The sequence below is a fragment of the Accipiter gentilis genome, chromosome 8, assembly GCF_929443795.1.
Source record: "Accipiter gentilis chromosome 8, bAccGen1.1, whole genome shotgun sequence".
In the NCBI taxonomy this organism is placed as follows: Eukaryota; Metazoa; Chordata; class Aves; order Accipitriformes; family Accipitridae; genus Astur; species Astur gentilis.
Window position 1 is genome coordinate 23,963,627 of NC_064887.1, and position 209,374 is coordinate 24,173,000.

Sequence of the window (209,374 nt, forward strand, 5' to 3'; positions counted from 1 at the left end):
AGAATTATTAGAATTGTCTACCAGTACAAAGTCAACCAGTAACAAAAGTTACATTTACCCAAACATTGTGGTGGTCCACATACCCAGATTTTTTCACATTACCCATTCTGATCCTGATAAAGTGTATCCAGGGTTGCACACATACTGCACTCTGTCACTTTCCTTATATCCTGATTTATGCCTACTAATAATTTCTCCAAAGTCAATGAGAGCCGAGTCTTCACAGGCTGCTCCTGCAGAAGCTGTGCACAGATTCTTGGTACTTGACTGCACACTGCCATTTTCTTCTTACCCTAATTTATCCCTACTAGCAATTTCTGCAAAATCAATGATGGGTAGGGGTTTGCATGTTATTCCAGCAGAAACCATGCACAAGTTCTTGTTGATTGATAGACACAGGACAGTACTCACAGCTGCAAATAATGGCACTACACAGGAGTTAAATACTATTCCGATGACCTACATCCCTCCATTTGGGAATATACTGTACTAACAAACAGCACTGTCTCCTTGCTCTAAGGAATTATCATTGTCTTTACTATTTTCACAGTCTTTGCATTGAAAAAAGTTACTAAATAAAAAATATGAATAAACTTCTGAAATTCTCAGAGTACGTTTTCTGTTTTCCAGCGTTATAACAGAATAAAGTTTTACACATGCAGTCATGATTCTCAGTTTTTTTTAATTCTATGAATAAATCTGTTTGTCCCGGATTCCTAAAATTAGTTCCACCATTCTAAAATGAAAGAAGTTGGATCATTTTTGGAAAGTATGATGTATATACAAGAAAGCACTTTTAAAGGCAAAGCGGGGAGGATAGTGTTGATATGATGAATAGATTTAAATGGATCAATCATGAAGTTTAAAACTGGTTATTTTAATAAAGGTCTTTGTATCATATAATTTATTGAAATAACAAAGTACCTGTATTTTTTAAGTGTTGTATAATGTTTTGAAATCAAATCATTATTCTGCATTTTTAATAGCATGTGTTCAGAATAATAGTAGCCAAATTAAAATACAAAGGAATTTATATGGATTAATGTATTTTAAGTGAGTTATGGCTTGTAATAAGTTAGGTCCTTTATGAGAGTGTGGCGGTGCATTTCTTTCCCCCTCTCCAGGCTGATTTCCAAACTCAAGAAGGCTCTCTGGGCCTTAGCATAAGTGTAATGAGTTGGGCAGTTAAGTGACCCTTAACTGTGCCAGGAGCTCTCACACAGCTAAGACAGGGAGCTATGCTTGGCATCTCAAGGACTCCTGCTGCCCAGTGGAGGTGGGGGGATGGAAATAGAGATAGCCAGTTCTCATAACCACCTGCAGCCAGTTCTTTCTCATAACAACCTTGAGATGTTCCAGTCCTCCCCTGACAACCTTGGAGCACCCCGTGTCTGTGTTTTAAGTTATTCTCAGACAGCCTCAGAGCTTTCCTTATCTGCACATGAAGTGGTGCCAGCACAGCTGGGATTCTAGCAATTTGCTGATGACTGAAGCCAATCATCTCCTGAACCTATAAAATGAAGTACTAAGTGAGACCCTTTGAGCTCTCCCGGACCGCAGCAGGCTGCAACCAGCATCTCCCTCTGGGTGGGACACCTCTCAGAGCTCACAAACTTTCCAGTTTGCAAAAAGCAGAGGTCTGTTGCTGAAAACCAACACAGCCTGAGCTGATTCTCTCTGCTCCTTGAGGCTCGACCCTTTGCCCATTGAGAAAGATGCCAAAGCATTCAACATTAATCTTTCCACTGACCTCGAGGGGAATTTTTAATGGGTATATGTCTTTTTCTCTCTCTTTTCTTCTCTTTTACTCTTCTATATGTGTATCTCTTAGTGTATTTATGCATGCACATGTACTAACCTGAATAGTCTATAGTAAGTATATTATAGCAAGTATATTATAAGTTATTACTTTTAAATTTATACTTAAATTACTGTCATGAATTTTATTCAACTGTGAATGAAATTTAGGCTGCTATTACACTCATAATCCCTTTAGATATAAACCATTGACCAAGTCTGGGACTAGGAGTCGATCCAGCCACACCCAGACTCTGACAGGAGTTTAGAAAGCAAGGGGGTCTTCTCTGAACCTTGTGACTCAGTTAGAGGGTGTCCCTTACCCTTTCCCACATTCCCGATCTTTGCACAAATCACAAGAAATTAATTCTAACTCAATTTTACTCTATAATATTTTTTTCTACCCTATTACATTTTCAGTCTCTATATACATACGTTTAGTCTGATTCTAACTTAATTTTCCTGTGTGCATTTCATCCATGTACTAAGTAATAGAGTGAACCTTGCCATCAAATTCCGTGAAGTTGCATTTTTATATAAATTTCTATTAAATCATTTTTCTATTGCTAATACAATTGGAGGTGATTCTTTAAATGATCCAAACCCCTCTCTCCCTCCTCCCATTCCTGCAACAGAGAGTCATTAAGTTCAGGCACAAGGCAAAGAAGCAAGCTTATACAAGAAAATACAAAGCAAATATTCTCAAATGCATGGTTCTAAATTATAACTCTCATTCCAAACTTCTGACAGGAATTCTATAAAAAGTGAATGGTATAGTTTAATATTTTTTTTCCAGTTTGTTTTTCTTGTCACCAGCTATGTCAGTTAAAAGCATAGATTTTCATTTAGTAACTTATCTTTACATGTAGTACAGCCCATCCACAGCAGAAAGAGTACCGTGTGGCTCAGCAGTGTCATTTCCAAGCATTAGAAGTTAAAGATGTCCTGTGCAACAGAGTTGCTATTTTCTGTACTCCAAATTGTATATATATGTATTTACTACCTCAGTTCCTGAAGGTCTTCTTGCAATCTCTTCCCCTAATTTTCTTGCAACACAGCAGTCCATCTGTGCAGATAAATGACGCAGTTGTTGCCACAACACTTCAATGCTTTTTTCACAAAACTTTTCAGACTGGACTTGACACAGAAGCATTATGAAACCCATAACCAAAAACTCACTGTGTGTTTGTAACACACGATACAGTGTGCTTAGCTTTTCAAACTTAAAATTTTATTATGGGCAAAACCACCTTATATGTGGAACCCATAATTTATTATCAGTCTGCTTAAAATCTTAACTGCCTAATAAAAATACCAAGTTATTGTTAGTCTACTACCAATAATTCATAGTCCAAATTAATGCAAGAAAGCCTCAGTAATTTTTTTTTTTTTTTTTAAAGTGTTTTACAGGAAAAACTGTAACCACTTTCTCTGGTGTTACACTCATCCTTCCCCTGCTCCTCTCACGGAGAGCACCAGCCTTTCTCAAGGAGGCTAGCAAGACAGGAGGGGAATGCCACAGCTAACCATTAGCATATAAAGGTTTTTGTTGGGAAGAGTTCAATGTAAGTAGCAGGGGTCCCTTCCTCCTATGTATTGAGGTCTTCTTGTGTTTACATGCATGTGTTTTCTTAATATGGTCCACTTTTTTTGATCCTAGTTAGTCAGCATCTCTGTCTGCTAAAACTGGGTTTACCTGAACAACACCAAGCTGCACTTCTGCTGGGTCCACTGCTTGACCACTGTGGTTTGTTTTTACAGTCTTTGACCTCTGTTCATCCTTGTATCATCCCACATTCTCCTTTCCCACACCACATTTTAGTCTGGAGTCATAGATAGCTCAATGACTGCTTGTTACCAGTACAAATTAGAGCTAAACTAAAACATATTTAGGCAGCCAATGGGGTGATTGCTAAAAAACTGCTATCACAGCTAAACAAGCTAAAATCAACTCTAGACAAACACAGGCAAATGCAGAGATTCTACATGGTCCAGTCAATGCAGACCCTGTGTTCTTTTATTAGCAATGGCAAAAATCATATTTATTGGGCTACAGCAGCAGGACAATTTTGACAGAACCAAGCTCCATCCTCGCATGACAATACTAAGATTATTTTCAAGATTATTCTCTGTGGAATTTCTTAAACTATCTTCTTTTTTAGGACTGTCATTGTTTTCTTCCAATGCGCTTGCTGCTAGGAACTATTGTGAAATACAGGATTAACTAACAGCAATCAAATTTGAGTTGTTTTTTCTCCCTTCAAAAACATACATGGCATTGTTTTGTTTACTGAATGATAACATCCATCCGAGCACCAACAGATATTACTATTACTATATACATTAAATGAATTTCACCATCATTGATGTGCCACTTCATACAACTGGCAGAACTTCACAGCACCTTGCATAAAGTCTTTTTTCTAAAAGCCCACAAAAGTCTCAGTGACAAATATCCAATATTAACACCTATATTAATCATTGTTTGAACAAACTAAGCACACTCCTTAGAGAAAACCAAATATAAACAGCTGACTAATCTTTCTAGAGGTGTTTGGCATTTATTTGTAATTTAGATTCTTACATACCAGTCCAACATGACCCTACGCACCAAATGCCATTTATGGAGTCCTGGCAGGTTTGCAATATAAAACAGTGAACCCCAGAAACTGCATATAACAAAGCTTTCTGGATTTCACCTCGAGTCCAATCTCTCTGGCTCACTTCCTCCCCACCTAATCTTCCTGTCTTTCACAAAGACTGGTCTCTTACTCAGGAATTTTTCCTTTTAATATAGCACTAAGAGCAACAACAAAGGTGAACTAAAAGAAAATTAATTTCTACCTTATCTGCCACCATTCTTGCCCCTTTTCATAGATCATTAACTTTTATAGATCTGTATAGGTCACTAACTTTTAGCCTCATTTGTAAGTCAGTCATTGGAAAACACCGAGTTACCTTTTCTAAATAGCAATTGCTGATCAGGCAGCCATTTCCAATGTCAGCTCCAAAATGGTTGCATCATTTTTATTACACAACATGTAGATTTCTTCATTTGTTTCTTTCTTTTTATAAAAAAGACAAAAGAAAGTGTTCCTTCTATTGAAGATCATGTTTCCTTATATTCACCTGAGAAAATACAGGCACTGTTTAAAAGATCTGATGTCTACACCAAGGTAGAAGAGGACTATACTCATCACATACAATCAATTTTGTTTTGCCTTAACACAGAAGGATGTTTAACAAGACCAGCCTTCTGCACTAGTGCCATGGGCTGAAGCCCACCTGAAAGTATTGCTCAGATAAGCAAGAACCTGACTGCTTTTGCCCAGCTCTGACTAGATTACTCTGGTATGAGCTGGGTAACAAAGCAGCAGCAGACAAACTTTGCTCTTTCACGTTTGCCAACTTCACACATTCTGTAACATGCTGGGGGTGGAAGACCAGAGGTTCACAGAGGTTCTGTTGCCAAAATCCAGAATAAGACTCCTTAACAGCAATGAGAAGTTAAGAAGCAGGCACTCCTTTATTGCAGTGCTGGGCACATGGGGGATCACTCCACCTAGTGTGTGCACCTGGCTAGTCTAACTATGCAGGTTAAATACACACCTGTTATACATATTCACTAAATTTCTGGAAAATGTTATATATAATCATTAGCTTTCTGATAAATCATTAGCATATGTAAATGTCTTTTCACGCAGGCGCCGTGAAGGTCTCTGGTGGTCTTCAGAAGGCCTCTGGTGGTCTTCCATAGTCTTCCTCACTTGTCCGCTTCTTGACCTCTCTTAGGTGATTCTGCACAGTGTGATTCACACCATCATCTATATTAGTTTACATAAAAATGCATACTATGTCTATTCTTAAATATAACCTTTCTAATAATTGGTCCTTCAGGCACACCATCTTATTAATATTCTTATGTTAAAACAATCATTGGTTAATCTCACTTAACTCTACTGATTGGAATCCTCGATAATTAGATTGAGGTGGGAAGGGGAAGGGGTTTCCAAGCAGCAAACTAGTGTCCATAGCTGTTTCCTTAGTTTCCTAAAACAAAACACTACAAACCAACAAATCTTTGTCAAAGTTTCTGTGGTTAACTGATTTTAGACAATACTTGAATTCTTGTAGTTACACATAGTACATTTTCTAAAGTTCCTAAGTTCCTATGACTACATTTCAAACTTAACACTCCCATACCTATGCTTCACAATTTTCTACTTCTTCATCAAACCAAACTCTTTTATATAATTAGATTTTAATTTCTTTATCAACATATTTGCAACAGTTCTGGTGACAATCTTTAATTGGACTTGCATGCAGATAAAATCAAGTAGCTTGGATCGATGTGATTAGAGAGGCCACTAGCAGGTTATGCTGACGGTCTAATTCCTAGTGAAAACAATAGCTTCTCAGGACAAGGGAAGGGGAACTCCATACACAAGTGTCCATCCAGCACTGTGTAGAAAACTGAGCCCACTGTAAGTAGGGGCAGGCAGAAGCCAGCACTTGACACATCAATTGGTTGGAGTGAGTGGCCCGTTCTCCTGGGACAACAGTGTTGGTTTAACATAGACCAGAAGAGCAGGGCCTTTGATTTGTCAGTGTCATAGAACAGAACACCTACAGTAGAAATTACTATCACCTTGCTTTACCAAACCTGCTGCTTAGTAAAAAAATTTAAATTATATGCCACTCGGTGGTGTGGTACTGCTCTTGTACCCGCTCTACCCAAAATTCCCCGAGACAACTACCTTCCCCTTCTGATATTGGATATTTTATTGGAAGCCTATGATACCTGACTGACTTTAAAACCCAGCAATTCTACATCAGGATTTCAGAAAGTAAATCACCACTTATTAAAACATAGGAAATTACTCCGAATTCTACTTCCAACAAATGTTCTGGGGACTGACCTTTAATCTCTTTCCCTCTATTTTCCCTAGTTCTGCTTTTTAAAGAGAAGGGTCTTTTTATATTTAGTAAATATTCTTATGCTTCATCCAGAGCTCCTCAAAAACAACAGGTCTGGGCAACAGGCCCACCAGCTTCACTACATGAAACATTTTAAAACCAATATAAATTGCTGAAACTTCACTGGGACACAGGTTCACCTTGATTAAAACGTGCCAGTCTGAATCAGCACATACAGCACTCAAAACTTTGACTGTTACAGGAATTGCCCTGATCTGTGAGTTTATATCCAGACAAAAGTCAGTCTCCTCTATTACGTAGAGGCAAGAACTTAACTGGAAAACAGAAATTACAATCTATAAATAAATCTGAATGCCTTTTCAGCTGATATTTGCAAAAAATGCATAAGCACAAGGTTGCTAGGCAAGAGGAAAGGCCTCTCTGTCATGACAGAACAATGTTTTTAAGCTGAGAGAGATTAGATATAAGGAAGAGATTTTTTACAATGAGTGTGGTGAGGCACTGGAACAGGTTGCCCAGAGAGGCTGTGGATGTCCCATCCCTGGCAGTGTTCAAGACCAGGTTGGATGGGGCTTTGAGCAGTCTGGTCTAGTGGAAGGTGTCCCTGTCCATGGCAGGGGGTTGGAACTAGATGATCTTTAAGGTCCCTTCCAACCCAAACCATTCTATGATTCTATAATAACAAACAAAAGGCTGATCTTGAAAAAATTTGCACAAGCCAAAGCTGGCACAGAAATGTTATATCATCTACCTACTACCTAGCCAGCACTATCACTGTCAAATGACAAAGCTGAGATCTATTGCCATTCTGATGCTATTGGAAGGCTCTGCTACACAAGGAAAGGCACCAACAGAAACATAAAATAATCATTTTTATCATGCCTTACATGATCAAAAAAACCTCCCATTCTTTTCTGAATGTTTCTTAAGAAGAGAAGGCTGGGAGGAGATGTTATATCTGGTTTTGGCTTCCTAATGGGAGAGTACAGAGAAGATAGAGCATACTCTTCTCAGAGGTGCACAATGATAGATAGGATGAAGGACAACACAAATCTGCATCAAAAGAAGTTCCAGTTAGATATTAGGAAAAAAGATTCAACATGAGGTAGGCAGACAGTGGAACAGATTCCCCAGAAAGGTTAGAAGATATCTCCTTGGAGATATTAAAATCTCAGCCAGACAGGGTCCTGAGGAACCTGATTCTTATTCTGCAATTCTGTACCTAACTATGCAGAAAGCCAGCAAAAGTTCAGGACTGTTAAAGGGTTAAATTGAGGTCTCTGGTATGTTGATGGTTATTTTAAAAGTTATTCTAGCACCACAGTTTGGTAAGTCTAAGATACAAATTCTTTCTCTGCTTCTAAATACACTTAGGGGGTCAGAAACACTCCTGGACTTCTAAGTCACTCAGCCTCATTTGCGCTATGTATTCCACGTACACCAAGCACAGCATTTTGACAGATGTGCTTTCAGCATCCCACCCACACTAGGACAACAGCATGCCTGAGCTGTGTGCCTGCAGCAGCTTCTCTGCTACCACAGCAGTGTGTGTAGCTGATCTAGGTCTTCCCACACTGTCTAGTCACATTTGCATTAATATATCCTGGGAAAATTAAGGTAGTGGAAAGGAGTCATTAACAAAGTTTCTTTATCTTCCAACAAGCAACTCGATCACTTCCTGTGTCTTCATTAACTTCCATAAGAATTCTGTGTTCAGTTGGTTTTGTACTGTTCATGTTGTAAATCTTTCTTTTTCAAGATTTCCCACAGATTTTTCTGAGCTTTTTCAGATTTTGAAACCCGAGCTGTACCTCTCGCTTCCTTTCACTTAATTTTGCTGTGCTAATTAACAGAAATAACATAGCCCCAAATTTAAAATTGCAAGCAACAAGTTTGTTTTCAAATAATTCATGCAAAAAAAATTGAAAATGTCAAAATGAAAGAAATCCACATTTTCTTTACCAGAGAAAATACCTGAATGCTGTCCTGAACATGCTGCAAAAAAACCCCTCAAGAACAAGAGAATTAAATACACTAGCACAGACTGGTATTAGGAAGCAACTTAGGAGGATGCTGATGCCATCAGGCCTGGAATGTGCACCACCATAGTGATAGGTGGATGCTCCATCCATTTGTCTCGGGTGTTTCTCCCTGCTAGCTAGAGAACGTGCCTTCCCTCCCTGCCCTGAACAGGTCTTCCAGACCACGGAAACAGGATTGATCTCTGTGGTATGGTCAAGACTGTGGATCCGGGGTTTGGGCCTGGTCTAAACTAAGGCTATCAAGCACAGAGCTGCTTGACTAGTATCCCTGGAGAGTTTCAGCTGTATCATATGCATACCGTATTACCCTGCTTCTTGTTTATTGATCCTCTTTTCACCATGTTTGTACCTCTCTTTGTCCACACCGCTATCCTTCCAAATAAACAACCTGCCCCAAATTACTTTTTTCCCCATTCATCCCAGTTTGGTTACATCCGTATTCAAATTTTGTTTTTCTGATACTGACACCTAGGTAACGTTGACCTTGTGTGGTGTTACTGATATGGTGACCGATGTAGTTGCCTTGCAAGACTTTGCTTTGTCCATCATATAAACACCCTTCATGTTCAAGGGAAATAGTTTTTTCTTCTATCTTTCATAGACACAGGAATGATTAGGACATAAAAACTCAGAGACTGAGATGAATTTCTATGTATTTGGGCCCCAGCACAGCATCTGAATGCATAGCATGCCTAGACGGCAGCTACTAACGTAACAGTGCTCAATACACCAAAATTTACTGGTTAAACTTATCACCAGTCATTCTGTTTAACCTAGTTCTTACATTATTTCTTAACTGAGAAAGACTCATCAATTCACATTACACTAGTTTGTAACATGACCTAGAAATAAAAAGCTATAGAGAACATCTAGTTCAGATCTACGTGTCACACATCAAAAGTTCATTATGTTAAATTACTAAATCTCATTGTTATTTGCCTTCATTTTTAAATACCACTTTACAAAGCAATGGCTTTTAATCTTTTGAAAGCATTTTGGAATGCTATTGTAAAAATAACATTCCACATGCTATTTATCATCCTTTTTTTCCCCACCAAATGGTTGACTAGGTTTTGATTAAATAAGCAGAATTTGTCTATTTCTTAAGTGCTTCAATTTCTTTTTTGTTTTATTTATTCACACAGCACTCAAAAACCTTGGAAAACAATACAGAACAACATACGTGCAATGAAATCACAGAAAGATGGAGTTTAGACATAAAATACAGAAGAAACCCTTACACTGACTTTTTTATTAAAACATACTGTCGTGATTTAACCCCCGCCAGCAACTAAGCACCACACAGCCGCTCACTCCCTCCCCCCTCCCCCCCCAGTGGGATGGGGGAGAAAAATCGAGAAAAGAAGTAAAACTCGTGTGTTGCGATAAGAACAGTTTAATAGAACAGAAAAGAAGAAACTAATAATGATAATGATAACACTAATAAAATGACAACAGCAATAATAAAAGGACTGGAATGTACAAATAATGCGCAGGGCAATTGCTCACCACCCGCCGACCAACACCCAGCCAGTCCCCAAGCAGCGATTCCCTGCCCCCACTTCCCAGTTCCTATACTAGACGTGATGTCCCATGGTATGGAATACCCCATTGGCCAGTTTGGGTCAGCTGCCCCAGCTGTGTCCTGTGCCAATTTCTTGCGCCCCTCCAGCTTTCTTGCTGGCTGGGGACAAGAAGGTGAAAAATCCTTGACTTTAGTCTAAACACTACTTAGCAACAACTGAAAACATCAGTGTGTTATCAACATTCTTCTCATACTGAACTCAAAACATAGCACTGTACCAGCTACTAGGAAGACAATTAACTCTATCCCAGTTGAAACCAGGACACATACTAAAATGGTTGAGAGGCAAACATTGTCCATATTCCTGAATTTTCTTCATAATTTCAGTCACACATGTTCACAAGCAGAGCCCCAAGAGTACCTATGTTTAAGTGTCATAGAAAATCATACAAAGTAGTTGCACTAGATATTTTAATAATTTAAATGCTCTGAATTAGCAAAACAAAGATGCTTGCTTGAGTTTTTTTAGGTTTTAAATGGTTTCATAGATCCCTTGAACACATTTTTTTTTTTAAATACTTGCTCTTTTTTCTTGTCCCTCAAGCCTTGTCCTTTAGAGGCTTCTTACCTGTGGAAGGAGACATGGGTGCTGTTAAGATGTACTAAACGATAGGCATCTCCTTTCGCACTGTAAAATTGAGTTTAACGTCCATTTGAAGGGCATGAAATTAAATCTCAATTTAGCTATATTCTGTAGTCACAAAAGCTCTCATGCTATCAAAATCACCAATATCCTCACAAAGGGCACCACTTGCTCAGCATCTTCTCATCGTGGCACTTTGCTCAAGTCCTCCAGATTGTGATGCATCCTCAAGTTTATCGCTGTAAGCCTTACAAAACTCCTTCATCCTAAATTTCCCATGTGTATGCCAATATTGCATCCTTCTGCTGCATTCTCAATCCTTATACCACAAAGCACTTTCACTTCCCTCCCCCTTCAGCTCAGACCCACCATTACCACTGAACACTCATTTCTCAAAGATGACTGTAGTGATCTTGAAAATATGAGGCCATCTTAATTCAGCTGTTAATATTAGATAAAGAACGTGTACATACCCTTCCTATAGGCTTTCCTTAAGTCCATACTTATTTTCCTCTTTCAACACACCTTGGATACGTCAGCTGTCCTCTCTTACACTGCACTTCAAATAAAGTTGTACCAGATTCTGCTCCAAAATGGTTCTGTTTACAGTAAAATCCAACATAATCCCCATGGTAAAAGTAAATTTGATTTTCATAGAATCCTTGCAGCAGCACATTATTTTTCTCCATTTCCTTTTTTGACAAAGTACATGGCTCTAAAGAAGAGAGACTTTAATCAGTGTTAATAAATCAGTTATTTTTGAAATAGCATCATTTTGACTAGTCTACACTAAAACTGTAAATTATTTCCCATTCTCTTAATATATTATACATGAAATCACTGTACTTTTGGATACTGCAGGCATGTCATACTTAAGGAAACAAAAAGCCAGACAAAATTACATGTGCTTCTATTAAAACTTTCATCTCTAACCGGAGGGGAAAAAAAAAAAAAAAAGAAAAAAAAGAAAAAAAAAAAAAAAGAAGTTGAGATCTACTCAGTTTATAAATTCTACGTATCTGAATTTAGAGAGAGTTGGGGTTGTTCAGACTGGAGAAGAGAAGGCTCTGGGGAGACCTTATTGCAGCCTTCCAGTACTTAAAGGGGGCTTGTAAGAAAGACAGGGACAGACTTTTTAGTAGGGCCTGAAGTAACAGGACAAGGTGTAATGGTTTTAAACAAGAAGAGGGTAGATTCAGATTGGATATAAGGAGGAAATTTTCTACAACAAGGGCAGTGAAACACTGGAACAGGTTGCCCATAGATGTTTTGTATGCCCCATCCCTGGAAACAGCCAAGGTCAGGTTGGATGGGGCTTTGAGCAACTAATCTAGTTGAAGATGTCCCTGCTCATTGCAGGGGGTTGGACTAGATGACCTTTAAAGGTCACTTCCGAACTATTCTATGATTCTATAAATTATAGAGAGAAGTAAGTGTGTACTTATCACACCTACCTATACAAACTGGTGGTGAAGTCCACTGTCCTTCAGAACAGTAGATTCTCTCAGATCCTTGCAAAAAATGATAGTCAGAGCAACTATACTGAACTGAAGAACCACTGTCATACTGGGTCAAGGGTGGGAAAGTAAGAGCTCCATTTGCAATAGAAGGTGGAGAGTCACATTTTTCTGCAGGAGCTGGAATAATGTTAAAAAACACTTGAGAAACATTCAGATTCAGAAACTAACAAATCAGCAGCTTTAAATGCCTGTCAACACTAGATATCTATCAGCTCTCAGCGTATTTTTGTACTTCATTGTGTCTCAGATCAGAATGCAATCTCCTGCTTAATTCTAACCATAACAAATCCCTTGTGTGCATTTAATTGTTTACAGCTCTCTTTCTATAGAGCTTTGGGTTCCCTGGACTTGGAGAAGAGCTCCTCCCTCCTTTCTACAGCCTTGCCCTGTTTTTCCATGTTTGGATATATTTAACAATATAGCTGTCTTATGCAAGGATATCTGTGCGTATCTGTATTGTTGAATCCTAAGCTTCTATGATTTACAACAGATTCCAGGCCTGCACTGCCAAAGCAAATTTTTTCTAAATAGGTTTAAGATTGATAATTAAAAAGGCAATAAATATTGTTTTACCTTGCATAATGCATTTTGGATATTTCAGTTTGCCATGGCTACACTGTGTCCTCCCGGGAGATGGAATGGTAGTCTGGACAAAATTGTATCCCTGTTTACATTCAAACTCTATGAGATCACCATGTAGGAAAATTAATTCTTCCTGTCTCCATTTCAACTCTATGTTGTTGCTGTTCATATCAGTTACATTAAGAGTGCATGGTTCTAGGAAATAAAAGCGTACTTCAATAAAAAGGAAACGTAAGTGATTTCCTAGCTCCCTTTTGTAGGAGTCAAGAAAGAGAAATCTAAATCAATAGTTCTAAAATGTTTTCGAACCTTGCAAGAAGAACTATACATGCATAAATAAAAGAATGCAAATGTAAAGAAATGGGCTGAAGTAACTGAAATAACATTAAAAAAAAAGCCTAAACTGGGAACAGTAAATCACAGAACACACACTTCTGACAAGATCTAGCTTTTACAAGAAGCCTGGGTTTACCATTGAAGAAGAAAAGAACTTCTTTACTGTAACTTGAAAGGACTTCTATAATGAAAATAGTCATCCATCAAAATTAACCCGTCAGATTTGGCTGACAGGTTTGGTAAGCCCTTCGAGGATAGTAGTAGTTAATACACAGTAAATTTAAACTGTTAGCCTAAGGAAGTGTTTTAACAATTCCCTTTGCTTTGCTTTTTTCTATGTTTTGTCACTGTTAAAATAATTTAGAGATCTTCCAAAAACTTTTTGGAAGTTTTCTGTTCTTCTTTGGCTTTTTCAGGTTATTCAAGGTCAATATTGTTTTGGTTGCTATCTAACAGGTTTCTTAAAATTTAGTGCCAGGATTACTGCAAGTAGCCTAGCTTTCCATTAGACAGTTAACCTCATTAACTTTTGAAACCACTGTTACACTGCAGTAAAGCCTGACAGAGGGACAGTGTTGTAGTTTAACCCCAGCCAGCAACAAGGCACCATGCAGCCGCTAGCTCACTTCCCTCCCACCCAGTGGAATGGGGAAAAGCATCGGGAAAACAAACAAACAAAAAAAAAAAATTAAAACTTGCGTGCTGAGATAAAGACAGTTTCATAGGACAGAAAGGAAGAAAATAATAATGATAATAATAAAAGAATTGGAATATACAAAACAAGTCAAGCACAATGCAGTTGCTCACCACTTGCCAACCAATGCCCAGTCAGTTCCCAAGCAGCAATCTGCCCCCCAGGCCAGCTCCCCCCAGTTTATATACTGGGCATGATGTCACATGGTATGGAACATTCTTTTGGCCAGTTTGGGTCAGCTGCCCTGGCTGTGACCCCTCCCAACTCCTTGTGCCCCTCCAGGCTTCTTGCTGGCTAGGCATGAGAAGCTGAAAACTCCTTGATTTAGTCTAAACACTACTTAGCAACAACTGAAAACATCAGTGTGCTATCAACATTCTTCTCATCCTAAATCCAAAACACAACACTATACCAGTTACTAGAAAGAAAATTTACTCTATCCCAGCTGAAACCAGGACAGACAGTTACAAAAATAAATTTCTACAAGTTCCACAAGAATCACTGCCTGGTAGAGGCCCTTATTAATGCTTTTCTGAGGGAAAGGCAAGAAGAAATCAGTTATTACGCATTCTGATAACAGCACCATAACAACAAATTGGTATGGATATTTTCCTGAAACTACAGTATGTGCTCTTTCTGATCTGATTAGGTCAGGGTTGAAAAGAAATCTCAGAAAACTTGGAAAAAATGGTGTGGTTATTTGGATGCTTAGGAGACAAATAATGCTCATAGGAAATGAGTTTTCATTATTTCAGAGGATGTGTTAAATTTGGGTATTCAGATACAAGATTGCTGATCTAGACCTTTCAGTCCAGGCGAGGTACATTTTACCCATTTAGAGATAAGGAATTAAAACTGAACTGGTTATTTATTTGCATTTTCACAGTAGATTACAAACTTAAAGTGAGTCAATTTAACAAAGGATACTAGTAAGATAGAATTATTTTGTTACAGGAAGGAAGGAAAGATAAACAAACAACTCTTGTAGATCATCAGAAGTAGTATTCCTTCTAGTATTGGTAAATTCCTAATGGGAGTTCTATACATTGTTTTGAACAGCATACATAAGAACAACATGGAAAAATTAGAAAGTCCAGAATGAATTAGAGATATAAGGACACATAATAAAAACAAGGGCTGAAGGTTTAAATATGAAAGTCCAAGAAGTCATTGTATTCCTTATTAATCATATCTAAAAGCCATTTTGGCAAGGGCTGCAGTCAATCCTTCTAAACATCTATCAAAGGACAGAAAGAAATTCACTAAATGGAGAATATGGGAGAATGAAATTAGAGAATCCCCCTAGGTAACAGGGACAGCTACGTTCTAGAATAGCTCACTCAGGAAAACCAAGGAATCTATTTAATTGGGTGTTTGTAAGAACAGGTCAGAGGACACCTAGCAGGAATGGCCTAGGTGTATTTGATATTGGTTCACCCTCATGTTTCTGGAATCTTTATTAAAGGTGGTCAAGAAAGGATTACCTAGAAGTTCTTTCTGGTTTTACCTTTCTATATTACGTATGACAAAACTTTCTTTTTCTTACAAGACTTACCTAAGCAAGTTGGTTGTTCTGTCCAGTTTCCTTGTTCACAGTAAACAGTACTAGGTCCATCCAAAAAATGGTAACGCTGACAACCATATTCTACCGAGGAACCATTTTTGTAACTTGTCAATAATGGACCAAAGAGAACACTGTTTTTAATCACCGGTGGAGAGGTACAGTCTTGCTGCATTTCTAATACAAGGTAGGGAGATGGGTAATTAGATCATTAAAACAATGTTAACACTGGCGAAAATATCAGACTAATAATAGACTAAGCAAAAAATTTACATACAAATAAAATGTAAACCAATAGAATTTCTTTTTCAAATTTCATTTTCAGAAACTCTATGCTTGCCTTACTGAATTGCAGACAGGCATTCTATTTACATCTACACTCCTCATCTAATTCCACTCTTGACTCTTACCAGTTTAGACTCAATATAGAAGAGTTCTTTTTCTGTGATGAGATGGTCTTTATTTGTTGGTTGAAACATTTAACCCATATGTCGTTCAAATTAAACAAAAGAAAACTCTCTGGAACTGTTAATCAAATGATCACCAAAATCCTCAGGAATTTGCATGTTCAGACAACATTAACAGAAAGAATACAGAATGACTGAAGGTAAATGATAACATATGAAATGAAGTTACAAATACACAGCAGGCTTATAGGCGTACTTTATAGTCACTAGAAGCAATACTGGCCTTTCATTCATTCAGACTGCTACACTGACATCTGTAGCACATGCAAACATTTTCAAGGGTAAGGAACGGTACTACAGCAGAAGAGTAGCAACAGTAGTCATACAATGCCTATAATAAATAGCACTGGAGAGTACTGAAGTGCCTTTCAAATAGAAGAGCAACGTTCACCTACTTGTATCTCCATTGTGATATGTTTTGCTTGCCCTTATTGCTGCCTCTGCCTCGAGTGATGGCGGTGCCTCAGATGCCTGTTTATCCATAGTTCCTATAACCATAGCAGAAATGTAGAACCAGTTTTCTCAGAAATAACTCATTTTCAAATACCAAAACAGACAGACACTGAAGCATTGTAAGATGTAATAAAAGCAATATTCCAGGGGAGAACTACACAACACGGATGTCAGCTGAATTCACCTAGCTCATCCTTTCTCCTTAATCTGTGAACAATGGATTGTCTACAAACTATGCAGCACTTTACCTCTCAAGCATTTTCACAGAGGATGACACAAACAGTTTTGCAAATATGGAAACTAAGGCTGCCCAGAAAATTAAGGCATTGTTTGAAGAATCATTTCTGTTCAGTAGTCAGTCTTCACAAAACTACTAACCAATACAAATAGGCGGTGATGACCATTTTCCTTTTTCACACTGGATTTCCTCAGATCCTCTTACTTCAAAGGTACTTTGACACTGTATACGAACTTTGTCTCCGTTGTGATATGTTCTTTTAACTGTGGTGATATGGGTGTGAGGAGGAAGCGGTGGTGGAGGACATTTATTTTTTACATCTGAAAACAAAAAATGCATATTGTTTTCTCATTAATCAAAACAATAGACACAATTAATTTTACTATACAACATGCAAGCCTATTACTCAAAAGACTTTTTTGGTTGGGCCAGAGTAATTGCTTACTCCCATCTTAACAAAATGGGAGACCAGAACAAAAAAGTGATTTTTACGTTCAACAAATATGAAATAGAGGTATTATGCTATTGCACTGCTCTAAACAAACTTGTAACTTCTCCACATAGACTTAATAAAATGGTCTTTAAAGGACTTCAGGAAATGGAGGTTTCCCATACCCTCCATTGATATAATATTTAAAAGCAGCTTCTGTATTAATTCTAATGCTACAGAAGCAGCAATAATTATAGCTCATTTCCTACCCCCAAATTAAGTTTACAATTACTGTATCCTCAAAACTAGATTTAGGCCATGTTTTCATTCACCTGAGCACCCCACCTTCTCTGCACTCACTCAAGAAAAATTTCTGCTGTGTCATCAGAATAAATACAGGGCTAGGGTCCTAAAACATGCCATTTAATTGAGAGCTTCTAGTGCATTTTAAAAGCTACAGTATCTTCTAGGAAAGGAAGATGAACTTCATACTCAGTCACCTAGTCTTCTACAAGATTAGCTATAAAGGAATTACAAAGCACTAATTTTACTGAAAACTGTGCTTAACTCATCCGTATTTTTTAAAGTTTAAATATAATTTTTTTTTTAATCTCAAGCACCACCCACACAACGATTATTAAATTTGCTTTAGAAAACATACTTCACAAGAAAAATTTCTATAAAAATGTATTGGAAATGGATACCTTAAATCAATAAGAATGATTGATTGTCCCATCCTGTATCATCAACATCTAGCATCCCTTGTATATAAAGCAGAGAATTTGTTACCACGAGGCAGTGAGATGTCCTAAAGCTCAGAAGTAATCCTCATAAAGGGGGCAATATCCAGATAAGACAATGACCCACGACTATCAAGGCATGTTAAACAATATTATAAATTTTCAGCTAACCTAAATGTTCGTACTGTTTTCTGCTGTATACTAGATCTCATCTGGTTCACTAGACCTCTCATTCTTTTGAAAATTTCTCTTTTAAGAATACGCATTATCCCCCAATGAGTGGAGAAGTGATAGTAATTGCAAAAGGTGTGTTTCTGTCCTCAGGATGACCTTTCTAGTTAATCCTGTTGAAAACATGTAGTTTGGTGAGGCTGTAAAGCTCTGAAAAGTACCACAATCCCCATGCTCAGGAGGAACTTGATATAAATTTTATTTTTAATGCCTCTCAAGAGGGATGTTCCCACTTCACAAGGCAGGATCAAAAATGCTTGATTAAACCTTCATGGAATCTGAACTTGATTTAACTTGAGCTTCAGGGGATGAACAACTTCCCTGTAATTGCTGACTCCTGCTTCTCGAGGATACAACATACAGAGAAACAACAGCAAGAGACAGTATCTGGTCTATTGCTAGAGTCCACTGATCATTAATACCAATTATCATTCCTTTCCTCCCTGCTACCTTGGCTACATGCCCTTCAGCTAACACTTGATTTCTACTTAGGCTGTGAACTGGTACAAAAAGCATATTTTTATTTTGTATTCACAAAGCATTTAATGAAAGAAGGTTCTAGTCTTTCACCAAGAATTTGACATAGTAATACTATAAAAATAAGGTACCTTCACACACTGGAGGATCTGGATGCCATCCAAAATAATAACATTGGATTAGGTCAAATTCACTGACAGAATAATTCTCCTCACAGAAAAAGTGAACTACATCTCCCTCTTCATAGATTTCCTTCACAGGATAGAAACCTCCATGTGCTATTGCACTCAAAGAGGTGCAAGTTATTTCTGGAAAGAAAACACACAGCAGTGAAAACCAGTTGAGGAAGGCTTCCCCTCCACCCACACAACAGCTTATAAAAAAAAGCCTTTTTGCAAATTTTTGTTCATTTATAGAATAAATCGCATTTCAAACAGAATTATTTTCCAGCCCGTTACATACTAGTGCAGTTTGGAGTAAGGGACCACCCATGTATTAGACACACTGCTACTTCTCTAGAGTTTCCTCCTGCAGTACGATAACCCGCATCACATTCGTATAGTAGTGTTTCATTCGGTCGAAGCTCCTGTTGGGCTGTGAAGTAGCTGCCGTGATGTAAATTGGGTACCTGACATGATTCTTAAACAAATAAAGCATATGCATAATATTAATTGCTCTTTTAATTTCAAGTTATCAATCTAAATTTTTCTTTAGATACACCTTAGAAGTGGTCATATCCAAGGCAAAATCTTTGCAAATAATGAACAATTTAAAATGCAGTAGTTTACACAAGTTTTCCAGGTGTCATTTGGGAAGAAAGTTTGGATGGTAACAGATTTATTTGAAACAATGCAATCTCATCTATACTGATTCCTTCTACATATAATTTTATCTATACCAATTCACAAAACTAGCAGCATGTGAAATCTGACCACTTCTTCCCATGAGGTACAGCTGAGAACCCGCTTTAGGAGACTCAAATGATAACCTGACATAGGCAGCTTGGCCCTACAGGTACAGCAAGGACAATAGAATTATATATATATATACATATATATATAATGAGATTCAAAAGGAAAAAAATGCAGAATCCTACCAAATTTTTTAGCACAGCTTGGCTGGGAGGACCATCCTTCTGGCTGACATTTCACTGTATCTTCAGTACCACCGCTTGGAGTGTGGTAGCCTGGATTACATTTGTACTGAAGCTTCTCATGTATTTTGAAGTACATTTCTGTACCATAAAAAAACCCATTTTCCAAAACAGGCTTGTTACATTTTTCTAAATGAAAGGAGATAGCTTGGTTAGAGAGAAAGAATTAATGGAATATTTTTGTTTTCTGATAAGCAAAAGAAAGGATTTAGCTATCCTCATCTAGTCTTGGTTTTCTTGACCTATTGAAGAAACTCTACTGTAATCATCAAACCAATGGTAATAACATGGAACATGACAACCAAGGAATCTAGAGCTAGGGAGGCTCTACAAGATATACATCTGAGGGGAAACTATCTATTAGTTTTCCCAAAATAAGGAAACTGGGCACTTCGGCATTCTTATAAAAACTTACATGGTAAAAGCCCTTAAAATATATATTATTGTAAAAATATTCCATATATAACATATGTAGTTTATATACATAAAGGATTAATTTCACCTTGTTGTCCTAACTTACACATTTTATCCCTTCTGTTATGTAGCTTCTGTTCCTGTATGTTCCAGAAAATCCAGCTGGAAAAGTTTCCTGCTAGAAGCAATGACGAGATTGAGAGAGCTAACTCACTGTAGCATTGTGGCACTGGAGACCATCCTTTTGCTGTACAAGTTATTCTTCCATCTTGAGTCCCAGTTTCAGTTGTATAACCAACCATACAAGAATAGGAAAGTTTTTTTTCCTTACGCATAGGGAAATAATAACTTTTGAAATTATAATAGTACTGGGCAATCTTTCCACCTTCGATATGTGGCAAATCACAAGGTTTATCTGCAAAAAGATAAATAAATACTGACTCTTTATTTAAGCCCAGAAGATGTAAGCATGAGCACCCTTTGCTGCATAAACATACTGATGTCTGCTCTAAAATCCAGTGGCAACAGTGTCAAGATTAGCTATGCCATAGCCCCTCACAATTCAGCAAACATTATCAGAACAGTATGACAAACTTCTAGGAGGCGACATATATGAGTTAAATTCCCTTTCTTCAGCAAGTTTAAGAATAGAGTCAACAGAAGGATAGACAAAACGGAGGTTAAGGAAAGAACAAGTAGAACGGCAATTGAAAAAAAAAAAAAAACAACACACAAAACAGTAATAGCAGAAAACCTTTAAAAGGAGTTATGTTGTATAGGACATTAATTTATTAAAAAAAAAAAATCAAACAACAAACAAACCAAAAAGCAATACTTATGTTTGTTTCTTATAAAACTATCCTTTGAGTCTCAAAAATTCTCTCCATGGCATTACAAGACAATCAACCTGGAGAATCAAGTTTTTAAAACTGAATCAGCATCCATGAAACTCAGTATAATAGGGCAGAATTTTCCCACAAGTTGGCACTGCTGTATTCACACTACACATATTAGAACCTAAATAATAAACTATTGCTCCTTCACTCAACAGCACTAGAATTTACTGTATTTACTAGAATTTTCTGCCAGTTTAGTATTTTTACTAAAGAGAAAGTGCCAAGATAATTTTTTTTTTAATAATTCCCTTCCTAACACAGCCAAGTTATCACATCTAGATAATAAAAAAAAGAAACCCAAACCTGAGAGTAATGAAGACAGAAATAAAGACAGAAATGGTTGCTACCTACATACCTTTTGTTTTGCTTTCCAAAGGATATCAATGTAATTTCAACTGCTTTGCATAAGGAGAAAACTAGTGAAGACAGAAGTAGTTGCAACAAATATGCTAGAATTAAATATAAATTAGCAGATACAAAATGAAATGCAAAAAAAAGGGACACCTTTTCAATTAATGGAGGTATAGCCTCACATACAGTCCACAGCTTTGTGAACTTGCAGTTCAAGTGGTACGTAAGCTATATAAACCCAGGAATTTTAAGCAATGCTGAAAATAGGGATAAGGAAATGCAGAACCACCCCAGACTAGCTTCTGCAGGTTCCACTTAACTTCCACTCTTTTGCTTTGTGGTAAAGCCAAAACACTTCAATCACCAAGACAATTCAATACATAAAATGTTTTAATAGTACAAAATCTAATTTGTATAAGTACCTTAAAACCACTCAAATACATTCCAAAAGAAACTTTTTCTGAATAAAAATCTGAACACTGCAATATTACAGCTTTGAAGCTTAGATGTGAATCTGTAGCCCTAAGCTACAGCAACAGCTGAGTCATGATCATCAGCCACCTCACAACAAAATTATAATTAAAAAAGTGTTTACTCTTGGTAAATATATGAAAGACATTACACTTGCTACCTAGACTGCATTTTCTAGATTCAATGTACATTTATTAACAATAGATTTCAGTGTATTTACCTTCTGCAAAGAGCTTGCCTGAACACATCATAACTAGGAAGAAAAAAGAGCTTTTAAATCTCATCTTCATTACTGTCTCCATCAACAGTTTCCACCACCTGTGAAAACTCCCTAAGTATTACTTTTGTAAATAATTAACTGGATTTTCAAAGGTATTCACAAATGCCTTGGTTTCCATGGTATTTTGTAGCAAATTATTTCACTGAAAACACTATTTTCATTTATTTTAGTTTTTCTAACACTAGACTTGCAGAATTCTACTTCAGTTTGGCATACTGTACATCAGTAAAGAGGACAGGATTTATCATTTTACAGTGAAACCAGGCAACAAGCTTATGGAACTATTTAAACTAATTGAACACTGTTCCCCACAGAACCTCCCGAGTTCCAAGTTTAAAGGGCATTCTGTTATCAGATTATTTACTTTGGCTCAAATAAAAGGAAATAGAAAATTCTCCCGTCCTCCAGCCTAGCCATATATAACCAGTCAGTTGTATTCTATATATTATTAATTTTGGAGGCTCTTGCATTAAGAGCATAGCGACTACTATTATCTGTCTGTTGTGTTTTGCTGTATATAGCTAGTCCCTTTTGAGTCTTTTTTTAAACAAACAAATAGAACCCCATTTACAATGCATAATCACCTAACTAACTAAATGGCTACTAGTTGATTTAGCGTCATGTTCCACCCTTGGGAAGCATAATCTTTAAATTTGGGGGTGGGAGGGTATAAATTTACAGTTTTCATTTTCTTGGCCTTGCTCTAAGAAAATGCAATTCCAAGGCACAAGAGAACAGAATTTAAGGGAGATGCTGTGATGCTCATCTATTCAGCCAGATGAGATGAATGCTTGCATATACGGCTCACTTGATAGGAAGAAAGCACTCCTAAATCACCTCCCTTAAAATATCAGGTCAGAATTTTAAATTCACCATTACAACATCCTGTTGTTCCATCATGATCTTGTAGTATTTAAAAAAAAATATTAGAATTATAATAAAAAAATTTTCTACAGTCACACATGATCCCTCAAAACCTTACTAGAAACTAAACTCAGGCTCCCCCAGAAGAGTAGCCAGTTTTGAAATCCACAGACTATGCCTCCCTTCCTACCTGTACGTCTCCAGATCACACAAGACAACATAACTGTCCCACACAAATGACTTTTTTTAAACAGAATTCTACAATATTTGATCAGTGAGGAATACCATGCTATTTGTAAGATTCACAGTTGAGTAATAACAGTACATTACTGCACTAGTGAAATTTCCAGGCCTTATGATTTTATTGTACAATTGCTTTTGGTAAGTAGTACAAAATAGGATTGCAAAAGCTGTATACGATAGAAAAAAGTTACAGAAACGTTAATTGCAATTTGAAAAAACATTTTCAAGAGTAGCTTGACATTTATTTGCTTTCTTTCAAAATGATTTAGTTGTCTACTACATACATGCTGTACAAATACATTTTCACATACACCATTTACACTTCAGTAGCAGGCAATACCAAGTGTATCCATCACCATCAGAATTGCTTGCAGAGGATCCACAATTTCTTGCATGTTATCTTTCCTCAAAACCCAGTCTGGTTTAATTCTGTGAAAATATTAATGGCTTGTCATTAAAACATTATGTTGCCACAGCAGAAACAGCAGACTAATTTTTAAGCTCTTACCTTGAAACTGTTTTTATTCTTAGAGGAGTTACTGGAACAAAGGAAGTTCCACTTAAGAAAGTGTTTGTTTTCTGCTTCAGAAGTGTTCTCTCTGCATCCATTTTATGTTTACGAGCTGTAAGCTTATATAGGCTTTGAATGCAAGTAACAGTTCTTGGTATGCTCCGGATTTCCTGAGAAAAGGTGAAAAAGGTACACAGTTAATGCTACAAGTTCAAAAGCAACTTAACAAATCAAGAAATCCGTTTTGTTCAATGAAAACTGAAGGTTTAAAATTTAAGCTGAACTTCTACCCACAGGTACAGTGAAACCATTTTAAAGCCAGCACACCTACAAGGCAGTGGTCTAATGCTTTCAAAATACTCAACTGGTATGCAACCTGACATCTCAGAAAATTTAAGCTCTTAAAAGTCAGATTTTTCTAATTTCTCATTCAAACCCATTTTCACATATGCCACGAGCATGCGCCTTCAATGATTGGTACAGAGAGACAAATTCGTGTTTGTACCCATCTTCATAGCACTGAAAGAATGCAATGGTCAGAAGTGACTGGATAACTTAAGTGCTTATATCTGATAGATAAACAGCTAGTGAATTTATAGCATAGAACCCAGACTACCCCAATAACCTTACTGTGGATTCTAGCCATAGGCAAGAACAAAGGAAATTTCTTTCAGAAACAGGCTGTGTCTCTGTTACAATAGAGTATGTTAACACAAAGTCATAGACAATTACATTGCCAGTTGTTACTGACAATAAAGACCTTAACTTTATCTGAAAAGCAATGGTAAACTTTCAGAAATGGAATAAAAGTTAATTAAAGTGGCAACTAAACTATATCTAATGCCAAGCAATTGATAGAAAGTCATCAGAACCCTGTAGAAAGCAAGAATTGTGATATTGCAATCTTGCAAGAATTGCAGGATCGGAACCTCGATGTCTGTCTTAATAGCTCTGAGTGACCAGGGCATACAAAGCACAAAATAATGAGTGTTTTCACCACCTTGGAAATGCATTTATTTTTTTTAAATCAGAGTTTACTCATAATTAGTATTTCAGCCATGATAGGTCTGCTAGAGAGGGAGAGGAAAAAAAAATAATTTACAATGACCACCAAAACACGCCAGGAAAACACGTTAAATGAAATTATTAAATCCAAAACATTTAAGCCTTACCAAAGCTCTTTTTGAGTCTTTTGAAAGGATGGCCAACAAACAACAGGTCTTTGTGAAAATGCTTCCTCCTTTCTCTGAAATTTTGTCCCCAGCTTTCCCTCTGTATATTTGCAGTAGGTCTAGCAATGTATCTATAGAATTTTCTACTTCATAAACTGCTTGAGTAGTTCTTTCATACTGTTAATACAAGAGAGAGACAAGAGAGGTTATACGGACAGATCTTTAAAATATCTTTCAGGTTAGAGGAAAAAGCAAAATCCATATTCTCCCTTAGATCAAATTTGTAGCTGATCTGGCATCCAAGTGATAAAAATCACTCTGTATGTTACATCATTGTAACAGGTTACAAAAAGCCATACCCTTTTGTTTAGAAAACCATAGAATCTGATTTTACATTTAAAATAGAATAATAAATTAGAATATGTTTAGAGAAATTTAAAAATAAGTTTAGTCTAAATGTTTTGGGGTTTTTTTTCCTGAAATAAAAGTAAAATAATTTGAATGTAAATGCCTATAAGATGCATATAAGATCAAAACCTACATTTAGCAAATATTTTAAATTTCAAAGTAAAAAAACCTCTAGAACAATCAATCCATAGTCAGTAACTACAGTACTAACACAGTACTGAAGCAGCTTTAAGTATTTATGAAAATAATCACCTCTGTAAGAAATCCAAAAGTGTAAATATAGCCTATTCTATGACATGAATTTGGAAAAGTAGCCTGTCTTCTGGAACATATATGTTTCTACCTTAAAAAAAAACTTCACAGCTTATCTTAAGTGCTACGGTTCTGCATTTCTACATGGTTTCATGCAATACTTGGAATACCTTGCAATGTAATCAGTTAGAAGTAAAACTACTACTCTGAGACCATGAAATAATTTTCTTTTGCCAAAAGGAAAATTAAATCATAATTATTACAAACTATATAATTAGTTTCAAAATAGCATAGTTAAAATTCAGAAAATTTTTTTTTTATTCAAAACTATTACTTTTGTTGTTTCAAATTTATCCAGAAATTTTGAGGGTAAATAAAGTAGTCTACAGCTTATAAACCTGCAAAAGAAAATATTAAAGTTACCTTTGAAACATTAAGTAGAACCTGAATTGAATATCTGATCACATCCATGCATGGAACACTCCGGTTACAACTTCGGATCAGAACAAAAATAGTGAAGATTGCTCTGCTCTGGGCCATATTTTCACAACAGAGTGGGGACAGCCTGGTAGCCACCTCTGTGATAATTAAAACAAACAAACAATAACAAAGAAAACTCTGAAGTTCCAGTAATTTAATTGCAAACCCAGGGTTTCCCCTTATTTTTAAGTAGAAGTGCAAAGAAGTAAAAATTGCAATTATTTACTTAAACAAGTATTTCTAAATCAATGGTTTTAGTATTTCAGACTAAAAATTAAGCAAACAAAACAATCCATGGAGAACATATACTGATAATAAACATAACTGAAATATGTAAGGCATAGTATTACTAGGACTGCCAGGAAATCAGAGCAATCATAAAGGATTTCCATTCTTTACGTAACCATTTTAATATTGTTCTTAAATCAATAATCTAATTTTAATCTAGAAAAAACCCTCCATTATACTAACATGTTCACATTTTACAATCATACAGAAAGCCTAAATATCATTATGAACTCTTTTCAGCTGAAAAATTCCAATTTCTATCATCCTTGAAATCTATCAGTTATAATAAAATAAAATACTGACCGAGATGCTTTAATGCTGCAAGAATATAAGAGAGATGTTTGTATTTTAGAAGGTATTCAATAGCAATTGCTGTTCTGTTGTACAATTTGTTTTCTTCTCTGCTCTTTTCATTAGCCTTTTCTAAACTACGTCTTAAAGCTTTAATTTTTGCTGTGTCATTACTCTTTCTCCAAGAATATCCTCTCCACAATGCCTACAGAAAAGGAATTTCAAAGGGAAAAAAGTTGTAAACAAGAGACCATAGAATTTCCATTACCATTCCAAATCAATTTTACACAAGTCTAACAAAGTATTTAATTACCTTGGTTATTAATTTTTAAGTTATTATCAGAGTTTAATCTTCCAGTACTGGATTTTCAAGACAAAAGACCAAAACAAACATGTATATGCACTCCACACTCACTCCCACATAAGACATCTCAACTAGTATCTGCTTAATATTACTTCATGATCTGTTTGCATTTAGCTTTGATGTCTAAACTGAAGCTCACATGATAAATTCTGAACTGATAAATTCACCAGCCAAAGTAAACATCTTCCCTCTACCCAAAAACCCATGAGAGAAAAAAAAACAAAAAAACCCCAAACAAACCAAAAAACACCCAAAACTTAAACAAAATTGTAGTTTTCTTATAAGAAGTATTTACCTGAAATTTAATTACTCCAACTGCAAATTTTCTCCTACGTCTGCAGGCAAGGAATCTTCGTACATTTTGCTGGATTATGGTTGCTGCATTATTTCTGTGATTTAGCCAGCCTCGAATCACATGTTGTAACTGAATGATCCTTTGATAATCTCTTAGAAACTTCTTTTGTTGCATTTTAGCTCGGAACCATCTCTGTTTAAAATTAAAGTACCTTTCCATTTATTTATTTAACACTTTTCTCTAAATTCCCTTTTCCTATCCTAAACAAGCATTGATAAGAACTGCAGAACTATTTTAACATGAGCTTTGACAGATAACAGGCACTATAAGCTTCACTAGCACTCATATAGTCACCATGACACAGCTCTGATTGGCGTGGGTGTAGCTGAAATGCAAGACTACAAAATGAAACCTTAACTAGGAGCATTTAGGAAAGCATTCAGAACGTGAATCAGAATCAAATAGGAATTGGAATAGAATAGAATTTTCAGTTGGAAGGGACCTACAAAGATCATCTAGTCCAACTGCCTGACCACTTCAGGACTGACCAAAAAGTAAAGCGTGTTATTAAGGGCATTGTTCAAATGCCTCTTAAACACTGACAGGCTCAGGGCATCAACCACCTCTCTAGGAGGCTGTTCCAGTGTTTGATCACCCTCTTGGTAAAGAAATGCTTCCTAATATCCAGCCGAAACCTCCCCTGGCGCAACTTTGAACCATTCCCACGCATCCTATCGCTGGATACTAGGCAGAAGAGATCAGCACCTCCCTCTCCACTTCACCTGCTCAGGAAGCTGTAGAGAGCAATGAGGTCACCCCTCAGCCTCCTTCTCTCCAAACTAGATAAACTGAAAGTCCTTATCTGCTTCTTACAAGACATTCCTTCAAGCCCTTTCACCAGCTTTGTTGCCCTCCTCTAGATGCATTCCAGTACCATAACATCCTTCTTAAATTGTAAAACCCAGAACTGCACACAGTGTTCAAGGTGAGGCTGCACCAACACTGAATTGCAGTGGGATAATCACTTCTTTTGCCCAGCTGGCTATACTGTGTTTGATGCACCCCAAGTTTGCCCTCTTGGCTGCCAGGGAACACTGTTGACTCCTATTGAGCCTGCTGTCAACCAGCACCCCCAGATCCCTTTCTGCAGGGCTGCTCTCCAGCCACTCCTCCCCCAAATTATACTTGTGTCTGGTGTTACTCCGTCCTAGGAGTTTTCTTTCTCTTGGCTGGCTTTTAAGGAGAACTACCACTCCACTTTTCTCATTTCCCAGCTTTGTTTCTTCCCATCTATACAGAGAAGGGAGACAGGGTACTGTATGCCAAATCCGAGCAAAAAAAGCCTCTTCTACCATCCATTTGCTTTTGCCTTAAGGGGAAAATATAATTTATGGGGAGAGATAAACAGATTTGTCTATATGGAGGAAGTAGTAGGGCAAAGTTTGCCATAACATCCTTGACTAGAGAACAGCTATTTCAGGGTTCCTGTTTCAGCCTCTCCACTTATCTAATGCTGACCTTCAATTATTGGGACTAAGCGAATGGTCAGTTTGGAGACCTGATTTTTGATCTTGCTTTTGGAGAAGTAAAACATGGTTATATTAAAAATGCTGTAACTTAGGCTCTGGTACCACCTGCAGGTTAGAAACATCCAACAAAGTAAATCACTGTATCCCAGGGGATTGTTCGCATAAGGAGATGCTCTTCTTTTCATGAGCCTTAACAGGTTGTCATGTCTGATCTTTCCTACCTACAGTAGGATGTGAAGAAATAGGCCAAGACAGCACTCAGATTCCTTTGGCAAGCTTGAGGGTCTGAAGGAAACAAACTTTCCCACACTTCCTTAGCTTTAAAGTGCATAAGCCTCCAGAGCCTGATGAGATCCACTCTATTATGCTTAGCTGGCTATAAGCAGCATTATTTAATAACCCATAGTCTCCATAATTTAGCTTTATTTTCACATGTGAAGAAACTACAATGTCTAAGCGTTACTGCTTAGCTGATAGAAAAGAAATTAGACTATATTACAGAAAAACATTTGTCCTTAATTAGACTAACCTGTATTATAAGAACAGATGAGATCTGGTTTCGTGCAAGTTTTAAGATGAGGTGAATCCTATACACTCTTTGAATTTTAATTGCAGACATATGATGATATACAGCAGCTGTAAAATAAAGTAGTCTCTTCTTTTGTTTCTGTTCTGAAATCTGTAGAAGGAAAACAAAACAAGTAACATCATTAATTTTCATACTGACAGGTAGCTGATCATCTATGCAAAGACCATAGTACACAGCACTATGCTATTAGATGCTAATAGCATCTCAGAAGTCACCTCAATAGCATCACCTCAGAAGTCATTACCTCAGAACTAAAGTAAGCTACCTTTCTTCAGTACTAGGTCTCTAATCTAACAGAGAAGTGATTATAAGCAACAATATTAATATACAGTGGAGATCAGTTTCATTGTAAGTGTGTGTGTAAAGTATCAGTTATAGGTAAGCCACAAAGGTCTCAGAAGCTAAAAAAAACACCACCAAACAGGATCAAACTATATTTTGTTCTATTCTGACCCACCCAATTCTCAAATCAGTCAAGAAGAATTTGAATTCAACAAGTGATCAGGTTTCCCTTTTCTTGCCAGCCAGAGCTGATGCTAAAACAGCTCTAGAGATACTTTACATCAAAAGTATAGTTTAATTTGAAGCATACCAACCTTTTTTCTGACTAAATAACCCCGTATAAATGCTTGCAGTTTAATGACAGCTCTTCTAGTTTTGTTGTATTTCATAAATTGAAGCCTGCCTTCCTGCCAAGCCCTCAGATGGTTTTGGATAATTACAGCAGCAGCTTTTTGTTGAACAAGTTTTCTTCTTGCCTTGAAACCTCTGTATGCTTTTTGGATCAAACATGCGGCTTGAAGCTTCTGAAAAATATTTTAAAGAATGCATTGGTAATTAAACTTCTCTTTGTTCCTGTCATGATCAATATACATTTATTTATTTTTTCCATCATAAGAAAGAGAACAAAAATAAAAAAGGAAATACAAGCAAACTCATGCAGTACTAGTTTATATAAAAATACACTTTCACAATTTGGAAAGTCTTTTCCCTTACCTAAATGGGGTCAGAATATGGTCAACTTAATCCTTTGTAAGAATAAAGACAAGTGAAAATTTTACATTTTATCTTATCAGTAGATAGGGATAATTCAACAATTGGACCTGTTTGAAAACAAGAATCAACCTCGTCGCTCCAAGCAAAAAGCAAAATTTGGTATTTTGAAGATTGAAGAGTTTTGATCTAAACTATCTTTGTTCTGGCGCTACCTTTTTTCTTTTCTATACTTCTGTATATTGGTGACAAAAACCACTTAAATACACTGAAAACTTTTAAACCAACCATGACATAGCAGAGTGCAAGTGAAAACATACCTTTCTTAAAAGTCTTCTAGCTCTGTACTGTCTATATGCCAACTGAATCTTAACTGCAGCATTCTTAGTTGCCAGAAACTGATGTTGAATTATTCGTGCAGTAAGGGTTGCTCTCCATCTTCTTTGAACGGTAAGTGCACAGAACTTCTTTTTCAAAAACCTAACACAAAAAATGCATTTTAGGTTTTTTTCCAAAAGATAAGAACACTTGCATTTTTGAAGTAAGAAAACTGTGACAGTTTACAAAATTATTAAGATAGATACTGTGAAAGCAGAGCTGTTATCAACCAAATCTTAGAACACTAGCACAGAAAGACAGGTTTAAAATAGAAGATACTTTTTGTTTTCCCACAGTAGGTACTTCCAGAACCTGCTGCCAAAGGAAGTTGGGGAGAAAGACAGCAATTTTAAAGGCATTAGACAGATTGACATACAACAGGTCCATAACAGGATAATAAAGGGAACAGGCAAGGATGTAAAAAGTTCTAGCAGCCGTAATCTGCTGAGGGAGGACCTTAGAAAGTCACCAGGTTAATGTCTCCCTAAACTTCTACTGCTACTGGCAGAGGACAGAGTTCTGAATGAGAGAGCTATCATGCTGATCAAGTAGAGCGTTTATTGTAAAACCATCTCACAGCAAAATAAACATAAACTAGTTTTACTATTCCATTATGTATTATAACGTAATAGCTTTTCATTCTATTAGTTTTATGGGGCAACATTATCAATATCCAGAACACCCTTCCTGTAAAAAAAAGATCAAGGCCTACTCTTTCTAGATCCCCAATATGCAAAATTTGTGAGGTAGCTTCCAATCCAGAAAAATATTTAAACATAAGAAAAATCCTGCGCAAAAGAATAATCCCACATGCATCAACAGGATTATGCTCATGTGCGTTGCATACATGCTGCAGGATCAGAGCCTGAGAATCTATAGGCATTTGCCAGAGTACAAAGCAGTACTAAATAATTATATAATAAAAGCTTTAAAAAGTAGAGAAATTTGTATCAAATTCAGTATTACCAGGTCCGCTGCTGTTTTGTTTTGAAGTGACTCTGAATAACACATACAGCTTTTACCACAGATGCATATTCCTTTCGTGCTCTGCAGCCTCGAAACCAGGCTTGAATTACTTGTGCTGCTTTCGTTTTGTTAACCCACTGCCTGGTTTTATATCCTCTATATGATGCCTATTAAATATATTTAAAAAAAAAAAAAAAAAAGGACAAGACAGACATTCAAACCTTGGGCTTTTATTCTTTTACTTAATTGAACAAACAAAAAAATAAAAGGAAAAGAGTCATGCTAGCATGAAAGGCTTTTAGTATTCCTATCTCTACAGTATTACAGATATCTAATTTCTCACATCTAGAAGATGTTTTCTAAAGCAAGTGAAACACATTCAGGGAAATACCACAAATTCTACTCTCTTTAGTGTCTGTAAAAATAATTATGTCATGAAGAAACAAATACAAGAGAGATTAAAAAAAACCCAACAAAACCCACATTATGGAATTACCTGAATTCTAATGGCAGCTCTTTGCATTTGATGGTATCTTTGTTGTTCAATATTTCGCATCCAATGGGCTCTGTAGCGCTGCTGTATTAATACAGCAGAAAACTTGTACTGAAGGTATTTCTGTCTCTGAATAAATCCACGGAAAAATGCCTTAAAATAAAAAAGACATAATTTTGGAATATTTCACCACTTGCATGGCATTGACTGGGAAATCGTTTGCATATTTTTAAGTGCAGCTGTACTCACCGGCTTGTTAGAAAAACAACAATATAAGTAAATATATTTTCAATTTCCCAACTAATGCTTTTTTTTTCTACCTTTAAAGCAAAGTAATCATACTTACATTGTTCAGGGTATATAAATTAAACATTCAGAAAATAAGTAAGAAGCTGCCACTTCCCCCCAACACATGGAGGCGAGGATGGCACACTTGCTTTCTTATCTGTTAAGCAGAGCATGTGCTCTCCAACAAGATAGTAATACCAACCTAAAAAGTTATTGTGAGCGATTATTTATTTCCCTGTCTTCCCTGATTTGGGGAAAAAAAAATCCTTTCATTCCAATAATAACCTGAAAAGAAACACTTCCCTTAGGGTAAAATAACTAAGGCCACCACAGAAAGTCACTTAACGCTTTTCCCAGAAGGGAAAAAAAACCCAAAAAGCGTACTCCAACTACATACAAATCATACTTAATATAAAGAAGAAGGAAATATACCTTCGTCCCTCATCCTCAAAAAAAACCCACAATAAATTGAAAAAACACTTCAGAGCAACTAGCCTTCTAAGCTTCTTTGAACTCAACACTGCATGCTTGCTACATGGAGATGAAGAACAATTCTTATTACTTCTTGCTGAGCACACTTTTATTGCATCAATGATGGAAGGAAAAAACATCAGACTAAATAATTTCCTTTTCCTAGAGTACCTCTGAGAAATCACAGATAGTTTCCCAACAAGTTTCATGTGGTGCCACTCAAGGTACTAACTGAAACACACAATAAGAATACAATTTCTCTCCTTACATTCCTCTTGAAAACATTAGCTAGGCACTTAACTTAGTCTAGGGACATATAATAAATCTATAAGACCTAACGTGACTGATTTACTCATGCCTTCCTAAATATGAAGAATTGTATGTACATATGTAATGTAAATGCTACATTAAAGAACATAGCAATCATGCCTTTTTTGCCATTTACTTCACTGTATACCTAGTACTAGTGCCCACTCATTTCAACACATCAAGACAGCTTTCAGTCACATTCCAACCAAAGAAAACATTCATTAAGCTACTAATATTTATACAGGTAAAAGCCAGTTAGGACAAAAATATTCTTAAAAGAACCGAAACACACACAAGTATCAGAACTCATTTGAAGTAGTAAAATTCTATAGGAGAAACAAGAAGAAAAAAGGAATGTTACTTTTTAAGATGAGTACCTCAGAAAGGAAAGACAAAACAGAGTTGAACTGAGACATTTCTGTGCACTGTAGTAGTAAGCTTTATATATCTGCCATCCAACATCCACTTCAGAAATTGATTCTACTTTAACAAGTAGTTTTAAAGTGTTGTTTGCAAGAGCAGTGATCTTTAAAAAACCCACACCCAAAGCCACTACTATAAATTCAAAAGTACCTGAATTTTTATTGTGCTTGCTTTAATTTTGTGAAACCTCTTCTTTTCAATGAATCCTCTGACTCTAGCCTGCACAATAATAATGTTTCTCTGCGTTTGTAAGTAAGTCATTCTTTGGTATTTCACAGTCAAGTGGGATCGGTAGCATCGTTGTAAGACAACTGCTGCTTTTTTGTAGCTCGTATACTGTGATTTAGTTTTATGCATTAGGTAATAGGCTCGTAACATAATAGCTGCTGTTCTAAGTTGAATAAATTTTCTACGCTGCACGGCCATCTGAAGAAAAGACTGAATCTTTCTTGCAGCTCGTATTTGTCTTGCTGTTTTTCTTGCTTTCATACCACGGAAGGCAGACTGGATAATTACTAGTGCTTGTCTTTGAGCACAATACTCCATTTCCTGTAAACGAGCCCTGTGACATGCTCTGTACCACCTCTGAATAGCAACTGCTGAACTCTGAATCAATTTATAGCGAGTCCTTGTTCTTTGGCATCGGAACATAGACTGGATTATTATTGCTGCTGCTTTCTTTTCAAGAAAATGCCTTCTCTCTACACGCATTTGTAAGAATGATTGTATGCACCGTGCAGCAACATTGGTTTTATACAACTGCCTGGCTTTTTTGGCACGAAAACAGGATTGAAGGCAAACGACAGCCTTTTTTATTTTTGCATAGTTTTCCATGTCAGCTTCTTTTGCCATTTTGGCTCTGAAACTTTGCTGTATAACTCTGACAGCCCAGCACAACTGTTTGTAATATCTATGTTGTATGTACATGCGATAACTAGACTGTATTACAATTGCTGAAACATGCATGATTTTCAGTTTCTGTCGTTCCTTCCTGCCTCTATATGATGCTTGAATAACAAGAGCAGAATTCTTCATTGTCAGGTATTTCTTTCGTTGATTCTTTCCTTTAACATATGATTGATAGTAGTTCTGTATAATAATAGCTGCAATTCTCATATTTTGATAGGACCGTCTATTCCTGTGCATTTTATAGGCTGCCTGTATTGTACTAGCCGCTAAATGCATATGCTCAATACTCTTCCGCACCCTGATACCTCTGTACACGGCTTGTATATGAATAGTTGTTCTACGAAGAGAAAGATACTCTAAAGCATGCTGTCTTGACAAAATCAAAGCTCTGTATCTTCTCTGAAAGATAAGAGTAGCTGCTTTAAGAGAGAGATATCTTTGACGTTCTCTAAAAGCTTTAAAATTTTTCTGGACAACAACAGCAGCACAGTGCATTTCTTGATGTTGTTTTTTTGCTCGCATGTCTCTAAAAGCCTTCTGAATACAGGTTGCCGCTTTCTTTAATGAAGAGTAACGCTGTACTGCAATTTTCTTTAGGTTATTGGCTCTGTATCTCTTCTGTATTAGCTGGGTTGCCCACTGAACTTTTTTGTAATGGCAGTACTGCCTGTACATTCGGTAGTTTCTCTGTATTGTAAGTGCTGCCTCATGTCTTTTCTTCAAGAAGCATCTTGTTTTCATCCCTCTATAGGCAGCCTGAAGAACTAAACAAGAATTGTACAGTTTTAAGTATATTTTTCTCACACGCTTCCCTTCCCTGTAAGCACGATAATGTTGCTGTATGATTACTGAAGCAAGCCTGACAGCTTGATAAGAAATGTAAATCTTACGCATTCTTAAGATTGCTTGAATAACTGTAGCAGCTTGATGCATCTGCTGCATTTTTTTTCTTACCACAAAGCCTCTATAAGCAGACTGTACAGCAACAACAGCATTAAGGATAAAGAGGTATTTTTGACGTTGAAGTTTTGCTAGTTTTCTTGCTCTGTATTTTCTCTGAATAACAATAGCAGCTGTCTTAATGGAAAGAAAATATTTTCTTTTGAGAAAAGTTCTAAATCTTCTTTGAATAAGCTCAGCCGATTCAGTCATAGTTCTTACAAGTCTTCTTGTTTTCATACCACGGAATGCAGCCTGGATACAAAGTGTAGCACTTCTCATAATCATATAGTTGTGGACTTGTGTATCTCGCTCCTTACAAGCACGGAACCACTGCTGAATCTGCCTAGTTGCCAGCAATAATTTTCTGAAATCCCTCTGTTGTTTGTGCATTCGATAATAAGACTGTATTATTGCTGCTGACTGATGCATAGTTTTTAAGCCTTGTCGGACCTTCATGCCTCTACAGGCAGCCTGAAGGATAACGATAGACTTCTTTAGTTCCAAGTACTTTTTACGCTGTACTTTGCCTAAACAAAATGCTCTATATTGTCTTTGAATTATAATTGCAGCCATTCTCATTGCCTGATATTTTATGTACATGCGATGCATCTTAAACGTGGCTTGGATACAAATAGCTGCTTGATGCATACAACAAATCCGTCGCCTAATTCTTACACCTCTGTAAATAGCCTGCATTTTGACTGTGGCTATTTTTAAAGACAAATATTTCTGCTTTTGACATTTTGCATGAACAATTGCACAATAATGCCTTTGAACTACTATAGCTGCAGATCTAAGTCTTTCATAGTCCTTTTTGACCAGGTAAGATTTGAAGGCAGCTTGTATATTTGCAGCAGCTTTGTTTAGTCTGTTCAATTGTTTCCTTACAGTCATCCCACGGTAAGCTGACTGCAAGACTAACACAGCTTCCTTTGTTTTTAGATAAATTGCACGTTGGGTTTTTTTCATACAGTAAGCTCTGAAGTATTTCTGAATCACTAGAGTCGCTTCTTTTAGTTTCTTATATTTTAGTTGATTTACATGCATTCTGTAATAGGACTGAATGATTGTTGCAAGATTATGTTTCTTTTGAATTGTTTTTCTCACAGTTTTCCCCCTCCATATTGCCTGAAGACGCACTACAGAGTTACGCAGCTGAATGTATTCTTGCCGTTGCTTCTGGCCTGTAATACTGGCTCTGTAATGCTTTTGGATAGTTCGCACAGCATGGTTCATAAGTCTGAATTTTTTCAGAGCCATGAATTTTCTAAAGGCAGACTGTATCTTAGTAGCAGCAACATGCTGTCTTTGAATCTGCTTTCGTACCTTCCAGCCGTGGAAAGCTGCTTGTAAAGAAAGCACTGCTGCTCTTGTCAGTAAGAAGTTCAGTCTTTGCCTGTTACCAGTCTTGTAAGTTCTGTACCACCTCTGAATCACAATGGAGGACTGAACCATTGCCTTATATTTCATTCTTGCAGCATGAACTCTAAAAGCAGTCTGAATTTTAATAGCAGCTTTATATTCAAGTTTAAGCTTTTTGCGTGCTTTATAACCCCTGTAGGCTGCCTGTAAGCAAACAGCTGCTTTTTTAACTTGCAAGAACTCTTGCCTCTTACACAGTTGCTTTTCATATGCACGATAATGTTTTTGAATAACAACAGCCGCACTATAGATGCTTAAATAACGTTGCCTATCCCTTCTCATTCTGTAGCATGCCTGAAGAAATATTGCAGTCTTCCTCCACCTTTGTATTTGTTTCCTGACAAGATAGCCTCGAACTGCAGCTTGAATTGTAATGCAAGCTCCCTTCAATTTCCTATAATCTTCTTTAAGTTGAAGAGCATATCTATGAGATCGATACCTTCGCTGGACATGAAGTGTTGCCTCCTTTAATGCACAATAATGCTTATGTGCTTGCCTCATCTTTACAAAAGCTTGAATCTTTACTGTTGCATCTTTCAAGTTTTTAAATCTCTTCCGGACAACGTAAGCACGGTAACTTGACTGAATTTTTATCACAGATCTCAATATGCGAGTCTCTCTCCTGGCTTCCATTCCTCTGTAGGCAGACTGTAGGACAATAGCAGCCAGACGCATCTTCTGGAAAGAAGCAGCTGCTTTTTTAGAAGTGACACATGCCCTATACCAAGTTTGAATAACAGAGGCAGCATTTTTAATTTCTTTATATCTTTTTACTTGTTGGTATTTTCTCACATGTGACTGCAAGGTAGTAACAGATTTTTTTAATTGTAGAAATCTTAGTTTCTCTTTTTTCATCCTCCACAGTGACTGAACAACACAAACTGATTTTGTTTGTCTGTATACTTTACGTGCCTTCATGCATCTAAAAGCAGCTTGGAGAACTATCACTGCTGCATGCTTTTGCAAATAGTACTCTCTCTCAATTTTTCCTAATTTATAAGCTCTATAATACCGCTGAATTGTCACTATTTTTTCCCTGTGTTCCTGGTAAATACGTCTAGCCAGCTGACACCTGTACCAAGCCTGAATCTTGATAACACTTTGCCTAATACATAGATACTGCTTCAGATCTCTGTGCATCCTATACCAAGACTGTATGACAAGGGCAGCCCTCTTTCTTTTAGTCAGTTTTGAAGATTGCCATTTTCTGAAATAAGTCTGAAGCACTAAAGTTGCTTTAATTTTCTGTTGAATTTTGTTTTTTCTCCATCTTCTGAATGCAGACTGAATAGTAACTGCTGAAGACTTTAAGATTTCATATCTTTGCCGATCTTTTCTTGCCAACTTAGATGCACGCAGATGTCTCTGAATTGTAACAGTAGCCCAAACAATTTGTTTATATGCAGCAACAGACTTCACCATCCTTATCTTTGCTTGTACAAAAACAACATAGTATCTTAGCTGTAAATATCTTTTCCTAGCACAGTGTCTCCTCCAATAAGCCTGCAGGAAAAAAAACAGAAAATTTAGTATTTTCTTCATGTTATCTTGAGTTCAGCCTAAATTTGATGACTAGCAACCTCAGGCTTTTTAAGATTTCCTTACTTCTACTTAATCCCTAGGAAGATAGGCCAGATATCTACATAAAAAAAACCACAAAAGCCAGATGCTTGAATTATTGCTTTTTTAAGCATTTTGAAATTCTGGGAAAAAGCTAAATTTGCTCTGGCAATAAAAGATTCCTTTTATAAACTATTTGATAAATCAGTGATTCTTTAATCTCCACTCCAGAAAGTCTTAAGAATGTAATATTTAGCTTTGGCTAATAGTGGTGAAATTGAGAATCTTGAGAAACCGAATTAACTGCCCAACTACCAATTGGTAACTAGTATCTGTCATTCTGAATGTGCCCACTGCAGGTGTCATAACACTAGGAGAATAATTTTTATTTTTTTTTTAAAGCTTCTTTAAGCAATGTTCAGCAGGTGCAAAAAGTCAAGCCAACACAATCTGATCAGTCCTTACATTGACTGTCTTAAGACCAAGTGTTTTAATGTTTATGGTATACCAAAACTTTCACTGAAAGGGAACAATTGTTGATTTAATAGCACATTACCATTTCTCTCTGAAGATACAAAGTTACAAAAACATCTCGGGGTGGGGGAGAAAAAAAATAAAAATTACATTTTCATGAAGACATCAGTTGCTGCAGGCATAAAAAATGTCCCTGAGCAAGCCTTTTGTCTTACAGGTTTCAGAGGGTTTCCTTGCTGTGTAATCTCACTTTAGATCATATTACCTGAATGACTGTGGCAGATTTACTTCTGGCTTCCTCCAGTTTTGTCTGTTTCAGAGTTAAAAAAGTCATCCTCGCTAAGTATCTTCTCCAGTGCTTCTGAATGAAAATGGCTGCATTCACTCTCTTCAGGATGCGTTGATGAGACAAGAAGTTTATTACAGATTTTTGAATTACCAGAGCAGCTCTTTCTCTTTCCTACAAAGAGTGAATTTCCATTGAACAGTTAGGATTGGAATTCTCACTCAATTTTTTGATGTATTAAAATAACTATCTAAAGCAATCTCATAAAAAATAGCCTTGTTGATACTACAGCTTTCCTTTACTCTAGTAAAAGAGCTTTGCCAAGAGAGAACTTCTATTTCAGCACTGAGTTCTTTGTAAAAGGGTGGCATCGCTTAAATCTGCATCCCCTGCCTTCATAGTTCCTCCTCTTTGATACTTAACTTTTCAGCACTCCTAAGCAACCCATTTTTAAGCCTCTATTTTAGTTCTCATTCATATGAGTTTAAGATATCCTTACTAATGGAGTACACTGCTATGTTTAAATAACGTAAGAGTATAAACAGTCATACAGCTCATGTCCATCTAGCCCAGAGTTTTGCTTGCACATACCAACCAGTGTTTTTATAGTAACCCAGAGACAGTAGTAACAAACTGATGTACATAAAAGGAAAAAGCAACTAAACTGTAACATGTCAATATTTAGATCATCTTGTCAGAACCCTACTAGCAGCCTATTATACTATAGGCCAAAGTACATATGCGCACATTGTAAGATTTAAAAAAAAAAAAAAAAAAAAAAAAAAGCCTGCAATCCTTAGAGGTTTTGTCTTTGATTCCCCCTCCCCCTACTAGCATCTTTACTATTAGTTATTTAAAAACAGTTATAAAGGGTATGTACCTACATAAATATAACCTCTGCCCCCTTCTACACTGCAGACTCTTAGAATATTTCCCTTGAACACTGTTTCAACATCAAATAAAATGTATCTCAGTTAGACACAGAGGTGGCATTTATCAGCTTTAATGGTGTCACAGTTCTAAAATCATCACAAGATCTGCTATAACTACCAGAAAAGCAAGAAACAAACTATCAGAACTCATGAGATTCAACTCAAAACACTGGTGAAGTTTAGCTCCTGAACAAAAATAGTAAATCCATGCAGAAGTTTAATTACTCTTTTTGTCTTGTAGACATTAATAGGAATTAAAAATTAACTACTCCCTTTTTGTTTTAAGGAAGCAGTGAAACTATTTTATATTTGAAATATTAGGAAAAGGGCTTAATGCATGACATGCTCCAATCAGAACATGAAAGAAAGAAGAGTAGCCTTTAAACAAACATAATTACTTCAGAACAGTCTTACACAAAAGTGTTTTTTTAGTAATTACAGCACCAAGAAGGCCATATATTTTGATAATAAAAATGGTACTCATTAGTTTAAATGGTGATATCATTCTGTTAAAACTGTATACTCCAAACAGTGAATTTATATTCTTTATTTAGTATTTCTCAAAGTAGAAGCTATGAATATTGCACAGGCAGAGAGTACCTGAGAAAGTTTCAGTTCCTTTTTCAGCCTGTAATTCCTCCAAGCAGACTGAATTAATCGTGCAGCTCGAGTTTCTTGCCGAAGATCTAGAAGCCGCGAACACAGAAATGATAGGTAGGTAATGACGACCTACATAAACACAGAACACAGCAATTTAAGGGCTATATGGAAAAGCAGGACACATTCACAGGAGAGCAGAACATGTTTACATCAACTCTAAAGGCATCTTACCTTCTCATCAGGAATTGTATTTGACATGTCTGAGTGATGAATCATTGCTGGTATTCCACCTAGGTCAGAAACTGCAGCATTGACCAGCTGGAAGTTTTTCCTTTCATTGTCCAAGAGTTCCTTGTATAGGACTGAGGCAGTTACAGCTTTGCAAAGAGAAAATGTTTGTCAAATCAAATTGTGAGTAAAAGAAACAGATTCAACATGAATTTCTGTGCATCAAATAACTCACTTTGGTCAAATATTCCTTCCATAACATTTAGAGAAGTGTCAGACTCCAAAAAGGATGAGGAGGAAGAGTTTAGTCCCACCGTATGAGTTCTTGAGCATTCTACTGTTTGAGTTGTACGTTGGCACACAGCTTCCAAAGGCACATAACATGGATGATAATGATGAATCAAATGACATAACACTCTACCGTCTGAGAAACACACTGTGAAATTTTCCACCTGTTAAATAAAATGCAGTAAGATACAAGTTCCTTGAACTTTTGTTACCAGTTAATTGGTATAAACTGGATATAGAATTTGTTAACTTGTACCTTTGAAAGTGACCAAGAGCAAATTTTTTTTGAACACAAAAATTTGTGTAGCTAGTGCTTCTTTTGAACATTCACTGTATAGTGACATACAGCTGTGAGAAACCAGAAACAAAAAGGTGTGAATCACTATATAGTGAGTCTCCAAGTGAAACATTTAAGAAACCAAGAAGAAAGCAATCTTTCTGCAGAAGAATCCCAAAGAAAATTCTATGGATACCTTTACACTAGGTATTCAGTGCAGAAATAAGACCGATGCAAGTTCAGAACTTTAATTGCTCTATTTTACCCTTCAGAAAAACTAGCAGATGGGACTGTATTCTGACCAGTGACAAGTCTCTGAACATATTCCAGCAAAAATGTTTTATTTTTAAAAGGCATTTTTATGTATAAGACTAACTGGAAGGGGAGATCCTTTTGCTCAAATTTGTTTAAAAAGAGAGCTGCTGGTAAACCCGCAGAAAGATGGTTATTTCAAATCAGATTAAACAAAGTCCAGAAGGATATTTAAAACTAATTACCATTGGCTTCTACTACATATTTGATAGTTTGAAGAATTCTGCTCTGTAAAGAATAAGAATTCTTATGACAGCAAAGGATGTATTTGCGGAAATGAACACAAAACTATTTACCTTCATATTGTAAAATCCACAAACAGCATTAACCCATGCCATCAGCAGTTTGACATTGTCACTGTAACTTTGAGGTAAGGAGTTACTACTATCATCTTCCTGTAGTTTATAACCATATGGAAAATTCTTGAGAGCACCCAATTCTGTTTTCCTCTTGTGTGCGTTCTTTAAAAACTCAATTTCTTCTTTTAACTGTTTCACATTAAGAAAAACATCCACCTTTTAGGAATGAAAAAAAAAATTATTTCTCACCAACAGTCTGACATATCATGCATTATAACAGCTGGATGCAGAAGACATGGCATTTTAAAGAGAAACTACTCTCACTACTTAGCAGTGCCTGCCTCACTGAATCAGTAGTGGATAATCTGGACTTGCCAGCATAGATGGCAGCGTCTGCTACCAACTGCTTCAAATAAAAGAACCTAAACCCACACTCTCACTGTTCCGTGTAAAATGGTTACTTCATTAGTTAATAGTTGGGGGAAACGGGGAAATTCCTTGAAAAAGCCTGTGGAATTTCACCATACTTTCAGAGGAAACAACAATTTCAGAGTCTCGCCTGCATTTCTACCAAGTCCATGTAAGTTTCCTCCTCATTTAAGGGATTCCGAGAGGACTTGAGCTGGTGTTGTGATGGTATAAGAAGATTAGGAGAACAAGCAGGATATCCACAGGGTTTGGATAAAGCCACTGCTCACTGAAATAATTTCTTTAATCAAAAGCAATGCAACTGTGACACATACATACAGGAGAACTAACTGGAAGAAGGTAACTACTCAATACTGTTACAGTAGTTAAGTAAGAAAGTAGTTACTTTTGATTTTTATTATGTTCTTCTGGCTCTCTGATAGTTCTGTGACTATAGTTTTGGAAATTCTTGCTTTAGATATAGTTAATTGTACTTATATTCCTGACTACTTAGTGGTGAAACTCCACCTCAACTTTTATCTTTTACATTTCATACTTTATGTTCCTTCCAGATGGATTTGTCAGCTAAATACTTATTTTCAAGCCACTATCCAACTCAAGTTAACTCTTAAAACATTCTTAAGAAAGTCTTATTTTTGCTTCCTCTACTAATTTTTTTCCAGTGGCTTTGAAATGCCATTACAGTAATGCCTAAGAAATCTTCATTCTTATTTCAAGAATGTTTCTTCAAATTGACTGTTTCAGACAAATGGAAAAATGCAGAAATGCTATAGCTTCAGAGCTTACTCTATAATTGTCTATCAGTGTAATCTCAAAATGTCCTTTTTAGTTAATAAGAGCTTACCAGCATTCTGAGACCAACATTATTTTACCCTTAATTATCAATTCTGTTGGCATACAGCATAAATGCAGAAGTTAAGTTTTTTCCAAAAACTTGTATGAATGTGTACAAGAAAAAGCACAGTTAAAATATTATCTAAACTGTATTGTTAGGGAACAGTTAGCAGGTTTATGTAAAGTTTGCATGGCACTTTGAACATACACAGAGGACAATTTCATCGTCTAAAATTTGATTAGTAGAGGCTTTCACACACAACAAATATTCCTGAAAGACTGGTGTTTTCATTATCTCTCACTTGTAATTAGTAACAAACAACCAAAATAAGTAATTGAATAATACCTGGAAGGCAAAGACAATTTTCCACAGGAGTGCTAATGTTCGTTCTCTGTGTCTATCTACAATATCCCTGGAGTCAATTGAAATACCTATGAAATAAAACAAGGAATTAAAAGTGTGCACACTAGTCCTCTGATGCACTTAGAATAACCCTTATTTCTAGGCCTTACCACTTTCATCTTTCAAGTGAATTCCTCGCTCTTTGAGGACATTAAGAACAATGTCAACATTATGCATCTTCTGTAGACGACTTATTGCAGGAACTCTCAGTTGCTTTGAAAGATTCCAGTTTTTGGTGAGAAGTTCAATTGTTCTCCTAACAAAGGGAATTTCACAATTTAATGTCTTAGCTGAGCTTATATTAATTATTATATAAAAGAAAATAAAATAGCTCAAAATAATTCTGTATCAACGCACACAAGACGAATACCACATTGCAAGTCCACAGCCAGATTGGTTACAGCAAAATCAAATTCATCAAGTGGAGTTTGCATATGACTGACAGGTAGTCCTAAGAAACCAAGATGGCGGGAAAGGTCACCTTCACCACTCAGGAAGTCCCGAGAAAATGCAAGCAGAAGGTCTTTGCTAGCCTAGAAAACAAATAAAAAAACCCAACAACAACAACAAAATCATCTTAACACTGCAGTATTTGTCAAGTAGAACACAATTTTCATCCCTTGACCCCCAAATTGCATTCCATATTTCTTACCTAATACTTAACTTTTTTTTTTTTTAATTTATTTTTAGCCAGCTTTAATTTTCATTGTACCTGTTTACCACATCACTGAAAGCACCACCAAATTCAGGCATATTTTTTTCTCAGTCTGTCTGCCTACATAGTACAAACCCCCAAAAAAGGTGATTTTATTTGAACATAACATATTTATTAATGAAAGTCTTTGTATGACAGATGTTGCACAGTCCTCCTTATCACAGCAAAACAATAGAAAAAAACACACAGAAGAGCCCATCAAACTGACTTGCAGTTTAGAATGAACTGCAGTATGCTAGAGTGATATTTAAAAATAGTGCAGAAGCTTAGATTTAGAGAGGGAAGCCATGTAACACAAGATAATGCTTTGGAATTCCTTTCATGACCATGAGATAATGTGTTGAGAACGTTCATGGAAAAGGCTGAACAGGCAAGACTTGTTAAAGAAAAGTACATAGTCAGATCAAAAAAAACCCACCAAAACGAAAAGCCACCACCAAATCCCAAAACAAACGACTCAAAAATAATATATATAAATATATAGTACATTGAATCTTAGGACAATTTTGGAGGGAGACATCAAATCACAGCTCTTTTACCTTGAACTCTGCATCCTTACAAAAGAGGCAAGGGTCATGGTCAATAATTCTGGACTGCTTGGCACAATCCAGAAAGCAAACTAACAGCAGCAATTTTTTCAGAGTGAATTTTGACAAAGCTTCTTCATGACCTAAAAAGATAGAACCTATTAAGTGCTAGTTCCAAAATTAAGTGCTAAAAATAACCAATTTTTGGAAGTAGTAGTTACCTTCTCGGTAAAGGTGAGGCACAGTGGGATGTCTGTATTCAGCTGCAATGTCAGGGTTCCAAAGCAAGCGATTAAGGATAAACATTGCTAAACCCATAACATCACTATTACTCTCCAAAGCCAGCAGTTCTCCATAAATAGTCTAATATGAAAGGAGGGGAAAGAAAGCAGAACCATTAAAAATTACTTCAAATAATATGAGGATTTTTTTGAATAACATACATTACTGAAATTCTGAAGTAGTAAATGGTAATTAGTCTCTAAAAATCAATCAGTTTTTCAAATAAGTCACTGAAGGATAAAACCAAAGGAAATTTCAGAATATCCAGTCTCATTTCAAAACATGTGTGATCATCTGCATTTGAGGAATCAATCAGGAACTTCCTTAAGACAACTGCATTTTTCTCCAGTCCAGTAAAGAGTGAAATTGATAGGAGACTGCTTTTCTGTTATTGCTTAGGGAGTTAACGTCCACTTCCCTTGATTAAATATTTTCCTTTTTAATAAGGTAAGCACTTTTCTAAAGCAAGTCTGTTGTAACTGAATTAAACCTACCTGGATTATTAAAACAGAAAGTACAAAGAAACCTGAAATATCCCCTACTAAAAAAAAATGCTAGATGTCCTTTAAACTTTGATTATAGACTACAAATTCTGCACTTACCTCCAGACCTATACGCAGCCACAAAGGGTTGTAAGATAAAAGCCAGTTAAGGATTTTCTGCCTCTCTCCTGCAAGACAGTATCCTGTAGTATTATATCCAGCAAACACTTCATATTATAGCAAGAATTTATATCAAATTATTTTAGATTAAACCAACTTAGTGTGAGAATAATCCTTTTTCTACTTACAAGAAAAGAGAGGATGCAATGTTTTAGTATTCTTACCTACATCTTTCCAGAGGTGTCTGTCTCTACGAACTAGCAAACGTCCAGTTTCAATCTCAACTTCCAGCTTCTTAATAGCTTGAACCATTGTTTCAGATGTAAACAAACAGCAAGCATCACGTCGTAATTTATTCAGCTTACGATGAGCCATATAAGTTTTTAGAGATGCTTCATCTTTTGTTGGTGCTTTAGGAACACTGGTTTTATGATGGTTCTCTTCTCCCAAGGTAAGAGCAGCTGCATTTACTGTTTAAACATACACAAAAAGCACACATTTACATCTCAAATAAAGGTAGCTTTGCACACCTCATTTATTTTTTTCCTCTCGTAAGTTCACAGTTTGTTATTTTCCTTCTGACTACTGATTTTTATCCCTCGGGAAGCTTATCAGCTGTTGCACTAAACATACGTTGTCAAGTGTGTGTATATTAGTCAAATATTTAATATAACAACACTTATGAAATAAGTGAGCAGTGCTAGGAATTCAGTTTTAAGATTAATTGTACTATCTTCTGTTTTTCAGATTGAAGCTAAAGATAGAGGAAAAAGTACCTTAGCATCATTTTAGTAAAGTGACAGTTATAATGTTCTTCAGATGGGGATTCCCCACTCAACACCCACTGAGGAGCACTGCAGCTACATGTTCCAGTGTGTATTTCTTGTTGCAAAGCACACTCCCCATTCAGGTGTGCGGTATGCTGTGCGTGAGTGTGCCACTCACACTTATCACAAGAGGAAAATACAACTCTGAAAAGGGTTAGTTATATACTTCTGCTGGAATGGACAGCACTGTCTCCAGTGTGAGAATTGCTTTTGGTTTAGCATATTCCATGTTTTCTATCATAACTGCCACTGAAAGACATTACCAAATATTTGGTTTATGATTATCACAGTATTAAGTCAAAGGCTGAAAAGAGAAACACAGGTGATTCATAAAAATTAAAAACCAGAAATCTACTCTTACCTAAGAGCTTAACGTTACACAAACTAGTGACAAATTGGGACTAGTGTTAAGCTAGTACTATGATTCATTAATGTTAATAAAGCACATCATATAACGTTTAAGAACATTAAAAGACAGGGAAAATTCTTATACTCTTACCTTGTGAGGTGTTTGTTTTTACACTGAAGTCATCTGGGGTAAGTACAAAATTTAACCACCAGGTGAAACCTCGTTGCTGCTTCTCCTTCCAACGTTCATCATAAAACATGTTTTTAGCAGCAAAAGGCATTGGGTGCCTAGGAAGGACTTAAAAAAAAAAAGGTGTAAGTATCTCTGGTTCTTGAAATGTTTGATAACCAATATGCATTTCATTGCAAAAAGGATTAATGTTTGATACTCCATTTAGCACTACAGCAGAAAAAAAGCAGATTGTTAGAATCTAATGAACTTGCAGATCAGCCCCCATTAAAATAAATTTCAGCCACAAAACATGGATTAAGTTATAAAGCAGTAGAGCAAAGACAAGATTTCTAGAACCCAGGCCATTTGCAATGCACAGCTTGGGGCAAAACCAAACTGAGTTGGACTACATCCAGAAAGAACCATTTTACAGATGCATTTTTCTGATCAGATCAACTTAGTATTATTAGCTCTGCAAAATCAGTATCTTTTTGGTAAGAAGTTTTCTCTTCTTAGGTATTTTATTGTTGTATTAAAATGTTATCAGATATGGAAGAGGCATTTCACTGATAACCATCAGTCAGCTGGGAACATATCTGTAATGTACCTTTTACACTTAGAGGCAAAACTGGAGGAAAGTAACATTTACATTCAGCTGGCCATGCGTTGCAACCAATTTTCTTATGAGTAGTCAAAATGGTTACATATGAAAGGTTACATATGTTTTTATACTAGATAATGATTCATTGTAGGAACAATCTTCTATTTCATCTCAACTCTAACCAGATGGGTCTTAACAATAGCTAGCAGTACAGCAATTGTGACATTCAGTTCAGTGTGTACTGTTTTGCTAAATAGCAGAAGTCTGCCTACCTGTTTTCAGTGGTTTCACAAACGTCAGCTGAGACTGAGCCAATCCAGGGATGGGTTTACTAATTCTGTTGGTAGTTCTAGATGCTTTCTGAAGTGAAGAACCTACAAAAGCATTAACACACAAATATCAACAACAAATATGTCAGTGAAAGAGCAGCCTGACTTGTGTTAGTTTAGGCATCAAGGCACTAGCTAATAAATATTATCCACCACATCACAGTAGGACGTAAATAAAACACAAGGAAAAAAACCACAGATCTAGGGTTTCTGAACTATCAACATATAAAAATATGCACTTTTAGCACAATCATTTTGTTACACTGACACCAAACAAAGGATTACAAAAGTATGTTGTTGCAGATGGATGATAGTTGCTGCCTGACACCCCCTGACAAGATGGTAATTCAGAAACAAAAAAAGATAAGAGATCAGAAATTACAGGTTGAACTCTCCTGCTTAGCCGAAGGAGTGTTTTTCATAGAACATTCACTTCTAGAAGTGAAGAAGTCATTCCGATTTCTCATGCACTTCTAATAAATTTTAAATACATTCTGATAATTTTTAATAAAGTTGGATCTTGAGTAGATTAAATTAGTGATAGGCATTTCAAAGTTAACTTTTAGTAGTGAAATATTATTTGTCTTTGTGAAGCCTAGAGAAAATGCCCAGGCAATTAAAAGAATAACAGTTTCTATTTCTCAAGAAAAATTATCAAGAACATAACTCAAAGCTGTCATCATTTTTGTGTTTCACAATTGGGATGAAGAGACACCAAAGTCATTTTGAGCTCATAGAATACTTCATTCTCCAGCCCGCTTATCCTTACCCTAATGGATGAATAGAAATAACCTGGTAGACAACACGGCTTTTCCTGCTACACACTAACGTATGTTTTTATGTAGACTATCTTAAATAGCCTGAAACCAAAGTGCATTACTAAAAGCCCCAAATCAAATCTAGGTCACAGAACAGATAATTTGAACTGAAGAAAGCAGCATGTTACTTTGATCTGAAAGCCACGATGAATTTTTCCTGTTAGTTACATTGCAGGGACTGCATAAAGATTCTGCAAATTAAATGCTTCTTTCAGTTACAGACCCTCATTCTTTTTCTATTCCAGACCATATCTGGGAACAGAACATTGAGAAAACCCAAAATACATTGAAATACAAGAAGTCAACTTCTTCTGATCTTCAAGCAACAAAGTATTGGCAAACTGTAAAGGCAGAAAGATCTACACTGGGCTAACAACAAGCTAATTACAGACAGTAAAAAGCAGGCAGTGTGAATGAGACTTGGGAACAACATGTTTGAAAACACATGACAACAGCAATGGAGTCAAATAGTCACAATGGTAAGTGTACATGTGACAGAAATCTCGTACAGTGAGTAAGTTTCTAGTAAATTTGAATTACATAAGGGCTCTGCTCAAGAACTGCCAGACACTTTTCCTGTTACTGTCATTAACAAGGTTTACAAAAGAATAAAGTAAATCTGAAGCCAATTACATAACCAAAACGCTGACCGAGTTTTCCAAATTTTTAAAATGCAGATAATATCTAACAAATTGTAAAGGCCCACATTTCAGTTCCCAACTGTTGCCAGACAGTTCAGTTTGCTATGCAAATTTCATAATCAAAGGCATCTTTCATAAAGTGGTAAATGAAGGAAATACTGCTTACCAGCTTTCTTTCTCTGCCCTACTCGGTTTGTAGGTTTGAAGGCTGATGGTTTCATAGTATGCGTTTTATTGTCCACGCTAGATGCAAGAGTTCTTTTTCTTTCCACTTCTTCCACGTACACTGGAGCTGTACCTCTATTATTTTCTACATATATTTCACTTTTCCTCTTACGACACAAAATTGATTGACTAGGAGATGACTTTACTTTGTCATTGTGACACTTATTTTCAGCTGAAATGGGACCTATAACTGGAAGGTGTTTAGATATTTCTGCTTTCATATGTACAGGCACCACATTAGCACATTCCATTATTGCTTTACTAAGGCATTTTTTAGATTTTGGCTGGAGACTTTCCATTCTTTTTTCTTCAGCAGCATCAGGCTTACTTTTGATGACAGTGGCAGAAAGAATTGGACGCTTTTTTGGTTGCTCTCTGCAAAAAGAATTGCAAGTCTGAAGTTCCTCTGTAGAAGAAAAACTGAAGTGATTTTCTTTGGGTTTGTCATAATGAAGTACCTGTGATTCTACTTTATGCATCTCAAAGACTTCATTTAAGTTGTGTTCTATACGAACATGTGGTTTTGTCTCTACATCTCCATTTTTTTTCCATTTTGAGGGTAGAAATTTCTTTACAACATACGTCTCTGTAGTAGATGATATTAAAGCTGCCTCAAGTTTAGGAGTCTTTGATTCCTTATCTGACAAGCTGTCTTTCACAAATTGATCAGGTGACAGAATCGGAACAGACTGCTCTATTTTATCTATATCCACTTGATAACTGTCATTTACAAAAGAATCTGGACTTAAAATTCTCCTTGTACTTAAAATAGGCACAGATGCTGAGTGTTCTGGAGTGCAAACTGGTGAGAGTGTACATTTAAGAACGACTTCATTGTTTGAAATTGGCAGTTGTGCTAATCCAGTAGAACTGCATGCACTTTCAGGTTTTAATTCATTGTGCTCATTAACAAATTTCTTGACATTACAGCTGTCTATTTCGGGCAATAACTCCTCATTTATAGTGGCAGCAATATCTGAGAACATAGTAGATCGTCTCATTGCAAGTGGTGTGCAAATAGTATTACGATGTTCCTCTAGCATTGGTGCAATAGGAGATATTGGCAATTTATTCTCTGAGCCAACAAAAGAGTCATTTCCTGGGGATATACTATTTTGCATTGTGTTCTGGTTTTCACATGGCTGAAGTGGGCTTCTAAAGCCATCCACCTTCTGGGAAACTTGAAAGGTTTTATTAACATTTTTAACTTTTGAAGTACTTTTTTTAACTTTTATTGAAGCAGAGGTTTCTGAAGAGTTTTTCTTTTTTATAGTATCCCAAAGACTCTTCTGAAAAAGGACCATAAATAAAAGTTAGTACGCTGAATTTCTACATACTTTTACGTGTAAACTGAACATTGCTAGTGCTTTCATGCAAAGTCTAAAAATACTATAAGAAGAACACCTAATCCAAAATTCACCCTAAGTTATTTCCAGGCTTGAGAGCAGCTTTTCTGGTCATGTTTTAGTTTTATTCTCTAAGCTGTAATGCACCAGTATCTACTTTCCAACCCAGCAGAAAAATTTTGAAGACAATGAGCATTCCCACAGGCAGCATCATTTATCAATTTTTAATTCTCCTTCATTGGATTCTCTAATAATAAAAACAATATCTGTGTCAGCTATGCCAAAGTAATAGAACTAAGATACATAATAAACACACACTGACCTTTTTCTTCAGAGGCTGCTCAGCAACACCCAGGAGCACAGCTTGATGTCTTACAATGCCATTAATAATAAAAGCTACCAGTTCTCTGACTTTTCCTTCTTCTAATGGTGTCCATGTTACAGAAACAAAGATTCTTTGTCCTGACTATTGGAGAAAAAGAAAAGTTTAATATCTAGCACTTAAGTACACTTATGTAACATCAAAGATAGAGTAATCAAATCAAATGTGAAGCAGTACACAGAAGTAACGTGTATTCTGACAACATAAAATGATAAACAATCGTTAAATGTTTAAATGTCAATCTTCCCTTCTGACATGTAAATTTAAGCAACCTTTATCAAAAAAGGTTGTCTTACTAAAAGGGCATACACCTCTTAATGAAACTATAATGGAAAGCAAGCAAGAACACATATAAATATAACACACAGTAGAAAGGACAAGATTTGAGTAAAGGTAAGTAGAAGAAATTATATAATTTTTTGCACATATTAACCAAGTCAGTCCTCTAAAGTGATTTTGAGAGAATTATATTTCGACTGACAATCAGAGGTTGATTTTTAGGACCTTAGCTGAATCTAAATAAGTGTCAAATTTTTTAGTCAAATGACCTGCAAAGATGACAATTAACACACAAGTTCATTGAATAAAAATAAAGACACTGCAAACTAACAAGGAAGTCGTGGAGCTATGTATGATCTATGTAAAGATTCTTGATGCACAGTGAGCTCTACCGAATTGTTTTGGTGCTCTGCTGATACCAATACTAACAAACCAAAAAAATGGTTATACCTCAGACTAAAATCAGAGAGACTGTGAAAATGACCAATGTCTTGAGCATTTGAATTAGGAGTTCCACCTCCTCGGGCAGATACATTTAGTGAAAACATACAGACTAATTCAATATGCGCTTATACAGTAAAGCCGGTCAACAATGGTAAGTATTCATTAATTAGTATAGGAACTTGTTATTCAAATACTTTACAGTGAGATTCTAGCCTGTCTGTATAAGCACATTGTTGCAAGAGATCTCCAGAGAGCTTCTTCCTCTCTCTCAGAGACTCTGGAGAGTCTAGATTACCACAGATACACATTTGTCTAAATTGTCCTTTTAAAAAGCAGCATTAATTGGATGAACCACAGTTTATATTTCCTTGGGAATCATAAAGATTTATTCCTAGATTAAGCCTGCTTTGCTCTCTGTTGTATTATGAACATGCAGAACAGTGAATTAGTATCCTCTTCACAAGCTCCCTCAGCCTTTTTCCTAAACAGATGTCGTCCGACTTCTTGAGAGATCACTTTTTAAACAGCTCTTGTTTTTCTGTCTCTGCCTTTAAAACCACACTCCCAGAGAACAATTAAATTTTTTTTCCACCTTACTGCAGAAAACCCCTCTGTTGAGCCAGGATTTAGTGCTTTCGCAGCCTGTGACAGCCCCAAGAGATTTAATCCGCCATCTAAAACTGCAGCTCTTCCCCTTTACCGCGAGCCATGAGCGCAGCGCCCACAAACACCAGCTTTTGGGGTACCGGCTACCTAAAAACCTAGCTCTACACGGCCAGATGACGCGTAGCACTTCTCCCGGGGGAGGATTACGCTGCAAACCGGTAACACTGCTCACGCCGGCGGAGGGGCTTTCTCCGCCACCGAAGAGCGGCAGAGGCGGGGAGCGGCCCGGCCCCCCTTCTTCGCCTCCAGCCCTTGCAACCGCCCAGCACCCCTGCCCTCAGGGCACGGCTCGGGGTCCCCTCGCGTGTCACACGCACTCTCGTGCACACTCATCCACCCACCTCCGCTCCCTGCCTCAGCTTCGCCCCCGCGCCCCCCGCCCGGTACCTGCACAGAAAAGCGGCGATGCTCAATACTGAAGCCCCTGGCAGAAGCCGGGAAGCGGTCGACGACCACCTCGGCGTCCTCCGCGTTGGGGTTGTCGATGGCCAGGAGGCGCGTGCGGGAGGCGCCGACGCGCAGGCTGCCGAAGCTGAGGAACGGCGGCCGAAAGAAGTGGCTCAGAACCAGCACAGCGAGGGCCTCGCCCGCGTCCTCCTCATCCCCCCGCGCGGCCCAGCGCCGCCGCCTAGGGCTAGCGGCGGAGCTCAGCTCCCACACCGCCGCTCCAGGGACGAAACCCGCGGCCATGCTAGGGGCAGATTCCCAGAGCGGGACCGCCCTCAGTTCTCCACACCGCCAGCGTTCCGCCGCCGCATCAACCGCCGCATCTCCCTCCGTCCGCCCGCCCGCCCGCCCGCCCATTCAAACCTGACGCCCCCGCCAATCGCCGCGCGGGCCCGCCTCGCCTCGCCCCGCCCCCTCGCCTCTCCGCCAATTAGCGCTCAGCGTTTTATTTAAACGGCCCGACCTCGCCGAGGCCGGAGAGAGGCGCCACCGCGCGGCGACGGCGGGAGGGAGCGCCCCCCGGCTCCCCGGCTCCCCGGCTCCCCTCCGCCCCTCCGCCTCCACCCACCGCGCCTGAGGCTTCCAAGTGCCCGGCGCGGAGCACCGGAACTGGGAGCCGGTCTTGGGCTTAGCCTGGGATAGCTGGAGTTATGCTTCAAAATTAAAAAACATAAAAATGGACTTTAGCGAGCCTCCACGATAGAAACCTCTTCCCGTATTAAAAATAAATAAATTAAAAAAAAAAAAATAATCAAGCGAAGCCAAGTATTTTTCTAAATAAATTTAATTTACAAAATATTTTAAAATAAAAAGTAGGATGAGACACACACAAATTTGATGAAAAAAAATTGCCTCATCTGTTTATCTTTCTTGAGCTTTAAAACGGAAAGACATACAGAATACTGTGTTTCCATGCTGTTTAAAAAAAAAAAAAAAAAAAAAAGCAGAAATCAAAATTTAGCACAAGCACCCCTGCAAGAAATCCTGTGAAGCAAGCAATGTTAAGACAAAAGATCTTTACTTTTTGATAACAAACAAAATTACACATAGGACTGAGTACTTCTACATTTACAGTACACTTCCTAACTTTTCCTTACAGCAAAGAATTTCCCCTAAAAAGACAACTTTACTTAGACTTCCATCTAAAATATCAACCTATACAGATCACATTTAAAACACATTATCTCATATACCAGTGACAAAATATTGAGTTTATTTCACCTTATTCTTTCATATAAAAGGACCAACATTTAAACATGATCAAAATGGTTACGGGGGATTCAAAAAATTTTGCCTTTGCTACCTTTAATCCATCAAATCCTTTTAAACCAAACCATTTCCTATGAACCATGAAAAAGATCTTTATGGGCTTAAGCAAAGTGACTGCCCTGTATTACATTCTGCCAGTGTCATTCTTCAATACATACAATGAAACCACCAAATCACTGTGAGACGATACTGTAGAAAAGGATGACATGTAACAGTAGTCACAAGGACTTACAGAAGAATGCACTCTATTTCCCTTAAGCTTCAGTCATACAGAGAACATGCAATCTGGATCAGTTATGCATGTATGCTCAATACAGAAAAATTTCACATCTTTTTTGTTGTTTCCAGGGAAAAAAAACCCTATTCATCTACAACAGCCTTCTCAGAATTCTACATTCATGAACTTCTACCCTGAAATTATTTCAAATTTAAAAACTTGAGGGTCCTTTATTCCTTAGCACTCCATAACACATTTCATGTTCGATCAAGCACATTAGGAGGCGATTCCTTTGAAGCATTCTTCAGAGTTCTGGATGCTCTTTCGCATTCATTACTAGGGAAATAAGTTTAGCTCTTTGATGATACCAAATAAATCTTTTGTCATTGTGTTCTGCCATGATCCATCTTTAAAAATAACTACCTGAATTATAATCCAGACTAAAGTAGCAATATATTTTAAGGAAACCAGAGCCTTACAGAAGATGTGTCATCACCATTACAATTACTGATGTTCAGCATAAAAAGAACCCATGAGAGCCATACCTCTGTAGGAAAAGTGTCAGTGCTCAAAGAGGAAATTCCAATATAAATAAATAAACTGAACATAAAAGCCACTTAAAGAATTAAGGGCAGTAACCCAGCCAACAACCCAAAATTTGTTTAGCGAAAAATATAGAATTCAATGTTTAAACAGTGCAGTAAGTTCTCAGAACCATGTAGCAGTTTAGAATACCAACGTGGACTCCACTCTTCTCCCCAAAGGTCAGCATGTGGAAAAGACCAACTCTTTGCAATGTGCCACTGATTATTCTTTAGAGATATTTTTAAGAGACCTGCTTCTTCCTTCTTTGGCAACAAACGGTCAACTGAGTCAATGACTGCCAGATAAAACATAGCCTTATTGTAAAAGCGCCCTCCAGATCAACAGGACGTGCACCCTTGGATGAGTACATATACATATTAAAATGGAGGTACCAGACACCCAAGGAGTTTCAACCCACGCAGCTGTGAGGCGCAGATCTCTGTCCTTCAACTCCAGTCCTCTTAAGAGGCACTGTCCTCCATCAAGCAGAGACCAGCTACTTCCACCTACCAAATGAAGTACCAGTCCATGAAAAATTACTTTGCCTATATATGAATTTTCAATAGATGTAAAGCCATAAGAATTGTAGCTCATGATATTAAAAAAAATAAAAACTATGTAACTAGCACATAAGCTTTCCTGTTTTCTTTCACTGTCAACTGGCAATGATCCAGCCTGACCAGCAGGTAAAACCACTAACTAGTAGGGTTATCTGCAAAAAAAGAACACCAAAGAACTAGTAGGTCATTTTTTCCAGGAATGACTAGTAATTCTGGTCACCCAAACAGCAAAGATGACACTCTTTTTTCTGAAACAAGTCCTTATATACTCTGTTTCTTGTTGGGCACCCAAAAACATGAAGCCCTTTGGAAGATATTGACCTTAATGTTTTCTGAATAATCAACTGAACTAGAGAAAAAGCCATTATTCAGATTATATATAAAAGGCACAATCATGAAAGAATTTTAAAAAGGACATTATCAAGTAAATATGCTCCAAATTCCATTTTAGTATTTTCCTAGAGTGCCTTCCAAACAGACTGGATTTTGAAAGAAAAAATTAGTTACGAACTATTTTTAAGCCACTGCTTTGTCAAAATCTCACAATACCTTTTTTTCTACTGTAGGCCAGAAAAGAAATAACAAGGAGTTAGGCTTCTTAGTCTGAGAACTGCACTGACACCATTGATGTCGGGTTATTTTTAAAAGTAAATTACAACTGCTGGAAGTCATGTTTCATGTCCACATGCATGAGATACATACATGTCGACTTGAAAACTACACGTAAACCAGCTGTTTTCAAGCCATGGAGTGTAAAGATGACAGAAACAGTTTCATTTTGAAAGGAGATGAAGGTGGAGTTAGAAAGCAGGAAGGGTAGTACTTGATAGTGTCCTTTCAGAAGGTGGCATTCAATGGCCTCATTATTGCTGTATATTTGCTAGCATTCATCTTCTTACCAGATATATTTACAGCATGTCAGTCTGAACATTCCCAGAGCACAGCTCTAAATTTTACTTTAGAGATACAAACATAGAACAGTTAAACATATGTAGTCCTGTTTTAGAAACTGAACTTTTAAAGTTTAGGACTTCTATTGTGCTTCTTTGGCTAAGTCCTATTTAAATATCAGTAACACTTAAAATTCTATAATTCTGCCACTATTTAAGAGCTAACAGAAGTCTTTGGTGTGTTTAGGTTAAGAATCCATTGGGGTACAAACTTCAAAATATGAACATTCAGGCAGCTCTGGCCCCTCTCCTACAAACTGCTCAACACTTAGTAGATGGGGATTAACAGAATCTAACACCGAAGTATTTGAATAGGATTTAAAATGATCCATGCCACTTAAGAGTTTATAGAACTGTGATGATAAAAGAGCTTTTCACCACAGATCACTTGTGCTCAGGTCATCTGACAAATTTAACAGTTACAATAATACACATAGGCCCAGTTTCCCATTTTAAAGTTTCTTTTAAGATAATTTAAGGATAGGGAAAACTGAGGAAAATTTTGCCTTAATATGCAATTCTTGTGAGGAATAATGAAGATTATAAAATTACTTCAGATTCTTTGGCATAATATTCACCAAACAAACACAGACTAATTATTTTTAAAGTAGGCTTAAAATAGAAAGCTTGATGAGGTTAAATTATACTAGATTTCATGGTGAATTACACTAGAATTGTATTTCAAAATGGTTCTTTTGGAAAAAAACCTTATGTCTAGTAAAGAAAAAGATAAAAATAATTAAAGACATAAAATACTCTCAAGAGTTTGACTTTGTTTTATAAACACAATACAAGAAAGTGAGAAACAAAACAATTTCATTAGCAACTCACAAGAAATTTATAATTACTGATTATTTCTTTTTTTTAAATAGAAGTTGAGTACTGTTCTGGAAATAATAGCCTTTAAATTTCTCCTCTGTCACAGATTACTTGAAAATGGGCATGCTAATGTGGGACCCTGGTATAACTTATGCTCTAACAAGGATAAACCATGCCAATCCTTTATGACTGTTCATAGATTAACAAATACTCCCATTTCTTTCAAAGTTAAGAGTGTCGGGCACAATTTAGGAGACAAACAAGACTGAAAAAGCAAGAAAAAATGCATATTAAAATTATATATATAGTACTAACTGTAGAAATTAAACAATACCATTGTCTAGATCTTCCCACATAATTCAATATTAGAGATCAAGGAAGAATTAAGCAGCCAAATTTAGGCAGCCTAATTATACTCAGGGGGGTCACCAAACACCCTGTTTAGTGTCTTCATAAAATACCTGAATCACTTTTCAGAAGCATCTAGTTCCTATGTCCATTGGCTAGGTTCCAGAATCTAGCAGACTTTGAAACCCTCCAAAAATGCCAGAGGGTTCAAGTAAAATTATATTTTAATTTCTCTGTGAAACATAATTCAAAGTTTGTGTTTTATATCCCTGCCTGCCCTTACAACTTCTAGTTAATTTGATAGTCCTTATTCTTTCAGAATGCTTTCTATTACACTTAAAACATTGACTCAGTGAGATGCAGAAAGGCAAACAATTTTTTTAAATTAACAGCCAGATATGTAATTACATTTTTCAGCCACTACCCTTAAAAGGTATTTCAGAGCATAATTTTAAAAGACCATCTATAAGATTTTTAAAAACTCTTAAAATCACAAGATACACTCTTTCAGTATGCATCAAAATGTGCCTAAATGTTCAAATATTATGTAAACAAACCTGTTTTTCCAAAACTATGCAGAAGACTCATGAGTCCAAATAAAATATAAAATATAAATTTTAATTGCCATATCAGCCTTCTGTTGGCTAATGGCTTAGTATATTAGGTGGAATGTTATGGTCTGATCATGAATGTTCATTGTTTGAAATATTTTGTACAGTAGGAGCTGTATCTAGCCCCAGTAAAGTTCCAAGATATGACTGGTCTCTAGGATCCAACATCTGCTCAGGCCTTACAGGATGAACAATATTTGCAGGTTGTGGAGTAAGAGTGTATTTCTCTAGAAATGATAAATCTGTTGCTCGTTGATAATCTGTCTGCTCGGGTTGTGGAGGAAGAATGCCATGTGACTGAGTAGTATGCTGTACTAGATCAGCTTGCGGATCAGACATCTGAACTGGTACCAGCGTCACAGGCACACATACTTCCGTAGATACATTCTGTAGCAAAGTTTTGGCTTCTGATTGATATGCTTTGGGCTGTTCCACATATTGTTTAGCCTCAGTTTGGTAAACTTTGTCATCAGAGGTGTACTGCACTGGTAAGGAGACTAGCTTTTCCTCTGAAGATGATGTCAAGGCCTCTTCTGCGGCCTTTGATCCATGAACATGATCAATATGATACTTCAGCTTGTCTTTTCGTTTAAATGTTGCATTGCAGTGTTGGCAATTAAAAGGTCGAGCATCTGAATGAATAACCATGTGTTTTGTTAACGTCTTCTTAATTCTAAAAGACTGATTACAGATTTGACATTTGTAGGGTTTCTCACCTGTAAAGACAGAGAAGTAAGAATTAGGTATTCTGAGTAACACCATGTCACACGTAAATATGCAAATACATACATGGATTATGGCATAGAGACCTAGTATAAAACAAAGAGCGTATGTTTAACATCAAATTTGGAATCAAGGGAGCCATTAGAAGGCTGTTTAGAACTTATATTAGCATACCCTTCTCCTTACATACAATTCTCTCAATACTTGGGATTTCTGTCAGGTACACACAAAGATAACAAGAATATAAACCAAATAAAAAAGAACAGTCTTTAAACCATTATGATACTGGTATTAATGAGCTCAGTGTGTACTTTTATACATTTCAAAAGGACAATGATTTTCCTAAACATAAGGCAGGAAAAAGAAAGTCAAATAGATAAGGACATAAACCTTTCCAAAGGGATTTCAAATCCCTGTTTAGATTACCACTTGAAATGTAGTATTCTCTGGACCACAAAAATGATTAGAAGGTCTGGGTAAATTTGGCAAGAACATACACCAGTAAACTAAAGGAAGAGGCATAGAGAGCATACCACAAACCTGTGTTGAGTATTATCAATATTTCAACTAAAACATTCAGAGGGTAGTATTCAGGAATGACCAACATAAGAGAAAGAATAAAAAGTCTTGCAGCTTCCTGCTACTCTTGCCTTGAATGCTCAACAACTATAAGGAATTAAATAATTCCATCAATGTTGATGCATAAAAATACATTCCTATATGTTTGGTGGTTTTGTTGGGGTTTATTTCATTTTTACCTGAATGTGTCCTAAAATGCATTTCCAAACTTGATTTCCCTTTAAAAACTTTCTTACAGACTTCACACTGGTGAAATGTTGCTTTATATCTTTAAAGAAGAAAAGACATTTCATGTTAGATAGTTTTGTTGTTAGTTGGTTTAAAAAAAAAAAAAGTATGCGCAGTCCTTTCTGAAATCTTTAACTGCAAAATAGCTGCATATCAACGTTTCCAAATATCCTCACTTATGTTCATATTTCCTGGCATCTGCATACCAATAAGGTCAATTAGACTCTTTTCAATACTCAACCTTACTCTCTGCTGGGAATGGCACTTAGTAATCAAAGAGCAAAAACCACTAAAACTTCTTTTCTGACCCCCAAAATATCCTTAAGTAACAGTTTTTGCCCAACATCCACAAGAGGCTTTCATTTCGGCAGAATTATGCCATAAAGTACTAGGAATGGTTTAGGCTACTGGCTACCAAGAAAAATCAAACAGAATAAGCAGACAATGTACTAGACTTTCAATACAGACATGTCTATAATGGCTTCTACACAATGCTAATGAGTACAAGCAGTTAAAACACACCATTTGAAGAACAATTACATCTCAGTTTATTTGAGATCTCTGAAAGGCTTATTTTTGGAACTCAAGAATTTACAAACCCCATTGCATTTTCAATTTATAGACATAACTCAGGTTTCAAAGTTTTTACCTACTTTCAGAGCCACTAATCTGCTACCAGCTTCTACAATACCTGTGTGGGATAGTTCTCACAGTGCTTAAATGATGTCTAATAATTCAGTCCTAACTAGTCTGCAATGACAGTATTAGAGCAAACCATCAATTTAGAACAACATTAAGACAACTAATTGACAGCTTAAAATTTTACCCTTTTTTATGTTGTTATTTTATTTACTTAATTATGCTACAAAGAAAACATCTTGCTTAAATCGTGAAAGCAATTTTCTTACATTCACTTCAAACCACAATAATGGTATCTCTACTAAGACTAAGGTAACGGGCATGACAGAGTACTAGAATTCTGCACAAACACGCAAGTCCCAACAATGTCAGTTACAGTACAGAAGTATTTATGCAGTTGTAAAAAACCCACACTTACTTCTGCCAAACTTTTTCTCCTAGATGAACACTTTTATAATGAACAGTAAGGTGATCTCTACGGCCAAAACATTTTCCACATTCCTCACACTGATGTGCTTTTTCACCTACAAGGGCAAAATTCAATAAATTTTTATTAAATCTTCTGGAACTTATTAAATGCCTAAGAGCTGTAATTGTAAAACATACAGTAGATCCATGTTCACAAATTCAGCCAATCAAGCTTTTCCATACCTTACTCAGAGGAGGATTCTGTTATCAAAAAAACAAAATTCAGGTTCTATCAGAGTAAGGATTTTTACCACTTGTTATATATGACTATTAGTGACCACCTGTCATTTCTACAAAGAAATTCACATCCAGGACTTAAGAGACACTTCCCCAAATACCCACTGCATGAGAGGTACAAGTGAATGACTAGGAATCTGCTCTCTTCATTATGACCCAAAATGTGGTATCTTCAATAATTCAGAGGCTTTAAAAGAGAAGCTTATTTAAACTTACCAATTATTTTCAGCTACTAATTTTTAGAACTTAAAATTACATCAAAGTATGTATCTTCTTAATTATCCTGAATTACATAGTTACCTTTTTCTTTTATGCTGCTGTTTAAAAGTATCTTGATTCTTTTTAGTCATCTTGAGATCTTCCACAAAGTGGCAGAGTATTTCTTCTCATGTAAGTAGGAGGAGTGTGGACAGTCAAAGAATGTAACTTTCTAGAGGGGGAAAAGCAAATAGAGTAGAAAAGAGGATTTTTTTTTTTTTTGTACTTGAGTTTCTAAAGATTTCTTTATTTTATAGCAGACATTATGATTTCAAACACCAAAAAAGAAGCTGTCCTTCAAAATAAAGGCTCAGAAAGTTTAGACTCTGATCACTTTTTTATTTTCATGCTGCCTAGAAAGTATTTTACCTCCTAGAAGGCCACATTCCCTTTGGATCCTGTTCTGAGAATGCAAAAGTCCCTAGTGAATCTTTGCTCTTCCTATACATTTGATAACCTTTCTGCTCTCAGTGCAACAAAATTTTTTTCTTCCTCCAGATCATCCCCATCTGGCTGTTCTCAGGGTTGACTCCCACCACCTTCCTTCCCTCTTCCCCATAACAGAGACTTCAGAAACACCTCTTTGATGTTCTTACATTAAAGTGATCAGTGCGCAAACTTTGACAGAGACTGTGACAGCTTCTTCTGCGTTGTGGTAATAATGTTTCGCACAATTGCTATTAAAAAAGAAATCTGAACTCATTAAAAAATCCTCCTTTTTCACTTTTGCTTTTTTAATTATTATTTTTAAAGCAATTCACTGTTACATATTTTTGACTGTCCCTCAGCTTTCTATGTTAACATGGAGGAAACACGTGTTTTTTAAACCTTGAAAACATGTAAGATTAAGCCTACTTTAGTAGACCTTAAAAATAGTGAGGGGAACTTTTACCAAGCCTAAAACATTGCATGTACTGCGAGAAAAAAAATCCGTAATTAATTTTTTATTTGATCTTATTTCAAAATAGTAATTTCAAAGCCAATTTTCAAAGAAAATGCCTACCCGAGTGTATTTTTTTGTGTTTTGTCAGATGGTCATGCCGAATAAATGTTTTCCCACATTCTTCACATTCATATCTCTTGTCATCATGGTGGACTCTTAGATGAAGTCTGCGTAATCATAGTCATAAATATAACCATAAAATGCAATTTTGTTAACATAATCAGAACTGCTAATTCAATGCAAAATACCAGAAAACACAGTCTTTAATGCGTCACACAAATATCAGGAATTAACTTTCAACTGAGGTATGCTTTAACTGTTCTTAGAAAGCAAGAGAGAACAGAGCTAAACTCTCATATCTGATGTTAATTTAGTAGTCCTCTGCTTATTTTCTCTTTGAATAACAAAGATGCAAAAGTTTTAGATGTGCAAGAAAGTCAACTTTGATACAAGGTTTGTATGGGATTCTGTCTGTGTTTAAACCACTACTGTATTACAAATTAAATGACTTCTCACAGATTATTAATATATTTTCAGTATCTAAGCATGTTTAAAGCATTTACTAATGCTCTCAGAGTTGGAAAAAATCAAAACACATACATTATGAAGAATTATGTTGATAACATGAATGCATATATATGACCAAATAAACAAGACAGTTTAGCAGCTTATTTAATAAAAATCTGTACCTGTAAGAGCTTCCATGACGAAAACTCTGCCCACAAATACTGCAAAGATGAGGCTTCTCTCCACTGTGAATTCTTAGATGTTCTTTCAAAGTTGTTCTGTTTAACAAAGGCAGTAAAATTTAATCTTAAGCAATGTCACTGCCAGTTTGAAGTGAAAGACTACCATTTTCTCAATTTCTTTAATTCTGATGGATCACAATATATCCAAATAACTGCATCAGTTTATTCAGATACACACACATATACATTCAAAGGCAGTATGGCAACATACTATCTACTGAAGCAGGTGGGTCTCAAAACAATATAAGCAAAGAAACAAAACATTGTCCCAACATACATTTGGACAACATACATTAAAGAAAACATCAATTTTGACACTCTTCTATGTAATAATTCCCTTGTTGCTATATGTATATCTAAGCCAGAGTTTTAAAGTCAGACATGAAGGAAATCTAGATCATGGATGTTAATTTAACCTAACTCAGCAAAGAGCTTATTTAAAAATATATATATATTTATATACATATACATATGTATACATATGTAAGTCTACTTTTACTATTGCCTTTCCAATGTAAAAACAAAAACTGGATGCAGGTGAAAATTTCTCTCAAGCAAAGGAATCGGACAATAAAACTTACTGTATACAAAGCTGGTAAGTGTGTGAACTAAACAAAAGAAAAAATTCTTTGATCTCCTTCCAGTACTCATTATCAATATTATTTTTCAAAGATATGCTTTACAAAAATTTTATCTTTAATGAGAGCAACAAAATGTAAATATTCAACTGCCTTACATAACATAAATGAAACTTAAAGTGTGTAAACATATTTGACAGAAATTCTTCTTGCAGTTCAAAGTGAGCTTTATAGAATTGAAAGACTATCTGTGCTTTATACCCTGTTTGTTTACTATTTCATTATTGCATTAGTACATCTTCTTTTAACACATGCACATCCTACTGACCAAACTACTAGAAAATACACACCAGCAACAAAACCCATTAGGGACAAATCTTCCTCTTACAATACTTCCGGGGGTCCTTGTCAGTCATTGGAAGAAAAATTAAAAATCAAGAAAACATACTGCAGTATACAAACTCAGATCTTTTAATATTTCCCAGATAGAACATAACTAGAATCTTAGTCACAGTTACTGAGATGAAGCTGTATTCTGTCCAGATTTAAAAAAATTATAAGGCTTATTTTTTCAGAACCTAAATTTAAATCACCATTTGGAAAACATAAAAGATCTCCTTTATAGGCCAGTGCAAGATACCAGCACTGAAGCCATGTTAACAGCCATTTAAAATTCACATTTTTCTCCCTCATATGTGTAGAACAGACATAGGAGGGGGGGATGAATCTTATTTCTACAGCTTTTCTATGCTCTTTATCTATATACTGGAATTTATAAACCAACTTTTAGAGCTTTCACTTTTCAAAGCGCTAAATTAACATTTTTTTCCTCCAGAGAAGCAGCAGCAAAAGTTGTACAATATTATTGCATCTTCCAGGAAACCGTGTTTGTAGAAGTCCAATTTCTTCTTAGTCATTCTCACCAGTGTTCCTGATCTTCCTGTCCTCATCAGTATATTTACTAAAGTATCTATGGCAGAAAACTCTTTCCCAAACAAATGCAAGATGTTCTTGCACAACACAGGAACCCTAAGTGAAATGAATTAGAGGCAAGACTTTCTTAATATAGTTCCACCTCATAACTAATTATCTGCAGTTGTCACCCTTAATTTTAGAGGTCATCAGAAAATCACATGCTACCTGTGGCTCTGATGCTACTTTTTGATACACTAGCCCTCTGGTGTAGTCTCATTTATGTTAAAAACTCAAAGCTAAAACCTATTCAGAATCAAACAAAGCACACCAAGTATTTCTCTGTTCTGCTGAAGTTCAAGTAGTCACACAACTCCCTACCGTTCCCTAACGGATTTTCCACAGATGAAACACGTCCATTTTCTCTTTCCTCCATGAGTACATTCTATATGGCGTTTCAGATTTCCTGTATCATTAAACTGGCGGCCACAAATATCACAAGGAAAAGGCCCTACAAGGAGACAGACACACATAGTGTTATTAACTGTCAGTTAAACCAAACAAGATGCACAGACTGGTTACCTGTGCAAACCTGATCAATTTACAAAGCAATGGTTTTGTCTAACAAATTATTAATGTTTAGTACAGTCAGCATACTTTAATTAGACTTTGTTCACTTTCTGCTTGGATAAGTTATTTCTAATACCTGATATTTTGGCAAGTTTCATGATTATAAAGAAAAAATTTAGAATTAATAGTCAAAAGTAATTAAGCCCACTTAGACTGTTCAAAAAAACATATTCCCATCACTATCTCCAATCAAGTTTCTACCCAGCAGAAATAATTTGCAGTAATAAAAAAATTCTTTGGAATACCTCAGGTGCAAAGGAAAAGGTCTTTGGAAAACTTCAGGAAGAATCTGACTCCATAGTTGAGAACCAATTTCATGAAAAAAAGTTTTAAAACAAAACTAACCTTAACTCTTCTTCCCCCCCAAAAATTTGCATTTATTTGGGTACAGTACAATGCCTCCCAAAGACAGCTGAACAGAAAAGTAAAAAGACAACCAACAAAAAAAAACCCAACACCAAGTCCCCCACAAAACTGGAGAAGAGAGAACTGGAAAAGGAGGTGGGGTGGAAACCAGACTGATCAGGACATACAATGGTGGAGGAAGGTTTTACTTTAAATCTATTGTTTACATGTCAGAAGGAGGTTTCTATACCGAGATGGAATTTTTCTTGATGTTTCAGTCTTGCAAATCGGGATTTAAAGTGCTCTTCACAGTAGGTACACTTAAAGGGTTTATCCTGAGAGTGAAGGATCATATGCTCTTCTAAATGAGGTCTTCGAGTGAAAGATTTCTTACAAATCTAAAATGATAATACACTTTGTCAAAGATACATCAGGTATAACTAGATTTTTTTTCCTATTCATAAACTTTAACGGTTTAGTTCATCTGGTCTATGCAGCAATGTAAGACAAAACATCTATTCTTCAAAAGCATAGCCTATCCCAACTTGTAAAGCCTTGCAGTCAACACCCAAAAATCTGTGTTCTACATAAACCTTAGTAGATTGCACTATATAAAATAGGATGCCAATCCATGGGAGCCTAAATCAAACTACTAGCAACTGCATATTTACATGTACCACCCCTCCGCTTCTTTCTACTGACTCCAGCACTTACCAGAGTCTTTTCCTAGGGTGTTTCAACACAGTAACTCAGCAGAAAATAACCCAATGGAAAAAAAGCAAATAGCTTTGGCTTGGTTTTGGATGCTGAAACAGCTCAGTTGGCCTGTGGTAAAAGCTATTGTAGTATAAGCTACTGCAGAACTAGAGTCATACCTGTTCCTTTATTTCCTCTGGGAAATTCTCTCACAGCACGTATTAAAAAGAAAATGCCAATACCAACAAAGAAATACAATTCAAACTATAGAGCTACAGAACTTCTGCAATGTTAAAACTATTTGAGCTTTTCAGTACTGTTTTCAGATTAATCAAAACCTAAATACACAAGAATTACTAGTAGTCATTAAAGTAAGAATGCAGTTCAATTACAGAATTGAAGCCACAGCTCAAATTTAAGCATTTAAACTAGGTATTGCAATTTAACATCAGGGTCCTATGCTTTAACATAAATCAACATGGTGCTCACCGATTTCACTGTGAAACTCTTGACATTGTTTATAATAGCTGAATTTAGTACTACCTACCTCCCATACATAATATCGTGCAATCAGTTTCTCAGAGCACACCTGAATAACACTCTTTTAGCCTCAGGAAATCAGAAGCAACAGCTTTATTTGTTTAAAAACTCATTAACATTAAATATAAGTGTAAGAAAATCCCATACCTGTAAAAAGTACAGCTGCCTTGCTTTTCATTACTATTAATACTCTACTGTTTCTGTGAATTTGCTCGTATTCCTCAAGAATTAAAGTATGGTCCCCAAATCCTGGTGTTCATACATGGACTACAGCATAAACCAACAACCTGAAGAAATCCTGCAGCTTACATCTGCTGCATCTCAGCCCTCAGAACATACTAAACAACCTGAAAACAAAGTCACAGCTCCTAAGGGTTCTGTTCATTCTCCAACCGCTATAAAAGCTAAAATTCTACCCCTGCTTTCAATTTAAGTCCATTTTGAATGCACATGAGCAGTACAAGAGCAGCAGCTCACTTTTTATAAATTTCCACTTAACATAAACTTAAAACTTTCAAGAAAAAAACCCAAACAAAACCAAACCATAAAGTGGAGTTTACCAAATTATTCACCTGGTAAGACTACTTTCCAAATGAACATCAACAGTGTTGCTCTATTGATTCCCACTATTAAAATGTTTCTTATCTAGTAACAAACAGAATCTGTAATACCTTCACAAAATATAACTTAATCTGGAAGATAACACCCTTTGGTCAACCATATAATACCTCCAACCATGGTACCATCACTAGCAGAAGGAACACTACAAATTCCTACAGTTGATATCTCCCAACCTCCTACCATATAAGTGAAAGTTCACAAACAAAGCAAGGTTAGTAATTATGTTACAGCACCTAATATTACAGACATACAGGGATATATAGGAGTTTGCATAAACAAAACAGCTGCCCTGAAAAAAAAAAAAAAGTAAACAGAATCCCTTTAAAAAAAATCGAACAAAACCCCACATTGGAAACCTTGAGACATTATGGAATGGAATTTCTACAAAGTCCTTTTTACAGTAGGTGTAGTTTCACACATATACCTCTCCTGGGGGAAAATCAAGGAAAGGATTCTATGACTTTACAACTAGAGATAAATTTTGTACAAATTTACAACTCTGTTGATGTGCATGTTCAGCTAAATGAGAAAGTGTTTCATATTTAACATATATGTCCCTCACTATTGAGGGAGCCTTCCAAAAATGTATACTTTATGGTCAGTGTTTGATGTGCGTAATTAGTGGGAGAGCAAATACTCTGTCTTTAAAGTATTCATAACACTCAAGTCTAATCATCTGCAAATTGATGTACTTTAACAATGATAATAACTGATCACATTAAAAAATACTGCCTTCAACTGTTTTAGAATTCAATTTGTTATTATCTACCTGGTCACAAGCTGTACACACAGATAAAGTTCAGTCTTTAAATCAGCACATAAAGAGGAAACTTACACCATACTTACAAAGCTTACTAAGATTTCACAGAAACACATACCATATTTTCACTTAAGTATTCAAGACACAAAACATAGTATCTACATGAAAAAAAAACAAAAGTACTGAAATATTACTTACATCACATTTCCAACCTTCACTCTTTGTCTTCTTGATAGAAAGAAATTCTTGTACATTCTCTGGATGAAACCTAGGAGAAAGACAGAAGCTGAAAGTAGTTATAACTTTCTAAGATGAGGATCACCTACATAGTAAACATCCATTTCTAAAATTTATGTGTCATGAAAGTTGATCACCAAAACAGCAGAACAGAATAGTGATAATTAAACAATTCTAAAGCACAAGTAACTGGAAAGCAGTGTTGACTATAGACTCCTGTAGAATCTCATACGACAACTGGCAAGACAGAGGACAGTTTCAATTATAATGCTTTATGGATATTTACAAAGACAAGAAAAAAAAGTCGTATGTAAATAATAATACCTTATAATTACGCCTGTCATAAACAAATTATTTACCTAAAAAAATCTGCATGGAAATGGCTTATCCACCTATCATCAACAATATAGCATCAACATCTAAAACCAAAGAAAGTATTTTATTCTTCCTCCATATTAAAAGCAACACAGGTAATTATTAAGACTGTCATGTTCTGACTGACTGTGCTAGCTAATCTGAGCATTCTGAAATTTATAGTAAAAAACCTATTGCAGAACTTCCACAGAACTGCTATTGCTATTTCGTCAGTCCCTATGCACTCCTTATGGCAGGTTAGTTGATACTGCTAATCCCCATGTCTTTTGAAAAGATACTTATTTGAAAAAATTGTTACAGAAATAATGCAGAATATGCAGTGTGCATACATACATCTGTTTTCACTTTTGAACTGAAAAAAACGACTCTTCAGAAACGCAAAACAAATTTGCTTGTACTTGCCTCTTCACGTGCTTTGCTAAAGTCTTTTTGCTTGCATGCAGCTTATTGCAGTAGGGACATTTGTGTTCCTTTTTATGAAAGTCAGTATCACTAGAGTGTTTTTTTCTGTGCACTGTCAGGTTGGACTTCGTTGAATAGCGCTGATGACATATATCACACTCAAAGGGCTTCTCACCCGTGTGTACACGTGTATGGCTCTCATATTTGCCTGTACAACAACAACAAAAATCTATTAGCATAAACTGTAACAGGTATCACCTACAATACACACATTTAGGGTCTGTTCTATGTGTCTGTCAAAGGTGGTCAAGATCTAGGTACCTTCCACACACATCTAAAGATTTCTACTGGTTTACACCACTGAAAACTGCACGGTGATCATATACACATTTGATCCAAGGCTCCTCCATACGCTTCCATCTTAACTATTTTTAAGATAAAGAGTAAAAATAAAAGGGATCTGTATTACTGTTAAATCTGTGCGAGGGTTACGAGTCCCCTCTTGTTCAACCCTACAGCATACTCTATTCTTAAGTACTGAAAGTTACGCTACTACTCTTTCATTACACTGACTGTGAAGTACCTTTTCAGAACAGGGAACAGCCTTGCAACAAACTGGTATTTTTAAGGTACTTTCAAATAACAAAACACTGAATGAATGATACAGACCCTTGCAAATGATCTTTATTTGGGACTGAAGTTATTACCATAAACAAAAATACAACTTTCTCATTTCTTTCACACTGCTTGTATTCCCTCTTCTGTTTGCCAGTTTTCTTCTGAGGATAGAATTCGTCCTACACCGAGGATCTACCTACCTCAAGTCAATAGCAAGCTTTGCATGAGATAATTTTTTTTTCTCTGTAGAATATGCATCGTATTTCTGGGACTTAGGTAAAGAAAAAAAAAAATACTACAGCTCATAAATTTAAAATACAAGTCAACTGTCTACCATAATACAAGCTTATAAAGAAATACTTCATGTATCACTTGTTTTAATGCTATTTCTCATGTATTTTTTGAGCACAAAACTAGAATTATAAGTCATGAAAGTGCAAAGAGAAATGGACTTCCAATGTGTGTAAAACCAAAATGTACCATTACAACCCTAAATATTCACAAACCATTTATTTCTGCACAGTAGCCTTTCAATATTAATAACAAAGCTCCCACATTCAGAAAATTTCCTATGTTACTTCAAGATATGGCATTACAAGTACAGTTAAGTCCCATATTTTTAATGTTAAATAGCTTCTAGGATATAATTTGTGACCTTGGAAAAATAATTTCACCTCAGCAAGCTAAACACACTGTGTGCGAGTGGAATTAACACACACATCAGCCCCACCCCACTTTCATAAACTCCTAAAATTTCAAAATTATGAAAGACAAAATGCATCTATTATAAGAACACCAAAAAATGCCTAACACTATGTGGAACTGTTTCTTTCCCAATTCCCATGATTGAGGGAAGTCAATGCTTTACATGACCATAGCTCAACATTTATTCCAACTGAAGGAACACAAAAATTCTGAAGTAGAGTAGTAATTTACTTTTAATGTAGGAAAGGAGGACAGGAAAGCACTGGATGGGTCAGGACTGAAATTTTTACTCTTCTGATACCCTAAGTAACTATACACCTAGATTTCACTGCAACATAAACAATCCTAACAGAACAGATTACGCTGACAAAGTATTACTTGGTGCTAACTACAGACCAGAAAAATCAAGCTAGAAGTCAGAGTGACTAGGTCCTAAACATCTACACATCATGTAGAATAAAAGAATTTCAGGCTGTTTGACAATGGTTCTGTTTTACTGCAGCAATAATGACAGCTTTGTTACTTAAAATTAATTTGGCAGAAAACACAGTACAGGTCTCAGACCTCATGCAATTTATCGTTTAATATCTTTCCCACCTTTTTCAAGGCTGCTTTTATGTATCATGCTAACAACCAGAATCCAGAGCAGTGAAAGAGAACTAAATTTACTATTTCCAGATTTTTCAAATGATACACTCAGTTAATTTACTGAAACTGTTTAGCACCACAGACATAACAACTTAATACCCTTAGAAAAATTTGCACCATACTGGATCAGTGAGACGATCCAGAAATTCTGATCTTCACTCTCTAGGACAGAGAAAAAGCTCAGTTTATTTTCCATAGAAAGAGCACCACCATATGGTAAAAAGGACAGATCAACCTAACTTACTCTTACCTATTCGATCAAATTTTTTGTCACACTTGGGACACTGAAGTAGTTTTTTGCTACTGCTTTGAATGATGACTGGAGCTAAGCCTTCAGGAATATTTCCCACTGCATCAACTGCCTCGGAACAGTCTTCAGTATCATTCTGTTCTTTTTCACTTTGTTCTTCAGACTCTGAATCTTCAGCTGACATTTCCTCTTCCTGTCCCTCTTCATCAGCATTGCATTCACTTTCACTGTCTTCAAATTCACTTCTATCAGATGTTTCCTTGTCAGAACTGACTTTTTCCAAATTGCTGTCAGATGCATCCCCACTTTCATTGTCACTGTTATCAAATTTAGCTGGACATTTACGGTTTCTTGTAGAACGTCTAGTGGAAAAGTTGGCCTTCTCAACCATTTTTAACCCATGTTTTCTATCCAGTGAAAGAGATCTGTGGGCTTTAGCCAAATGATTTTCTAAGGACTTCTTGTAACAGAAACTTCGACCACAAAAAGTGCACTGATGACTATTTAATAGTTTACCTGTCAGTTCATTGAGTGTTTCTACTGGTGTAGGTACATCAGTTACCACATCAGTCTGTACATTAGAAACACTTTCGTTATTTAGCAACTTCACTGCATCTATGATATCTAAAAATTTTGCTGCTTCCAGCACTAATGGAATTTCATTTTTATATACAAAAAATTCAGAGGTGTAGAGAAACTCAAGCAAATGCTGAAAGACAGAATGAGTTACGTGATCTAATGTGACAACATCGGTGCTTGGATTTTTGCTCAAACAGGCATGAAAATAACTACTCCCAACAGCCACTACAACTTTGTGAGCACTAAATTCTTTTCCTTCTACAATTATAAGCAAATCACAAAATGATGGATGTTTCTGTCTATCGTCATTTAAGTATTTAAGTAGATTTTTGTTATACTGCAATGAGCTTAGGAGCTTTCTTTGCTCTGATGATGGTGAAAGTTCTTGGGAAGATTCAAGCCGATCTGCAGGCTTTGAGACGATTTCTTGTGCACAGTCTACTACAAGAATCTGTTCTGAAGTATCTTTCTCATGGCCAAGATGAACCTTTTCATTTAGATTTGCAGCGAGCCGTCTCCTTTTCTTCATTGCAGAAGTGCAACGTCAAAATCAGGAGCTTCATAGGTGATGGGCAAAAAAGTCTTGTGAAGATTTGGCTCTGCTCCAGACCTTGAGAAAATACGTAACCGTAATTTCATAATCTGCCAAAAAATTATGATAAAAATTACTCTCAGCACTTACCCGTAACTTCCTTTTTTATTAATGCTTTCTGTGTTTCGCTTTTTAAGTCTTAGCTACCCTGCATACCTTAAGCTTTTCTTAAACTACTAAATCTCATCACTTGCTATTCCAGACCATGGCATAGCACTACTGAGAGCGCGCGAACCGACACTGCCTATTATTAGATCTAAAGAGGCGGCTGGGGCTGCTTTCGCTCGTCTCCTGGACACATATGGACCGTGAAATACTCCGGGATGGGCGTACGCTCTTCTTGCTGTTGTTACTATTACACCGAGGCGCACGCGCTTTCCGTTTAACCCCAGCACGACAAGCCAACCCTTCTGCTTTTCCCGCCGGGCGCCCGTCCCCTTGGGCCAGCTCGCAGACCCGCCCGGCGTCTTCCCGGGCAGCGGGACTGCCCGGGCCGCCCGGCGCGGCCCGCCTCTCCCCGCTCCTGTCACCACCAAGTGTCAAGTCCGCGGCCGGGCTCCCCGCCTCCCTCGGGAGGGCCCACGGACGGTGCCTTTGTCCCTGCGCCAGCGGGTCCGCCGCGGAGCCGAGGGTGGGCCCGAGGCGGGGAGGGGACGGGAGGCCCTACGGCATCGAGCTCGGGGGCAAAGAGGGCGCCCCGGACCCGCCCCCCTCACGGGGGCAGCCGCGACAGCCCCCCCCCCCCCCCGCCCACCGCCGAGCGGGACACAAAATGGCCGCGCCCCCCTTCCCCCCCCCAACACGCCCGCCACCACCCGCTGCCCCGGCGGGGCGGCCTCACGCACCTGCGCGGCGCCGAGCGCTCCCCGGGGCCCCCTCGGCCGCTAAACGCCGCTGCACTCCGCGCCCGCTTACGCCGCTTCCGGGTCCCGGCGCCGCGCGCAGGCTCGCTCCGTGCGCCGGCGTGAGGGGGCGACGGCGTCCCTTCTGAGCATGCGCGAGCGTGGCCGTGGGGAGGGCCGTGGTCTCGCCACCGGGGCGGCCGGGGAGCGTTCCCCCCCCCCCCCCCCCCCCCCCGCCGCCGGCACCGGGGACGGCCCCTCAGCGCGACCCCGTCCTCCTCCTGCCCCTCAGCCGCCGGGCCGCTGCCGCCAGGGCCGGCGGCGCCCTGCGGGGGCGCCGGGAAATCGCCGTGAGCGGGAACCACAGCGCGGCTGCGAGGGGGAGGGCCCCGGCGTCCGTGACGGGCGTTCCTCAGCGCCCGGCACCCGTGGCCCCCGTAGAGGTTCGGGGCGGGCAGCGAGACCCAGTTCGTTCGGTGCGGCCGCTGCGGGGCAGCCGTTAGCGGCGGGCCGCGCCGAGGGCCCCCACCGCTGCACAGCCGGCTGCACGCCTGAATTCAAGTCGGTGCTTAAAAACACGGTGTAAAAGCAAGGCGTGTTACGCTTCAAGAGCAGTTCGTGGCAAGCAACTCGGAATTTCCAAGTTGCCGATAGTTTTCCTCAAAAATATTATTTTGCATTTGTCTCCTCTTACTTGAGTGTTTGGAGCGCTTCTGCGAAATTCCTGCTTTCCGCGCTTCCCGGACAGCGAAGGGGCTGGAGGCCCCGGAGTGCCCCACGGCTGGGGCGAATAGCCACTTGGGGGTGCGGTTCATCAGCACATCGGAGGACATTCACCCTTCTTTATCAGTTACGTTTTTAGCTTTCCAAATAGAACTTAATTGCTAGTGACAATGGGACACCAAAAACGAGTTTGTTTTTCTGGGAGCTTGAAAGAAGAACGATAATGCTAATGCAGGATTACACTTTATTCCAACGGCATGTGTTCTCTGTTAATGATTTGTAAGTTGGTACTGGTTGTCACTGAGCATTATAAACACTGTGTGATTTTCAGGTGTTGCATTTTTCAATAAAAATACTGAAAATTCTCAAAGCATTTGTTAACTTCGGATTGTTGCTGTGTTGACTGTACTCACAGCCCTCTTATGCATTTTAATTGAAGTCTACAATTACTTAGCTTCATTTTTTCACTGTAATAGTACATTAAAATCAAATTATATTTTGGTATTCAATTATTTCAAATAATATTTTAAGTAGTATTGGTTCTTTAAGGTATTCTGAGCTGAAATGATGGCATCAATAAGTAATAATAGAGCAATCAATATTACTATGTTTTTCTTGCACTGAAGGCAAAAACCTACTTATCTTTGGGGCATCTGCTCTTTTAGGATGTTGCTTGTGCTTGCTCAACTTTCATTTCTACAGAGTCACAGTTAAGCTGTACCTAAACTGTAAAAATAAGTCTCTCTATTTCATTTTTGCATGGAAAAGGAAGTTTTGGGAGCAAGGTGCTGTAAGTTTTAAGCTGAGCCTTACATTTCACTCGAATCTGAATAGCAAGTCCATAAAAACATCATTTAGCAGGTTAACTAGTTTCTTGGGTCTCATTGTTTCCATAGCAAATATCATCAGTCTGGAAGTATAAATCTACATGCTTCATGAGTTTTCACGAGTGAAATATATAAGGAAAATGCAACCTTGATGAGAACTATTTTGCCAGCAAGCGTAACCACGCTAGCAAACTGTTCCATGGAACAGGCTTGAGACTTGCTTAGCTGTCACTGTACTGTAGTGGGATTCAGGTGTTTTTCAGTCTAACTACTAGATTGCCATGGGCCAGAATTTTCCATACCTGTTACCTGGCATGGAAAAATTCATGCAGGTAATTCAACATACCTAATTTTTTTTCTGAGACTATATTTCTGCATGTACTTGGGAGATGCTTCAAAGGCAGGAAGTTGAATTGCTGGTAGAAGCCATTTATTCCCATTTAAAAACAAACTTAATGCCTGTCCTTGGATGTAAATAAGTGACAAATTGTGGGCAAACAAAAATATTCTGGGCATAATTACTTCCCTCAGCGGAATTCAGAGTTGGCGTCCAGCATCCCCACAAAGAAAGTAGAATTTGTACCACTGCGTTACAGCACGGACTTTGGCCCAGTCATAATTTTCTTCCCATTGCACTTTAAGAAGTAAATTCAGTGTCTTTGACCATGCAATTTGTTTCTTCTGTGTCTTTGGGGTTTGGGATTGGGGTTTTTTTCTCTAGGTAACTACCTGAATTTTTATTTATTTGTTGCTGATATTATTTAGTCTGTGCTGAGTACTATATGGTTTCTTGGCAGTCTACAAAGCGTCTACATTTGTCCTAATTGCTGAAGTCTACAAGTTCACCAGGCATTTTGACTTGGCACAAGCCTAGGTAACACTTTTTCTCATTTGCTGTTTTATGTTACTTGAAGGATTTAGTTCAAAGAAAAATTATACAATGCTAAGTGATCCCTTACCATGGCTGGCATTGCTACAATAATTATGGTCTGGAAACAAAATGTCCTTGAACTCTTAGGTCATTATGGTTCTTTCAGCATTAATTCTTTTATAGTTAAATGGTACAGGCAAAATTTAACTATATTAATCCTTTTTGTTCCAATGCTGGTTCCTGCTAAGTTTTCTTGCCATAGAGTATCTCACATAGGTAAAAGGGCTGACTTTTACGTTAACTGAAGAGAGACAGCATCAAAGAATAAGCACTTGGTCACCTATGTGAGACTGTACATAATTTGCAAATGCAACTGTTTAGATTTGTCCAAGCAAATAGTATATTTATCAAATAAATATTCTTGAATTGTTGGAAGTTAAGAGGTAGCTTTGTGCAAGAGGGTTTGGTGTTGGAGGAAGCAGTTTCATCTTGAAATACTTGTTCTCCAGCTCAAAATCTTCACTTCTGAGATACGGTGAACCTAGAAATTACAGATACTTGAATCAACTACAAGTTAAACAATAAGCAGATAGGGAATCAACTCTGATGTTAAGCACTTAGCTGTCAACCAAAGAGAAATAAAATTACATAAAAATGGCATGCAAGTTTTAAGACCCGGCTGAGTAATTTCAATTTACTTCCAATATAATCTTTAATAGCTGTTCACTGTAAGTACCCAGTTGTAAATCTAGTAGCATAAACATTCACATCCCCTTCTAAACAGCTGCCTTACTTTGGCCATGACATTTACCTAAGGTAAAGTCTATCTCTCTAGGAATTTTAGAGCTAATTTGCCATGGGTTCATGGTGTATGCCACTGCTGAAACATGACCTGTGCTGTCATTCATCCTTTTTGTATCCCAGATGTGTCAGTGATGGGTGGGACCTAGGGAGGAACCCACAAAGTCTATACTTCCTCTAGTCTGAGATTTTTCTGTATTTTATTGCCAGTCACCACATACACACAAATGTTTTAAATTAGGCCATGAAGTGAAAGGGTTATAAGATTGTCTAGAGACTCCAACAAGTTTTCTAGCCAACAGTGCTGAATAAGCCCATCACTGGAAGCATTGCCAAGAAATTCTTTCAAATAGGCCATGAAAAGACCACCCCAGTCTCTCAGTTCAGCTCTCTGTGGGGCACTAATCAACTGGAGGCTTGTTGTACTGTTATGGATGTTTGACATGTGAATTCTGGTGATCAAGCTTCTCTTTTGTCTCCTTTCTAAAGTACAGCAAGTGAAAAGTGTAGAGAAGGAGGTCAAATCCACTCTTACTGTATCAGCCTGCCTCACTGCATCTGAGAAGCTTAATGCAGGGAAGCGCGGGCACTGTACCTCCGTTCTCTTGAGTGTTCTATCAGCCGGTATGGATTGAATAACAATGATCTTGGCCATTGCCATCTTTTTCTGGGGGATTAATGCAGCGTGGAAGTTGCAGAGAACTGTATGGCTACAGACTCCACAGAGCAGATTTCCTCCTGGAATGCTATTCCAGTGCGACCCAGAGGTAAAATTAGCAGGAGCCAGGAACAAGACACTCACTGCTGTCACAATAATGCAGAAGTTTTGTTAAGTCTGAACTCAGTACTAGGCTTGCTCTACAGGTAGTTTCATAGGTGTGCTGCATTCCCTTTGCACTTTGGAAAATACAGCAGCTGGAAAAGTCCTTGGCTAGACTGAGACTGCCTGTGTCCATTCCTGCCAGTGCTTGCAGTGCTGTCATCTCTGCCTGCTCCACCTGATCCACTAGTGCTTGGCTGCCCAGGGGAAAGGAGGAAGAGTGGGAGGAAAGCTGAATGAAAGAAAATAACACTGGAGGAAATACCTGGTCTGCTCCTCTACAGATGTAAGTCTCAAGCAGTGTTACCAAATCACTGTAAATTAAAGATGTACCCCCTACCTGAAGCTGTGTAAAGAGGAAACAAGGACTTAAATAATTTTTTGTGTTGTCTTGGGCCATGCTTTCAACAGAACAAATTACACCTTTTCCAATAATACACCGCTAGCATCAAAGAGTTATTTTCCTATAAGCAAGGTGAGAATTGGGGAGAAATGTAATATCTTTTATATATCTTTTATTAGTTCAGATGGTGTATGTGACCATCTGAACTAAAACCAGACCATCTTAGGACACATGACCTTAGAAAGGCTTCATGTGTCCAAAATCATCTTTATTGTTCCAGCCATATCAGCTGGATTAGTAAAAGGTATTGCCTCTCTCAATAAACCTCACCTTGTTTATAGCCTTAGACCATCATGACTGCAACAATAGTATCAAATTTCCAGTAAAACAAGCAAAACCACACTTTCCTGTAAAGAAATAATCTTGGTGTATTACAAAAACATATAGGGTAAACAGCTTGAAAAGGTTAATCCATGTCTTACATTGCTGCATTTCCATTGCACTGCACGACAAGAGACCTGTAAAAGCTGACAGAGCGCGCTGCGTGCTGAGGCCCTATTACAAGACAACAAGAATTTCCATAATGAAGGGTAGCAGAGAGCTGATGTCACTGTCACTTTTTTCAGTCAACCAGAAACCAATTATGCTTGGCTGACAGGCCGAATTAAATCACTGGTTAGAGGGAAATGCCAGCTATCCTCCCAATTGGGGCTTTATTATGGTCAGACCTGGTGCTGTTTGTTGGGCCACAGGATACGAGTAAGAGCCGTTCTGGTCTCTCTCTCCATCCTGTCCATAGGCATTCATGGTTTTTTATCCCTAAGAAAAGTAGTTGCATTTTACATTAAAACATGCTAATCTTTTAATACGTATTCTCTGTCATAGTAGGAACCTGAAGTTCATTATACCTGTTTATAGAGAACATGAAGTTAGGAGTTCTGCCATGAAAGGCCTCAGGTGAAGGCTTTTTACTGATTTATAGCTAAGATTCCAGGTCTTTTATCTAGTACCTGTGCAAGGATATAGAAAGTTTTCAACTCATGCTATTTTGAAACTTGAGAGCATGTTTGACATAGTATTGAACTGTACTGAGAGGTTGCTTAGTTTACTGTATGGATTGTTTGGAGCTGAAGAAACAAGGCACTCAGCGTGCCAAGGCCCATTCTTGTTCAGGTTAGCACTTAGTCGTGGCCCTCCAATGTCTTCAGGAATGCATTGCTTACGATGACACAAGGAAGAGGTACTGAACTAGGTAGCCCATTTAAATTACCAAGTTTAAAAGTTTTTTTTAATATTACAAGCAGTCCAGCTACGTTAACACAAGTTCCACATGAGCTAAATGTCCTGCATCTGTTACCCAGCCTAGCTTGTTTAGGGTATGGCACAATGCAACCAGATTATTTATGCCTGGACATAATGTCTCTAATTATGTATGAAACAGAACTGTGTTGCCAGTGAGAGCCATCTCCTACATCTTTACACAATGCAGCTCTGTCACACGCCTGTCCATCCCATCGACCTGCAATTCCTTTGCCAAGTCAGAAAAGACCTCTGCTATGCTTACAGCACCTTTGTTCACGCTATCAGAGCCGATGCGTGGCTGCTTGAGCTGGATGTGACGGACGCTGTCACGTTTGAGCCATACAGTCATGCACTTGCAGAATGCTTACATTGCCCAGTAGAAAGTAGAATTTGGTGCACAGGTTAAGATACAGCTATATATGCATATTGAAACATTTGTGTACAATGTGCTCAGTAATATTTAAGAGAAAAAAATTCACTATTGAAGACATTTTTAGAACTAAAGTATAATGCATAGAAGTTTCTGAATGGGGTAAAAAATTAGAAGGTCAACAACAGTATTTTGTTAGAATGTTAGTGCATGAAGCTGACAAATTACCAGCAGCTTTTAAACCTTTGTGTCCTCAAATAATATCCTCTGTTTAATTATAAGGACAGCTAGAAGCAGTCAGATAGGCCTACCAGCTCAGTCTTTATCAAGGCTTTCCAGAGCTCTTCTCCTTCCCTTTGGGATGAACCTTCACATAGTTACAGTTGTCAGGCAATCAAAATTCATCTCTCTGTTAGAAAGGCAGGGTGCTTCAAGGTATAGGAGGAGAGTAAAGTGCTATTCTGTACTCTCCTTAATCACCATCCATATAATTTGTAGATGCTATTTATTTTTAATTACAAAGTTAAAGGTATGTATAATCTACAATACATTTTTTTTCCCAAAGACACCCGATTGTAAAAACTGAAAGATGTTTTAGGGTTATATGAGCATTTTTATCTGTCATTGTTCATTTGCCTGAGCCCAATTTACATATTCTGTGATGCATTGCCAGTTTACTTATAGTCAGGATAAAAGGCTGCAGTTACAAAGCTTACATCTTGTATAACTCTGCTCACTATAAGAAAGGAACACTACAGAGTGAAAGCATTACATCTGTTTCTGAAGCATCACTATAGCGTAAATGAGAATTTCAGGACCATCTTTTATTTTAGGTGACATTCATCATCTGATTTCTTAATTATATTTGAATAGTAATTAGAACATTTTCCAAAGAAAATATAATTAGATTCTGATATCAAGAGGCAGATTACAAGTAAATTAATTATGCTTTGAGGCCACTATTAAAAACCTGGAGCAAGACAAAAAACCAGTAGTTAGAATATGCACTGTGCAAGCACACAGCATGGAAGAAAAATATTTAACTAAAAAAAAAATATGGAAATACAGAATTAATTCCATTTTGTTAGTGATCCACTATGCATAAACAGCCAGCAAAGAAGATTGTACAAGAAATCTCTACAGGAGAGTTCTTTAAAAAAAATCATACTAACCAAAATAAAATCATAACAATTAAATGACAACTGAGTTAGTAAAATGTCTGTATAAATGCAATAGCAGGATAAGGTCTTCTTGTAGTCATTCCAAAGTAAGCATAACACTATGAAATAATCCTGTAACAATCACCCTGTAACAATGACCTTCCCGAATGAAAAAATTAACAAAACCAATTTGCTGCCTGGGGTGTCACTGGAGCTAAATCACCTTCAGTGAATTTCAGTACGTTACAATTAGTTGTACATGTCTGTCTTGGTGTGGTTAGTTGTTATCCCAAGATTAATGTTATTTTGTTTTAGAAAGAAGTATGCTTTTCCAGTAAAAATAGCTGGAATCCCTCTCTTAGAGGAGAACCAGGTCTTAAATTAATTTTCGTCTACTAGGCAAAATTGATAGAACACTGTAACACTGCTAAACAAAAGGCTAGTAGCTTTTCTTCTGGAGGAGTTATGCTTGCTCATATCCTTTTTCTATAGTTGAATTTTATACCACACATCCGTTTGCTAACAGTAGAGCATCTTCACCAATCTCAGCCACAATGACCGTGGGTGCTCCAAGAACTGTTGGGCTTGGTGGTGAAAGGGCTGGCAGGTGCTTGGGTGCCTTTATGTGCTAAAGATCCACTATTGCTTTTCCTCTTATGAGTGTTTTTTTTAAATTCTGCTTACACTAGTGCATTTTATTTGATTTGAGATAGGGAGAAGAGACTTCAAAGTGAATCTGGGAGTGACAATGCTTTCCTCTCCTCTGAAAATATTTTACTTTTGCCAAACTAAACCACAGATTGAAATCTTTAACTTTTTTTTATTACCTTGAAAATATTTGGTATAAGAAGTGGCTTGGATTAGTTGAAAGGTTTGGTTGGAAGCATCTTAATTTATGTTTCAAACTTTTGAAAATGCTTCAAAATTATTTTCCTGTTCCAAAGGAAAAAAAAATAGCAAGAAGGTTATACCTTTTAAAATTGTCAAAACAATTTTTCCAGCAATTTTTAAATAAAAGACAGTTTAAAAAAAAACAAAAAACACAAAAAAAAAAAACACAAAAAACACAAAAAAACCACCCCAAACCACAAAACCACACCCTCTTTCTTCTGAAAGGCTCCAGAAAATCCTGGCCAGCTCCACTGCAAAGACTGGGTGGTTAAAAGAGACCACCATCTAGCTTTGTATTCCGGCTCAGAACATGTCAAGTTTGCATCAAGTTTGGCCAGACGGAAAAAAATTTCTTCCTGTCTTGAATTGCAAATGCAGATTTGTAATTTAAGATGCAGTTCAGCAACTGAATCCAGCAACAAACCACCAGGTGATTTAAGGGGCCCTCTGGATAGTAACAGAATATAAATCACTTACAGTAGTAAAGTCCTCTCTGTCCCCCTCTCACATCCAACATGATGCTTAAAGATCAAGCTGTACCATCTCCATCTATGGGACATTTTCCTTTCACTGGCATGGGACACCACATATGTCATTTTCACTGAGATCAGTATCACCACCAGTGATTAAAATAGGTGTGAAATATGCTGAATCAACACAAGTTTGGAAGCCAGAATTTTTCATTTTACCTTGTAAACAATGTAATTCAAACTGACAAACTTTCAGGACTTAGTTTGGTACAAAACTGTGGCCTTTGAGAAATGCATTGGCATTAAGATGAATGCTGTCTTAACCAATACTTAGCAGGAACTTGATATCCCTTGAGGCACTTACTGTTACCTATTGTTCCCATAATATTATCTAACACTTTAACACAGAGGCCAAGATTTCCAAGAGGAATTTAATATTTGCCAGGACCCACCCTGAGACACTCCAGAGATGCCTGCAGAGAAATTTTGCTTTGCTCTTTCTAGAAGTCACATCCTTCAATGGGAAACCTGCAAATCAAAGAGCTCCAAATCATCAGATGCTTTTCAAAACCTTGTCACAGTCAATACAATGACTGAATAAAGAAAAGGAAAAAAATAATTGTAAGGAAAAACTAAGAAGCTTCTCTATTTGCCTGTTACAAATGTTACTATTTGATGAGTACTATGTTTTGCATTTCTATTGCAAATTGCAGTACCTCAGAATGATTTATCACTGAAAACAAATGTGTTAAAATCAAGCAACCTGATTCTTGCTCTTTCTCCTCCTCTACACTGTTGCCTGCTGGAGTTGTTTTGTCTGAATTCCTTCTGAAACCACTTAGTATTGATCAGGTGAAATGATGCTACATACTAACTTAAATCTTTTCCAAATACCTTTGAAACTGTTGCTTGCCTATACAACCATCTCCTCTGAAACAGATGGGTTTTTCAATTCAATTCCAATACTTACACTTTTAGGACTTTCTGGTTTGTTGTATGAGTTATCTCACTCTGAAGGAAAGAAAAAAAGACTTAGAAGATTTTTAAGTCTGTTAACATGTCTGGTCTGCTGAAATGAAAAGCATAGAGGTAAAAAAGTAAATTTACAACCCATTTAGCACTTAATATATCAGTGCTTTTGTAAAAACACTATTTGCATCATTTTGTCAAGCACTCTTGTAACCTTGACACTCACAGGAAGATTATTAGTACAGACAGAAACTTCCTGATTAGATGGTTCATTAGCAGCAAAGTACAGAATACTAATTGCAAATTCTCATCTGCATTGACAAGGCCTGACATGGCATTCGTCTGAGAGTGGAACTGCTTCCCTGTTGATATCAGCCACACAAAATACAATAAAACATGTTATTTTGCAAAAATGCATCAAAGATGAGGATAAGTGAATCACACTATTGAGTTCTGCAGGTCCTAGGGGAATCCTGTCGTACCTTAGAGAGTCATTTTTTTTGGCCTACCTAAGTGTAAAATACTCAGGAGAGACTTCATGTGAAAAACCAAACAGCTTAAACTCCTTGCCAGAAATGCAATAATTTGAACAGCATGAACCTTAACTAATACGTGACCACAAGCAAGTACCAGCTGCTAGCAAACACTGCTTGAAATTCATGTAGTTGAAAAACAAGTTGGAAGCATAGGCTGGGTTATGGCTCCCACCATTTCTATTAGGTCCAAAATTAGATGTATCTGAGAGAATCAACTTGATACTTCTGTAATCTTTGGTTAAATTTATATTTTAGGTTAGCAGATAGAAACCCCTCATTACTTAGTAGGAAAACGGCTACACGGAGAAGCAAAAAAGTAGTCATAATTTCAAAAACTGTATTACATTTAAGGAAGCAATAGGCTTGCAGATCTTGCAAAATAATGTTACCTTTTCAGATAAAGCCCTTCAGTTTCATAAAAACATTTATAATCTGCAAATTGGCAGAACTGGAAGCTCGTGCTCTGTTGGGTGTTCTGGAAGAGAATGTTCTGCTTTGAAGTGCTCTCAGGCTGAGGAAAGAATAAAAAGAGCAAAGCAAGGGTTCAAAGGGAAAAAAAAAAAAAGATTTGTACACCCTAATAACAATTAAAAAGAAGCTCAAAGTAACATTTGCAGACTAATATAAGAAGTTAAATATAGTCATAAAATATTTATCTGTGGAAAAGCACAGGCCACGAGTGGAAAAGTGGAAAAGTGTGGAAAAGCACGAGTTTCTAGTTGTCTCCTGTAGGCAGTTAACTTTGCAAGTGTTGCGAGAAATCAATGCACATAGTTGTTCTTGTTGCAAGGTGCCTAATTAAAATGCAATTAGCTCTATAGCAGTTTTGTTAATGAGGTAAACAACTTCCTGTTACAATACGACTCTCTATCCACAAGACCTTTTACCCCGCCCTTATTCACATTGGTTTGTCCATTCATAATTACCCAAAGAGCTACAAGCTAAAAAAAAAAATATGCTATCTATGAGCTGTTTCATAAAGAGGGCACAGCCACCATGATCAGAAAGATGATCTGATCAGATCCATTGCTCTAGCAAAGTCCGTCGTCCTGAGTTTTCAATAAATACTTCAGAATGTATTTTAATGCCCAGAACATGATATCAGATCAGAGTGACTTCATGCTCTCATGCTCCGTAGTTTTTCATAAAATGAAATTCTCCCAATGGTGAACAGTGGCACATATCCGTGATGAAATTCAGCAAGAGCCTAACAGAAGGAATAAACAAGGAACACTGCTGAATGCTAGTAACTAAAGCCAAAGACCCTAGGAAAAACCAAGCACTATTTTATAAAGCAGAAGCTTTCTGCATTAGGTATACAAAACTGGGGACAGAGCTAATATAGGCTGGAGCTTGTGCAGAAAATCTAATGCTATATTCAGAGAATCACTGGATCATATGGATGGAAGGGACCTCCAGAGGTCTCTAGTTCAACCACCTGATCAAAGCAGGTCTAGTTTGAGAAGGTTGCCCAGGACCTTGTCCAGCTGAGTTTTGCATATCCAAAACCTCTCTAGGCAATGTTATCTTTTGCTCAGTCACTCTTCCACTCTTCCATGAAGTCACCCACCTGCTCCTGACTATTAACAGTGTTTTAATTGCCAGTGAACAAAAAGGATTTAATAAAAGCTGCAGGTTAGTCAGCAACAAGCATTTTGTAAACTCACACCTTCTACTTGCAAGGGAATTTTACACTTTATATTAATTATTTAATTGATCTAATTTCTGTTCATTTTATAGTTTAGATTAAAACTACTGGAAGATTTTACAGACCAGAAAAGAAGTACCAATTACTTAAGAAAATCACCTATAAATGTATTTGACCTAGAAGGTACAGGATGTTGTCAATAAAAATTGCACTTTAAATTGGAGCAACATCGAACAATCAGAAAATAACATGCCTTGCAGTGAGAGTCAGAAGATACACAATCCATTAGTACTCCTGTCATCTGAAAGTTGAAAACAGTGCTTGTATCAGGCAACAAAAGATGTTAGATAATAAAGTTTGTTGGCTAGAGTTGCAGTAAAAAATTTTATAAGACATGACACTGACTTGTATAGTGTGATACCACACCACACCATAATTATTGCAAAGAAGCAAACACAACAGAAAAGGGCAGAACTTAAGTGAAAGAAAATGGCAACACAAACCCTTTTTCCCTGAGAAAATGGTGTAGCCTCTGACTTATATGACTGTAGAATCTCATCAAAGGTAAGTTGTACTGAGTAAGTATGGAAATTACATTTCAATGTTATGGTTCACTGTACAGATGATGTTCATGAAGTACCAGCGCTGCAGAAATTCGAACCGTCTCCTGTAGGCAACTTCAAGGAATTGGGGCAGTGATAAGTTAATTTAGTTTGCTCCCCATTAAATTCTGGGATACAAATAGCTCATGAAGAAGAAACATTTGAAATAGTCATTGAGAAATGCAGAGCTAAGTTTCAAATGGTGAAAAAGCAGCTCCTTTTGGCTATCCTGAAAGCAATTACATTTTAATAACTTTCAAAAGACCTAGGATTTCTTCACACACTTGCTATATGGCTTGTAATTACTACAGAGTTACTTGGCAGATTATTTAATTCAAATGTCAACACGTGTTTACACACTATAGGTATGTTCTCAGATCGGTGGCATATCTTCGTTTCTGAGGACTGATAAGTTTGCTTAGAGCACCAATTTTACATATACTTTTGTAACTTTCAGAAAAACATCCAGGTTTAATAGATATGACTGCTTCCCTGCAGTAATTACCATATATGCCTCAGAAGTGAAAACCTCATCTTTTCTTATCAAGAATTTTGGCTCTTTATTTCTGAATATTTGAAGGATTTCTTTTTTTTAAATTGACTGGTATATTGAATCTGTAGGTCTTCAGACCAAATATATTCTAACAATTGTTGGAAGTATGCCTTCTTCCTTAAACTTCTAGATTAGTACACAGTATTTCCCTAGTAAAGATGAAATTATTTTAATCAGCAATTATAACCACCATAAGATGACATACAAATTCCTGTTAATGGAGACTATGTCCACAAAAACAATTTAAAAATTGTTCAAAATTATAATGGAAAATGTTGTTCTTCTAAGTTATACAGTAACAAACTTAAAAAATAATGCACTTAAAGCAGGCAATCAGCACTGAGCTCAGCTGCACAATTTAGCCCAACAGGAGAATTCCCAGATGGCAGAATAGTATTTTCATGTTCATGTTGTAATGCTTATATATTTTACTAGATAATTTCAAACAGAAACAAACAGATGGCAAGGAGAGGAAAACATCCAAACAACTATAAATGTACATATAAAACAAAGGAGATTACTAAAAGGGAAAGAGCTGAAAAATACAATTAGCCATTTAATTATCTTTATAGTTTTCTAAGTACTTTCCACTAAGAACCCAGTTCATCGTCATGTTCATAGCTCATGACACTTGACCAGGAAATCCAGCCTGGGTTGCCATCGGAGAGACCAGAGCTCTTTGAAGCTCTCTGAAGACTGGCAGGGGGAGCGGGAGGCTCAGAGGAGCTGGAGGTCTCCTGAGAAGCAGAGGCGATAGAGCTGCTGGTGCCAGGAGAAACAGAAGAGGGTCTGAAAAAGATGTGCCACAAGGTTAGCAGTGGATGAGTGCAGTTGCACGTGGGAAAGAAGGAAGGACCTTGCAGCAGGAGAAATTTTAAAATTATTCACTTCACTGAGCTGAAAGAGTAGATGTGAAAATACCTACCCATTATAAACAACTTTCTTAAATTCATGTTGGCATCAACAGTCTGCTTCCTACTCACCTGAGGCCTTAAGCATATGCTTAATTTTAAGTCTGTGATTAGCCCAGTTAAGCATACATATAAAGTTAAATGCATTGTCAAAGGCTTCCTGAACAGGGGATTAACATTCCACTGAATTGGGGAGGAGAAAAGACAATACCAAAATTATTGGGTGTTATCTGTTTTACAGTAGTATAACATAGCAGTGGCCAAGAAGATTTTTCAGGGTTGTTCCTGGGCTTGAGAACGCCTGGTCTCTGCACTGTGGCAAGGAGAGCAAGCGCAAAGTGTGGGAGCAGCTCGGAACACCTGGCATTTGTTTTCAAGAGTGACTGTTAGAATTTGTTGTGCTGTATGTCTGCCAAGACTTTGAAGAACTAGTTTCACAAGGTCAGGTTGGAGGATGGCCTTGTGTAGGCCTGGGAAGATGTGGCTGAAGACAGTCATGTGTATGGAATGTTTTTATCTTTAACTTCTCTGAGGACTGGCAAACATCCCAGCTGAGCCAGATATGCGCTCCTGTGTTAGTAGTATTATCTGTATGCCGCTAGTACTTTCTAGATCTTTGTTGAAACATATATAAGTTGGTTTCTTTTGTGAAATAAAGGGATTCTTGCAGAGAGCTTGAGCACTTGATTGAGTCACCACAGATGGTGACCCCAACTTGATCTAGAGAAGAAGACAATGTGATGGAGAGAAGACAATGTGATGGAGAGAAGAAGCTGGCACAATTAAGAGAAGAAAACAACATGATTGAGAGAAGAAGAGGTGATTCCCCTTCACTGCAGAGACCATACAATCTAATGGGGAGAGTTTTGAAGAAGTGGCCACGACTCCTAGAAAATAGGTAACAGTAACCCCTGTGGAACGGGTGAGTTGCGAGATTGCGGTAGCATGGGGCAGTCAGTTTCTCAGGAGCATAAGCTCTACTTAAATGTTCTGCAGCAGATTTTACGGGCCTCTGGGTATAAAATAACAGAGGGACAAATTGCTTCACTTTTAATATGGGTAAAGGATAATTGTAACTGGTTTCCCACAGAGGGAACTTTTGACAGCAAGGTTTTGGAAAGGATTGGGGAGCATTTACAAACGCGAAAAACTTTGGCATTTGGTCTATCAGAAAATTTAATTGTGACATGGAAATTTATTTATACTGCTCTGGTGCATTTACAGCCAGCAGAGAAAAACATACCAATACAACCTGATACTGCTTTTGAGGAGACAGTTTGTAAGCAGGCTGGTAACAAGCAGGATTCTGATTCCGATAATAATACTTTTGCATCGTGCAGGGTGGACTCCGAAAAAGAGCCGGATTTACATCCCTCACCGCCGCCTGCACTAACACCATTAATGCACACACCCCACCAGCAGGCAGACAGGCAGGCAGTGGGCGGGCAGCACGGGCTCCACGGGGTCGCCGACCCTTACCACCGCATACAGGTCCCCGCCGCCCTGCCGCTGCCTCCCGTCACTTTCGCACCCACTTCGCCGCCGCTGCCGCCTGCCGCAACCGCTGCCGCCACTGTGCCACCACCGTCCCCCCCCACCCCACCCCAATGACCTGGTACTCCCTCTCCAGGGTTTGCAGGACTTAAAACAGAACCTGGCTTTGCTGCACTGCCTGTATCTCCTTCTCCTGCTAATCCCTCTCACTCTATGCCTCTGCCTAATCCCGTGGCTCCTGCTTTACAGCAGTGCGGAGAAAAAACTACGGCACCTTCAGCTCCGCCTTTAACAGACTTTGATGCTAAATGTGACAATTCACTTAATGATTTGGGAAAAAAACACACGTAGCTTGATGCAACACTGACGAGAAAAAGCTCTACAGCAAGGAGATCCCACGTTTACTTTTCCTGTTATACACAGACCCCATAATCCTCCACAGCATGATGGTTTACCTTATGAAATGATAAAAGAATTATGGAAATCGATTCGTGAAAATGGGTTACACAATTCATTTACAATGGGACTAGTGGAAGCAATTGGAGGAACTTATACTATGACTCCTTGGGACTGGAAATTGCTTATGAAAACGGTGTTGACTTCTGCACAGTATTCTGTATGGCAATTAGGATACAATGATTTGTCAGTGGAACAAATTATGGACAACTTGTCATCAGGGATACTTATAGATCAAAATATGCCACCACAAGAACAGCTAGATAATGCTATGTTTACTTTGAATTTTTTTAAATCGCTCACCAGACTTAATGGCCAGCACAGACATAGATCGTCATTTTAAAACTCCTGATTCTATTTCACACAGACCTAAAGTACTGTATAAATATCCTTTTAGTGGACCCGGTTGGAATGGACCTGTGGAACTAATCACTTGGGGGCGAGGGTATGCTTGTGTTCTTCCCACAGGAGCCAAGTGGATTCCAGCTAAACACGTGAAGCCATATCATGAGCTGGCGAAACCACTCAGACAACCCAATCCCACAGATCAAGACTCTGAATTTGAAAAAGGAGTAGCGAACGAGGAGGAAGCGGCACATTGAAAATGAAAAAGCTATCACATAGGGACATTTGAAGAGAATGCAACAACAAGCTAGTGTAATGATGCAACGTGTATCCTGCTCGAAAGAATACCTGTTTTAGCATACCTGGCAATAGTGGCCAGCAACAGTATTGTAAGAATTCTGATCCTTTTCTCTTTGCAGGGTCACTGTGGCTCGGGCGCAGCATTTTTATTGGGCCCACTGGAGGTGTTGCACCTAAGCCACGGTGACTATATAAAAAAACATTCCTTGTATAAGTTTGAACCTCACACAGAATCACAAAGAATCCATGAGGTACTTCACATCCTTATGTTTTTGTAGCAGCTCAATTTGTAGATATCGCTTTATGTAACCATGCTTTTGAAACTAATCTGAATTAACCTTGGTGTTTTAGCTGTTTTACTCATAAGAATATATCTGAACTAAGTCTTACAGTAATCATGCCAATGTGACATCGTGCTGGATTGTGGATCCCTGTAAATATGAGCAAATCATGGGAAGGGGAATCAGTATTAAGTCAATAATCAAGGCTTTTAAAGCGGACAATTAGTCACTCAAAATGATTTATAGGATGGCTCCTTGCCTTTATAATATCAGCTATCATTATTGCAGCTACTGCCACCGTTGCTATCACGGTGCTTGTGAAATCCCTCAGATGGCTCACACAGTAGCTAATGTATTAAAAAATGTTACGGCTGAAATGAATACCCAGGTACAAATTGATCAACAATACTAGAATGATTGGACACTTTAGAAGCAGTGGTAATTTGGCTTGGACTGTATTGGGGTTGTGTGACAAGGTTTTGGTAGTGGGGGGTTACAGGGGTGGCTTCTGTGGGGGCTTGCTGGAGGTTTTCCCTTGTGTCTGACAGAGCCAATGCCAGCCGGCTCTAAGACGGACCTGCTGCTGGCCAAAGCCGAGCCAATCAGTGATAGTGGTAGTGCCTCTGTGTACAAACCGCGTGCCCCCCCCCCCCCCCCCCCCCCCCCCCCCCCCAAAAAAAACCAAACCCAACCAACCAACCAACCAAAAAAAACAGCTGGAGAGGGAGAAGAGAAAAGCGGTTGCGGAACACACAGAAATGGCAGCTGAAGAGAAGAGAACATGTAAGAGAAACTGAAGAGAAGAGAAGAGAACATGTAAGAGAAACAGCCCTGCAGACCCCAAGGTCAGTAAAAAAGGAGGGGCAGGAGATGCTCCAGGTGCTGGAGCAGAGATTCCCCTGCAGCCCGTGGGGAAGACCCTGGTGAGGCAGGCTGTCCCCCTGCAGCCCAGGGAGGTCCACGGTGGAGCAGATATCCACCTGCAGCCCGTGGAGGACCTCACGCCAGAGCAGGTGGGTTCCCAAAGGAGGCTGTGACCCTTGTGGGAAGCCCACGCTGGAGCAGGCTCCTGGCAGGACCTGCAGATCTGTGGAGAGACAAGCCCATGGAGTGGGTTTTCTGGCAGGGCTTGTGACCCCGTGGGGGACCTACGCTGGAGCGGTGTGCTTCTGAAGGACTGCACACCATGGAAGGGACCCATGCTGGAGAAGTTCATGGAGGACTGTCTCCCATGAAAGAGATCCCACACTGGAGCAGGGGAAGAGTGTGAGGAGTGCTGCCACTGAGGAGGATGAAACAACAGAGATAATGTGTGATGAACTGACCACAAACCTAATTTCCCGTTCCCCTGTCCACCTGAGGAGGAGAGAGTGATAGAATAGCTATGGTGGGTGCCTGGTGTCCAGCCAGGATCAACCCATCAGATAGAGACAGACAAAGTGCATTACAAAACAGAATGAAATTACATTGTAATTGGGAATTTCAAAAACAAGGGCTCTGCGTAACTCCTTTACAAAGGAATGAAAGCGTATGTGATTGGAATTAGGCAAAGGCGCATTTGCATTTGCTACTAATATTGCAGGAGAGATCTAAGATCTTGCATAGATAGTACAAGATCAAATGGGAAATATATAAAATTAGCAGAATAAGGTGTTTTTCAAAGAATTGTCTAATAGTGTTAAATGGTTAAATCCAAAAACATGGTTTGAAGGTTTAAATCTGTGTATCTGAATTTGTGTTGCTATTGGAGGGTTATTCATCATTGGTGTGTTTGCAGCAATCAGAATCATCTGAGGAGCAGTACGAGGATTGCATTGGTTCGAAGCTAGAGTCCTCGCTGCCTTCCTTGTGAATCTGATGTTCCTAAACAAAAAAGGGGGAGATGTGGGAGCAGCTCGGAACACCTGGCATTTGTTTTCAAGAGTGACTGTTAGAATTTATTGTGCTGTATGTCTGCCAAGCCTTTGAAGAACTAGTTTTACAAGGTCAGGTTGGAGGATGGCCTTGTGTAGGCCTGGGAAGATGTGGCTGAAGACAGTCAGAGTACGTGTATGGAATGTTTTTATCTTTAACTGCTCTGAGGACTGGCAAACATCCCAGCTGAGCCAGATATGGGCTCCTGTGTTAGTAGTATTGGCTGTATGCCGTTAGTTCTTTCTAGATCTTTGTTGAAACATATATAAGTTGGATTCTTTTGTGAAATAAAGGGAATCTTGTACAGATAGCTTGAGCACTTAATTCAGTCGCTGCAGCAAAGCATGGAGGGCCGGGGGCTGGGAACGCAGGTCAAAGTGAAGATGGTGGAAAGAGGAGATCCACTGCGAAAGAGGCAGCTCATCTCTTTTTTTCCCTCAGAGCCCGAATGATGCTATGGCAATCAGTGCGATGGTATAGCTTACCCGTAGTAAACACACAAATTTAGTTCCTGGGTTTACAAGGTGCCAGAAGGCCAAAGTTTGTACTGGGATCGTACTATCTGAACATGGCTGCTGGGGCTGTCGCTGTTCCCTTCTGCTAGCCCAGGCCAAGGCTTTAATGTCTGTGAACAAAGTTGTAGTCAATGGATGAGGCATTAGACACCGAGACAACTTTAGGCAGAAACAGGGCATTGCCTGTGCCACACGGCAGTGAAAAGCCACAGTGCTGCACCGCCGTGGCAGCTGGGGAAGGCTCCTCTGAGTACGGACAGACTCGTTGCACTTGTACCAGCCACAGTTGTCTAAGGCCACCCCTGGCTAAAAAGAAATGGATTCCATCCCCTGCCCCCATCCCCTTCTCTCATCAACCTTACTATGTCATCTCCTGAATCTCTAAGTGACTGGTTCCTCTATGAACAGTTCAAAATTACAACACAGCCTCATGAAGCGCAGAGGACCTGTGCCAGCTCCCAATTGTTATGCTTTTTAGTGATGGCAAAAGCATTTAGATCCAGTGAAAACAACAACAACAGAAACAAAAAAAGGTTGTGGAAGAGAACAGGCTATATCTAACTACAAAAAAGATTGAGAATGGGGATGTTTCATCATTTTACTTCACGTGCTAATGAGGCAAGATGCAGAAAAAATGCAGAAAGCAGAAAATGTTTGTTAGCTGACTTTATGCGAGAAAGCATGAAGTGTTTATAATTTGAATCAGAAGGAGTGTGATGTAATGGAGGTTTAGTAGAAGATAATGAGTGATATATTTTGAAAGATTAAGGGAGTTCTGTGCCTTATCTGCTGCGCAGCGTCAGCCAGGCAGAGTGCACCATTCACGGCACAGATCTGCAGCAGAAAGCTGGGGAAAGGCTCCAGTCCAGCTCACAGGCAAATCTGCACCAGGTTTGAAAAATCACTCAGACCTGCTGAAGTAAAACCTTAACAAGCACAACTGCCTTTTGAATCAATGTCTGTAGGTTTGCAGTGAACAAAGGTAGCTTGTAGGGGACAGGGTGCCTTGGGTATTACCTTAGTTTCCAAGATGAGGCGAAAGCAGTGAGGATCAGCACCAGCCCTTTGGACAACAGAGAACGCGGTGGAGAATGTCCTATCAAGATGAATATGGCTCATTCAAGGATTAACTCTCTACTCATCTTCTACCTCAGTTTTTTGCTGCTCATCCATTTAAAAAGTAAGATTTGCACTTTTTCTTATTGTTCTGACATGTCCCCAGGGTAGATGGCTAGATGTGCACTTCTAGCAGGAAGCTTGTATTGTCAGAAGGCTTTAAAAATTTGATGGAGATGCCAAAAAGATTTGGTCCATGAAACTAAGTTGTATGAACTCATTGCATGATAGCTTTCCTGATCTTCATGTTGAAACTTTTTTTAAAAATCAGGAATGAAAGCATTTTTAACGCCTTCACATATTGAAAGTACAGCAAAAAAATGTTGTGTTAAAACTGTACCTATACTTTAAAGTCTGCATTTTGATACCATTCATCCAGTAAATTTAAACCTATCTGATTAAAATCTAGACTTATTTATCCTTTGCTAAAGCTGAATCTGTTATGTATTTTAGTAGCACTCATTGCTTTATTAATTACAATCTATAGAGAAATCAGTTATTAAACAACTGTGATACATTTGGTGTTTTAAATATCTCCCTTATGAGGGTGTATAAAAGTCCAACTATTTTTATAGAGAAAATATTCTCAGCAAACTTCCACATAAACAGAAGTATGCAAAATATTGGAAGTCACAATGGGTTTCCTTGGTAATTGTGTCAGATGGTTGAGAGTAAATACAAGCCAAGGAGGCTAAATGGCCTCAGCTGGTGAAGCTGATATACATGTATGAAAAGCAGTAGCTCTTGAACACGTTTAAAATGAAGACAGGCAGGATGTGTGTCTGTCTGAGGGGGCTGTTTGATTTGTGTCTCTTGAATGTGAATCACAATAAGACAAAGCTTTGAGCAGCTGCCATTAAACAAGACGACTTGGCATTAGCGTGCAGTGTTGTGTAATCTGGGTCACCTTCTGTCGCTGCATCACTCAAATTGTTACTTGGACAGTTTACAGCCCAACATAAATTAAAGACTGAAAAGCAAACAGATGCAGTTGGATCAACCAGCCCTGAAAAAAACACCCCACAGTTTAAGATATAGGAAAAAATACACAATGTCGTAGAAACATCCTTTTATCCTAACAGTTTTGTTCTTGGGTGTGTACTGATGTGAATCAGGGAATCCAAAGTGTTCTTTCTAAATTAATTCGCAACAGGACATAGCCTGAAAAAAAAGAGAGACTGGATCCTCCACTTTAAAAAAGCAATTTTTAAAGTCTGCATACTATAGGGTGAACAACCAGAAAGTCTGAGACAGAGTCTGCTATCTAATAAAAATAAAGTAACAGGAATATTATTAGTTAAGAAAATTTCATTTATACGTGAGGTAGGCAAATTAGAACAAATAAAAAGGCTTTGGGAAAGGGAATAAAAAGTTAAGTGCTTATAAAATTTAAAAGGTTATATTAAAAACATCATGCACAAAGAAAACATTGCTAGAATGTAAACAAGAAAAAGCCCCCAAAAAATCAGTTAAAACAAAGCAGATAAACCCAAGTTTTGGCTTTGACCTTGGGTGAGCTCTGCTCAGTGCAAGATGCCAAAGGAGGGGAAAGTAGTTATATGTCATTTTGTGCCTTTTCCTTAGCACAGTTGGCTGGAATGACATTTCAGATGTGGGATGAGTTTTCTCTGGGTTATGGCCATATGGCTAGTCTCGAGCAAGAGGCTTTTCAGTCTTGGAGGACCCTCCTTCTCAGGTAGATTTGTGGCTGTTGCAGGCTGATGTGATACAAATTGATATACCAGGATGGAGCAGTTAACAGCAGGAGCCAGAACCAGGCTCAGGACCTTATCTGTATCTATCGATGCAGTGTAGTTAATGATCTTGATAGGTATTTTCTCTCAAGAAACTTCATGTGCCATTTGAAACTGCTAACAATTTCTGTTAACAAAAACATAACTGTGAACAGATAAAACAGGAACAGAAGCAGAAGAATTGACTGCAATTATTTCCTTACTTAAAACTGAAAAAGGCCTAGATAGAAAAGCTGAGGATAAAACAGAACAGAGATGAGTGCCAATATTTATAAAAGTTATATCAGACATTATATATTTAAAATCAGTTTACTAGACTTGTCTTCCCCCAAAGGATTCTAATCTTAGGTCCTGCTTAAAGTGTTCCTTATAATTATTTATTCTAAACAACTTAGGAAATAAAGAGTATTTAGAAGCCAAGGTTTCCTAAAAATATATCTGCATATAGCTTTCTTTCAGGTCATCCATTTTCCTGAAGTGAATAGAGTTATGCATACATTGAGAAGTGTCCCATACAGACAGTAGGGCTTTTAGTAATGGTTGCAATGAAATTAAAGCATTTTTCAGGAATGTGGATACATGAAAACAAAATATTCTAACATAGCATTAAATGACTATGTTGAACTAAAAAGAAATACAAAGTTGTACACCATTATTAAAATAATTGTGTGCTCTCTTATTTGTAAGATAGCTCATGCATACTTTGGTATATATTATGAGATATTATTCTTTAATTCCTGTACAATGCTGAGTGTTGAATACTAAATGTTGGATAGATGGTAAGCTTTTATTAAAGTCTTCTGGCTACACATAAATCTTCTATAAAGCTGAAGACTAAGGTATTAAAGAATGTACTCCTGTCACTTGTGGTTCCTTTTGAATCCCCAGGATAAGTAAAAACTACACTTACCAGTAACAACACTTAACATCAAACTGTACAATGACAGGGATTTCGATGTGTAAATCACAGCCTTCCTACAAACAATATTGAAATATTTTTTTTAATTTCAATTGTATAAAATGCTTTTGGAAAGACCATTTGTAGTTAATTTAATTTAGTCTACTGAAGCCCCAGCTGATACCTGATGCTGTCAGATGCAACACATGTACAAATCTGAATATGAGTGCTCAGAAATACATGTACTTGATAAAAAAAGAGCAGGTATAGTTTCATCTTGTGAAGTTATGTTTCCAAAAATATTGTGGTATTTGTCCTCTCTTGGCACAGAAAAAAAGAACCTGTTGGAGAGCCCTTGACGCCTTGGGGCAAAAGCATCCATCAGGTTGCTCTGATGTTTGGTGCTGTCATATCCCTGAGGTGAAGGGGTGCTGCTGGTGAAGGTGTGGAGACTGTACACACACCACCCGGGGGCAGGATTTCTTTGCTGGTAATGTTTATCCTAATTCACATTCTGTCTTCTTGACATCACCACAGAGATCATCACCACGACCACGCACCAGCAACAGCAAGCCTGTGGCAAGGTGTGGCCATATTGTTGGAATCTAGCCCCAAATTCATGTGTTGCATGTCTCTCATGGCTCTGCAAAACACATATTCCACAGGCTGTTTCCTTCCCACGCTGGCTTACCGACAGAGCTCTGAATTGATTAAAAGAAAACTGTACTTTCTTTTCTTATTTATCCTGTGCCTCTATTCTCTGTTGCTGACACTGGTAGATTTTATTTTATTAGGGCAAAATTAAATCAGATAAAATATACTAATTATCTTTCCATTGACAGTCATTACTTTATATACCAAAGAGTTTCTCCAGCCCATAGGTGCTAAAGTCTTATATAGGGTACTACATACCTTTTTTATAATTCCCTGCCTTTTTTTTTATTTTTTATATTATTTTTTACAATCTCCAAAACACAAAACATGAAGATGAAAATGTCAGACTACACAGAACCAGTTATTTTTGCCTAGGGACTCCCTATAAGCAGAGGAAGTTTGAGGCCTTGTCTAAAATTGTAATGATAAGAGTATGTGAAGTAGTATTTCCACTTTCCCTTAATGTGAAGATAGCGGTACAGATCTGCAAATTCATTTATGCATTGTGCCCGTGGTTATAAGTATTGTATGCGAGCCCTCAATACAAGTTGGTTTTATATAGTGTTCTGTGAACATAATCTGTTTTCACAAATCATACCAAATGAACTATTTACAGAAAAGTAATCTGGGGGCATCCAGGGATGGTCAGTTCTATACAAGGAAGGACCATGAATCATTATGTACAATAGTTGACAGGAAACATGTCCCAAATCCAGAACAAAATTGGTAACTAACCGCTGCCATATTATTGTCTAACAGGAATTGCCAGCAGATAACTCTGGGCAGAGAGCTGCTTAAGAAACAGACGAAAAGAAATTATGATAAATACAGGTATATTTAGGCATCAATTTTGGAAGTGATTCTGTCTAGCATCAAGTGCAAGTTCAGAATCTTTTATCTTAATCCAACATCCAACAAGCTTTACGATGGATTATCTATCACTTAAGCAGAATTATCTTCTCTTCCTTTTGGCAAAAAATTCAGTAAAAAATTTTATAATTTCAAAACTATTTTTCTCCAATTTAATGACTTCATGACCTTTCAGCAGAACTTCATAATAGTTCCCCCAAATGTTCATAAATTAAGAATGGAATTTAATGTGGGATTGCTGATAATGCAAGCAAAATATCTGAGCTTTACTTGCACCCCTTTTCTGCCCCTCTGAGGTGTTGGCACTATGCAATTTCTCCCCATGGACAAGAACTTTTAATTTCCTGCAACTATTCCTATTACTCACACAGCTTGAATTACTGCTTAATTACTGCATTAGGAATAAAGCTCTACTATAAGAGATTTGTGGTTTTGCTCATACTGCTTATCCCCCATGCACACTCAGATGATGCAAGTAGCTTTCCAGCAAAGTATTGCTAGGATGCACATTTGATGAGTTCGTAGCAGATTCGGCACTTCAGCAGATCCTCATGAGCCCATTGTGGAGCACAGGCTCATGAAGTGCTTCTCAGAGCTGCAATCAGCAATGTCTGAGCACAGGCACCAGGAACGTGCAGCTTTTTCTGTCCCAGCTGTCATACATTGCATCTATATCATCTAAAAAAAGAAATGTCTTTCAGATGTTTGCCATCATCCTAAGTGAGTTTAAAGCAACAGCTCCTTGACACAATTATAAGGCTGTTGGGTTAGGGGTTTTCCCCTTTTCATTTATATTTTATTATGGATAACATCTCCATCTCTGGAATCAAACAAAATCCTAAGAACATACAGTAGTAACCCCATAATTTTTAAACAAGGAAGTAACTTCTGCAAGATGGATCCATTTGCATAAAAGTGACATTAAGAACATCCCAACCATACCTGTATTTGTGCCTCTCAATTCAAATTCTTACAAGGCATCCTTAAGATGCTACACCTACCATTCCAATAGCAGAGCAAGACTACCAGGTTACAGACAACCTCTCTACTGTGTGCCTTGTAAAATGGGAACTGCTGACACCGAGAAGCTTTGGAGGCTAAACGTTTCCCCAGGTCCTGTATTAGTCATCCAGAAATTACAATGCAAGGTATCAGCATTTTTGAAAATTCAGCCATCAAATGACATTGATTTTAGCAATACAGGATAAAACACTGAATGATGTATTCACAGTCAAGGAACAGAAAGGGAATTCTGTAGCCAGGACACTGATCAATCTCTAAGTGGGTGTTGTTTGTGACTAATGACCTATTAGGAAAAAGTCTGATGGGAAAGGAAGGAGGTTGGGCAAAAGGGCGTTTTATCACTCATGCTCAACCAGCAGCAGAGACTTTGCATGGATCTTGAAACACTGATGTTTTGTGCAGCATCAGTGATAATGTACTGGAGAAGATGATGCTGGAATGTTAAAGCGTGTCATACAAGCAGAGGACATAAACCTGATGTTTTAATAAATACATAAACCTTTCAAAGGTATCTCGACCCAAAGTTTACATCTATATCTATCTATCTATCCACAAGTTTCTTCCCCTGTATTACTGTTGATGAACCTAGGACACCTATGGAGTCCTGTCCCACTGCAGCTCACTACACATTTTCCCCTCTGCAGGAGGAAAGACAGTAAAAAAAAATAGTGCTGTTTAGAGAATGCTCAAATCTTGATGGCCAAATTGAGTACTTCCCTATTGAAAAGCTGTATAGAAAGGCAAATATTTTGCTGTTATGTGTTGACAGGAAACTGACATGTAAGACATGGGAGAGTAATCAATCCATTATCCCGTACTGGCTATATCCAGTTTTGAGTGCTGCTGTGAACAAGAGAGGGGCAATCAGGAAAATGCTGGAAAGGGACAGCAAAAATAGGAGACATTTAGAAAGACATGCCCTATGAGAAAGGGTCAGGGGAAGAGAAGCCTGAGGGAGGACATGATTACAGTCTTACCTACACAAAAGAGAATGGCAATCAAGGAAGACAATGAGATTGGTTGCTCCCTGTGACCTTTGGAAGAGCAGGCTCTGTAAAATAAGAGATTCCACATGCAGCAGGGAAGATTTGAGTGAACTTTCCCAATTGAAGGGTAATTAAATCTCTATATCAGAACTTTTTAATGAATGGGTTAGATAAATACCTGCCAAAGGTTTCTCAGACTGCTGTTTCACATCTGGTGTCACACAGATGAAGGGCAGTCAGCACCACCTTGGGGGTGACCTGTGAAGATCTCAGATGATGGAGCGGCAGAAAAGCACAGGTCCCTACTTGCCCCAAGGGCCGTGGTGGCATTGAGGCTCCAGGGCAGCTTAGGCACAGCTCCTGGGCTGGGCAAGTGGATGGCTCCCTTCTCTCCTGCACTACAACTAGGGATTATCTGCTGTTCAAAACAAAGGCAGCCCTGAACCCCACCCTGTTTGTTGCATTAACAACAATTTGTTGCCTAAGCTTCAGTGAGAAAATAGTTTACTCTCATTCTTCGAGACATCAAGTAGTTACTTTTAATTTTTTGGTACCCTAGGCTTAAATAAGCACTTTGGCTATTGAAGGCACTCATTCCGATGGAGATAGATAGATAGTACCCCCATGCTAGAGATCAGGTAGTTTGATTTCCAGATTTTGGAGCCAAATCACTTATCTTTTTACTTGCAATTTGAGTATACTTGATATATTGGCACTACAAAGCAAGAAAATATCATTAATGAATGGATTATTAATAGTATGATTTTCATGGTCAAAAAATCTTAAAAGAAATGGAAAACATGGATTGCCTGCTGAACCTAAATTTTACAGCCAGCTTCTCACTCCATATAAAAAGGCGACGCAAGACTGGAACGTACTGCACCAAAACAAATACCAGGAAATTACTAGGAAACTCTTTTAAGTGGCCTTTCTGAACATGCTACAACAAATCAACATTGTTCGAGGAGTCTTCACTCTGATGCTTCATCTAAGAGAAGCTTAACATTTTATTTTTATGACAATAAAAACCACTTATTTATAAAACATTAAGGTTTAAAAAAAAGTATATATCCTGCCAGCTACCAAGCAATGAAAGGATATGTGTTAGTCCATTTTCCTTAACTCCTGATATTCAGTGCATTCCCTCTAATAAATAAGTTAGAGAAATAACAATCTAAGTGCCTTTGATCCTGCCTACAGGGGTTTGCAGCCAAAGACCTCTCAAGGGTACTTCTACTTTTGGGTTTGGTTTTTGTTTTGGGGTTTTTTTTTGGTTTTTTTTTTTTTTTTTTTTTTTTTTTTTTTTTACAATCCACATCTCAGCATTAAGAAAATAATTTAGACAATGCCTCAATCTCTAGGCAACCTTCATTATTCCCTTCGCAGTGGCCCAAAAAGGGAAAAAGGTCCCGATATTCACATTTTCTAAGGGAAGCCTTTAAACCTAATTGACTCATCTAGAGTCACAGACAGTAGGCAGCAAGTAGATGAAGGATACATATTATTTTCTAGATTGATATTACAGATTAATTTGTTGGGTTTAGAGACTGACATGTTCCATCAGTTCTCACTGTACTTTTCTGTTTCTTCAGCCATTGATGGTGCCATAATGTATGAAAGACTTCTCACACCAGCAAATAGCAAAAAAAAAAAAAAAAACCAAAAAAACAAAAAACCCCAAACAATCCAGAAAAGCCTTTTTCCAATTAGATTCTTATGTTTACTTTATATTGATTATATTTTATTCACCCATAAAATGGGTCAACAGAAAATTGCTTCTGTCTTTTGACAAATACTCTAATTGACAATGCTTCTCTGCAGGCAGCAGTGACACACACCACGCAGCTGCCACTGGAGCTCTAAAGGATTCCTCCAGGCTGAGCAAAACGCATTCCTCTCCAGGCATCAACAAAGCAAGGCTGTAGTTGCTGCTGCAACTTCAGGGTCAGGGCAGCTTCTGCCTGCCTGAAATCTTATCAACGGGGACAGAAATCAAAATATTTCTAGGGCTAAATATTTCTGTGGGTAGGAAAGGGGCGTGGGTTGCTAACCCATTACATACAATGTCCCTGCTCCAGCAACTAAGGATCAGGGCACTTGCCTGGTGCATCCTTCTGTGCTGGGAAGTGCTGTGCTTGAATAATTGTGGCCTGGGTGGATGCTGGGGGGGAGAAACTCCTTGCTTCTTTTTACTGCTCTTGCTTGCCTGCCCAAGGCTGAGCATACTGGAATCCTGTTCCCTTAACCTTTCCTTGAATAATGAGACAGACGAAGCATCTTCAATTGCATTAGTCAGGGAGTCTGCAGACAGGATGCATTCTTTCAAAGTGCCCTCAGTCACAGTGATTGAGATCACGATCACGGGTGAACAAACTAACCTATGTACCCCAACGTAAATACTCAACCATGGACACCATGGCCTGACATTTTCTTTGCTGACAGTTACTGAGAGGTACTACTATGTTCCTATATTGTGGGACTACCAAAGGCTGACTGCCCTCTCAAGTAGTTAAGCCCAGAGCTGCTCTAATTCACATTCAGACTACCAGGAGAGCTACAGGAACAGATGAAAGGCAGCATACATTGGTCACTCTCTTCCCCGACAGTTCCTGATCTCCCTTGTTGGGGTTTCTAACAGGGATGGTGCAGAGCACTTCATTAGCTCTTGTTCCACAAGGAGGGCCCTAGCTCTGAATTTGACTGACACACATTTCTTCCTTTCTTTGAATGTGAGCTAGAGGACTTTGAAAGCAACGTAATTTGACAAGAAGCCAAAGCAAGGATGTAGAAAGATAGACAGTCATCAGTCTGCAAGGATCCAAGCAACTGCAGTTTAAGTAACCTGCACTGACAGATTACCCATGGCAGGGAATCCAAAACACTCACTGTAATAATCTAGACTTGAAAAGACATCTGTATACAGAAGTAGCTTCGGATGTGTTTTGCTAAGCTTTGTGGCAATTTGTAGGTACTTAAAAAGCAGCTGTGGTACTGTTCCCGCTATGGCTAACCATCCGTGGACCTGAACATAGTCAAGTGTCCACACAGCTAAAAGATGACATCAGGCTCAAGTCTGCAGTATAACTCACCAACCTCCCAACAGCTGGAAAGAGAGCCCCTGAGAGTATGCCTGAACTAATACACGTCTCCTTGCTGCTGCGTGGACATCAGCCACCTCTAGTGCAGAAATGGTGTAGCTGTGTTAGCACCGTGGTGAATGCAAGCTCGTGCTGAGAGACAGAGTATGTTAGATCAGGCATTGTGTCATGCTAATACAGCTAAATGGCACCTGGATTAGAGCTGGCTCAAAGCACGCAAAAAAGAGTTCTGTCTGCACCCATCTACCTAGACCTTGTTATTTACACAGGCAGCTTTCCAGGCTCTCTCTCTCTCAAATGCAAGCAGGCGATGCTAAATATACCACAGCAATCTGCTGCTGATCCCATTTTGGTGGGGTGGAAGAGTAAACTGGAGCTGCAAATTACATACAGAGTTCTGGAAATGTTAAATATGGGCCACATGAGATGCAATTCAACTGCAATGGCCAAGGTATGGCCACATGGTATGTAGTCATCTTTGAGTCTGCTGTCTCAAGAGCTACAAGAGGGACAAAAACCACTGCTGAGGTCTGACACAGTGTAAAGAAGTCCTAACTGTACCTGCTTTTTTCCAGCAGCCCCTTGCCTTCCTTTGATAGCCTCATGGATAAGGTACAGAGAGAAAAGGCACCAATCTTGTAATATAAGCAAACAGAGGCTGCATAACAAAAGAAATACGCAAAGACACCAAGAGAAGAAGCCAGAGAGTGACACTGATATATCAGAAATATTGAATGGGACAAATATATGTCAGGCCCTTGTACGGTCTTCCTGTTCAATATAAAAAGCAGAAGTTGAAAGAATGTTGAAAGTCAAGCTCCACTTTAATTCCTACCTTAAAAGGTAGGAAAATATGAAAAATGTGTTTGTGGGAATGATAATCCAAGCCGCTTTGATCACTATCTGTGTATGTATTTGGAGCAGTATATATCATGACAGCATACAACTGCAAAAAGAAAATATCTGGCCAACATTTTGTAGGACCCACCAATCCAGACTTTCTAGCTAAACCCATCCCTTCTCTCACATTAAACACAGCTGACATTGGTAATTCTTTATTCACTACTAATGGTACTGAACATTTTGCAAGCCTCAGTGCATGTAAAAAGGCCCTCTGCTTGATATAACACAAGAACTATCTGTTCTGTCCTCTCTTGAGTATGTCTTAAATGTCTGATTCAATTTAGTCTAACATCTACCCATTTTGGAGCTCGTGGAAAAGTGCAAGAAGAGTAAAGTGACTAAAATCAACTGCCATTTTCACAGTCAAAAGGCTGTTTCCAAAGAACATTGGATTTCCTGAAGAACAAGTAGACAACTCAGAACTTTGGTAGTGAAGTGACAAGACTGAGAAGTGTTTGGAGCAAAACTTTCATGGGATTAAACAGGAGAAGGAAGGATCGGCACTGAACACCTTTGAAGAAGCTGGATAAAAGTCTTTCCAGCAAACAGACTGACCTAATGATCTGACAAGTGATGGAAAGAAGAAAGGAAGAAGATTCAATTCTGTGTACACAGCAGAACGAAACCAGATCTATTTCTACTACATCACTTCTACTACAGCCTAAAAGCCATAAACACTCCTTCAGATACTGCATTTTGTTTGGGGAAGTGCCCACCACTTCACAGATTCATGCAGGCACTTTCTTTTCCCACAGATCTCTGTAAGAATTCTCACTGCCCAGTGACTAAGGAAAATAGCTTACAGTGGACCTGCTCTATCCCCAACCATCATCTCTGAGCTGACAATGATTTTGCTGCAGCAGGATATACATATGTTGTAGGTACTTCCGATATTCCACAAGTAGCATTCAGCAGAGTTGATTTCAGTTTTATTTATTCTGGTTTAACTTTATAAATCAACTCGTTTCAGTGAAGATGCTGCTGTGCTATGTCCAGTCAGGACCAGCATGGCTTTGCTTTACATAACCAAGAAGTTTGTGTTGTAATCAAGAGTGGTTTCTTTTCAAGTAGATCTCCATCTAAGGCCATTATGCCTTTTGAGATACTTGAGATGCATCAGAAGTAGGACTACAACTTTTACTCTTAATTAAAGGATTTGATTGGCTGGCAACAATGACCTCTGCTCATTATATCCCAGCTCTTAAACTAACTTTGAGGGAACTGCATTCTTCATTACTACTAAAAGTAAATGGAGACTATTATTATACTTTGCAGGGATTTTTGTGTAACAGATAAGCAGCAATCAGAAATGTGTTTGCATCCTGAATTGCACCATTTCTTCTTTGGGCTAGCATAGAAACACATTGTTCTAGAGAAAAGCCACACAATGACTTGCCAACACTAATTGCGCCTCAGTTTCAGACATGTTGTGTCAACTTTTCTACAGTCAGGGGAACACTTTCCTCTACTTTAACATAACTGCTAACATCCAGAGAGCCGAGAGACTGATTTTCCTGTCTTCTTTTAAGCCTGTGCATCTTTTACACCATGGTTCTGAATCAGTCTGAAGAATTCCAGGTCTTCATGGGTGACTGCTTCCTTTCTGCAATCACTGATGAGCACCAACACTTCCATTAACCACAGGCATGTGGTTACTCACACTTACAGTAAACCTGGCTTCCCAAAGATAAGGAATTTTTATGAAATCATTATGGAAAGTTCTGAGAAGTAGACATATCATAGGTAATAGGTGCTGAGCTTATTACTCTAGTTGATGCAGTTTTGAGCAAGTGGGCTGGACTAGATGATCTCCAGAAGTCCCTTCCACCCCCATCTATTCCATGTGAACAGTTACGTGAACCATTTTCAGTTTAGCTGAGCCCATTACTACAGTGCTGGTAAAGCAGTCATTTCAGAAATGCTGTCCAACCAATTCTGGAACATTTATTACTATTCAGCAATAAAAAGATCATTAGAGTTTGTGGGAAGCTGGTTAGTAAGAGGAAAAATTGGGAAGTGCAAAGTAAGAGGAAAAAGGCTGCAAAGTATATTTCAGACTGTATTTGGAAAAAAATGGACAGAAAAATCAGTTACTAGCTTCATTAAAAAAATTTCTAAAATCTCCACTGTGTTACCACTCTAGTGCAGACTTGGTGACTCTCTCCAGGACCCCCTGCAGAGTAGTAGGAACATGAACATGGTCCTGAATAAGACCCCATGCTCAGAAATGTATCCCGACATCAAGGCTGAAAACTGTTTTAACACAGGGGAAGCTCCTACGTGCAGAACAGAGCTTGAATGTTATAATGAACGTTCAGCTGCCACAGGAACGTCTGCAAAACTTGTCACTTACCTTTAAAAAAAATGCTAGCGTTTTTAACATCTTGACTTTGATGAGAGGTCCAGCGATTCAGCCTTTCATACCGCAGTCATGCCCTATTCCAGCTATTACATGCCTCATTTCTGTTAATCTTCTCTAATTAGTTCTGCTTCTCAAGTGAAATCTTGGAATGTAACTTTTTCTGTGCTAATAGTGAGGGCTTTGCTTTCATGTTCAAGGTCAGTCCAGCATTTCACCTTGTAAAACTCATTTGTCCTCCTAGCACTTACACTTGCACAAAGAGTCTAAGTTTAAACACCAGTTTAGACTCTCTCAAAGACTTTTGCTGACTTTAAAGTTATTGTTAAAGGTGTGATCGCACCCCAAACCAGCAGTCACGCAAGTGTGGAAGAACAGTCTTCTTTTGGATTCTCTTTCTTGCAAATGTGTAGAGAAATTTTTTTTCCATGAAAATACTTTCAGCTTTTTCCTCATGAGGTGTATTGCATATTTTACAAAACATAAGCAGATTGAACCTTATAGCCTGCAAGTATGCAGCATGTCAATCTCACAGGTGAGAATGCTGAGCTGGAGAAGGGCAAGGTGACAACTTTGCTTGCAGCAAGAGAGCTGTGAATACAATCCAAATGATCTCCCTGTTCAAACAACTAAATTTAGATCTTGTGTTTCTCACTTCCTATGTTATACATACACATAAATATATATGTATTGGGGGGAGGGGACACACACATTTTCCAGATTTCTCAGTCTGAGATCTGTAATATGGCAAGTATTTTTTTTATTTTTTTTAAGATAAAACAATTAAGTGTTTATTCATTCTTACAACAAATGCAGGCAGTCCTTGCATCTGTGATTTCCATTGCTAACTGTAAGGGTTTCCTTTGTGTATCACTTCTTTTATTTGATAACTCATAGCCGCCTTTTGTGAAGGTATCAATATGCTCTGTAGTCACTAAATTGCCAGCCTATAGACTTTCCTTTGTGAGGATTGGTGAGATTCAGTGATTACTAGAGGCACATGATGGTTGAGGTGTGAATGCTAATGGGAGGGGCCATCTGAGCCCCAGGCAAAAAAAACACTCCTCTCCAGCTGATGCTCAATTCAAAATGGCAGAGTATTTTCAGGTTAACAAAATTTAACTGGGCAAGGGGGAAAAGTCAACCTTTAGCAATTTATAACTTGGACTACAATCAGTTTAAACAGCTTCCTTAAAGCATTGCTGCTGCAGCAGCTATGGATAAAATTTGCAGTTCATCTAAAAAGGTCACCCAGGTTTGGTGCTTTTAGACTTCATGCTGTCACGAATTGCAAATAGGCATAGTACAGAAATAGGATAACAATAAAATAGCAAGCATCTCTAGGGTTATTTTCAGTTATTTCATAGGCAACAAGTAAGAAAAATTAACTATTCAACCCACTTAAAATAAATATATGTAAATCCAATATATAGAAAATACTTAGCCTTTTCAATTTCAAATAGTTAACATCTAATTCTTATATCTGAAAATACTACCCCTGAAGTATTTTGAGGAGTTTATGGCATGTTATTCCCTGGAAACTATTTTGGAGTTCATTTTTCTGAAACCTCTTCCATGGAATTTATAAAGTCATTTAGAAGTCACTAACAGCAGGGGTTTTATTTTTCCAGAATTGTAATGATATTGTTCATCTAAACCCTCTTATATCTGATCATCCTGGTGTTCAGAAACAAGACAGAAATAGTGAGAAAACTCTTCATTCTCCCTATCTCTAAGGCTGAAGAGGAAAGCACAAAACACATGCACAAAGAGAAAATTCACAGACTTGCTGTAAGACCAATGCTTAATTTTAAATTCTGAAAACAGCTCTAAAGGTGAGCAGCACTCCACTTTGCATGAGCCTTCAGTAGAGCAGAAGTACTGCTGTACAGAGCTTTGGTGCCAGAATTTAGCCCCATATGAGCTGTAAATCTGTGCCCTATTTGTCCTTGTGAAAATGCATCTAATTTCCAAGGATATTTCAGGAAAAAAAAGATACACCGTGGGGCTGAATTAAGTATGCATCTTAATACCGCACTGACATCGGAGCAGGATACTCTGCACCTTGCAGCACTGAACTCTGAATGCAATTAGATCACGCTGTAGACTGTTGCCATAATCACATCATGCCATAAGCAGAGGTCATGGCTCACGACACCCCGGAAAGTATTTTGGAATTACATCAATTGGGAAAACCTTCCACCTTCCTGTAGCTGGGCGATGGAATACCTTTCCATGCTGATGTATGCTTTTAGAAAGAGAAAACAAATATTTTTGAATCCCTGTTCTTTGATTTTCTCAAAAGTGTGCTTGTTGCAAATTAATATGCCAGAAGCTTAAATCAGAATGGTGTCCTGTTGATAGGGTATTAGGGACTGGACATGGTCAAAAAGCTAATATGGGACAAGAGTTAAGGAAGAGAGGCATCCTTGCACATTGCTTTTTTAAGTCCTCCTTTAACTCCAAGTTGTCATCCAGACATGTTCATAGTGCAGTAACTTAAATATCTCCACTTTGTTCTCTCTCTCTTGCTCAGCACATGGTGACAATGGTTTTAACATTGAAATATTTTCTCTATGGAGCACTCTGAGTAATGACAGCTCTTTTCTCTTTCCCTCCTTCACACTGTCACCCTTCTATATTTGCCTTGACACTGTCTTCACATTGTCTTGACATTGTTCTGACAGTTATGAAAACTCAATCACTGCAGCAAACAGCCATGACAATGCAGAAAAGAAAAAGGAAAAGTGTTATGAAAATTGTTAAGGAACTGAAGAATTACAGACTAGTGAAAACAAGATCTTGCTTTTTCAAAACCATATTCCTAGTGAGTTTTTAATAAAAACTGCTGTATAAAAACTTCAACTAAGGCTAGCAAAAGGCATCTCAAAGAAGTCAGTTGGCAGTTATGGATTCTGTACCTGAAATTCAGGTGTTCCTCAATGACAACCTCTCTTACTGCCATGAGTTCAGGTCCTTTATGAGAGCGACTTCAGTCCACCTCCCAGGGAGTGGGGCATGCTGGGTTATTGTGAAATGCTGACTCCAGGAACTCTCCAGCTATACTTTCTCCTAAGTTTGCCATTTGAATTGGGATCCCTTTTGTGGGCAGCCAGGAAAGAAAGGTGGCAGAGGAAGAAGAGTATTGCAACAGGTTAACTGGAGCATTACTTCCCTTTGCTAATAATAAAATAGAATTTCATTTTGTTGGTTCACAACTTAGAAGAGAGTGGCCTAGAAAGAAAGCATCAATCCCTAGCAATCTAACACATGCTAAGTATTGTGGTAACAGGCAAAAAAACCCAGCACAAGTGGGGTAAGTTTAGCAACTGTTAAGTGTTCCTCTGGTTGAATTAAACTTCCAAGCAACTACTTAACTCTTTTGGGATAGTAGGGACACACTGAAGTGCTTAAAGACCATGCATATACTTGACAGAGTAAGCTTCATCATTCAACAATTTGACAAAATTGCTACTGATTTGAGTAGGAATTCTAGTCATCAAGGAACCATGTGGGGCAGTTAGGGTTTTGGGGTTGGCTTTTTTTTTTTTTTTTTTCAGAAAAGAAATCCCCACATATATACAGTTTTGATACTAATCCAGATTCTTGGTACTTACAAGAATACCTAGGTAATACAAAAAATACTTTCAAAAGCTACTTTATATTATGTTTGCATGCATACAATCTGCAGCTTACCTGAAAAACGTAATGAAAGCACATCCATTGCAAAGCAGAACAGAGCTCATCAGCAGGGCAGGCTACATTGCTCTGTAGGTAAAATGTAGTGTTCCCTGCAGATCAGACGAGCACTAGTTCTCCAGAAGGAACATAATTGTCCCTCTCCTGCTCCATTACTGCAGCTTGCTTTCTTCTCCCTAAGTTAATTAGGGAGGGAAGACAGTCTGAAGATTGCTACCTTTGCTGCAGAGCCAAAGGCCTTTCTCAGAGACCGCAGGGCTAGTGGCCAGGTGCTGAACCTCTGGGCTCTTCACCAACATCTCCCAAACTGCAGGGCTAGACTGACAACAGACGGCCCAAATGACACAGCACAACCTTGAGCTCCAGAGCTATAAGAAACCTTAACCCATCCCCCTTCCACCCCCATCAGCTCCCTGAGGAGTCAAGGAGGGGCAAGGGGGTGGAGGTGCTAATTTGTAATCTGCTGATAGACCCACACCTGGGTCTGCATAGCCACCCCCACACCGACATTGCTGGGGAACTAAAGTTTCTGCTTTCTCAGATGTAACCCATGAATGCAGTACATGTAAAATACAGTAATTCCTGCATGTATCTCTAGCACAAATATTTAAGATTGCAGGGTGAAGAAAATGTTAGTAAAAGCTTCTCATGACATCAGAATTTACAGAAATAAACCTCTCTCAGTCAACGAACCTAATTTGTTGATGATGAGAATGAATCAACACATCTCATAATGAACACATGGTGCTAAGAGTAAACTGAGCATGTACATATACAAACTGATGCTCATCTGGTTAATTTTGTGGCTAATTTCATACGTTCAGTCATGATGACTAAAGCACAGATAAGTCAAAACCAGAACAGAGACAAAATGAGCCTAGAGAATTACTAGCAGAAACAATATGTTTCCATTTATTCAGAGAGAAAGTTAAGCTTTAAATGCATCTTCCTGAGATCACTTGATGAAGCATGGGCTGGCTCCAATTAAGAAAAATGGCACAAAGAAGAGGGCTCCACATAAGTGCAACTACTTTTGAACTATAGACTATAACCCATAGTCCAAATGCTATATTGGATGGTGATGCTCCAACTGCCCTAGAAAGCTGAATGACAAACATTTTGGGGCTTGCTTCCTATGCTGCCTACCTACAAGCTCCCTTGATTATTAATGGAATAATATTTGTTACAGTAGGCTACCATGGTCAAATCAATACCAAAGTGTCTTGAAAAAAACACCACAGCTGAACCTCTAATTAAGATATTTTGTTCCTTTTAAATGAGGCACTGTTTGAGGAGTACAGTAACAGTGCCTTGTTCTGTTCAAGGCTATCTATAATTAATAATCCCAACGATCAAAGGAAATGTGATCCTAAGAGAAAATTGCTTTTGAGAATCCCCAGGTATTAAGTACTGAGAATTACTTCCCAATCTGTTCTGCAGTCTCTCAGCACAGTATGTTGTATGATGCCCTTTGGGATCATAAAACAAGCCCCCGTCGTAGAGCTCTCTGCAAAAAATGCTCCCAGTGAGACAGTCACTAGATATTTATCACGTATTCATTATTGCCATCAAATCTTATTTAATTTTTTCTTGGCCAGACCTTTACTATTACACAGATCTCATTTATTTATATAGCATAATTTAATACAAAGCAGGGTCAGGATGCTGCCCTATAATGTACTCTGTACTGGTAAGTCTAGACTGGTATCATTGCAAGGAAGTTCCTTTCCTCCTTCCGTTTTTTTCATCATTGTATGGCACCAAAGCTTCTTCAGATAGAGAAAGCTTCTCGATGTCATGCTGTGGAGGCTTTAGTTCTCTCTTCCTGCTTGCTAATCTTATCTTCCACTACTCAGCCACTACACCACCAACATCCCGAGCTCTCCCTGTGTCTTAAGAGCAGATCTGTGTGATGCAAATCTCACTTGTCAATGCAACAGGGATGGCTAAAGCTTGTATCCAGGGGAACAGCAGGCCAGACCATCTTTATTGTCCTCTGGATCATTTTGTGGGGTGGGAGCACGTCCACCAAGCTCTGGAGGAATCTATGTTACCCTGTGGAGCTGGTGCCACCAGTGACCTTGTGTCCTGGGGCTATAATTACTGCAGGCTCGCCTACCAGCCACACAAAGTTACTGTAACTTCCCATTGCTGACCTGTAAATCCAAGCCTGCTTTGGGTTGGGCCTCAGAGGAAGAAAAGAGAATGCATGGAAAAAATCTAAGGCAGAAAAGTTAGAACTAGGAAAGGAAGGAGAGACAAGGAGTCAGATCTACCTCTTACGTAAATTAAATAAACAGAGGAAATAAAGGAGAATATTAACAGGGAAACAAAATAATAATAAAAAACCTCCAAGAAATGACACCACTATACTGATTGCTACTGGATAGTGTTTGTTTATTCATGGTTTTGAATTTTGTATCATTTTACTGGCAAAAATCTTGCTGATCTAATTTTGATGAAGGTTTGCTGGATACCTCTTCATTTATAGCAGGTATTTAATGCTCTAGTGGCAGACATTTTTATTATAAAACACACCACCACATTAGGCTTATAGACACAATTTGACTTTTAGTGATATTCCTCTAATATGAAAGGCTTATTACCTAGTGTGTTCCCCAAGGAAGGCTCCTGGGCATACCCTGATGCTGGTGAATATTCTGGGTTTGCTTCACTTCTACAATGAAGCATCTTACAAAGGTTTCAGAGAAAGGCATCCCTAATTATAGAGTGGGTTTCAATACCTACTCTTGCTCTTCCTTTGGGTCAGTCACTCCTCCTCAAAGTACCCACTGGAGACTGGCATCAGTGCTGTGAGGCCGAGAGATTCCCTGTGAGATTGCTGACTCCGCATGGCTCATGCTAGTACAGTTGGTGTAATTCCCCTGAACTCTAGGATGCTTGCACAATGCTTTGAGCATGGAAAGTGCTTTGAAAGCACTAACACTTCAATGTAACACTTAAAAAAACACCCAACCCCAAACATGTCGTTTTTCTCCGTGTCTGGCACGTGTAGGTTTGCAGCTTGAGATTCTTCTTAGCTTAAGCTAAGAAAAACAGTTCAGGTTGGCACGGCACGGCCAGGGAGCAGCAAGTGTGGGCTGCTCTGCAAGGGAAGGGAAGGTGGGAGCTGAGGATGACAGCAGAGCAGTCAGGGCAGTGGCCTTACCTTGAAAAGATCGGTCCTACTGGACCTGAGCAAGGCAGGCAGAGCAGGTGATGGCAGCTGGAGTTAGCTACAAGCCAGTGATGGCCAGACAAGCCTGTAGTGATGCTGCAGTCAATGAGTCAGGATCAGGATCCGTTCTGGAGCAGAGTAACCAGGGTCAAGCTGTGGTCCAGTGATCACCAGGCAGGTCTGTAGTGAGGTCAAGCCCAGGTCAGGCCCTAGGACTGTATCGGTGGAGTGCATGGGCAGGCAGATACCAAGGGCGAGAGCCTGACCTTAAAAAGTAGCTTCCAAGCAAAGGAGGGCCAGGTCCTTACTGAGGCTTCCTAAAGCCATTAAACTGTAGCCTCTCATCAGTGGACTGCCCGCATGCTTCCAGCCCATTGCAACTGCAAAGGAAAAACATGTTAGCAGAAATCCTAGGAAACTCCCTAGTTAGAAAAGAATGCCTTTTACTAATGTATTGAATGGGATAGGAGAACTCACATAATTACTTCACTGTGGTACAGCTAGCAAGTGATAACTTACTGCTGTTTAACAATGGTATTGCTGGTAATACTCTGTCCACTCTCTTCTACCTCCATAACATTTATTTTGTTTTCCAGTTCTTCCAATTTCAAAGGTTCCTTATGGATAACAGCAGAAGCAAACCATTCTGTAAGGGATAGTAATATGTAAAACAGCATTCAGTGTTGCTGCTGGGCCTTAGTTTATGATACCTTGTTCTATTTATGGAGTAGAGTGTGTGTGAAAAACAGGGGCTTAAGTTCTCAGGGTATCATACAACCTCTTATTTGTTAAAGTTTCCAAAAATCAGACATAAAAAGGGGTTTGTGAATAAATTCTATAGCTCAAGGGGTTTTTTCTGTTATTGTTATTATGTAGGAGACAAGGAAGGAAAATTGTCACCGCAGTAGGGCATCTGGAGTAGTGTGACACCTATAGCCTTAAACCCTCTGAGAAAGGCATCAGGTGACTCAGTCAGCCAGACAAGTGCTGTGACATAAAAATATGCCAGGGCTGATGAGAGCAGGAGGTCTACCAGCCCTGTCTGGCCTGGCAGTGTCACAAGCTCAGTGCACTTTGCTGTGATCACCACTAGACAGACTAGTCATCATGTTCTGCTGCAAAGTGAAAGGCAACTAAATGAGCTGCATAAATAACCATGTGATAGAGCCAGCTTCTTATCTGAACAGAACAGTAAATGTCAAACTGAGGGCTTGCTTTGTAGATAGCAGCAGAATAAGAATTCTGATTTTCCTAGCAACCTCCAAAAACTCGTGAATACCTCTCACAGAAATAGTTTCTGTTGTCCTGCAAACTCCATTCAATCCAAGTTCTCATATGACAGACAAGACAATGTGACCTGCAGCTGCTATTCTCTTGCCTCTTATTTAACTTTCATTCTTTCATTAGATTACACTGCATTGCTGTCAGGTGCAATCGAGTTCTGGGGTGTCATCAAGCAAGGGCTTGGCCAGTCCTTTCTAGGATTGTAGTATGGACAAGGAGAGGGTTGTGGCTCTTAGGGAAAGGGGGAGCTGGTGGGACAACCTCTCTGCAGGTTATATAGTGTGCTGGGGGTGGACATAGAGTTTTGCCATTAACCAGCAAACAGTTCTTGAAAACAGGGGAGAGGAAACCATGGTGGTCTGTGGACTGAGACTAGTAATTTCATATCCTGTAGTTTAGAGTCTTACTTGGATCTGCTTCTGAGCTTACTCCAGAAATAAAATGTTGTAAAACCATGAAACAGATTCATTCTTCCTCTGTTACAAGTCAGTAGATTTTTTAGGATGCTACAATACAGTCTATTTGCAGGTCAGGAAAGCTACCACTGATGTTGTATCAGAGCCATGACCAATGTGGAGCTTCACTGTTACATGAAACTAGCATTCAAAAGTCTAGCCCTCTGCAAAAGTTAGTATCCTTCTATTGGGCCTGTGACTGATTTTTATCTGTATGAGGTCAGTGAGGGCAGCTTGTGCAGATCATGATCACATCATTGTTCTTCACCAATCCAGTGTTATGCCCTTGGCCCTGTTGGTAGCTGCTCTCAGCACAGGAGGTCAGCAGGATAGCAGATGGAAATTCTGGTTGCGCCAGTTCCCCCTCTAGCCTGTCCCAAAATACAGGACCTGTGACTTTTCCCAAGCAGTCTCTAAATCCCAATTGGTAATTAGCTCATACAGAGCTAATCATGGGTGATTTCTATTGAAAAGAATTTAGTAAATAACAGAAAGGGCTGGAATGTGAACTCCTCTACCAAGTTCACAGTGGAAAAGAATGACCTTGCTTTCTCTGTATGTACTGTGCATCGTAGCTGCACTGAAGCTTTCTTCTGATTCCTGTGGCATTTAAATCACAGTGCACTGTATTTCCAGCAACATAATGCTAATCTGCCACAAGGCTGATTAGGTTTTTAAATTCTGGGGAGACAGGAGAAGCAGCATCACGATTTTGATATGAGAGTACTGTTACATAGTATGAAACTGAAACTGTGTGAGAAAAGGACTATGCATTCAGCGAGCCTGGAGGGACAGCATGCATTCCAGTGGCTATGGATATCAGTGTGATGCTAGTCTAAAGTTGGAGCGGATCTTGCTATTCCGCTGCATTTTGTTGGCTTCAGCAACATTTATTTTTCAGCTGTGTTACTGAGAACCTACTGGAGGCAATCTCAACATCAGTACACAGCTTTTTACCTAGAAACTTTAAAACGTTCATTTCCTTACAGACTTCAAAGCTGAGCATAGTAAGCCAGCTGGGAAAAGGAATAGATCTATAAAAACCCTTATGTGTTTTGTCATCTTTTTGCCCTTGTTCTAGTATGTTAAAAAGCATTATTTTCTGAATGTGCATTTTGTTGCTAGAGATTTGGCTGTGCAGAAGGGATATAGTGCATCTGATGTGATGTGCCTTGATGGGATCTTCTGGTTTTCTGAATGCCATAAAAACAAGTGCTTGTGGAGACTATGTTCAATTGGGAGTCATCAAAACTTGGCTGTGAACATATACCTGTGTGATACAGCTGACAATAACATTTTCCCTATTATTTACTAGTGTAGTGTATTTGACCAATGAACATATACATATTTGCTTGAAGCCAAAATTTAAGCATGACTTACAGAGGGGAAAACCTAATTTTCTGAAGTCTGTGACTTGCAAAGTGGAGGCAAAAATATCCCTCACGAGAAGAGAAATTCTTGCCCCAGGTTACAGGTTGCTGTGATGCATTTCTAATAATCAGGGCTTTAAGCCTATCCAATTTTGACTCACAGAAAGAAATCACACCTGGGTCAGTGTTACAGACATCTGAGGCTATGTTTTAAAATCAAAGCACCCTTATGCGCTACTGTATATCAGAATCACTGCTGTGTGCTGTTTTCATATTCTGAAAAGGAAAGAGGTAATGAAGTAGACAGCAGAACCACAGAAAAAGGTGGTTTTAAAGAAGAGGATGCCTTCTAACAACTTTCAAAAGCAAACACACAGACACAGAATTTGGACCTGGAGTCAATTTTGTATTCAATTTTTAGTCCCTCTACTCCAAGCTCAGTAGATCAAAGACCTAGCAGCAATTGGCAGCACTTTTGACTGCTTTTTCTTTCCCATGTTAGTAGTTGAGCACAGTGGTAGCACAGCTGCTTGCATGTTCTGACCTAAATGAAATCTCAGCACTGCAAGTCAGCAGTAGCTGGTCTGTGTGAGGGGCAGTGTCTCCCAGCCCGGCCAAGCCCCCAGCTCCTTGCTGAGGCTGAATTCAGTGGGAGCCAGGAGCTCAATGGGAGCTGGGAGCCTCTGTCTTACACAAGGGCAAAGTGCCATAAACTCTTTCCAGACTCCAGAGAAGCTGTGAGACCTTGTGTCTCTCAAGGTGAAATTTGGCCTCTTTAAGAGGCAACAGCTCCTTTGCTCCCTATTTTCCACTACTTGGAATTCAAACAGAACCAGGAGTGACTGGATTTCACCCAAACTCACAAACTGACAGTTTTATGCTGTGTTACTCCCTCTGTGTTCCTGAAAATCCCCCCATTGTTGCATAGAAGTGACCATGCTTTGGTCTTTCTGCAACCCTTTTTGGCTCTGGCACCATTTCCCTCGTTATTTTGCCATGCATCTGCTTCCAAGGTGTATGTTTTAGCCTTCCTCCTTAGCATAGCTGTGAATACAGGTGGAATTCTTCCAAGTGCAAGCATTGCTTTCATTTTTCCACTTCTCCAGCACCACTTGCACCCCTCACTGGGTTCCGATACTGGGTTTGGAAACACCAGATTATGCTTCCATTAATTTTAAAAGGCTTGATGCTGCCATGTTTGTACCTCTTGGGAGCAAGGCAGGAGCAACACCTTTCACAAAAACATTACAAATCCATCCATCCAAACAAGTTCATCTAGGCGTGCTGAGAAACCTCACTGAGGGCAAGCAATACAGGATAACGTTTTAAAGTATAAGACACAATTCACACCCCTAACTAAACCACCTAGGTTTTCTCTCTTTATTTCTGCAAAACCTTTCATCTCACAGAAGAGATCTTTACACACACAGCTCTGTATCCTGAGTTATATGCTGAGGATGTCCCCAGCTTTAATGAAGCCCTCAGAGCACTGCAGGCAGGAAGGGTATTGACTGAATCCTTGAGACAAAGACATTTAACCTGCAGAATCACCAAATCTTTCCTATAAGCAATCAAGTTTATTACCTAAATAAAATTGTTTCAGATCTTGAGCACAATAAATTTTCCATGTTCTTTGCCTCTGAAGAGCTGAGAGAAAGGCAAACTTGAGGCTGGCCCCTAGGTTCCCACCACCACGTATCATGGTTGTTGCTCACTTCCTATTTATATCTCATGTCCTGTGTGGAGGAATCCTGTTTTCTGTAGTATTAAGAATAAATTCTGCTGTGTGAATTCAACTAAAAAGAAAAGTCACTACTTCTAAAGGGAGAAGGAACGCCTCTTTACACTCATGTTTTTACTCTTCTGCAGACTCAGAAGATAAGAATGCAGAGACATATCATGAAACTATTAAAGTTATGTTCAGATAGAGTGTATACAGTTGTTGGGACTGCTCAGCAGAAATCAGTTCAGCGTCTGCATTGCTTACTGTAATGGCTATCAGCTCCCTTCTGGGCCTGATCGGCCACTGTCCTGCATCTTATACAAACAAAGATATCTGCGCATAGTAAAAGCACGATGATCACTATGCACTATCAACTTAAGCTGCAGTGCTGCAGTGCTAAACATAAAGAAGCAGTGGATAAACTCTTTTCACATTAGAAACCAGTCCATTTGCATTGCTAGTAGCACCATGCCTTGATGTCCAACTGAACCCAAAATCCTCCCCATCCAACCTGCAGGAGCCCTGCTCAGCTCCTGCACCTGATTCTCCTCCTGTTCCCAGCACAGGCACTAGGCTATGGTGCAAAATAAAGTGAGAGCCAAAAAATATTTACTTTTGGAAGAAAACATTTACCTCATTTTTGAGATGTTTGTTTTATTTGTCCACTGCTGACAACACAACTCACAAGCTAATGAGCTGCACCCACTCCCCTCTTTTCTCCAGCACTCTTGCTCTAGCCAGAAAGCAGCCGTGCGCACGCACGCCAGGCGAGCGCCTTTGAACTAACACACCTTGCTGTGGTGTGATAAAACAGTCCTGGCACAGCTGCTCTGTAGGAAAGCCTGTCAAATTGTTGCTGTGCTTAGTATCATCAGTCGGCGCAGCTGTAAGGACCGCTGCTGCTGAAGTGCCGATAGGGTAAGGAAAGCTGGGATGGCACAAAGGCAAAAAGGCAGCGAAGAAAAGTGACAGCCAACAGTAACAGCCTTCATTCTTGGGGAGCAGCACCAAATTAGTGTGAGCTTGCAGGAAGGTTTGGAGAAGAGTGAAATAGAGACACTGATTTAATAATGAGTTCCTTAATTTGAATCATCAGTAGCTTTAATCTTAAAGTGTTTCCAAAACAGCACTTTAAAATTTTGATGCTACTCAGATGTTACTCTTATGCTAATATACAATACTTCTGCTTCAGAAAATAAGTTGTTAATTTACTTTCCTTGCTTTTGCTGATACAAATGTACTTGAAAACAAAATTGCCTTTCCTGATAGAAATGGAATATTTGTGTAACTGCCTTTTTTTCTTTTCTACCTGTGCGCGTTGGTGGCTACTATGGTAATAATCATGATTCAAGATGTAAAGCCTGAAAGTGGTTTCTATAACAACATGCTAGAATGTTTTGGACACACAATTGAAGTTAAAGATTCAGGATTAACCCTTTATGACCACAATATTTGTACATACAACAATAAGTGCTTGCTTGTTTGGCCAAAGATTGTTCATACCTTCCCAAGGTAAGCTTTTTCATTGAGCAGATTGAGTAATAATTCCAGCTGCATATAGAGCAGGTCAGGTCCTGGGGCTGGTACTTTCCTCCCAGGTGAAGCTTGCAAAGGAGAAATGGCACTACAATAACTACAAGCCACTCATTACATTAAATAATTAGGATGGAGATGGGAAGGGAAGGGGTAAAATAGTATTAGTGAAATGCTTAGGAAGTTTGAGACTTTAGTCTGGAAATCAGAACCGTGTGGAAAACCTGAAATTATCTATTCACAGAGAACCTCAATGGAAAAGCTACTCTGAGGGCTGAGAGCCCCTTACCTGGCTCTGTTTTATACAGAATGGCATGGTTTCATGTTCTTTTCTTCCCCATCTGCCAAGTGCTGATCCATGAATGGCATCTCTGCCTTTCAGTCCATGGTGAAGGTATCTGATCCCAATCTCTGTCACTGTCAATTATGCAGCTGTGCTCATCTCTTCCCTAGTTCTTCAAGATACTTCAAGATTGAATGTATATGCACACCCACAACTTTCTAAGGCTGTCTTTGCAAGGAAGTTATTGTCATAGTGATGAACTGTATTTTCCATGCCATGGTGCACTGCAGATAAATGGAGATATGCTTAGTTATACCAAAGCCAAGCACTCTTCAATGCAGCACTAAATGCCTTGGGCAAAATTTTAATATTTCCAGTCAAATGCTAATTATTTCAAGATCTCACTAAAGTCATTCTCAGTAGTCACAGAGCTTGATATTTCAGTGACACAAATTCACACACTTGTTTTAAAATCCCAGGGGAAGTTTTAAACAAGAAATGAACACAAGCATTGAAGGTTCTCATTTCTAACTCCAGACACCGGGCTATCTAAACCCTTTCTAGCAATATGTTATCCCATGACTTCTTTACTGAGCTTATTTGATCATAAGGTAAGCCTTCAGTTGTGAAAAATGTTGTATGCTGGTTTTGATTCAACAGAAGACAGATTGAAGTAATAGCATTAAGAGAAGCAATGGTTGCTTCATTTATCCCAATGAAATTTTATTTTTCTAGTGACTGACCACAAGCAAGATGTCAATTATATAAGCTATTTTAGCAAATTAAAAAAACATCCCCCCCCCCCCCCCCCAAAAAAAAAACCCTCACACATTATCTGGGTTGTTTGGGTTTTGTTTTGTTTTTTATTTAAAAAAAAAACCACTTTTTTTTTGGCCATTGTAATTTGATCATTTTTTTCCTTAGGAGTATTTTTAAAATTTAATTTCTCAACCTGTAAAACAGCATATTGGTTTTTTGCTATCTATTTCTTTCCAAAATGTATGAGTTTATAAAAAGTCAGATTTCACTGTGAACTGCTTTATCTGCATTAGCTGGTGTAGCTTCCTAGATTTAATTCAAACGTGTGAAGTAATAACTCTTTGTTAAAAAAAAGAAAAAGAAAAAAAGAAAAAAAAAAATCCTCCTCAAAGTACAGTAAACTCATCAATGTTGATGACTATGGATATTAAGAAGTTCTCTATCTTCTCAGAGATTTATTTTTTTTCTAGAAGATAGGCTGGCTCTGTTAAGAAGGTCAGAAAAATCTCTGCAGTTTATGTAAAAGACTCTGAAGCTGTTAGTGTTGAGAGCTTCTTTGAAGCTTAGCGTCCTCCTTCAGGGGAAGGAAGCACATTTGAAGAATAGCATTGCAAATTACAAGCAGCCTCCTGGCATGATGAGATGATTAGCAAAGTGCAGGCATGACCACAGTCAAGTGAACTCCAGTTGATAACAACATGATTAGCAGTGATTGAAGTTTGATTTTAAATGTTGATGATGATTATGATCTTTTACCAACTTGTAGAAGAGTCATGTCCTGAAAGAACAAGTCTTTGCTGGAAAATATCCCTGACACAACCCAACACAGTTTGCTAGGGGTTTTCTGTTGGCTTTGAATGGCTGAGATTGCTAATCAGATTCTCAGAATTGGGGATCATTAATTCACTTTACTTTTGATTTTATCAAGTTAAGATAGCAGAATATTTTGAAAAGAACACATGAACTCTCTAGGTCTCTGATTCAAACGGGATCTAGAAAAAACCCCTCCAAATTGTCAGGAAAGATATACAGATGAGCTCTTCAACATTACCTGCTTTACTGAGGAACCATGTTTTCCTTGTCAGGAGTCAGAAGATCTGTGCCAAATTGCTTTGGCCCTTTCAAAACTGCCCTGTTTTTGTTAACTTTCCCACTAATTTAATTTTCCCCTCCTATGCTCATTGTCATGCATTTCCAATATCCTAAAAAATTGGTTTGTATCACTACAGTGGTTTCTGATCACTAATGAGAAGTCTTTACTAGTCAAAATTGTGCATTTTTAGTGCTGATTAGCTATATAAGCTCAACTATTCATACACTAACAAGATCACTTTAATGAATTTAAATAAGCTTATCCAAGAGGAAAAAAATTACTGTCTTTTTCTTGTCATTTCTTATATTTAGTAATGTGTGCTAGTTCTTGTAAAAATTCAGGTATTGACATGTTTCTAGTAGTACCGATGATTTGCCAGAAGATGGCAAGCTTTACTGCAAAGAATTTTACTGCTAAACATCCCATCTGCATCTAAAAGATTTAACCATGAGGTAGAATGCTTGGCACTAATTCGTCTCATAATTAGATTAATGTACCAATGTTTATAAAGAGGCTGATAATTATCTCAAGTGTCGGTCAGTGTAAATCAAAAGTGATCAGCATTTTGTTTCCATTTTTCTAATGTCACATACAAGTTTTAAGACTCTGTCAGAACAAGTCACTGCTGAAGTGACCTTAATTGCTGAAGAATGAAAATGACTCCTTTGCATATTGGAGCTAGAACATGAGGCCTTTTCAGGTTATCCCTCTGCATCCTTACAAAAAGTCAAGCTCCCCGAAACACTGAAACATTTCTATCCCTTAGAGCTCTTTTTGCAAACGTGGTAGAGAATATTCTATAGCCATCGGCTCAAACTGAGCCAGTCTTTGCATCAGACACCGTCATACTCTGCCACATTACATTGCAGAGCATGGGGGAGTTCAGCTTCCACATGCTATGAACTTCTTCCTCCCTAATTTCCACACAGCTCTCAATAGCTCAATATGTTCCCAAATCCATCCTTCCACATCACTCCAGAGCAGCAGGGAAATGGAGTTTTCATGGGGCAGGAAGGGAGGTACTGTAAATAACTTGTCTCAAATAGGTGGAAAATGGTGCTTTAACTAGTGGTCCAGGATCCAAGGATTTTCTGAAGCACTCCTGTCATTTAGGAACATGATTTTCTCAAAATAATCATGGGAATGTCCTGGTGAACTGCATACCATTTGATAACCACAGTACAATAATTGCATAGCTTTTGATGATCACCTTTTTGAGATGCAGTTTTGCTGCTGGGGCAAAACTACCATACAGCACCCCTAACAAAAACTCTTGGTCCTAGCCTTTAAATCACAAATAAGCTAAAACTCAACAGCAATTACATCTCTGCTAAGACCTTCAGAACTCTTGTGTTCCTCAAGAACTATACAAATAATAAAAAAAAATGGCACAGCACATTAGAATGAAGATAAAACTCCAAAAACTTTTTCCTTCGCTGTAAGCTTGTAGTACAAATCAGACAAAAGCATCCTCTAGGGAATATTGGATTTATTGAATTGTCTGTTGGCAATTTCTGCATAATAATTGTGCAAATTATTACGCAATTTCTGCATAATAATATGTTTTATTTATTTATTTATTTTAGCCAGAGGAGTTGAATTAAGATACTAGTTTAAAAAATCCAGGAAAGGTTTTCTGTTTTGTGTTTTTCCTATTGTGGTGTCACCTTGGAGACAAATTGGTTGCCTTCACTACAGACTGTGCTTTCAGGGCTTTCTTTCCCCTTCTCTCATTTTCCATCCACCGTTACTGCCTCAGAGAGCTATGAAGCTTTTTAAACCATAGTAGCTCAAAGCTACTATGTTGCTATCAAAACTGCAGACTGGCAAATGCTACAGTTTCTCTCACACACAGTCATTACAACAAATTGAGTTGTTGCATGCAAATTATCTCTGGAAAACCAGTAATAATTAACTAAATTGCTTCTCATGTCACAGTGGTCCTACTGAAGAAGCACTTGAATGACAGACCTCACCTCTTGTAGTTTACACAATACAATAATAGATAATGCTGTAACTTGATCATAGTTAATTTCTTCAAATTTGCAATGTTTCTTCAAACATGCAATTTTAATGAATTTTAATACATAGACTGAAAAGAAAGCTCTTTAAAGTTGTGCAAACCCAAGAAAAATGTGGGATGCGAAAGCTCCTAAGGAACACAGTTTTGCTCATTTTAACTGTAATTAATAGATTGCAGTAAGCTCTTTATTACCCAGCCTAAAGAAACGAAACACATGGGTAATTGCAATGGTTTAACCCCAGCTGGCAACTAAGCACCACACAGCTGGTCACTCACTCAACATCCCTCACAGTGGGATGGGGGAGAGAATCAGAAGGGTAACAGTGAGAAAACTCATGGGTTGAGATAAAGACAGTTTAACAGGTAAAGCTAAAGCCGCGCATGCAAGCAAAGCAAAACAAGGAATTCATTCCCCACTTCCCATCAGCAGGCAGGTGTTCAGCCATCTCCAGGAAAGGAGGGCTCCATCACACGTAACCGGTATTTGGGAAGACAAACACCGTAACTCCCCCTTTCTTCTTCCCCCAGCTTTCTATGCTGAGCATGATGTCATATGGTCTGGAATATCCCTTTGGCCAGTTGGGGTCAGCTGTCCCAGCTGTGTCCCCTCCCAACTTCTTGTGCTCCCCCCAGCCTTCTTGCTGGTGGGGTGGGGTGAGAAGCAGAGAAGGCCTTGGCTTAGCAGTAACTAAAACATCTTGTGTTATCAACACTGTTTCCAACACAAATCCAAACCAGCACCATACCAGCTACTACAAAGAAAATTAACTCTATCCCAGCCAAAATCAGCACAGTAATATATAAAATGGTGTAAACTAGGACACCAGAACATATATGAGGGTGTGCTGAGGAGCAGAAAGGTCCATGAGACTGCTGACTGTGGAGCAAGTCAGTATTACCATGGCCAATGTCTTGAATTTTGCATTCAGTGAGAGCTGTGAGCTGGGGGAAGTAAAACTGACACCGTGTTAGAATGAACTATCTGCTCCTAGTGCAAAACGGAATGTTAACAAGTTTGGTGATGGTCATTTTAAAGGCAGGCTAAATCAGAAGTACTATTTTTGTCCCGTTTTCCTTCAAAGAACAGCAGGTAAAGCTCCAGTTCTCCTCCTGCTAATCAATGTCTAGCTTGCTTTCTTATTCAGGTCTATCTTAGCCTGCATTAAATAAAGATAATCTTTACCAAGAAAAGACCATACATTTTCTAGACATTTCTCTCCTGCATGTCTGGTATGTATGAGCATGACAACAGCTAAAAATAGTTCAAACAAAATACATTTCTCATGTTTTACTTATACATGCAACACCCCAAAAGAAACAATCATGAAACTATTTCTATGTAATCCTTAAGACAACTGTTAGTTTGTTTTAAATCATGATGTCACTTACTATCGATGTTACTACATAAATCTCTCTTCTGCTTTTTCAAACAAGTATTAATTAGGTATTTGACTCAGTAAATGCACCTATTTATGAGCCTCAAGTTCATTTAGGTTGGTGCTTCTTATTCTCAGAGGCACTGCTGCTCCTGTGTACACCTCAAGTCAGAAGGCACAACAATGAAGCACAGGTAACTTTTCCAACCTCCCCATTTATTATCATAGTGTCATATCTACATAAGCTGTCTTTCCTAAGCTGGTAAAGCTCTCTGAGGCTTTCTTCCTCCACTTTCCCTTCCTGGGAAAACAGATTAAATGATATTATGTACTAAAATACACACTGTGAAAACGCACCCTCATCAGTCAGTTTGTATTCTCAGTGGTTGGTTGTTATCCTCAGGTGACCAACCCTAGCCTCTCACTTGCCCAGCCAGGGATTTGTCCCAGGACTTTATCAGTATTGGTCTAGCCCCAGTTATTGATAAGCATCTCTACATGCTGCTTCTCCTTCAGTGCCCCATCTCCTTCTCTATTGTGTCCACCCTCCTGAATCTCAGTTCCAAGAACCAGGGAGAAATTAGAGACTGGTAGTAGATGAGTCGGAATTTCTCCAAGATGTTCAGCTCATCCACAACACCCTATTTGCACAAACATACACTGTTCTGCCATACATTTTCAAGTAACTGCTGAAGAAGACATACCCTTCCTATTTCCAAACAAGATGCCAGAATAAAAGTATAAACTGAAAGAAAAAAAATAAGATGTTTGCAGGACTCTCATATAGATCATTTAATGCAACATTCATTCTCCAGCCCACTAGTCTTTCCCTTCTGAATCACTCACTACCTTCTCTCCAAAGGAACATTCAGCTTTATTTCATAGATTCTTGGCCAATATATGACTGCTTTTTTTCCCCTCCAGTGATAATTTTTTTTTTCTTTAGGAATATGCAAAATATTTTTTTACAGTTTTACCCTCATATTTTGAGCAATGTCACATCATAATCACATTAGAAGTCTGACGGTATTCAGTTGTTCACTATACAGCAGAGGATTTCTTATGGTGAAAATCAGTTGCAAAAGGAAAAATTGTACTGGGTAGAACTCTTGTACTCCAGATCAGATTTTCCAATTTGATCAGTAGGAGTTAAATACTGTACATGCATTTGGCTTTTTAGGTCAGTATTTATATGGTCCGTGTCTTCTTGGTGGTTTATGTCACTAAGTAACTACTTGCCTTTCTTCTTTCCATTAATCACTGTCTATGCGGTTTGATCTGCCATTGTTTCATTTTACTAGCACAGTATTTGGAGGCAACTCCAGTTCTTCCACTAGCCTCTCCACAGCATTCCAAAGCTTGACCTTTAGACCAAGACAGAGGTCTAGAGCAAACACCCCATTTGCAATCATCCCTTTGGGTCTCACCATCTCTATCCACAGCCTTGAGTCAGTTTATACCTAACAAAAATCCCTAACGCTGCAGGAGGTGTGCTGATGATTAACACCTTTTCCACTGACCCACACCAAAGCAATGGGAAGTCATGACAGAAGCAACATGATATTATGAGATAAATTTAATCAATAGAACCGCATTGCACTCTTCACCTATGTCTGTGCTGTGTATGGGAGACCTGATTATAGCACACATAAAAGTACCCAAGCTTCAGTCTAGCTCACTTGACATTGTTGGCAGCGAAGCTGTGACTGCAGAGGATTCAGCCCAGGTCAACACACTTACCTCAGGCACCCAGTATTTGGCACCTTGTTGCTATTGCTTAGTATGCCTAACACTGAATTTAGGGCAGAAGGTATATACCTACATATATAAGCTATGCTTATCTGAATACAGCCATTTATTTTGTTATGGAGACAATTCATCATGATTTTAAACGTTACACAGTTTCATGGCAAAATTCCTGTTTTCTTTTACTAGAAAGAACATCCTTCACTACTTTCACTGCTTTAAGTTCATCAGTGTATCTCAGTTGTGGGATATGAACAATGCTGGTAACAGTTCACTCCTCCTTCATTGGGAAGTGAGAAGTAGCTATTGTTATTGTCAGCCAGTCTTTACAGCAGCAAGGCAACTCCAAGTGGCCTTTAATTACTGCCAGGAACTCCATTCCTGGAGGGTAAGGAAGCTATTTATACCATGTTCACCATGTCCTTCCAGCCTCAGAGGCTGGAAGGTTCTCAGAGCGCTATTTTGAATATCAGGTGTTTGGGAGATTCGTTGTGATGGAAATGCTGTACAGCTGTCAAATTACTATTTATAATCAGGAAGTCAAAAATCAAAGTACAGGGTGGTTTGAGCCACTTGAGCTATAACTGCATCCGAGTCATTTAGCTTTGTTGAAATCTAATACAAAAAAATTCCACCACAAGAGACTACCAAGTGGTACTGAACTGAAAAATGTGGTTCAACTCCTTTGTCTAGTAAAAAAAAAAATTAAAAAAAATAGTTGTCTTAAATATACCTAAATGCATACCATATTGCTGGATATCTGTTGACAACCACCAGTATTGTTGCAACTGTACTCTTAATATAGTGTTAAGCAATCCTGACACTCCAGGCGATAGCTGTTGGAAGAGGCGAGAACAGGAAATTACAACCTACTCATATTTTCATAATTGTTTTCATTTTACATTTATTAGTCTACTAATATGCACCACACAGTTACCAGCCCTCTTTTCTTCACAACAGCCAACAATTGGAGCTGTTGGTTTTGAAGCAATGTTGTGTTAAGAGTTGCACTTCTTTCACTCTTGGTTACTCCCAATGCTGTGGAAGTCCTCAGGAATTTTTGTGCTTCCTTTCTAGAGTCACTTTGCACGAGGAATGATTCCGGGTGCCTGTCAAACTCTTGCCAAAAGAACTCTACATGCGTTGCTGGTCGTAAAGATGATACTTGCCGCTGTGCAGACGCATCAGTGGACAGTGTGGAGGAACTCTGCAATCAAACCCCTGATCCTTGCTCCTCAAACCCTTGTCTTCAAAACGCTACCTGTTTACGCTCTGCTGGAAACCTCAGCTTTACTTGCAAGTGCCCTGCTGGGTATAATGGACCTACCTGTGAAACAGCTATCAGCGTGTGTGACACAAACCCTTGTGAGCATGGAGGCACCTGCCAAAATGGCCTGGCTGGGCCCACCTGCCTTTGTAGCGCAGGATACACAGGCACACTCTGTGAAATGGATTTTGATGAATGCATTTCCGAACCATGCCACAATGGAGCAGTATGCAGGGATGGGGTTGGTGAATACTCCTGCTACTGCGTCCCAGGCTACCAAGGCAAGCACTGTGACCTGGAAGTGAATGAATGTGTGTCAGATCCATGCCTGAATGGGGCAACGTGTCTCAACCAGATCGGACAGTATGACTGCATCTGTCCGCTTGGGTACATAGGTAAGCACTATTGAAACAACTTTTCCTGTGTGTCATGGAGAACCATCGTCATTCATGTTAACACCAAGTTTTACTCGCCCACCCACACGCTTATTTAGTCATATCTGTATTACCACCTTGCCTTCATCTTCGGCACCAGTGGCTGTTGAGGCATTATGGGTTACCTTACCACTGTGAACTACTGATATCAGATGGAGAAAGATTAAAGAAAACTTACATTTACCAAAAACTACAGAGCAGTTTCGTGAACATCAAGCTGTCACAGGGCTAGGTTAACTTTCCCCTTAAAAGAAACATTCTCAAAATGCATGTCGTCAGACCGCTAGACATAATTTTTGGTCCTTAGACAAAACCTATGTTTGACAGGGTTAAAAAGTAGATCTAATTAGACTTCCTTGACTTGCTAATCACGACAAACTGCACTCTTAAACCTAGATGTTTCACATTAACCTCCTCTCCTCTGCACTTCCCAGAAACCGAGGACTCATTTGCAACTAGAATATTATGTAAGTTAAATAGTAAGTAGAGTATTATCAGATTCCCAAACTGCCCATTTTTTACTAATCCCATTTTACATGGCTCCATTTTTAAGGGACAGGTGTGATTTTTCTTGCCTACTTCCCCTAATGGAGAGCATACAATCCTTTGTGGGAGTCAGCTCCCTTCAAATTTTAAAGCTGTATTCAGGGATAGGACTGCAAGAGAAGAACCATTAAAAGGAGAAAAGAGGAGGCATTTCAGTGATAGATTGCCAGTCAGGAAAGCAAGGGGGAGGGGGGGGGAAGTCATACAGCAAAAGGAGGGAAAAAACAGCTATTGCCTCAAGTGATTCAAATGAATAAGAAATAAGAGATGTGGTTTACAGCTCCATCCCCAAATCCCCGTTCAGGAGGGGAAGTCAGAGGTAAAAAGCAGCTTTCCTGTGTCTGACACAGCACTTGTTGGAAGCCAGCCCTCGGTTAATATCCCTCATGAGCACAGAGAATGTTATTTGAAGGAAGCTTGTTACCTTTCTGCCACCCTGCTGCTGCCAGTGGGTGTCTGAGCCCAGGCCAGCTGAGGAGAAAACTACACAACTGGGGGAAAGCTGAAGAGCAGAAGGAAGGAAAAACCTATTAACAACCAGCACGGTTACTCTGCAGTGATCAGACTCAGCCCAGACCTCCTGTTGTATTCAGGAAACTGTATTTGTTTAACTGGCACTGTTAGTGGGGTCCAGGCCTGGATCCATAGCCCAGGAACTCGGTTTGAAAGAGACAGAATATGCACCTTAGAGACAAAGAGAGAGGAAAACATAATAAAATAGTAAAGCCCAAACAAAAAGAAATTAAGATTTAGACCAACACAAACTGCTGGAGGAAACCCGCTCTGCTGGAGTCGCTCCACTTTCATCACAAAATTCTGCTGTTTCCCAGGCTGATGCTCTCTGCACCTCACCAAAAATCAAGCAATGTCACCAAGTGCTCCGCACTCAGCACAAGCAGAGTTAAGAAATGAGGAGAGGAGGTCTAAAATACAAAGCAAAAGAGGCTGCAGTGCTTTGACATACAGGTCCAACACTGCATCCAGCAGCAAAGAAATAATCTTAGTAATTCTACGTGGAGTAGCAGACTGTTCCTTCAGCAGTAAAACACCAGCTTTTAAAGGCTACTTAACAAAATAATTTATCAGAAGCATTCTTTTTTGTTGTTTTCTGCACCTTGCTGTGAGTTGCGCTAAATGCACAAGCCAGAGGGATTACTGAAAGCCCTGACGTGTCCCCACTGGTAATAAAAACCCTCATTTATTCTGTCAGGGGATCCTGCCAACATTATCCTGGCCTGACACCACGAATTACTGGGGAAAGTCATCCAGCCTCATCTCATTTCCGTAAGATGTTAAGAAGGTTGTATCTCTTGATATGTAGGTAGAGAACATACAGTAAACCTACCGCAGTAATGTTAACCAAATGCTTGAGTTACTGGCTGCAGTTGCTACTTGTTTCATGGACTATGACTGCTATTTTGTATGATTGGTATGCTGCAGCACTTCTTAAAATAGCTGAGAAATGTCACACGTAATTCTTACACAAATGGAAGAGGTTAGAACGCACCAAGAGCCAAAGACTGGAAAATTTAGCATGAAATCTGCAGTTTCTATGATAATGTTCTGCATGTGTGAAATTATTTACAAGACATGTGTCACACAGCTGTTAAATAATGAAGCTCAATTGGTTTGTTGAAGTTTTGCTGGCTACCTTAATCAAATGCATTTTTTCCTCCTCCATTGCACTAATTGCACTTGCTTTTAATTCACCCCAACAGAACATGGTGTACAAGCCTGTTATTACCCACAGCTAGGTACATTAATTACCTTGCTGGACACAGCTGAAGCCAGTCCTCCATTGCCAGTGAACATTTTAGTGTGAACTATTAGGGATGCACGGCACTTCCAAAACTCAGTCTTAGCCCAAGACAACAGCAGAAGAAAGTGTTTCAGTGACAGGCAAAATAGTGCAATGGGCTAGATTCGTTCTCTGTGCAATACCTTTTACTATGATATAACCACAGCTGGGATGAACTCTGTACAACATGAGGATATTATTCCTGATAGCTCTTTAAGTTCTCGTGCAGTATTCTTATCAATAACGTATATGCCAAGCAAATATTTAGAGTAGATGCATCAGAAGTCTTGGGCACTTAAAGGCAAGCAGAGGCACAGCAGCCTCAACCATGGAATGAAGTATCTCCAGTACAGATCTCGTTTCCCAACAATCTCATGGCAGTATCATGGTGGATATCAATAGCAAACAACATTGTCCATCCAGCAGCAATTGCCAACAAAGTGGACAGCCTGTTTCCTTCCTCAGCTTTAAAGTTTCAAACCAGCATGCCCCACCTTGCGCCCTAGCCAGCCTGAGCAGAGGATTCAGCCCAGGTTATCAGCTCTGCCACGATTCCTAAGCACAAGACTGTCATGTGAGAAGAGCCCACAAGTACAGGCCACATGTCAAAGGGTTTTCAAAATAAAAGATTAGCAAAGGGCACAGACATCCAAAGTGTGCTTGTTGCAGTCCATAACTTTATGGCACTGAAACCTTTGACAGGATTTAGCCCTGCTGTTCTCCTCCAACTGCGCCTGCATAGGACAGTGTTGTAAGACCTGTAACAACTTGCATATGTGCATGCACACAGGCAACTGGTGGTTAGCATAGACCTGCGTGCAAAAAGGACGAGCCTTGCTCCAAGAAACCCAACTCTTCCCTCTGTCTAATTTTTTATGAACTCTCTTCCTGTCCCTTCAAAGCTGGTGCCTAGAAAATAGCTATCTGACACTCTCCATCCAGATGATGGCACATAAGATTACTATATACAGATTGAGGAATTTGGGGACAGTCCTCTGCACAGCACTACAGCGCAGGAGAGCAGAAGGAGTGACCCGAATACCAACTTCCAGCTGTACTAAGAACTTGCAGGTCCTCCTGGAACTACATTGAGCCTGGAAAGCCCTAGCATCTTTGACCAGAAGGTGATTTTACAATATATCTGTAGGCAGGCAAGTTTGAAAATGTTGGGTGTATTTCTTTCATCCTTGTCAGCATTTACTTTTTATTGACTGGGGCTGTACAAAGAAGTGCACAGTAGGACTCATTTGAAAGGCAAGTAATATAAGTAATAATCTTAGTTCTTCAAAGAAACAGAAAAAATTAGAAATACCACTTATATCCACCTTCCCAATCTTTCAATTCAAACCGCTTGTGCGGTTCAGTATCTGCTGAAACATTCTGCCTGCTCTAGGGTGGGACACCTTTGCTCTCGATGGTGTAGCCCCATGCAATAACTGCAGCAGGGCTTCTTGGTGCTCTTTTTCCTTTATGGCATAAAATATCTGGCATACAGTGTATTTGTGACAGAATGTTAGACTGAGGTGCAAATGCAGATCTAATCTTTTCATCTCTCTTCTTCACATATAAGCAAGGCTGACAGCAGATTCAGTAGAGGCTAGGAAGGAATTCCCCCCGTTTGCATGGCATATCGCATTGGCTGGATGCATTATACAGAGAGTTTTCTTCTGAGGCAAGATTGCCGAAGGCAGGTTACTGGGCTTGATAGATTAAAGACATGAACCAAAACAACAACGCTATGTTCTCATTTTAATCGTCAGGCTGTTCTCAGGCCTGTAGTTTTAAATTTGGCTGAACTGAGGATCAGTTCAACAGGGCTTGTTTTGTCACATGATTTTTAGTGTTCACAGTAAGCTGTTAACAAGCTCTGGCAGATTTACGGTCACTAGACATACTTCTGCAAACACATTGTTTACAATTACAGTGAATTCACAGGGCAATGACCACAGAGGGATTGCTCACTCTATCCGGATGTAATGTACATTACCATAAAGCCATAAGGGAGCACTCCTGTGCTAGGGTCTCGCGGCAGGCTCCCGCTGAAAGTAGTGGCTAGCTGATCAGTGAATCTTAAACTGGAGGTACGGGACCAGTGACTTCACCCATCCAGTGTTCTGTATGTGGTCTCAAGGAACTATAAAAATGTATTCTTTAAAATTACAGCAGTAATATTTCTTAACTACTGGAAAGATGAACTTACACTTTAATGTTTAAATACAATGAAAACCAGTTATGAGCTAACATCCTCAAATTTTGTTTTGGTACTTTAAGATATTTCCAGGTATTTATCCATAATATGGATTTTTTTTTTTTTTTAAACAAAGATGCTACATTCAAAAGGGTCAAAATAAATTAGTAATCAAGTAACAGTGCTAAATATTAGCAATCTCAGTGTTTTGAGAAAGACATTCTGAGTTAGAATGTACAAATTTCACAGCAGGACAGAGCTGGCAAAAACAGCATAGAGGAAGAATTAGAGTTGAGCTCCTAAATATATTGTTAAGATAACACTCATCATCAAAACATGTCTGTTCCCATCTTTTGAAAGCCTGCCCCATCATCTTGTACTGAGAACTTCACCTCCCCCCAAAAATGGAACCCATTCTTAGGGCTGCAGATTCTCTTTCAAGTAGGAAAGTTCCCTGAAAACTATTTACAGTACTTCTGCTTCTTTGGTAAGCCAAATAAAAGAGGGAAGTCCACCTAAAAGCACCTTCTTCGTTATCATTTTGCATATGCTTTGTAGCTGATATGGTAGCTGTTAAAACAAATTGACTTGGCAGGTGAAAATTATTTTAAAAAAATATCACTCTTCAAAATACTAAATAAGTGCATAAGCATACGAGACCCTGAAATAATAAAACCAGGAGCTGCAAGGCATTAATAATGAAATTTTCTTAGTATCTCCTGGACTGTGCTAGGGATAAGAAAAAGGAGTGTTAACCTGCCAACTGTCATAAATAGCTATAAACTAATATTAGAACTGATTTGGTTCCATCAATTATCTCTGAAGAGCAGCTCCAAGATTCTGACCTCTTGCAAACATGGCATCATAGACGGGATTTATTTAAACATTGCTAAATCTTTAAAAAAAATTAAGCAATAAAAGACAGCTAAACAGACAGCTTCCCAATGAATTCAATTCACTGTGCAGCTTTAAATGGACTCTACTGAGGTCATTAAATTACTATTCACTTCTGTATTATACAAATAGGATAGTAGCATGGTTTGAATAATCTGAAAATTAGTTTGCTCTGTTTCCATGTTCAAGCTAACATAAAAAGTTGTTATTCTATCTATTCTTGTGAGTAACAACTTGTTTGTTCTTTTGTAAATTCTCCCAAGCCTTGAAAAAACAAGTCTTGCAATGCACACTGAGGAGGAAATGCCTTTTAAAAATAGGCAATTTCTTAAAAATAAAAAAAATAATAAAAAAATAAAATTACGTGAATATTATACTTAAAACAGCCCTTGCTGAGATCTCCAAAACTATCTCCTAAGTTTGGGGTTTGCTTGTTTCCTTTGCTCTTGAAGGCATAAACTGTGAACTGGAAATAAATGAGTGCTCGTCACAGCCATGCCTGAATGGTGCGACCTGCCATGATTCCCTGGGGAGCTTCGCCTGCTCCTGCACACCAGGCTTCCTTGGTGACCTCTGCGAAACCAACATTGATGAGTGTATCAGCCGGCCATGCCTCAACGGGGGACAGTGCATGGATGATGCCAACAGGTACGTCTTCTACAGCTGGGTAACACTAATGTGAGGTACTATTAGCTCCTCTGTTTGCAGATGGGAATGCTACCAGAGCCTGCACTGCTAGGTAGCTGATTTCATTTCAAGTTGTGGATGTCACTCCTTGATCCTGCACTGTTTTCAGTTTAAATCTGAAAAAGATTAAAGAACGCAAGTCTGGTGTCAGAGCCAATAGGATGACAAAATATTTATGGCAAAGATTAACCAAGAAGTACATTTTTCACATTTGTACTTTCACTTTAAATATTTACCACATGTTGCTTGTCCGGCCCTGAGGATTGTCATTTAGAGATGGATTCTGTTTCTAATACTTATCGAACTTTAGTTTCCAAGAGAGATGTGAGAGTGTATAAAATTGAATTTGCCAACAGCAGCTGCCCACACCAACAGATAGAAGCATTAGAAAAGAGAGGCAAAGAAAAACTGTAATAATAGTAACCAGAAGAAAAAAAGAAAAAAAAAAAAAAGAGAATACAGGGCCACAGAAAAGTAAGCTTCTCCACCTACTGTTAGTAGTCCTACACAGAGGTCCAAGCGCAGCCCAGGCAGCCAGATCTCTGGTATTCATTCACCGATATTGGCTTTGCATACTAAGCATGAGATTATCAAACTGAAACTCGTATGTATAAGCTCAGTCTGAAAGTTCATACGTGTATTCATGCAGGTGCTCCTCTTGCCAGTATGATTTGTCCTTTATCGTGCATTTTCCAGTTTTTATACAGCAGTTTTGAAGATTTTTAGTACCCCCAAAATCAGCCCAGAAGTCACGCCAACAAAAGTCATGCTTGCCTTGAATGAGAGGGAGAAGAGATCATGTTCTGGGAATGAGCTTTTGTACAGTGTGGTGACACAGCACCAACCTTGTGGAGCTCCTTTTCAGCAGTGCTGAATGACTCTGAACAGGACAAAGCAATTTACTATTTTCCAGTGTAGCTAAAGCATGACAGCAGGGAGAAGGAGGTCACCTTGCACCTGACTAGTTCACAGCAGACCCTCTTAGTAACCTGCAAGCCCTTTGAGGATACACACATGAGGTGAGTAACCAGGATGCTCATTCAGGCCAGACTTAATCCTACTCATTTTTCTCCTAGCTTTTAAAGCTGAGGTAAAAGAGCAATTTTAATTGGCTTGTAATACTGCAGGGTGTCTGGGGAACGATTGGAGTTCTTGCCACATTTGTTACGTGATGAAAAGGGTTGGACAACAAAGCAATTCAAGGTTATCGGAAGGCAACAGAAGGGTGTCTAGCAGTTTCTTTTCTTTTGTATATTTTTGGGGTTAAATGAAGAATTGTAATCTTTTAACAGTAGTTTTCCTTCTCTGACTAATGCTACAGTACAGCCGAGGCTTTTGTGCGTACCACCAGCTCTCAGAGAAGTGTGCATGGTGACATATTTAGCATTAAAAGCTGTAAATACAAACGGTGAACCAAATTCTCTCCCAAATTTCAGTCTGATCTTCCAGTGATGTTTCATGAATGCAACAAAGAAGAACTTGATCTTTTAAAAATCCAGTTTTGCATTATTGTACCTTTCTTATTTAAACTCAACAATTGACAGAGATGCCTTAGTTGGACCTACGGAACCTGGTGTGCACAGGCACAGAGGAGAGGATACCTCTGCATGCTCCAAGCCTTTCTTTCCATAGGAAACATTTCCAGGACCTTCAATGCTCTTTCAATTGCATAGGAAAGAACATCTGCACATATTGCTTTCGACATATTGAGAGAACATCAAACAAGAAGCCCCCAAAATATTTTAGGTAGAGTATCTAAGAGTATCACTCTTAATAGAAAAGGCCATCTGCCTGCTCAGTCATAGCCTGCCCACAAGCAAGGCACCCTCAGAATCTCTGACGGTTGACAGCAATGTCAAACACTTAAAGATACCTGAGAAAAAGCCACACACGTGGGGTTTCACATTAAGCAGTCAGTTGTGAATATTCCTCACTGCTCTGTGATTCTGGACCAAAGGGAAAAAAGAGTATAGGCTAAGGCAGGAAAAAAAAATCTTTCACCATAAAGCTGAACAGCACCAAACTGAAGGCACATGGAGGAAATGTGTGAAAAACACAGCAGAAGAAAGAGACTTTTGTTTGAGAACATACCTTGGAATGAAAATTATTTTTGTGATTCACATCTTCCTCATTACTTTTTATATCCTAAATTCAAACGCCACCTGGCCTAAGTCATCTCTGATTTTGATTTAAGAATAATCCATACACTACTAATAAACTGGCCTGCCAGAAGTTTCTGCTTATGTACACTTAAATAGTGCAGTAAAAAGTTTATGCTTTTTGGTCTGTTAGACTGCAGGAGCCAGTTGTTCTCTGATGTTCCCTTGTGTTCAACAGTTTTGCTTTCTCTCCATTTATTTAGTCCAAGTCTAAGACTTAGCTATTAAGCACAGAAATTATCAAATAAGTATACTTACCTCTTGTTCAGCAAGATTCCCCATAATTTCAATTGTACAATAACCAGTGTATCATTTTAATGTAAAATAAAACAATATAAGAATAAATTTTTGTTTCTCATAATTATTATTAGACAAAGATCATCCAAGCATGCACATTTAACATAGTTATCTTGCAAAGGCCTGTCCTGTCTTACGACACATACAAGTTGACCTTATACCTTATGACCTAAGCATAAGAGTTACATATTTTATAATAATTAGCTCGCCTGAAAAAAAAAAAAAAAAGGCAAACAAAACCCCCAGACATTACTGATTACCTGCACATTGTTCATTTATATATACTAGTTTGTTTACTTCTAAACCCGTAATAGTAACATTGCTATCAAAAGGAAGCTCGTATTACTGTTACTATGGGAACTACACAAACAATTGACATTTTTGGTCTAACAATATTGTTTTTCATCAAAGAAAAAATATCACTTAGTCGAGAAACAGAAATTGTCTTCTTTTTTTCGCCAATTCAATTTCTATCAGTCCAAGAGAAAGGGATACTAGCGCACTTACTGCCTGTCTCCTTTTCATTTTGTGAATAATGTTAAGCCCACAAAAATTGCATTGGAAATGACAGAAACTTCTTTCCCCCAAAATTAAAAAAAGAAGAAAAAAAAAATAAATCAATAATTCTTAGAAGAAATGATCTGTCAAAACCAATTTGAATTCACAAGCACGTTTTTTTCCCCAGACAAAACCACATATTTCAGAAAAAGCTCATTGGTTCCCCATTTCTGTGGTTTCTCCTGGAGCACCAGACGGTGGTCTCGAGCCTGGACTTAACTGTGCAAGCTGCTAGCCAAGGCTACACAAGAAGCCTGTGCAGGTTTGGGAACAAAGCCCAGATCTCCTGACTTGCAGCTAGAGTGAACATTGCATTCTGTGTTGCAGGTACAGCTGCAACTGTACCGGTACTGGATTTATGGGCCTACACTGTGAGACCTTAACTCCCTTATGCTGGTCACAACCGTGCTACAATAATGGCACTTGCGAGGACAATGCTGACAATTACACATGCCACTGTTGGCCAGGTAAGCTCTAAGTTCTGCTATAAACACTCTCTTTCCTTGCGTAGTAGATAATGTCCTCATGTTTTTGTTGAAACAGTAAAAGGTTGAAGCTACATAACCTTAAAAATACTCTATGGGCTTGTGTTTAGATGGGCTTCACTTATCATGAGTCAGAGCCCTATGGGTAAGTTGCTCTCTTTCCCAGCTAAGGATTGATTTCCCTGCACAGCGGAAGTGGGCAAAACCAGAAAGTGCCAGTATTACGGACTCAAGACAGGAGATCAGCCAAAACTGGGATCCATCCCCCAGTTGCTTAATCCTTCAACCCATGTGATATGTGAATCACTGCTGCGGCCAACCCTTTTTTAAGTCTTCATTAACATGACAATTAAACCAGTGTAAAACCTTACTTTTCAATGCAAAATGTTGTCTGTTTATGACTAAAAATTAAACTACATGTTACATTGGGAAACTGACCTCCTTCCTATCACCAGCGCAAGCTCTTCTGTCTAGCAGTGTACGGTGAAACACCCTGGGCTGCGTCCTCCTCTACCAGCAATGCTTGCATATCCAGCCCTTTGTGAAAAGGCTCCCTCCCGGGGGGACACAGACCCTGCGCTCTTGGAGAGACTTTGTGAATTTTTCAGCACACTGACTAGCTACAGTAAGTCTCTCTAGAAAGTTTAATGTCCATGTCCTTACCGAGGACGCGCAAGCACTGTGCACCGTGATGAGTAAACGCCACGGTGTTGTTGGACTACGCGGTTCTCGGTGCATTAGAAATGGAGAAATCGGGCAGAACCCTTAGCATTTTCCAGATGGGGAATTTGTGGGAATTCAGACTCCAGATCAAGCACGTTACGAACACCAAATCATTTATACTCCCTGCCCTCCTCTGTTGTAGGGAGGTGGTGCAAAAGACAGGGAAAACTTCACGCAAGCCGAGAGCCTATCTACACCACAATGCAGCTCCTTGTTATCCACACCAATCTCCACATTACTTCCCCCCAAACCCCGTAGTCTGTACAGCACAGCTCAGCTCCCTGACGCAGAACAGCCACAGCAATGTCCTGCCACTGAGCCCTGACAGAGCCGCAAGCAACCGTCCGCACCTCCGAGAAGCAGAGGAAGCCTTTTGGCACACGGCAGGGCCTGAAACCAAGCGCATCTGGTAGTCACAGTGCATATTCACAACAGCGTTTCCCGGTCTGGAGTGAATACCTAGCACGCCGATTAAACGCCTTCTCCTCGTGGCTCTCCGCAGGCTACGCGGGTTCCCGCTGCGAGGAGGACATCGGGGAGTGCAGCAGCAGCCCCTGCCTCCCCGGGGGTGACTGCGTGGAACGCTCCTGGGCCGGCCGCTACGGCAGCGTCCCAGGCCTGCCGCCGGCCTTCCGCTACGACGAGGCCGAGGGCTACATCTGCAGCTGTAAGCCAGGCTTTGCCGGTAAGACCCCTTGGGTGAAAGCCCGGGCTGTCGCGTGGGCCCGGCCGCGGGTATCGCCGCGCGACGGCCCGCGGTCTGAGGGGCCGCAGCGCAAAGGGTCCCTCTGGCGGCCGCCGCGCGCGCGCTGCAGCCGCGGGTCGCGCGGAGCCGGGGCAGCGGGTCGCACAAGGCGGGGAGCGGCAGGCGCGCGGCGGGCAGCGCGCGCGGGGCCCCCTGGCCGGGCCGGAGGCGGGCGGGCGGGCGGTTTCCTCCGCCACCTGGTCGGCCGAGCTCCGTCGCTGACGACCGCGTTGGCCTGAGTTACGCCATAAGCTTCGGTTAGCAGGTGTCTTACCGTGAGTTTGAAATCCACCGTGCGCGGGTATTGCATTACGTGAATGAAAACGATAAACAATAAGTGAGAGCGCGTTTTCATAAAGCAGCCGGGAAAAACCCACTCCCAAGCCTGCGATGCCTCTGTCCATACGCTGCTCAAGCGGTTCTACGTAGCAGCACTGGGGACTGGCAGGAGCGCTTCCTCGGCCGAGCACAGGGCAACGCTTTGCCTAAATGTGGCGGTGTAAGCGTGCTGGTGGTATTCTGCAGCTTAAATGAAAAATAACTTCAAGTTGTGCGCATAGCTGTGTTCTTAAGGGGAAAACCTGTCAAAATTATAGATAACCATAATCCTAAAAAAGGATGCGTTAAGATTTGCATTTAACACAGCCGGCGCCATTCAGCACAGCCACAAACAAGTCGGGTTTTGATTGTACGCTTCTGGCTCTAACGGTATTCTTCTGTCAACTCCATTCTCTTGTACCTTCTGAAGGGGAAAATAATTAATAGCTGGATTAATTTAGCAGCCTTCATTTTTTCATTCTGTTCATCTCCTGAGCAGCTTATAAACTTCCCTGTGTCTCCAGTGAGTTGCATGGCTGCTGCCTCCAACATAGCAAGTGCAAAAGTAGACGGAGAGCACAACTTTCACTCCGAATTCCCAATTTATTTTTCTTCAAAGTGGCATTGAGACCCGTTTGCTTTTGTTCTACCCCTTCCCCTTAACTGCCCTTCCCTATCCTGTCACTAAGCGTTGCTGTTGTTCTTTTGTTCTGCCTAAGAGAGTATAATATGAGGCTTCTACTAAGGCTTAGGGTATCCCCCAGGCTGCCCTAAGCACCCTTACCTCTTCGCATGCCACTTCTTTGTCTTCGCTTCCTTCCAGCGACGTCCAGCTCCCAAGTTTCTTTCCCTGCCCTAATTTAAAAACTTCTACGCTCCGTAAGACAACCCGGAAGGTGTTCCTTTGTTTAATCAGCCTTTATCCTCTCATTTCCTTATCAGTTGCCCTCAGCTGTCTTGTTTGCCCGATTTGGGTCGTGATTCTGCTGGTTTCATTCACATGGAGGACTCTTTTACTCCCCAGCGAGTACAGGCAGACTCTACCTGGTCTGAAAAAATGGCTGAATCCAAGTAAACCTATTAATCTTAACTCAATTTTTTCAATAGCTAAGCTCCTTAATCACAATGCAGGATTCTCCAAAGCATGACTGAGAGAAGTCTTAGAGACCCTGAAATTTCTGCTGACTTCATATGCAAATTACATTAAATTTTTTAAACCTTAGGTAAGTTTAGCTATCCACATACCTGTTGGATGCTATATATTACTTTCATTAGAAAAAAAAACCCAAAACAGTTATTCTTACCAAAAAATGTACCCAGATAGCTGGAGGTAGGAATAACATAATATTTAACAGGGAGGGCTGTAAAAGCTGCATGTGAACTGTCATTCAGTAACATGCTGCAAAATAATGGCAAAACAAGGTTAATCTTGCTACTCTTGTCAGCTCCTTCCCTGCCTTTGTTTTTCAGCAGGGCCTGAATTTTAAACTCTTCTTTTTCACTGGCCTATGTGAGATACAGCATAGTCATATTTTACATATGTAAATCATTTACATATTTATCGAGAAAACAGCAGGATTGCTCTAACTGGCACCTAGCATCCTAGACTCCCAGGCTTTGCTCTAACAGCCCTTAGGTACAATGTAGCCAACCTCCCCAGTCCCCCCCCCTGCCCCGTAGCACTATGCTTTTGTCTCTGCCCCTTCTCCCAGGTAATCTGGAAGTAGAAAGTGCTCAAAATGATTCTCAGCCTCCTCCTGTGTCGGAAGCATTGACACAAAAGGCCGATAGGGTGGAATGCAAATATTCACTTCTGACAGCAATAACTAATTTCTCCAATTATAGCCAAATTCATAATAAATAAACCACATGTTTTAATAGGACTTAAAGAAGATTTAGGATTAGAGTTGATAGCAGTAGTATGATTCAAGATAGCCAATGAATCCCTGATCAGGATCACTCAGTATATGGGTGCTTGTCTAATATATATGAACTAACAGTCAACTGGAAAAAAGGTCAGATCCTTTCATCTGGGTATCAGAGCATTTCACTGATGGCCAAAGTCCTACATTTCTGTGGCTGTAAGCCAGGAGTTCTTCCAGCCTTAACACCCGAATGCACTTTAGATATAAAGCCTCGGATTTGTATTGAAATGGAACAAAGATTTTCTTTAATAAGTCACATTCACTATTTTATTATGCCTCTTTCCTCAGTAAAGCACTCACAGAACATTATAGTCTTCACTGTCCAGGGTAATATGAAGAAATAATAATCCACATACCATGCATTGCGAGGGCCTGATCCAAAAGGCATTGAAATCAATGGAAAGGTGTCATTAAATTGAGGATGGTTGCCAGTTTTGCAACAAGCAGCCAGTTTTGTAACAAGCATAAAATGGCATCTTTGAACTTGCTGGATAAGATTGCAAACAAATTACTGTAATTCAACTGAAAACCTGAGAATAGCTACCTTTTGGACTACAGGTTTAGCCCCAAGGGCAGGAGATAATGGAGCCTAAACACATGCTTATGTCAGGATAAAATATTTCCTTACCCAGCTGGGAGAAAGGAATAAATATTATCTGGCAGTATCTTGTTATAGATAGTGATTGTTCGGGTGACTTGAAAAGTAGTCAGTAGTCCTACTAAAAGTCTTGGAAGGAACAAATCTGCAAACAAAATTATTTACACAATTTGATTCTTAAAAGTAAAAAAAAATAAAAATCCCAGTCTGGAGACTTTATCTCCGCCAGAAACCCTTTGAAGCCACTGGATATATGTCTAATCCCAGATCCAAGATAGAAAATTTCTGCGCAGGTTCTATGAAGAGTTAAACTTCTCCAGTGCCCTTTTAAATCAAAGGGTTCAGGGATACTCAGATTTCAAGAGGTCTCGGTACTTCTGCAGTAGCAAGCCCTAGATTTTTTATATTAACTTGGTCTTCTGGTCCCCTAGCACAACAGTACTTTTAATAGATTGGGCTTTCGTTTAAAGGGCTTGTGATTTGTTACTGCTAGCTAAAGGCAATAGTTACCCGAGAACTGTGTCCTTTCATACCGTGGATATATTGTATTGCTCTAGCGCTGCACATTTTTTAAAAAGACTCTTACTTGAAAGGTTAAACTTTTCATGTTGTTCATGAAAACACATGGGAGAGGAGGAGGGCAGACCTATGGATTTGGTAGTGACTTATTTCACCAGGTTGTAATAAACTTAACACCATGTCAAAATTAAAGACCTTCTCAACTTGCAGGGTCTATCAGGTGACACATTCCTGTGCTGAACTGAGCCCAAGGAGTGGTGAGTGTGCAAGGCAGGCGTGTCCTGCCCCTTGTGCCTCGAAAGCCATGCTGCCCATGGTCCCCAGGCGGGTGGGACGGTGCTGCTAGCAGGGATGAAGACCATCCATTTTGCTTCAGCAGAACAAGCATAAGAGGAGCAGAGCCCACTAGCTCGTTTGTAGGCATGGTGCCTGCTGCCTGCTGACATGCAGATGAGCACTGGCTTCTGAGGACCTTACCACTTCTGGTGTCTTGCTATCTGCTATGTGCCAGCTGTGCCAGCAGCACTGCTGCTTGCTTTGGCATCATGGATTTGTAAGTGTTTTTTGGCCTTTTCGTTTATTTGTCTTCTTTTCTGTTTTTCCTTTTTAAATTTCCTTGGCCCTTTTCCCAGTCTGTTGGACTGCTGCGAGAGAAAATGATATGATCAGACTGGTGTCATATGCATACTGAATTCCTGGCATATGCAAGGGGGAAAGAAACTGTCTCCTGGAGCCAGAAGATGAGGCAGATAAATGGCCAGTGTGGGAGAGTGATGAACACTCAACTAGCTAAAGAAAATCTCAACCCAGATACTGAACTGTGAACATCATGGGACCAGTGCTTAAAAACAGAATCATTTGGACTCTCATTCTGCACTTAAGCCAGGGTGACAGAAACACAGAAGCACGCAGGGCATCGGGCTTTCATTTCCCTGCACATCTTTAGATGCGGCTATAGGCAGACCACCCAGCAGACAACAGGAGAGACTATGTCTCAGCCAGCTGTACTCCTCTCCCTCCCTTGGCCTGTGACAGTATTATACAGACATGAATATTATTTGTGCGTAATGGGTAGGATAATAGGCACATTATCACTAACTTGGGAAGATTAAAATACATACATATATTTTTGGTTTCTTTATCCCCTTCTTAACCATCAGTACAATGATCATAGAGCTGCCATCTTTCTTATATATATAAAGTGATGTGAGTCTTACAAAAATCAAATCCAGCAGATGAATAACAGCGTTCTCATCTTGTCCTCAAACTCCAAATTTTATTTTTTCCTTTATTTCCTCATTTGTCCTTGAGCAGTTCACACCACGGTAGTCAATCATTCCTCCTTTACACCAGGTTAATTCACTTATTTTCTCTTGATTCTGAGACCTTAGAAGAAGACAAAACTGTTCAAGGAAAGAATAAGGATAAAAAAAGATGAGATACAGAGAGAAAAGACAATTTTTAAATTAAGAAGATTTCAAGGGCACTGCTCATCTTTTCAGTGAGACTCAGGCTTCTCCTGCAGGCAAGGCAGGCACTCAAGTTCAAAATTAACAGATCTGGAGGTATTGTTAGCTAAGTATTATTCCCCTAAAAGCAAAGGTTCAAGAAGGAAAATGCTGCTACTATCAAGCACCCATTCAAGGTTAGCTGGTTTAGGGCGAAATTCCAAATACAAGTACTACACATGTGAATCGCTGAAAAACAGAACTAGGGCTTGATGTATACATATAGGCTTCTTACCACTCTGAACTGCAGAGAGGCTGTAACAGGGATGCAAACATACATCTTTTCTACCTAAATTTGATTCACAATCATTACAGGATCCCTTTTACACTGTTAGACTGCTGTGAAAGGTTCCCTTACAAAATCAACTTTGTGGTGCTGGGCAGTTGTGCAGCAAAACATGAAAAAGTGTCACTATTTTCTGAGCGTGGGAAAGAAGTTACTGCTTTGCTAAAGATATTTCTCCAGTGCTGCCCTATCTCCGTTTCAGACCCTGTGATCTCCATATATTCCTCTGTTCAACACAGGATGCCCTCAGGGCCTGGCAGGCACTGGCTGCCTGTAAAAAACCTACACAAAAAAAGACACAAAAAAAGACAATTAGCACTTTAAAAGTACTTTTTCCATCTCTGCTAAAGTCTCTGATCTTGAAAGAACATTTGGACAGGCTTTTAATGATTCTATCTGCTAATACTATTTAACATTTCTTCAACCCCTAACATCCTGGTAAGGAGATGTTCACATTGTCATCAGAATTGGTTCCTTCTCAGTTTTCCCCTCCTCCTCTACTTTTGTAACAGAGTTCTTCCTTTTCCTCTTTTTTCTTAATTTTTGGAACTGGCCATGATATTGTCTTTGAATGACAGAGTGTATCCTTTAGCCCTGGCCTGTGGACTACTCCAAGGAAAGAGGTGGACAGCTTTGCAAACGGTTTCAGACTCCAAGAATGCGTGCTCACTAGTTTCTTGCTTGTCTCTTTATTCACTATCGATCAAACTTCTTTCTTTGCAATAAGCACTAATCAATTCTCACAAGCTTAGCTCCCAGACCAAACTCATCGTTAGGTTAGTCTAATTAGTCTTTCTCTGGATAGTACCCCAGAAGGAAAGCTGAGGTTGAACTCACAATTCACACACTCTGTACCATAATAGCCATATGAAGGAAGCATACCTCAGAACATTGATGGCAGCACTGAAATTAGGCTATATCTGGAGAAATTTATGAATTTGCCATTCCTTTACCAGTTTCCATTATAGAACTCATGGGACATTTCTATTTCATTTCTACTGCAGGAAGTACTCCTCTTCAACAACTGTAAGAAATATCATTTAGTGCAAGAAAGTGTTAATTTTTACATTCTTCAGCCATATAAATCACCAGAGCAGCTAAGACTGACTTGTGTTATTCATGACAGCTCTTTTTTATAACAGCCTGTATCTTGAGATACTTTATGAAAGCCTAATAGCATTTTTTGCAAAAATTAATCTTCTTGTGACTGAACTTGCCCCCCTGCATGGCAGCAGATTGCAAGAGCTATTGTTTAAATGCACCGACTCTGGTTGTAATGGTTACCTAGTATTTATCACTGGTTAAAGAATTCTGATTCAGTGGGAGACACTTCAGAAAACAGCAGCATGTATCTGTAAGCGATATTGATACCACCTGATAATCTTTCTGTATTTACCACAGTGTTCTGTGGTTGGGTTTTGCCTCACTGAAGTCTGAACATTTCATGAATACAAGCAAATTCAGTCATATATCATTACTGTAAAGTACATAAGTGTTATCCCCACTTCAGAAAAACAGAAAAAAAGGCTAAGGTCCAGTATGATCATAAGTTGTGACATTACCTTATGAACAGTGGAGTCTCACAACAACCCATGGAGGATGTATTTGTACATCATTACCAGATCCAGTTACCATGTTTAACGTGCTCCAAGTAGAGACTGAAACAGTTTCAGATCCTAGGTACAAAATACGAACCTAGCATGGGTGCTAACTATGCAGAGGACTCCTTTTAATGAAATGAAATTCAGCTTTATTGAAACTTCAGCTTGTCCCTATTATTTCTATTGTACAAGGGGACCTTTTGACAGAAGAGTATTTTTACTGGTAATGATGATCTATGTTAAAATTTTGTAAAAGCTGAACCATGATCATTAAGAAAGGACCCCTTGAGCTTTTAATGACAATGCTTTACAGAATTAACCCCCAGACCTGACAATTTGTTTGCAACTCTGAGAATGATATTTAGGCCCCAGATATACCTATGTATGTTTTTTCATGAGAAATATGTATTACACAAGAAATTTCTCTCCTTTTCTTGTTGCAAGTTGCACTGGAAATGCAGAGATCACAGCCATCACTTCTGCATTATACAGCACCAAAAGAATGCACAAATGTCAAGATGTTTGGGTTTTTTTCTGAATTAGAAATACATGAAATTAAAACACTAGAAAGCATCTACCAATAGTATTTCAGAACATGTATGGAGTTTTATGCTTTAAAATTTGACAGCTGACCCATCATTACTATGATGTATTTTCTCTAGTTACACTGATATGTTAAGTTGTATAATGTAGTCCGACGTGATTGACAGAGCCTGCAAGCAGTGGATGTTTTGAATCTGTCACATCTCTCTGTGTTGAACAGTGTTGCACATAAACACTTTTTAGCATGAAAAGCTTTTTTCCTTGAAGGGAAGGAGGAGGGGATGAATGGCTTTTAGTCCATAAGCTCCCAGATCTTGCAACACACAGACAGATAATGTCCTTAGATTTAAGCTATCTGTAAGTCCAGTACCTGGCAGAAAGTGCTGTTAAAAAAAAATAATTTATAAAAGGGACAAAAAAAAGGCAGTTGTATATTATTTGGCAGCAGGAATAATGCTTTTCAAGCACCTGTTATTTTCCTGACACTCATTCCTGGTGGGTCATTCCATCATCTGACTGACTACTTGTTAAAACTAGTCTAAATATCTAGTAAGAATTTTCCTTCTGGGGCTGTCTTCAGGTGCTGCCTACTTACCTTTTTGATTTCTTTCTTAATACTGTGAATAAACTTTTCCTAGCCTTTTTAATTGGCATGCATCAGATATTTGTAGTCTCCTACAATCCAGTTTTGCCACCTTTTGGCTGAGTTTATGAATTCACTCAGTTCCATCTTTCCTTGCTTTGGCCCAGCCCAGCAGCAAGTTACACGCCTGGAACCAGACATAGGACACATTTTTCCCTACTTTTCCTGTTGTTGAAAAAACAGTAATCTTAATTTCCCTAATATAAACAGAAACTGCTGTGTATCTCTTGATATACATCTCAGTGCTAGTTCTGTGTGTCTAGCACACCCTGGCACTACAGATAATCCTATACGTTTCCTAAAGAGAAGCATTTCTTGCATATACACATACATCCAATGGCAAAGACAACCACTGATGAAAGTAGAGAGTAAAGTGTGGTCTAAGTGATAACCATGCAGAAATCCTGGTAAAATCAAAGGTATTGCACATACTAAACTGACAGTAGAACTTTGCTCATCTTCTTAAGAAGGTGATTGCCCATCTCAGGAGCTACTTTACAGCATATGCTTTTTAGCATTGTATTGTACAGGCCTACATCGTTCCGGTTGAATTACAGTCAAATTGCAAAGTCAAGCAGATGCACAACTTTTCCCTAAACAGAAATGAACTTTCTTTAAATCTAGACACTGTACAGTTTTCACTAATCTGGAGAAAGTGCTTAACAAGTAGACACTAAAGAGAAGACCTGTGCTATGGGACTAATATATTTTACTTCCTCAATACATTCTAATTTATGGAATATTTCAGGTCAAATGTCAAGCGATAAACAAAATGACCCAATTTAATAGTTCAATGTTTTACTCAACAGATGCTTTTGAAAACAGCTTTAATAATCTCACCATTGTGAACCCCATTATAATCCAGTTTATTGGAAATACAGTAAATTATACAACCAAACATTTAAGAGGCATTGCTCCTCTTTTCCCCCATCACAGAGGAACTCAGGAGTGACATTGGAGAAGCTGGAGTTCAGTTGGAAATAGCACATGGGCAAGTAGTTCTGAACTATATGTATGTATATATAAATGCATGTACACAGACACATATGCGCTAATACACATATATATATATGTAAACATATACATAACAGCTGCTTCAGAGTATTTTATTGCTCTGCTTATAGAAAGCCTTTCTTTGATCACTAATTAAAAAGGTCCACAACTTTAATCTTTTTTATTTTGAAGTGCAGTTTTCTGGCTGGATTGTTTTTTGTTAAGAATGAAAGATTTGTCTTCATTCCTTTCTGCAATATTAGCAGCATGTCATGTGTATGCTTGTTAATGAGCAGAGTTTATGTTGGTCTTAATTACTAATTAATTATTTTAATTGCATTGCTTCTGACAGTGGGAAATGTGTGATGTTTGCATGCCAGTCCTGTATATATTTGTTATGAAAGCGATATTGACCTATAGTCAGATAAAAAGTCAAGATGCATGAGTAAACTTATTTAAGATTAAAGTATGCAGACTGCTATTATCTTGCTAAGGCATCAAATATAAATGGTACAGTGTCATTCATCACTTCATTCTTGTAGAGGTTATGGTTTTTATATAGCTTAGCTACTCTGTTTTCATGCTCGCAGATTTTTACATGCTTTTGAAATGCCATTTCTCACATATAAAGATCCCCAAATAACCCACAGCAGTGGGATGGCATTCTCATTCACCCTTGGTAAAGGGCTTTACTTGGTAAACTGCTATTTGTATTACCCCCAAAAAAGGTATAAGTTGCCCTAATAAGTGAAAATATGCAATTTGTTTGAACTAGCATCAGCATTTTGGTACCAGCAGAGCTCTGAGAGATCTAAGAGCTCTTAGAGAACCAAGAAAGTTCTCTGTACTCCTTCTGTACCTATTAGCCAGTAGAGGGAGCATGAAATGCTGCCTATATGTAGCATCTGCTACTTATTAGCAAAATCTAGTTTTAGCTGATATTTCAACACAGTCATTAGAGCCTGATCTGAAAGATGCTATTTCTCAAAGACTTCATGGTGAACACCGTTTGCTAGTCCAAATTCTTAACATCAATTTTTAGCTTTTGTACCAACAGTTTGATCAGCAGAATCTTCCACGTGGAGTTCAGGGATATTGGTCTTCTGACAGTCATGCAAAGTCCACTCAGGGCTGTAAGAGCTACGGAAAAAACAAGCACTACAGTTTTAAGTACAGAAGAGTAGTTTGATGACCCAGATCAGGGCTACTCCTAGTTAAAATCTGTTAGCACCTTGAAGGCTTGGCTTTCACACGAGAAGAACAACATAATTTTCCATCCCAAAGTATTGGGTTTTACCGATTATACCAGTGGCCTTGCTGATGGAGCTATGGGGGTGCAAGGAGGCAGAGCTAAAGGCTAAGCACCCACAATGAATTTTGCACCCTTTCTTGGCAAAAAATATGTGTTTGACCCAAGCGTTGTGCAAAATATTCATGTTTTCCTCTTGATCCATAAAATACCAGCAAAGTACCATTTCAGACCCTTACGTAAGGTTCCCATAATGCCAGTGGCATAAATGACATCAGTCTTTAAAGCATAAAAGGCACTTCATCTAGGCTTAACAACGTCAGTAGTAATTACAAACTTTGTTTTCAAGTATAATCAATTCTTTATTTATGGTGTGAAATGTTTTTTACCCTTTTGAACTTTCGCTGTTCTAAGCCAAGCAATACTGCTGGCATGTTCCTTTAAAAATAATTGCTTCTGGACTGAGAAATTGAATGTCAAATTCCAACTTGATGTAAATTAAATGGGTTACATTAATAGTCTGGCCTGTGGTAGAAGTGAGTGTTTCAATTCTGGGTTTGACTTCAGGACATGACCTCTTGATCACATAGGTCAGCACAGATGGGAAATATTGAAGAGGTACCCTAGGTTGACATGGGGAAGAAAGTGCCTTGTACTGATGTATCACAAACTGTCTGATCCATTAAACAGAAGCAATGTCAGACTCCACAGAGAATAAAGCTTAGTTGTCGTAGGTCATTATGCTCTTCAAAAAAAAAAAGGAGTTGGAAGGAAAATCACAATGATGGAAATCCTCAGGGCTGTCATGTACACATAATCTTCTAAACCTTCCTGAATTAACGCTGCCAAGCCTATATACAGGGGGAATGGAGTAAAGAATCCTTCTTAACTTTTACAGTGCAAGTATGTCTCAAATTTCCCACCTGTACTTGTTATAAAGGATTATTTAACAACATACAACATTTTAAATCTAAAAGCAGGATATCTGTACAGCTGAGCCTCACACTTACATGATTAGGTCCCAAGAAGAATTGCATGCATGAGAACAATCATGGTCACGAGATCAGATGATAGAGAGTTTTTCAAGGGAAAGGAACAGGTGAATTGGGGAGAAGTTTAAATGTGGTGTTTTTTTCTTTGAAATGCTATGTCCTGCTGTCATGGTTTAACTGCCTTTAAAATTTCCTTTAATTTCAACTTCTGAGCAACCCCAGCTCTCTCAGCCTTTCCTCATGACAGCCCTTTGCTGGACCTGCTCCAGTACATCCACTTCTTTCCTGTACCCGGGGAGCCCAGACCTGGACTTGATGTGGTCTCACCAGTGCTGAGTAGAGGTGAAGCCACCTCCCTTGACCTGCTGGCAACACGCTTCCTGATACAGCCCAGGAGGCTGTTGGCCCTCTTTGCTGCAAGGGCACACTGCTGGTTCACGTCCAACTTGTTCACCAGCATGGCAAAACTGCTTTCCAGCCAGCTGTGTACTGGTGGATGGGGTAATTTGTCCTCAGATGCGGGGCTTTGCAAATCCCTTTGCAGAACTTCATGAGGTTCCTGAAGATTGCCTGTTTCTCCAGCCTGTTGAGGTCCCTCTGAATGGAGGCACAACTCTCTGGTGTGTAAAGAACTCTTCCCAATTTTGTATACACATATATATATGTATACATATATACAATTCCAATTTTAATTGTCAATAAATTAAAAAAAACCACTTTAATCCTTTTGCTAGACTGGACTTAGGAGTTTTATAGTTTGCTGCAATTAATTATCACTGTTGAGTCCCAGGTCTAAGGTCTTCTCAAGGATATAAAGAGTATGTTTGGACACTGAATAATATAAATAAGCTGGTAAAGTGAGCACCAAAATTAATTTTATGTGATATACTACATAAAAACTCTTATATGAATTGTTCCCTGTAGCAGCTAGCTCTTAATTATTCAGTGTTTGCTAATAGGACGAACAAGTGATAAAGCCTAGTATTTTTATGTCATCTTATTTGCACTGTTTGAAATAAACTCTGAGGTGTCTACAGGTAAGGCACAACCTGCTTCTGTTTAGGTACCCAGACTGATTTTCTCAGGTATAAGGAGAATTTCAAAGAAGTTAAGCTCACCTTTTACTGATCACCTGGCTGCTGATCCCTTTTAAAAAAATATTTGAATTAACTTAGAAAAGGACTTCTGCTGATTGTGTAGAGAACTTGATTAAGTAAAGCACACTCTTTCCCTTGCTGACAATGAACTTTGCACTTTCTATAAACAGTCTCAGAGAGAAGAAAAAAAACCCCTATTATAGACAGCTAATTTATGCTGATAATTAACCACTAGAAATAGATTCAGTGGATCTGATTCAGATTGCTCTCCCACCGCTGTAATTCTTCGAGTCTGACTGTGTTAACAACACGACACTATTACAGAGAATCATAATGATCAATACAATTATGGCTGTAGTCACAATCCTATAGGCACCATTTTTTCTTAACAAAGAAGGTTCAGAATCTGTTATTAGGCCTGTTTGTGAGGCCAGAACAGCATGGTAAATCACTATCTATACTAACAACGAAAACTATTTAAATGCTGTACTGTGAACACATTCTGCACAGCTACAGAAGTTAACTGTAGTACATAAAGACATACAAAACCTAGATTTTATCTAGCTAAATCACATACCCATAGTATGACCCAGGAAATCCCCCAATAAAGCAGCCAGCAGACCATGGCAAGCATACACAATCTCAGCTGAAGTCCATGCTATCCCATTGCCATTGGGATTGTTATGTGACCTAGCAACAGTGAAGCTAGTTTGGGTCTCAGGCTTCCCAGCTTCAAGATGAGTTAAGCATGTGAAACCTTGAATAAACAAAGCCATTGTTTAGATGAGTTTTCACATTGCAAGAGAACTAACATTGCAGGGAATGAGAGAAATGAACACCACTGTTGAAGTGAAAAGAGGTATGATCTTCTGCCATTCCCATTGATACAGAACTGGACTGAGAGATCACAGTCCAAAGTCTAAGCATGTGCATCCACATCTGCTCTACAGGAAGTCACAGCTATTTACACAGGAAAGAAAACATACATCAGGTAGAGTAACCGCCTTACAAAAAAATTTTAGAAGTGGATAGTTCAGGGTAAATTACTTGTTTTTCTGTATCTAATGTGATATTAAATTGTGTAGAAATATATACTGTAGGAATAGAGAAGTGTAATTATACACAGCATAAATAGAGGTCATATTCATGCTATTTATACAGCTATGCTATGCACAGCTCAAAATACAGGCAGCATAAACATGTTATGTATGTTCACACATTCATATTTTATATTTTTCTATTCTCAGGTCTCCATTCTCAGTTAAGCTCTATAGGCCCTATTAAAACTATGATTTTCTAGCCTACTGGCTTTTTCAGTTTCTTTCAATATGGACTGACAATGAAGTTATGTAAATACAGTTACTTTTGTATGTTGTGGAGATTCACACTGGTTTTAACAAAATGAGAAAATCTTGCAAATGACTGAAATTTTTCAAAGCACCGTTTCCAGGGCAGAAGCCGTTTCACACTAGACAGCACAGTGGCTGTGCTTGCCTACCTCGGTTAAAACAAATAGGAAGCAGCCAACAAGAGACAAAGTAGAAAAACCCTTTTAGGGGAGACTAGACACAGCATACATTTCTCAATGGATATCTTCATCAACAGCAAGCACTCTTTTAAAGCCCTTAAGTGTTTGTAGGACTACAAAATTAATTTGTTTTCCAGTTCCAAAGTGAATCATATGCTCCAAACAGATTTTCAAGTCAATGAAACATGACCTTGTATGATCTAATTAAACAACTCAAAGGTATTGGTTGTTTTAAGATCCCTCTGGATATACTTCAGTTCAAATGCACGCACATCATCTGTACGTACAAGCTCATAAATCTACAAAAATGCAAATCAGATCATTATTGCTTTGAATTTGACAGTCTTACCACAGATTTTAAAAGGTAAAACATGAAAAATTCCTGAATTATATATCCTCTTTTTACATCTTAAAGAACACAGAAAAAATGTACTGGAAGTAGAACATGAGATATCTTTCTTTGGCTTCCAAATATCAGGTCCATAATCAGGTATAACCTAATCAAGTTCTCTGAAACCCACTATTCCAATTTCTTCTCTGGATGATGTCCTGACCCTTTGAGTGAAGCATTTGACCAGATGATAACCTTCGAAGGTCCCTCTCAATCTAAATTTTTCTATGATTCTATCTTAATTCTCTACATTTTGTGAAATGACTTCTCTGCTCCAATGCACATGACTATTAAATTAGAAAAATTTGATGACTTTTTTTTTCTCAGGTTTTTTTCAGTCTTTTGTCTTTGGCATTGCTCCTGTGGTCTCCTTTCTCCACTCCCAATTTTAGCTCAGACCTCTGTGTAGACCTTATCTCTGATCTTCAGTCTTTCTAAGCATCCCTCACATTTCCTATATAGATTAATGGTCATACACATACACACTTACTACCCATATATGCCTGTGTGTCTAACAAGAACACTGTCTCAAATGCCAGCACAAGTATCTTCGGGTGTACTATTGATTATACGAGGTATTTCCAATTCCTTTTTCCCCATTCACATTTTTCTATACTTTTTCATCTGTTTAATCTCCAAAATCTTAACTGCTATTTTCTCTTCTTTCTTAATGGTGACGTTCATAAATCACCTTTCTCCACTTTAACCTGTCACACCCTGTAATTGTGCTCTCCCTGCTCTTATCGATCCTTCCTAGCTCGTATCAATGACGTGGCCATAGCTACAGACACATTCATGCAGCCAGAAAACCCACTCAAGGATACTGCCTGGGAAAACTTGGCTGCCACCGTTTGATTTTCTTTCTTACCTCCATCAGTCAAATGCAACAGCAGCTGCCTCTTTTACCTATATATAAAGCTGACTGTAGAAGTAGGGAAATGAAAGGAAAATGAGTGCCACGCAGGGACATATTTCTTCACCAAGTTTTTCTTTACTCCAGATTCAGACCCTAATCCTACAATTGGATCCACATGGCTGGCTGTGTTAATCGAAATATGGGACGAAGGTGTAGGCTACAAGCAACAGTTTTGCCATGCTGCCCTTCTAGGACATGGCCCCTTGCCATTCACAGGCTCCATGTGCCTGACCTCTGGCTGTGCCGCTCGCACAACTTTGCCTAAGGAGCACTCATAGTCTGCAGAGCAGGCTCATGAAAAAGGCTGGCTGATATACCCAGAAGCTGAAGCCAATGCTTAACTCTGTCAGCTGTTTCCAATATTTATAAAATAAAATAAACACACCAGATCTCACTAAACAACTAATCACCTACAGAATGTACATGATTTTCTTTTCTTTTTTTTTTTTTTCAAATGAAAACTATTTTAGGTGTGACAAAACACATGAAACAAGTGGAAAAACATTTCCAACTACTTTGCTCTCAGAAAAAGTTTAATGATTGAAGAGATTAAGGGATCGGGGGGGTTTACTACTTTAAAAAAAAAACATCTTTACTGAAAATTCAAACTAGTCTATGAAGCTTCAGGCCAGCAACATTTAAAAAGATTGAGTTACAGCATGCCATTCTGAATGTAGCACATTATGAATTCCATATCCCTCAGCTAGAGTGACATATTTAATGATTAAGCCAAGTCACTCAACTCTATTTCTATTTTAATTTTTTTTCCTAGCCAGTATTAACTTTATATGTACATTTCAAATGGCAAGAGGAAAAATAGCAGAATAGTGAATTTGTCTGCGATAAAGGAATAACTAGCAAGGTCTTACAACTTCACAAAATTAGAGTTCTCTGTGAAAGGTATCACGTGCAAATTAGCCCAATGTTAGCAAATGCTTATTATCCTACTGTTTTAAAGTCTCCACTTTTCCATGTGCTCCAGCTCTGCCCTATATTCTGTCCTTCATTTTACATGAGCTTTTCCTGTTAAGACAGCAAAAAAAATTGCCATACTAGATCAGATCACTGGTCACATTAAGTTCAATACAAGCCAGTTCTTTACTGAAGAAAAATAGGAGAAAAAAAAAATCCATTAAAATATACCTCACTGGCTCTACACTGATGTACCTAAGAGTAAAACCTGCTTCCTGACCTCCATGACAACTGATTTATGCCCAGAAGCATGAGTTTTAATTGCAATGACATAGAGATGGTCAATTTATTTTCTTGCGCTTACTCACTCATGAATGTGCGTTTCCTCCTTCCAGCAAAAAGTAATTATCTCTTTGCAATTATCAGCACAGATGTGGCAAAGTTAGAATTTTCATGATTGTCTGGTAAGACCTGGAGCCATGAAGAATATATGCTCTGCCAGATCTTTCTGCTGGCCTCAGGATTAATGAGTCCCTTGAAAAAAATTGTTTCTGCCTGACGCAGGATTTTGTAACAGACATTTCCAAAACTGTAAAATATGGGTGGCAGAAGCATTATTGCAAAGTCTTTGTCTTCATCTTCCATAAAGCATATTCCAAAGTGTATGCTACAATTTGAGTTTCTCCAAGGTTTACTCCTACTTGCATTTTATAGCTATATGTGTATAGATACATATATGTGCAGGTATAGTTTGACACATCTACAGCTCAGTTGCTGGGAATTATTTTATTCAAGGAAGTAATAGAAACATGGAAAAAACCAGAATGGGAAGGGACAACGATGCAGGTATCATTTGGGCTATCTCTGTGTCTAAGATAGGATCAGCTGACTCGTGTCACACTGCACTTTTGTCTCTAACCTATTTTTAAGGATCCAAAATGGACCTTATGGCTTCTAGTGGATATCTTATGCCAAGGCTTTGTTGCCTTGTTATCATTGGAAATATTTTCCTAAAGTTTGACTTGGATCTTCCTCGGTGCAGGTCAAACCCATGACTTCCTCACTTGTTTACTATGGTCTCAGGAAACAGCATGCTCTCTTTTTTTGTACTGAAAGACTGTTGCTGTGTCCTGTTTCCTCTGCTTGTCTTTTGACTGAACAGCCCTACTTTTTTAGTCTCTCCTCACAAACCATATTTTCTAGACCTGTGATTATTCTCATTGTTCTCCTCTGAATTCTTTCGAATTGATCCAAATATTCCTTGCAGTGCAGAACTAAAAGTGAACTCAGTATTCCAGCTAAGATATAACCAATGCTTTGTAAACTGGAACTATTGTTCCACCTGATTGCTGGTTATTCTGGCCTAAGACTACAGAAACTGAATGATTCCTTCCGGAATTGAATCCAATATTTTTCACACCATTTCACCAACTTGTTATGTTCACCTATAAGGGTAGTTCTGTCTTTAACACACTCAAAAGTTGCACTTAACCCTGCTTTATCAGGCAACTTAATAAGCAAACCTTCTGTATCATAATCCACATCTTTTATGAAAACATTGACCAGAGCAAAACCCAGGACAATCCCAAATCATAATCAATAGAGCCTCCCAGTTTGACAGGGAACCTCTGCAAATTACTTTCTGGACAGGATTACACAAGTTTTATACCCACTTTATGGTGGTTTCACATAGATTTTTCTCCTTGGTTTGCATATGAAAATGTTATTAAAGACAGTATCAAACCCTTACTGTAATTAGAATAACTAATACCTTCTGTAACCCACTTGTACTTGACAGGTTTGTTTGAAACACCCACTAGCGATTCTGACATGGCTTCGGGCAGTTTGCTAAATATCCTCGTATGAAGTTCCTCTGTCTTGGAGTGTCATCAGCTCCATGTTTTCACTGAGCTGTAATAGTGTATGCCTATCCCAACTTGTTGATAGTGTGTATGTTGGTAATCTTACCTCAGAACATCTATCAGGGTCATATTCCCAAAGGTCTGACAATTACCAAGAACCTCCAACTTTTCTTGATATTTTCAAAATAAAAATGCATATTAAACTTCAAGCTGTAGCACAAGACATCTGATATGCACTACTAACAAAGTACATGCATACTGACTTATCAATATGAACTTTATTTTGTTTAAAGGTTCCTTACTTACCTTTCAAATAGTCTGGATGACATTCTTACCCCATGGTATTTGAATTTATTATAGGAAAAATCACTCAGTGCCTGTATCAGAGGATGGAAGGAGAAGCAGTTTTCTGAGCATCGCCATAAAAGCAATGGTGAACTGTAGAGTAAATGAATCCCAAACTGTGTCCTGCATACGAGTCTCTTGGTGAACCTAGGAACAAATTGGACACAAGGTCAGGAATTTCCTCATTAATGAATGAGTTGAGGGAGAAGAAGAAATTGAAAAACGCGTTTGCCAAAAATCAACATTTTCTTGGGGACAGACTGAGAAAGACTTCAGGATCCATTGTTGAAGTTTTAAAATGGGAAACTGCCAAAACAAAGATCTGAATCCACAGTTTGCTATATGCCAGCTGGTTGGCATAAATGACAACCCAGGGAAAGACTCTTGCTTTACAATTATTTCACTAATTACACAAAGAGATATTGCTCTAGCAATATTTTAAGCAATTCATGACATAAATAACGTATAGTGAAAAGAAAAAAGAAAAGTCTGCTGCTTCAGTTATCACAGAAATCAGTAGTTCAATCTCCTGAACTCTTATTTTCCTCACATTAAAGTAAGTCCAAATCAAAATGTCTTGTTGAAGAGCTGAAGAAAGAAAATGTTTTAGTAAATATTTTTTCTCCTGTCTTTAGCACACTCAAAAATCTACAGAAATAAATTTCCAGTAAGTAGTACAATGAGAGCCAATGGAACAAAAATACTTTATAAAATAAAGAAATGAGATAAACTTTTAGGTATTTTCTTATTGAGATGTACAGTTTCTCTGAATGACAGTGACTGTGAAAGAGTTGATCTGGATTAACAAATCTCTTGAAAATGAAAGAAATACGGTCTTAAAAAACACCTTGTAAAACAACAAAAAGTGACAAATCAATTTTGAATGGATCCTAAAAACATGCCTTTCTGTGAAACAATCAAAGTTTAATGTAAGTACACTCGGAGAGAACATGCTGAAAAAGAATTTAAGTAGAATACATATCTACTGCGTAAGCAGTTTAATGAGTCTTACTTTAAGCCTCGTTGATCTGGCTTGGGCAAAATACACCATCAGACTACATCAGCAGGTACAAAAGTGGAGCAAGCTAACCCTGGAAAGGAAGCCTTTGTACTAGGAACTGTTTTGAATTTCACAGAAACTTACTTTGTGGACTGCTTAAGTGCTAAACGATCTTTTTCCGGAGGAAAAAGATGGTTGCAGCTAGGATACAGGTTTATATCATTTTAATGACAATGTTTACAGGTAAATATTTTCTTTTTGTGAAATTGTATGTGCGCTTAGACTGTATTGAACATGTAGTATCTATCCAGACTGCTTGCTTGTACTTGCTTGATATTTATATAGTGTCAAGGAAAGGCAGAAGGCTGTAAACAGACTTCTAACCAAAGGTGTGTATAAAAAGTATAACTTGGATAATACTTTTAAAATTGTTTGATCAAAATGAAAATTAGTGGTGTTCAGCAGAATTATGCTTGAATAATTGTGCTTTTTTCATCCTGGTTCTGCAGGAAACCTTTGCTGCTAAATTTGAAACAGATTTTAATTAAGAGGTTAAAAGTTAGAAAATAGCTACCCTATAGTAATAATGTGTCAGTGAAAAATATGATAAAAATATTCACATTATCTGAAATTTTAGGTAGGTGTGTAATATATTTAGAAGAGAATATGCTGAATGATTTTACTTTACTTTTTACTTTAAAAACACAAATATTTTTAGCTGAGCTAATGCATATAACCACTGAAAAGAAAATAATAGTTCCCCTTGCACTTGCTTTTGGTATGTCTTACATCATTTGAGAATACTTTTTTTTACATGCTAAACTGCTCCTCCAACCTGAGCTATTTGAACTGCTTATACAGTTCTATAAATATTGACTAATCCTTTTATTCAGAGTGGTTTTATCTTGAGTGACAGTGGTCTTGTATAGCAATCAGCAGATAACAAGCAATATCAACACTGCCTGTAAGAACAGCTGATTTATTTATACTTGCTATGAAAATATGGCTTATTATTTGTCTTTTGGTATGACCTATATTTATGTTTGTGCTAATCTTATTATGAAATTATGGCTTATTATTTGTCTTTTGGTATGACCTATATTTATGTTTGTGCTAATCTTATTATGAAATAGTAGGCATATCGATGTAAGTGTATACATGTGTGTGTATATATATATATATACACACAACCCGGCAAAATAATTATTTTGCAACATATTATTAACATCATTACTTTAAAAAAAGCATTGTATTCAGACACTGAAATGCTTATGAAATTACAGTTGTTTAAGTGGCTCTATGATAGTCTCTTTGCATGTAATAACTGATGGTATTCATTTCCTATAGGCAAGGAATACACTAACAATAATATGTGTACCTCCTCAAAAAACGTATTGTATTTCTTTGTTAGACACTGATGAAGAAGTTTAGCATTCTCATGAAATCATTTCATTAATTGTACATCTAATTTGATGAAGTGGAGAACACCACAGATACTAAACATTGTTGTAAAGTTGGGTTCAGTTTATGCATCTGTTTCATCCTTTCCAGAGACAAGTCACTATTGCAAGGTGTGACTTAGACCACAAGCTACAAGGCAAAGGTGATGCCTCGCAGGTGCTGTGGGATAATAAACTAATATATGCAGAGTCATCACCCGTTACTGAAAATGCAGCAACTAAGTATCTAGGCATTCGCTATGCTGATTTTTTTCTGTGAAAGGTTTTATAGGGGCTCCCAGTCTATAAATCCTTAAGCATGCTCTGACTACTCAAGCTCTATGACAAGGCTAAGTACATCCCTGATCCTACTGCTTCTCGGCTGCACTAATTTTTCTCTCTGACACAAAAACCCAAAGAAACCTGCATTGCTACAGCCATCACATTAAGACAGAGTTGTATCCAAGACCTGTGAACACACTGTTCTCAATGTCAAAGCAGGGTAGGGAGCAATATCAGTCAGGAGATACACTAAAACATTGACCAAAACAGGGAACAGCTCACGGTAACTTCACTTTTCATATACTAGACTAGCAAAAGCAGGACAAGTCATTAACACAGAAATTGCCACAAACTGGGCAAAGCAGACATCATTCTGGCCCCCAGTCAGTAACGGTTTGGGAAGTGCACTGCACTTTGAGAAAGTCAATCCCAATGAGTCATATTTCTGCCAGATGCCACTACACGTTAAGGTATACATAGACATCTTACATTGGAATAAATATGAGCCTGGCTGGAAAACAGAGAGAGATTGTTAAACCCCACAGCCAGACCAGGGAGATAACATTAGCTGTGTTTGATAATCTGAAGCTTCAAGTGGAAACTATATGCTATAATTGAAGATTGATGAGTGAGGAGGATCACTGCGGAGAGAGTCATTTATATACGTGCTATGACCACTTCACTCTTGCTAATCTTTCAAACAAATCTCAACCAATTCTCCGTTCCCTTCTGGCTCCCCTTTAACTTACCCCTCTCCGAGATGGGTCTAGCTACTACTGTGATTGAATAAAGTGGACATGCAAGGAATTAGCCTGAGTAATGACATTTATCTACTGCTATTTGAAGCAATTCCTTGTGGCTGACTGCTGCTCTGTAATTTTCCATGAAAAATGGCTGCATTTTGCTGTAAAAATAAAGCTCAATGAGAATTTGTTTTTAAAGCTAGGTGTGGTGCCTGGTACCTAGCTGCAACTCTGTGAGTCTCAGCATACCTCATTATCTAATTTACAGGCACCAGTTTTGCTGTGGGAACAGGCATTAGTATGTCTATTAACTACTTTGTACTGATGATGCTGGTTTGAAAACTAACTGCAAAGTATTTCTTATTTTTCCTCTAGAATAACTATGAAGGGAAGTGGAAATGTTAGGAGTTGCACGTAGCATGAGTTTTCATATCCAAGTATTTGGATATTTTGGTTGCTTCCAAGAGAGATAAGAAACAAGATTTTTCCCTGATCCATTGCATACGTATCAGTCACTTGATTGCTAAAGGGAGAAGTTACTGTAATTACGACTTTATGGAGGAACAACAGTGCAAAGGGATAAACAGATTAGTTTTACAAGAGGAACAGATTTGTTTTTCTTTGTGAAGTCTGATCCAGTGGACATACTTGGGCCACATCTATCAAATTACAGTGAAGTTGAGATGAGGAGCTCTCCTTTTACCCAATATACCAGAAGCCAAGCATTAAATTGAAGAAGAGGAAATATGAGTCTGTATTACCCATCTTCTATGGAAGTGCTCTCATCACCAAAAGAAAATGGTTTCCTTTCATCTTTTCTTGCTTTATATTTTGTATATAGGAGAGGTAAAGAAAGTTCCACTGTAGATATACGGTACGGGGAATATTCTGCTGGGACATACAGGTTCAAACCTCTCCAACAGCTTCTCTCAGATCCTCACATCCCAAGTGAACTCTCTTCACAGTATGAGACCATGGCTGATGGCCCAGAAGTCACTGCTGCCTTGTTTTTGGAAGAATTGAGATCCGTTGTTTTGTGAATAACTGCAGTATGCACCTAACCCTGAAATGTGGCAACTCCCCACTCCTTGCGGATGGGGCACATCTCACTGCATCTTGCCCAGACCACCAATAGGATGTAGGTTTAAGCTCTTCTTTGGATTTCTACTTGTCACACTGTGCAGCTCCCCACTTACTGTGAATTTCATTCTTCAGATAGCCAGCTCACTGTACTACATTTTGCAGGGATGTTCACCTACTTGTCAGTTTGTTCCACTATATCATAAAGTACTTACAAGACCGGTGGCTCTCACTTGAAGATTGTTGCTCCAAGATGTTTCATATGGGACCAAGAATATTAGTCCGTAATTCTTCTACTGTTTGAATGAATGTGAAAGAGAAGGAAAGACCAGCAGACTATACTCCAGCTTATCAACATACTGTATTATGAATATGAATTAAGCAACAATTCTTGGCTTTTCATACGTGATAAATAATTCAGTTCCTCTCAAAGCATTCTAGACTTCTACTATAGAATAGGTGGGAAACAATCAATTGATTGCATCTTTCGGAGGTGATGTTTATCTCAATTTGATCCCATTATCCATATCAAAACTGTCAATTTGTTTGGTTCTTTTCTCCAAAATGTGATTATCACTGCAGTGTTTTATATAATACTTTGCACAAGAAAACCATAGCATGTAAATAGTATTTTTATATTTAACATATTTTAGACTTGTGAGTCAATCATCTGTTTATCCAGACATTCCCCTCTAATTAAAGATATTTAATAAAACACGTTATTAAAAATGTCATTTGGGGCTCCAGTTATCCAATCCAGAATGTCTAATTCTTTGTTTATTCTTCAGGTACTCACTGTGATGAAGATATCAACGAATGTTACACTAACCCTTGCCAAAATGGTGGAATCTGTGAGAATTTTCCTGGGAATTACACTTGCCATTGCCCACCTGCAGACAAAGAAGGGATTTATTACGGTGGCTCTAACTGTACAGAAGTTCTCCGTGGCTGTACTGATCAGCAATGCCAAAATAATGGAATATGTATCCCACACTTAAAAAATGGCCAACATGGATTCAGCTGCGTATGTTCACCTGGGTATACTGGAATACACTGTGAAACCATAACCACGTTTTCCTTTCAAGGAAAGAGTTTCCTTTTGTTGAAGAATCCCCTGACCCCTAAAAAGGAATTTTTCTATAATATAAACCTGAGGTTTCAAACTGTGCAGCCTACAGCTTTTCTGTTTTACCGAGGGGAGAAAAATACATTTGTGAAGCTGGAGCTACTGAATGGCTACTTACACTTATCTGTGCAAGTCAATAACCGGCCACAGGCTCTTTTGCATATTTCACATAATGTCAGTGATGGAGAATGGCATTCAGTGGAGGTAACCTTGGCAAGAGCTGTTACTCTTAATTTGCTTGACAGCTCTTGTGTAGAATCATGTCTCAATAAAACGTCTGCTATGATAGATAGCGATCACGTCATGCTTGCATTTCAGAACACGTTTTTGGGTGGCTTACCAGTGGGGAACATTAGCAGCAACTCTCTACTTAACATCTATAATATACATTCCGCACCTTCATTTGTAGGCTGTCTCCAGGACATTGAAATAGACTTGAATGTTATTACTCCAGAGAATGTATTACCTGAATCATCTTTAAATGTCAGGATAGGATGTGCTAAAAAGGACTGGTGTGAAAGCCACCCTTGTCAGAACAGGGGACGCTGCACTAACTTGTGGCTGAGCTACCACTGCGATTGCTACCGGCCGTACGCAGGGCCAGGCTGCGCAACAGGTAAGGGAATGCTGTTGGCATTCATGTTTTAAGTGGTTGCTGAAAACATGATCATAAACAATCCTGTTTAACTGGTGATGAAACGGCATGACCCTTAGGATTTCTGGAGCTTAATGTCAACCGGTAAGAAAGTGGAAGAGGTTAGTAGTAGCACACCTTTATTTTCTAGTTGCTTTCCCAGGAAGACTGCTTCGCAGCCTGACAAAAAAAGTCAGGCTAAACTGGTATACTCCACTCATCCAGTTTTAAAATCTTCTTAGTGCTCTTAGCACACCATAAACTCTTGAAAACTGCAGTTCACTGGAGGTTATGCACCCCTAGTAAAATTTAGAAATCAACCAAGTCACTTGGAGTTTAGGTCTTTCTTACTTTCAAAGTGTTCTTTGAAAATTTTATCCTCAAGCTCTCTAGGCTTTTATACAGAAACTCATGAAAGGCAAGCAAAAGTACTGCAAGTTAAAAAAAGACAGATTCCAATTTTAAAAAATGAATGAGATTATACTATTAACTTAATCTGATTAGCCCAAGGAGAAGGCAGGGCTTCAGAAGCTGGAAACAGGGCCCGTTCTTCTCTCAGCTGGTCCCAGGGCAGCTCTGGCCCATCGCTAACAAAGGCGGCCCTTACCAGAGAGCTGCGTGGTGACCAGAGGGAAACGTGTCCATGTCTCAGCGAACAAAAGAGCGCAGCTCAGCAAACAGCCTCTTTGGCAGTGATGAGCAGGAACGCAAGAGCTGCAGATGCCCATAGCGCTTGCCCTGCTACAAATGATCTTTCTGAGCGCAGGCTGAGGCAAAGTGGAAGGACAACAGGAGGTGCCTGCCCAGCTCCCTGCTATACTGCATCTGGTATGTGAAACCCTCTGGAGCTGTAAATACAGCACCCCTCAGGAACATTTCAGGGTGGACTTTGCCATCCTTCCTCAGCAGAAGTTTTAGGGATTTCAAACAGGCAGTTTTGTTCAAGGCAACTGTACAGGGCTGAGTCTTCCACGTAGCACCCTTGCCCCTGCTTCCCTCTCTGCCCCCTTACTAACCATTCACACACGGGCAATCATTGCAATGTTTAGGGAGGAAGAAATACATACATACATGTATACATACATACATACATACATTTATGTATATATATTTGCCAAGTGGACTGGAAAAAATGAAATGCAACAGCAGAGCCATGGTCAGATTGGAATGGACAGATCCTAAACTGGTGTAAACTGGTGTGGCTGCACTGCCACCAGTGAAGCTACATTGATCTACATCAGCTGAACGACTAGCCCCAGGGGTTTATTGAATGCATTGCTGCAGAAAGCTGTAGCTTGAAATACATTTCAAAATGTTTAAATACAATTTCATTTTGTATGCTATACTTAATAGTTATCAATACTTTTCAATAGTTTTTCTTTTTGGTTTTATTGCAAAATGACAAAGTCTGAGAGGTAATTGTAACAGACTTCTTTGAAGTCTAGCTGTAATTTATCCAAAGATTTGGAAAGCAACTTTGGAGTATAGGACAACATCTGGTAAATATGTTTGCCTCCTTATATGAAGCAAAATTAAAACCAGTCAGGGCCAGGAGGGGCTTATACTGGCATTAGAACTGTTGAGAATGATTAGAAAGCATGCATTATTTTATTTTTTTTTCCTGCTGACCACAATATTCTTTGCAAATCATGGCACCATGCCATTTTGATACATAGGTTCTAGATATATGCCATATTTAAAAGACTGTGACAGGTTTCTTAAAAGCCAGAGTGGGGGAGACTTGTGGTAAAGGATAACATAAGAAATGCTAGTGTCTTTCTGAAGAAAAGTTGCTGCCAAGTATTTAATTGACAAGAGGCAATATTTTCTCTACATATACAAAATAACAAACAGATGTTGACTCATTTTGATCAACATCCAGATGTTGTGACCCAAGAGGTTAATATTGACCAAGGTGATGCTAGCCATCTCATCAAACAAATAGAGAGAAATACAACAAAGTAATTGTAAACACAAAATACCTTTTTGAAGATTAATGCTTCCTTCTAATGCTGCAAATGTGTAATCCTCATTCCAGAAAAAAAAATTTTCTTTTTACCCTCATGAAAAAATGTCTCTATCTTCAGCACCACCTTACAGAGAAGATATAACTTAAAGAGATTTAATGCCTCAAAACACCCATTCCAACAAATATTTATTTCTACATACCAGAGTTTTAACGAGCAGATGTAGATATATAGGTAATCTTATTCATAGAATTAAAATATTTCAGATTTAATTTACTTATGAAATTGTCTGCTTAGGAACAAGTAAGGGATTTATTCCTGTTGCTAAATAGTATTACCATGCCACATAGTAGTGTAGTGTGGTTATTAAGGGTCTGTTGGGACTTCACAGTCAGTCCCCTATTTTCATTGTTTTTTTTTAATGTAGTCATAAAAAAAAGTAGTACTGCAGGCTGAAACTTGGCCTATGAGGTCTCGCTCTAGGAGTTTTACTGCACAAAAGAGGACTGACTCTATAGCTGTGTGAGCATTTAAAAAAAGCTTGGTTTATTCTTTCTATGAATTTGATATATTAAAAATAGCTCTTGAAAGTGTTTAGGCAGGAAGTCTATAGTATTGAGGACAAGATCACGAAACTTAAAGTGTAAAAATAGAAACACTTTGTTGTGCTTTAACGAGATGATTCATCAGAATAAAATACGGTTTGGGCTACATATTTTGTATCCTTACAAGTCTGAAAATCATTACTGAAAATAAAGAGTAAGGGAGAGAGGCAGATGGTTTTGGTTTAATCATTTTAATTGATAAGCACAAAAAAAAAAAAAAAAAAAAAAAAAAGAGAAAAAGGCTTACTCGATCCTGGATCATTTTTCCCCCATGACACCATAGCATTGTGGGCACTCACAGGACTGAGCAGGATTCATAACTGGATACAAGTTGATGTATATAAGCACATGTTCAGCCCCAGCAACAGAAAGTCTGTCAGAGAAGTGGGGGGCCTATGCAGCACCAAATAGGTGCCCTATTTGGAGGCTTTACACAAGAGGCATTTGCTGAGCAGCTTTTGGCTATTTCTATGATTGGAATCAGTGCAAAAAATATCACAAAGTACCAGAATTACATTAACTTCCATGGTCATCAGAGGATCAAAGCAGCTAGGTTCTTTTCAAAACGGTCCTGGACCAATCCAGGAAGCTGTAGAAATCTGTCCTTGTTTAACCATTTGAAAACACAGCATTACACAGAGCATGATAAAGGGGAAAAATATGCCCAGTAATATAACATCTGGATCTGTACCAGGGCTTAATGCTACAGCCATGGCAGCCAAGAGGAATTTTGAAATAGAAGCTATTTACAGCTGGATCAAGTCTTTATTCATCCATAAATACCAGCACATCTTACTACCATACGTAAATATTACCAGAAGTAGCTATTTGATCATTGCATTGGCTCCCTTGTCATGTAGCCCTAACTGTTGTATTTTTCTCCCTTCTTCTTTTTTTTTTTCTTTTTTTTTTTTTAATCTTTTCTCATATCTCTAACCTCAAGAGTACATTCCAGGCCGATTTGGATCTGAGGACTCCTCAGGCTATGCTGCTTTTTCTGTTGATGCCACTCAGAATGAAAATTTGAACATATCAATGTTTGTCCGAACACGCAAATCTTCTGGCTTGTTACTGGCATTGAGAAACAGTACTTACCTCTACGTAAGAGTCTACTTGGAAGGTGGGAAACTCACAATGTTAGCTCCAAATTCCATGAAGTTATTAGGGAAACACTCCATGAACGATGGAAATTTTTACTTAATAACATTAAAAATAGAACCAAATAAGATGGAACTGTTCCAGTCCTCTCAATACCTAGGCTTTATTTCTACTCCAGTACTAACCATCCAAAGTAAGGATATTCTTTACATTGGAGGCCTACCAGATAACAAAGAAACTGATAGAAATGGCAGGTATTTCAAAGGCTGCATCCAAGATGTAAGAGTGAATAACCAGCTGTTGGAATTCTTCCCCATCACCAATCCACTGAATTCTATCAACCTAACTCTGATCAATGTCACCCAAGGCTGCACTGGTGACAACCTCTGCAAGGTAAGAATGACGCTTCTCAGAACATTTTCATATGTTTATAGTGGGGAATTTCTTTGATTTTTTTGTATGTTCCCATACATTATTTGATGATAATGACATCTTAGGAAAATATGTAAAAATGCTAGAAAGAATAGATTTTGTTGAGTTATGCTACATATGATGAATATCAGCAGCAAAATGTATTTGCATAGGGGAGAATTAAAATATTTTAAGGTTGAAATACTGTTTTTCACCAATTATTGAACATGCTGTGCTGTCATAGTACTGGTCTTTATAACTTTCCATCTGAAATAAACAGAATTCTCCTTTTTGCTAAACAGTTCCCCATGCTTAGAGTTGGGAGTCCACCAGCTTTTATTCATACTTAGGTTGTCTCTTCTCTTTCCCCATAGTCCAACCCTTGCCACAACGGGGGGGTGTGCTATTCAATCTGGGATGACTTCACTTGCACGTGCCCCCCCAACACAGCAGGGAAGGCATGCGAGGAAGTTAAGTGGTGTGAGCTTGGGCCCTGTCCTCATGAAGCACAGTGCCAGCTGGTGCACCAAGGATTTGAATGTAGGTACATTTCAGTTATTCCTATCATCTTTGGAGATTAGACAGAATGGAAATTTTCATCAGGATTTCCTTAAAACTCAATATTGACTGCCTTTAAATTGCAATAAAATGTTATTTCTGTATTAAAATAATAATTATGTCAATTTTAAGTAACATTAACCGGAAGAATCTGCCCTACCAAACCCAGACATTTTCAACCAGACCCCCTGACACAGACAGCAATGTTTGCAGGACCTCTGCTGTGTTGACATTCAACACAACTTGTTGAGGTTGTACAATAGATCTGTACATTGCCAGAGAGCAAGCGTACCCCTCATACTTCCACTACAGAGATAAGAGGATATCCAGTATTGGATTAACCTTAGGATGTTCTCCATCCTCCTGAAAGGACAAGCTACGTGACATACACTGCATCATTTGATTTTCTTAAATGTTAAATATCTTTAAAGAAAGTCACCTTAATACCAGCAGTACAGTTGTTCAACTAGTATCTTCATAAGAAGGACCTGCATGCCAAACAGTCTATTTGAAAATTGATGACCATTAGCTGTCTTAAGAACTTTAGCCACCCTGCATTATCTCTTTCCTTCTCCACTTTCCTTCTCCTTCCCACTCTGGAGTGGCATTTAAAAAGCAAGTAAGGATTTTGAAGCAATATTTTTTTTCTTTTTGCTATCAAAGAAAGCCCTAATGATGCTGTGAAGGAAGATAAATACACATACAGTCTGATGGAAGCTGTTAGAATGGCTGACTCTTAGGAATGAGAAGGTTGGTCAACAAAAGGTTTCTATCAGAGACAACTTGCTGACAGACCAATATGATTCTATTCTTGTTGAGATTGTTAGAATCATCATTGCAGCACTTATTAAAATTTATAACTGAAATTAAAATAATTGCACCTTCTTTAATAGACATCTTTATGATAACATCAAAGTACATTCTCTCATAAACTTTACTATTGCATGTTACAGTAGAATATAAACACACACACACACAATTGAAAAGTGTCTGACCTGTTTCCTTTTGCTAAACTCAAGGTCATTTACACTGTTAGATCACCTTTATATTTCTGTGCTGGTTTATGTGACAATCGTAGGGAGTTTCCCTAAAAGATATTCAAAAATTCCTGCACTACAGAGCTGTATTTTTAACTAGTTGTTTTCTTAGGTACAGCATAGGCTTCTTGTTGTTCAGCACAGGGTAATGAGAAAAAGGAGTTTCACTGGCCAGTGAGTTCTCTACCAGCCTGGTGTCTTATGCTCTGGATACCATTTCAAGCTAAGACAGCAAATAAGCTGTTTTCTAGGGGCTGTGGCTATAGTTCCACCTAGATGGCTAAGACTAGCAAGCCCTTTAGAAAAACATGCACTCCAAAAAAAGAGAAAAAGCCAATACAGGAAGCTCATGTGGGGAACATCAACTAACAGCAAAACTGTGTGTGTCACATCTGAGAGTAAAAGCACATCCAGATGGCTTGCTGTGCTCAGGACTCAATAAGAGTTCTACGGGAGTATTTTTATGAGGTTAAAAACCTCAGCTTTGTGAGACATTAAAAAAATCAGAAATAATTTTTAAAAGCTCTGACTTTCATTTTTAGTATGGTTTCCTCTGAGGACACTTTTCCTATGAGAAAGACACCACATTTGATGTGCCAGGTGATGTAGTTACACCTCTGCTGCCTTAGTATCACGATATACAGTCAATAATTTTGTACTGGGACTCCCAGGGGTTCTTTTCATCAAGATTTACTGAGCCCAGAGATAGTTCAGGAACACACCTTATCTAAGTCCTAGGATCTTGCAAAGCTAGATTTGTCTGAAGTACAGACGGAAGACATTCCTTCCAGTCCCTCCTCCCTGTCTATAATCCTCATAAATCTCAGAATGTGCAAATTTACAGCCCAGTGAGTTAGTGCATTTTAGTAGAAACCATGCTAATGAAAGATGTCTAATACCTTTGTGATGTCCATAAAACTGCCACCATGTTGCCCATCAATTTTCACTCACAGCTGTGCAAACTGAGTCCTCTGCTGCCCTCCCAGTCCTCCCAGCACAGGCTAGGTGTGGTCAGCAGGGCTGTGGCAGTTGTGTACACAGCAGGAGGAGCTAGCTTTAAATGTGACAGGCACAACTCTTACATTGATTTTGAAGGGGCTTTTTGCTAACTGACTTCAATTAAATTCATCCTTTTTGCATCAGTGAGAGTAAATTGGGATCCAGTCAAACACTATCTAAAACCTCGTTAGTGCTTCACCTAAGAAAAGAGGAATTGAGAACAAAGGCTCACCCCATCCAGATCTGTCATGGGGAATAACTAGCTGCCCATACTTAGGGAACAAACATAAAATGACAAACATATATCTTCTTTTGAAGTACCCTCTCAGCCTCAGGTTTGAGTTGTATACAATTATGATCACCTCCTTCTCTTTGTCTAAAGAGGAAAAAGAGAGATAACACTAATGTATCTTTAGAACGATAACTTGAGATGTTGCAAAGCAGCACACTTTTGATGTCAATATAGCTGGTGCTGGCACTGCCCTGTATTTTCTATAGCCATAAGGGGCAGGCAAGGATAACTGAAACACTAGTGGAATTTGTTTCTCAGCAAACCCAAAAGGACTTACATGACAGGGAGCACGGGGCACTGAAGATATATTGTTCCACATGTATTGGTTTAAAGTTGGCCTGGTTTCTCAATTATTATCTTTGCACAGGTCTTGCTAACGCAGTGTTTAGTGGCCGAAGCAGTGCGATATTTTACAGAAGCAATGGAAAAATCAGCAGAGACCTCACCAATATCGTATTTGGCTTTCGAACTAGGGACACTGACGTGATACTGCTGTATGCAGAGAAGGAACCAGAGTTTGTTATCATCAGTATTCACAACTCCAAATTACTCTTTCAGTTGCAAAGCGGCAACAGCTTTTATAAGCTGACCCTTGCTAGTTCACTCGCTGTGAGTGATGGGAAATGGCATCAAGTAATGGTGTCTATGGTAGAGCCCCTGTCCCAGTTCTCTAGATGGCACATTGATATAGATAACAAGAAAGACGCTGCAACTAGTACAACTGCCACAGGAAGCCTCAACTTTTTAAGAGAAGAGACAGACATCTATGTGGCTGACAAGGCTTTTGACAGTCTCGATGGCTTGCGAGGATGTATGAGCACCGTAGAAATCAGTGGCATTTATCTCTCATACTTTGAAAATGCTGACATCCCTACTAAAAAACCTCAAGAGGAGCAGTTTCTCAAAATATCTGCAAACCCTGCTCTTACCGGCTGTTTGCAGGTAGATGTCTGCAGCTCAGATCCCTGTATGCATGAAGGGATATGTGAAGACCTCTATACTTCCTACCATTGCGTATGTCCCGAAGGATGGACTGGCACCCACTGCGAAGTCAACATTGATGAATGCTCTTCAAACCCCTGTATTCATGGAAACTGCACTGACGGGATCACCTCTTATGAGTGCAGTTGTGAACCTGGTTACACAGGGGTAAATTGTGAAGAGGATGTAGACAACTGCCGTGGCCACCAGTGTGCAAATGGGGCCACTTGCGTTGATGGGATTAACGGATATTCTTGCCTGTGTGCTGGCAACTTCACTGGAAAATTTTGCAGGTACTATAAGGCAGATCCATATGATTTTGTCAGGTCTCTTCTGAAGGGTTATTACATCACTGATGTCTCCATTTTAAACACAGATGTTATGCCTCTATCTTTATATTAATCATGGCTGCAGAATTAATGGATAAAGAGTCTCCAGTAAAGTAAGCTGTAAAGATCAATTAGACACAGACAGAGGCAGTGGAGAGCTGGCAGCTCAGGCAGAGACTGATGAGGCAAGGAGACAGGGAACAAGGCATAGCTCTGCTGCCCAGCTCTGCTGCGAGCCTGGGTCACACCAGTTCTTTGATGACAGGATTACAAGTCCACCAGAGCTCAGAGATAGATGTGTTACCTCCTTTTTAGAAAAAAGGATTTTATGGGTTTAGAATCCCTAAAACCATACTTCATTAGAGTAATAGAGCTGTAGAAATATAAGTAGAGAAATTCAGAGTTGGTGGGTAAGAGAAAATAACAATAGAAAGGCTTGTAAAGAAGTTTTTCTCCCCATCCACAGCATCTTTGCTAGGCGGGTCTTTTCCTCCAAGCTTGCTTTCTCGGCCCAGCAGTCCTGGTGGCTGCAGACACCACACAGCCCACTATTTCCATCACTTCTGAGACTCCTCACATGCTTGTTTCCTATTCTTCTCAGACACTCCTATGTAAAAGCTGCAGTCTCTTCCCCTGCCTCTCTCTCCTTTAATTGCCCTTTTCTGCACACCATAAACTTCTCCCTTCTAGCATGTCCTGTTGCTCTCAGAGAAGGCAAAATCCTTCTCCTTCCTCCAGAGGACTCCAACAAACTCAGTCTGCTGCAGCCTGAAGGATGCAAACAGACAGTCATCTTTGTGCTGCCCAGCCACAGAATTTTAGGCTATAATTACACAATTGTCAATTTTTGTTGGCTCTTTTTGAGCAGCGAGGACATCCTGAGATTTGAAGATGCCTTATATTGGCCCATCTTTTATGCTAAGTCTCTCTTTTGAACTCTTCTCCTAAGCCGTCCAGGTATCACGTAGAAACACATCGGTAACGTAGGCAGTGTTGTCCCTTTTTTTCTTTTTTTTTTTTCTTTCTTTTTTTTTCTTTCTTTTTTTGCTACAAAATGAATAATTAACTTGCCAGTAAATACTTGGAAAAGGAACCCCAAATTCAGCAAATTAAAAAAGTTAAACAAAACATGGTTTTTGCGTCTTAAACCTCAGTTCCTGCTGTCTTTCCTTTGGATGATACCCCAGCCAGTAACAGCATTGCTGCCCCAGTTCAGTTGCTGCCTACCACTAAACATGAGCATCCCAAATACCCCAGGCACCAAGCGTGCCAATGCACACAAATGTGGGGTTTCCTTTCCAAAGAGGAAACCAAGGAGGCACTAAGTATGTGCAGCCCTTGAAACTGTGTGTTCAATTACAGGTAAAATGTAATGCCTTTCCCATTGGTTTTGAATAGTATTTGCCAGCAGAAGCACTGCTCCCTCTATTTGGAGATTAACAGGACTAGATTTTGCAGTCAAATAACAAATTTGCAAGGTAGATCTAAATATTTTCCACTAAAGCAGTGGGCTAGAGTGAAACAAAAGGCTGAGAGAGCATGAGACATCCAGAAACAAGGAAAGCACAAATAACTGCCGTTGCCTTCTTATTTACCTAGATACAGAAGATTACCATATACAGTTTGTGGGAACGAAGAAAGAAACCTCACTTGTTTCAACTATGGCAACTGCACCGATCTCAGTGGCGAGCTGACATGCAAGTGCCTGCCTGGATTTGCTGGAGAACGGTGAGATGCTTCACCCAGCAGGTCTTTGTGGAACAATTCTTCCAGAAGGGTCCAGAGAGTAATGGCCACAGGGGTTTTGCCCCCCTGCAGAAATATGGACAAAGCAGTTATTTAAGTTCAACAGTGCCTTGCTGGAGTGACTTCGAGGGTCTGAAAGTATAGCAGTTTTACTTAGACAAAAATCACAAATTAATGCAGCAAGATTTAATCCAATATAGCACCATTAACTCCTGTGCAAGGTATTATTTCTTAGACAGCATTGTACACTTACTTCTACATGCCTGTTTTTTTGATTCCATGCCAATTTTGTATATGACAAGCTAGAATGTTGTCTTTCCATAGGTGGGGACACATAAACACACATATCCTGCTTATATATAAAAATTAGCTACAATACACTGACACATGAATATGCAAAGCAGTTTCATTTTCACATGTATATGTTGTGACTATACAATCTATTCTTTCACAGGGATGGTATGAGATGAAATACCTGGTGGTATTGCAGCTTGTTACTTTCTTACTGAATGCTGAAGTATGAAAACAGAATTATTATTTTAAAAAGAACTTAAGAAACACTTTTTACATGTTATAGTTTAGTTTGAAACAGAGGGGCCTTCCACACAGTGAAATTCGTATCTTGTAACATATTGTCACAATTCACAGTTACCATTTGATAATGTTCTACAGACAGCTCTGGAGCAGGGAGGCCTGACAGCCTCAGGGCATTAGGTGCTGTAGAAACATAGGAAGGTGTTGTCCCAGTCATAATGTAGTCTGAACAGATAAGGGCACCTTTTTGGACAGTGAGAAAGGAAATACCGTACATGCTCTTAGCAAAATAAGCATTACATCAGAGTATAATATCCAAAAGTTCAACAGGACCAAGCTATGTTGGCTCTGCAAACACAAAGTTTTCAACAAAAGGTTTTCATTCTCTCAAAACTTATTAACCCACTGATTTTGTGGAAACAGTACAGTAAGCTATAAAAGATAGATGAAATTAAAGTTTCCACCCACTCAATGCACACTAGTTGGCAGACACATCTACATTGTACTGTTTAACTCAGCCAGAAGATCTGTGAACCTCCTCACAATATTCAAAAAAAAAAAAAAAGTGAAAAAATTCAAATCAAATCAAATATGAAAAAGTAAAAGCATATTCTTAGATACTTCTTTGGCATGTATATTTCTTGGGACTTTAAAGTAGAAGGAAAGTACTTTTTCCTTCTTCCTTCCCCTGCCAGGCAACTTGCTAACTACAGCTTTGGGAATGAGCCTTCTTTACATCCACCCCACTGGCTGGCAATAATCTCTATTTTATGGTTCCCATGATTCTCATGTTGAACAGCAGCCATGTACCAAGCATACTGCACTTTAACTGACTATCACAGCAAAGCATTCTTCTCCAGTGTCTAAAATTGACTATTTGTCCTCTTTTCCTCCAGGCTGCCAAACCATAAACCAGTAGTACTTCTATGCTTGCAGATCTTAGTATAACAAATGAGAAAATTTCACCCCTTCTTTTTTTCAGAACAAATTCAAATATATCAGTTAATAAGAAAATGAAAACCTAAACCCTTTGTATATTTATGTATTAGATTGATAAAGCAGGCATTTTGCTTTAAGACAATATTTCATCCCTCAGAAAGCCATTGACGCACAGTATAGAGAAAATAGTGTCTTTCTATGTCAGTCAATTGACATGGGATCACAAAAAAATCCTAATTAACTTAATAATAGGTGGAAAGGGAAATGTGAAAAGATTACTCTTCATAAAAGGAGATATAGCTGTCTCATGAAAACAAATTTTTCATTCAGTTCAGACTGGGATTTTCAAAATTTCCTAAGGGAGTTAGGTTTTTAAGTGTTCCTGATACTCAGTTGGATTCGGGTGCCTAATTCCCTGGAAGATTTGGGGCAGCTGGTATTTTTTTCTCTTTGCATAGGTAAGCTCATAGCTATACAATTTTTATACATTGGATAAATACTTTAATTTAGCTTTCTGAAGTATATGAATATAATTTACCACTGAAGGAAACTGTTGAAATATTTTTAGAGATTAATAAAGCAAGTCAGATAAAAGTGTTTAATATAAAGAACTGTTCTTCTCTAATGTAACACTAAAAATTTATTGCATGGTTATGAATATGATTAAACATAGCAATTCCTTATAATTCAGAGGCAGTTTCTCATGTTCTTCTTCAAGAATAAACCTGCTTTTTTATCTGGAAAAATTAGGATTAACCATTAGCATTATTTGAAAAAAAGGAGCAGGGAATTAAAAGGGAACATTGTCAGAACAGAAAATCACCAAATCATTACTAGTTTTCAGACAATCTCACACATTCCTCATTAATGTTACGTTGGTTGCCTTGAGAAATTATGAGAACTTAAATTTCCTTTATCATCAGAATTAACTCAAAAGCATTTAATGATACATATTTAAGCTTGTAAAGCTCTGTTCTGCACCATTCTTAACCATTCTCAGGACCCATCTCAGAGAGACCGGATAGGAGATTCTGCTGGGATCTATTGGCACTCCAAATTGCGGGGGGGGGGGGGGGGTGGGAAGCCGGTGAATATTCCCAGGAGCACTCAGGTGGGAAAAACATGCATTTGTTTGACTTACACTGAGACTACTGAGAAGGAAAATGTGTCCTCAGCTCCCCAGAATGAAAACGGATAAGCAAGCTGTCAGCAGGACTTGCGCCAGATCTAGCCCTGAAAGCATACGCAAACTTTCATTTCACATTGCTAAACACCGTTGACCATGAAATGCTTTATAGAGATGAAACTTCTGGCTTAACTATCTGTGTTTGAAAATAATACAGGTAGTTCAGGATTGGAGTGTGGCTAATCAGGTAGTTAAGAAAATCATAAACATGTGTGGAAATATACCACAGATTTCAAATAAAGCATCCTCTTCTTCCTTGCCCCCAAAACTTCTGAATTAAAAACGTGCCTGTTTGATGCATTTGATTTGTGATTTCAGATGCTCACTCTTTGCAGTCTTTCCTCTAGGTGTGAAAAGGACATTGATGAGTGCAGCTCTGACCCGTGTCTGAATGGGGGCCTCTGCCAGAACCTACTCAACAAGTTCCACTGCCTCTGCGACGTGAACTATGCCGGAGACCGCTGTGAGATAGATGTAAGCGACCTCTCCTTTTTTGTCTCTTTACTGTTGTGGCAGAATCTCTTCCAGCTTCTCTCCTATCTTATTCTACGAATGGATGATGATCCAGCAGTCGAGTGGGGTGAACAGGAAGACTATTAAGCAGTCTTTAAACTTTTGTATTTTAATGCAGCAGAAGATGCCTTGACCAAACAGCTTAGCGAGTTTTAAAACTTGTTTTACATTTCCTTGAATGATTTTCTATCAATCGCTTTGGATCTGGTTTAGTTCTTTCACTTAATTTTAGAACAAATTCCAGCAGATCTTAAAAAGTGTTCCATCCCACCTCCACCAGAGCGTTTCACCACACACACACTGCCAGTGGGCAACAGTGGGACACACCGACAGGCAATACATGTCAATGAGAACAATAAGATTTACTGTACTGATGGTGGCATTCAAACACTACTGCAAATGAGTGGCAAAGACCCGCTGCCTTCCATAAGGCTAATTTTACCATTAAATCTCACAGATGGTCACTATCTTTGCATCACATACCATGTTCATTGCTGTTTCTTTGGCAGTTAGGTCTTGCATCTGTGAAATCATGTAGGATATTTTTGGATAATTAGATAATGATTTAGATTAGTAATTGGCAACACGCTGAGGACACTCGCATCTATTTGAATTAGTGGCAATCTTGCACGATATCACTAATGCCGAACCTCTGGTGTGATAGCCTGGACATCTCCAACATATTATACTGAGATAAAATACAGCTGTCTTAATCTTCATCATGATTCCGCTTTCAGGAAAGGCCCAGTAAGTACGCCAGACTTTAAAATCATAGATTTGTTGTTTATTCAAAGATTTCTGCCACTTGAAGTAAATCTATGTTATCCATCAATAGATATGACTGTCATCAGACAAAAATATGGGATTTTTCCTTCTTAGGTAGCAATCAAGTTAATTCAGTTGATTGGTTGTCCATGGATTCTTTAAAGAATGAAAATAAGGGCCCTTAAAATTATGAATACCAGGAGGTTTAGCAAAAAATATTACAGGAAAATATCTGTGTAGTTGCCTTTGAGAGCGTAGACACAGCTGAAACACACTGTTAAATACAAAACAGTAGTGAAAAGTGAGGTTTTGTTTTTCTGAACAATTCTTTAAGGCAAAAAAAATTTATGAATGGTGCAATCATTTCTTTGGGCATTCATGATCGTATTTGTATAGATTCTGTACTCCTCTTAGTAATTTAAATAGTGTCCTTGAGTGGTGATTCAAACGAATAAGCATGTGTAAGGTGGTGTTTTATTATTAAGTGACACTGCATGTAGCAGAGTTATAGGAAAGACTAACTAAAGCTATACAATGAGGTTTTCTGACTCCAGAGAGAACAGCTGATCGTTTGCAGAAGTCCTTGAGCCCAGTCGTATTAGTTTCCCCACTTCAAACCTGACCCTGTTTCTTCAGTCCTACCCAACTTGCTGTGGGTTGGACTTGGAGTGTTCATGAAGAGCAAATCCCACCTTTAGTTCTGCAGGTGCATTAAGACACCTTAAAATGTGTACAAGTGAGATGTTAAGGTTCCTGTTTTGCCACAGCAGGATATAGCAGAAGTCACTGCCTGAGGATCAAGCCTCTATTTTTTTATTTCCCACCTTTCATAAACATCCCAAAGTCTGTTATTTTTCTGAATACCATTCAGTGCATAACTGCAGCAACACTTGTGTTACTAAAAAGTCTACTCCTATTTTCAGGGAGGAAAAAAACCCCCAAACATGGTTTTTTTGCACATTTGTGATGTCACATATTCCTGTCTCAAGCACCTGCCTTAGTATGAAAACTTAAGCACAATATATTTACTTATAACAATTGTATTATACAAGGATAATTTTTTTGCTGTCTTTATCATACCAGAAAAGTGATTGGGGTAGTTTTCTTGTTAATCTCTTAGTAAATACATAAATAAATAAATAAATGAGCTAAAAGATTCTTTCCCCTTTGTAAGCAATCAATAAACACAAGATAAGCATTCATGATCCAGCACTGGGGATGAAATTAATGTAGCACTGTCAGAAAAAAACCTGTATATTCTATCAGATGTAGGGCTTAGTTATCTTACTTACTGGGAATCACATGTAATATTGTGAATTATATAAGACAGGCAAAGACAACAAACCAAAACCAAACTGCATTTTTAATTTTTCTTCAATGAAAATACAGTTTTGCAAAATTGCTTTTTACTCCAGATAAAGTAATGTGATCAAACCTACAATGTCAGATGAATGTTTTTTTTTTTTCTTTAATGAAATCAATATTTCTGTGTTGAATGTTTGCATTTTGGTTTAAAATATCCAGGTAAGACAAAACAAAATTAAAACATTCACCTTGTTTTCTGTTAAAATGTCAACTTTCTTTAATACGGAGAAACTTGAAATAATAAACAACATATTACATTGGAAATTTTATTCCAAACTGTAGCTTTCATTTAATTGTAGCTACAAAATGTTACTTGGTTTAGTATTACTGAAATGAAAAATGAAAAATTTAAACACAAATAACTTGAAATTAAAATTATCATATCATTTCAGAATGCTAACTAAAGGCAAAGAAATAAGAAATTTTGAAAATTCAAATGAAAAAACTGATGCTACTAACCCAAGCTGTTCAAACAAAGTTTTTTTTAAAAAAAATAAAATTAAGAAAATCACAATAAAGTTTGGGGCTTTTTTCCTCCCTGGGTTTTGTCCAGCTCCCACATAAGTAAATTGAACTGTTATGTTCTGTTATTTTAAACTGTTTATTAAAAACTGTTATTTATAGAATATACAGTACAGGGTACACTACAATAAGCAAAAATTTCATCCTGATATTAATGTTGAAGAAAGCAGTACATGTAATAACAGTGTGTCCGGCGTACTATAGCTCTATGCACAATATGAAAACTAAAGAATAAATCTGTATAGAGATTCCAGAACTCTTTCTCTTCAATACTAGAAACTCGATATAAGAGTGTACATACAATATTAAATACAGGCTTTATATGGATTTACAGCACTACACAAGTTATTAGTCTAGAATAAATTAGCAGAGCATCAGTTCACTCTTTGTTTTACCGAATACACACCCGGAATTGAATTCTTTCCTTCCTCTAATGCCTTGTCATCATGAAACATCCCCTGACTTCAGAAACGCTGCTCCTTTCCTCTTTGTACTTCTGTATTCTCAACTACATTGTGCATGTGTACACAACTTTTCCTACCTTTATACACAAAATAAACCTTCCGCCTTTGCCTCTTTACGTCTGCTCCTCATTTCCTGCTAACGACTCTGTTCATTTGCTTTAAGTGTGCCATGCTTTCCGAACATTTGTGCTGTACAGGTACCCTGCGCGAACACGAAGGCTGCGCCTTCCCTACGCGCTCTGTGGGAGCGCAGACGGTGCAGGGCCAGGCAGGTGCCTCCCAGGGGAGCGGTTCGGCTGCTCCAACCGCTTCAGCTGCATGCAGTACTTCGTTGCCCACCAAGGGGGATGACCTCTGCTGGGTAGCTCTTCGTGCCTTACCAAGCACAACTAAATAAACAAGTCCCCAGACCAACAATTCAGAGAGGAAGGGATTTCAGCCGCATGGCTTAAAGTGACGCGTATTGCTCGGCTCCTCCTTACATACTGTCAAAAACAATAGAGAACTGTTGAGCGCTGCGAGGTCACTCTTGGCATTTTGATGGGTTGTTCCTTTCCATTGAGCTACCATAGCCCATCGGCCGGACCCGTCTCATGCACAGGTCTCCCAACACATCCAGTGGAGAACAGGCTAGATATTTCTAGATTAAAAGGTTAAAAAAAAGGCAACAAATGCCAGATTAATTAAAATAACTTTCTTGAATATACGTATTTTTTAAAAGAAATGCAGCTGTAGGACATTTAAAGGGAAACAGCTATAGAAGCAAACATGAAAAAAACAGCTGGATGAATAATGACACTAAGCGCTAATTGTTTTGTAAATGCATCCAATTGCTAAGATATTTTAGAATTTAAGGGGTTGAAAAGCCATTATTCATGTTTAAGATTAAGGTATAAGAGCAAGATCTTCATACATCTCCAGTGTTGCAATTTTACTGCAAATCTTTTGATATTTGATTTTTTTATTTAGAACACAAACTCCCAGATGGATTCATGCTTTTGTGAAAATCTCACTATTCATTTAAAAAAAAAAAAAAAAAAGTTAGGAAAAAAAACCAAAGTAAAAACAAAGGATCGTACCACCTTGGGTGTTGAGAAGAGCTTGGAAAACTATCATCTCAATATGGTCAGAATTAGAGGAGGGAGGCCAGACATGCAGATGAAAGAAAGCAAACAAGCAAGGTCGTGATTTTTGGAGGTATGGCTTGTGATGCTGAATACTGATATTATCTGTGATGGATCCCTCTGTATTTTGAAGACTAAGATTCAAATTGTTTTTCAGATGCCAGTGACTGTCATTCAGAAATATGGGTAATGAGAAGTAACAGTGCAAGGGCTTCAAGCAAAATTAGGAATTCTGAAAGGAGGGGAAAGACAGGAGTGATGGAAGTACTGGAAGGGAAAGCAAAGGGATTTGCATCAGCTGTGGGATGAATGAGAGTGTATTCTTTAGTGGGTTTGGAAAATACATGAGAGGTATTTCATTGAGGAAACATACACAGGGAATGACAGATTTACTTTATTGACCATAGTTCCTACTTCTCACCCTTAAAAGACAGCTTCTGTCTGACCCTCCTCTGCAAGCGCTCTAATACAACTCGGACTCTGCCAGCAGGGTCCTATCACAATTTTAACTACAGAGAGTCCATGTGTTTGTGAATTTGAAAATATCCTTGATGTTGCATGCTTATTTGGATTCTTTTACTCCCAGAACACTTAATTTTTAAGAAACTAGATCCAATACTCAGTCTACTCAGTGCACGTGACTACAGTATGTTGATGAATCTAAAAATAGGAAAAAAATCTGCTTCAAACTGGCAGTGATGAAATCAGGTTTCATTCTTTCATTGCAAATATTTTTCCTGGCCTGACAGCCAAAAGTTCAGCCAAGAGGGCACTTTACTTGTACCTATTAGCTTTTAGCACTTGAACTTCCCTTTTTATATTTTGAGTTAGTGATTCTCCCTAAAAATAAGGAAACTTTTGTTTGCAATAAAAAATTCTTCAAAATTTCTACTTCAAGAACCACAAAGCCTGGTTCTAAGAACTATAGCCTAAAAAAAAGCAACAAAAAAACTCCAGCAAGTCTTCTTTCTGTGTTACTTAGATTACTATTACCTGAAAGAGATCTCCAGAAAGTAAAAAAAAAAAAAAAAAAAAAAAAAAAAAAAAAGCAGAGTTTGGTTGTTCATTTTACTTTGTGTTTCAAGAGTGCCCTGAGGCCCCATTAGACTCAGGAGCACATCCTGCTAGTGCTGTGTTCTGCTTGTGCCAGCAAAAGGCAGACATGTCCCTGCACCAACTGGTGAACAGCTCAGTCTGTACTTTGAAATTGTTTCTTGAACATTATCATCAGCTGCACCTTTGGGACAGCACTTCACAAAGCACACCCTCTCCTGTTGTACACGTGAATATAAATGAAACTTGAAAGTGGTGGTGGATTTCATGTCCCAGAATTAAAGTTCTGCTTAAAGAAGCTACTACTCTGTGCTCTGATGTGAACAATTGTTGCTTTCACATCATCCTCCATCTGGTACTATTCCGTCCTCCTGGGTGCAAGGACAAGCATCATCCTCTGGAGGTTATGATTCGCATTTAATGTCATTAAAAATACACTGTTCAATATTGAATCTAAATTCAGTAAAACTCTCTCAGTCTTCCATAGCACAGACACACAGAATTTTGACTGAATCTGCTCTGCAGCGATTAACTAATGATGTACTGCAAGGCTTAGTAATATGAACGTAGCAAATGATACTTAATTACAATAATTAATGCCTGGTGATTTATGAATAATACATTCCGTAGCTATTTACATATCCATACTTATGAGGCTATTAATGGATAATTATCATTTGACTAAAAGGTGTGGACATCAGGAATGTAACAACTACACCATTTTCCCCCAGTCTCACTGTGGCTTTACCTGTTTGTCTTGCTCTTGTAAACCTCTGTCTTGCCATTATACACAGAAATATAAACAATATTTTATTTTCAAGACCCATAAAGCAATATATCATGGCATACTAACCAGCCATGCAGGTTAGTTTTCACACTGCACTGGTTCTGAGCCAGTACTCTCATCTGTTTATGTCTTGAGGTTGCAGAACCATTTAGAAGAGGTTTAGGATATTATTTGAAAAGAAAAAACCCCAATGTTTCACCTCCTCTTTCCACCAGGAAACCTCTCAAATGTTAGGAGGTGGAGTGTGAGAGCAGCATTAGCATTATGCTTCTTCAAATGAAAAAAAAAAAAAAAAAACCAAATAAAAAATCCCAAAGGAGAATTTTACATACTTCTAAGAGAAAGTACTTGGAAAAAGAACTTCGTTCTCTTTGTCATCAGTACAGATTTGTTCTTGTCCTGAACTTACACTCTTTCCTACTGCAGATGGTTAGGACACTTCCATACTTCAGAGTTTGTTCATTTGTGAAACTAGAGTAGCAATATTGTCAACACCTTCAATATGAACACAAGATTCTGCCCTAGATGGCTGGTATTTATGCTCCAACACACAGATTTCAGCCTCCATAAAAGCAGGTAAGTTGCTAGCCCTCCCAAGTCTTGGAGTTCCAAGACTTTAAGAGCCATAGAAGGGAAAAAATAGAACACAGGATCTTTTAAAAATATATTTAATATTCAAATACATTTATTTTAAGGAAATATAATAATTTTTCTTCTTAGCCTAAGCTTGAATGCTCAGTGCTGACAACACTAAGACAATAATATTCAGCTGCCAGCCTCAGGAGTGTGGTAAAATGAACAAGTAAATCTGAGTAAGTCAGCTGAAATGAGAAGTGCTACCATTCTGATTTTCAGACAAGCCACTCACCTACTGCTCCTCCACAGCACCAGCTGAGGGGCTGTGGGTGCCCCAGGTCACTGAAAAGCTTATCCCAGCTGTCATAATCTGCGGAGAATGAACAGAGGTGCTCAGCATACATGGAGGTCAACTCCAGGTTCCACTCATAGAGTGTGGCTGAACAACCCATGACTCCAGGCAGCAAGGTTGAATCAAGCCATTGGGGAGCATCAGCCTGATGTCTTAGTAAGTGAGCATGTTTGTACCTACTGTGACTTTTGTCTCCTCCAGTGCTCTTGCAGCCTGTTGAGAAAGACTTATAAGTACAGTAAAACATTTTCAAAATTAAACCATTTTTCCGAAATTCCCTGTCCTGCATAACTAACTCCACTGCATTTGAGGTTCTTGCCTCACAATAACACAACCTCATGAAATCAGAGATTTTTAAAACCACTCATTTACATGCTCTAAAACTGTATTGAAACCAGTGGTACTTGAGGACCAACGGAGAGAGGACCGAATCCCTGTTCAAAACCGATGCCCTCAGCCTCCATCACCCATGGTCAGTGTAGCCAGCCCGTGACACATTCCTGCTGGCTTTCTTTCCCAAGCGAGGAGCAAGGCATGGGTTAGGAGAACTATCAACAAGCAGAAGCTGACTCTTCCATATCAGCTTTCATGATGCTGCTAAGATCTAGGCAGGGAGCAGACTGCGGGAAGGAAATAAGCAGTCTGGTCTATACAACCTACATTCTGTAAGGCTGCTGCTGGAAGCATAAAGGGTATTCCCTGGTACTTCTGATTAATTCTCTGTAGTACCTTACTTGGAGAAAACCCTCATCATGTCAACTATTTGGAGAAAATAACTGTACAGCATGGGTAAACTTATTACAGTCTGATGATAAGTTATTGAAATAATATTATTTCATTGACTGAAGTAAGTTTTTACTATTTTTATTAGCCTAGCAGAGTCAGCGTAACTGAGCGGGGAAAAAGCCAGAATTTGTTTTCACATCATTCACATGGTTGTAGGTCACCCATCATGGCAGAATCATTACCGTTGATGGTAGGAGCCAGAGTGAGCCCAGCTTTATTCCTGTGCCAGGTCAAATGTGGGGTAAGAAGAAACATCTTTAGATTTGTAAAATGAGCAGCTCTGCTCTGGAAGTCATTGGAAATGTCACAATGCCATTTTTACAGTTATTTTTCAGAGCAGAACAGCCCCTTAATATCCTTTGCTATTTTCTATTTGTATTCAAAACACAGGATTTAACTAAAACTTCTAAAAGGATATTGCAAGAAACATATTTAATATGTGTCATAACATAAGGTACAAAAACATTAGGATGCAAAGACAATAAGGTTATCTGATGTGTCTTAGCTGGGAAAGACAAGAAAGCTCCTCACAAGGCCAGCATTACTGCATGCATCAGTGAAAAGCAGTTGAATATTTAATATGCATGGTGAATATAAGCAGAAAAGGGAGCCCAGATGACATATGACAGCATAACACTCTGCAGTATAGGAATCAGCTCAAGTACGGTATTCACATAACACATTTAGTATTCAGACTAACACATTTTGTCTGTACACCATCCTTTGTGTTGCAATGGCATTGTTTTCCTTTTTCTCACCTTCTGATGTTTTCCCTGTAGACTCACATTCACATCACATGGGCATTTACTTCAGTCATTGCTCACTTTACAACGCATTCATGCAATCCATGCCTGCATTGTTCAGATACTAAATTTTACATATTTTTTCTCATATGGTTCATGAGGCTTAATGTTCTTTCCTCTTTAATCTATTTTTCCTATCTTCAAATAATGCAGCAGGCTTAGCACTGAGGGAAGGTATTCTGAAAGTTGCTTTAGAACAATTAACTCATAAATATAAAAATAATACTCTACTTTTACTTTTCTTCCTTTTTTTTGTAAGAGCAGGAACAAACACTTCTGTCTTCCAGTTATCTCTGTAGATGAAAAGTATAACTCTGATCTCATCCTAAGGACTATCCAAACACGAATTAACATTTTGGTAATTCTGGTATTTCTGGCTATTGCTATGATCTAATGCTGAAACTTTGCGTGTTTTCATTTACTTTACTTCTTAAAATACAACTGATGAGCAAACTATTTTGCTGCAAGTACTGAAAAGTCTTTTGTTTGTATTTTGGTGTCTGTTTCCCACTGAAAATGGAAATGCAGCTATGTTCAGTGGTAGATTTTTTGAACTTTGTTTTTAAAAAAATATGGGTATTTATCTAGAAAAGAGCAAACTAGCAGTGATACCCCAACAGCAGGCATTAGTCACCCATGCGCTTCCACTTTTACACAGTAAGATGCTTTTTAATTGCTGGACAACTTGGCCAAACACTGGCTGAAACGAGACCATAGGTCTGTTTTAATTCCATAAATCCCAAATAGCTTAATTGATCAGAAGTTTCTAAAGAGAATTCCAACCTGACTTTCAAGCAGAAAAATATAGTCTGGGCCTTCACCTGAGTGCTTATGAAAAGGAAAAGAAACTGGGCAGAAGCTAAGGAGTTTATGCTGGAAAAGACAACTCACACTGAGTGCGTGGTGGCACCAATCTCTTGAGATTCAATGTTTGTCCTCTTCACTAAAACTGACAGAACCAAAACATGGGTGTGAGGCTTAACATGGAATTTATTGCCAGATAGGACCAAGGTGGCTTCAAAGGAAGCTTGTTCACCACCATTACAATTAGAAAGACCAAAAGTTACCCACACCTTAGATATGTTTTTATATAGAGATAGATATATATATGTTTTACATATATATATATATGTATACATACATATAAAGGATGCCAGATAAAAGGTAAATATGGAGATTTCCCATGTACTACGGATTAAGCACTTCAGAAAACCTACACACATGTATTCAGGTGCCTGGATGGGAACAATGGTCCTCCATTAGAACCACTACTTTATTTAGACGGTGATAGTGCTATAGCTCCTTAATAGTATTGGCATATTAGTTCAACATAACAAATACGTCTTGAAGACTACTGTTAATATCTTGGAAACTAATCATATGCTTAAGATTACTATCAAAGGTCTAGGAAATTATGATGTTTCCAGATAAAACAAGGCTGGCATGTTAATCTGCCTACATATCTCTTGATGAACTCTTCTTGTGAAGTACATTCTGGTGCAGAGTATTTTTCAGTTCCTGTTATGACATTCCATTCCTAATAATGTCTGAAAAGAAATCGCGCACTTTACTAGACTTATCAAATATTTTTCCGCTAAAAAGCAATAAAAAGAATGCTTGTTTCTGAGGAGCTGAAAAATATTTTAGTTTCAAAAGATCAGGAACACTTATCTGCTTCCATACCAAGAGCCACTTAAATGAGAGGCAGAGCTTGTTACACAAATATCTGAGCTATGTACCAAGCTAATTGTGCGACAAATACAACAGTCCTTAAGTTTATGCAAACAATATTGCATAGAACAGAATATTCACTTTTCAAGAAGAATAAGAGAACTGAAATAAAAAATGTGATACTGCTGTAATTCAGTGGAAAGGACAGGAGAATCAGCAGCTTTACAAACCTTTGTAATTATGTAGCATGAGCAGATTTTGCACCACTGCAGACAACTTTGGTTGTTGGTGGACCCTGTGAAATGCTAGGACTGGGATTCTGGAGATTCTCAAGCACATCAATAGTTTGGGGTCTAATTTATCCATTACTGAAATAAGTAGAAATAGTTCCATTTCTGTCCGGTGCAGCACTGGTAACACTCACATCCTGTGCTCTTCTTATCCCCCAAGGGACAGGATCCTCTGTTTCCTCTTTTCCAAGCAGTAATCGTTTGTGGGTGAAATTAGAGGTGCAGTTGCTTTCCTCATTATCCTGTGACAAGACTTTTCCTCTGCCATTGACTTTTTGCCAATTACCTGGGAAAAGGATATGTGGTCTGAACACAGTAAGCCTGCCTGATGCCTGGGAGCTGCTAATCCTGGAACACAAAAAAAAACCCCTCAACCTGCTCACAATTAAGATCAATGAGGACATAGAAAGTAGGCACTGAGAGCCTGACAACATCAAATCTTCTGCACGGCTAATTTCAGTTTGTAGTCACAAACACCAAAGCCTAATGTTTGGTCCTCTTATCTGGGCTGACTTGAATACCTCAGTGAAATGGCATACATCTCCACAGAGTTTATATAGTGATGTAACTGTTATCTTTTTTTTATCCCAAAGCCTAATATTTTGTGAACTGATGCAGCATATTGCAAGGGAGAGTCACACAAGACACTGTGCTGAGTCTCACGGAAAATTCTGTTTGGTCCTTTCTTATTTTATTGTTTCCTTTAATCAAACACAAAACTCATACAGGCCAAAAGAAAATACTTGGTTTCTATATGTATGAAAATGTAACACGTCCTTCATGGTAGACCTAAACCCACTAGTAACAGGTGGTGTCTTTTTTCACTTTCGACAGGTTTGGAAGTTATTATCCCCATACAAACTCTCCCTGTCCTTTCAGTATGTGATATTGTCAGAGAACCTCAGTGGTTGTTGAGGGTCTCTCTGAAGAAGCCAGAGCAGAGCAGAGTCCCACAGAAAAACCTCAGTGCTGTCAGTGTTGCCTATCATTCCTGGAAGCCATCAAAAAAGGTGGTTTTGGCGGAGATGGTGGAGGCACAAAGTGATACTGAGGGAAATGAAATTGTACAAGTAGGAAAACTGTAAGTAAAATGGATTTGTAAAAATCATACAGATGGGGACAGTACTGAACACCTGGGCTGTATCTTAGCTCCGTAAGAACAACTTCATTATTTTAAGTGAATGCTTGTGGCACATCTGTAAGGTACAGAAGTTTTATTATCTTGTCGTTTACTAGGAACTGAACAGAGAGAGAGAGACCACAGTCTACACCAGGACATTTTAACCATGACATTTAAAAAACCCAAAGCATTATTGGTAGAACCTGCTACTAAGAAATAGTCACCAAAACAGTGAAGTAAGTTCTCTACATAGAGTTCACATGGAAGCGATATTTCCCTTCAGTACCCAGCTTCCCCCCTGTCCCCTGGAGAAGCACTCAGGCCTGATACACAGGCTGGTTGGAGTGTAACTGACCTGGACCCTGGATCCCAAAACAACATATTTCACCTTGAGAAAGTTTTGCATTGAAAATTCCTAGCTTGTGGTCACTTTTTGTATCCTCTCCCAAAACCACTGATTAAAGGGGAAGCAGAAGTATTCTTCCAGAAGAAATTGTTAATGTATGACACTTCTGCCAAAATTCAATATAACTTTCTTGATTTCATGGTTACCTTACCAGTCTTGAAATAAGTATGAGATTAGGAATATTTTAAGGAAGCATGCAAGTATTAATCAGAAGTTACTCAGAGCCATAAAGAAGTATCTTGGAAATCACTGCTTAAATTATTAGTTGAATTAAATAGCAAACAAGCAAAGTGTCAGGTTTGTGGGACTTCAGAATGGGATTTTGGCAGAGAATGAACTATCTCCAAACATTGCAACACAAACGCAGCCAGGTGCTTTAACTAAAAGGGTCATTGTTTGGGTTTGAGGCAGTTACAGGTAATGACAGTGATGGAGCCAAATCCTTTCAATATCTGAGACTATTTAAAATCAAAGTAGAGCCTTCAGCAGTCTTAAATCTGTAATAATCCCATGGGGTGTGGAGCTGAGCCCTCTGTGGACTGCACTCAAGGGTATTTGCCTGAGAGGAGTGACTGACCAGCCAGCCTGGGAAGGAGCATCTGTCCTGGTGCTCACACAATAAATAACGGGTCAGTTGATATGGAAATGGGAGTTTAGACTAAGTTCAGACTGTAACCCATAATAGGTACATATGAATAATTTATTACCAGTGTAAGTGCCATATTCTTGCAGTTTAAGCAACAGAGAATGCCATACTTCAAAAAAGAAATCTCGTACAGTAAAATTGTCTGATTGCAACAGGTCCATAAAAGACTACCTATCAGACTCAAGTTTTCTTGCTCAGGGCGTCATGCCTCAGTGTACTAGCAACTGTACAAACACCAAGCAAGTGACAGACTGCCAAAGATGGAGACCGAGGAGTAAATCCTAAGCCAGACCTTGCTAGTTCTCATTCTCAGTGGGAGTGTTAGAGCCTGGGCAAGGCTGCACTGCCCTGATATGACTCCTAGGGACTGATCACAGATATTTGTGCAGGCAGTGTTGAGGAAGATACTAAATTCAATTACCATTTCCACCATGGGTTGCCTAACTGATCATAAGCTAATCACGTCTCTATTTCATGCTTCAGTTTCCCTCTGACAAAAGGATATTGGTCTGCTTTAGAGCGGATCTCCAAACTGAATAAGGCATCAAGGATGGAGCCAAGAAGGAAGACCCGCTTAGGCTTCCCGTTCAACAGAGGACAACTCTGATATCTGAGAAAGGCAGAATCAAAAGGGGATTGTATCAGAAATAGCAGACACCAGCAGATAAAGGTGGATTTTGACCTGACTCCATGCACTGTAGAAAATGCTACTTTCAGCCTGTATCGAGGAGCCCCCAGATCAAAATTAATCATCTGGCTGGAAACAGCGTTGAGTAGCACTCATAGTCAATATGTCTTGCCTTGGAGGACCAGGGATAAATTCGGTGAGCTGAGCCAGCAGATTTTTTGCCTGTCTCTAAGAAGTATGATTGTCAAGAAAATCTTCCGAAACTGTAGGAAATCTTCTTAAAAGAAAGGCATTGACAAGGCCATCATTACTTCCTAGCATGTTAAAGTCTCTCTAATAATGTGGTTTCTGTTAGTTATCTTTAGGTGGCAGTAAGGTAAAAGCATGGAGTAGAAAGTCAAGAGCAATCTCTAATGCATTTGTAGAGACCCTTTTCTCATGTACTGTGCTGGCTATAACATAGAAAGAGACTTCATAAACCACTTGCATCTTCAGCAGATATCCAAAAAGCAATTATTAAAGTTGGCTCCATCCAAATCACATTTCAGATGCAAACCTGTTGAATGCCAGCAATATTAATACAATGACAAGATACTATATTAGGTACACAGTACTTGATCCAAGAATCCCTGAGGACAGAGGTAAGGTTCACAGGTAGGGACACACTCATATGTTCCTATCAACAAGATGGAAGTACTTAAAAAAAAAAAAGCCACAAGAAAAAATAACTCCACCAACAAATCTAAGGTCTAAATCAAGATTAAAACAAGGGTTTCAAGAAGTAACTATTGACAGAGAGGTTTATATATACTTTTCTTTCCATTTACACTTCTCAAAGTCTTTCCTGAAGCTAAAACGTAATTACATGTTCTGTTGCTAGTCAACTTTCTACTAGAAAAAAAGCCAGTAGGATAAAAACATGCTCAAATTTTTTATCAAGCAATATAATTAGCTAAGTAATGTGACAGTGTCATGTAGCGTGCTAAGGCAAGTATTGTGTAGCCAATAAAGGTCTATCTTATACCATTAGTATTTACAGTTGGAAGCACAAGATGGCTGCAATCGAAGTGCTGCACCCAACAAAGGCTAGCTGTTGACTTGATACCTTGTTGTCTGACAGTGTGAAACAGTCAAATAGCTACTTCATCACCACTTGGCAGCATAATTTTAATGCTAGGTAGCAACACATGGCTGTTTTGCAGAAGCTTAGCACCAAGTAGGGAGAAGAATTTCATGGAATAGTTTTGAGATTATAGGCTTAGCTTATTAGCAGAGAAATAGGGATGGAAAGTGTCTGGCACTTACGAAATAAAACAGGCATCATAACTCTGTCTCTGCTGTACTCTACACTGCTGATCCACCTATTATGCACCACTGGACAGAGCAGTTTCTTACTCCTACAGAAAGTGGGAAGAGGCAAGACTGACAGTTTCAGCACAGGTTGCACCAATCCTTATGGAGAACCAGGACCTGGGGGAGATAGAGGACCCTGCTTCACATTGTCACAGTCAAGGACCAGAGCGCACAGAATGTGGCTGCATCTGTATGTGATGCTATTCTTCGATGGGTACTTAGTGCTGTTCTCAAAGATCTGATTACAGAAGTAAAAGAACATCTACCACTAGCATCATTAAGGAAGAGATCTTTACCTTCAACTGTTATGTGCTGGAAAGTGGAGTTTTGAGCAATCAGTTCCGTGCCCAAAATTCAGGTTGTGCAACTCCATTAAAGTTAATTGAAACTGATAATGCAGAACACAGGTGAATCATGCCTGGTGAAAACAATGCACATGGAAACATTAGTGAGGGGAAACAACATGCAGATATTCACTTAGATGGGCTTTGTGCTTCCAGATTGCAAATACCTTAGCAAAATTTATCTTTTTTTTCCCCTAACACAGAAAAAAATTGGAAGAGAGAGGGAGACATAATATGTGCAAAATTCAGATCAGAAGTTTGCATTAGAAATGGTTTAGTTTCACCCTTGACATAGCTGTTAATAGCCTACATTATCATTTCCTGCCCCGTTCTCTTATCCAGACGCTATCGTTCCCATCAGCCCCATCTTGACTGTTATAACGTCATCCTTCACATGCTGGTCTGTTCAACACCTATGCAATCAATGAAGAAAGCAGTTTTGAAATTCATTCTTTCTCATCACTCACTGTGTCTACTGAATCTCTCTTCACCTCTTTTCTTCAGGAACTGTCCTGCCCTCATCTTCAACACTGTAGCGTCTTTTCCTATTCTTCTCCTGCTTTTGGGTTTAACCTACTGACCCCACCCCACCCCTTTCACTCTCCCATGACAACAGGAGCAACTTCCTCAAAAGGCCACTACTGTGTTTTCTTCCAAATTCCTCTTCAGGACTCATTTCTACTGTGGTGACTATATGGACACATAAACTCAAGCCGGCTATATGCAGGGCAATGACAGAAAGTTACTGTTTTCAGCAATGATCTTTTAATTTTAAATATCATCCATTTCTTCTTGCAAGATGCCTGCCTGATAAGGCTTTTTTTCCACCACCAAGATTTATTCATATAGAATCTGCTGTCTCAAAGCTGTAATGCAGTTATCCCCTATGGAGAAACACCACCTGATACACTGCACTGTTATCCATGTACAAAAATAATTTTATATGATACCCCAAGGCATTTCCCAAACTGGAAAGGGATGTTACACCCCAGAGACTGACACCTTTAATGAAACATTTGTCTAGTCTGCGATTTAGCAACTATGGGACAAACTCCTCCTCGGCATGGTTTGCCTGGATTTGCACCAGCTATAGATTTTCCCTCCTGTCCTTTCAGATTGCAGCAGATGGTGAAGTTCCTACACCAGGGGCCGTCGATAGAATTTTAAAAGGCATCTCATAACAACACATTGGAGCTGCACATTTAATCTGTGCTGCACCACCAAGATGATCTTAAAAAGAGCTGGAGCACACTTACAAAATTAGCACTGGCAGTTGCTGCAGAAACGCTATCAAGAAGTCTTCTCAAAGCCCACAGCTTAATGAGAGCTTACCTCCCAAACTGCCAGCCAAATCACTTCTCTGTGTATAACCAACACTCTGCTGTCTAAGAGAAAAGGCATTTAATACTCCGTCCTGTGAGATACTGATCCAGCAAACTATCTGATGGAGATTTTAAGGGGCTACTTATGTACTTCTGGCTTTTTGGGGTCCATCGCTGAGGTCACATGACATATAGTGGCCAAACCCACAAATATTATTTCTTCTGCCCAAGACAGATCATCCCAGACCTACTAAAAACCACTGTTTTCATGGCTGGACCACTTCCATTAAACAGTTAATATAAGTCAGCCATCAATACTACAGTTAGGTAAAGAAATTATAGTTACTGTATGTAGCCTGTTCTTTAAAGAATAATTCCTAAAAGTGAGCTTCTGAGTTTGAAAAGTTACTCAGCCAAAAGGCTAATATATTGTAAATAGAGGGCTACTTGAGCTGAACATTACTGCAAGTGCTGGCATTGAGGGGGGAAATTGTTTTGATTTAAACACAGCACTGTCTCCAAGTGATCCCCAAATGGTCCTGCAGCCTAATGTGAGGAGGGGGAGGTCTGTGTATGCTGATCTTACTCAAGATCAAGACTAATGAGAATAACACTTGTTTAACCAAAGTCTGCTTTACAATTTAGTTGCAACACTTTAGAGAGCTCCATCTCCAATTTCTTGCTCCACTATAATTAGAACAAACTTCCTTGTTAACTTCTGTAGTGTCACAACAGTGTGACTTCACGGATCAGGAGGGAGGCTGTCAGAATTTTTTAATGAGGCACTTTCCTTGCAAGCCCAGCTAACTCCTAGACTTCAATCATCTCCATCTTCTTCATTTTCTCACAGGACACCACAGATGTAATTCTTCCTTGACAGTAAAGATTGCATTTTTCTGATCTATAACTGGTCAAGCCAGATGATCAATTTATCATTATAGCTGCTAACACTAATTTTCTCTACATTTGTGCTTTGATTTCAAGAAGTGTCAGACAACTAAAAGTTGACATTTTCCAGGGAGGAATTCATTCAAACTGTCACATTTCAACTAAGACAAACTATTCAAACTACATATTATAAAAAACCTTATTTTAGCTAGAGGTAGTAGTGAATGCAATTTCTTCAGAGACATTTTAAGAAAGTATTCAGACAATAATATCCACCAGAAAATAGAGAAATAAAAAAAAAGATTACTGACAAGCATTCTTCTTCAAGGTGAGCTGCCTATTTGTATGTTATACTGTGGGTGTTCAGCACACATCAGAAGTAGTCACCAAAATTTTGTCTTCAGCAACGCCCATAGAGGTACATACAGGACTTGGGGTCTCATTCAGGCCCTCCAACAATGGGATTGTCTGTTCCTGCAGATATCAGGAAAACAACTTGGAGGCTGATGGCAGAAACAGCAACAGCAATGATGAAAATTCAAGATTACCTACAACTCTATATGTAGTGTAGATAGATTTTCAGAAGACTACAGAGACAGGTGAGGGATGACAGGATAGCCTCCTCCCGGTGGACATGATGTCAGTGGGAGAAGTTCCCAAGATGTGGAGAGAAAAGCAGTCATGCTTACCTTGGGGGGGTTACCTAGCATACAGAAGGCAAAGCTACCTGTGACCAGAGCCAATCTGTGACAATTACAGGCCAGCCTGAACTGGAGCTACGGGCTGGCTGATTGCAGGGCAAAGCAGTCACATCTTTAGGCCACGGAGATCTTCATAAGGTATTCAAGGCTACAAGTCCGAATCTGGTCCTCCTGCAAACTGGTCTTGTTCTTATTCATTAAGGAAGCAAAACTAGAGAGAAACCCTGCAGCAGTCTTTCTAGGTCCATTTTTTTTCCTCTAGCTTTCTGCTTCTCGATTTCAGAGAATTCAAACACTTTTCTTACCAGATAATCCTGAAGCTTGTTAGGCACCAGGTTTAAAGTACAGCAAATATCGCGCCTTTCAGGAATTAATTCCTTCACACATGGAGACAAGAATGGCTATGCAATGTGACTGCCATAGAAAATGCACTTTTGAAGCCCACAAGATAAACTGAAGAGTTGTAAGGTGTGCAGAAGGAAAAGGAGTTGGTGGCCTCACTGGTGCTAAACAGGGGAAAATCAGCTAAGGTGCACCTGCAGACACTAAGTGCTTCCCTTATTGTTGGCACAGGTACCAAAGTAGAAAGGAATAAATTATTCAAGTACCTGAATGGTAACTGTGTATAGGCACACTCAACACAGATGAGTGCCCACATGGACAACAGCATGAAGCTGGAAACCGGGATAAAGTATAGAGAGGATAAAGCAGTTAAAAGAAATAGGTGATGCATATAGAATCTTAAAAATAGTTTGCCATTTCCAGTGGCCTGTGCAGTGTTTGGCTCAGCTCGACATGAATCTGCTCTTTTTAAATGAGTCCGAAATGGATTATTGGTTCAACTCACCAGCCCAACATCTAGGTTAACACAGGCCTTGAGACCTGGTGGCTGGTGTTTAGCACAAGCTGAGCAGCTACTTTTTACAGATGATGTGAGGGAAAGCAATAGATGCTTGCTTGTGAAGGTGAAGAAAAAAAAAATCATGGAAGAAGGGACTTCATGTGCTGTTCATTTAAGGTACTTCTATCGGAACAAAGTCAATCTATAGATTTATGGCCATTTTACTGCTGTTGAAAATAAACTGTAGTCCCACAAGCTGGGGTTATCAATGCATCTCATTATAATGGATTTGAGTATGACTGACTGGATTTCTTCTTGAACTATTGGAATTCTTACTTGAATTCAGAAAAAAATTCTGATGAGATGGTTGTAAATCCTCAATGAAATAAACTCAGTGCATCTATGGGCTTTTTAATCAAGTTAATGGCTTTTCTTTGGCTACTTGGTATTATCCCTATATGCCCCCCAAACTTTCAAAGTAATTCTGAGATGGATTAGGGCCACTCATGCCAATCATCCCTCATTACTATAGCAAATGGTTTTGATTTGGGGCCAGTAAATCTGGATGGCGTGGATCAGATGTTCTTACTGTGAATGAAATGATAACCTTGTGAATGGTGTCAGGACTCGGGATCTGGAGACTTCACTGGCGAAAGCTCCTGTGGACACAAGCAGCTGCATAATTCCCAGAAAGCCCCACATGTGACAGAGAAGGGAATTCTCTGCAGTTTGGCAATCCCTGTGTTTTAAAGCTTGCATTGACGTCTCTTGTCTGGCGAAGCATCCAGAATCAGCCATGAATCTATGCAAGAGTGCTGAAATGAAGGCTGATTAATTCTTAATGCCCAGCAACAGAGGCATGCTTCTGCTTTCAGAGCACACTACACTTTTCACATCCCAAAGACACGTACATTTCGTGCAAGCCACACTTGCTTGTGCAAAGCTCATGCCTGGGTAGCAGCGTTCCAAGGAAGGTCACGCTACTTCTCTCACACCTACAGCAATTTCTCTGCTGGCACCACAGCTTGCTCTTCTCTCTCCCTGATCCAGCTCAGCCCTTAAGTGTCTGTGGCCATAATTCTCATCTCCTGTATCAACATAAAGCAGGATTAGATCAGCAAAATCATGCTGATGTAAGACACACAAGAGGAAGAGGCCTTGTGTATTTTGCTGGCTCCCTTGTGCTATTCCATTTGCCTTTGGCATTTGGCACACATGGAAACGTTCATTTACAGCAAATCCCTAATGTTCCCCTCTTATAAAATGACAGTTTGGAAGACAGCTTGTCTAAAGATAAGCATACATATACTGGATTGATAAATGCTGCTGAGCTTTGACTTGTGAACTGGGCCCTCCTTATCCAAACAGTTCACCTACAAAGCAAATCAAGGAACCAAGGTGGAACAATCAATCTATTTCAATAACCAAATGAAAAGTAAAACCCAGCCCTACAACGAAGTTTCAGTCTATCCAATGATTTATTTTATCTAATCTAAACATTTTAAATTGTTCTTATTTAATAATTTTTAAAAACTAAAAAATTAACTAGCTTTGAAATGAAACCACGAGTGAAGAGCCAAAAGACCTTGTTTTAAAACAAGACAAAAAAAAAAAGAGTTTTTTCTGCATTTCCTTCTGTCTTTGCAGAGGAAGCTATTCTCTACATGAAAACTAAATGCAAGAATATTTTCTTTTTCTTCCTTTATTTTTAAATTTTACCAAAATAAATTTGTCTTGCTCCAGCTGACATCCAAAGACATATAAATAGACCATGCTACATAAAATATCTTAGCAAGAAGCAGATTGGCCTTCTAATGTTAGCAGACTTCATTTTGTTGGTATTACCATGGCACATGACACCATCTTGCCATCAGCATCCATTATCATTAAGGATACAGCTTTTACTGACAGCTACTACGTATTAGGGGCAGGGGAACTCTCACAACTGTTCTGTCACTGACTACATTTCAAACAGGCTCATAAGATAATGCAGGTTGGAAGAGGCCTCAGGAGGTCTCCCAGTCCAACCTCCTGCTCAAAGTGTAATGAGAATCTCAAAGGTATTGCCCAGTCAGTAAATTAACCCTCCTTCAGTTACTCTACACATATTTAGTTATTCATAAGCAGCGCTGAAGTTACATTCAGCGATAGCTGTGATCACCATGTGGTATTTATCAGCAAGAATTTTTTCTGAAAGGCTATCGCATTGTGTGGGGGTCTCATAGGCTTCCTTGACAACAAAGGTCTTTAGCAAAAAAATTCAGTAACTTGTTTCTCTTCATAAATTTCCAGCTGACCTGTGGCTTTTTTTCGATTGGGCTGAGACAAAATGAAGTTTGCCTCGCTTTGGCCTTTCCTTTCCGGAGCTTTCCCCTTCTGCTTTGGAAGCTCTAGGCCACAGAACACCTCTTGCATGGGACTCTGCCATGGCTTTGTGATAAATGCACCAAAAAATTATATATTCATAGCAAGTGGCCATCTCACAAGCAGTCAGTTCAACAACCAGATATCTTAACAAGCTAACACAGGGAACTGAATAGCAGCCTGTGTGATATGAAGCTGAAAAGTGATGTTGCAGCATGGTGGTCTAATCAAGGAGACATCAGCTGTGCATTGCTAACCACCCAGCGCCTTTGGACGCCCACAGACTCGCAGCCATGAGTGATCTGCTACACGGCTGTGAACACTAAGATAAACAGCCACATGCATGAGCAGTCCCACAGCTGTGAGAGGGGCTCTGCTCTTTGAAACATTGGAGAGGTTCATAGCCTAGATCCATCTATGGTGGAAGCAACAGGCAAGGACTTACCAGAAGAGCCTGAAGCAGTGATATGGGACCTTTACGTTCAAACTGCTTTTTTAAAGCCCACTCCCTACCTTTATGCAAAATACACAGTAGGGTCAGTAACAGAAAACCTCTCTTTCTGCTGCCTCAGAAGCACTATGTTTCTAAAAATGCTGCTCAGTCCTTTTTCTTTTCAGGAACATCAGTTACAATTATTTCAGCCTATCATCATCACCAAATACTGGAATTAACAGATTCAGAGACGGCAGAGGACAGAACTTTTCAGTTGGATTTTTTTTTTTTTTCCAGATCAGCCAGTTGATTTTCCAAATTAATTTAACTGTTCAGCCATTAATTACTAAAGAAGCAGCTGATTTTGATGGGACCAGACTGCAGAGCCTTCTGGCAACTCTTGTTATCAGTTCAGTGCTACTGCTAAGGGGGCTACCTATACTGTAAACTTAGGCACTGATCTGTGAGCTGATAAACCAGGGGACAGCACTTGAACAGTAGATTAATTTTTTTTTGAACAATAGAATCCACCTGAAAAGATGACATAAAGGCCATTTTTCTTCATATTTAGAAATTAGAAGCAAAATAAACACAGAAATAAAGTTAGCTTATGTATCTGATCATCGTAAAAACCACAGCTTTCTAGATTTTAATCAGTGGGGTAACATTTTTTACATAATGGCTCAAGAGGAAAAGTTTTGTCCAACACAGATATGGGCAATTTTCAGTAGTTTGTTCAAGTCACTGGTTGACCAAACCAAATCCAATGAATGAATAATAGTTACTAAAAAGAAACAAGAATTGGAAGAAAATGTGTAGTGGATTGCTATGGTGTGCTATGGGTAAGGTTTCTGTAAGAAGTAACTATTGCAGAACAACAAAAAAAAGCCCTGTTATGAAGATTTTAACTTGAGAATGAGGTTTAGATATGTGACTGCATTTTAACAAATTACAGAGTTCTCTTCTCCCCAATTCCTTTGCATAAAATTTTTCTTTAATTTTATTTCTTAATGTGAAGGATATCATAAATGAAAATGTCTGCATAGATGTAGACATACTTACAACAGGAATGTAAAGAGTATGGACTGGAAAATTGGAGAATAAGTTCAGAAATTTCACATATTTACAGGCAATACCATCCATTTGCCTATGGCAGTGACTTTATTTCACAAATGTCCTGTTCAACCCTAGGATCAGAGTTAACTTAGACTATCTTGGTCCTCAGTTTCCCAGGGAAGACAATGAAAATAAAACACAGCTTCCAAGAATAAAAATTCCATTAAAAATTTGCAGCCTCTCTGAGAACAGAGAAACAAGGGTCATGCAGTCTAACACAGTAGAGAGAAAAGCTAAGATCTCAAATATATCTGTAACACCATCTAAAGATGAAATGACCTTCCCAATTCAATACAATTTAATGGACCAGCACATTTCATGCCACCTTGTTTTAGGGTTGGAGTCATGTGGTCTGTTACCTGCACTAGATTATTTCTATTGGAAAAAAAGGGTTTTAAAATCATAGGAACCATATATTTAGCCATCAAGGGCAGAGGAAAATGTCCTAGCTGGTCATGCATCCCCTAGAGAGAATCCCTGAGCCAAACTTGCTTTTATTATTATAGTAGGACCTTTTATATCAGCGTGGAACTGGAAAAAGAAAAAAAAGAGGAAGGATTGTTTTAACATTCTCCCTCTGGCATTGTTGTTCTTCTGCAAAGGCATAAGTCCAAGCAGCGTATGCACAGCAACACCACCCACTTACAGTACATCCATCACTGAATGCAAAATCCTCATCGTTCTCAGGACTGTAATTGCACTTCCTTAGAAATGACGAATAAGCAGGTCACTAAAATATCCTGTAACATGCAGTATCTAACTGGGAAATGGGCTTTGACCTGCTGTTTTCCGTTTCTAAGTATTTTGGGATTTGGAAGTTCAGCCTCAAGCACACATACATCTATGGCAGTTCAGCTGTCGCTCGTAATACAAATCAAAAGATGATGGATGGCAGAATCTGCCCAGAAGTTCAATTCCTGCTAGGGTCACTCTGTCCGTAGTGACCACTTTTCCACACTAAGCACATCACTTCATTGGCTTACCTCACCATAAGAATTTCTTACGCATAAAAGCACGTATGTAGATGTATATAGAATGTTCATCTACCTACTATAAAATTGCTCTGGTCTAAAGCTTTTCAGCTGGCAGATTTGTTTATGCGCACTGTGTCTTCTGACATTATCACATTTCCCACTGCCACAAGGAAACAAAAAAAAAAAAATCAGAGCATCCTTACATTCATCCTATACCATACTACTTGTTTTTGTGCCAATGAAGCTACAAAGCCTGTATGTAGAAGAGCTGGATCAATATTTTAAAACATATTTGTGACAATATACTGATTAATTTCTCACTGAATAGATTTCAGTTGCACTCTTGTGCAGCCTCTACCCACTTATTTAATGCAAACACACTGGTAGAAAAGTTTACTGGCAGGAATGCCCACAGAAATAGTGCATTTTACAAAAATATTTACAGTAAGCAAATTTTCTATTTGTAAGTACAAGTATTCACATAAGCTTGACTGCTCCAGCAAAAGAAACAGAAATGTGACTGAATATATATCCAGTCAAAATAGCTCATGTTTAACTTGCAGTAGCAAAGGCTAGCAATAACGTGTCCACAACCAAACTAGGGATAATGAATTATTATTAAAGTGATTAAACAAATAATTGCTGAATTGTTACTATAGTCTACAGACATATTAACTCACAGGTTATTTTCAAGCAGAAAGGAACCTGTCAAATGAAATGGGTCATTTCGTAAAATTCATCCAGCTCTGCCTTGTATATTAAATGTCCAGCACCATGTATGTAATTTTCTGAAGAGTCCAAAGAACAAAATCTGGAGGGGCTAATGTACTTCTCCGCCAATAAACAGTGCTTCAGCAGTAGCTCGTCTATGCAAAGCCCTATCCATAGAATGGTTTTTATTTGCCTTCCACGGTAGCTCAAGTGTATCTCAGTATTCTCTTGACATAAATTATATTGCGATTATTTCAATCCTTCCAGTTGACAACTGACTTGATCTCGAACATATTCACCTCCATTGGCTCAGTAACGCTGGCCTTGTTATTGATCCTCTTCTTGGCAGTTGTGGTTTCAGTCATTGCTGCCAATAAACGGGCGACTCAAGGGACCTACAGCCCCAGCCGGCAGGAGAAGGAGGGATCCCGGGTAGAGATGTGGAACATGGTGCAGCCACCGCCAATGGAAAGACTGATTTAGAAGAAAGCGCTCCTCCATCCTGGAAGATGGTTGAAAGGAGACAGTGTGCATATGTTAGATATATTAATTTTCATTCTGATACCAGGAATACTCATTATAAAGACTACAATGACTTTGGGCTTTCAATATTTCCCTTTTAAGTTCAATAACATTGAAATTCTCTTAGGATTTAAGTGAACCAATGCTATTTATCATTGTTTTGGACCAGTCAGTCCAAGGACAATTTTTATTTGCACTGGAAACTCCAGCCTTGATAATCAGCAGTAGGCATTACAGACAGTAATGGCTCCTGGGATATATGTAAGTGCCTGTCTCGGATGCAACATGAATAACAGTTTCTCATCTATGCTTTCCGTTGACTGCCTAGCAATCACTGCTGCAGAAGGTGATGCAGACAAATCAAATAAGCCTGTATAATAAAGACATTGTAATTCTGTTATCAAAGGGTTTAGTACTAGAGCTGTGTCTTAGCATATCTACTTTCATCTGTTTATCAGGGATTAAAAGGAAGCTGTGCAAAAACTCTCCAAAATAAATGCTTCAAATTTCATTGGTTTTCTTTCCTTCAGTTCTCTCTGAGAAGATTTTACCTGCTGCCCCCCCCCACCTTCTACTGTAAAGAATTTCAGCTTCCACAAAAGCACATATTTCTCTGAGTATAAAAGACTGTGTCCTAAAACATCCAGTGGGCACAATCTGACCTTTTAGGAGACATGGAGTCTCAACATCCTAAACAATTTCTGTGCATACACACCACTGCCATTTTCTTATTACAATATTACCCGATGGTCCATTTTAGAAAACTATTGCTTCTCACATTGCAAACATACATTGGCTGCCAAAAAGCATGCTCAAAAATGTTTCCCAAAACTCATGGAAAATACCAGGAAAGAGGCAGAAGTGGCCTACAGGTAAAGCACTGGCTTGCAATTAATTATGACAGACTTGGTGCTTCTCCTGGAGCTCAGACTTCTCATATGATCACAGGCAAATAAATATTTATGCCCCAATTTTCCTCTTTTAAAGCAGGGATAATCCCATTTAATTATCTCATAAACCTCAGCAGCAAAAGGATTGCAACTGTTTGTTGAAAAAGGAACAAACACATAAAATGTAATGGAATAACAGGAGAAGTTTGGAAGAAATCTTGGAATGAAATAGGCATTTGAAGATCTTCAAGATACGTAATGATCATTCTTGTAGTAGGAAAGGATGTGCCAAAAATACACCCAGGTCAAAGGCGTTTTTTGAAACGTAGAGGCAAATCTTAGCAGTAACTCATCCAGTTAATTTTCATATATAGTCAAGAAATTAAAGCATAAACATTGCTCCCACACAAACTGAATCCACCATAAAGAGGCAACGGAGTAGAAAGTCCATGACGTCAGTTCTTTCTTCCTGCAATTCAGCTTATACGTTCCCGCAGTTGGGAAACATCTCAGATATACGCATCAAACCGCAGATAGTTATTGCAGGAGTTGCATAGTAGCGTATACACATTAAGTATCCATCCTTTTAATTAATGATCAATTCATAATTCATTTTGAATGAACCCCTTAAGGGATTACTAAAGATCAATGTCACTCACATTTATTTTTGTTTTAGATGATTACAGTAACTATGATAGTAAGCACATTCACGATTTTTTTTGCAGTCCTCACCGATATATTTCAAAACAAGGCACTACAGAAAATGTGAGTGGATGGTAGGACTCAAGCTGAGTTAAAAGAGCAGAATGTAGTCACAGCAAAAATGCACAACAGATTTTATTCTAGCCCAATTTACAGCTTTACTACTGAAGCTTATTATTTTGAAGGCAATCATTGTTGCACAGCTGCAGTCTAAATCCAGAGAGTTCAAATGGCAACTAAGGAAAGAATGGAAAAATAATGCCAAAAATATGATGGGAGATAAGAGATAGCAGAGATTCAGGGTAGATCTTTTCGAATCATGGCATTATGTAATTACAGATGTAATAGCTTTTAACTGAAACACTTGGTTTAGCCCAGCATTTGCCTTATGAGACACTGCTAAGGCATAATAAGGAATACCATAAAGTTTGTTAGGTGTGATCATTTCTAGAAAGATACATAAATATTGGAAAAAATAAGAAATTGACTCAAGGAGTGTACAGTTTGAGGTAGCAAACACTCAGCAAATGAGACAGCAAACAGCGTGTGAAGATGAAAGACAAGTGAAGCAGGAGTGATTTGTGCAGATTCTTACAGACATTGCTTTAGCCTCAGCCCAAAAAGCTGTGAGAGACCCAAAGGCAAGGCCATCTCTGCCTAGAAAGTGGCAAAGCAAGGCAAAGACAAAGGAACCTGCGATAACGAGAGGGCAAGTAATAACTAAGTGGAGAAGAAGAGCTGTAAGGCTGCAGGCTGGGAGAGGCTGGGGGAGAGAGAGCTCTGAAAACCAGGGGGAATCCAGAAGCATGGCTTGAGGCACAAGTAGCAGAAGCAGCATTGAACTGGTAAAGTGGATGCAAAGAAAATGCTTCCACACACCTGCTTTATGTTCCTGGATTTCTGGTCAATGAGCTAAATGGAGAAATAAAATTGATAGAGATCTCAGTGAATAGCAGAGATGGAGAAAGAAAACCAGAAAGTAAGTAATTTCAGAAATGGCAGTGGAATGGTTATAACACAGACCTTACTTTGAAGTTCGCCCTTCTTCGAGCAGGATGTTGGACTAGATGACATCAGCAGGTCCCTTCCAGACTAATTTATTATATGATTCAAAGAAAAAGGAACAGAAGAGAGAAAGCAGCTGAAGATGGAGGCAGTTTGCCTGGAGAACTAACTTGAAGGCAAGCATTATTGTTCATGGTGAAAGACAGAGCAAGAACAAGGAAGTGGCTGGAAAGTAAGTCTGCTCTTCTCAGTAGTTTGAATTTCTGGATGAAATTTTGGAGACAGTAGAAAAAAATCTGTGCAGAGGTAATAAAACATTCAAGAAGGCATTGCCACACAGAGAATCTATAGGCCTGAGCAAGATTCCCAGGAACATGTACAGAGGAAGGAAGATGCAGAGAATGTGAAAGCCTGAAGAGTTTTTTTATAGACCAAAGAGAGCTCTGGAGGAATATGCTCCTGAAGAGTTAAAAAGACACCCATAAAAGCACAGCAAAGGGAAAATCTCAGAGTGAAATATGAGTGTGGCTTGTAGAAGGTAAGTCAGGGAGAGAGAAGGCAGGGGAAAAATATTTAAGATCAGAGTAAGTTGTGATTGCTATCAGTCTCAGTGGAGAGGAAGCAATAAAAATAAGACTGGCAAAAGCTCATGCAAAAGTGAGAGAAGAAAAGGAAATGGAAGTGGGTGGCACTTGGGGAAGGCGGAGGCAAAAGCGGGATTGCAGCGAGGGTGAAGCTGGGCTTTCATGGTAGTGAGGCCATAGGAAAAGGAGGGAGGGTGATGGTGAGTCAGGAATGAGAATTACCTACTGAAGCAGATCTGTGTAAGATAACTTAGTGGGAGCATGTTTTATTGCAAATAGAGATTAAAATGTGAAATATTCAAAACTCTATTTACGATCTTATAAGAAACAAACAAGAAAAGGCCCCAAAGGCACAAGTGCCAGTTCTAAATACACTTTCTGAAAAGCTGAATTAACAAAGCAACAGCCAAAGAAGACAGGGAGGCAGATGCTGCAGCTGGAAAAGCTCAATGGCAGTCCGGAGAAGCACAAAAAATCCCAAAGCTGTTGCGATATTAACATGCTATAGTTACCATGAAATGCATGGTTAGGAAGACCGACCCTTCCGGGTCACATCTCAACCAGGGAACAACAGTTAAAACAAAAAAGAATACATTATAAAGAGTGTCTAATACCATCTTTGCTGAAATTTAAACCACAGATTAAGACTGATATAGCAGATGTCAAGCTATTTACTGCTTCTCAGCCCAGAGGTATAATAAAATGCATGCAGAAGCACAGACATTCAGGGAGGAGCAATAATATCTAAGAGGTGTGGAAAGCATTCGTGCTGCTATAAGGAAAAAATATTGAGACTGTCTTCTGGTTTCTCAAAAAGCACTGATAACCTCCATTAATATGGAGGTATCTCAACGCAGAAGACTTAAAATATTTCAAAATTACATTTGTTTAATCTATCTATTTGATGCAAAAGCTGGAAGTAAAATAATTTCCTCATGATGACTTGCAACCTATCCATTAAAGAAAAAAATTGCACAATATACTCCCAAATCTTAGACATTTAAACTCTGTCTTCATGTCGAACAGCCTTCTCCCAAGAAAGAGAAAGTTCTAAGTTAGAGCACATGATCTGCTCTGAACCAAATCCTTCTGAAGATACTCCGAAGCAGGGGAAGGATGAAGCGACTTACTCCCCTTTCCCAGTCTGTTTCCTTTTCCCTTGGGAAGAGGTGACATCCAGCCTGTGAAGCAGTGAGTACCTTCAGAGTCCCAGGAATATTGACACTAGGCAGAATACAAATATTGCAGCTGGAATTTGGCCAGCTCAGAATGATCATAGTGTATCACTGCATTATGTGCCTTCTCCATTTTATGTAAAATTAATTGTTCCTTCTCTGTGTGTACATAGTATGTTTATAGCTTAGGCGGTGTATCCATTTTACTCTTTTGCTGTGTACAGGATCAAAATGACCAATAAATAAGGATTATATCAAGCCACATGCAACCTATCATTTTTTGCTTTACGGGATTATTTCATCATGGATTTACAAAGGAAATTATCCCCAGGCCAGAACTATATTTGCAGTTTAAGAAGTCAGATTTGCCATTTGGAATCAAGTGATCAAGACACATTTTCCATACTTGGAAATGAGATGAATGTGCTTTGTGCTATGGTCAGGGCTGCCAGCCTCAGCAGTGCAATCTGCACCACCCTCTGACTACAGCCACACCAACTGATCGTCCTTGCCCATGAAAGGGAGGTGTTTTGTGCCAGGTCCCAAGGTGGCATGAATCAATACAGTGTCACTGGAGCTAATTTATACAAGTTGAGAATCACATGCTCTGTTTTTTAAATTACTGCTGTCTTTCCAGCACTGTGGACGAGTGCAGGCAGAAAAATGGCACAGCAGTAAGAATTTTCTTCACTTAATATAAGTCCCATTTTCACAAAAGCCTTTCTGCTCACTTCAAAAGTTTCTCTGTTACTTTTCAATAAAGATTGACAACCTCAGAAACCAAGAGTCCTATTGTCCCAAAGGCATCAGCTAGCTGTAACTGAAAGGGTCCCCTCAGAAGAGTTCAGCTATACTGATGCTTGCACTTGCGCTGCAAGCTCCCCTCCAGCCCAGCTTGCCATGACTGCATCCCCAGAACACACCCAGGTAAGACAGATTTAAGACAAATGAAACTCTATCCCTTCACTTTCATGAGCCTTCTTTGAGCAATGCCCAACCCTGCTCGAATGGCCATCTTAGCAGCTGACTTCCCAAATAGCACAGAGCATTGAAGAGGCAGCATTTAGAAGAAACCACTAGCAACAGTAAGAAGATGCTTTGAGGTGATGGACACCAGCCCATTCTGCCTCTCTTCTGGTCACTTCCCATACTCTACACAGTCTCTCTTTCCTGGCTGAGGTTTGCTATTCCCACACTTCTGTCCTCCGACCCTCTTGAAAGGGGCACGTCTGCTCACCTCAGCCCTCTAAGGAACTGTCACGAAGGTAAGTAGGTTGCTACAAATTCTCTTAGCAAGAATAGCTCATTTTTCAGAAATGATACAACGAGGACAGTAGGTGAACATGACCTTTTGGGGGAGGACTTATGTTCTCCGGTTGTCGGCATGTAACTGACCAAACTCAGCCACCAGCAGCCTGTGCTGCAGCCAGCACAGCTCTTTTGCATTCAGAGCAGGGCACTTCGAGCACCTGCCAAATAATCACTAGGTACAATTTGGTGAATCCAAATACACCGCATTGAGGAATTACTCTTTTTTCCTCCTTGATAACTATGTATCAGCCACTACTAGCCCATCACATATTCCCCATGAGGAACAATGTTCCAGGGGCTACATTAAGCATCATTAGTTGTTTTTAAATAACTGCCCGATTTTTTGTTTCTCAGAAGTTTAAATAAAAGTTTATTTATTCTTCAAAAGCGCATGTTAACGTGGGAGAATCCACGTGTGTCAAGGGGACTTCTGGGAAAATCTATTTCACGGCTTAAATTAGTGGCACCTCTTAAGCCTGAACCTAAGGAACATCTCAAAAACTGTGAAACTCATGCTTTGCCATTAGTTTAGTAACTGGATGCTGTAAGACATCACTCTCCCAAGCAATTAACACTAATGATCATGATCCGATCCTGTGGCTTTTAAATAGAAAACACTGCTTTTCTGCGTTCTCTGGAAGATGAACACCATGACCACCGAGGATTTGTTTTATGATGCCGCGAGGAAGCTCAAGAATTCTTACTTGTTCCAACAAGGTAGTATTATCTTTCCTGTTTGGTACAACTGAGTGATTTGAAATTTTGATAGTATATGACTTACAGC

General features: G+C 38.7%; 4 protein-coding genes across 8 annotated transcripts; 1 reads left to right on the top strand and 3 right to left on the bottom strand.

Annotated features, from left to right (window-relative positions):
- Window positions 1-10,763: 10,763 nt before the first annotated feature.
- On the bottom strand, window positions 10,764-22,326 carry LOC126041679 (coagulation factor XIII B chain-like). The gene is made up of 11 exons (XM_049807722.1): window positions 22,180-22,326; window positions 20,456-20,656; window positions 19,771-19,956; window positions 18,806-18,982; window positions 16,937-17,116; window positions 16,501-16,593; window positions 15,633-15,815; window positions 13,039-13,242; window positions 12,400-12,582; window positions 11,419-11,660; window positions 10,764-10,930 (listed from the first exon to the last, which is right to left on the bottom strand). The coding sequence occupies exons 1-10, from the start codon at window positions 22,259-22,261 to the stop codon at window positions 11,449-11,451; spliced, it is 1,701 nt and encodes a 566-aa protein (XP_049663679.1). The 5' UTR covers window positions 22,262-22,326; the 3' UTR covers window positions 10,764-10,930; window positions 11,419-11,448.
- An 895-nt stretch (window positions 22,327-23,221) lies between these two features.
- ASPM (assembly factor for spindle microtubules) lies at window positions 23,222-54,002 on the bottom strand. Of its 2 annotated transcripts, XM_049807672.1 has the most exons (29): window positions 53,633-54,002; window positions 51,797-51,940; window positions 50,070-51,417; window positions 48,388-48,489; window positions 47,494-47,640; window positions 46,392-46,637; window positions 46,168-46,235; window positions 45,505-45,646; window positions 45,296-45,426; window positions 44,399-44,574; window positions 44,152-44,297; window positions 43,985-44,070; window positions 42,373-42,591; window positions 41,435-41,651; window positions 41,203-41,348; window positions 40,972-41,100; window positions 39,419-39,613; window positions 33,997-38,622; window positions 32,359-32,508; window positions 31,863-32,029; window positions 30,839-30,998; window positions 30,122-30,331; window positions 29,466-29,615; window positions 27,408-27,599; window positions 26,761-26,953; window positions 26,113-26,267; window positions 25,030-25,206; window positions 23,855-24,027; window positions 23,222-23,775 (listed from the first exon to the last, which is right to left on the bottom strand). In XM_049807672.1, exons 1-29 carry the CDS (start codon window positions 53,933-53,935, stop codon window positions 23,670-23,672), a joined length of 10,404 nt encoding a protein of 3,467 aa, XP_049663629.1. In that variant the 5' UTR covers window positions 53,936-54,002; the 3' UTR covers window positions 23,222-23,669. The 2 variants fall into 2 exon arrangements, with proteins under 2 accessions (XP_049663629.1, XP_049663631.1); XM_049807674.1 differs by lacking the exons at window positions 33,997-38,622; window positions 39,419-39,613.
- Window positions 54,003-58,033: 4,031 nt separating this feature from the next.
- Window positions 58,034-74,321, bottom strand: ZBTB41 (zinc finger and BTB domain containing 41). 2 transcript variants are annotated; one of them, XM_049807713.1, is made up of 11 exons: window positions 74,209-74,321; window positions 72,193-73,413; window positions 69,972-70,179; window positions 69,156-69,225; window positions 66,591-66,738; window positions 65,747-65,876; window positions 63,816-63,911; window positions 63,187-63,293; window positions 61,639-61,744; window positions 60,533-60,621; window positions 58,034-59,767 (listed from the first exon to the last, which is right to left on the bottom strand). In XM_049807713.1, the coding sequence occupies exons 2-11, from the start codon at window positions 73,298-73,300 to the stop codon at window positions 59,124-59,126; spliced, it is 2,706 nt and encodes a 901-aa protein (XP_049663670.1). In that variant the 5' UTR covers window positions 73,301-73,413; window positions 74,209-74,321; the 3' UTR covers window positions 58,034-59,123. The 2 variants fall into 2 exon arrangements, with proteins under 2 accessions (XP_049663670.1, XP_049663669.1); XM_049807712.1 differs by having other exon boundaries at window positions 72,193-73,381; window positions 74,209-74,305.
- Window positions 74,322-94,171: 19,850 nt separating this feature from the next.
- CRB1 (crumbs cell polarity complex component 1) lies at window positions 94,172-208,708 on the top strand. Of its 3 annotated transcripts, none has more exons than XM_049807675.1 (12): window positions 94,172-94,487; window positions 128,568-129,152; window positions 135,070-135,265; window positions 138,646-138,785; window positions 140,029-140,211; window positions 163,830-164,783; window positions 168,317-168,864; window positions 169,257-169,422; window positions 172,136-173,042; window positions 174,678-174,806; window positions 177,831-177,957; window positions 202,669-208,708. In XM_049807675.1, the coding sequence occupies exons 1-12, from the start codon at window positions 94,412-94,414 to the stop codon at window positions 202,882-202,884; spliced, it is 4,227 nt and encodes a 1,408-aa protein (XP_049663632.1). In that variant the 5' UTR covers window positions 94,172-94,411; the 3' UTR covers window positions 202,885-208,708. The 3 variants fall into 3 exon arrangements, with proteins under 3 accessions (XP_049663632.1, XP_049663633.1, XP_049663634.1); XM_049807676.1 differs by having other exon boundaries at window positions 202,751-208,708; XM_049807677.1 differs by lacking the exon at window positions 202,669-208,708 and adding an exon at window positions 195,742-196,870.
- Window positions 208,709-209,374: the final 666 nt, after the last annotated feature.

Coding starts and splice junctions, on each gene's coding strand:
- LOC126041679 (XM_049807722.1), bottom strand. CDS start 22,261: ATGGAGACAGTAATGAAGATGAGATTTAAAAGCTCTTTTTTCTTCCTA. Junction 12,583..13,038: donor TCCAAAATGCATTATGCAAG/GTAAAACAATAT, acceptor ACATTATTCCAG/CTCCTGCAGAAAAATGTGAC. Junction 11,661..12,399: donor TTCACCACCAGTTTGTATAG/GTAGGTGTGATA, acceptor TCTCTTCTTTAG/AGCCATGTACTTTGTCAAAA.
- ASPM (XM_049807672.1), bottom strand. CDS start 53,935: ATGGCCGCGGGTTTCGTCCCTGGAGCGGCGGTGTGGGAGCTGAGCTCC. Junction 47,641..48,387: donor TGTGAAACCACTGAAAACAG/GTAGGCAGACTT, acceptor TTTTTTTTTAAG/TCCTTCCTAGGCACCCAATG. Junction 39,614..40,971: donor AGGAACTGAAACTTTCTCAG/GTACTCTCTGCC, acceptor CACTCTTTGTAG/GAAAGAGAAAGAGCTGCTCT.
- CRB1 (XM_049807675.1), top strand. CDS start 94,412: ATGAATATGGCTCATTCAAGGATTAACTCTCTACTCATCTTCTACCTC. Junction 94,488..128,567: donor GCTGCTCATCCATTTAAAAA/GTAAGATTTGCA, acceptor CTTCCTTTCTAG/AGTCACTTTGCACGAGGAAT. Junction 173,043..174,677: donor TTCACTGGAAAATTTTGCAG/GTACTATAAGGC, acceptor TTATTTACCTAG/ATACAGAAGATTACCATATA.
- ZBTB41 (XM_049807713.1), bottom strand. CDS start 73,300: ATGAAGAAAAGGAGACGGCTCGCTGCAAATCTAAATGAAAAGGTTCAT. Junction 65,877..66,590: donor TCAAGAAAAATTCCATCTCG/GTATAGAAACCT, acceptor GTCTCCTTGTAG/GGCCTTTTCCTTGTGATATT. Junction 61,745..63,186: donor ACACAAAAAAATACACTCGG/GTAGGCATTTTC, acceptor TTGCCCTTGTAG/GTGAAAAAGCACATCAGTGT.